The sequence below is a fragment of the Plecotus auritus genome, assembly GCF_963455305.1.
Source record: "Plecotus auritus genome assembly, chromosome: 4".
Classification (NCBI taxonomy): domain Eukaryota; kingdom Metazoa; phylum Chordata; class Mammalia; order Chiroptera; family Vespertilionidae; genus Plecotus; species Plecotus auritus.
In genome coordinates, this window is record NC_137775.1 from 37,849,636 (window position 1) to 38,106,656 (window position 257,021).

At 44.0% G+C, this 257,021-nt stretch overlaps 1 protein-coding gene and 1 pseudogene across 10 annotated transcripts; both read left to right on the forward strand.

The window, feature by feature from the left end:
• Positions 1–8,684: 8,684 nt before the first annotated feature.
• Positions 8,685–219,521, forward strand: FYN (FYN proto-oncogene, Src family tyrosine kinase). 9 transcript variants are annotated; one of them, XM_080665745.1, is made up of 16 exons: positions 8,687–9,198; positions 37,449–37,487; positions 83,966–84,035; positions 107,988–108,057; positions 139,812–139,920; positions 161,345–161,602; positions 165,286–165,382; positions 174,442–174,540; positions 177,269–177,372; positions 178,303–178,452; positions 181,323–181,487; positions 184,524–184,703; positions 186,242–186,318; positions 186,416–186,569; positions 205,740–205,871; positions 217,062–219,521. In XM_080665745.1, the coding sequence occupies exons 6-16, from the start codon at positions 161,356–161,358 to the stop codon at positions 217,268–217,270; spliced, it is 1,614 nt and encodes a 537-aa protein (XP_080521871.1). In that variant the 5' UTR covers positions 8,687–9,198; positions 37,449–37,487; positions 83,966–84,035; positions 107,988–108,057; positions 139,812–139,920; positions 161,345–161,355; the 3' UTR covers positions 217,271–219,521. The 9 variants fall into 9 exon arrangements, with proteins under 9 accessions (XP_080521866.1, XP_080521874.1, XP_080521869.1 ...); XM_080665743.1 differs by lacking the exon at positions 83,966–84,035 and having other exon boundaries at positions 8,686–9,198; XM_080665742.1 differs by lacking the exon at positions 139,812–139,920.
• Positions 112,915–113,357, forward strand: LOC308246676 (U6 snRNA-associated Sm-like protein LSm4; annotated as a pseudogene). Its single transcript has one exon. The product of its transcript is annotated as a U6 snRNA-associated Sm-like protein LSm4 (transcript).
• Positions 219,522–257,021: the final 37,500 nt, after the last annotated feature.

Consider the following 257,021-nt stretch of genomic DNA (forward strand, 5'->3'; position numbering starts at 1 on the left):
TGTCTTATCCTAGTAAAGAAATCTCAGGAGATCCGCCCCACATAAAATGTCTGCCTTTGATGGTCTTTCTTGGTACACAGTTAAGATAAACTGCACAATCTGCACTAGATAAATGAATGAATGGACTAGTGACAGGGGTTATTAACTACATCAGTGAGGAGGCAGGAGAACCTGACCAAAAAAGATGACTTGGAATTATGATCAATTATGATTAAGGTCACTTTTTTTTCTGGCAGAAATTAGACCACAGGTCCATTTGTCTATTAAGGCACATCACAATTCATGATGTTAAAACCCTGTCCTTTGCTCATTCTCTGAAATTATTTTTCTTTAAATGACTAAAGCAGTATAAATTTTTGTAGCCAATCTATAAAATATAGACAAGAAAAAAAATACAAAAAATAAAAAAGATCACTCATAGTCCCACCACAAGAAATACTCAGTAGCAATATTTTTTGTATGGGTTTATTATCTCATTAATATATGGTATTGTTGTTAGTAAAAATGAGATATTAGAAAAACAGCACAGAGTGCTGGTTCCATTACTTACCAGCTACACAACCTTGGGCAAGTTTCTTTAACCAATCTCAGCTTGGGTTTCCTTACTTATAAAATGAAAAGAAGAATAATACCTATTTCATAGTTTTTTAATGAGGTATAAATGAGTTAATTTATGTAAAGCACTAGGAATGGTGCTAGTACATGCTAAGCACTGAATAATGTGATCCATTATGAAATATTTTGTAATATATACTGTTATCTCTTCATATTATTTCACAGTCTTCAACAACATAATTTTTAGTGGCTACAAAGATGTTTAATAGCTGCAATTGTAAAGCTCTATTAAAATTTAACTAATTTCTTATTGTTAAATATTTCCATTGTTTCCAATATTTCACAATTTTATATGCCTTACACTGTGACAAAAACATTGATAGCTTAATTTTTGCACACTTTCCTGACTATTTCCTTTCAATATCTTGTTAGGAATGAAATTGCTGAGTCAAAATGGTTAATGTAAAGCTAAGTTTCCAGACATCTTATATGAATTTACAACCTCTTTAGTAGTGTGTGGAAGAATACATTGTCCCCCTCCCCACCACCAAACTTAGAAAATACCTAGTATTTTGCCAATTTGATAGTTTTAAAAAGATTTGCCTTTTTTGTTTTAATTTCTTTTCATGGGTTGCTACTGAGTTGAAATGGTTTTCGATTTGTTTGTGGACCTTTGTGCTTTGTCCTTGAGAGCTGCTGATTCCAGGGCTTCTGCAGGGCCACATTTCTTAGACATTGGATATCCACCTTGCTGTTCACTCACCTCTCAGTCCACTTCCCACACATCACCAATACCCTACACTTCAACAAATGCTGAGACCATTTTCCTGATCTCATTTCTCTAAACCTTTTAGTGATATTTGGTACCACTTACCACTTCCTCCTCAAGTCCTCTGCTGTCGTGCTTTCTGAGATACCACATCTTCCTGTTTCTCAGCCTTTTCCTTCTCAGTCTCCTCTTCTCTTCTATCTGTTCTCTTGTGGCCTAGTCCCCAGACTCCTCTCAAGGTGATCTCATTCACCTTCCATATAATTACTACAAATACTTATTACCACATTTATATTGGCAACCCAAACTCCCAACTCCCTACCCCTGTGCCTAGCTCCAGAATCAGACATTCAACTGATGGTAACATTACTACTTGGATCTCAAATTTCACATATTCTTAAATAAACAGTCCTCCCTGTAGTAGAAAACGTCACTACCATTTTCAAAGCTACTTAGGTCAGAAACCTGATGGTCATTTATTATGCTCTTTCCTTTCCCATTCATAAGCAAGTCTTATTATTTCTCCTTCCAAAATATATCTTAGTTCCTCTCTATCTCCTTTATAATCTTCAATCTATGTCAACATCACCTAGCTTACTCTACATAAACACAATAACTTCCCAGCTTGTCATCCTGTTTATTCTCTTACATTCTTCTAGTCTGTTGTTCATAAAGTAGTCCCAGGACATGTTTCATAAGTGGAAAATTTGATGACGTTATTTTTCTGCTTAAAGCCCTTCATTGGAGTCCCGTAATTTTTCTAGTAAAGTCCAAACTAGTTATCATGACGTAGAAGGCTCTGCATGACTTTATCCTTGTCTACTTCTTCCACTTCATTCCTTACCACTTTCTCTGCCCTCTCCCTTACCACACTGGCCTCCTTTCCATTCATTGAAATCACTAAATGTTTTGCCATTCTAAGGCCTTTGCACATTTAACTTGTCCCAATAATATTTATAATTATTACTTTCATTTATGGCTGATTTGCAATGCCATATGTAGTATATATTAAATGCTTATAAATGTTTGGGTGTGTTCTTGCAATCTTTAGAATTTTCCCTTTGTTTGTCTGTCTATTCCTGCACCAGTACCACTCTGTTTTATTATCAGATAAGGACAGTAACCTTTCATTATTTAAAGGATTTTTTAAAATATTTTTATTGATTTCAGTTGCCTCCTGCACACCCCCTACTGGAAATTGAGCCCACAACTGGAGCATGTGTCCTGAACAGGAATCAAACTGTGTTCTCCTGGTTCATGGGTCAATGCTCAACCATTATGCCACACCAGCTGGGCTAATGGATTTTTAAGGATAGTATTGACTACATGAAAGTTTTTAAATTTTTAAAAGTATTCTCATTCATTTTTTTCTTTCCAGATAAACTTAAAGGGAAAAAAAAAGCTCCAATAGAATTTTAATTGGAATTATATTCGTTTTACAGTTTAATTTTGGGGAAATTGAATCTTAACATTATTAAGTCTTTCCTCTCAGGAATATAGTCCATCTTTCCATTTGAATTTTTATTCATGATTCTCAGTAGAAATGTGCAGTTTTTATATATAGGTCCCACTCATTCTTTTACTAACATGTGGTAGACACTACCAGTGTCCTGCCCACCAAATACCTTTGATATTCCCATCTACTTGCCAAAGGATACTTACTGGACATCCCTTTGCCTCAGTGAGTCCAAGAAGGAATCGACTAAACCAAGTTAGAAGAAGGTAAGAAACCAACATGCTGAAAGAGGCTCAGCAGCAGGGCTTTGTGGATAGTCTCCCCAGAGCACAGTTTTACTATCTGCCAATTTAGTGCGCTCACCTCGATAACTACATTTCCCATCTCCTTTGCATATACTAGTAGGTGTGGTCATATGACTATTTGTGGTCAATAGAATGTGAGCAGAAATGATGATATATTTCAGTTTTAGGTCTAGCTTCACAATTCTCTCTCTCTCTCTCTCTCTCTCTCTCTCTCTCTCTCTCTCTCTCTCTCTCCCCCAATGGTACGAAAACAATCCAGCAAAATCCTGGTTGAAGGGAGCCTGTGGCCTGTGTCCCTCAATCATTTTGTCAAAAGTTCCCCAACAAAAACCCAGTTAGACTACTACTTGAGAGAAAAGTAAATCTCTGTTGTGTAAAGCCACAAAGATTTGGGGGTTCTTTGTTTATAGCAATTGGTTTTTCCTAACTAATACACCCAGGTCTGTATATCTCTGATCCAATTTTCAAATTCTTAGTAAATAATACTTGGCTCATTCTGGAATAATTGTCTACCCCTGATCATATGGCTATGGCTAGCTTGGGGTGTTAGAGGATCACTCCATGTAGACATGGCCTCCAGACACTCACTCCTTGGCATTGGGAGCTATTCCAAAACCAGGACTCACTGTGAGCTGGGAAGCCACTATAAGAGTTCTTGTACCTGAAGGATGATAACACACAGGAAGAGGCCAAGACTAGCAGAGCCTTTTATGCTGGCTCTCAAGGTAGGAAGGAACAAGGGTAAAAATTTCATCAATCTTCCTATTCCTCAGGAGCTTCAGATCTCTATAAAACCATCATAAATCCTTCTCTGTCAAAGAGAATCAACTCTCCCATGGGAAATGCTGAATAAATGCAAGTTAAAAGATCACTCATGTGAGACACGTTCAAGCAGATATTGTGTACCTTGCTGTGGGACCTAGTATGTCATACTCTTGTGGGGAACAGAGTCGTTTTTGGAAAGGAAGAAATTCCTGTTAAATGAGTGGTGACAATCATGGAACATCGGCATTTGCAGAGGTATAGGTGAACAATTGCAGGGGGGCATTAGTCATTTTTAAAATTCTGCCCCGCCCAGCATCCAACCTCTCCTCCTATTTTGGGAAGAATCCTATTACCTGAGTTGGTTAGGGACAAGGTCTCACCATTCCTCCACCCCGCGCCCCCCGCCCCCCTGCTGACTGCTACAGCAAAGGAGAGGAGGATGAAGAGATAGGTTAGGATTCACCTCCAGTGGTGGCAGAAGCCCCTGGCAGTGAGGTCTTCACAGAGCGTCCTAATCACTCCTCAGATATGTCTCTGGCTATATCTGAGCCTGCTCATTTTCTGAGCCTGGGCCTTAAGTTTTCCCACTGATTCTATAAGCCACTAATATCCTGATAAAAAAAATCCCTTTTCTGCTTAAATTAGACATAGTTAGTTTCTAATGCTTGTAACCAATAATTTTCTCTTCCTTCTGTATATTTTTCTCCCTTGACAACCTGACAGATAGGATATTTGAATTCTTAAAAGTGCTAAAATGCCCTAGCCTTGATCCCCCCTTGCCCATCCCCAGTAGGGGACATGCAGGAGGCAGCCAATCAATGATTCTCTCATCATTGATGTTTCTATCTCTATATTTCTCTCCCTTCCTCTCTGAAATAAAAAAATATATATATTTTTTAAAAAAACTAAAAAAAGTAGTAAGATAATGTTATAAAATCCACATCTCATACAGATGTAGATCCCTAAAATAATTAGAAAGCTGAAACATTACCTTTTTTTTTTTCCATTAGAACTACAATAGACTTTGACATCTGATCACCAAGGGTGCGCGCGCACACACACACAAATACCACCTATTGGCCTCACTGCCTCACTATGTGGCTCTTGAGTATCTCCCCAGGGGTGGCAAATCAGGCTCACCTCACTCAAATAAAATCAGGCCTTGCCAACCTAGGCCTCCAAACAGGGGACTCTGAAGGCCTCTGGTCAAATTATCTGCACAAAGGTGGAGCTTTCTTATCTCAGCCACACAGGATGAGTCTCAAGCACCATCGCTGCATAGAGCAGAGCCAGGAAGTAGATGAGTGGGTAATCAAGAAAGGGTCAGAGTGGGAGATACAACCAGTTAGAGTAAAGGAAAGGAACAGGCCATCTTATGACAAGAAAGCCTTCCTTTGTTAGAATCCCACAATGATTCCTCTAAGAGATCTGTTGGAAGATAACTACTTCGTGAAATTAAGTAGTAATTCTATGTATACCCTCAAAGTTGACTAAGTCTCATTTCCTGACATTTAAACCATATCAGGTAATAAACCAGGCCTTCCCTGGGGAGTCAGGCAAATAATCAAAGATGCCCATCTTCAATCACCACCCCCTTTCCTACTTTCCCTGTGGTCTGGTTGGGACACAGTCCTCTTGTTCTGTAGGTCCAATCCTTCCTGACAGGCCCAGCTTGCCTAGTATGGACACTGGCATGTTGAGAGCACCCACCAGCAGAGGTCCAGTTCTCTAAAACCATGTTCATAATAACACTAGTAAGTCTATTCATCTCAGTCTCCACCTTTTTAAAAGGGAAGAAAGCTGGAGAGCCACACGACAAATGGTCTCTGCTGTGGCCCAAGAGAGGCAACTACCCAGTGTGGACAAAATTTAATAAGGAAGAGCAGGTATGAAAGCAGCACCAGAATCCCAGCTTCAGACACTCTGTTGGGCCTCTCCCAAAGGCAGTTTTAACACCTCCTACCCCTACCTCCTCCCAAGCTTAGACTGGGGTGGGGAATATAAAGGGTCCTTCCCTTTCCACATGAGATTTCTCAGGATCAACTCCTCCTGGCCCAAGGCAAGAATTCCAAGGAGGTGTATATCTTAAGGGTGGTTTTCTGAGAATACCTGACAGTTATCTTTAAAAAGGAGGAGGTGTGCACAAACAGCTTTCATGCCCATTTAGTGTTTACAAAAGTAGTGTGAGCTCCGTTTTACTATTTCCCCATGTTATGTATGTGAACATGTGATTTGCCTCATTAAGTGCTCTCAACAGTTGCACTGTGGAGCAGGAATCAAAAACTATTCTATTTGCATTTGATTAGGTACTGATTCTATATTTATTGAAAAAATCAGGAAAAAAAAGAAACAATCGAAGAAAACTTGTCTTCCAAAAATGTAAAATCTCAGTACCTAATCAAATGATAATGGAGGTAATTGAGATCCAGTGCGATTCAGATTTGAAGGCAAAATCCAGTGAGGTTGGGGTGCCTGAATTTTACAAATATTTACCTGCCAGGTTTGAAAATACTTGAAAATTTGCATATGAAATTATTTCCATGTTTGGAAGTACTTATCTGTGTGAGAAGTTATTTACAATTATGAAAGGAAATAAGTCTCCTATCAGATCCAGAATTAGTGACATTCACCTTGAGTCAGTTTTGAAAGTAATCACTGCGATCAAGATTTCTCCTGAAGTCGGAAAGATAGTAGCAGAGAAGATATGCCAAGTGTCATGAAGAAAACATTAATTTTATCATTGCTCTTGTTCTTTTCAAAATAAACCTGTGTTTCTATGGGAAAAAAAATACTACTCTAGACCAGTGCTACCCATAGAAACATAATGTGAGCCACATATGCTAATTTAAATTCTCTAGTAGCTTCATTAAAATTTAAAAGAAATAGGTGAATTAACTTTCATAATATATTTTATCTAGCACATTATAGTCCGACTATTATCTTCTTAGCATCTAATCAATATAAAATTTAGATGTTTTCTTTTCATGCTACTAGTAAATCTCTGAAACCCATATATCTATTATGTTTACAGCACATCTCAATATAAGCTATACAAATACTCAAGCACATGTCAAATGCTTAATAACTACGTGTGGCCACTGGCTACCACATTGGACAACCTGGTCCTAGACCAGTGGTTCTCAAGGTGTGGTACCCAGACCAGCAGCATCACCATCACCAGGGAACTGTTGGAAGTGCAAATTCTTGAGCCCCATTCCAAACCTACAGAATCAGCCCCTCTGGAGGTGGGACCCACCAATCTGTGTTTTAACAAGTCCCGTGTGGTAATTCTGATACACACTAAGATTTGAGAATCACTGCTCTAGACAATTGCATTTAAAAAAAACAACCTAGGCTAGCCATGGCAGGCTAGTACTGAAGAAGAGGAGTCTCTTCTTTTTAGTTAAACAATTCTCTTCTGTGGAAACCTGCTAGTTCTGGTTGTGGTTCCATTTCTTGGACTATGGAATGAATTACCAGACACATAATTTCATTTATCATTTTATTTAAGGAAAAAACAAAACACAGTAATACCCTATGATATCACCTTGAGTTTAGTTACTAACTTCTCTTATCCTCAGTTTCCTCATCCATAAAATAGGGATCCTTTAATATATTAGCAACTTTTTAAAAAAGTACTGTGTACAAAAAACGACTCAGCAAAAGTGACTGATATTTTTAAACTACAGTTAAAAATTAGTGGGCAGGAAAGGCAATGTTACAGATTTTGAGCACAGACAGAAGCCAATTCACTTATATTTCTCAGGACATTAGATCTTATGGGGGGGCGGGGGGAGAGATGGGTTCTTGCCAAAATCATTAAGGAGAATGAATCTGAGCATGCCTTAAAGCAGAACTTTCAGTAAACAGGAATTACCTATGAAGAAAATCAGGAAGCCAAAGTGTTTCTTTGTATGAAGTTACATCCTGCCATAGAAAAGCTGGATAGGAAATAAAGACTGATGCACTCCCAAATGTATGCAAAACTGGCTATTATTCCATCAAGGAAAATCTGAGCCAAAGCTCAAATTCAGTGAAGGGAAAAAAACATAAAAAGATATGAGAAGCCAAAGACAACCAATGGCTGCAATTAAAGATGATTTGGAAAAAACTATACAAACAAATCTCCACTCAATGTTGCAGATTCCTTAATCAATGCCTGTCTTCTCCGCCTTCTCCCCCCATTTCAGTAATAATTTCTCCAGACTTTTTGCTTGAAAATAAATATATGTGTGTGTGTCCACGAAAATAGGAGACTAATAAATTAATCCTAATTTCCCCCTCCTTGTTCTTGTTATTAATAATATTAATTGTGCATTTCCAAGGTTCTCTTCGCCTTTTCAGGGTTCTGTGATGAGATTCCACCTTGTTCTGTATGCTTCAGTTTGATCAGAGAAAACACTTTCACCACCCTAATACTTCCCCAATTTATCCTTCCACCTTGCAATAAAAAGACACCAGAAAGGCAAGATAGCCCTTTCCCACAGTCCCATGGTTTGAGAGAATGGCAGATGTCTTTCTGCAGTGACAACTGCAACCTTCCGCAAAGCAGAAGCTGCAGTTCACTCTCGCCCCTCCTTCTCCCGCCCTAACTCAGTACCTCACAAGTCCACACAACCCTTAAGAACACACACTCACAACTCCAACCTCGCGTCTCTCAAACACTCAGTAAGCCAGGATGCCGGCTGCCACAGTAACGCTCAACCCACTCGGTGGCCCCACCCACTTCAGTACCGCCCCCGCCCCAACACCAATGGTCGCCGCGCGAAGCTCCCGAGGCGCCCGTGGATAGGGTAGCGCTGCCTGCCACTCTTATGGTGTGTCCCGCCCCCTTCTCACAGGGCTGAGGCTGGAGGGGCAGGAGCATCCAGCGCGAGTAGCTGGGAGCAGCCGCAGCAGCGGCGGCGCGTCGTTGCAGTCGCGCCATCTGTCAGAGCTGAGCCGGCGGGGAGGGGGCTGCCGCGGGTGAGGAGGAGGGGTCGTCGGGAGCCGAAGATCGTCGAGATCCGCCCGCCGCCCGTCCGCGGGAACGGAAGCGAAGCTGCCCTCGGAGCCGCGCGTCCTTCGCCGTCCGGGCGCGCGGCGCTTCACCCCGCGCCCCGAGGGCTCCCCGGGCGCACACAAAGCCGCCGCCTGCACCGCACCACCCGGCGGCCGCCGGCCGCGCCTGGAAAGGATCCGGCCTCCGGGCCGGGGATACCCGGCGCCGCCCCCTCAGCGCCCTCGGCAGGCCCACCGGCTCCCGAGCCCGGCGCAGCCACTGGATCCTCAGGAGCCGCCTCGGCCGCACGGGAGGAGGGCGGAGAGAGGACCATGTGAATGGGCTCCGGAGCCTGAGTGCCGCACAGGTAAGCGTCTGGGGATGCGCGGCGAGGCCGTGGGGATGCTCCGGGGACCCGGCCGCCGGCGCCCCGCGCAGGGCTGCCCCCGCGGTGGGGCCCGGCGCTAAGGTCTCCTGGCCGCTGCCGGGTCCTGCGCGCCCTGCGGGGCTCGGGGAGTTGGCCTCGCTCTCAGTCTTCCCGCTGCCGAGCGCGAGGCGGGTGCTGCGCCTAGGTAGCGCAGGAATGGGGGCCCATTTTCCCGTCCGCGAGCGGGAGCGGGGTGAGAATAGGAATCGGCTTAGAGGCGAGGCTGGCCCAGACTCCGCCCCCGCCCTCCTTTCGGGGCCCCCCGCGGGGACCCGGGCTGTGTGTTGTTTTAATGTCAGGGATGATGTAATCACTTAATAATTGATGCCCCGTGCTGCTTCCCTCTCCACCCCACCCCTGCCCCATTCCTCCACCTTTCGGCCTCCTCCTTCTAGGGCCGGCGCCTTCCCCAGTGCATCCTCCTGCCTATTTCTGGCACCTCCCTTGCACTTCCCCCATCCTCCCTTTCACTCTTCCTGTGCCACCACCCACCCATCGTTTCCCTGTCCCCAGTGCTGGAGCCTTCGCTCCTCTTCCTCTGCTCCCCACTCCTGCTCCCCCAAGCTCCTTCCTCCTCCCTTCCCTGGTCGCTGGATTTCCTATCTACTTCCCTAGGTCGATGATTGTTTTTATTTGGTCACCTCCCCTCTCTTATCTCTGCGGCCACAGGCGGAGGGGACTGGGCCAGAAAGAGGCCACAGAGCTTGGGCCCAGGCGGAGATTTGCTGGGACTCAGTGAGAAGAGCGATAATAAAGTCACCCTTCTTGTCCCTCCTCCCCCAATAAATCACACAGACTCTCCGTGTGTGTGTGTGTGTGTGTGTGTGTGTGTGTGTGTGTGTGTGTGTGTGACACAAAGAGCTCTTTCAGTGCGCAGAGAAGAGACGCACAAAGTACCCAAGGATGGGCGCAATGCTTCTTCTTTCTCTTGCTTGGGGCTTCCCTTTCTCTCAGATAAAGCAGTCTTTCCTGCCACATTTACCAAAATAAATAAATAAATAAATAAATGGCTCCAGATGCAGGGTAGCAGGTGCTAGCATTTTGCTGTAATCCTGGACTGGCAGTGTTGACTGGCAGCTGCAGTTATTTCTTAGATTCAAGGGGGAAATGATTCCAGCCATCTTAAGAGTTGTTTTACTTTCAAGGTAGCCCTTCCTACCCATTTTAACCCCCTCTCTTTCGGTGCTAAGAGCCGGAGTGGGATAAATTAATGTGGGGGCAGAAAATTTTGTTTCTGAATCAGAGAATTAAATTGGTGTTTGATACGAGGGGAGCAGCCTGACTTGCTGCTTCTTCTCCAGTCTACAGAGTGCTGAAACTGAAGTCTTTGGAAATGAAATCTTGTCTTCCCAGTGTTTTTTCCTTTGCCCTTATATTAAAACAAGTTCTCGGGGCATTGATAACAGCATTAAATTGGTATTGAGAAGACCACTAGACACTGTCTCTTTCTTATCTCAGGGTAGCCGTCAGAGGCCCACATCCTTCCTCTCCACCCAGGTGAATGCAATACTTCCCACCCTTCTGCGCTCTTTCTCCTGATCTCCGCCCCATGGGTACTGTGAGGAAGGGATTCCCAGACTTTTGGAGGAAGTGGTTTGTTACTATCTCAAGGTTTTTGAGGCACTTAGCTATGAGCAAAGGATGTAGAGAATCTTTTGACTGAACTTTGAACCATCTGCGTGATGTTTATTAAAGAGGAAATGTTAATGTAAATCTGGGGGCTTAGTGTTACATTTTGTAAGCCAGTAACTATTACATGCTTAATTGATAACGTCAAAACGTAGGTTGAAACCAATGATTCCTACAAGAGTGATTCTTAAACTGTTATAAGTAATAGAACTATCTCAAGTTTGCTCTTCGAGAATTTTATTAGAAAAAGGTTAAGATTAATATTAAACATTTATTTCTGCATTTTCTAAGGACATTCGCTGTGGAACTTTTTATATATTTTTTTAAAAAAGCAATAGGGTTAATGAGTGTACTAGAAAAACAAAGAGTTGTTTGTTTGATGCCAGACCCAAGAAGGAAAGTCAGTGCACAGGAAATGTGCATTCTGCTGACCAAGTTACTCTTAATGATAAGGTTGAATGTGAACAAATCTACCCTCAGCTTTCTGCGCCTTTACTCTTTGCCTTGTTCTGGGTATGGAATCTCCAACCCCATCTGATTTGCTTGGGTACCATTTAACCTTTAGGGCCCAGTTCAAAAGTCATCTCCTCTGTGAAGCTTTCTCCATCCTTTCTCCTCCAAAACACATCATGCTTCCAGTTTTGTTTCCAAACTTCAGTAGCAGACATTGTGTTTGGCATGTGTCTGTTTCCATCATTAGTTGAGAGAAGGGACCTGGTCTTACTTATCTTTTCTCAACAAATGTGAGTTAGGTCTTTGATATGTGCTAGGCATCTGGATTAATTAGGCTAATTTTAGTAGCTGTAACAAGTAGACCTGCAAAAATATAATGGCTATAAAAATATCTATAAAAGCAATAGATATTTATTTTTCTTCATGTGATAGTCCAAAATGGGTGTTTGTGGTTGGTGGGTGGCTTTCTTCCAGGTGTTGATCCTGGGACCCATGTTCTACCGGCTCATAGTGTTCCATTGTAACCTGCTTTCAGCTGGCAGAAAACAAAACCGAGTGGAGGGGGTGCACCCACTTTTTAATTACCTTGGTCTGGAAATGACACCCATCACTCCTACTTACATCCTTTACATGAGGGCTAGTTCTGTGGCCACTTTTACCTGCAAGGGAGCCTGGGAAATAGAGGTAGCCATGTGAGTAGATGAAAGATCAAGAAGAAATGTATTTTTGGCCAGCAGCTTTGCCATATGCTGCCACTCAACAAGGCATAGTCATGGTCCTCAAGGAGTTTGTAGGCTGATGACAAATTAATTGGAAACCTGGAGTCTATACCCATCGTTGTTTTTGTTCTTTTGGTTTTAAAAGCTCAGATCATTTCATTTTGAACATGTTTCAAAACACTTTGCTTTTTGTCAGTTCAAGTGGCCAGTTCCCTCACAGCAACCCCTTGTAATACAGTGATGTGACAGCTCCTGTGTTGCCTTTGATATTTCATTTTTATTTTTCACTCCAGTAGCACCTTTCTTGGCCTAGTTTTTCATCTGCTCATTTTAGAGACTCCCCAAGTGGCTGGGGCGGGGAGCATTGCTTAGAAATCAGAGTCCTACCTTCTGTTCATTGGAAGAGGAAATTAAGCAGACTCCAAAGGAGAAACTTCTTGCCCTAGGTCATGCTAATGGGAATGGAGCCTCAGTCAGCCCAGCTCTTCAGTCCCACCTGAGTCCTTACGTCACACAGCTACTCTGACCATGTGACTGTGAGCCTTGTGTATTGCAAGGAGGTTAAGTGAGCTTCCAGACCTCCAGGAGCAGGGTGAACTGCTAACGTTCTACATAGTATAGTCCCTGTTCTCCACAGGCCTCAAATTATTGGAGCAATTTGGTCTGTACCAGTCATCATACTTAATAATGTACATACTTTGGCCATGAACAGTTCATTATATTCACCTGTTCAGCAAACATTAGGCCAGGATGTTATTGTGTGCAAGGCACTGGGAGATAAGGCCTCAAAAATGAATACATCTGCTGTCCTTGCTCTTCAGGAGCTCACAGTCTACTAGAGGAGATAAAAATGATTGAGAATAGCTAACTTTTATTGAGCATTTGCTATTGTCAAGCACTGTTTAAATTCTAGTCCTAACAATAATGATGTGAAGTAGTTTCATATATAATCCCCATTTTACAGATGGAAAATTGAAGCAAGGAAAGTTAAGTACTCAAGATCATATGCCAGTAAGTGGTAGAGTCAGGATTCAGGCCTAATTAGTTTGGTTTCAAAGCCTTTGCTCTTAGTTGCTCGGCAATATGCAAAATACTATATATGGATGTAATGATGATATTAATTACATGTGTTACATGCCATAAGGGGTGGAGAGGGGTGTAAATGCTTTGGAAATTGATACTCTGGTTGGGAAATAGGACTTTATAGTTCAATAAAAAATAAAATGTTCATTCCCACCTCCACTCCTTCCATTTAGACCAGTGGTTCCCACCGTGGGACACATGCCCCATAGGGGGGCAATTTGATTTTTAAAGGGGGCAATTCGAGAATGAGTTATTAACAGTGAATTTTTTGCATTTCTTATGGTTCTAGGGCAGGGGTGGGCAAACTTTTTGACTTGAGGGCCACAATGGGTTCTTAAACTGGACCGGAGGGCCGGAACAAAAGCATGGATGGAGTGTTTGTGTGAACTAATATAAATTCAAAGTAAAGGAGCAGAGGGGAGAGCAAGAGAACCGGATAGAACAGCTGGATCCGGCCCGCGGGCCATAGTTTGCCCAAGGCTGTTCTAGGGGCACATATACAGCATATAAATATATGTTTTGACATATTTATGCATTTCATTTCTCTATTACATGTTTTGAAACTTTATTTGCCAATTTTCCTCTCAATTTATATTATTATTTTTTTAACAGTTTCTTAGTGATTTCTTCCTCAGTACTTCCACTGTCCTTTTGTCCTTTTATTTTTCTCTTTCATGGAAGCCATGTTCTTTGGAAGCTTGTTTAGACCAAGTTAAGGCCTTTTAGGCTTCCTCCACATGAATAGGAGTTCACTTTTTGTGTTTTTTTGTTTTTTGTTTATTTTAAATTTTATTTTATTGTTTAAAGTATTACATATAGTAGTACATATATCTCCTTTTTTTCCCCATTGACCTCCTTCCCCAGCCTCCCCTACCCCCTGTCTCATGCCCTCATCCCACCCCCCCAGTGTCTTGTGTCCATTGGTTGTGCTTATATGTATGCATACAAGTCCTTCGCACTTTTTGAATAAGGGGGGGGGGCAATCAGGATATTAGAGATGCTTAGGTGGGGCATGGCCAAAAAAAGGTTGGAAACCACTGATTTAGACCCTCATCTGTTGTTCACCTAGAAAATAGAAAATAAAATAAAAACTTTAAATGAAAAAGCACAGCATGTTGATACTGGAAATACCTTTACTCAGCGTGATTATTTTAAGCTGGGTTCTCCTAGTGATCCACACATAAGTAAGTCTCTATGAGACTGTGGATTGTCCTACATATTTACTCAGTCAGTAGCATTCATTTATTGCATCTACCACTTGCCAGGCATTGAGCTAGATGATTCAGGGACAAAAGGGTACGATCCTGCCTCAAGGAACTTACCTGCAGGGGGAAAACTCTGCCCACTATGATAATCTGCGATTCTAGGGATTCTCGTAGGAGCATGGGCACATACAGGAGGGAGCATGACCTCCACAAAGAAATGGTGGAGGAGGGGTCCTCGGGGTGAACAGTGACAGTCTGAAGAGTAGGAGTCACCTAGTTGAGTGTTGTGTGATGGCTGTTGCCCCAGAAGGAGCAGCCCAGAGGGCCAATGCATAGACCTTCTGGGAAACTTCAAGAAGTTCAGGATAGGTGGGCGGGAGATGGACAGAGGGAGAAGATAGGGCTGGAGGAAAAACTGAGAGTGTTCTTGTATTTTGTCAGGGATGCCATTTAAGAGTTGTGAGTGAAGATAACTGCCTTGATCTGATCTTAATTTATAAAGATCCTTTGGCCACAGTGGGCTATTGACCTGTGGTGGTCAAGATGGAGGAAAGGTAATTATGGAAACTCAGATGAGCAATAGATGAGGGTCTGGATGGAGCAAAAGAGGCAGAATAAGAGAGAGTGAGATAGATATGGAGGGGCCAGAAGAGGGGTCCTTGGGAATTAGGTGAAGAGAGACACTGAGACCCATCAATTCAGTAAGAAAAGCTGATGTGTGTAAAGTGATGACTATGTCATGAATACCTCTCACTTTCAGGTCCAGGTATTTCATTGGCAGTTGAATAGATGGGTCTGGAGTGAGGAGTAGGATTGAAATGTAAATCTATTAGCAGCAAATTACAAAATACTTGAAGCCCTAGATGTGGGTGGTATCACTCAGAGAGAGCATAGAGATAGCGCAGACAGGGCAGAGAGAGAGCCTGGGAACAGAGGAGAAGGGGGAGGAGAAGCCCAGGCCCTGAGTGGGAGAAGAACAGCCAGAGGATTGGGCAGGCCCTTGGGGAGCGAGGTGTCCCTGATCCCCAGGGGGAGGAGGGTATGTCCAGACATTAAGCAAGATTAAGAATGACAAGTACAATTGCATTTGCATTTAGCACCAAAGATCTCTGAATCCAGGCAGAGCAGCATCAGGGGAATAGGGGATGGAAGTCTACAACTCTATTGCTCCCCAGACCAAGGTAGAAATAGATGTCAAAACCTGCAGAGCATACAATCCTAAAGGGCTTAGAGATCATGTAGTCCGACATGTCCATTTTACTTATGAGGGAAAGTGAGCTTCAGAGAACTAAGTGACTTAACCAAGGTGGCAGAGTTACCACTGAGAGCCAGATTTCAAGCCTTTCAGCCCAGGGCCATACCCGGGGTATGGTTCTGGTTTAGTCCCTCTCAGCTCTGTGAGCTGGATCAAGTTACCTAATTTCTCTGCCTCCCTTCCTTCACCTTTAAAATGGGGATAATGGTTTCTACCTCAAATATTTGCTGTTAGGATTCAATGAGTTAATAAATATAAAGCACTGATCATAGTACCCCACACACAGGAAAAGCTGTGTGTTTGCTACTGTTGTTAAAGTGTGTGTGTATACACACAACATTTACATATATACACATACATACATATAACATATATGGCCCCTTAGGGAAGGGAGGATGAAAATGTATTGTGTGCATAAAAGGAAATTTTGAATATTTTAGAAAGGGATATGGGTGATTGCCAATTCTGGATCAAGAGTTATTGGGAAAAGGTAGGAAATTAATTTATATAGTATGCTTGAAAACAGCATTTTTAGCAAGTGTTCTTAAAAAATGCAGAGCCTTTTTATTCTTGAGAATAGAAAACAAAAGCACTTTGAAGTTAGCCCTGTAAAACGGTTTCTCTGTTTTAGTCAGATAATCAGAATTTTAACCTATTTACAGTGTAAATCACTTGAGTTGGATTTTTTAAAGGTGGAATAAACTATGAAGTTGGAACTACCACCACCACCACCCACACGTGTGTGTATGTGCACACACACATTATGATTTTCATGTACTTGGTTCCTATAAAACAGGGGTGGTTTGGGTTATTTAGGGGAATATAATCTTTTTTTAATGTATGTAGTTGAACAAATCTAATTATTAGCTGCTAAAACACATGAGCAGCCTGAACAGTATTGTCCAAATGGACTTGGGTGACATGCAGTACAGATAACTTAGGAATAAGTGGCACTCTGGACTTGATTAGAACACAGTAATCCTAGAAGGATATAAATTGAACTGGATTTATGGCCCAATAAAAACATGGGAAGAAAAGATAATGCTTACTGACTCATGAAACTTTAACAATGTTTGTAAGGCTCTGCGTTGTAGTATTTGGGTGAGAGCGTTTTTCCATTCATCTGAGCCTGCTTCCAGAATGACCTGCGTTGCCTCACTCTGGATGTGAGACAGACTTGGGTCCTTTTCCCGGGCATTCGCAGGAAGCCGAGAGCATCTTTATAGACCTGTGACCCCAAGCAACACCCACTTTGTTTGGGCAAACATGTATTGAGTGCCTATTAACTGTAAGTTTTGGGGAGAAAAAAAATACAGTATGGGAAAATTTTAACCCATTGGTTATTTCAATTCAGAAGGCTTTTTCTGAAGGGTACTTATTTCTGGTCTGTGCATACCACAGCTGCTCAGGCCTCTCTAAGTACACCATAAAAATAATAATGCCTACCATTTTTATTGAACCCCAGAGGCCTTATTAAGTGCTTTACTTACAGTAATTTACTTAGTCATAACTCTGTGAGGCAGGTATTATTATCCCCATTGGTCAGATGGGAAGACTGAGGCTCAGAAAGGTAACTTGCCCATCGTCACACAGCTAATTACTAGAGAAGCCAGGTCTGTCTGGCTCCTAAACTCATGCTTGCTTTTGTTCCAAAGATGTGGTTTCTCACTCCTGCCTATTTTCAAGCCTTCTTGCCTGTGCTCTGCACTTCCTTCTGTGTTCAGTGTTGGTGTACAAAGGTTCCTTCACCGCCTGTGGAAACCCCATTCCTTCTGATGGCTCCATTCGAGACTTTCCTTCCGGGAAGTCCGCCCTTTGGGCTCCCATGGCACTGGGTTACCGCCCCATTATCACCCTTGTCACAGTCTGACAAAGTGAAGTCAGCTGGGTGGGAGAGTGGACAGATACTTGTCTTTTATTATTATTATTATTATTATTATTATTATTATTATTATTATTATTACTTGTGGGCTCTTTGTAAGTCAGGTATTGCATCTTTTTCATGGTTTGATTTTCCCATCACAGACCCAGCACTATTTGATGAGGTACTGCCATTATTATCCCCATTTAACAGGTGGGGAAACTGAGGCATGGAGGTTAAGTGATTTAGTCAGGGTCACAGAGCTAGTAAGCAGCAGAGCTAGGATCTGAACCCAGGCAATCAGTCTGGCTCCAGAGTCTGTACTTTTAACACTAAATTTGTTTGGTCTTTCAAATGAGAATATAAACTACCTCGCCCTGTACCTCATAGTCCACACACAGTAAACCCAGCCTTGGCACAACGACTAATCATCTATTGAACCAGCTCATAATAAAGAAAGAGCTTTAGAGCCATCGTTGCATAAATATCCTCGGAGGACCTTACAGAATGCATGTTCCCAGGCCCTGTTCTCATTTAGTAAGTATGGGGCTGGCAGGATTGAACCCCAAAATCTTGTCTGTATATGAGAATGGCTGGGAGGCAGCTTCTGAGAGACGAGGAATGAAGCAAATGTCGTGAGTCTCAGCCACACTGATGGGAGCAGGCCATGAAGTGGTAGAGAATCATCAATCAGCTGGAGCCGGAAGGAACAGCACCCAGAGGAGGCTGGGGATCAGAAATCCATCACAGAAAGACCTCTTCCCTTGTATTTTTAAGATTTCTAGTACCTGCTCCTTTTGAATGTGCTGATGGGATATTATCTGATGAATTTAAACACTTATTTTCTTCAGAGCTTCCATCTTTGAGATATCCAAAAATAGTAGGCTTTTCATGGAGTTGTATAAGGATTCCATCTGCTTTATACTGAAAAGCAGGGCTTTAGTGGAAAATTAAAAATGATCCAGATCGTCTTTCCCACAACAAAGCCCAGGGCACTTTTCCCAATCCTTTCTTCTCTGATCCCTAGAAAAAGTTACTGAATCTGGATTTCTGTGAAATCCTGCCCAATTTAAATTCTACTGAAAAGGCAAATAAATATGAACAAGTTCCTTCATTCCCATACATTGTAGTGTCTATTTTAAAGCAATAACAATTTTAAATACTGTCACTTGTAAAATTTGATTTTCATTTTATTTTAGAAATTGTGTGATATGTTGCCCATAGCTAGGCACATGCACGCAGGATAATTTGGAAAAGTGCTGATTTCTGATAATGTTTTCTCTTGTTTGCTCTCAGAGTTTGGAGGGTTTCACTTTTTTGTTGTCTAGTTTATTGTCTAACCTCCTAGAACAGAGCAAGCACCTCATTATTTTCAGGTATCAATGAACTCTAGCATTCTGTCATTATGTATCTTTTATTATTGTCTCCTTGAAAATGTCAATTCTGTGGCTGTCCTCTGTATATACCTTTGCCTGATCTATATTCTTTTGATTCGTTATGTCCTTTAGGCACCCCCATGATTTGCAAATAACAATTCCAGTTGCTAAAAATAAAAAAAAAAGTGTGTGTGTGTGCGCGCACACACACACACACACACACACACAATTCCTGTTGTGTTACTCCTATATTTTCTAGATTGAGTGAGGAGGTTTGATCCATGTGAAAATGGATGTGCTGGCTGATACTGGATATTGGTTCTTTTGCCTTGTTCCTTCATTAACAACCCAATGAATAAGAGAAAGACCAAATTTCTTAACTGATTATTCAATGCCTCCAACTGTCTCCACATTCTTAGTCATACCTGGCTGACCTCATTCACCATGACATTAATACTTGATTAGCCAGATGTCAATCTACTGTAACATTAATATGAATTATGTGTTCCAGCCTTTGTGCGGTTGTTGTTGTTTTTTCCTCTTGGAATTCCCTGACCCTTCTTTCCCTCGGAATTCTATCCATTTTTCAAGGTCCAGTTGGAAGCCCAACTCTGGGAAGACTCTCCTAGTCTTCTCATTCTCTTGCATTGAACATTTGTGTCTCTCAGTTACCTCCTAATATGTGATGCCTTATGTTGTTAGTTAATTCCTGGTGTGAGGAATCCAAGCTGTAAAGAAATTCTGTGACTTGCCCATGGTTATACATCCAGTTATTAATTTAGTTTAGACTAGAATCTAGGTTTCCTAGAAATACATATTTATGGGTCCTGTTTTCTCAAGAGACTATTGGCTTCATGTATGCAAAAATATTGTTTGCTGCTCCCGCTTCCTTTTTTTTTTTTTGTTCCCCTATAGCATGTAGCAGGATGTCTTTCATAGTGTAGACAGTCAGCAGATGTTTACTCAGGCCCTGGGGCAGGATACTGGAATGTATAGCTGGTTTCCGGCCATCTGTGGGGCTAGGCTGGCATCTCCTTAGATATTGAGCTTCTGTAGTTTCCAACCCACACGATTTAGGTTTGGTGATTGTCCTAGACCCATGGTCGGCAAACTGCGGCTCGCGAGCCACATTCGGCTCTTTGGCCCCTTGAGTGTGGCTCTTCCACAAAATACCATGGCCTGGACGAGTCTTATTTTGAAGAAGTGGCGTTAGAAGAAGTTTAAGTTTAAAAAAGTTGGCTCTCAAAAGAAATTTCAATCGTTGTACTGTTGATATTTGGCTCTGTTGACTAATGAGTTTGCCGACCACTGTCCTAGACTGTTTTAGGACCCATCATTGTATTTCAGAATAATATATGTTTAAAGATTTTTTTTTTGTTCAGAATATTGAGCTTTTTGTTAAAAATTTAAGGTGGTCAAGGAAATAGTTACTTCTTTACCCTGTGCTGTCAGGCTTTCATTAAGATTTTCACTAAAAACAATAGGAAGTCACCAGTGCACAAGAACATCTAAGACCAGGGTAAATGCAGAATATTTCAAAATCTGGAGGAAACTGGAAGAATATAGTAATGAATGATGGGAAAGGGTCCACCAGTGTATCCTGGAGGTATGAGAGAAGGCAGGTAGTCACCTATTTTGTACCTGCCCATTTTTGGACCTCTCAAAGTAGCGTTTAACTGCATTCCTCAGCCATATGAACCCCAGCTTTGGCTGTGGGGAGTGTCTTTCTTTCCATGCGTTATTTCACTTGATAGTAGTACCATTTGAAGAATCTCCTTAGCAGGGGAGGGGAGGGTTCCATCATATACTTAAAGTCCTACAAAGTAATTATTTCACACTATATCTCCCAAAATATCACAGTCTCTGTTTATATATCCTTCAAAAGAATGATTGAAAATAAGCCTTATAAAATGTTTTCCATGGTTGAGGGGAGGCACTACTCAAGTAATATGTGTAACAAAAGACACAGCAGCACAATATGCAGTGTTTGTCAGCCACTCATTAAGGGTCTTCTTACCTACCTGTCATTAAGGGTCTTCTTACCTACCTGGTAATAGCCCTCTGTGGTTCCTCATTAATGGCTTCCCTTGCCCAACCCTCACCTAGATGTCAGATTTAATGTATCTGAAGGGTGGAGACCAAGAAGAACACTTTCTGTGGGTGTAGACCAATTACTGCAGCCCAGATGGGCAAGGGGTACCATTATGGTCTTTGGGAAGGAGTGGTGAACTGTTTTTTCTTCCTCAACCATTCACTATCTGTGATTTCAGTGCTTTTCCCACCTTTCTGCCCATTGCCGCAACCACTGCCTTAAGTGTGGGAGATCATGTGCTACTGACAAAATGCTCTTTGCCCTTGGCTGGCATATAATGTCACCACTTTTTCCAGTTTGTTCACATTCACTCACTTTCATACGTGTCAGCATCAAAATTGTCCATTTTCAGTAGCAAGCTACTGGAAGGCTAGAAGCTCACCTCACTTAATTTGCTTTGTGCTCAGTGTAATACTGAACTGTGCAAACTGGGAGGTTTTCTAAGTGTTTTCAGTACTTGTAGAATGAGATGCATCTTGAATAAATTTTCTTCTTGTAGATAATACATTGGGTCCTCTACACTGATAGATCCTCAGAGTCATGTTTAGAATCCATATTTTGGTTGTGCATAATGTTTTAAGTTCTACCTTATATTACACGTCCTTAGGTTGAAATGCAGTGATCTCAAATCCTAGTCCTATCTTTAAGTTGGGTTCAAAGCATAGATGATGTGCCATACCACACCCTTTTAATACTAGTGAGGTTAACCATACAATTCTCACTGTCTTATAGTCATTATTCAACTGATTCTTGATTTCAGAATGCTAAGAGGTCAAGAATTGTGAATGAAAGCCAGTGAGGCGTGGCTGGGAAGAACCTATAAGGACTGTGGTATAAGCAGCAAACCCAGATGCCTCTGTGGGTGCCAGTAATTCCTGGGAAGTTCTGGTTAGTTTATAGCTGGGTGTGATACCAGGAGGATTGGCACTTAGAAAACTGCAGCCCCAAACATTCTCTGATTGTACCTTGGCCACATGGGGAGAGTCCAGTATGGGAGGCCCAAGGCAAGCCCCACTGCCTTCCCTGATCTCACCTCCCCAGATGTGACAGAGTCTGTTTCCAGGGATGAGGCTTCCGGGCCTCTATCCCCACAGTAAGTAGCACTCCTGTGCACTTGAGATCCAGAACTGCTGCTGTGGCAAGAGGCCTGCTCCGGAACTCCCAGCAGAACACCTAACTGCACTCTCAGTGTCTCCTGAATGGGCTAGAACATATGGAAATTATTCCCTAAAGAGAGTGATGTTGGTAAGGCTGGAAATAGAGGGGATAATGGATGGAAAGGAATCAACGAAGAGTTGTTATGGGCAAGATGATGGTGAGTATAGAAGGAGTCTTTGCATTAGTTTTCTGTGGCTGCCAAAACAAATTTTCCCCAACTGGGTAGCTTAAAACAACAACAAAAACTCTCACATCGAAGCCAGAAGTCTTGAAATTAAGATGCAAGCAGGGTTTGTTCCTTCCAGAGGCTCTGAGGGAGACTGTTCCATGCCTCTTCCCTAGCTTCTGGTGGCTACTGGCAAACCTGGGCTTTCCTTGGCTTGTAGACCAACAATTTCTGCCTCCATCTTCATATGGCATTCTCCTCATATAAGGATACGTGTCATTGGATTTAGGACCCACCCTAATCCAAAATGAACTTATCACTAGGTTCTTAATTACATTTTTAAAGACTATTTTCCCAAATAAGGTCACACAGGTTCCAGATGGACATTTTTTTTTGGGGGGGGGGGGGGCGGGGAGGGCATCATTCAATCCATGATAGCCCTCAGAGAGATAAAAATTACCAGCTTGGAGGGAGAAATAACAGAAGAGAAAGGTATTTATAGGTTTGAATGCTGAAAGTACAGACACAGTACTTTACATGTGTGATTTGTAACTCTGAGATAGATGAAGATACAGTGACATTTTTATGTGAAAAGAAAGAAATTCGAAGGAGTGGGGTTTCCTAAAACTTTTCAGTAAAATTAGAGGCTAAGCCAGCCGTGGGCAAACTACGGCCCGCGGGCCAGATCCGGCTGTTCTATCCGGTTCTCTTGCTCTCCCCTCCGCTCCTTTACTTTGAATTTATATTAGTTCACACAAACACTCCATCCATGCTTTTGTTCCGGCCCTCCGGTCCAGTTTAAGAACCCATTGTGGCCCTCGAGTCAAAAAGTTTGCACACCCCTGGAAGCCATCATCTGAGTGTCACAGATTTAGAAATGGGATGGGGGCTTGGAGAATGCAGAAAAACTCCTGAGTAACAAAAATATATGATGATCTGTTAATAAATGAATAGAAGGTATTGCAGAGAAATTGTGAGGTCCCATTGGAATCTGAGGTATTTTTTATGGTTCTCTTTAGCCCAGTTTTGTGACTTTGCCTGAAAGTACTTACGTTGGAGTGGAAAATCTTACTTTGGGGGTGACCTAGAGTTGAGAATTGGTTTAAATGGTCAAGTGAGGAGGATGTTCTAAGAGACTAGAGAAAATATCAATTGAATCAGCTGAAGGTAGGTTCAGGCTGAATAGGGGATTGAACTGGATGATGGCCAAGGTAAGGAAGGCTCTGAAGTTTTAGGAATCTGATGAGTAAACATAGCAGGTGTGGAGGAGGAGAGACAGAGGTGAGAAGGCCCTTAGGAAAAGGGAACCCATAGAATTGGAGAGATCCAAAATGATAGTGCATAGGGTCACTTCCTATTGAATGGATTTCCACTTAACAAAATAGAAATTTAGGACATTATATACAAAGAATTCAAGAAACTGAAAGGCATAGGCCCCTTTAGTTCTTGATTTAAATAGGTATAAATGGTGTCTTCCAGAAGAATGTCTTGTTTTATGTGGCACATTTTAAAAATTCTGAATGAGTGTTCTGGGACCTCTGAGACCTTTCATTATGACCAGCCAATTTATTGGGGCTAATATTTTGAACTGGTATTCAATTTACTTTACTTTCCTCCTAATTCTTGTTGCCCTGGGAGTCTACCCCATGGAGGCTAAGGATTCTATTACTTCAGGGAGAGGACAGACTATAGGCTGGAACAAAGAAGACATTGTTCAGCTGTGGACTTTCAAAACAGGCACTTAAAGCATGTTTCAGAATCAGAGTTAGCCCAGGCCTTCCTTTAAAAGAGGCAGACTTTCTTAGAAAAAAAAATTATTCCAAGAAGCCAGATCTCAGAAGGCCTGGCATATATTGTACAGTCAGCCATGCAGGAGGGAGGCTGCAGGAAGCAGGAAATACCTTTCTGGATTGGAGGATGGAGCTTGTAGAGATTTAGATGAAACTAGAGATGAGAAATGAATGGGTGGCTGGGATTCCCCCACTCTAGGTGGGTGGAGGATAATCTGCATGCAGCAGCACTTGGACCCTGCATCCTGTCTGGAACTCTTGAAGAAAAGCACCTTGTGGAAACTAGCCCTGAGATGGTGTCCCCTCATGGTTCCCCGGTGCCTGCATGTGGCATAGGAGAAATCCTGACAGCACTGCAGGCCTCCTCAGTTAAATGTGGAGGTGTTGAGAGAGCCGGGTGGGAGAGGCCTGGGGTCAGAATGAAGCGGGCACAGAGTGGTCTGTGCCAGCCTCTGCTGAAGGCGGGCTGGGATCATGACTGCAGATATCCACCAATCCCATCAGCAGAGCCAGGCCAACATTCAAAGACAAAGGCATGGCACCTCCCAAGGAGGCCAGTGAGGGCTTGCAGGGCAGCACCTGGACCAGGTTCTCTCCCCATCCTGTGATGGTCTATAGTTTTCCCCTGGGGAAGGAGGGAGAGAGAAATGAACACAGCCATGAGAGGCAGTTTGAGATTAATTAAATTTGACTTATTGCCCTGAAGCAGCTAAAATTTTAAATCTGAAGAGATTAAGTTATCTGGAAGTAGCAATATTGGTTTTTTCTTCATAAGCAGAAATGCGATGATCATGATCAAGTTGAATTCAACTATAGAGAAATGAAGTAACATATTAGTGTATATACAGCCTAGTAGTAAGTGTAAATTTCAAACCTGCCACACTGCATTGGATCTGTGTTTTAATAGTATGCTGCTGATGCATACTATTAGTGTGCTTTTTTCTTTGAGTAAGTTGTGGGTTAACATCCCGATGGTCGGTTCATCTTGGAGAAGAAGTGGGGTAATCTGCCCTTTGGAGGAGCAGAGTTGTCCACCAGATATTCCAAAATATAGTGGGGGTTTGGGCTTCCCTTGTTTAGTAAAAGGCAGTTCTTCCGAGTGCCCTGGAAGGAGGGACCTCAGTTGCTGTGGAGCCTCAGGTCAGAGGAAAGTATTCGAATTTTAGGCCTTTCTCTAATCAATATCCTGAGATGCTGAAGACAAGCATTTTCACTGGGTGTGACCCTTCAATTCCATATTTTAAAGGTATCAGGGTGAGTACTAGGAATTGCAGTCTCTGACTGTGAGGGGAGAAGCTCTTCATTTTTATTCCATCCTCATGGACTAAATAAAGCATGAGTTTATGAAAGGATTCATTTTCAAGTATAATTCATAAGTAGTTACTAGAACACTCAAGTGAAAGGGGGGGACCAGTTAGCTCTTTTTCAGTACATTTCATTCCTCTTTGACATTCATACAAGGATGATATTGCATTTAAGAAGATGTTTTCAACCCTGTTGTTTCTTGAAGTGCCTAGTAATTTTGGAAGAGAAATCTTTAGTCTTGTTTAAAAAAGCGTGAGTTTGGCGGGGTGAAGTGAGGTGGGATGTTGCCTGTTGGGATACCTACTTTGTATTTTCCTACTAGAAAATTACTGTGATGTTTTGAGCACATCTTCTCAAAAGGTAAATACATTTCATATTTTCCCTCATCTGTAAGTGGGAGCCAAGAGAGCTAGAGATGGGGGACCATAACATATACTGAAAGGAGCCACTCAGCTGTCAGAGGGGAGGGAGAAGAGGGGGCTGGATGAAAGAAGGTAAAGGGATTAGCCAAGGAACATACAGGGAGTCCCCCCAAATGTATATACACTTTAACAGCTGATAGTTCAATTTTGAAAAAGAAATGTATTTTAATAAACATGACTTTCTAATTATTCAAAGTGTGTGTATACATTTTTTGGGACACCCTATCTATATGAACTAGAGGCCCGGTGCACGAAATTCATGCACGGCGGTGGAGGGTCCCCTCAGCCTAGCCTGGACCCTCTCCAATCCAGAACCCCTTGGGGGATGTCCGATTGCCAGTTTAGGCCTGAACCCAGGTTTCGGGTCTAAACCGGCAGTTGGACATCCCTCTCACAATCTGGGACCACTGGCTCCTAACTGCTCACCTGCATGCCTGCCTGATCGCCCCTAACCGCCTCTGCCTGCGGCCTGATCGCCCCCAACTGCCCCCGCCCCCCGCCTGCCAGCCTGGTCACCCCTAACTGCCCCACTTGCCAGCCTGGTCACCACTTACTGCCCCCCTTCTGGCCTGGTTGCCCCCAACTGCCCCCCTCTGCCAGCCTGGTCACCCCTTACTGCCCCCCTGCCGGCCTGGTCACCCCTTACTATCCCCCTGCCGGCCTGGTCGCCCCTTACTGCCCCCCCTGCTAACCTGGTTGCCCCCAGCTGCCCCCCCCCTGCCGGCCTGGTCACCCCTAACTGCCCCCCCCACCGGCTTGGTTGCCCCTTACTGCCCCCCTGCTGGCCTGCTTGCCCCCAACTGCCCCCCCCACCAGCCTGGTCACCCCTAAATGCCCCCCCCACCAGCCTGGTTGCCCTTTACTGCCCCCCCCACTACCAGCCTGGTCGCCCCATGCAGCCTGCTGTTCAGTTGTCCATCTGGTTGTTTCCGTCGCGGCGGCCCCTGGCTTTTTTTATATTAGGATAGCCCATAAACACAGACACCTGTGTGGTGATGGTCAGAGGGAAGGGGGGGCAGTAGGGGCTTGGTGGAAGTGGACAAAGGGGAGGAAAATGGGAATTTCTGTAATAGTGTCAACAATGAAAATTTTAAAAAGTAAAATAATTAAAATTATAGAATTTTTTAAATGTTGACTTATTAACCGACATCATTTTATAGTATTTATAGGTTTATTTGAAATCTCAAAAATAACATTTCTAAAAATTATAATCATGCCCATATACATTAGAAAAAAAATAACTTTTTAGACATTAAAAAGAACATAAAACTAGTTATTCTTGGTACATACTCACTCACCTTACTCAGCTTTTTAGCCATATGTCTCTAATATTCATGTCACTGATTCTTTTTTGTGAAGAATGTTTTTTTATTTTCTCATAGAGCTGCTTGTAATCTTCAAAGTTGTGTTTTATAGTTAATATTTGAAATTGTTACTATGTTCAGTTGGCATTTATGTATATGTCATAATATTTTTAACTGAGAAAATAGCTCTTTCTACAGATACGCTTCAGCTGAGAGCAAGTTCTGCTAAATGGAGGCTTCAGAATAATTTATTTATATTGAAATTTATAAATATTTTAGCCCAAATATTGTCACAGGTCTTTTACCCCATTCAGAATTCTTATCCTCAGTATTTTTATAAGACAAAACTTATGAAAATAAGTTCCCCTATTGTCCTTTCAATTCTTTTATCACAGTTAGATGACACAAAATCATAAATGTCCATAATTTCACTCCATTCTGGTACAGAATAGAAGTGTATTTAATTAAAACTGGGAGCACTGCCCTGGCTGGCGAGGTTCACTGGCTGGGCGTCATCCCGTGCACCAACAGGAGGTTGCAGGTTCGATTCCTGGTCAGGGTGCATGCCCCTTGTGGGCTCGGTCCCGGGTAGGGGCATGCAGGAGGCAGCCTATCGATGTATTGCTCTCTTTATCAATGTTTCTCTTTATCTCTCCCTCTCCCTCGTTCTCTAAAAATCAATAAAAACATAAAACAAAACAAACAAACAAAAAAACTAGGAGCACCATCCAAAGATCACCACAAGTTGAGATACTCCAAAACATAATACAATTTCAGAATTAAAATTAAATCTTGGACACTACTTGAGTTCTCATAATTTAGTGTGCTCTGTTCCTCCTTTGCTTTCTTTGGGATAAATTTCAACATCTTTCTATTAGCAAGTCTTGTTTTTAATAACTGCTGTTGGCTAACGGCTTTCGAAACAGAAGTGTGGTGTCACTGCTTTGAACAAAGATTTCCGACTGTTTTGGCACAGAACCCACCCAGACTTTATAGAATGCATCTATCATACCATTATGACACACCTACATTGATTCAGACATTTTTAAAACCTGGTTGATGCTGACAGGCAGCAAAACAGAAGGCATGTACGAACATGCTGAATTTTCACAGAACACTGTTACAAAAATTTTGTAGTTCAATAGTTCTAACTTGTCAATTTCTTCATCTATAGTTTATTTTTCATTTGGGAGGATATAACTACTTGTTTGAATGCACTTATGAGGTGTTCATATGCCATACCCAATTCCAAGTAACTTTTTTCTCCATGGGTTTTTGATTTAGTAAGGACAACTGCTTTTAGCATCACAAAATTTGTATTTGTGTTACCCAGAAAATTTGATCTCTTGTGTTAAACTTTTCACAAGTCACAGTAGCATTCACAATAACATGAGATGTTTTACCTGTGCCAGAATGAACCTCCACAGCTTTATTTTGCTCTCAGGAAATAGAAAAAAAATTAAACGATTATTAGAACTGATTAATTTTTCTTTTTAAAATACCTGTTAATACTAACACAAAGCTGGAATCACTTAACTGTTTGCGAAGTTTTTCCCTTCTGCTAATAAAACCAACACATTAAAGCTATCACTTCACTTTCCATATAAGCACAAAAAACCTGAACTCAAAAATAAGCAGAATCAACCTAGAAAAGCAGCCATTCAATTTAAAAGAAGAGTGAGGTTTCCTAGAGCGCTATGTTAGTGAACTCTAAGAACGTGTCATCCTCAGACACGGTGCTGTTTACAATTACTATTAACATTTGCGGTAGTTGCTGCTGCTGTTAGAGTAGATGTGTGACTTATGGTTTATGTAGTAAAAGATATCACTATGGCTTCCATGGTAGATAATAAATATCAGTAAACATTTTGTGCCAGTTAGCATTCATCATCCACCTTTCTTGAAAAACAGATTCAATTTTTCATTCAATATTGCAGAGTAAAATAGCATAATTATGAATAAATGACAAAAACACTGTAATGAGAGCATTCACACCGTTCTTGAGAAGGCCTGTTTCCCACAAATATTTCATGTAAACCTAACCTGTAACTTCCTGGGATTCCTGTTGGTCCCTCTGCCTCGTTATTTTGGACATCTCAGGCTGCGGCATGGGTCGTAGTGCGGCTGGCCAGTAGCATCCAGTGACTGGTAGACCCGACAGTTGGCGGAGTTGACTGTCCTTAGCTGCTCATGTCCGAGTGCTTTTTGTTTATTGGTGAGCATCCTGCGTGTTGTCCTTGAAAGGGGGTGTTTACCTAAGCCAAGGTTGGAAAGGACAGAAAAGGAATTGGATTGTCATTGGTCACCTTTCAGACTTACTCACATGTTATGGTGAAAATTCTCTTCTCCATGCAGTTGTCTCACCCACTGGTAAGACCATGGCAGAAGCTGAAAGTGCATGTGCACCAATGGTGGTACATTTTAATGCAACTATTAATAATACTTGGTTTAAAAAATGAAACCTCTGGACAAATGCTTAATCCAACTGGCTGTTGGAACAATAGGTGTAAGCTAGCACTTTCACAAACAAGCCAAGGCATAAGGGTACCCTAGTTAGAGATCACATTTCTCCATCTCCTTTGCACCATCCTTTATTGTCTGGACTATTCTGATAACATTACAGTTCTGCCTTCCTTTACTGTTGACTTCCAATCCCACTCCCACAACAGCTGGGTGTGCTTTTAAAAATCTATGTGAGATCACATTGCTGGGTAAAACCCCTCATTGTCTTCCTATGACATAAAGTCCAGCTCCTCACTGTGGCCCAGAAGGTTTTTCATGCTCCCACCCTTGTCCACCTGGCCCGACCAGATTTTAAGCTGTTAAGGGCCTTCTTCTTTGGTTTTCTTTGCCAATATTGCACATGAGAGCTGCTCAGTATATTTTCTCAAAAGAATGAGCATGGTTTACTTCGAATAGATGAAAGAGAAAAAAAAGGAAGTGTCTTGCTAATCTATGGCAATAAGGAAATTCAAGTCCAAATCTCTATGTCCCAAGTATCATTTCTATCTCTAATAACAAAGGTGGACAGCAGAATGTATCAGGATTAAATCCTCCCCAATTATGGAGGTGTTGTCAAGCCTACAAGCCATTCTGATTCTGTAGTCTCCCAGCCCCTCCCTATGGGGAGGTAAGTGGGAATTATAGGGAGTCTATTGTTTTCCCTAACAGGTCAGAGATTAGGTACCACTTGGCGTACAGGAGGAGGAAAATGCTTCTCTGATTGATGTGGGCAAAACTGAGAATATGATATTGGTGGTAGAGGAATACTTACTATGAAGTCACGATTTTGAGATCTTGTGTTCTTACAAAACTGCTTTCTGTTGGATCTCTCTTTTTTAAAAACATACCACTGTTCAGTTTTATCATGAATGCCTTTCCAAGGACAGTAAATGGTTTCACACACTGTAACATCGTTTCCATGGCAACTAATGTATTTTAGCAAAGAGAGACTGTGCTAGAAGTAGGCTAAAAAGGACAAATATGGAAATGGCACAGTATAAAATGTGGGGCAATGTGTGTTATAGTAAAGATTTTTTCTCTTTTTTTCTGACTTCTTGTTTAGGGAAAACCTGTGTTATTAGATCTTGGCTTCTTAACACTTACTAATAAAATTTTTACTGCACCCCACATTGTCCAGTATTTTGCAGACAAAATTCCTTCAGTCTGTACTCATATTTGTTTGTTTGCTTTAACAGGATGTATTCCATCAACATACAAACATTTGTAATTCCATCAATTTTTACAATACATTATCTTCACCTTCATTGCATTCTCTTCTGGCAACGACCCCACTTCCCTGCTGCCCTCTGTGGCAGGGCTTCCTGAGAGGTATTGTCTACATTACCTGTCTCTACACAGCGTTTGTTTAAAAAATCAGAGCTGTTCTAGCCAGGCTTTCGCCCCACCACTTGAACCAGTTAGTCACACCCTCATCCTCTAAGGATATTACAGTTTTCCTCTTTTGTTTATTTAGAAGCTAACATGCCTAAGTACATATTTCAAATAATTCTACCAAATGTCAAGTCCATGTATGAACATTTATATAAATCCTGGTTAAAAAGGGGAGGGGGTCAGATCATGTTATGCTGCTTTTTGCATCTGAATGTACTTGGATTATTTTGTTATATGATAATAAAACCCCTTCTGTGCTCTTAATAAACCCTGAGTGGAGGGCAGATAGCAGTCAACGTCCTATTTAAAAGAAAGAGAAACCATGGAGTAGATCTTACAACTTGTAAAATAGTAGCAAACCAGTCAGTCTACACGGTGGATAATACCCTCATTTATGTTTGTTTGGGCCACATGGTGCATTTAAAAAAAATATAAACTAGAACTTCAAAATTGCACAGTTGTGTATAAAAACTGATATTTCTAGCTTCTCTTGAAAATATTGGAAGATCTGGCAAAACTAAGTCTGTATTCTCTCCTGACAACAGCCTACCCAAGCAGCATAGCAGCTGTCTTCTTGCGATGGGGAGGACCATCAGCTCCATCGTTTATTCTACCTGCTGGCCTGGCCCTGTGGGTGTTCTAATATCTCTCTTGCTGCACCCCCTTCCCTCCACTCATTCACAGAGCAGATAAATGGCTAAGGTTGGAACTTGGTTTCCAAACAAACTGCTCCCTCCCTGGCTGTAGACCAAAATTCTGTGTTTTAAAACACAGAATTTATAAGTCAGTGGTGAGAATTTATAGTTCATTGGTAAGAGCCACCCTTAGGTGGTAGAGCCTATGTTTTGCACTTTACTAATAGCAAAAGATCATGCAGTTAATCGATGGGTACATTGTCATATTTGGGGTGCCTCCCACTCTTGTTTGCTTCGCTTCTATCAGAAGTCAATTTGTATGTGCTGCCAGTTGTGACGTGCAAGATGGGGGTACTGCAAGCAAGTGTGACCACTTCTTTGTGTATAGAAAGCTCCAGTGTCTTACTAGGGGGTGCAGATTTTCAATGAGCATATATTACCTTTTCAGTGAGGTAAGTGAATATTTACAGAAAAGAAGTAAAAACAAGGCGGTAGGACAAAGTTTATACAACATTGGCTGAGCCAGTGATGTCCTCCCAGTGTGGGAGACTCGGGATGTTCCTGGTCATCGTTGCTGGCCTCTTCTAGATTAGACCCTTTCCTAGGAATTCCCTTGGCACCATGTCAATGTACTGAAGATTCCATTGGGTGGCATCGACTTGTTACCAACTTTGCCACTGCTCTGGGCCCCGCCCCATTTTGAATGTGCACTTAGCACTCACTGCACCGTTACCAGGGGCGAGTGAGATGGGATGAGAGGTTTCAATGCTGCCATCTTGAGCCCTGTTAGAAGGTTCATCTGTGCAGTGGGGGACACAGGATAATGAGCTAGTCTAGGTCCAGAAGGAATGGCTAGAGGAAAATGCATTTTTCCTAGGGAAACAGGGCAATGAGGAATACCCCACAACAAAGGGCCTTGTCTGTCTGAGCTGGGTCCTGTCTCTGAGGCCTGCCCCAACCATCAGACACACAGGAGATTGTGGTGACCCTGAGCGTGGATGGCCCCATACACTGCACTTCGTGTCTGTGCAGCTGTGGAGGCATCTGGGAGGCCACTGTGAAAATGGGCCTGTTCCTGGGCTTCAGGCTGGGAGCCAGGGGCCACCCCGTGCCAGAGAACATTGAGGAGCGTCTGTGTGCACGCTGTGTGTATCCCAGCGTTCTTTGGAATGGTGGCAGAGTCTGGCCCTGCCTGGTCTTTTTTGTGCCTTAGGTCCCAAGTTAAGAATAACTGAAGGAACACTGCTCCCGTTGACACACTTTATATAGAAGTTGCTATCAAATGACTATTTTATCCTCGGTCGCCACTGACATCACGCCACGTCCAGTTCTGAGGTTCACACTTTAATTTTGATTGAATAGAGCCATGATCGTTGGAGCAGAAAGAAGCCATTCAGATGTGGATGTGTGAGGACGTGTCTACTAATGTGCAGATGTTTTTTGGCAGGTCAATGAATATTTTAAATCTTTTGCAAGTAGTGAAAGGGTTGAATTGGGAATAGAGAAGATCTGTGGCAAGAGAAAAGTACACCTCATTTCTTCTCAATCTTTCTTTCCTTAAAATAATTAAACAAAATTCAAACTGTGATTCTACTCTTGGATTCATCATGGCCCCCTTCAATCTCCTTCATCACATATGGGACGTGACTGTGACTCTAATGTATTGAATCTCAGTTTCTCAGTCACATTTTTAAAATAGGAAACACTGGAGAATATTAAAAATACTGTAACAGCAGACTCTCAAGATTGGATCATTGTTGTCTAATTATATCTAAAGTCACAGGACTAAATTGAAAGAAAAGGTTGTCTTCTGGTTATGGATATGCTGTGTGTGATTTGTGGGTATACCCTTTCTTCCCAACATGCACCCCTCCTCCTACATGCAGGAGTGAATGGGGTGGGCGTGGTTTAGTGCAGCTTCACTCCTTTCCTTTCTGTCAGTTATTTCTTCATTAGTGACTCTGTCACAGGCCCTCATCCCTCTCACCCCTCCACCAGCAGAGATGGCACCAGTTGTGTGGAGGCACAGTGCTCAGTGTGTCCTGGCCACAGACGGCTGGCATTCGAGTAAGGGCAACAGTGAAACAGGTAGTGAATAAAGTGCTGTAAGAACAGAGGAGGGGAGATCCAGTTCTGCATAGAAGTGGGACCAAAGGAAACAAGAGTGAAAAGGTGATTTTTGTCCTGGACCCTGAAGACCAATTAGGAGAAAATTATACTGACCCCGCAGGGTTAGTGAGATTGACATGATGATGCTAAGTCCAGGAATATGCTGGGGCTGCATCTATTTTTCTACCTCTTCCTGGGATAGAGGCAGGTTGAAAATACCTGGTCAGAGATAGCAAAAATGTTCTCCTATCTGGCTGACTTCTTAGCTGACATATACCGCCTCTTATGATCTGGTCTCTACCTTAGTTTATAGCCTTTCTCCCACCAGCCTGCCACCATCCTGTTACCCGCCTCTCAGTCCAGTACCGTTACCAAGCCTCTTGCCATTCTCTGAACATGGGCTGACACCCCTTTCATGATCTCTTTATCGCTTTACCTGCCCTGTCCAGTCATAAGGTGCCTTTGGTAGGTACCTATTGGAGATGTCCCCTAGGCATTTGGAAATACGAGAGTGGTGGGGGTTGGAGGGATGGTCATATCAAGAGAGAGCTCAAAGTCGAGGGCTTCTCAGTTTTATTTTCAGATTTTTCTCTAAAAATAAAAACCTTTCTATATTCTTCCAAAGATGGAGGATTTGATGTGCTCTAAATAGTTAGGAGTACAGTAGCCCCCCTTTATCTTCAGGGGATACATTCCAAGAGCCCCAATGGATGCCAGAACCACCCCACATATGCTGTTTCTTCCTTTGAATACTACACTTTACATCTTCTCTTTGACATATCTGAATTGCCAGCACCACTACTCTTGCGCTTTGGGGTCATTATTAAGTAAAATAAGGGTTATTTGAGCATAAGCACTATCGATCTAATAACTGAGATTGCTACTAAGTGACAAACAGGCGGGGAATGTATATAGCATGGATATGCTGGACAAAGAGATGGTTCACATCTCAGGCTAGACGGAGCAAGAGTTCATAGGCTTCTCAGAATGATGCACAATTTAAAACTTATGAATTGTGTTGTTGTTGTTTTCTGTAATGTTCCATCTAGTACTTCAGGACTGGAGGCAGCTGAAACCTCAGAAAGTGAAACCATGGGTAAGGGGAGAGTATGGTAGTTCTTTTTTGGCCAGGGCCTTGTCCTTGGGCCTCTATTCCTGCAGTAGATCACAAGTCTGTAACGTTTATGCATCAGCTTTTAACCTGAGGAATCTGCGTCACTTCAGTTATGTTTCTCAAGCAAAACATCAGCACCACATCAGAGAAAAAAAAAGCATGGAAAATGTACACAATCCCACAAATGATTACATAGTCAACTATTTTAAATGTCTTTATAACTAAATATGCACATCCATATCTGTACACACACACACACACACACACACACACGGGGTGGAGGAGGCCTATCTTGCCTTAAGCCTTGGAAACTTAAACTTGAATATTCTGACCATCTAGATTTCAAATAAAGATAAAATAGAGGACTGATTTGTCGATTTTTTAAAATGCAGGAGTCATTTAAATATACCTCTTTTCACTTGAAACACTTCATGACCAAAATTTATTTATTCCCAACTTTTCAGAAACACAACCTTTATTTAAGAAAGATATACGTGGTTTTTAAAACAAATGCCACTCTTCATTCTAGATGAGGTTGTCATATGAATTTTACTTTTACGCAATTCTGTTTCATCCATCCCTACCCTCTTTGAAACAATGGAGCCATTGCCTAAAAATATCTAAGGTCACATGTGCTTGCTGGGAGTCTGGAAGTTAAAAGCTGTGACATCCTTCTGGTTTATGGCTGCATAATGATGTGTATATACATATATATATTGTTTTTGTTAATTAATTCCATCTGTTTAGTAAGCCAGAAACAGAAATCAAGTGATGCTATATATACATATATGGGTAAGATTCCTTGTGCAGTGGTGAGCCAGTAGCTCCAAACGGTTTTCCAGTTTTCCTTTTGTTACTGTTTGCTAAAGTGCCGTGAAGTGAAGCTCATTCTTTCACAGCCTGTTGTTGAATTGGGCATCCCGATGTGTGGTTGCAGTTGTGCTGCGTGCATGAGAGATGTTAAGTTTCCCCAATACTTCTCCAGCTGCTCTTTCTGTGGCCAGTGAAGAAATATTTCACCTTGCAAATAGAAAATTTTGTTCTACAAATCAGAATGACAACCTTCCTAAACCTCTGTGGAAGTGGGCAAGAATGGAAGTCAGACTTTCTCTGTATATCTGTTCCCTTTGGAGAAAAGTTCTCATAGTACTGTATTACTCTTTTCTAGTTATCGGGAGCCCAGTTAATATTTCTGGACAGAGAGAATTCCCATTTTTTATAGCTTGGCAACATCTAGTTCCCAGTGGGTTAGCCAGAAGAAAAGGCATATATTGCCTGGTGACATCTCCTTGGTTAGGACAGGACAGCGTGTCTCAGGAGCAATAAAGAGATGGAGTGACATGGGTTGCTAAGGTACAGGCTGTCATGGCATGCTCATTAGCACATTCTCTCCCTCCAGCCTCTTTGCTAGTTCTCTTGCATGTCTGCAGTGAGTTCATGATTTGAATGCCCATCTGCAAAAGACAATATATGAGTTTTTAATTCTCTTCCCCATGATCATTTTTTTCCCTACACTCTGAGTCATCTTTGATTAAACAAAACAAAGATGCTACTGTTAATTATGCATCCTTTGAAACAGCACAGAATTCTCTTTTGTATACATGGGGGATGCTTTTGATGGGGATAGTAATTTATGATGGGGGTGTTTGAAACCATGGACCAAGAAGAAAGAAGCTAAGAATCATATTGAGCAAAGTTTGAATCTCTGCTTAGAAAAAATTGCTTCTGTTTTTCAGATTCCTCAAACCTTTCACTTTTGCCCTAAACATATTATTGTCAACACAATTCCATTCAACCATTTTTATTGTTCTCTTTAGACACCTTATTAATACTGACATTTTTGTTTAAACAGCTAAAATTGCAAATAATAAATGAGGTACTATACTTTTGGCAGGTTGTAGACAGAGTGTATGAGCAAACTGGAAATCTGCCATCCCCCTGCTAGCACTTTAAAGATTAATGTGAAGTGGGCATGGGTGCCGTCAGAATTAGCACTCAGCTTTCCCAGGGCCTTGGCACGAGGTTCTAAGGTAATCCTGGGGCTAGCATTCCATGGCAAGTTGGTACAGGCTGGTGAGTTGGCAAGTCTCCCAGAGAGGGGAAACCCCAGCTAATGAGAAATGGGGGTCATCTCAAGAAGGTTGTTTTGACAGTGAGGCCCACCCACAGTCAGACAGGAAGTGAGACAGACATGTACTGGGGCTTGGGGGAGATTTAAGCCAAGAGGCACATTGAACAAGACCATAGGAAACTCAAAAACTCACTTTTAGTGTGTCCCAACTATGGATGACTTGTAGATACCCTGAAGAAGGTGTGTGTGTGTGTGTGTGTGTGTGTGTGTGTGTGTGTACTCATTTAAGACCTCCATTCTTAACTTTCCTGGCTTTTGAAAGTTAAAACCTAATGCTAGCTTCTTTTGGTGGTACAGGGCCAGTTCTTTGCAGTTTCAGGCAGGTGTTTGTGGCAACTATGACTTTGCAACAATTGTGTGAACAAGAAAAAAAATTGTGGGCAAAATGATTTTCTGTAGCAAATGGAAATTTTATGGTGGTGTTTTGTGGGTGGTTTAACAGGCAAAGTGCTCAGTTCTCTTTTGATGTCTCTTTTTTTTCTTCTACAGTTTTTTGAAGAAGCAGGATGCTGATCTAGACTGGAAAAAGTAAGTTGATAAGTTTCACACTGAGAGTACATACCTTATGAATTAAAAAGGGTTTCCAATTGGAACCCAAGACTTGGTCCACTTTGAACTTGGGATTGCGACTCTGAGTCTATAGGTTTCTAAGAGAGAGGTAGAGTTGGAGATGGAGCTGATATATGAAATAGCAAGTCTTAGCTCACTTAGGTGAATCTATTCTTTTCCCCTTTCCCAAAGTTGAGTTGTAATATTCAATTGTGATAAGTATGAGAACATATGTTTTAGCTACAAGATATGTGTCTTCACCCTAGAAATAGAATGGAGCACTTGTGCTGTGCCTGATGAGCCTTCAGGGTTGGTGTGGGATGGGTAGCACTCTTCTTCAAACTGGTTAAGGGAGTCCTCTTTAGTCCATTCATTGTTGTTTTTCTCTAGCCTCAGATGGCTCCTGCTTACCTCTGTCCCTACTTGCACCTTTGAATTAAAAGCACTCACCTGGAGGGCGTGGCTCAGTGGTTGAGCATGAACCAGGGCGTCACGGTTCAATTCCAGGTCGGGGCATATGCCCAGGTTGCAGGCTTGATCCCCAGTGTAGGGCGTGCAGGAGGCAGCCAATCAATGATTCTCTCTCATCATTGATGTTTCTATCTCTCCCTCCTTCTCCCTCTCTGAAGTCAACTAAAAATATATTTTAAAAATAAAAATAAATAAAAGCACTGTGTAAGAGGTCATCTTTCATTCACTTACCATTTTTTGGTGCTCACTGGTGTTGGACACCATGCTGGACTCTATTAGACAGGAATGACTGTGACAGATGAGTACTCAGGTAATTATTATACAGTGTGTTCAGTGTGTTAGAGCTGTGCAGAAGGGGCTCTGGAAGCTCAGACTGAGGGCTGGGCTATCTAGAAAAGCTCTTTGGTGGAGAGAATGTATGAAAGAACCATGTATGCATTCATTCTGTGAATGTTTGCCATCTTCTCTGCTTGTACTTCTCTCTCATTTTCCAGGTGCTTTGGGTTTCCATAAAAGGCAGGATTTAAGACTCACTAGCCACCTATAGGATCCTTTTCTGCCCCAAGCTCCACTGCCCAGTTCTGTTGGCTTGGGTGTAATTTATCAGCAGTTCTGAGTTGCATTCCTTGATTTCCTGGCCACTCGGGGGCTGCCACTTCATCATCTGAGAATGACTTGGGGTTATTTCTCATTTTGAATTTGGGCGGAAGAGAGATTCTTCTCCCTGAACCAGCACTATTCCATTGCAGACATTCTGCCTTTAAGTTGATGAATTGTACTATTTGAAAAGTCCTTCTAGAACAATTATGAGCATTTCTTGACCTTTGACCCACGCAACCCCCTAGCTCCTGCAGAATAGTCTGTGATCTACTTCCGTCATGTAGCTCAGACAAACCAAGGGGACTCAGGAAAATAAAAAGGCTCTAGTCAAAGCCAGGCAGAGGGGAGTCTTTTTAGAATCCCTGTGCATTGAGGTTTTGGCTGTGAAAGCTCAGGTTGGCAAAGGCACTGGCTCTGGGGAAGGAGGAATAAGCATTGTGTCCCTCCTGGGCCAGGCCAGACTCACAGCAGGCTGGAGCTTTTGGGAGTCAGGAGCCACCTCAGGTTGGTGTAGCACAGAACAGCTGGAACCTCTGCCAGAGCAGTCCAGGAAATGCCTGATGCAGCTCCAGGCTGCAGGGTGTGCCATGCCTGGTGCAGCTCAGGCTGAGGTGAATCCTGTAACCATGAGTGGGGGAGGTCCAATTTATGCAGGAGGCGGGCCCATTACCTTGCATTCCCTGTACAACCCAACGCCTGGCAGAGAGGAGCGCTCAGTAAATGGGGTGGGAAGCCCTGAGTGGAATGAATTAAATTCTTCAGCTCTGCTGTTCACTTGCTCTGAGACCTTATGCAAATCTTTCCTCTTCTCTGGGCCTCATTTTTTTTTCATGAGTAAAGTGGTCTCTTTTCCAGGACCAAGTGAAGTTCTTCATTTTTTAACTTAAAAACACAAACCACACATATTTTTTGGTTTTTCTGATTTGGACTTTGTGCCAAAAAGGATAAAGGACTGTTAGCCACCAGTCTAAAGAATGCTTAGTAAGGCCCACCACAGGTTGGGAGCTCCTTGAAGGCACAGGCTTGTGTTTTGTACCTGGAGGTACAGTGAGTGTCTAATGAGGGAATGAGCCGTGTGGCCAGACCTGTCATGTGGGTTGTGTTTGTAAGTATTGAGGGAGTTCAGAATGAGAGAAGCTAAAAATGGGGTGGGAAATGCTTCTTGGGCTGTGTGAATTTGAACTGCCTCTGAAGGGCTCTGCCTGCACCCTCTCAGTAGAGTGGTTAACTGCCCTATGGGAGTTTGCTGTTTTAAAAGCTCTAATTCAAAAGCTCCAATTCCATAATATTTTTCTAATATTGGTAATACTGTTGAGCACAGATGTATCAACTGTTCTTTTTTCTCTGTTTATATATCTGCCATTGTACAACTGAATGATGACAATTGGCCAATACGAGTGAAAAAGTCACAGAAGTCATAGTGTGTATTTTTTAATGGAATTTTGAATTTTCTCTTTCAGTTGAATATTTTTGTAAAGACAGAACTGAATGGAAAGTTGGCTTTATTTTGACATGCCAAAGTCAAACATAAATAATAAATTCTGTAATTATTAATTATTATCTATAGTTTATTGGACTTCCACTACATACTGAGTACTTTACATGTGTCACACTTGACCGTTGTAATAATCTGATGAGGGAACCATGTCCCTTACTGTTAGTTGCTCAAGGCACCATAGTAACAGAAGTAACAGACTTCTCTTTCCCATACCCTGTCTTACCTTGGAATTGCTATAATATTTGAGACAATATATTTGTATAATCTTTTAAAAAAAGTTTTATGAGTAAGTAATTAAAAAGCAATGTTACTTTCTAGAGAGGACTTCCTTGACACTCTCTCTTCCAGTCTGCATGGAGTTGCCCTACCACCTTGCACTTCTTAACTATCATTGTTGTATAGTTGTACAATGACTGTGAATTATCTGTGTTCTCTATTGAACTGTAAGCTTTGTCAGGACTAAATCCTTACATGTGCTAAGCATAGTGCCTGGCTCCTAGCCTTCCTCTTAAAAGGTTGACTTAAGGCATGAATGAATGGCACCTGACCAAATTAAGGGGTAATGGGAGCCAATGAAAGCAAGTTTGGTAGGTGGGAAAGTAAAAAATATTATTTTGTATGCCAGATATCATGTTTCTCTTTTCCATCTATGGGTTTTATCTGTGGAAACTATGCTTGTTAATAGCATTTTATGATGATAAGACAATCATTCCTTGGCTTTCTCTCCAAAAATACAAAGTTTCAAGCAGACGAATGGGTAGTTCTTTAAAATGAACGAATCTGGGTAAGCAAAGAGAATCTGAAGATAAAAGAGGGAGGGCAGTAAAAGCACAAAGGAAATATTAAAGCTTTCTTTTTGCACAGAATCTTCTAGAATTGTTGAGGGATACACTTCTGAGTATGGTTTCCATAAATCAGATTTAAATATATAAAGTTTATCTTCTAAAAGTAAAACTCATACTTAACTGAATTTTAAAGAATATGTAATTAGGTTATGTCAGAGGAACAAAAATGCATTTTGTAAAGTAAAACTGATTAAATTGAATCATCCTGTTTAGTAATTTAAATCATAATTTAAATGGATTTGATTAAAATAACATCTACTTTGGTCATAACTACTCTCAAAGGGCTGAGGAGAGACGTTTGGTTTTCATGTATTATACATGGCCTTGGTCTAGTGTGACTAAAAGTATTTTGGCCCAGCTGGCGTGCTCAGTGGTTGAGCATCGACCTATGAACCAGGAGGTCACTGTTCGATTCCAGGTCAGGGCCCATGCCTGGGTTGCAAGCTCTATTCCCAGTGTGGGGCATGCAGGAGGCAGCAGATCAATGATTCTCTCTCATCATTGATGTTTCTAACTCTCTCTCCCTCTCCCTTCCTCTCTGAAATCAATAAAAAATATATATATTTTTAAAAAGTATTTTGGCACCTGCCATGAGAGAGGCCCCATCATTTCTATAGTTTGAGTGAGACTAAGAATTCCTTTGTTGCTATTCCAACTGTTTGCAGGATTTAGACAGTTGCCTTCAGGCCACAACTATGGCCACAAATGCTCTTGTCTATTTGATAGACACAGGCCTCCCCAAGTAAAAATTGTCATTCAAATAGAAAAACAAATAGAAAAATCATCTCTTGCTTTAGAGATGTTTCCTTTTTTTCTGTGAGTTCCTTGAAATGTGTTAGTCTATAAATGTAGAATGTATGTAGAAGTTGCTCAGTTTACAATGTTTATTTTGTTTTAATAAAGTCCCAAGAGAAACAATAAAAATATATTGGATTCTTATTGTGAGACTAATAGTCTTATGAAGACAAAATCTGGTTTTAAACAGTTGAGGCTTCAATTTGAGACTGAGTCTGGAATCAAGTTTTAAAGCCATGGATACATGATTCCTACACAGCTGGTTTAGAGGTAGAAAACTTAATTCATACAAGATTTTTCCCGAGTGGGAAGGAATAGGATTTCCAGGAATCAGAAGGTCAGCAGTGCTTACCTGTGTCCAAAGGCTTGAGAATGCTGGTCAGTTGGAAGACATAGGGCTGTGTCTAGGTGGGTATTAGTTGCTCTATGGAGTTAAGGGGGAGAGTAAGAGGAGTAAGGAAAGGCCCTGGCTGGTGTGGTTCAATTGGTTGGGCATCTTCTGGTGCACCAAAAGGTTGCTGGTTTGATTCCCCGTCAGGTCACATACCCGAGTTGTGGGCTGTATCCCTAGTAGGGGGCGTGCCAGAGGCAGGCAATCTATGTTTCTCTCTCACATTAATGTTTCTGTCTCTACCTCTCCTTCCTCTCTCTATAATTCTATAAAAATATTTTTTTAAAAAAACAAGAGGAGGAAGGAAAGAACAGCATAGGCCAAACTCCCTGCCATCTGTAGAAGCCATTGCTTCCTGAATGGAGGGGAGGGCTCACCAGTACTTGTGGGGACTGGAGAGGGCTACTCCTATGCTATACATGGAGTTGAACTCTTCCAATGTTCATGCATAGGGCTGCCAGACCCAGTGCCTATGGCATATTAAGTTTAGCCCCAGAGCCTATAGGATGCCAAGTCAGCTTCCATTCTTCATGTCCACCGCCCCAACCTTACACACAGATTGGCCCATTCTACTAGTGATCAGGCATCAGGAAAGACCAGCCTCTGTCACTAGGTAATCAATGAGTGAAGGCCAGGCTTCACACAGCCTGCTTCTCTAGTGACTGGGGATCAGGGAAAGGGAATGGCTTTGGGTTAGGGGATAGTGTTTAGGAAGGAGGAACTTGCTTAGAATTCTGTTTTAAACTGAAGAGCAAACATTTTTAGTCCTGGACCCAAAATAGTTGTTTTGCATCATCCATAATAACTGACCAACTTTCTTTTACGTAAATCTCTAGATTGTAAAATTAAGTGCTGCTGTCCAAGAATAAAAAACTTGCCTTCTGCCAATTCAGATTTCCAAGGTAATTAAAGATATTTTTTCCTAGACATTACAAACTCGGGGAGTTTTTATGACCCTTGGAAGAGCTACCGATAACAGTATTTACATTGTCATCCAAGTAAAGAATTGAAAATTTTTGATGACTTACATTGTCTGGGATGCAGAACAGTTAAATCATTCGTTTCTCAAACATTAATGAATACCTGTAGGCCAACTACTGTTCTAGTCCAGCGGTCGCCAACCTTTCAGACCTCACAGACCACCGGTTGCCGACCACTGTTACTAGTCCACATGCTATCTTATTCAGTTGCCCTATTTTATAAGTGAGGAAAGTAAAGCCCAACAGAAGTTAAATGATTTGTCCAAAAACTTACATCTAGGAAGTGGCAAGTTCCAAAAGTAGGCCTGGGACCTGGCACTTCCTTCTCTTTCCACTCCAGGGTGGATGTTCTCTTGTTCTGAAGCTTAGCAGAGCAAAAGACAAATGACTCATCTTCAGCTTCATGTATTTAACTGTTAATTTTATACACATTTTTCATTTTCTCTTCACTTAATTTAAAAAGACTTTCTCTCTTACTTTTGGTTTTAAAGATGTTTTTATTAAGAAGAAATTAGAAAATTTAAAAGAGGAACCATCTCTTCGAACCTGATCTGGTTTCACCAGGTGGTCCCCTAGATAACAGCATTAGAATGAGTTCCAAGGATGACATTCTGTGGCAGTGGGAGTCTGGGGAGGCCTGTGGGACACTCATTGTCCTTCCATGGCTGGTTTCTAGTCTTGGGATCATTTCATTGTATTCCTCATCTCAGTAGCATTCATCATTCTACAAGGCGAGAGCAGGATGTTGCCAGGAGAGCTTGGGGAGAAATACTGCCCACATTAAAATAGAGAATCAAGACAAGTTTCCACCACTCTGTAGGCTTTCTTCTATAGCTGTGAGGTGCTGCATAATTTGTTCCACTGCAGCAGGCCTGCTAGGTAGAGAGATTGGGATCATTTGGTTGCCTGCCTTGCATAGACTTATTGTCTGCTGAAATCGCCTGTGAAGGAGAGATTATTAGTAAAATATGTATGAAGAATGGCTTGAAAGATGCTTTTGTCCCTGCCACTAAACTCTTTTAAAAGCAGAGTTGCACTTGTTCTGAGACTGGTATGGAATAAGCCATAAAAATACATTCATTCAAGCTTTTTCCTTAAAAAAGATTAATACTACCCACTTTTTGGCCACAACAAAATTTTATTTAAGCAGAAAACTTTCTGGATTAACTTATAGCTGCCAAAACAAATGACCATAAACTTGGGGTTTAAAACAATAGAAATGTATTCTCTTATGGTTGTAGAGGCCAGAGTCCAACATCAAAATATCAGTAAAACTGTATTTCCTCCAGTGGCTTTTAGAGAAATCTGTTACTTGTCTCTCTAGCTCCTGGTGGCTACAGGTGTTCCTTGACTTATGGCCACATCACTCCAGTCTCTGCCTCTTCCTTCTTATGGCCTTTGCCTCTGCATGTCTATCACATCTCCTTCTGCATCCCTCTGGTAAGGCTGCCTGTGCTGGCTTCTAGAGTCCACCAGGCAATCCAGGATAAGCTGCTCTTCTCCAGACTCTTAACTTTATCATATCATACCATACCATACCATACCATACCATACCATACCATACCATACCATACCATACCATACCTGCCATAGAAAATGACAGGCACAGATTGCGGGGAATGGGAAGTGAATATTTGGTAAAGGAAGTGAACATTTTTCTGCCTCCCACAACTTCTCCTAGGGAATTTCTATATTTTTCATTTCCTGAAACAAGCTTGTGACCACTTGTTTCACATATTACTTTAATGAGTTTGATTTTCCTGGAAGGAGCCATTAGGAAGACCTAAGACCTGACCTTGTCTCTTTGGCCTTAGAAAGGGAAGGCCATGCCTGTCTTCTTTCTCAGATTGGGGTTCACGTAAGAATGAAGAATTCTGGGTTCTGAGAGTGGGAAGGGCCTTTGAAATCAGATCCTTTCAGTCTGGGGAGGAGCTGAGGTTAGAGATAGGATCAGCACTTACCGCTTAGCCCACCCCTTCCTCTCTGTTCCTGCAGACAGATCCCCAAGCTGCCTTTCAGAATGTAAGCCTCTGGGTCCTCCTTCATATGAGAGTTCTTCAGCACCTGAAACCTTGCAAATCCTGCTTTCCTAGGGCAACAGCCCTGGTTTTTACAAATATTCTTACTTACCTGATGTCAGGAATTCTGTCATTCTGATAGCTTCCTCCTAGATGTGTTCCCTTTATGTCATTGCCTCTTTTAAAATGTAGCTCTCAAACATGAACAGTTTTTCAGAGATGGCTTACTCAGGGTAGAGTAAGGACTCTATGCCTAGACTGTTAGTTCTTCGGAGATGCACATATTTTCCACATCATTATATACTTAACTAATGCAGACCAAGATTACATCTCTCATTTAGCCACTCTATCACACCTTCAGCTTGCATTGAGCTTGTGTTTAAAAAAATCCTTAAGACTTTAAAATATGAATTGTTTTAAACCTTTCCCCTTTGCCCCTGCCACGTAGAAGAGCTGGGTTCCTGGCAGTAGAAGGATCAGATTAGCTTTGGGATCCAGAATATAGTCCAGACAGGAATCCAGAGAAGAGGTAGATCCATGGGCTGGGCCATGCTCATGGGAACGGTACCAGTAGCAGGCAGTAAACAGGAGGCAGCTAGGACAATTTGGTAAGGCATAGCACCAGGAGGTTCTTCCGCAGGCAGCAGTCTAGAGGGACAGATGTTTAGCAGCAGCACTGTTTGGCTGAGCAAGGCGAGGGCCAGAGAGAGGAATCTGGTGTGCTGGAACAAGACTCTAGCCAGGAAGCTGATGAAAAGAGTTGGGTCCAGAACAAGTTACAACTGCTGAAATGGGTGTGGGGCTCAAGACAGGAGCTTTAGCCCAAAGGATAAAAGCCCCAGGTCTGAAGCCAGGGTCATAACATTGATGTGAGTCTGAGTGTCCATGGCCTGGAACCTCAGCCACTCAGAGGTGGGGCCAGAGTCACTGCAGAACTTGCAAACAGGGGGGCGTTGTCCCAGCTAAGCAGATTGGACATTTAGATACTGGATTTTTTTTACAATTAAAAGCAGGATTTTTATCTCTGTTAATTTGGGGAGTTCTTTTGTTGTTCTGGTCAGTTTTGTCAGTCATTCCAGTCTGTTGCTATCTTTTACAATTTCTCTTCTTTCTTCCAATTAATTAACTATCCCTTTCACCTGTGAATTACTTGTGATCATAAGCACACCCTGATGAAAACATTAACCAAGAACGATACTCCTGCTGTGCAAGGGCCTCCTTCCAGGTGGATATTGCTCCTCAGTGATGTTGGTGCTCAGTCAACTCAGAGTTCACCGAACTGAATTGTCACTTGGCCCGGGATTCCCTATCTTGATCAGCTGCGCTTTCAGTGGCTATCAGATGCTTTGCTGACATGCAAGTGCTCTGTGTCCACAGCCTATCACTCTGACAGTCCTGAGAAAATGCCCCGAGGTGAGAAGGGGGACTTTGTGGAGTGCTTACTTCTTCACTGCTCTGAGGGCAGAGCAGAGGTACCAGTTCTCATTGATGTCTGTGGTTTTCACTCTGGGCGTTAGCCTATGGGTGATTTTTAAGGAGGGACAGAACCCCATATTCAGATGTGGAGTCGTAACCTTTGTTTTAAGTGTTCATCTCTGCTAAAGACTGATCCTCCTGTGTGGCTTATGTGTGGTCTATGAAGAGCGCTGAAAAGACTACATACTGTATGACTCACACTGTTGGGTGAATACCACCACTTCTCAGAAAATGGAAGGGTGTGTGTTAAGTTGTGAAATGTGTCACTACTGAATATAGTCAGAGTGTAAAGGGAGGGAAAGGAAGTGACAATGCTGTGTGGATCATTTATGTTAACAGAAGAAAGGATAACACACCAATTTATTCATTTGCACAGTCCTTCCGAATAAGACTACCAAGAGAAAGTGAGATGGTTTCAAGGTCGATCAGAAGGCATGTGATGCAGTAGACAGAGTATGTGGGCCTCTGGGGCTTGAATAAGTCCTGACCGTGCCACTGAAGAGCTGTGTGATGTTGGCTGTGGGGGAAGCAGATAGTCATCAAGTATGAACTTGCAACTGTGGGGAGTATCTGAAGGTGAGGTACAGGGTGCTGTGAAATACATACAAGAGAGTCCCAAATAGAAGCTAGATGAAGACACTGATGAAGAAAGGGCATAATTTACCAACTTCTATTTGTTGTTCGCCCTTTGGTCAATATTGGCCAAGGATTGGATAACTTTCAGGTATGATACGGAGTAGATTCATACTTAATGTAAGAGACTGGGCCAGGGAAGAAGATTCCTTTCCATCATTTTATTTTAAATAATTATTTTAAACAAACACAATCTTTTCGTGTTTGGGGAAGATTTTGTCCATCTTTAGAAGAATATTCTCAAAAATAGTCCTCTCATACTGGGGGTGGGGGAAACAATCATTTTTTAAAATCTTCACCCGAAGATATGTTTTAGAGAGAGGAAAGAAGAGAGAGGAGAGAGAGAGAGAGAGAGAGAGAGAGAGAGAGAGAGAGAGAGAGACATCAATCAGTTGCCTCCTGTACATGCCCCCATTGGGGATCTGAACCCACAACCTTTTGGTGTATGGGATGATGCTCTGACCAACTGAGCCACACAGACCAGGGTGGAGGAAACAGTAATTTAAAAAACAAAGTAATTGCCACTTTGCCTGTTATCAAATGAGGGGGGAAAACTTGATTAATGCATCAAGGTAATGCTTATTGAAAAAAACTAAATTTGATAATGGGAAAAAGTTTGTATACCTTTTTAGTATTGAAAATGAAATAACCTATAAAACCTATTCGCGAAGTGTAGAAGTTGTCACAGTGATCCATGGTGAAATTTCAGATGTGAGGGAGGCCTCATGAGCAAAATATCAGTAGTGCTTTTTTCATTTGTAACCCACAAACTGGTAGAACAAAAATCTTTGACAGTTACCTTAATATTTACTGTATTTTCTTGTGTTTGTGTTAATAAATATTGGCTACTAGCCAATCAAAAAACTTTATTATTATTCAATTGTAACAGTGTCCGAGAGGAAAATATAATTAGGTCTTTGTGTTTTCTAGATAGAAAATGTAACAACAGCATTAACAACAAGACATGATGTAATGTATTTTGAATTTTAAAAAGATTCAGAAACAATCATTTCAGAACCAACAGAGTGTGATTGATTTGTCAGGGCAGAAAAAAGCACTTGTTTTTGTTGTTGTTGTTGTTGTTTTCAAGTCTTTTTTTATAAAGACTTTAATTTTTAGAGCAGTTTTAAGTTCACAGCAAAATTGAGGAGAAGGTACTAAGATTTCCATTATGTTCCCTACCCCCACACATGCACAGCCGCCCCCACTGTCAACCTTCAGCATTCAGGGTGTTATATATATTACAACTGATGAACCCACATTGACACATCATTATCACCCAAAGTCCATAGTTTACATATGAGTTCACTCCTAATGTTGAGCACTCTATGGGTTCGAATAAATGTATAATGACATGTATACACCATTGCAGTATCATACAGAATATTTTCACTGCCCTAAAAATCCTCTGCTCCATCTGTTTATCCTCCTCTCACTCTAATCTCTGGCAACCAATGACTTTTTTTTTACTGTCTCTGTAGTTCTGCCTTTTCTAAAATGTATTTGGAATCATACAGTATGTAGCCTTTTCAGATTGGCTTCTCTCACTTAGTTATATGCATTTAAGATTCCTCCATGTCTTTTTGTGTCTTGATAGCCCATTTCTTTTTAGTGATGAATAATATTTCATTGTTTGGATGTCCCACAGTTTATTTATCCATTCACCTCTATTCAACAAAGCTTGGTTGCTTTCAAGTTTTGGCAATTATGAATAAAGCTGCTATGAACACCCATGCACAAGTTTTTGTGTGACTATAAGTTTTCATTTGTTTGAATAAATACCAAGGAGTGTGATTAAAGACCAAGGAGTATTTTTTTGTTGGAAAATTTGGAAATTGTTTTTTATTTTTTTATGGGGGGCATAGGCCTCTTTATATGTACATTTTAGGAAGCCATCACTTCACCTGATGCTTTAACCCATGAAAGTCCATTGCTATATCTTGGTTTAAGTTTGAGATGGTGAATGACAGATATTTGCATTTTCTCTTATATCACTGTATCTCTAGATCCCATGACCATCGAGAGCTCTCTTCACCCAAATTAAAGGAATTTACCAACTTGCTTTTCTGCAAAGACGGTGCTTTTTTCTCTTTCTCTTTTCCCACAATCAGGTCTCTGACTCAGGTTCTTGCCACCTCTCACTTTGGAATCACCTTCGCTGGTCTGATATTTCAGACTTGTCTTTCAGTCTCCTTGTTTATTGCCGAATATAGACTTCTTGATAGAAGTCATGCAGTTAGTCTGGCCCCCTAACAGTAACACAGCATCGTGCTCTCCCGGGACTGAGTGTGGAGTTGCTTCACAGTATCCTATCACCTCTTTACATAAACTTTCCTTGTGATTTTTTTAAATACTCATTCTTTACTTTGGTATGTTTTCTGTGGTCAAATGAAAATAGGGCTATTAAAGTGAAAATGGAGATATGCTATTCTGTTTCCAGGTTATGGTAAAGGTAGAATGAAACATTTTTTGGAGAAAATCTAGTTACCTAGACTTGCATCTCCAGGACAGTAGTTATAATCTGTGTATTTCTTTTTTCACAAGTAGTCTACTAAATGGGGTGGGGAGGAGGGGGGCGGGAACTGACGTAAAAACAAACAAAACATTGCCACATTCATTTGCTTTTGAAATAATTTTTTATCAGTTTTAAGTTTTGAGTAAAAAAAATGGGAGAAGCTTTTAGAAGAAGCATTCCAGAAATAGAATAAATCTAATAAGAACTCTTATTTTGTCTAAATTAAGGCTGTGGTACCAAGATCAGGGACTCTTAGAAGGAGTCTAAGGTTAGAGCAGAAAAGTAATTTCAGAGTTTACACTTTTTTTTAAATTATTACATATGTCCCCTTTTTTTCCTCATTGACCCCTCCACCACCACCCAGCCCCCACCCTCAGGCCTTCACCTTATTATTGTCTATGTCCATGAGTTATTCATATATGCATCAGAGCTTACTCTTAAAAAAGAAAAAAAAAAAAAAGATGAAGAATTATGTCAAGATTGGAAGCCTGGGTGTCTGAGAGATGGGTGGACCTGAGATTATTTTATAGGAATGAGGAAGGGGTAGTTTGGGAAACTCAGGCTGGGCAGCAGTAATCTGATGGAGCAAACGTGACAAGCTTCTTAGGATAGCAGGAGACACTGCAGTTGGTTCAGTGTGGGAGATCCAGGCCAGCATTGCTGCCTATAGCTCCATGGTGTAATTTAGCAAATGGCCGTTGCACTCTGAGTGGCATTTCATGTCCCCTTGCAACACAGTTGGCACCACCTTCTAAGCAAGATGTCATGTAGAGTTGGCCGCTGCATCAGTGGTGGCCTGGATAAATGCTCCAGGTGAGTCCATGTAGATAACAAAGGACATCATGTTGGGTCGTCAGTGGTCATCATGTTTGATTGTATCAGAGTGTTGGAGGGGCAAGCACTCAATCTAAAACAAGGGGCCACGCTGAGGGCTCTGCAGAGGTTCAGAGAGCTGGCAAAGAGGTGCTGAGATGGGGCCGGGCTCAGGGTAACATGAAAAATGATGATGATGATGATGATGATGTATACAAAAGAATACATATGCATATGAAGGAGTGCATGCATGTCAGAAACATGCACACACAGAGTGTGGGGGGAGAGAGGGAGAGAGAGAGACAGAGAGAGAGACAGACAGACAGAGAGGAAGAGAGAGAGAGAGAGAGAGAGAGGAAGAGAGAGAGAGGAGTGGAAGGGGAGAGAGAAATATAACTCTTCCCCACACCCTTTTGCAGCTTAAGAGGTAGAATCTCACCAGTACCTTGGGAGCCCCTATGTATTCCTCCCCAGCCAGACCCCTGTTCCTCAAAAGGAACCATTGTTCTGAATTTTGTGCCCGTCATTTCCTGGCTTTCCTGTGTAAGTATGTTTCCCTAAACAATCTATTAAGTTCTGTTTGCCTTGGGGCTATAAATAAATGGTATTCTTGTGCCATTTGCTTTTTTCAATCAACATTTGTTTTATAAGAGTCATCCCCACTGATGCATGAAGTGGCATGCATGAAATTCATTGCTTTTCACCGCTATATGGTCTTGCATTGCATTCGTATACCACAATTTATGTATTCAGTCTCCTCTTGATGGACATTTGGGTCATTTCCAATTTTGTGCTATTTATACAGTGCTGCTATGAACATTCTTACATCCTGCTATCAACAGTTTCTCCAGGGTAGGTGCCTAAGAGAAGAACTGCTGAGTCAGATTAAATTTTAAGAGAAGGGAAAGATGAAATGAAGGATTAACTAAATATTGGAGAGGAAGAGGATGTCCTCAGGGCCTTACAACTTCCCATCAAAGTGTGGTAGAAAGAACTAGGGATATGAAAAGTGTAGGTTTTAAGGAACCATTGTGGGAAGGGAGAAAAATCATCTTGCATGAACTGTAGTCACATTGTCATTAGGGAGGAAATTTTATCTTAGTAGGAAAGAACACCCAGTTCTCACCATTTTCACTCAGTTTTCTCCGATCAGCAATAATCTTTAGTTATTACTGTGTGTAATAACTAAAGTAATAACTAAAGATTATTATTTATCTGGGGAGCAGATAGATGCTGCCAGGCATGTAAGTGTGCTATTTCCACATCAAACTGATGGTGGCATGGATTCTAATTAAGCTTCCAAAACAGATAATCCATCAGAGGCACACACATATTTCAGAGATTACTTTCCTCCAAACACAGGAGATTTTTCTGACAGCCATGCTTTGTGTTTTTATAAATTCAGTAAACTTACATAGGGTTTGTCATTGCTTTCTCTTTTACTTCATAGGGTTTTTTGATGAGAACTTGAAGCTGCTGTGTAAATTGCTCATTCATTTGACCTGAGAAAAATGGGTCTATGGCATTTAGGATAGCAGATTAGCTATGAAATATGACACAGTCCTAGGGGAGAATTTGGCTTTGTTTGTGAGTTCTGATCACCCTGACATGTAAAGCTGATAGGATTTGTTTTCTTTTCAATGAATTTTCTTTCTTCCAAATCTGGATTTTAATGAGGATAATTTCTTTGGTTGGCATGCCTTATGAAAACGAAAGTAGGGCACTAAACCATTAAAAGTATGTGTGCTCCAGAGTCTCAGAAGTGCAGTTTTTTTTAACTTTTTATTTTTGGGTCACCCTTCATTAACACCATTCATCAGATTTATTTGATTCCAGGCCAGAGAGCTCAGCGGTGCTGGCATTTTCAAAATATTTCATTAATGGTTTTTCATCATCTATTGATCAGTATTGTCTGTTTGAAACTTTTGGTGGTGCCATTACATATTTGGGAAAGTAGCAGGTATGCTGGAAGTAACACTTGTGATTTGCCAAAAAATTGTAAAGAAACTCAGTGTTCCAAAATTGAGATCTTATTCTGTAAACTATGACATGTCTACTCAATGGAATATTATCTGTTAGTTAAAATAATGAATATAAAAATTGTTAAATAAGTTGGACAAATGTTTAAGTTGTTAAGTAGAAAAAAGCAGGATACAAAAATGTCTATGGAATATGATTTTAGTTTTGAAACGTATGGGAAAAGCCTTCAAAAATTATGCTGAAATGCTAACAGTTGTATTTGAGATTATAGGATTTTCTTCTCAATGTTTATTAATGTGGTAATATTACTTTTATAATAAAATTAATTAAAATGATGAATTTAAGAGAGATCAATCTGGATTCAAATTGTTACTCTACCATTAACCAGCTGTTTGACCTTGGGCAATCTAATTAACTGTCTTCCTGGGGAACTAAAGGTGTTATATCTATCCCCACGAGGTTGTTGCCAAGTCAAATAAGTTAATATCCCCCTGCCCATGCAAGTAGCTATTATGGTGGTTCCCACCCTCCCCAGTTTCCCCTTCTCTGATGAAACAAGCCTCTCCCAGCACACACCCAGCAGCCATGAGTGATGATGCTCTTTTAATGTCTGGTTTCTATTTTGTCCAGTTGGGCCTCTCTCTGATCTCAGTAAACACTTTTGACCTCTTGGAACTTCTGTTTTAGCAGTGACAACTGACGGTTATTTTAGAGAAGTGATTGATGAATAAGAATGCTTGCCCTTATGTGGTAAGAAGGGGAGTTTGAAGAATTGGACTTCCTAAAAGACCTACAATTTCAGCTGTTCAAATATATGTATTTGATTGACGGAAATATGCTTGCTAATTTGAGAATACCCCTTGTTAACATCCCTCGGCTGGTGAGGAGAAAACGTGTTATGTGCTTGCTAAACAAGCTGGTGATTTTCTTGGCTCTGCCAAGTTCTCCTAAAGAGACAGGTACAAATACAGTTCACCCTTGAACAACATAGGGGTAGGTTCACCAAGTCAAAAATCCGTGTATAACTTTTGACACCGCCCCCCCCCTCCCCCGCAAACACTTAACTGCTGATAGCCTATTGTTGACTGGAAGCCTTACTGATAACATAAAACAGTAAGACATTTTTTTATCTGTATGTATTATATACTGTATTTTTACAGTAAAGTAAGCTAGAAAAAAAAGTTATTTAAATTCACAAGGAAAAGAAAATACATTTATAGTATTTATTGAAAAAAGTTTGCGTATAAGTGCAGTTCAAACCTGTATTTGTTCAAGGGTCAACTGTTAAAAGTAAGAGAAGAATTCAACCAGGACCCCCAGGAGCTGTGTGTGAACCCTATGATGTTAAATTGAGCTTTTAAGACTTTGGATGATATGAGATGATCATGTTCAGCAGTTGGTATAAACAGGGACAGAGATGTTCTGTGAGGCCCTAATTTACTTCAGCATAAGCTTACTTCGAGTGGGGAGAAGAAAATTAATTCTGTGATAGTAACAGGCGGCTACAGATTGGCCAGACACTGGAAAATGTAATCTTGCCCTGCGTTTAGGGAACACTTTTAGCAAAAGTTCAAAAAAAGGTGCCTATATTCACATGGAACCAAGTGATCCCATCTGCCTGGACCAGGACTCAGAGTATCTGAGGTTTCCCCTCCAGGGGTGGGCAAACTTTTTGACTCGAGGGCTACAATGGGTTCTTAAACTGGACCGGAGGGCCAGAACAAAAGCATGGATGGAGTGTTTGTGTGAACTAATATAAATTCAAAGTAAAGGAGCGGAGGGGAGAGCAAGAGAACCCTCCGTTCTTTCGGCTCCGCGGGCTGGATAGAACAGCCGAATGGGCCAGATCCGGCCCGCGGGCCGTAGTTTGCCCACGGCTGCCCTAGACCCTTAGACTTAGTCTAAGGCAGAAGTATATTCCTTGACCTCCTCAAGGCTAGAATCCAGGTCTGTGAACTCTCAGTTCATGTGTTGTCCAGAAGAGCAGCCTCTGCCTCTGCCTCTGCCAGGCCTGATGCTAGTCACTGCACGTATTGAGCCTCAGTTTTGTTATAAGATGTTTCATCTCTAAGGGCCCTTTTAGCTCAAAAGTCCAGGGAATCAGTCATTCCTTTTTTTTTTTTTTTTTTAAATGTATCAGTATCTTGAGAAGTACAAGTATTTTAACCATAGGACATCAACTATAATTCTTTTCCCTTAAAAGTCTGAAGCTCTGAATTAGGCCTCTGGTCTTCTGCAGATGGTTTAGTGGAATCAGAAACTTTGTGCTAAAGGCCACAGTTCCTCATGACTGTCTTATAGCCCTACAAGGCCAAAAATGGCATGAGGCAAATTGGAGTGCAGCGGCAAGAACTTTCTTGCCAGCGAAACAGGTTGTTACAGCTAGTATTTAAGACAGGGAAGAGAGCAAGGACAAGAAATCAAAGGCATAAAGACTTCATGGGAAGAAGTCGTCTTTATTTGCAGGCGACATGACCGCTTATGTAGACAAATCCTAAGGAATGTGTAAAACCACTACCAGAAAGAACTAATAAGTGAACTTAGTGAAGTCCCATGATACAAGGTCAATATACAAAACCAATTGTGTTTCTATGTATTAGCAGCTAATAGGTGTAAAATGAAGCCAAAGAAACAATTCTATGAATAATACTAATAGAAAAACATAAAACAGGAATACATTTAACAAAAACCAGTCAGGTGGTGCTATCTCTGGGGGCAGTGGAGAGTGGGTGGGCGCTAACAGTCCCAGACAGTTCCCCAGAGTGGACTTGATTTTTGCATCCCTTATCATTTCTCAAGGGGAAAAGCGATATCAACTTTGTATAACTGTTGCTTAGTATCAAGACATGAATTGTAATGTTAATTTATATTCAACAAGCCAACAGCATTTCTAGGACCATTTCATAATTTATCTGATACCAAGCATATCTTCTTTCCACTTTGGGTGTAGGATGAAGTTCTGACTAATTTACGAGGCTGGATTAAATTTTAGGAATAAGATGTTCACTCAGAAAGTTGTGATTTTTCTTTCTTTGTTCCTACTTCTGTCTAGTGTGTGATGAGGCATTTAATCCATCAGATAGCAGGAGGATCTCTGTAATGAATTTTTACATGCCCTGGTCATTTTAATGTAATCATCCTTCTTTTAAAAGGCTTCATTAAGTCTATTGTTAGGATTGTAAAACTGCCTGAGAGAGACAGGAGGGCTTTTCCCATTTTCAGAATTCAACAGACAGTTTCTTAATTGTACTGCGTTAGGTGAACGGTAATTAAATGGGTTGGGAGAATATGCAATATTTATTTATAGCAATAAAGGCATGTCATGTATTTATAGTCATTACTGCACAGTCTACTTGATAACCTCCTTTTGGAAAAAGAATGTCATGACTATTAAAAGGAGCTCCTGATTTTGGCAGGTCTTTGAATCTAGTTGTGAATATTAACAGATTCAGATTCCCTTGTATTGAAGTACCTACCATACATACTAAGCCTTTTGTAAGGAACCTATATTTGCAAAGTTCTAAATATGCTTTTAACATAATTTAAAATGTTTGTGTTAAATATGCTGGCCAATGTCCTTAGCCTTTGGAGTGTTAACAACATACCTTAGTTTTGACAAGATGAAAGGAGAATAGCTTTCATGATTCCTAAATTTGTTAATAAATACTATCTTAGCACCTTATTCTTAATGTGCTCTGACATGGCACATTTGTCAAGAGATAGGAGAGAAATTTCCTATCAGATGTTGAAGATCTTAATACCAACTAAGCCACTGTTCTGGGGCCATTTTGAGGCCCAGATAAAAGCTAGGAATCCTCCAACCAGAAAAATGTCTGGACACATCTACACAAACAGATACAGTATGCTGCTTTAGGGGGTCTCTGGAGACCTGAATACTGCTTCCTGGACCCAAAGGTGTGAATCCTTGATATAAATGGAATTGTACAACCAACCCTTTCATTCCCACCCTTACTCCAACTCCATGCCTAGTCTCTTTCTTGCCCATGTCTATAAATCTACTTTTATTTATACTTTTTTCTCCATTGGGCATTTTTACTCAGTATCTTCATTTAGGTCTAAATGTGGCAGAAACTGAAATCCCTTTTCTACCACCACTTAATTCTAGATCCTCTCATTATTTCCTTAGCCATTGTATGTCATCATCAACTTCTCCCTCTCCCTGTCTCCCCAGAAGCTAAGAATAACATGCTCTCTTAACTCCATGCATCTAATAGATTTCACCTCTTTCATTTCTGATTTTGTTTATTTGGGTCCTCTCTCTTTGCTTCTTGGTGAGCCTGGCTAGAGGTTCATCAATCTTGTTTATCCTTTCAAAGAACCAGCTCTTGGTTTTGTTGATCTTTTGTATTGTTTCTTTGGTCTCTATGTCGTTTATCTCCGCTCTGATCTTTATTATTTCCTTCCTTCTGCTTATACTGGGCTTTTCTTGTTGCTTTTTTCTAACTCTTTGAGTTGTAGGGTTAGGTAATTTATTACCATTGTTTCTTGTTTTTTGCAGTAGGCTTGTAGAGCTATGAACTTCCCTCTCAAGACTGCTTTCGCTGTGTCCCATAGATTTTGGATTGTTGTGTTTTCATTGTCATTTGTTGCCATGATGTTTTTTATTTCTTCCTTGATCTCTCTGGTAACCAAGTCATTGTTTAATAGCATGCTGTTTAGTCTCCATGTGTTTGATTTCTTTGGATTGTTTTTATTGTAGTTGATTTCCAGTTTTATGCCACTGTGGTCTGAGAAGATGCTTGATATGATTTCTATCTTCTTGAATTTGAAGAGACTTTGCCTATGCCCCAACATATGGTCTATCTTTGAAAATGACCCATATGCACTTGAGAAGAATGTATATTCTGTGGCTTTGGGGTGAAATGTTCTGAAGATGTCAATTAATTCCATCTGGTCTAGTGAGTCATTTAGGATTGATGTTTCTTTGCTGATTTTTTTTGTTTAGAGGATTTGTCCAATGGTGATAGGGGGGTATTAAAGTCTCCTACTATGATTGTATTGCTGTCAGTCTCTCCCTTGATATCCTCCAGCAGATTTTTTATTTATTTGGGTGCTCCTGCATCTAATAGATTGATAATTTTTTTTTTTATCACCTCTTCTATCAAGAGCTACCTCTTTCATCCCTTCTGTTTATCAGCATCACCATGGTGCAAGCCTTAAACATCTGGTCTTTATTTAAACTGTCCCAACCTCCTCTCCTCTGCACTCCCTCCCCCCAGAACCACCCTGCCACACATTAAGGACACTAGTCTTCCTTTTATGTGGTCTGGTCACAAGAGCACACTTTACCTTGCCCCTTACCTCCTTGCCCACCTCCCGTAGTCCTTTGTCACTGCACACAGCAAATTCAGAGTTTCCTGCTCCTTCATGTGGGGACTGGCTCTCCTAATCCCATTTCCCCCAGAGACTGTTTCTTTCCCCAGGTTCCTTGAATGTCCCTTTCCAGCCACTCCTCTCCCATCTTTCTGCACCACTGACACCCTGCCCCTCCATGAGGGTGTCTAGGAAAGGCTGTCAGAGTGCTGACAAACAGTGGCTGAGCTTCTAACAGTTTCTGTTCATAAAGTCACTGAGCCTGTAGGAAGATGTGCTTCTGTGTCTCATCTTCTGATGCTGGTCTGGAGGCCAGTGACTCTCTATTTGCTTACCAGGAAGCACAATGATTGGCCCACTCTGTGTCCTAGCATGGACCGAGGCACAGGACAGGCCCTGGAGTGTCTGAGGAAGGAGTTGTGCAAAGTACCATGGCACATCTATTTCAGTATTTCCTAGACTCAACTGGAAGTGACCTTTGATCTCCTCCAACTACCTAATTTGACAGCTGAGCAAGCTGAGAGTCAGGGAGGTTAAATGACTTGTGCAAGGTCAGACAGCAATAAAATCAGCTTTAGAACCTGTTTTCTGACTCCCAGTCTCTCTTTTTGCTACACTGCAAGTGCTCAGTGTATGGTTCTTCTTTTCCCCTTTTCCTTCATCTCTATGCTTACTAGTGCCTGTTTAGTGCCCAGTAGATATTTGGGGCTCTTAATGCTTGCCTTAGGTTGTCTGCTGCACCTTAATAAGCCTAAGTACTTAATAATTATCTAACATTTTTGAGGACCAGTCAGTACTTTTCATGCCCTTTCATGTTTTTGATTGAATTTCACCACAAACCAGTGAGATAGATTGAGTGGGTATTATTCTCATAAATCAGAGGAGAAGAAATAATTACTTGGTTTGAGACCATGCAACTGATAAGTGATACAGGTGAGGAGAGAATGTGATTCTCCTCTATCAGAGGATGATAGTGAGTTAAAACTGTTTTGAAAATCTGGCTTGAGGCTCTGAAATCTTGCCTTTCTTTATGTAAGTGTAAAAAAGCAGGCTTGCCTATTTTCTACCAGTTTTCAGTTCAGTAGCTCATTCGACAGTGTGTTCTGAAGCACACCGGTCCCATGAGATGCTCTGTGAAAAATGAATTGTGTGGCAAGATAAGCTGGGAAAGCTGATTGCTGTATATCGCCCTCTTGGGGGTTCCCAGTGCACATTAGCATTCAAAGGCTCTGAGAAGTCCTACTGGAAAGAAGACTGCTGCATGTATTTTTTCATTGTGGTCAAATACACATAACATAAAATGTATTATTTGACCATTTTTAAGTTTACAGTTCAGTAATGCAAGTATATTCACATTGTTGCTCAAACAATCTTCAGAACTCTTTTCACTTGAAAAACTGAAACTCTGTACCCCTTAATCAACTCACCCTTCTCCCCTTCCCCACCTTCTGGCAAACACCATTCTCCTTTCTGTCTCTATGACTGTGACTATTCTAGGTACAATCATACAGTATTTGTCTTTTTGTGGCTGGCTCATTTCATTTAGCATAATGTTCTCAAGACTCATCCATGTAGTATCATGTCTTGAAATTTTTAAAGACTGAATAATATTTCATTACATGGATAAACCACATTTGTTTATCCATTCAACCCAAGTTCACACTTGGATTGCTTCCAACTTCTGGTTATTGGTAATAATGTTGCTTTGAACATGGGTGTATAAATACTAGTATCTCTTCAACCCTCTTTCACTAATTTGGGATATATGCCCAGAAGTGGAATTGCTAGATCATTTGGTATTCCAGTTCTTAATATTTTGAGGAACTGCTGTTATTTAACGTATTTTTCTACCCAAGTTTCACAAGCTTATTTGATCACAGAGTTCCTTTTTCACACCATTCCTTTGAGTATCACACATAGGGGCCTCTCATAAAACACTTGGGGAAATTCTGAGTTCAGTAAGGATCTCCACTTGTTCCAAGGGGCGGGCAAGGTAAGGATGCTGGCCAACAGTGCAGCCACAAAGCTCCCAGCCCAGGGGCACGGTTGGCAGGATCGCCCCAGGAACTGCAGAAGCACACAGGGTACACAGCAAATGGTGACAGTTCCTCAGCTTGAGCCCGATGCTGGAAACTCGGCACTGGTGAAGAGGCTGTGTGCAGCAATGCCCTTTAGCTGCACTGGCTGGTCCGGCATGTTTGTTTGCCAAGAGCATAAAGAAGAGTGAGCTCTCTTGCCTCTGTGCCATAAGAGGCCTGGGGAAAGCTTTATGGTGAGGATTATTAGAATTCAGAAAGCACTGTTTCTTTCATCTCCCTAAAGCGTACAGAATGCCACCTGGTCAAAATCTAAATGGGCTCCTCCACAGGGCTTGTTGCATTGACTCAATCTAATTTGCCTTTAATGTGGTTCCTAAGTAATTGAGGGGTAATTGTAAACACTATAATTGTGTGGGTAGGTAAAAATTCCAACAAAGTTGATTTACCATCCACAGATAGAAAGAGTATGTGGGGCAACGACAGTAAACTGAGGAAAGAAAAAATGCCTTAGCTCCCAAAGCTGCTGCGTACCTCAGATACCCTGGCGGTCTGCCTGGCTCTAGGACCAGCTCAGGGAGCCCCAGCCATTCCTTGGTAACCTGGAAGGAGGCACTGCATCCTTGAATACCCCGAATGCCCAGTGTCATTTCTCTATACACTGACTTAAAAGTTGGCATAGGCCTGAATGATTCTAGGGGTGTCCAAAAGAGAACAAATTGAGGAGGTCACTATAGCAGCTGGCGCTTTATCAAGCTGTTTTTGATGTTGATCAGGATGAGGACATGGCAGAACAGAAAACTATGGAGTGGATATGTAATCCCAAAGAGCTTTGAACCATCCTGCAATAGGCCACAGGACACCCAGTCTCTTAGCTTCCTTGACTGAGAGCAGATAATGATACCTCACATTGTGGGATGAGAATTTCATAAGCTCTCTGAGATCCTTAGATGAAAGCAGCTACTGATGCACAAACTATTATTATTATATGAGGCTTTACTCTTCTGTAAATAAATGCTATAGCTTATTTTCTCTGACTCTTGCTTTAATGGGTGCAGATTGGCCACCGCCCACCCAAGCTATTTCTCCAGGATCGAGTTCTTCCTGGAAGTACTGAGGTGAAGTGGAAAGCACACGAATAAGGGCTTGGGAAACTATAATCCCTGGCCAGCCACTTCCCCTCGTGGGGCCTCAGTTTTCTCACCTCTGAAGGGCCTTGCTAAGTATCTTCTGGCTCTGTCAATTTATGATTTCATCAAAGGTTAAACTAAAAAGAATTCAGCTTCAAATGATAAATATTTACCTAGTGCCTGGTGTGAGTAGGCGCTTGGGGTAAATCAGTGCACAAAGCAGCTTACTCTAGCTGGGGGAAAAGGAGAAGAGACAATAGCAGTATATGTTAACACGTAAGTTAATTATTTACTTGTTAAGGTGTCATGCTCTGTGCAAAAACAAAATAATGTGGTAAGAGGAATTGGGAATGCAGGCAGGTGTTTAAGATGTGGCAAAGAGGAGCTTTCCCATCATGAGAGTATCAGCTACATCACTGTTGGGAGGCTGTGCTTGAGAGGCATCTCCTGTGGAGATGTTTAGGAAAGTTTACTTATCCTTTTAGAGTCAGGGATATCCTTGATTAAATGTAGAGGGATTGATCAGGTGATCCTTTTGAAGGCTTTCTTTTTAAGTGACCTAGTGGTTTGTGCAGGAGTAGCTCCAGAATGTGTGCATGCATGCACATTTATGCATATACACACACGTAGATGAGTGTGTGGTCACGCCCACACATACTTCTGAGGAGAAGTACAAGCCAGAGTTGGAAGGACTCAGCTGCTGGCATACTTCCCAGCTAACTTTTAAAGGGCCAACTGGTGTGCCATAAAATATAGCCCTCCATCCTGCCACTTTACAAGGGAAGAACTGAAACCCAGAAATGCTAATGACTCACCAGAATCAGTGCATCAGGGATGGATAATGGGACCTGGCTGCCCACCTCACCCTCTGACCATCAGTCACCCGCCTCCCTGTGCCTCCCTGCATTCCTTTCACAATGGGCCACTTCCACTCCCAAGTTTGTGTAATAATAAAACTGATGTAATACTCGCTCTAACCCATATGCATCCAGACCCACACAGTCCAGTTTCAGAATGATGTTGGAGTCAAACAAATACTGTCCAGTGACAGTAATTTCCAAATAGCAAATGCTTTACTTGTATTTCTCAGCACAGAGGGGACTCTGCAGCAGTACTGCAAATCCCTCCTCTCCCCCTCCCCAGCTTTCCTCACACCCTACAGTCCTTAAAGCCTTACAGATGTTTCCTCACTGTGACCCACTTTCTCTTCCACCTTTCCTCCTGATTCTGCATCATACAATACCTCCCAACCGGGCCAGGATCATGATTTGCCCAGGACGGTGGGCGAGGGGAAGAACCTGGAAGGCAGAACCAGAGTCCGCTTCCCCAGCTGAGGGAACAGAGCCTGGGAGCACGCGTTCTTCATCTCGGCTCCCTCACTCCGCGGTTTACTGCTGTGCTGTCATTCTCCTACTCTACCTCACAGAATTTAAGCCTCACAGGAATCCTGTGTGGTAGGTCTTGATATCTTCATTTCTCTGGTGGAAAAGCTGAAGTCAGAGAAGTCGAGTAACTTGCCTGGTCTCCTGCTATACAGAAAGAATGCTAGGATTTGAGCCAGGTCTGCCGAGTTATACAGATTGTGCTCTTTCTCCTGCATGGTGCTGTCTCTAAGTACTCCACCTCCCAGAGGCTCCATGTGATTTCAGTTGCCAAATATGTTCGGGTGGGAAGCATAATTGTAAATAGGCTAACGCTCTGGTGTTTGTTTGAGACAGTTAAATCTGTTTTCAGCAAAGATCTTAAAAACATGGTAGCTAAATGGAAAAGAAGATGTTCTCCCAAAGATTTGTGGAGTGGAATATCTGTCTTGCTGGAAAGCACAGAGAACAGTCTGGATCTTGCTCAGAGAGATCCCAGGAAGTTGTGTGTACCCCTGTTCCCACACATCAGAGACCATCGCTTCCTCACTCTCGGTCTTTTAGCAGGTTTACGACCAGCAGAGCTAATGTCGGGCTGGTAGTCTGAGGAAATGCCTGCGATGCACAGAGGTGGGAGCTGGGAGGAGCTTTCAAGCATACAGGAAACTTAAACAGTTCCTTTGTCACACGTATAAAATACAGATCCTTTATGACAAACACGCTGGTTCAGTGTGTGAATTTGTGAACTTGATACAAATTAGAACCTTAGGGGTAAGGGTATAATGAGTGTATTTTGTGGCCACCTAATTTTTAGGGCAGGGAGGGGAAGGGGAAGGAATAAGAGACCATCGATTCAAAACAACTAAATCCAAGCAAATACAAAGCAAAATCCACAGTAAGAATGAGAGGGAGTAAGGCAAAATAGATGAGACAGAGAGTGGACAGGGAAGACAGGCTGGAGCAGAACCATGTAGGAGCTGAAGCTAAGGGACATGAGATAGAGAAACGTTCTGTAGACAGAAAGACAAAGACACAAGGAACCAAAGGCAAGAACCTCACCCAGTGCTAACAAGATGCTATACAGCAGTGGTTCTCAACCTTTCTAATGCCGTGACCCTTTAATACAGTTCCTCATGTTGTGGTGACCCCCAACCATAAGATTATTTTCGTTGCTACTTCATAACTGTAATTTTGCTGCTGCTAATGAATCGTAATGTAAATATCTGTGTTTTCCGATGGTCTTAGGCTCTACAGCAGCGGTTCTCAACCTGTGGGTCGCAACCCACAGGTTGAGAACCGCTAGCAGGGTCGCCTAAGATAGGATGTTTTATTAGATAGATAGGATGTTTTTCAATTTTCAAAAGTTTGCAATAAAAATTGTACTCATGTACCATGTACTCACATAAGAATATTGCATGTTGATACCCTTTCTTTGTAGAAACGCTATGATTTTCCAGCTATTTTCCCAGTTAGAAATGGCATTTGACTTCTGAATGTTCTGTACCATAGTTGGTGACTTTATGAACTTCTGGCTTTCAGTTCTTGAGGCACAGTGATCTGATGAACTGATTAAAATAGCATTCTAATGCAATTGTTGGGTGTGTTGTTATAATATAAGTCAGCTGCAAATGGGAAGTTCTTTCCGGAGGAAATTTGATAAACTGAAAGTCAACTTGAGTGTTTATATATTTTCTGTGAGAATTTCTTGCCCTTCCTCATATTTTCCTTTTTAAAATTACCCCTTATTTTGTGCTTCCCACCCAAACACATACCCTTGTAACAGTTAAGTTCTGTTATGTAACATGATACAAAAGTTTCAATTAAATGTTTAGCAGCATAGTATGTGAGTGCATCAACTCTTAAAGGAAAGCAAAATCAGCCCTTTTTAGTTCAAATATTGGATATTTAAAAAATAAGAAAGATTTCATTATTTTATAGCCGAGTAATATTCATTCCATTGTATATATGGACCACAGCTTTTTTATCCACTCGTCTGTTGATGGGCACTTGGGTTGCTTCCATATCTTGGCTATTGTAAATAATGCTGAACTAGTGGTGCGTATTCTTTAGAGTTAGTGTTTTCAGCTTCTTTAGATATATGCCCAGAAGTAGAATCACTGAGTCATAAGGTAGTTCCATTTTTAGTTTTTTGAGAAACCTCCATACTGTTTTCCATCGTGGCTACACCATTTCCACCAACAGTGCACAAAGGTTCCCTTTTATCCACATCCTTGCCAACACTTGTTGTTTGTTGATTAATTGATGATAGCCATTCTCCTAGAGAGTATTATTCTAAGTGAAATAAGTTAGTCAGAGAAAGACAAATTCCACTTATATGTGGAATCTAAAGAACAATATAAATGAACAAACAAAACAGAAACAGACTCAAAGACCTGAGAACAGACTGATGGTTGCCAGAGGGAAGGGTGCTTGGGGGACGGGGTGAAAAAGGTGAAGAGATTGAGAAGTACAGATTGATAATTAAAAATAGTCATCAGTATGGCATAGGAAATATAGTCAATAACATTGCAATAACTATGTATGGTCCCAGGTGGGTACTGGAAATATCGGGGGGAATACTTGTAAAGTATATGATTGTCTAACCACTATACTGTACACATGAAACTCATACAAAATAATGTTGATGTAAACTGTAATTTAAGAAGAATTTTATAATAAAAATTAAGAAAGAGAGGGTGGTCTTTATCCATCATTTCTTTGCCCTTAGCTTGTGAAAACTTAAAAAAAAAAAAAGGAGAAAAATAATACAATTCTTACTTGACATTGTCTCCTCAATGTCAAACCTGTAAAGGATCACAATGCGAGAGGTGGCCCACAGACATATTTTCTCTACTCCAGTGCTTTTTAAAAATTAAGCCCAGCATTTAAAAGTCAGAATATGCACATTTTAAAAAATTCAGATTTATGGCTTCTCTTTAAAAATCGGATAACCTGGCCACACTGGGCCAATGGCCTCTTAGTAGCCATTGGTGGGGCTGGAGCTGAGAAACACTCATCCTGTCAGTGGTTCCTAGGCAGTCTGTCTGGTTCTTCATGGGTCCCCATACCCACAGTCTGTGGCCACAAGTGTTGGTTGTACTTCATGATCACATTTGTACTATCGATATTTGCAAAATGAACAAGAGTTCTCCTGTACTCATTTGGCAACATGGAAAACCAGAGATGGCAACATAATTTTCTTGCTCCCAGTTCACTTTGCTCATGCAAGTTGCCCATCCTGTGGTATTTGATCTGCACCCCATGCTCACCCTGCTGCAGTCTCCATTCCACTAAAACAGCCACATGCCAAATTAGAAAGTCCTCCTGCTTCCTAACATGCCCTTTCTTGGGTCCTCCTCCTCCACCTCTGTTAAAAGGTCTTGATTGACTAGCCCTCCCTCTCAACACTTCCCCAGTGGCTTTCACCCCCTTCTGAATTTCCTTCTCTTTCTTGCTCAGCTTTCAGTCTGCTTTGCTGGCTGCTCCTCCACTGTCTGCTTCAATTAATATTATTTCTTCTTTATTAAAGAGGCCCGGTGCACGAATTTGTGCACTAGTGGGGTCCCTCAGCCTGGCCTGTGGGATCAGGCCGAATCTGGCTCTCCAACATCCCCCTAGGGGTCCCAGATTGCGAGAGGGCACAGGCCAGGCCAAGGGACCCCACCAGTGCATGATCAGGGCCAGGGAGGGACACGGGACATTGGCCAGCCAGGGAGGGACCAGGGGAGGGCTCCAGGGTTTGTCCGGCCAATCTCACTCAGTTCTGACCAGCCAGACCCCAGCAGCAAGCTAACCTACCAGTCAGAGCATCTGCCCCTGGTGGTCAGTGCACATCATAGTGACTGGTCAACCGGTTGACTGTCTGCCCCCTGGTGGTCAGTGCATGTCATAGCGAGCAGTTGAATGGCCTTAGTATATCATTAGCATATTATGCTTTGATTGGTTGAACAGATGACCGGATGACTGGACACTTAGCATATTAAGCTTTTATTATATAGGATTACATGAACATATAGATATTTTTTAACTCAGACAATAACAAAGGTATATAAAGTTAAAAGATAGTTTTTATTTTATTTATTTATTTATTTATTACCATTGTCCTTTCCACTCCCCTTGCCAGAGGCAATTAATCATAGTTAACCTCTAGATGAGTCTCTTTTTCTAACCCTTTTCCATACAATCTGATCTGTTTGTTGTTGTTTAACATACATAAGATCATTTTGTAGATACTGCTTCTTGACCTGGAGATGACCCTGGTGAGTATAAACAGATCTTTACCTTTTCCATTTTATGATCCTCCAGCTTCTTAAATGTTGTTGTTTTCTAGCATAGCACATTGAATAAGTACAGTACTTGACAATGTTGTTTGTATGGTTGTGTGTGTGTGTTTTCCCTAAGACTCTAAGCTGGTAGAGACAGTGTCTTTTCATATTCCGCTATCTATAAAAGCACCCTCAGTACATACTCAGTGAGTGAATGGATGAATGTTGGTATTTTTGTCTACTCAATTAGATTGTTATAATTTATATTATACCTTAAGTTACACCATAGTTTAAATCCAAGCTAAAATGTCCTAAGCTCTATAGTAAATGTGGTGTTAGTTTAATTACTGTAAGGTGCAGTTAATCTATTTCTCAGGTCATTTCCTAATATTAATTTTTCTTCCTTCATTAAGATTACTATGCAAAAGAGAATTCTGTATACCGCTTGTTTTAGTTGGGAGAAGTATTGGTGGCTGGTTGTTTTTGTTTTGTGTTTTTTTAAAAAAAAAAAAATGTGTTTGGGCATTTTTCCAAGGCAGATAGTATTTTGTGTGCAATTCATTCTTGATAAAAGTATCAGTTATCTTTACAGAAAATATAAATGCATAATGGTTGTATAAACAGAATTGACTTAATACAACATCTCTTCAGTAGGAAAATAGTTGAGGTTTATGAAGTGAGCCTTGTATGATACAGTTTGAGCTCTGTTGCTGAGGTCAATTTGAGCATGCTGCTGCTCATAGCCCCGATTTAAGGAGAAACCAATGAAAACAGCTATCATCTGATCACTGTGGACTGTCATCCAAGCTTGTGTCACAACTGTGTAATGTTCCTGGGTTTGTGGGATGAAGAAAATAACACTTGGTGTTTGGAATTTATCCTTAAGCAGTTTTTGTCAGGGCTAGATGAGGTTCTTGCTCCTGAGTTGAAATGAGACTTTTAAATACTCTTAATAACTCTTTCTTCAGCAGACCCTCTGGAGGAGACACCAAGGGTGAGTGTGTGGAAATGATATTTTAATGTTTTAATTGTGTATTAAAAAGATGGGGGAGGTGAGACTAACCTATCATTAGTAATGAGCTGAAATCAGTTGGTCACTAACTGTCCATATCATGACATGAACTCATGCAGTTGGAGAAATAAGTAAACAACACAAATTAGAAAATAAAGAAGTAGGAAAATGGGAATGGAATAAAAGCTAAAAGCTCTGCAATGCATATGTGTCTGTTAAACTAATTAAAATTCTTCCCAAGGGGTTGCTGGAATGGCTAAAACTCAATTTAATCTGGGTAAGGTCTTGGGGACGGTGGTTCAAGTGCTGTTTTAAAAGAAAGGTTTAGAGGGGAAAGAATATTTAAATTCAGAATCCATGATCTAGTTGGAAATTCAAAGTGAATCCAGATAATAGGCTTTAAATACTAGAATAAGAGTTTGAATGACTTTGACAGGGAACAGAAATTAATTAAAATGAATGGACCCATACTGATATATTTGTATATGGTACTATCATTTACTGTCCCTTTGAGGATGTTATTGTTTTTTAATTTAATAAATCTTTATTGTTCAGATTATTACAATTGTTCCTCTTTTTCTCCCCCATAGCTCCCCTCCACCCGGTTCCCATCCCACCCTCTACCCTTACCTCCCCCGCACTGTCCTCATCCATAGGTGTACGTTTTTTGTCCAGTCTCTTCCCGCACCTCCTACATCCCTTTCCCCTCGAGAATTGTCAGTTCACTCCCTTTCTATGCCCCTGATTCTATTATATTCACCAGTTTATTCTGGTCATCAGATTTTTTATTCACTTGATTTTTAGATTCACTTGTTGATAGACATGTATTTGTTGTTCATAATTTTTATCTTTACCTTTTTCTTCTTCTTCCTCTTCTTAAAGAATACCTTTCAGCATTTCATATAATACTGGTTTGGTGGTGATGAACTCCTTTAGCTTTTTCTTATCTGTGAAGCTCTTTATCTGACCTTCAATTCTGAATGATAGATGGGTAGAGTAATCTTGGTTGTAGGTTCTTGCTATCCATCACTTTGAATATTTCTTGCCACTCCCGTCTGGCCTGCATAGTTTCTGTTGAGAAATCAGCTGACAGTCGTATGGGTGCTCCCTTGTAGGTAATTAACTGTTTTTCTCTTGCTGCTTTTAATATTATCTTTTTGTCTTTTGCTCTTGGCATTATAATTATGATGTGTCTTGATGTGGTCCTCTTTGGATTCCTTTTGTTTGGGGTTCTGTGCACTTCCTGGACTTGTAAGTCTATTTCTTTCACCAGGTGGGGGAAGTTTTCGGTCATCATTTCTTCAAATAGGTTTTCAGTATCTTGCTCTCTCTCTTCTTCTGGCACCCCCATAATTTGGAGGTTGGTACGCTTGAGGTTGTCCCAGAGGCTTCTTAACTATCTTCAAATTTTTGGATTCTTTTTTCTTTTTGCTTTTCTGGCTGAGTATTTTTCCTTCTTTGTATTTCAACTCTTTGACTTGATTCTTGCGGTCCTCTAGTCTGCTGTTAGGTCTCTGTATAATATTTTTGATTTCAGTCAGGGTATGTTTAATTTCTAGTTGGTCCTTTTTTATATCCTTGAGGGTCTCGCTAAATTTATCAGCCTTTTCTAGGAAATCCTTGAAAAACCTTATAACCATGGTTTTGAACTCTATATCCAGTCGTTTGTTTTCCTCCATTTCTTTCATTTGTGATCTGTTTCTTTGTCTCCGCATTTTTGCTGCTTCCCTGAGTTGGTAGAGTAGCTTTGTGTGGTAGGTGTCCTCTAGGGCACAGTGGCTCAGCCTCCCCAGTTACCTGAGGTGGACACTCTTGTTGCACCCCTTTATGGACTGTGTGCTCAGCCTTGTTGTAGTTAAATCTTGATTGTTGTTGGTATCACTGGGAGGACTTGACCTCCAGGCCAATTGGCTGTGAGGATCAGCTGTGTCTACGCTGGGAGAACGTCTGTGCTGGAGACACTCTTATGAGACAAGACTTGCAAAATTGCAAAAGCCTCTGTGCTCAGCTTGGATGGGGCGGAGTTTCAGGGCGGAGCAGACAGCCTTGGTTTCCTGTCAGCCCTGCCCTAATAGGCCCCTATGTCTCAGTAATCGCTGCAAGCACCTCTGAGAGAAAGCCGCCCTCAAGTTTTGCCCGCTGCCAAACAGTCCAGTTTCTCCCCAAATGAGTCGGGGTTCACAGAAACTTGCCCGGAACTGGAGTTCAGCGCAGTTGGGAGCTTCCGTCTCCCTCCCACTTTAGAAAGCCAGCCACGCACTCAGCCGCCCGTGCATTCAGCAGTCAGTCCTCTCTGCGCGCACGCGTTTCCAGACCTCTGCCTTCCACAGCTCCTGAGTCTCAGTGTGCTTTCTCTTTTCCTGACAGTCCAGATTCCCCCCGAATGAGTCTGGTTTCCCAGCGTGTTGCCCGGGAGTGGAGTTCAGTGCAGTCGGGAGCTTCCTTCTCCCTCCCGCTTTAGAAAGCCAGCCGCGCACTCAGCCGCCCATGCACACAGCCGCCCATCCTCTCCACGTGCGAGTCTCCATACCTCAGCCTTTTGCAGCTCCTCTGAGTCTCAATGTGCTTTCCTCTTTTCTTCTAGTTGTAGAATTTCCACTCAGCCAGCTTTCCTGTGGTTCTGAGTGGTGTCTGTTTTGTCTTTTAGTTGTAGTTTTGATATTGTTGTGCGAGGCAGCAGTTTAGGTGTTTACCTATGCCGCCATCTTGGTCGATGTTATTTTTTCTGTATTAAATCTTGATGAGCTATAAGCCTTTGTGAAGACCAAATCTCCAGGGATGATGGTGGCAACCTACCTGGATGCAGGAGATGAGAAAGGAGAGATGAGTCAAGACTCATTCTGAGTGTCTGGGCCTGGGAGGATATCTGTGCCTCTGACTAAAATGATCAAACAGAGAGGTGCAATTTGGGCAGAATATGATCAAAGATAGCCAAGACTCGGGGACAACTTTGACAGTGTTAAACTCTTGAGAACAAGGGAGGTTAACTTGGTGGTGAACTTTACAAGAACACTTTTGTCGCCTGGTGAGTTTGAGAGCCAGAATCCTGGTAGGGAGTTGTGGAGTGGTCCGAGAGGGACAGAGTTAGGCAAGAGAGGGAGCTGATGGACGAAAGGTAAAAGCAAGGGAAAGAAGTAACTGACAGGGAAAAAATGAGTATCAAATGATATTTGTAAAGCATGGAGCTGCCACGATGCTACAATTTAGAGAAACAGGAGCATGACAGCATGAGATCATGTTTTGTACTGTTTATTTGCAGTTTGTTGAGTTTTATATCCCTCAGGAAATAGCTGTGGCTCAGATACAGACAGCTCTGGGTAGACGAGGCACATGACAGTAACATCAGGGAAAACTAGTCATCAGTGGCCGCAGCCAGGCGAAAGATCAAGTACTCGGAACCAGGATGAACCCGGGCTCCTCAGATGGGCCATGGTCTGGGCTCCTTTTTCGGGAGGCATGTGGGCATTGAACAATACACACCCTAGGCTGGCCAAGCATCTTGTAAATGAGTGGTACAGCATCCAACAAACATGATTACAAACTGTCACCACCACTGAAAACACAACTCGAAGCTCATCCCCAGTAGGGTTGTCTTCATATACAGGGGTGGAAAAAGTACGTTTCCAGTTGTGAGCATGTGAAACACAGAGTTTATTATTGTATTATTTATTAATTATTATATTATTATATTATTTATGTGTATTACAACTGTAATCTACTTTTGCCCACCCCTTAATAATGGCGCCTTTTTAGAGGGTTCACAACATTAAAGCCATAATTAGCTTGATCGGGTCAGCCAGCCGCTCTCATGCATGAGATATTTAAAATGCTTTGCATGTTGGGTGGGTGCTGTTGCTGTCCTCAGAGCCCCCCTGAATTCATATTGAACCTAAGAATTGCAAGGAGGAAAGTAACAGATGTATGTCTTATTCCAGCGTTCTGTCTCTTCTCTCAGCCCTCCATCTTGCTCTCACTCTGTACATGATTATTTTGGGAAAAGTACTACAATACCAAAATATGTAGCTTATTTTTGAGTTGATGAACCCGTGCATTGGCATGGCATGAGATAAATTTCACCAAATTTCTGTAATTCAGATAAATGGCATCCAGAGGAGGCAGCTTGTCAGTCATCAGCTCATATGTGCTCTCTCTGCCATTCTCACGGTTGGCTGATTCTTCAGAGTACATGTGCGTAAATGTAACGTTTGTTGGCCCTGACTCCTGCTTTCAGAGGCTGGCCAGAATCGCAGCCCAGCACTGTTGTAAGCAGACAGTGCTTCTCTTGCTTGAATCCAAAGAGAGACACTTTGTCATTTGTTTATAGGGGATGCTTGTATTTTCTCCTGGATTGAAAAGGAAAATTACCAGGAACCATTTGTCATTAATATAAGCTGTCCACTTTTAAACTCAACTCAGCATTCAAAAAAGCAGTGTTTCTTTACCAAATAAGTTGAGGTCTTTGTGCATGGAGCTGACAGATGGAGTCCAATGCTGGTGAATGCACTTGGATGCACACAGCCCAGGAGAGCATCCTTGGGCTATGAGGGTCAGCCAGAAAGTTAACAAGGCTGGGTTCAGAAGGGTCCTGGACAGAGAACGTCAAAATAGTGAACTGTCATGCACTCACATTCTTTCTTCAGTGTAATGGGTACCAAGGCATTGATTATAAGTGTTTTAAAACAGATGTGCCTCGTGTCCCGTCTGTGTTGGGCATGTTATAGGAGTAAGTGACAAAAAAAAAGAGAACTTATAGCACAGCAATATTTGAAAAATCAACAGTAAAGTAATTGTCTTAAATATTATCCTCTCTATACCTTGAGTGGTTGGGATAAAAATTTTAAGAATAGGATTCTTCTCAACCAAATAGAAACTATATAGCTATTATTTCTCTAAAACCAAATAATACAAAAATATAAAAAGTGAAAAATTTCCAAATCCCACCTATACTATCTTACCAAACACCTACACAGGTATATACACAGGTAGACATACACACAATTTTATGCAAATGAGATTGTACTATATAGGCCAGTCTGTGAATCTGTTTCGATCACTTAATGAAATGAGAATGAGCTCTTTTCTATGTTTTTGAAAATAACTTACATCAGAAATGTTAATGCCAACATAAAATTCAGTTGTATACCTCTATCTTTTCAATTTATTAATTGTACCATTCATTCGCCAGATATTTATATTTAGTCTTACATGTAGTATACTCTATGCTAAATTGTGGAGATACAGCTGCAAACTCCCCTGCCAGTGGATATTTAGATCATTACTGGTTTTACATTATAAGCAGTACTGCATTGAGCACCTGACACTGCAACATGTATCTTTATATACTTAATTTTCTCCTTAAAATAAGTCCCTAGGAGGAGAATTGGCTGGTCAGTGAGGAGAACTGGCTGGTCAAAATTTGCACATTTTGAAATTTGATCCATATTTAATGCCTAACCACTCTCTAGTAAAAGTTTTCAATTAGGCCAGTTTTTCAATACTCTTATGGTACTGCTTTTCAATTGGTTATCATCTTTGTCCAAATTATAGGTGAAAAATGATGCTCAACTATTTTAACTTAGATTTCTTTGATTGGTAGTGTACTTGGTTGGGAATTTTAACCAGTAAGAAGTCGAGGCTTCAATATCATCTGGAGTACCATTTTCTTTGAGACCTAATTTTATCCTTCTCAAAAGGGAAGACTCTCTTTTTTTTTTTTTTTTTTTTTTTATACTTTCTTCTTCAGGGTCAGGTTAGAATCAGCGAGGGGTTGTCTGTTATAGATAACTGAGAAGAAGTTGTGTAAATAGGATTAGTGCTTTAAGCCTAGTGTGTTGGTTTTATCATATAAGATTTGATTAAATTCCTTTTATTTTCAAATAAATAAATACCATAAATTTTGAAAATATAAAAAGAAATCATAGAGGCATGTAAGGTGTATGTAACAAAAATCTTAAACATAAATGCCTACAGGTAGATCTCCTTGGTTTAGCTCTTCACCTGGCTATGGAACATTTTAATTTATTTTTAAGGTGTTTTTTTCTGGCCACAAATGAAATTCAGTTGTAATAGAATGATTATGAGACAGACATGTCTGAGTTCAAGTCCCTACCCCTCAAATATGAATTGCCTTGGTCTCCACTTCCACATGTGCAGAGGTAATAATGCTGTCTACCTCCTGGAGCAGTGAGAATTCTGTGAGAAAATTAAAGCGTCCTGCATACTGCCTGTTACGTAATATGTGCGCAATAAATACAAAATTTATTATTGTAGGAAGCTAATTAGCAAAATTAGAAATACTAAGAAAAGGTTATAACTTCTTTGCTGAAATTCTACCATGTAGAGATGACCCATTGTCTCTGGTTTGGGGACTATTTTATTCTAGTATTTTTTTCCACCAGATACATATTTTAGCATACTAAAACTGTACAACATGTTGAATTTCAGCAAATGGGAGCACTTAATTATTCAACAATGAGAGAGAGTGGTTACCCAGATTTATTTTTTATACTGGTTTAATGGAGAATTTTGTTAGGTGTTAATGTTTATTTGTAATAAATTTTTTATTAGAATGAACATTAGGTTTAATTGAAAGACATTTTGGACAATTAAAACCATAAATTTTTCGTTCCTCCTAATCCAGTGTGCAAGTCTGCTTCTTATGCAAATAAAAACAACATGATGGTTTTCTCTGTTATTTGATAAGGTGTTTAAACAGTTTACAGACTGCAGGAGGCACGGCTCTGGCTACACTGCTTCCGTTCCCAGACAGCAAGGTGATCTTGCCCTGACCGAATGTGGCCTGAGTCATTCTCAATTTTCTAAGTGTCATTCCGAGATAGTTGTGTTACTGAATAGTATCGAAATCAACTTGGTTTATTAAATTCTGTTAGGGCAGGCCAACTCTTCAAAGAAGACTCATGGTAAATCTTTTTAAAGCTCATACATACATACATACACACACACATGCAAAACTGTGAACTCACTAATTTACCTACCTTGCATGTTGAGATTGTCCAGGAATTTATGTCATATATTTTCTGAAAGTAGGGAACTCAGATATTCTCAGCACTCATATATTTAGCAGTCAAATCCTGGCTTATATTTCTGCCACCTAGTATTTGAGTGTATTCATTTTAGTTGGAAAAATTGTCTCTATTTTATTGCCATTTTTTCTTTTTTTTTTGTTTTTGTTTTGTTATAAAAAAAGTTGGGATTGTTTTGAAGGCTCAGACCAAATAGATATTTTTTAAATATTTATTTTGTTTAGCATTAATCTTTGAGTATATTTTTGTCACTGAGTGAAATTCATAATTTAGGTTTCTGTTTTCTTATTTTAATTCTTCACATAGTACACATTTTTATGTACTATGTATATTCAGTTTTGCATAAAGATTTTATATACTATGTATACACAGATTTTTGCATGAATTTTTTTCCATTTCGGGTTCTTAATTATTTTCAACCTTTAGTTTAAAGGGAAAATAAAAATTTACCTGCATTAAATTCACAGTTCTAGTTATATGTTTGCCCTTCTCCTGGAAATTCCAAAAGCTTGCAATGAGAAAAAATATTTTCATGTTTCAGTGTTACTTTGTTTTGTTTTTCTTTAGAGTCTGGACAATGGAATGTGGCTGTGTCATTCTCCTTCCCACTTTTGTCTTTAGAAACAAAACTTAATTCATAAAACCAAATTCATTTCTGAAAGCTTACGCAATAGTTAGGATTTGTTTTCTCCCCACCATTTTGACCTGTTTATAAAGTGTTTAATAAGAACAGGGTTGAAAAACATTGTTGGAGTGCCATATTTCCCCTTAGTTTTTAAATTCCTCCAGAGCCAACATTATGCTTTCTCTTTACCGTTAACATAAATCAAGATGGCATTGAGGCACTCTCATGTTGGGATGTAAAGAGAAGTGAAGGTTTGCTGGTGCTGCTTCCAGGTCAGCCTGCACGCTCTCCTTCAGCTCAGAGAAGAAGGTCTATCTGTCTCCCTCAAGTGTCTTGGCACCTCTGTGCTTTCACATAGCAAGCTTGGCAGAGCTGCTGTGGGAACTTAGAAGTATCCAGGTCTCCCTTTCCATCCCCAACCCATGTTCCAGTTTCAGTAGCACCTCTTTGATGACACTCTGGCTTCCATGCAAATTCCGTTACCACACAGTGAAGATCTGTGTAATAGCTAAGGTTCATTGAGTCCTTACCATATACCAAGATCTTTACTGTTTCAACTGACACTTCCTGACATTCTGTGAGACAGGTAGTATTATCTCCATTCTGTAGATGAGTAAATGGAGACCTAGAGAGGCAAGATAGCTGATTCAAGACCTGCTGTTACATTATGGTAGAGGGGTTTGTCAGTCCAGAGCACTATCTCTGACCACTGCACTTATTACCTCTTCTTTCTTCCAAACAAATTCTGAGAGTCAGAATTCAGCATCCTGAAACATAGTTTGTAAATGGACTTACTAACACAGTGTGATTATTCTTTCAAAGTTGCATTTCACAAACCAGGTGATAGCTCATGCTGTTTTAGAGTTTTCTTTACATCGGTGGCTCTCTGGGCGTGTATATAATATCTATGTAAAGTTGCTGCTATTAGGCTTTGGGAAAAATCCTTCCAGGTTAAGTGAGGAGGCTCCTTGAACTCTTTCAAATCACTAAACTCAGATAATCACAAATCTAGAATTTTTAATATTGTAAACTGTTTAATGTTGAAAACACAAATAATTTCCAAAAAATACAGTTGAATTTGTGTTTTCAACATTAAATTGCTTGCAAAATATTCTTTGCTTTTAGAACATAATTGTACTTGAAGGCAGTTAGTTATCCCAGGATTTAGAACATACTATATGCTCAGTGAATAGTTGTATCATGAATGAATTACATTATTTACATAATTTTAAGAAACTAAAAAAAAAGAGCAATGAGCAATCTCAATGTGTGTATGAGGCCAACAGTCATATGTAATGTATACCCAATACTTTATAGAGGGTGTGACCAGCTCCATAAAAACATTTAGTATAATCATAATAACTTTTAGCTAAAAAACTTCATATTTTAGACATGAGTTAATACCACTCTGAAGAAGATGAGTGACACACGCCTCATTTATAGATGAAGAATTTGTGGCTGAGACTGGTGAAGTGTGACTAACTGAAGATTGAATAACTTCAGTGGTAGGAGACTTGTCTCCGGCCCCATTCTGTGCCCTTGACCTGCTCTTTGACCTTTGGAAAGCTGTGTGGCCTCCTACTGTCCAGCACTCCCCACCCCCAATAAAAAGCATTGTAAATTTAATTACCCACTTTAAAGGAAATGTAATAATTTAGCTGTTTAAGCATATTTGGTTCCTAAGTATACAACTAAAGTATTTCCAGCCATTTGGCCCCAAATGGTTTTTTCTCTTCACAGCTCCACAAAGTGCACACTAAGCAGATGGTGCAGACAAGCACATGGTTTATTTACAGCCAGTACAGTAGACGGAGGCATATGTGTTAAGCCCTCTTCTGCCAGCTCCATGGGAGCCATTAACACACCCACTTAGGTGAAAGAGTCTCAGGGTTCTGCTGTGGGCATTTCTCTTTGCTCCCCTGAAGCATCACCATCTGCCCTGCCTCCTCTCCGAGGCCCTGGCACCCACCCCTCCTACCCAGTCAGTCATGGCCTGTTCTTCAAAATTCCCTTTGTTCGCTTTGATACAGTGCTGAGAGCAGCTGCTCTCCGTTTTTCACTAAAACCAGTTCAACTCTAAGCCTATTGACTTCCACCCAAGGCTGCTCTTGGGCCAAGTTCAGTCCCAGAGAGTTTCACAGGCATGTTTGAGCACCTTCCACACCTCAAGTTGGGGCTTGGGTGCAGAGGTCTTGGGACATGATCCCTGGGAACTGGCACATATGTTTCTTCCTTTGTGCTCTAGTTTCAAGGCTACAGCTTCTGCTGTCACCTGCGATGCCTGGAGAGCCAGCAGGTATCAGGCAGTAAGGCTTCATGCATCAGATGGACCAAACACCAGCCTCTACTTTCTGCACCACTCACAAAGGAATTACGTACATGCATTTCTTTCTCAAATGTTCTCCCTCGGTGAATAATATGCATTATGTATTTACTAGAGGCCCTATGCACGAAGATTCGTGCAAGAATGGGCCTTCCTTCCCCTGGTTGCTGGCACTGCCTTCGCTCTGGCTGGAGTCACCTTTCCACCTTCCCACACTGCCCAGAGGCCCAGAGCGGCTGGGGTGGTGCAGAATGCCTGCGTCGTCGCCATGGTGACAACACAAGCGTCCCACCCCGCCCCCCACCACTCGGCGCCTGCGTATGCAAATTAACCCACCATCTTTGTTGGGTTAATTTGCATACTCACTCCTGATTGGCTGGTGGGCGTCGCAAAGGTATGGTCAATTAGCATGTTACTCTTTTATTAGTGTAAATAGAGCAGTCATTCAGAAATGTTCTACCCAAAATGTCTTTTGGGAAGCAGAAGGTTTTGTGGATACCTAGTCCAGCTATTTCTGCTTATTACTCCCCCAAATTAAAAAATAAAAAAAGGCATTGCTATCAGTTTAGCAACCCACAACTTAACTGGTAATCGCCTCCCCATTTTTTAATTTCCAAATCCTAGCAGAATTTATCTGATTGGTTTAATGTTTCTTTTTAAGCCAAACCAGACAATTTGTAGGTACCTAGCCAGCATTTGGGGTGGCCCTCCTTTGGGTCAGTTGTTCACTCCTGTCCAATCATATGTTGCTGGATAAGTTCTGGTCACATGGCTTGTTGCTGAGCTGTTGGCAGGACAGATTCCAAGCAAAGGGAACAGACACCTAAAAACATGTATAATACAGATATGATTTGGAAGACCCTAAAACATAAATACATATTTTGCCCTTTCTCCTCAAATAAGTCTCTTTGTGAAACTGGAGTCTCAGAAGCATCTTGACCCATTTTGTCTAATGTTTGTTATACTTACATTTATAGGTCCAAATCCTATGTTGTATGAATCTTCTACCCCTAAAAGCAGCTATCTCTTATGGCATGTTTAAAACCATTCCATTTGAGTATAAACTTTAGGACTTGAATAAAATTAAAGTCTGTTTACTTCCTATAATTCTAGCAGCTAAGTAAAAATATTTCACATACAGTATAAAATAGCATGCCTCTACCTTATGTGACTAAAATGAGAATTAGCAAATTCTGACTGCTTGCCCATCTAGCAAGGGCAGAAGGCTGACGACTCTGTGTTTGCCGCGTACATCAGCTGTTGCTGGGCAAGGTCTGCTTCCTGTGCCAGGCAACTCTGATTATTCTTTTGTAAACGCACTTTTATTCATTGAGGGGCAGTTGCTTACCAGTGTATCATATAACTATATAGTGAACGGAGAACAATAGATACATTGTGGGTATATTTTTAAAACAAGTAAACAGCAGACAGTGCATAGGAAAAGGGCCCAGCCCCAGAAAGAGGTCTGCTGATTTGTGGCATTTAGCAGAACAAGCATAAGTAAGGGCTCAGAAGCACAGAAGGCTTTGTTTCAAACACGTCTTTCTGGAATGGGCTGGGCAGCATTAGTTTCCAGCTCTGCCCACTGGGTGGGTTAGGGTGGTGGGAATATAGGGAGCAGGGACATGCAGGTGCGCATGGAAGTGGGTGCAAGTGAGCGCACCCAAGCACTCCGCTTCCTCACTCGCATGTTTGTAAGAAGAAAACAGTCACCATACCTTGATTGATTTTGTGTTTCCTGAGGCCTTGACTTGAACGGAACATGATTATAAGTGTAAATTTTTCAAGAGGATAGAATTTGGGGTGACTTGAGATGAAAGAGGGCTGAACTAAAATGTCTAAGAGATTTACAGTTCATGTAGGAGGCGACTGTTGACAGTGTTTTCCCAGATCAGTACACAGAATATGCAGTATTTTTACTAGACTGACATGAAAAGGATTCATGTACCGTGACAGATTGCCTTTGTAATTTATTCTGCCTGGACGGCCCTAAACACTCTCAATGAAGGGCTCCTGTAAAGGTTTTTCTCTCCACATCTCGGTGACTGCCAACTGCCCCCTCGTTAGACCTGATGAAAGTACAGCATTTAGTTTATCTTCCCCTCACTTCATTATTTATATTCTCCCAGGTTTTCATCCTACATAGTATAGTGTATATAAATCTTTAGACCTTAATTTTAATAATGTATCACAAGCATCTCTGTTATTCTATGAACAAGATAGGATTCAGATTAAAAGCAATTTGACTAAATTTTTTTTTATACTCTTTGCGCTGCCACTTTCAGAAGAGCTACTACCTTCAATGAAAAAAATCTTTATTTACAAGGCAATAAAATTAGTCATTATTGCCTATTTGAAAGCAATTGGAACTAAAACCTAGGTTTCTCTGACTAATGAGGTATACTTAGCATTAGATCAATGCTTTCCAAACTTTAATCATTTGTATACCACCTGTACGATTTTCACCATATTTATGTGCCACCTATGTTATTTGTATATTTCCCTAAAATTGATTTTTTGTTCTAAACCAAATTTGTTTTTTTAGAGAAACTTTATATGACCTCCTCAAGTAGTAAACCAGTATCACTTGATATAAATACATGAGAATCATTACAACATATACGTAAAAAGAAGAGTGTTACCACCTGTAATAGACTCCGGCCCAAGGCTGCCCCTCTCTAATGAAGAAGGGTGTTAGCAGGTGTTAAAGAGAGGGCTTTTGCAGACATGCGACATCCAGCTGAGTTGTGTTTGAGAGGCTTGAAAAGTATTAAGAAAGGGGTAAGGTGCTCATTTTATAATTCTGCCTTGTGTGTCTGAAATCACCTGGGGCATCCGTGGAGGCCCACACCGCTGCCCCACATGGAGAGCCAACGTGGCCGACCAGAGAGCCCAGGAAACCGCTGCTTTGAAATGGGTGGACCCCTGAGCCAGACGGGTAGAGTTTAAAGTCAGTTACTGGGCACCCACTGCAGGTGACCATAGAGTAGAGCATGGTGATCAAACATAATGCCTCCTGAGAATTTCTTAAATTTAGTGGAACTAACACTAGTTGGTAGAAGTTGAAAGATGGAATAAATCCATCCCTCAACCCATTTGTTTCAGACCACCTGACGGCACATTGTGCATTTGATTGTCTGCTAATATGGAGGTAAAACCTAATTGGAGAGTCAAGTATTTTATCAAGAAAAAGTAAGGGTCACTTCTGCTGTAAGGCTATATGAGTGCATGCAATTAAAGCTAAATGTTTTTTCCACTTTAAAAATCTGAGATTTTTTTTATGTCGTATAGTTATTTTTGCTTCTTTTAGAAAAAAGATAGTGACAGGGCACTTCACTAACCCTGATGACCACTAGCAGTAGCCCTATTGAGTTTAACATAAAAGACCGCAGGCTAAAGTAAAACGCCGTGTCTTTCATGGAAGTGGTGTTCAGTAAATATTTGATAAGTACATTTGTGAGTTTGTTTTTGAAAGACTTCCTTGGGTAAAGTTGTACCCTTTCTGTAGTTACCTGTACCACCAGATGCTTTCATGAGTGGGCGTGGCAGGTGCCTCATCATTTGCATGTGGAATGCTGCTGTCTGTAGTGAAGGTGAAGGTTTGACACTCACTGGTATAGTTTCTTTAGAGATATTGTACCAGGCATCTTCCCTTTGGTCCTCTGGCTCCAAATACTCTTCACCCTTCTTTGCTTTGCTCTGATCCCAGAAACCTGACTTCTGTGCTCTGCCTCTGTGGGCCCCTCTGCCTCTGGTTTCTAGGCAGATTCAGCAAGGGGAGTGCCCACAGATTGGAGGGAGAGAGAGTGAGGTTAGGATACTGTTCCCTCCAGGGTCTCTCAGACTGGCCGTGGCCCTTAAGTGATGGTCATAGCTCCTGTCTGGCAGTGATACCCAACAGCGCTCTGTCCCAGGGTCAGGTATCCATCCCTCACCTCCCTTTGTCGGGCCTTAGGGCGGGAAGAACCTGCCCTACCCATATCCCCCTCATTATTAGCCCAGAGGACTGCACTAAGCCTTGTGGTTTTTCTATGCCCTGCCCACCTCTTTGCAAATAGCCCCTTTTTAAAATTCCCTTCAAGTTATAATAATCGGCGAGCCCTGTTTCCTGCTGGTACCTTGATTGATAAAAGGTGCATATGCAGGTTTCTTTGCAACACAGCAAAGCTGACTGGTTCCAGATGGACTGACTTCTGACTTCAGCTATAATAGCAATGTTTTCTATACCAGTCTGGTTCCCAAATTTAGGGGTGCTTCAAGATTACCTGGGGAGGTTGTGAAAATGTGGGTCCTGGGCCCCACCCCTCTACCTACTAACTTAGAGGTACAGAGGACAGTTCTAAGGCCCTTGCAATGACTGATCTTTTGTCGTTCATTAAACACAGAATATAATTCATACTACCCCAAGCCCAGATAGCCTTCTGAACAGATAACTAGTTAAAGGACACTGGACCCCTATCTTTTGTGCCATGATTTATTGTTACCTGGGGGATGAGTGAGCAAATGAGTGAAATACTTAAGATTTTAAGTAAGAATTCTCCTAAAAATCCTATATAATAAGAGAGGATTTGCTAATTATCCATTATGCCGTGAGGCGTAACAACCAACTGCGTAATGACCGCATCAGGGATCTGCAGGAGGGTGGGGCAGTGAACTACAAGCTACAGGAGGGGGCAGGGCAGCAAGCTATGAGGAGGGAGGAGGGAGGGAGGGGGCAGGGGGAACTACAAGAGGGAGGCGCAGTGGGCGGAGAGCTACAGGAGGGCAGCAGAGAGCTACTGGCAGAGAGCTACTGGCACACAGATTCATGTGCAGGGCTACTAGTTACAATATAATGAGATAAAACTAATCTGAAATAGGTAATAACTGCTCTTTCAACTCCTTGTTAACTCATGCATTATTGGGAGTGACCAGACTCCTCCTGACTCACTATGCAAGATTTGGAAGAGAAGAGATGGTTCCCTGTTATCCAGGAGGGAAGCCCAGTGTCTGATAATTTGATAATTTGCCATAGAGTTCCTCATTATCATCTATTAAGAAAAAAAATCTTTTTGACTATCAAAGTATAACTCAGGATATGAAATGTAGTTATCTAAATACTGGACACTGTTTTTCCTGCCAAAAACAGTTATAAATAATTCCTATCCTATATAATAAAGAGCTAATATGCTCATTAGACCAGACGGCGGAACGACCTTCCGGAACGACCTTCCAGAACAACCAGTGGGCAGGGGGCAGGGCCACAGGGGCCGAGGGGCTTCGAGGGCCAAGCCCCTTGCACAAATTTCGTGCATCGGGCCTCTAGTGCTAAAATGAATGCCTTTAGCAGAGCCCCTGTTATAAGCCCATAAAATATTTAGTCCATCCCTGTCAGTGACCACAGTCTGTAAAAACAACAGCATTCCAGTCTCCCAAGGGGAAAGTGAAATCAGTGCTCAAAGCCTTGAATGAAACAGGGTATGGTAGACAGTGGGCATGAGATCAAATTCTGCTTGGACCAAGAGGCCCATTTCTTGAGGACTACATAGATTGTAAAGCTCTTGGGAAGTGATTCTCAGAGGGTGTTACTCCCTGCCCCTCCCCCCCCGCCCTGCCCCCACCAGAACTGTTATTATCTTAAAAAATTCACATCTCTGATCTCACAGTAGTTACAAGATATAAAGATAATTGGAAGGTGTATTCTGCTGAGTTAGTAGAGTACACCCCAGGGGCCTCCAGCTACCCTGCAATGGCTGTTGCAAAATTACAAAACAGAATTTCTCAATCCGAAGTTAATAGTAATTCATCTCACCTTGACTAGTGTGAGCCAGAACATGTGGCCATTTTGTCTTCCCAAAAGGTTGAGTGAGGGTCACTCTGATGAGGGCTAATTGCTTGAAAAGGAGAGTAAACAATCTGTTATATAACATTTTGCCATTTTATTCATTTTAAGCCTTTTTTCTTTTAATGCTTTGGTGAAGTGCTTTTAGCTGATGGGCAGTGAACATTAAGATAAAAGGTCATCTTGGATAGATGTCCTTCCCAGGAGGGCAGAGCTGGGCCTGAGGGGAATCCAGCTGTGACCCAGTTGCAAGTGCCTGAGTAATTCTGATTGAAGTGTGTCCCACCATCTCAAACCAACCCCTCTCCTCCTCCCGGTTCGCTTTCAGAACCACCTAGACTGATCTGCCCTGTAAAGATAGAGGTGGTTCTTAATGGTCCCTAGAGATATTTTGCCCAGCATTCAGGATTCAAGGGGTACAAGCTTATGCAATTGTGTTTCATCTCTGAACACAAGGTGCTCAATAGTTCCGTCTGGCCTTGTGTTTTCCAGTCTAAATCAAGATGCTGGAGCTGGGGGACCCTCGGAACTGCACTGTTGTAGAGTGATGACCAGTTCACAGGTAGACACCCACTTCCTACTCCACCTATGCCACTTCCTCCTTTCACTTGCCCCTTTTCCATGAGTCTTCTGCTACTGTGGGAGCTGATGTTGTGGGCGAAGAAGAAGATGAAAGGAAAAGCAGAAACACTTTAGAGAAACTGTCATGAGAGCCAGCTCCTACCCCCACCCCCACAATGCTTTTCTTTCACACACAGCCTACTTGTTTTTCACTTCAATTTTTTGATGGCCTACAATTCGGGCATTTTAATTTGAGGGTATAAATGACCTTTAAAAAAAAAAGCAGTAGCTTCAGAGGAGGTGCATGACTCATTAACCTCGTACAGTGGCACATGTATATGAATTAATTCCATCAAATTGATTAGCCCAGGGAATGGGGCTGTGATTGGAAAAGTGGTCAGTAGACAATTTGGGCACCTCTCCAAGGGGATCCAGGCAGGATATGTGGTGATATGAAGCCAATAGGAGGACTCGAAAGGGGGTGATCCTAGGAGGGGAGAGAGTCTAAGGAGAAATAAACTTGAACCATAGGGCTTTTGTTCCTAGGGCCCAGGAGTCATGCCAGTGGTGGTTTTATTCTGTATAAGTTTAGTATGGCAGCCTGGTACCTACCACCATCAACAGCAGCATCTACATGTGCCAGATTTAGCAAATTACAAAAACCAGGATACTCAATAAAATTTGTATTTCAGATAAGTAATAAACAAGTTTTATTATAAGTATGTTCCAAATTGTTTGTCCAACATTCAAATTTAACTGGACCTCCTGAATTTTATCTGGCAGCTTTGAGAGTGGCTAAGCTCCTGACCTTCGCAGTTCTGGAGAAAAATCTTGTTTGCCCGACTCTGGTGACGGGAAAGCCAAGGCTGAAGGGTTGTGGTTTTCAGCCTCTTGGTGAAAAAGCCTCCAGAGCTAGTATTCCTAAGCCCTGAACCATCCATGGAGAATTCACCAAAGGACCAAACAGCGAGCTGTAAACACGTGCACTTTGGGCCACCTGGTGTTTATTGTGGATGGCAAGAAGGGTCCTAGAAGGAGGTGAGACTGGGGGAAGAGGATCCACACTGGCCCTCCCAAAGGCACGGGGAGTTCAGAGGCTGAAGCAGGCTGGCAGAGACTCCAGGAAATGAACCCTCAGTGTGGTTAGAGCAGAGGCCTGGAAGGAACCTAACAGTCACCTGGCCTACCTTTTTTATTTTATGAGAAAATCGAGATCTAATGAGGTAAAATGACTACTCAAGTCACAGAAAAAAATCATCAGTGAAGCCTGTAGACAATCGGGTTTCTTAAGTCTTCACTGAGTTCTTTCCACTACATGGTGCTGACACAGCAGATTCTTATTCGAGCCTCCAAGTTTCCACCCAATCCTACTTTATATACACAGTACCCACTTAGGCTAACTTTGTGGGAAGGACCCCGTTCTGCTTATGAGTCAGTCACCACCCTCATTTTCTTTTCTGTTGATGTAAGAACAACCTAGGTAGTCCCTGGTTACCAAGCGTTATGTTTTATGTCCCACTTCACAGAGCCAAAAAAATCCAGATTTTGCCATTCATTGTATTACATGCTATTTGGGGCAGTTAGGTATGTTTCCAAAATCTGGCTACTCAGTAGAAAGAAAGAAATGCCTAAAGCTGTGCTTCCTCCTGTCTTAAAAATATATATCGGGTTTTTCAATGTAGCATTCCATTTCTATAGTCAACAGCCGTCTGCTAATAATCGCCCAGAGTTCTGGTGTCCAGTAGGGGAGAAAGGAATGCTCAGGGTAGAGTGAAGGAGGGAGGGTCCCTTCTGAGGTGGAGAAAACCATTCCCGCTGACTCCTCCGGGGACTGAGAGTTTTATGGTAACAGGAAGTATGGATTCCCCAAAGCCTAACTTTGACTTGTTTTCTGACTCCTTACGCATGGTCTCTCTACATTGTCAGGACCATGACGCCTCTTCCTGGCTTTCATGTGGGAATGAAATGTCCTTTTAAGTTTCTTTGGTTTATTTTAGCAGCTTTTGGATTTAAAGATAAGAATTCTTCAGTGAAACCAGTGCTGTGTCCACACTGTCTTACCCACTCAGTAAATTAGCACGTGGGAAAACTATTTAGAGGGGAGAAGGTCGTGTATGGGAAAGAAGACCGTTTCCTTCTCCTCTATTCATGTGGTTTGCTCATTCCTGACGTGATGAATATTTGCAATGTTTTCTTGGAAAGCAAAATATTCCACATTAACATCATGGCTTCTTTGGGAAGCTGAAATTCCACGTGTTCTTCAGGTACTTCTACATTTGCACTGTTTGCAACAGAGATGAAATTAGCCTCAGCACATTGTTTCTCAGAAATTATAATGTTAAACATCAGCCAGCCAAAGCCATAGGCAAAGTCACCAACTGTCATTCAGGTTCTTCTATTACCCTCCTGTACAACCTCTGTGCTCTCCATTCTGCTCCCCAGGAGTTACTGGCTGAAAACATGATGAAGTGGATTACATACTTGCCCTGATGTTAACAATTGTAATAAACTCTTCACAGATTGGAGAATGTGAAACTAAAAGGCTGAGGATATATGATGAATGAAACTGGCCAGGTTATGATCAGCTTTGAAATTTGTGATCCTCAATTCAGAGTAGCTGGAGAATAGGAAAACCTCTTGTACATTTATTAATGTTATCTACCGACTTTAAAAAATGTGAAACCTCACTTCCAGAGTCAAGCCAGAAAAGCAGCATTGTTTGGTGAAAATTTTTTTAATGAAGCCCAAATATTTGAAGTGATTGAATTAATCCTCTTAAAACAGTCAAATAAATATGTGTGCCTGAAAGGTACCTGGTTTAGAAAATCCAAAAAACTAGCAAATTAGCCCAGTGCTCGGGATGAAGCAGCAAAAGGATGAAGTGACAACATGACCTTGGAACTCCAAGCGGCCTCCGGAGGTCAGCGGGAAGCTGCTGTTTTGAAGGAATACTATTCAATGTGGGCAGGGCCTTTTTCTATAGACAATGGGTAAACAGTCTGTTCAGTTTCCATTTTTCTCACTTAGAGGAACTTCATCTGGTTTCTGGTCATCTTTTAATCCCAAATTTTAGTTTGCTAGCCAAGAGAAACATGCATGATGGGGAAATCTAGGTATTCTACCCAGTTTCTTCAAGACCCATTCTGTATCCGTCTTGGTCGTCAGTGTGTTGTTAACTTGGCTGTGAATATAGCTTATCTGCCAAGTAAGCTGCAAACATCTCGAAGGCTGAGATGGTGTCCGATACCAGCACCTACCAGCATCCCTGTCAGTCACCTGTCCAACAGGTTCATGCCCATCATTGTGGGGAGCTGAGATCTTGGCCAGGCCTTTTTCTCAAAGGCTGTGCCGGCACAGAGGCTGTCTGTCTACGGAGCACTGCTGTATCTTTAACCCCAGTGGAGGCGAGGGGAGGAGTAATCCCAACACAGTGTACAACCCAGGCACCGTTTTCAGTTGTTACAGTTTTGGATGCACTTGCTGTTTTCTAATTGGCTTATTTTTTTAGTATAATCTGGACAACTGGAGAGACCTTTTTTCTGATAACTCATAGAGTGAGCTATCGGTGCATTCCCAGATATAAAGTGGTTGATGTGGAAATTCTGTTGAATTTTTATATTCATTTCCCTAGCAACAAATCTCTCTCCCTATAAATATTTATTCAGTTAAACTACGTGTCATAAGAATTTCCATGGATTCTGCTTCAGAGTGACTAGGCAGGTGTCTCAGGAAAATAGGGAACTCCCTTGAAAAGCCACATAATCCTAAATAAAATGCCCTGCCTTGGTCATGATGGAAATGGCTTACTTTGGAATGCTTAGATGCAATGTGCCATAAACTCAAAGTGCTCTGAAATCTGCCGAGTGGCAGGTAACCACTGAGCCAAACAATCCAGGTGCTGCCAGAGGTTAGAGGGCGCCTTGGCCATCTACAGCACTGCAGGTGATGCAGATTGTGTTCCCAAATCTCTCCAATATGAAACTGGGCTCTCAGCAGCTAACAGCAGACACCCCCTACATCGGTCATTGTGTATCTAGACTTTTAAGCTGTGGGGTCTTGTTACTTGTAAGCAGAGTTCTTCGCACTATCTGCAGAGCATTGGGGTAAAGGGTGTAAGGAAGGAAAAGGTGATTAAGAATGGAACAGAAAACACTGAAAATATTTTTATATTCAAATTTTCATTGTTCTTTTACCAAATCATGGAAGTTTGGCATTTGCCATTTGTATGCATCTCTGCTACAGCGCCATGGCAAATCTCCTGTCCTCACAGGATATCAATCATCTGGCATTTGGTTATGAGAAGAGTTGAGGAGAGAGAGACCTAGACCTGCAGGCCAGGGCAAGAGAGGGTTAAATCTGAAGCTGGGTTTCCAGAAAGTGGAAGCAGTACTTTGTGTCATTGCAAAATAACCTATGCATTAGGAATTCTGCTGTATCATCCTTGCAACTTAAATTCCCATTCTCATCTTGGTGGGTATTTTTGGAAGTCAATAAATAGTATTAACTTATGCTCTGAAAAGATGGAACCATTCTGTGACGGATTTAAGAAGCACGGTGTCAGTCAGTCGTTTCTGTCTTAGATTATGGTAAATTCCTTCTGCATCAGGCTGGCTTTTGTGAGTTTTCTTTTCCTCCCTTCATCACATTCATTATCCCTTGGGCAAGTTGTGTCTGTCCCTCCTGCTCCACTCCCACGCGCTATGCAGAGGAGTTCATCTGCAGCCCCAGGCAGGCCTCCAGCCAGCTACAGAGCCTCCTTTCTCCCACCCCTGGGTCTTTCCCACCCAGCAGTGAGACCTGTGCCTGACTTTCAGCTCTTCTGGGTAGTGTGTCATTACTTGGAACAAAATTAGAAAGCATTTTACGTTGCTTATTACATATCATTAATTGAAGCACCACTAAACCCAAGGAATTTATTGTTTCATTGATGTGTGCATAACTCCTATTAACATTAACAAAGTTGTTAAGAATCAAAGAACCAGCAAGAGCCCACAACAGAGGATCCATTTTGATCCTGCTTTACAAGTGACTCAAACCCACAGAGCATCAACAGGCATTTTTAATATGATTTTTACAACTCCTTTTTAAAAAGTAGAGCAATTACTGAACATATAGCACACTTGTGTCCTTCAGAATAAACAATGGTTGCCATGTGTATAGTATTGGCCAACCACTCCCCCGCCCCACCCCCCCGGTTGGAAATTGCAAGCCTTGTCCCTATGTGCAGGCAGTCTTGTCCCTATGTGCAGGCAGTGGAGAATTTACCTGTGGCTGCCATTGAGGGCAAGAGTGTTTGGACTCAGCAGTAACAAGGCTGGTGAAGGCGTGGGAGCAATGAAAGGGGAACATACCTATTGTCACCCACAAGACAGAGAAAAGTATATAGAGATGTTTGCTTCCCCTGAGCATTTGTGCCCTACCTGTGTGGTTATTGACAGGTAACCACTGAAATGAAGATTTGAGGGGAATTTAGTTCAGGTAATTGTAAAGCTGTCAGAACACTCCATCACTAATCTTTCCTGTGGTAGAAGGATCACAAAGAATCTGAAGATGTTATAGCAACAACCAGAAAATACCCTTAACCTTTCTTGTAAAATGCAAACACTAGGAGTTAAAGCATCACCGTCTCTCTGTGTATTTCTAAAATGCTTATTTATTCACCTCACTAGCCAGTAAAGGGGACTTCTCTCCTAAATGTGCTCCATTTTAAGGTCTGTATGTTTTTCCTTCTCATTTGTCCCAGCTCCTTCTCTACCTCCTCTTCTATCTATAATAAAGGGCATTAATTTATACAGATGTTCCCATGTTTGCAAAATGTGTTCAGTTTGGAAGAGAGATGTTCATATTTATGTCTGATTGGGACATAATGGTTGGTATTCTTTCAGTGTCCTTTAGTCTTCTTTAAAAAGGTTAAATTTACTAACACTTAGGTTAACAGTTGTTTGTTTTTAAATGTTGCTTTTCTAAAATCACCCTTTCTAAAAGAAAGAGGTGGGGGAAAAGTTAATTCTATATAATAAAGTGGTAATATGCAAATTGACCATCACGCCCTCATACAAGATGGCTGGCAGGGGAGGGCAGTTGTGGGCGATCAGGCCAGCAGAGGAGGGCAGTTAGGGGCAACCAGGCCAGCAGGGGAGGGCAGTTGTGGGCAACCAGGCCAGCAGGGGAGGGCAGTTGGGGGCAACCAGGCCAGCAGGGGAGGGTAGTTAGGGGCAACCGGGCCTTCAGGGGAGGGAAGTTGGGGGTGACCAGGCCTATAGGGGAGGGCAGTTGGGGGGATCGGGCCAGCAGGGGAGGGCAGTTAGGGGCAACCGGGCCGGCAGGGGAGAGCAGTTGGGGGTGACAGGACCAGCAGGGGAGGGCAGTTGGGGGCGGTCGGGCCAGCAGGGGAGCAGTTAGGCGTCGATCAGGCTGGCAGGGGCACTCCCAGATTGGAGTGATCAGGCTGGCAGGCAGGGATGTCCCAGATTGGAGAGAGTGAAAGCTGGGCTGAGGGACACCCCCCCCCACCCAGTGCACGAGTTTCATGCACCGGGCCTCTAGTTTTATTAGATTTTTGAAGTACTGGTTGTAATTGAATTATTTCCCTAAAGATTTGCAGCATCTCACCCAGTTTTGCCCTTGGAATGTTACCTAACCTTGCGAGAACTTTGAGTTCTCTCTGCTCTTGTCTGAGGCTTGGGAACAGGTATTCATTTCTGTAATTGTTAATTTGGATATTCTGAGGAAGAAAAATACAGAATATCCCTTTAATCACTGGACCTCATCTCCACCCCTTTACTTATTCTTTAAGAATATGCAATTTCCTAAGGAAGGAAGCAACACTGATTATTACCCAGTAGAATCCATCTGGCACTGAATAGATTAAAGCAAGCCCAGAATGCTTTTCACTTATTCTTCACCACAGTGCTGCAAACTGGGTCAGGATTAACCTTGTTTTACAAATGAGGTGGCTGGAACTGGAAAGGTGAGGCCAGCCTTTTTCAGGGCCACAGATCCAGGCAGGGTCAGAGCCAGATGTGGTTGGAATGTTGAGGACCGGGCTGTACAGATCTTACTAGAGTCTAGGTCCGTGGTCGGCAGACTGCGGCTCGCGAGCCACATGCGGCTCTTTGGCCCCTTGAGTGTGGCTCTTCCACAAAATACCACGGCCTGGGCGAGTCTATTTTGAAGAAGTGGCGTTAGAAGAAGTTTAAGTTTAAAAAATTTGGCTCTCAAAAGAAATTTCAATCGTTGTACTGTTGATATTTGGCTCTGTTGACTAATGAGTTTGCCAACCACTGGTCTAGGTGCATAGGCTCAGTGTCGGACAATGGGTCATTTGTTCCCAGAGACCCAGTTTGACCCTTTAATACCTAGCAGAGTGCCTGGACCATGACAGGCACTCAGTAAATGCTGTTCAACAAATGTATTGCCAAAGCCAGAATTCATTATAATTCATCCTGGTGACTGTCCTAGTCACTGCTGAATCTATTTTAAAACCTCTTTCCTGGTGACTTTATAATGATATATATAAATTATATATATAACATTATCAAAATTTGCCCCACTTGCCAGTATGGTCAGAGGCCTCTGGCAAGTCAAAGATGCACAGTAGAAATACTATATGCATGCTATTCTTTGATTTAAACGTATTTTAAATGGTTTATATTTTTTTCCTGACTTGAAAATATGCACTCATAGAATACTGAAGGCCCGGTGCACGAAATTCGTGCACGGGGGAGGGGGTGGCCCTCCGCCCAGCCTGCACCCTCTCCAATCTGGGACCCTTCGAGGGATGGGTCCTACCTGGTAGGATCGGGCCTAAACGGGCAGTCAGACATCCCTCTCACAATCCAGGACTGCTGGCTCCCAACTGCTCGCCTGCCTGCCTGCCTTCCTGATTGCCCCTAACTGATTCTGCCTGCCAGCCTGATCACCACCTAACCACTCCCCTGCCAGCCTGATTGATGCCTAACTGCACCCCTGCCAGCCTGTTTGCCCCTAACTGCCCTCCCCTGCAGGCCTGGTCCCCCCCAACTGCCCTTCCCTGCAGGCCCGGTTGTCCCCAACTTCCCTCCTCTGCCGGCCTGGTTACCCCTAACTGCTCTCCCCTGCAGGCATGGTCCCTCGCAACTGCCCTCCCCTGCTGGCCATCTTGTGGCGGCCATCTTGTGTCCATATGGGGTCAGTCATCTTTGACCACATGGGGGCAGCCATCTTGTGTGTTGGAGTGATGGTCATTTTGCATATTATTCTTTTATTAGATAGGATTAGATAGAATAGAGGCCTGGTGCACATGTGGGGGCTGGCTGGTTTGCCCTGAAGGGTGTCCCGGATCAGGGTGGGGGTTCCCTTGGGGTGTGGGGCTGCCTGGGTGAGGGGCCTGTGGTGGTTTGCAGGCCGGCCACGCCCCCGGGTGACCCAAGCAGAGGCCCTGGTATCTGGGATTTATTTATCCTATCTAATAAAAGAATAATATGCAAATTGACTGTACCTCTGCTATACCCACAAGCCACCCCCACCAGCCAATCAGGAGTGAGTGTGCAAATTAACCCAACCAAGATGGCTGCGGCCACAGAGCTGCAGCAAGCAGGAGGCTTGGGTTTCCCCAGCAGTGGAGGAAGCCAAGCTTCCCTGCCACCCTGGCCGGCCCAGACCTATACTCAAGGCTACAAAGTTTCAATTATAGAAGATAAATAATCCCAACAAAAATGGCAGCAGCCACGGAGCTGGAGAGAGCAGGACGCTTGAGTTGCCCCTGGCAATGGAGGAAGCCAAGCTTCGGCAGTCCTGGCCTGCCTTGGCCTCCGCTACAAAGTTTCAATTGTAGAAGATAAATAAATCCCAACAAAAATGGCTGCAGCCACGGAGTGAACAGGAGGCTTGGCTCTGCTCAAGGCTACAAAGTTTCAATTATAGAAGATAAATAAACCCCAGATACCAGGGCCTCTGCTTGGGTTGCCGGGGGGCGTGGCCAGCCTGCAAACCACCACAGGCCCCTCACCCAGGCAGCCCCACACCCCAAGGGAACCCCCACCCTGATCCGGGATACCCTTCAGGGCAAACCAGCTGGCCCCCACCCATGCACCAGGCCTCTATCCTATCTAATAAAAGTAATATGCAAATTGACTGTACCTCTGCTACACCCACAAGCCACGCCCATAAGCCAATCAGGAGCAAATATGCAAATAAACCCAACCAAGATGGCTGCGGCCACAGAGAGCAGGAGGGAGGCTTAGGTTTCCCCAGCAATGGAGGAAGCCAAGCTTTCCACCTGCCCTTGCCAGCCCAGGCCTCCACTCCAGGCTACAAAGTTTCAATTATAGAAGATAAATAAATCCCAACAAAAATGGTGGCAGCCACAGAGCTGGAGAGAGCAGGAGGCTAGGGTTGCCCCCGGCGATGGAGGAAGCCAAGCTTCTGCAGCCCTGGCCTGCCTTGGCCTCTGCTTAAGGCTACAAAGTTTCAATTATAGAAGATAAATAAATCCTAACAGAAATAGCTGCCGCCACGGAGTGAGCAGAAGGCTTGGCTCCGCTCCAGGCTACAAAGTTTCAATTGTAGAAGATAAATAAATCCCAGATACCAGGTCCTTCAGGGCAAACCAGCTGGCCCCACCCATGCACCAGACCTCTATGCTATCTAATAAAAGAGTAATATGCAAATTGACCATCACTCCAACACACAAGATGGCTGCCCCCATGTGGTCAAAGATGGGGACCCAGGCCTGCAGGGGAGAGCATTTGGGGGGACCAGGCCTGCAGGGGAGGGCAGTTAGGGGCAATCAGGCTGGCAGGCAGAAGCGGTTAGGGACAATCAGGAAGGCAAGCAGGCAAGCAGTTGGGAGCCAGCAGTCCTGAATTGTGGGGACCCAGATTAGAGAGGGTGCAGGCTGGGCTGAGGGACACACCCCCTGTGCACGAATTTCATGCACCGGGCCTCTAGTCTTCTATAATTGAAACTTTGTAGCCTTGAGCAGAGGCCAAAGCAGGCCAGGGCTGCTGGCTTCCTCCATCGCCAGGGGAAACTCAAGCCTCCTGCTCTCTCCAGCTCCATGGCTGCCGCCATTTTTGTTGGGATTTATTTATCTTATATAGTTGAAACTTTGTAGCCTTGAGTGGAGGCCTGGGCCCGCCAGGGCAGGCGGAAAGCTTGACTTCCTCCATTACCAGGGAAACCCAAGCCTCCTGCTCTCTCCGTGGCTGCAGCCATCTTGGTTGGGTTAATTTGCATACTTGCTCCTAATTGGCTGGTGGGCGTGGCTTGTGGGTGTAGCAGAGGTATGGTCAATTTGCATAGTACTCTTTTATTAGATAGGATTTGGTGAGCTATAAAGAAGAAAGTAAAAATATCTCTTAATCACACAATATTGAGATAGCAATGTTAAGATGTATTTATTTTTCCTCTTTTGTGTGGAGGATGCATATCATATACAGGCATATCTATATCTATATCTATATCTATATATATGTATAGATATAGATATAGATATAGATATAGATATAGATATAGATATAGATATATGTGGTTTTGATCCCGCTTCTTTCATTTAATATTAAATTGTGATCATTTTTAATATATTTTTATTGATTTCAGAGAAGAAGGGAGAAGGATAGAGAGAAACATCAGTGATGAGAGATAATCATTGATCGGCTGTCTCCTGCATGGCCCCTACTAGGGATCAAGTCCGCAACCCAGGACTGTACCCTGACTGGGGAATCAAACCCTTAACCTCCTGGTTCATAGGTCAACACTCAATCACTGTGCCACACTAGCCAGGCTAAATTGTGATCATTTTTTAATGAATTAAGTAGTGACTATGGAGTTTTCTATTGTATGAATAGACATAATTAATTTAACCATCCACCATGCTATTACTATGTAATCAAATGTTCTCATATTTGCTATTATAAATAATATGTAGTAAGCATTCTGGTATCATATATTTGCTCCCTTCCCTGATTATTTCTTGATAAAGAATCAATAGACTTGACTAAGCAGGGTTGACTTCTTCTGAGGCCTCTCTCCTTGGCTTGTAGATGGTGTCTTTTCCATTCACTTTCACATGGTCTCTCCTCTGCACATGTCCTAATCTCCTCCTCTTGTAAGGACCCAAGTTATATTGAATCCAGGGCCCAGCCTAGGACTTCATTTTTCCTTAACTGCCTCTTTAAAGACCGTATCTTTAAATATAGTCACATTCTATGGTACTGAGGGTTAGGACTTCAATATATGAATGGTCAGAGGGACGCAATTCAGTCTATAACCATCCCCTTGATATTTTTCTCTTCTATTTCATTATAGAAAATACTGGGCACAATCAACTGAGTTGAATTTTGCAACCCACTAAATTGATTACCGGATCATAGGTTGAAAGGCACTGCTATAGTGGGCTGTATTAATTTACCAGGTTAGTGTCAAATTGGCATCAGCCTTAGTACTTGCCTTTGACTCATCATATGTAGAGACAGTTCCAGAACAAAGCATGTAAGGCAGAGTGAGAAAATCAGAGAGTATAACCTTCTGCAAATACATAGCAATCATCTTAATTAGGAGGTCAGCAAACATTTTCTATAAGTGGCTGTAAGGCCATTGTATGGCTTTGCAGGCTGTCCAGTCTCTGCCGAGACAGCTCTGCTGTTGTATCATGGAGAGCGACCAGAGACAATATGTGAACAAATGGGTATGGCTGTGTTCCAATACAACTTCATTCATAGGCACTGATATTTGAATGTCTTATAATTTTCACATGTCACAAAATAGTATTTTAATTCTTTTTTCAACCATTTCAAAATGTAAAAATTATTCTTAGTTCATAGGCCATGCAAAGACAGGCAGTGGGCCCACTCTGACCCAGAGGCTGTAGTTTCCTTACCTCTGCTCTGTCTGGGTAGCAAAAAGGCTCTCAAAGAATTGGCCTGGACGATTTTCCTCAGTCCACATAAATTCTTAACTTATTTTCGTGTTTGACTCTTGTGATTTATCTATATTTTTAGTTGAGAAAATCCCTGTGGCCACGCATAATAAAATATTGTTTACAAAGCAAATATTATTTTCTTACCAGAGAGAACTTTCTTCTTAAATGACCCACAAAATCATTGTCAGATGGTGCAGTTAGGAGTAGAATTAGCACTAGAAAGTCTGGACCAGGGGTCCTCAAACTTTTTAAACAGGGGGCCAGTTCACTGTCCCTCAGACCGTTGGAGGGCCGGACTATAGTTTAAAAAAAAAACTATGAACAAATTCCTATGCGCACTGCGGGCCCGGGACGAGTCGGCTGCTAAGCAGGACAGGCAGCGGCACCCGGCGGGCTGGATAAATGTCCTCAGCGGGCCGCATGTGGCCCGCGGGCCGTAGTTTGAGGACCCCTGGACTCTGGACAATAACAGCAGAGTTTGAATCTAAGGGGTCTCCTTTGGGAACTTACAGGGAAATGGAGTGGCCAAAGAAAGACTAGCTCAGCTCCAGGGACCCGTCCCCATACTCCCCTCTCAGGGTGAGGGGGACTGAGGTTTCCTTCATGGGAACCCACAGCCTCCATAGTCCCTCACACACGGTTCCTTTCCCAGTTCAGAATATAGGCCACGGTGAGCTCTGCCCTCTCTCGCTTCCCGTGGGGGCTGCCTGCCATGCAGGATGCTGTATAAGTGCCCAAGTCAGTCTTCCTACCAGAGGGTCGGAGAGAACAGAACACAGCTGTCTGGGAAAGCCCGATCTGGCCATCTAGTTCCTGTGCTCCAAGGGATGAATTTCATGGGTAGGTGCAGCAGTTGTGGAGCACACGTCAAATGATGATGGGCTCACCTCTGCACAGACTCTGACCAGGAGCGGGAGAGGGCCTGGCATAAAGGCAGAGGTCCAGCTGCCCCCAAGACTGGGGGACAGAATTCTCTCTCCATCAGGGTGATGCTGTGCCCTGAGGTAGGTCAGGACTCCACCTCGTGACCATGTATATTTCACAGCGGGAATCTGAAGAGGCCAGAACTCAACAAAGGCAGGTATGGTGTCCTGGGAGTTATTTTCCGTGTTTCAGACTGCCAGGTGGAAACTACATTTATCCAGGACAAGGCTGCAGAGGCAAGCTCAACTGTGTGGCTTCCAGTGGCAGGAATGAGCAGATCTCACTTGTGACTCTGGAAGGGCAATCTTGAGTGCCTACTGTGTACCACAAAAAGAAAACACCTTTATCCCCAGGCCTTTCCCATCCAGGGATGCTGCAGGCTGTAAACCAAGGCCTTAAGGAAACATTTTTAATTGACATGAAAAAAAAAAAAAAAAAAACGGACTTCAGTATCCAAATTTTGCTTTAAAATGATTTGCGTTATTTTATTTCAAAACTGTTGGCTTCATACTATCCTAACATCTCATAATAAAATAGTTTTGGCTTGACAGTCATCTTAAGTGAATAAAAAACACAATTAAATGAAATGGCACTTATAAGCTTTTAGCAAAGCAAATTTTTGAATTATCTTGCAGAGATTAAATTGCTGTACTCTCTCGCTTTCAGTTCTTCTAAGAGCTTTGTTTTGTCTCTGGTTTCACGGCATTAACCACTGCGATTTTTAAAAATTGAAGTATGATATTCATACAGAAAAGAACACAAATTGTTAAGTGCACTGATAATGAATTTTTACAAAGTGAGTACTCTCCCCTGTAGCCAGCAGCCGGATGGAGAAAGAACATCACCCAAACACCGGAAGCCCTTTAGACCCTTTCCCAGTCCCTAACCACACCACTCCCACCAGAGGAAACAAATAGCATGATTTCTAACATAGGTTGGTTTTGTCTATTTATATAAATAAAATATTCAGTACATACTGTTGTGTCTCTCTTAATATTATATTTGGATGATTAATCCATGTTGTTACGAGTTGTAATTTGTCCATTTTCATTGCTGTGTCATGTACTGTATAACTATACCAACATTTGTCTAACCCTTCTATTGTACATGGGCTTGGGGTCATTTCCAGTTAAGTCTCTTACAGATAGTATGACCAGGAACTTTCTTGTACACGTCAGTGGGTGAGCATCTGTAACATTTCTGTAGGATAGATTTCTCAATGTGAGATCTTGGGTCAGGGGATATGTGGCTTTAATAGATACTGCCAATTTTCCAAAGTGTCTTTATCGATTTACACTCTCACCAGCACTGTATGAGAGTTCCAGTCACTCCATATTCTTACCAGCATTGCGGGTTTTGTCTCTGTCATTTTAGCTAATATGGTAAGTGTTTATTGATAATGCATTGTCATTTTAACTTACTTTTCTTTGATGACTAAACTAGAGCATCTTTTTCTCTGTTTATTGGCCATTTGGATTTTCTTTTTTGAAAAATTTCTCCTCAGGTATTTTCCCATTTCTTTATTGAATTGTCTGCCTTTACCTTAAAGATTTGTAGGAGATTTTGCTAGATAGACATGTTGCAATTATCTTCTCCACTATGTGACCTACCTTTCAATTCTATTGATGTCATTTGATAAAGACATTCTTCATTTCCTTCATGGTTAACATTTTCTTGTGTTCAGTTCTTTAAAAGTCTGTATTTTTGCAAGGTTTGAAGATATTCTCTATGTTTTCTTCTTAAAGTATTATTTTACTTTGCATATCGAGTTCTATCATTCATGTGGAATTGATTTTTGCCTAGTGAAGGTAGAGATTAAGATTCATTTCTTATATGGATACCCAGTCTCTTCATTTCTTAGGGTGGCCATAACAAAGTACCAGAAACTGGGTGGCTTAAAACAATAGGAACTTGTTTTCTCACAGCTCTGAAGGCTAGAAGTACAAAATCCCGGTGTCGGCTAGGCCATGCTCCTTCTGAAGGCTCTAGAAAATAATGCTTCCTTGCCTCTTCAGCTTCTGGTGGTAGCTGGTAATCCTGGGTGTTCCTGGGCTTTGGGCTGCATTGCTCTGATCTCTGCCTCCGTTGTCACATGGCCTTCTTCCCCTCATGTCTGTCTGTGTCTCAGTTTGCTGCTGCTTCTAAGGATACCAGTCATATTGGACGTAGGGCCCACCCTAATCCACTCCAACCTCATTTTAACTAATTACATCAGTAATGACCCTATTTCCAAATAAAATCATATTCTGAGGTACTTGGGGGTTAAAACTTGTATATATCTTTTGGGGGGACACAACTCAACCCACAACATAGTGAGTATTTACTGAACTTCAATGCCATCTATTACAAATTAGGTGACTATCTCTCTAGGTCAAATGTTGGACCTTCTCTTTTGTTCTGTTGATCTATTTTACTATCCTTGCACAAATACACTGTCTTAAGCATTATCATTTTATAATGAATCGACATTTGATAGAGTAAGTCTTACATCTTTGTTCTTAATCTTCAAGATTACATTGGCTTTTGGCACTTTGCATCTCCATATAAATTTTAGAATCTGCTTTTCAATTTCCAACAGGAAAAAATAACCTTTTTTTTCATTGAAATTCATTGAAGATGCAATTTTGAGGTAGAACTGACATCTTAAAAATAGCAAGACTTCCAATCCATGTACATGATATAACCCTCTATTTATTTAGGTCTTCTTTAATTTCTCTCAATAATGTTTTATAGATCTCAGTGTAAAGGTCTTATACAACTTTTGTTGAACTTATTCCTAGATACTTGATATGATATTTCCTTTATGAAGATTTGTTTTGATGAAATAAAAAAGCAGAGGAAGAGAAGAAAACCTTGTACTGGGTTTACTACTTCACTTTATTAAGGAATTTCCCCAATTTTACCAAGTTTACCAGGACTAAGATTTAAGTTGAGCTTTCACTAACACTAAATAAGAGCTGGGTAAATTAATTAATTATCACTTCAAAAATGTTTTGTGAGGGGTGAAATGGTTTAAAATGTGGGGTCTTCAGAGGTGAATAAAATAGGTCCTTGGTAGAAAAAAGGTAGAAGTGTTAGGTCTCCCACATTGCCACATGGAGAGCTGCACACAGGCTGGAGGAGATGTTAAGAGCAGGATGCAGATATTGGGCGGGGGGGCTTAATCTGGGATTTTCAGTGTTCTTAGAATGTAAGGGTTCCCCAGAAATGGGCCAGGAAGATGGCAAAGGTGGTAGTGTCTCGAGTCCTTTTCCCTTTGAACCAGAGCTGTTATGTTCCACTGATATGTAATATTTTGGAATTTAGCATACACCTTTGAAATGCATGCAGACATGTGTATGCGCACGCGCGCGCGCGTGTGTGTGTGTGTGTGTGGTATATGTGAATGTGATTGCAAAATTACTTAAATACTACCAGACTTCCCATTCAGCCTCAGGATTCTGGGATTCTAACATTGTAGCCAACTTCCACCCCAGGGGCTCTGCACGCATCATTATTAACCTTGATCTTGGCAGCATTGTGATACTATGTGCATTTCATGGGCTTTCCCAGGAGCCACTACACAGTGTCTATTTGGAGGGTCTTGAGAGTGTAATCAGGTTGGGAGAGAGCTCCGGCATTTGTCCAGCAGCTGCACCTGCATGGTAGCAAAGTAGCGTTTTAGACTCTGGATCACAGATCCCTAGAAATAGCTTCATTACAAGGGCAAGTCAGAAATAATTCAAGTATACTACAAAAACGGAGTTGCTGTTTTATTTTACCTGCTACATAACAGATGTGATCACTTGACAGAACACATTGCCAGAAAGAAAAGACACGATTATAAACATATATTTCATTCTCATTTATAGAAGCACAATCTTTTCTTTTTCTCCCTGGCAATCAACTCGTTATTCCAGTGGCATTTACTTCATTTATTTCTTCCCCAAATAAACTGGGCATCCTCTGCCTAAAAGTTTCAGCATTATGTTGTTGTTGTTGTTGTGGTGGTGGTGGTGGTGGTTTTTGAGAAAGAGGAGGAAGAAAATTATATCACTCCTCCTCTTTGGGGTTGATGGAGATTAAGAGGAGCAAGGAGAGCCTTAAAATTTCTCCCAGCCCCTCCAGTCACCCTTGTGACTCAGCCCAGCCAGCTGTGCCAATGAGCCCACAGTGTACCTGTCTCTAGTCTGCCTTCAGAGCTGGCCTCTAGGGCTGGTGAGGATAAGCTCATTTGGTGGTTTGGTGGTGTCTTGCTCCTTGGTGAGCCTCTTGTTCTCTCTTGTTCTGGCAATAGCTGACGAGCAAGGAGCAGCTAGCCTTTTGCAGTTCGACCTTCCTACTCCCTTATCCCACGGTCAGTAATCCCTTCTGCTGGCTGAGTGCTTTCCATGCTCATCTTTCTGTTCATCTCTCTTTCTCCTCTTTTCTTCTGCTCTTTACTCCACCTCCAGCAAATAATAAAGGAAACAACCACCACAAACTTATTTGAGTGAAGCCAGAAGGATTAGAGTCCCTGCGGACAAGGGAAGCAGAGGGGTCAGTGATACCTCCTCAGAGCCTCATGAGGTTACAGTCAGTCATAAAGTAGGCTTGGTTTACTAGGGAACCCTGTGTTTTCTTGCAACTGGCAATTGGACTTTGTGCACTTGCTTGTTTAATGTATTTTCCCACCACTTGGAACACTTTAATTTTTCAGACAATTGACTTTGGTCTTGCAGAGAATATTGTGGCATAAATGGAATCAGGACTATATTTTAATAAAATCTATTGTTATTTTTAACACAAGCTGCCCATCTTGTATCTCACATTGCACAGAACATCCATAGTCACAGAAGAACTCTTGAGGGGAGGGGAAGTCATTCTCTCTGCCCCTTGCGCATCCGCCGCCCCCCCCCCCCCCGCCCCATTCTCTGCTTTTGAAAATAAGACTCACAACAGCTGTTCCCTAGCAAATGGGCCTCCAAGTGTATGCAGGCTTTATCTTCAGCCTGCACAGGCTAGGGGCGGGGGAGATTTGGAATCCCCATTGCAAAACTTATATAATTTAGTTGAATGCAACAAAATGACTAGAAGTGCTTCCTCTGTGTGAGGTGCCAATGGTTCGAAGACTATTGTAGAGTACATTCCTGCCCTCAGGGAGCTGGCCCTTTCCCTGGAAGCAGATGGTACTATAAGTCCTATAGTAGATTAATTCCTGTGGAGAAAATTGGGCAGGAACTTTAGGGAAGGATTTATATTAGAGTTGGGTGTGTGGAACAGGTTGGCTCTCCAATCTTGCAGGTGGAGGCGAGTGCTTTGGTGAGGCTGGGCATGAGGGGGGAAGAAGAAATGGAAGATAAGCCACGATGGTGGGTGGCTCTGAGGGCAAAGCTGAAGAGTTTGAGTTTGTGTAAGTCATTGGTTGTTCTAGTAGTGTCACCAAGCCCGGAGGTCTTGAGAAGGCGGCTCAGAGGCACTGCAGGGGCAGAGATCCAGCAGCTCCTTCTTCTCCATTTTGTGTACTGGGGTATTATCTTTCTTTTAAAGAGAGTTCCACTTAAATAAAAAAACAAACTGAAACCTACTGGTATATGCCAAAGAGAACCATTCATTTATCCAGTTACTCAGTCAATAAATATTATTGGTTATCTCCTACATACCTAGCCCTGTACTAGGTTCTGCTGAAAAAGAGTATTAAAGGTTTTGAACTAGTCAGTCACAGGTTGTTAGCAAGAGCCACTGAGTTATAATGCTGCCTCTGCTGCCCACTAATCATAAGACCTTAGGAAGTTTTCTGGCCTCGGTGGGAACAGTTTCTCACCTGGAAATATTCAGGGCTGGGCTGGTAAGTCATTCTCAGCTGAGACATTCTAGAACTCACATGACCAGTGCTGTAATCCAGAGCATTCATTTGTGTCAATCGAGTGAGTAAAGGAGAGAACTGAGTCAGGCCAGTTAGAGGGTGATGGCAGGAAATTCTGTGAAACATCTTAAGACTCTGTGTGAGGCCTTTAACTTCTTCATTCAACAAACATGTAATACTCAGTGCCAGCCACTGTGCTAAACATTGGGAATAGAGCAGTGACCAAATCAAAGTGCTCATCCTCAGGGTACTTTCTATCTAGGGGCGGCAGAGGAACTGGGAGTGTGGGCAATAAATCTAGGGATGGTTTGAAACTCATGACAAGGGATGATGGTTGGAGCTGTAACAGTGTATGAGGTACCAAGGAAGATAAAGCAAAAAGGTTTGGAGAGAAAAAGAGATCTGAGGTAATAGAATTTAAGGAATATTCTGTAGAAAACCAACTAACTACCACTCCATGATAGCACGTTCTTCATCAAGCCAACACAAGCCCATCCCCCAAAATATCCTATTGTGGCTAAGAAGCCATGACACACTAAAGAGATAATGTCCATTTAGACACCAGTTTTCCTTGATGACATCACTCCTACATATGAAACAAAATTACACCAAAGCCATATACGGTTTTATATAATAGTAGGTCTATTTGGTTTCCTTTAGATAGGTCTTTAATAAGTACCAGTGATGTGTAAAAATGGTATGGGTGGTTACCTAAACTGCTAGCCTCTCAAATCTTTTCTTAGATCAGCTGACTCTCTTTTTTTTCCCTTTTCCCCAAGTTTTTGGAGTGGATCCAGAACAGATTCTGAGAGCCTCAAGCTTTTCGTTATTTACCCTCCAGTAATTACATGTCACAGGTTGTCTTCCCTATTAGAGTGTGAGGCTGAGCAATTAGCCTCGCATTGTCTTTGCAGGAAATGACATCCATGTGACTTCTGTTGATCACTCTGGTTAAAATAATGTGGAAAATGTTCAGCACTTTCTCTGGTTGATAATTTGACTGGCCAATTTGGAAAACTTTTGGAAATGGGCAAAGTAAACAATGGTTGTCAGAACCGGAAATACTAACTGGGTCAGTTCCCCCAACAAAAACAAGGCTCTAAACTGTCGCTCTGGTCCCTCGATGCACTGACTTGCCTGAACTCTTCAGCATGTGGTTGAGCCCGGTGCCTGGGCATTCTGTTCTCTTAATAATGCTTTATTTTGGGGTGTTTTTCAGATGTAGATGATTGAAAACTCAACTTCAGGAGGCCTGAACAATAAGAAATTTACCGGCAGTTTGGTGATTACACAGACTTCAGGGTTGACCTAATGCAGTCAGCCCTACTCTGCTTCCCTGTGGTTTTTCTGTCTCTGCCCTCCCTCTTTAGAGGGAGTAAGGTAGCTGTGGAAGTTCTGGGTGTCACATCCCACACAGCAGTCAGGGAGGTAATTTCTCCCAGAAGAAAGAGGAGATGCTCCCAATAAACCTTCACATCTCATTGTCCTGAATTGGGTCACATGCCAGTTCTTAAACCAATCACTGGAAAGGGGTCTCCCTTCGATCAGTGAATCTCAAACTAGTGTGCACACAGATGAAATGGTGATCTTGTAAAATAGGTTATCATTCAGTAGGTTTGTGGTGGGGCCTCAGAACTGACGTTTCTCAGATGGTCCCAGGTGATGCTGATGTTTCTTGTTGGCACACTATACAGCCTTTGACTATTCAGGTCCCCACCCTCCAGCTGGGGCTGTTGTCACCTGTCCATGAGACACTGTGACTGAAGGAATATGGAGCATGTAAGAAAAAGGAAGAAGGAATGGCCCCATGCACATGGGAATTGTACTCAAGAAAACTTGTTCTCAGTGTGTATTGAGAATGTTCCCTTTAAACCAGGAGCCACATAGTAGTCTATGATATGTATTAAAAGCAAACAGTACATACAGTGCAATGTGTTGTGTGGGAGCACCTTTAAACATCTCATTATTTATTTATGAGGATGGATACATCATAATTCCTGAAACAGAAGGTAAAACAGTCATGCTACCCTCTTCATGATCATTCATCTATTTTTATTTAGTACCACATATCTAGTGAGTCTCAAAAGGAACAAATTCAACTGAAATGCATTTAAATGTCTTTAAGAATAAAAGGATGTGCCAAGTCCAGCCTTTGTTCTCTGAATGGAGATCTCATTAGTCTTGGTTACTGGGATGGGAGACTACACCCCACTTATCGTAAGAGTCACTTGAATGATGTAGGGCTTGAAAATGCTGCCAGTGGTGAATTTCTGCCAAAGCAAATGGTCACAATGCCCTTATGAATGGTTTCAGTGGAGACTATCATTAGTCTCTCTTCATTTGAAAAAGATGAACTAGTCTGTTATATTTTTGTTTTTCTTGGCAAAGACACACAGGAGGCCTGAGCTGCAGCTATTTAGGAAAAAAGCTGATAGACTGAAGGACTGATATCTATCATGAGGTTGATCCATTATAGACTCAGTGGAGTTCACAGTGAACTATTCAGCCAGGTGTCTAGTAGACATTCCTGAGATGGGCACTTTGGTGGGGTTGCCATCTCCAACCTCATATGCAAAGACAGCATCACTCATGGAGAGGAGATGGAATTTCACTGCTCCATCTACTGGAACCGCCTACCCTGGAACCAGGGGCTCACATATGTGAGACCAATAGGAAGCCATGGCAACTCTTAACTGGCCCTGACTACCTGACTCATAAAGGCACCTGTACTTAGGAAATCACCAGCTATTCTTTGTCTCTGCAAAGGCCTGGAAGGTTGAGAGATCCTCAGACTAGCCCAGGAAAGCTGCTAGACTTGGAGCTCCACAAAGGCAGGAATTGTGTGTCAGGCAGGCAGCTCCTGTATCAGAAGAATGATTGAAGAGCTGGTCTGTTCCCAGATCTGTCAGTCAGCAGCATTGACTAAGCATTTATTCTTTAAAAAGGAAAAGTAAAGGACGAGAGCATTTTGTTGCCTAATTCCAGTATGTTATACTCTAAACATGGAATGTTTAGGTGCCCCATCTACATATTTAGGACCTCCTATACTGCCAAAGAGAGATGAGATAATATTAATATTAGCTGAGTCTGTGTAGCATAAGCAAGATGGCACTGTTATTCACAGATTAATTCAAGCAGTGCTGCCTAATGCCTTCCTATTGTGCCTGCTGTGAGGCCACGCATTATTAGCCATGAGAGGAATTTAAAAATGGAAAAGCATAGGGCCTTCCCTTACACCTTAAAAGACCTAAAACTTGAAAAGTAGGAAACATTTAAAGTATATCAGTAATACAAAATTTTTAAAAAAGAGAAAAACAAAGAGGGTAAGGTAATACCAAATTGGGAAAATCAAGATAGAAAGAGCTCAAGAAGAAGATGAACATTTGGCTAGGCCTTAAAGTCGGGATGCTTGACCTGAGTCCATGGATGGAACTCAGGGGGTCTGTGAACTTGGATGGGGAAAAATTAGCTCTTTATTTTCACTAACTCTTTATCTGAAATCTAACATTTTCTTCTGTTATGAAAGTGGCATTAACTATTTGTTTCCAATAGAAATTATGAGTATTTTCATATTATATTATACTTAAAGATATCCTGAAATATCACCCCAACAGTACTTCAAAATTAGCTGTTATTAGACTTATACTGGAATTTATTTAAACATCAAAAGAAGCACATAACAATTTTGATAACTGTATATCAGTGTACTTCTTTTGTATTTCATGTGCTAATTTCAAGAAACATTATTCTGAGAAACATATCTCTAGATTGTTAGGACACAGAAAGTTAAAGAGTTCCTGCCTTAGGGAGTGAATGGCTGGGCCTCCTACCAGCATGCATGGGACAGAAGATATTCATGGAACTAGGGAACTGGCATGCCAAAAGGCTCAGGCAGGGACAGGTGACTGGATGCCAAAGCATTTGATGGGGAGAAGTGGAAAGAAAGCCAAGGTGAGTTGTAGCACTGGGCTAACAATTTCACAGATGAATTTGTAGATGACAGGAAGCAGCGGAAGGTGTTTCCACTGAGGCCTTAAGTGGTGTTTAGGAAGGATGCTTTGCAGAATCAGGAGTGTGGGATTGGAAGGGAAGAAATAGGAGGCCAGTGATCAGTTTCTGCCAGGACTAAAGCCAACCAGAGAGAACAGAGGGTAACCCCAGAGTGAGAATACGGAGGCCTTGAGTGCAGCACGCCTGGGGCCTGGAAGTTGAGGAAGGCCATGGTAGTTTTCAGGCCTGCGTGACTAGGAGAATGAAAATCGGTCTTCACGTTCACCCAGCATTTACTGTGAACCAGGTGCTGTTTTAAGCCTTCCTATGTCATTTAATGTCATTAAATTTATATCATTTAATCCTCATAACAACCCTGGGAGGTCAGTATGATTATTCCTATCTACACTAATAAAAGAGTAAGATGCAAATTGACTGTACCTTCGCAACGCCCACCAGCCAATCAGGAGTGAGTATACAAATTAACCCAACAAAGATGGTGGGTTAATTTGCATACATAGGCGCTGCATTGCCAGGGGCGGGGCAGGACACTGGGTTGTCGCCATGGTGACGACGCAGGCGTTCTGCACCACCCCAGCCGCTCCGAGCCTCTGGGCAGTGTTGGAAGGTGGAAAGGCGGCTCTGGCCGGAGCTAAGGCGGTGCTGGCAGCCAGGGTAAGGAAGGCCCATTCTTGCATGAATTTTCATGCATCGGGCCTCTAGTTTTTCATAATAAAATGAAAAGAAGTATCAGGTTTCACAGCCAGTAAAGGAGACAGGATTATGTTACTGAAAGAAATTGGAAAGAGGAATTGGCTTGGGGGGGAAATATAATGAGTTCAACTTCAGATATTTTTGCATTCAATTCTTTTAAAAGGCTAAAAATGCAAATAAAGTATTTATAAGCATAGTTTCTGGCTTACTTCATCGTCCAGATTTTTATTTATTTGTTACTAGAGGCTCGATGCACGAAAATTGTGTAAGGGTAGGCCTTCACAGCCCCAGCTGCCTCACGGCCCAGTCCCCTGCCCACTGGTCATTCCGGAAGGTCGTTCCGGAAGGTCGTCCGCCACCCAGTCTAATTAGCATATTAGCTCTTTATTATATAGGATTAGTGAGTGCTGAATTAATTTGTAAGTTAGTTTTATCTTCCTGTGAAAACAGAGAGGAATCTGACAGTAAGAGTTTGGGACATTGATGGGAGCCCAAAACAGGAAGACGTGTGGTATCCAGGAGAAAAACACAATATATTCATATATTAAATTATGTCTTTAATGATGCATCTATCCTTCTGTTGTGGTATTGTTTTTCAGGACCACCCCAGCAGCAGTATTAGAAGACATGTGGTGTATATAAAGTTTGTGATAGTTGGGGGAAATTTTGGTAAGTGTCACTGCATTGTTTTCTAATACCCTCTTTTGTAAAATGGTGCTCACAAAGGGCAGCCATTGTCTCGTTCTGTGCATTTTAAATATGCACTAAACTCAGATAGAATGCAATTTTATAATTAAATGTGACATCCAGTTGGTGTTTTCTGACAGTATGACTTTTTCCTTGTTATTGCTGATGTTATTAAACATGATGGGATTTTCTAAGATGTAATGAGGAGTCTAGGTTTAGGGAAGCTTCTGGATGCAGGGTAAGGAATACCCTTGACAGTTTAGCTTATGTTCTAAGCCACCTGTAGAATACAAGAGTAATAAACTTGCAGACCAAAAGAGTGAAATAAAATAAAAAGTCTAAAGCAGAGAGATCCTTATGGTCTCTAGGTTGAAATGAGAGAGAACAGGCAATTGGCTGCTTGGGGAATCCAGCATGCCTGGGAGCCAGCCTACAAAACAAGCATGGCAGTGGCCTGAGAGACCAAGACATTTAAGTTCAGCAACCACCCAGAAGACCTTACTAGCAATAATAAAAAGTTGTACACTTACTGGTAGTTATATAACCTCTTTGGGCCTTAGTTTCCTCATCTGTAAAATGAGGCTTATCATGTTACCTACCTCATAAAGTGGTTGTGAGAATAAAAGGAGCTAGATAGGTCTATAACATAGTAGGTGCTCAATAAAGCAGTTATTCTTGATAACAGAACAGGCTTATTTGGAAACTGGACATTTGTCATTGAGGTCAAGCCACCAAAAGGTGTTCATATCTCCCAGCGGAAGGGCTGCTGGGGATGGGTTGGTCACGCCCCATTTGCTGTCACGGGGCACATCAGATTTGGTCACTACAGTCCCTCCTCCATAACAAGCTGTGGGAACCCCTGAGACATTTGTCTTTAACCCTGTCGATCCATTCTTAGACAAAGTTGGCTAATTTTACTTCCCTTCCTCCCACCTTTAGAGCCAAGTGTGGTTACATTGTTTGAGTTTGGTTCAGTTTTGGAGTTAATGTTATTTTAAACCAAAATGCCAAGAACAAAAAGAAGGGTTGGGAGTAGATGATATCCTTGGTTTGGACCTCAGTTACCACATTCAGGCTTACATTTCCAAACCTGTCTTGATTTTATTTTTATTTTTTTTTGTTATGCTTATTATGTAGCTTTCATAGAGATCCAGTTATTGGGCCAATTTTATTGAGCTTTGAACAGTGGTCGGCAAACTGCGGCTCGCGAGCCCCGGTTTGCCGCTCTGTTGACTAATGAGTTTGCCGACCGCTGGACTAAAAGAATATGGCTTTGGGGTGGGGCCTTTACCTGTGATTGGGGAAAATCAACCGTATCACTGCAGATGGGTAATGTTTAAGATTGGGTGTCCAGTTTCACGGAATCAGAGGGATGGACCCAGCCTCAGGGTTTGTCTGGCCCCTTGGTCGGCAAACTGCGGTTCGCGAGCCACATGTGGCTCTTTGGCCCCTTGAGTGTGGCTCTTCCACAAAATACCACGGCCTGGGTGAGTCTATTTTGAAGAAGTGGCGTTAGAAGAAGTTTAAGTTTAAAAAATTTGGCTCTCAAAAGAAATTTCAGTCGATGTACTGTTATTTGGCTCTGTTGACTAATGAGTTTGCCGACCACTGGTCTGGCCCAATTTCCCACCAGCTAAACAAGTCTCTTCCACAGTATCCCAGTAGAGGGAAATTCACATTCTCTCAGAGATTAGCCTGCTATTGCCCCAAGCTATTTGCTCCAATTTAAAAAACAATTGGGGCACAGGAAAATTTTAAGGGATGAGGCAATTGTTCTTGATTTTTATTGTGGTGGTATTTATGCAACTATATGAGTTTGTGAAAACTTACAGAACTATACAATTAAAAGGATGAATTTTGCTGTATATTAATTAAACCTTAACTTTTAAAACGGAAAAAACACACACACACAAGCAGTTAGACAAATACCTGGGCATTTGGCTCAAATTGTTAAAATAGAAAGAGGGAAGGTGGATGGGAGGGGAAGAGGTCCAGTCCTTCTATGGAACTATAGTGTGCACTCCACAGGACAGAGACTGGGTCTTCGTCCTTCCTGTCACCTCAGTTCCTGGGCACCTGGAAGGCCGGTGGTAAACATCTATTGAATTACCTACCACTCTTACCACTTTCTAAGCAGACAGAAACAAGTCCACCCACTTTCCCACACCAGCCCACCAGATACTTAAGGACAATCTCCTTCTTCATTCACCTTTTCTTCTCAGCTGAACCTCCCACCTCCCATTCATTGGCTCTTTGTCTTCTGAAGCTATTTTCCTATCTCTCCCCACCCTGCAACTCTCCTTGAGGAAGCACCTGCTTTACCATGTGCTTTGTCACACCTGGCCCAACTTTAGAATGCTGCCCCTGGAGTTCAGTGGGCCCTCGATTCTGTAGGTGATGTTAATAGACCCCAACCCTGATCCTCTTCCTTCATCATCAGTCCTGAGTGCCTGGTAAATATCTTAAGAGTAGTCTTCTAAGAATGGAGCACCTAAAAGTAGTGGGGCTAGCAATCCAAGAGATCGGGTAGCAGATTTATCCTCTTAAATGACTGAAATGAGGCCAGGCCACCCTTATTTTGAGACAGCAGTAGTGCTGTTTATAAATCTCTCGGGTAGTAGTGTATCACAGATCCTGATTCTTCATTATGAGTCATAGGAAGTTTGAAATTCTTAAAACTAAAACTTGTGGGTGCTTTGAAAAATCTAGATTTCTTTTTCCTGGCCATGCCGGGGGAGATATCTAAATACATAAAGAGGACAGTGGTTCTCAATCCAGGTCAATTTTGTCTTCCCAGAGGACATATGGCAATGTCTGAAGACATTTTTTATTGTTACAAATGGGGACGAAAGGGTGTGTGCTACTGGCTTCTAGTGGGTGGAGGCCAGGGAGGCTGCTAAATATCCTACAATGGGAAGGCAGCACCGCACACACACAGTGTTCCAGCTCAAAATAACAATAATCCCAAGGCTAAGAAACCTGATACAGAAGTAATAAAAAAAAAATAATGTCTAAAGTACTCATTATTTTGAAGGTTTAAATTTTAAAATATTTTGACATTTATTTTTACATATATATGTGTGTGTGTGTGTGTGTGTGTGTGTGTGTGTATATATATATATATATAAATAAAACATTAAAAAGTTTATTTAAAGAATAATAGGTCTGAAAGGACTCCTAAGAAGCTATCTCTTACATGAACTCTGACTCCAAGCAAAAAAATGATGTAATGAATTCAGACAGATGGGTGCCTGAAGACTTATACTGAAGACTGGCAACTAAAGCTGAAAGTGAGGCTCACACAACACAATCCCAGCATTCACACAAAAGAGATTGTCTTATATTTTATATTTCAACCCCAGCTTCTTCAGATACACTTATCTTTAGATGGCCTCTGAGATGAAACGGCATTTCAATCTGGGCTAGTCCTTTCTTCTGAATCAGGGGTAGCGATTCTGGTGAAATAAAAATGTGCTTAGGACAGGGAGAGATCTCATGACAGATGATTGAGATTGGTATTTTGGTACACAGGGCTGTATATTTGCATCATTTTCTGGTGATACCACAGTCTGGCTTAAATGCAAGTCGTTTTTAGAGCCTCTGTACCCAGTATGACTGCATTTGCTGAAGCAGGGAGATTAAAGCAACATATGTCAGGCTGTGATATAGGACAATCCACTTGAAAAGACTTTAATTATAGGGCCTATTTTGGGAGGGTAACTGTGCTGTTTGTGTGGTATATTTTGGGATCCACTAACCCAGCTTCAAGACCAGTAATATATCTTCCCAGAAAGGGTGTGGTGTGTGCTTGCGTACATAAATGTTTTCCTACAAAAGGCTTTGGTATGATATTCTTTAAACTTTACTCCCCTTCATTTTTCTTTTTCTGATAATCTTTCTTATTGCAAGAATGCTATGAAAATGCGTTCTGGAAAGCGGGAAGAGAGAGGATAAAAGATCTCATTTCAGATGGCCTACCCCAGAGATTTAGGGACTAAACGTTATCAGTCTGCTGTTTTGACAACGAATAGAATCTGGAGAAACTACCAAAGCTGAATAGTAAGCAGAGTCAAGTGAGACTATAAAAATACCACTTTGGTGCTAAATATTTTAGTGAATCTAAAGGGAAATCACACATTTACAGCTACTTGTTTCTCAGAACTCCCGTTCTAATAATGTGTGGGTCATTTCCATGCTCTTTCAGGAGGTCTGATAACCTAGAGTGGTTGTCTGCTTTCACTTCTGCTCTTTAAGACTTGTACCCTTTCCCTGCTCCACCTCTTGGCTTCCCTCATTTCCCTGTTAATTCCTGAGGCCTTGGCCTTAAAGAGGGCCCAGTCAGCATTTCCTAGTCCTTATTTAAAAGTGAATGATAAAGGAGAAATTAGATCAGCAAAACAAAGTTAGCTTCTCATGTGTGCAATGTGTGTGTGCGAGGGGTGGGGAGGTAGGGGGAGGGAGTGGAGAGGAACAGAGATAAAGAATAAGAACATTTGTCACTGGATCTATTCTTGTTCATCAAATTATGTTGATCATTATAGCCCACATATGAGTGAGATCATGCGATATTTATCTTTCTCCGACTGGCTTATTTCGCTTAGCATAATGCTCTCCAGTTCCATCCATATTGTTGCAAATGGTCAAAGTTCCTTCTTTTTTTGTGGGGGGGGGGGCAGGTTGTGGTCAATCAGGGGAAAAGGAGACATATGTAAAATGTAGACAATGAAAACAATAGAAAAATAAAATATAAATTTTAAAAAAGAATAAGAACAAGCAGGACACATGAACGGAGGAGGCCTGAGGTGGAAGTGACTGGCAGGCCAGGTCCCTGCCGCCACCATGCTCCCGTTGTCACTGCTGAAGACAGCTCAGAATCACCCCATGTTAGTGGAGCTTAAAAACGAGGAGACGTACAGTGGGCACCTGGTAATCTGTGACAACTGGATGAAAGTCAAGCTGTGCGAGGTGATCTGCACATCTAGGGACAGGGACCAGTTCTGGCAGATGCTCCGGTGCTACCTCCACAGCAGCACCATTAAGAACCTGTGCATCCCCAATGAGATCATTGACATGGTCAAAGAAGAGGTGGTGGCCAAGGGTCGTGGCCATGGTGGCCTGTGGCAGCAGAAGCAATGAAAGGCCATGGCCTGGGGAGTGCTGGATGAGGTGTGTTTGGTGGCCGTGGCAGAGGCGGGATCCCAAGCACTGGCAGAGGTCAGCCAGAAAAGAAGCCCGGCTGGCAGTCGGGCAGTGAGCCTGGCCCTGCTCCCCCAGAGACTTGAGCCCTCCCCCAAGAGACTGTGTGTCTGCTCTAGTCCATGAGTCTGTTCAGAACAGAAAAAAAAAGAGGCAGGTGTTGGGGGGACCCCACCTGTGCATTTTGTGGTCCTCCTCTTTATATTAAGTGGTTTTTTTTATTATTGATTTTTTATAGAGGAAGGGAGAGAGAGAAACATTGATGTGAAAAAAACATCGATGTACTTCCTCCCGAATACACCCTGACGGGATGGAACTGCAACCTGGATATGTGCCCTGACCAGGAATCGAAACTGCAACCTTTTGGTGTACAGGAAAATGCTCCAACCAACCAAGCAACACTGGCCAGGGCATTAAGCCTTTTTTAAAAAGCCAGCATTTTTACAGTTGGAAATGTTATTTGGTGTTTTCGATTTTGTGAAGTCGCAGCCAGCTTGATTCCTGGAAGGTTCTGTGTGTTATGTATCTGTAGAGCCTTGTGTTAAGGGGGCCATTTTCTAAACAGGTTTGTTTTATATCTCTTGTTGGATCCCTGGGTGGCATACAGATGGGAAGTTTTCATTTTAAGGTCTTTACACTGAGATTGACAGTCCAGGGAGTTTTCCTGAAACAGACCTGAAATTGTCTTTTCAAAACAAAACCACACAGACATGTGCCTCAGAAGCTGTTGTGGAGCCTGGTTGGGCCCTATTCCTTTGCCTCCTTTCTCTCTCTTTTGTGTTAAAATAATAAAAAATAAAAAACACAACTACAAAAATAAAAAAGAACAAGAGCAAGCAGTTTTGTAACCCAGAAACCAAATCAGTTCTAAGGGCACAGGAGCATTTTTACATAAATTGTAAGGCATGAAGGCAACACAATGAGAGCCAGAGTGCTCCATGAGGGAGAGTTGAGAATCTCTAGAGAAGTGTCCGAGTTCTCCCAGAGGCGATCGGCCGCCCCTCCGCAACCAAATCACCCAGAGAGCGACTCCAAGGCCTGTAGTTCCAGCTCTATGTGAGGTTGTGTGCAACAGCCCCGCCCAGCCTCCTAGGTTCCTTTCTAGGAGCGTTGCTGAAGACTAAAGTACTGATCAGTCGTCATTTTGTAAGTCAGACCTGTGCTTGCTGTTCCCTGCTCTGGTGTACATGGGATGGTCTTCTGTTACTTGATTCTCTTGATCCTTGAAGTAATTTGGTGCTCATTCCAGGTTAGTTTTGGCGCCATCCTAAACCTGATTTCTTGGAAGCTACTTTGAGACTGCCATCCTGCTTGTCAGTTCCCACGGCCCACTTGTCTGCCATCAGCTTTCATACTCAATTCCCACTGTGGTGTGGTTTTTATCTGTAGCAACACTTATAAACCAAAATTTCCCACTTACAGAGGTGAAACATTTTCAGAACAAGTAGCTGTCGAACAGCTAACACTGTGGAATAGAACCCACTTGGGAGCCAGGCGGTTGGACCTGCCCCACAGCTCTGCTCCGGTTGGCAGGCTGCCCATGTCAATGCGTATTATGCTATCACTTGTATAGGAGATGTGGCACATTTGCTCCTCCCAAACCACCACTTGGGTGGTAGAACAGGTATCTTCCCCAGATAAAATCTGAGGCTCAGAGAATTTGGCCTATGTCTAAGGCAGGGGGTGTTTGAGAGTGTGGGGTGCTTGTTCTCCTTTCAAAGACTGGAGGCAGGGTTGGCATGTGGTGAGCTTGGAAGTGGGACAGAGGTGGTTAATGCTGCAGTGCTAAGTCAGTTCTGCCCAGCCAAGAGTTGTCTCCAGCATAGGGCACAGTGACCACTGTGTCCCCACTGAGAAACACTGCTCTGAAGCTGTGCAGCTAATATGCAGGAGAGCCAGGTTCATCCCTGCTCTCTCTGAGTCTAGGCCCCTTATGGCCCTCTCCAAGTTAAAGGCACCCCAGTATTAATTCCCACATTGTCCATTGTCCAGAGCTCGCAGGCATTACAATTGAACTCAGAATGGCTGTTCTGCAGCTTATGCCGAGCTGCTCTCTGCACCAGAACTCAGGCTCCGCACACTCCATGTGGAAACAGCCTCTAAAACTCCGTGTCCTCTTTGACTAGCATCCTGTACCTGTCATTCCTCTATTAACACCCAGCGCAGGTAGAGAGAGCCAGTGCCATCCTGGGAAAAGATCAAAGCCCCAGAGAATGCCCACCCACAGCCTTTGATCCAGTCTTACCAGCTTAAAAACCATCTAGATAGGGAATTAGGTGTCAATTTCAGGAGGTTTTGAGATGATATCTTTGGCTTCACACCTACCTACTTGGTCCACTTCTACAGAGCCGGCTGTTGGAGCTTTGTTTAAAGTTTGGTTTTGATGTCAGACAGCAAAGAAACCAAGACGGGTGGCTACATCAGTTTGAATGAGCACACATGAAATTTATTAAAGTAGTAAAAATAAAACCGTACTGAATGAAAAGGCACACAGTGAAGCTGACCTGAATATGAATGGTGAGTTGATTATAAAAAAGGGAAGTGTGATATTATCTGATCTGGCTTTTTTTTTTTTCTCCTGTTTTTTCTTTTTTTTTCCTTCTCTCTCTTCCAGTTTCTTTCACAACTTTTTATTTTGAAAATTTTTCAAACCTGCTGCTTAGGAGAATGATAAAATCAACACCTATATGTTCTAAATGTGCCACTTGCTTTTTTATTTCCTCTTCCAAATACACACACACACACACACACACACACACACACACACACTGTATATTACATTAGGTAAATTTTTGCTGCACCATTTGAAAATTGCACACATCTTGACATTTTAACTCTACATATTTCATCATGTATCTGCCAAGAATAGGGACATTCTTTTACATAACAATACTATGATCATACCTAAGAAATTTAGCAATAATTTCATAGCATATTCTACTATCAAGTCCATATTCAGACTTTCTGGTTGTGGTGTAGAACGTCCTGCACTCTGGGATTGTCTGTTTCTTTATGGGGTTAACTTGCGCCTCACTGCCTGAAAATTGTTAGATCTAGAAGCTTGTTGTTAGATGCAGGTTAACAGCTTTTGGCAAGAATACTTCATTGGTGGCATCGCATGCTTGATGTTATATCACATCCAGAGGTGGAGGATGTCAACTTGTCCACCATCTGATCTCTTGGGTAAGGTGGTAACCGGAGCTCACCAATATTCAGGATACACTTTTGAGTCAGTCAGGCATCTTTGGGCTGGTGTGTGGTTCCTTTGTGAACATCCTGTCCATTCTCCTCCCTCCCCCACCTTGGAGTGCTCTGAGTATCAGTGGATAATCCTTGCATGGATCATTATTACTTTGGGATCGTGTCTGATATTTTTTACCCTTTGTTTTCTCTTCTTTCAGCTACTTACCGTGAATGATGTAGGGCTTCCTGATTTTACAGGAATGATTTTTTAGCTGCTTACCTGGTGGTCAGCTAGATATTTTTTGTGATGATAGATTGTGCCAAACATTTTTCTTTCTTGCCTGTGGGATAAGAAGATGTAACTCTAGCAGAGCATTTACTACATGCCAGGTACCGCACAGGATCCTTACCTATCGAACATTTTCACTTTCTTCCCACACAACAGCTCAGACTAGCGCATGGACTTGCCCAAGGTCACACAGCTCCAGTAGAACTAAGATCACTAGAGATCTGCCAGGCTTAGAGCCGGGGCTCCTCTACTCTTCCATGTGCCCTCTGATCCCCAACCCTGGCTGTGTCTCCCACCCTAGTTCTTACCTCAGACAAATGCCTACCTGATTGGGTAGGTCCATAACAAGGAATGTCAGATAGGAGCGGGGGTGCGGCTGGAGAAACACAAGCCACACACACCTAAAAGGGGCAAATGTTTCTGGGTCTCAGGCAATGTGGGCCCAGCACTATCAGAAATCTTGATCTGTATATTAACCATTCCAACTTTTTAATATTGGCAACTACTCTATATGTATTCTAACACTCATCCGTCGAGTCACCAGTTTTCAGCATCCACACTGCTGCTGGCGGAGGCCACCCTAAGTCAGCCAAGGCTTTGTTTAGAAATGGAATTCACTGCTTGTCTGTTTGTGCTTAACTTTCTCTTTTAAATAAAAATTAATATTCTTGAGATTTGATTTCAGGGGTGTTTGAATTTTGAAGAAAAGGAAAGTTAGGTTTCATGGAAGTATTACTTAACTGGCATGTTATTATAAAACCTGGCATTTATTAATTAGAAGGTTAATAGCACAATAGCAGATAGTTCATCTGTAGCTTTGAAAGAAAACAAACACATTTCCCTCTGAATATCATCTGTAGACTTTTTCTTTTTGATATTGTTCTCTAGATCCTTAAGAAGGGGATGAAACCTATCTGTTTTATCCATCCTGCACTCCTTGTTCTTTGTGTATATGTAACTGTGATAATGAGTCACCGAGAGTCCGTAAGCGTGTTCCCAGGAGAGGAACTGAAGCAGAGCTGACAGATAAATAGCACTGCTTCTCATGATGAGCCTCAGTTGTTGCAGTGCTGGCTGAGGACAAAGACCTGGTGCGTTAATCCAATTGTTCTTAGCAGAATTATTCTTGAGTTTGGAGTGATGGAGAAGGGTTGCAGGTAAAGACCCCTGCTCTTACTCTGCCATGAAAGAATCTAGTCCTGCCTTCCCGGTCTACAGGTTAACAACCTGAGGTGCAGAGAAGTTGAGTTGGGCCCAGGTCAGATCCAAGTAATTAGCTTGGGTCTCTCATGATCGATTTTCACTTTTCCTAAAGCTGAAGTTTTCAGTCAACAAGTAATAACCATAATGTTCCACAATCTTTCTCACAATTAACATGACAGAAAGTGTGGTGTCTCACTTTTCTGCCAGTACAAAGGTTCTCACCCGCAAGGAACCTGCCACCTGGGGAGCGTTTACAGAGCACCCTCCCTCCTCCCCTTCACCCCACCCCAAGACTGAGAGCACCCAGGGCCTCCCCAGCCCTGTACTGTTAACCCCAGTGTCAGCACTTCTTATTACTTCCTCAGAGGTCACATATTGCACTTTTCAAATACAGGGTTCCTTTTTTTTTCTTGACAAAGTCCAGTGACCATTCATATTTTTTAACATTTTGTTGTTTTACTATGGAATTTCAAATTTATAGAAACTTAATGTTTATTATAGCACAATGGATCCCTCCCTCAGCTCCCACAATTATTGACATTCTGCCATTCTCCTTTCATCTGTATCTGGATTATTGTCACTATTTTTTTTTTACTAATTCAAATGTGTTTCATAGATCAGAAGGAGAGCTAGTTTGTGAACTAAAAATTGGTTACCTGCCCCCTCCCCACCAACACACACACACCTTACTGTATTTACTCCTCACAGCACCCCTATGCAGTGTTACCCACATCTTACGTTTTGGAAGCTGAAGCTCCAAGAAATTACACACCTGCCTAAAGTCTCGCAGCTCAGAAGCACTCAAGCAGGGATTCACACCCAGAGTTGTATGAAAAGCATGCTTTCCCCCTAAGCTGCACTTTGGAAAAATACGGACCATAAAAAAATGTGTAGTTAAAACGTTTTACAGTATGGATAGATGGATGGCTATGTGATAAAAGCAAATATGGTATAACATTAATTAATGTTAGAAGTTAAGTGGTAGTACATGGATGTTCACTATAAAATTATTAAAAGTTTATGTTTGAAGTTTTTACCATAAAATGTTGGGGAGGAACAAATTTTGTCTTAACCATCAAGAGGAGGACAAGACACATAAGCTATTTTCAGATACCTATCCTGTTGGTACCTGCTCCAAAGGGACAGATTGGAGCCTTGGTTGAATTTTAATCTTAAAAATAGCAAGCCAGGGATAGAAATTGCTTGATGTACCCAATTAACATTAACCAGTGAGGTCTTAGAGAACTCAGGAAGCCAGCTGCAAAAGCAGAGCCTCTCCCAGGGTGGCCCCTCCACTGTGGACAGCTCAGGGAGCCTCGCTGTTGCCCTCCGTAAAAGACCAGAACCAGACCTAATAGTGGACAGTTCTCTTTTCCAGTTCCGGCATCTTGGGTGGGATCCCATCATTTACCCAACAGAACATTTTGCATACAAGCAGCCTACATGTTGAAGCTGCTCCTGTGTGGGGAAGGGCATAATCAGTTTTTTAAACACTACATCATGCACATAGAGCCTTCCACACTACTCCACGATGCAATGCAGACCCTGCTTTGATGGTGAGCTGGCCGTGTCAGGAACAGCTGAGCAGTCTGCTGTGCTGGGTGGGGTTGCTGGTTGGAGGCAAAGACAGACGCGCTGTCCAGGGGATTCAATGGGGCATTTTGTTGCTGATGGTACAAGGAGAGCCTGAGTGAGCCCCTCTCCCACTCCTGTCAGAGCCCTGTATACCCAGCAGCCCAAGCTTGGCTGTCATTGCTATTACCCATCCTGCCCTTCCGTGCTTGGGGTCACATGCTTCTGGCCCAGGAAAAGCTCGCCCCCGAGCGTTAGCTTGCTGTGGAGGAGAGAGCTGCTTAGGCACATGAAAGCTGCCTCTCCAGAATCTTCCATGGTCCTCACAAACTGCAAAACTAAGGTCATACCAGAAAATCAAGAAGTTTCCACTAATTTCCAAAACTCCGATTGAATCTTAGGGCCTGTGTGACTCACTGGTGTTAATACCATTATGCTGTTCTTCTTTCACTATACTCTGAGCAAGAGTTTAAAGCCCTTAAGAGGTATCTATCTCTTGAGTTAACTACTCCATCGGCTTCCTTTACCCTGAAGTGTCAGGCAGAACAGGCTAGAAGAGTAGGCTTTGTACCTAGACCTGGACGTGAATCCCAACCTCACCATTACTGGCTGTGACACTTGGGGACAGTTGCTGAATTTCTGTAAGGCCAGCTCATGTGATCATTGTAAGGTTTGAATTCGGATAAAATATGTGAAGTCCCCCAGCATAGTCTGGGGCCCATAGCAAGTGCCACTAAGCTCTGGTTCCCTTTTCTGTCATATGTGTGATATGTTATAGGTGTGAGATGAGGGTTCACATCCCTGCCTATAGCTGGTGGTGTGAACATGTCTTGTCTCTCGGCATCTGTGCACCGCAGTTTTGTTTTTGGACTGCCTGTTATCCAAGAAGCTGTGATTTTTAAAAATTATACTGTCTAATTGCTCCTCAGGGTGCTTCCTCAGGAAGGTCCTAAGCATGGGGCAGCCCGGAAAGGGTGAGGGCTGGGAGCCGATTGGAGACGGAGGGATTGGTGAGCTTAAGGTAGGGAGGGTCCGGGAGAAATGATCATAATGAGGCCAGAATCAAAAGGTTGGCATTTCTAAAAACAAAGATTGCCACCTGGGAGTTTTGCCAGGGGCGGAGCCCGAGGGAGACTGAGTTACACCACACTAAGGAGTGTGGGTGCCTGTGCTCCCAGTCACTTCCCCACAGGAAGCCTAATTGCAGCCTGGGCCCCTGTGACTCCCGCCTGAGGGAGGCTCCTAGGCTGCTGCGGACAGAGGAGTAGACCACGGCAGCATTCCCGCCCACGCCTGCTGCTGCTGCCTTCCCCAAGAATGACTTCCGGTATTATTGCATGTGGTCTCAAAACCAGGGGAGATCGTTGGCTCAGTTTGGCATAGCAAACATTAAATCTGTTGCTCGATTTGCAGTTGAGCTGTGTTTGTGGACCTTCCGTCCTTGTCTGCTGCAGCCATCCAAGCACGTGGGGAGCATGTCCTTTCTTCTCCACAGCTGCCAGGAGCCCAGTAGTTGGGCTTCCTTAAATGCAAGCAGATGGAAGCGAGCTGGAGTGTGGAGGCAATTAGAGGATTTCTTCCTCCAAGCAGTGTGGGTTTGCTCTCTTTGGGTGTAGCTGTTCTTGCTCATTTTATTTTCCATTTGGGTTTTGTCAGGCTGTCAGCTTTCCCTTCAGGGTGTATGTTGCTGCTGGTTGCAGCAGTGTGCAGGATGGAGCGACTTGGTTGATTATTGTTTGGAATGAAAGTTTTCACACCACTGTATGGCTGTGTCGTGATGATGATGATGATGCCACTCATATCTGTAAAATATTCTGCAACTTTAAGGGTACTTTTATGTACATAACTGTCTCATGTGGTCTGGCAGAGGCTCAAAAAATAAGTAAATAAAAAAAGAAAGTTCTCCCTCTGCTGGAGTCTGAGTTTTTCCTTGTCTTTATATCATCTCTGGTCAAACCACAAAGGGGAGAGAACTAGAATCAAAACTGTAGCCTTTTGCTTTGTTCCTTTCTCATATCGGTCAGTCAGTTTCATATTTTCCAAACACTGTACGAGCACACTACTAGATTCTCTGGTGACATTTAAATAATTGTAGCAGACAACCTTTGCCACAGGGAGCTAGCTTCCAGTCTAGTTGGGAACGCTAGTTCTCCAAGTGTTTAAGTTACAGTGCTGAGCACACAGAAGGTGCTCAAGAACTAGGAGTTGAATGAGTGGGTGAATAAATGAATGGATAATGTTAACCATCAAAGTCCTGAAAAGCAAGGGGGAGAACTAGGGAAGAACTGAAAGGTGCATGGTCCTCGATGGGAACAGGCCCAGGGGGTACAGCCCCCTTCGAGTGTCCGGGTGCCTGGGAGCCAGAAAGCAAGAGGCCTAGGCATCCTCGTGGATTGCCTATGTTGATGATTTGCCATTCGTTAGTGCAGCTAAATGAGAGCTGAAGAAATGGAAGGAAACCATATGGATATAGGCTGAGAAGAGTGAGCAAGGCAAATGTCATTCTCTCTCTTAAGGATGGGATAAGCAGAAAGAGGAAGGGAAGGGAGCAGACAGTCTGACTGAAAGGGATAGATTACTTGTAAAGCTGTTGTTGGGAAAGGTACCAGCAAACTCACCCCACCTTAAAAAGTCTGTCTCCTGGATTTGAGAACCTGCTACATTGCAGCCCTGTACTAGGAGCTAAGAGAGGGCACTGGGCAGAATCAAAGAGATACAGAACTTGGCCCAACTCTTAGGAGACCCTGCCATGCCAAGGAAACACTGAGATAATGTGGAAGCTTCACCCTCACATGATCAACCCCAGGAAGAAGCCAAAGAATTGAGAGACAGGGAGAGCGATGTGAGCCTGAGGAACTGAGAGGAAGGCTTCTGGTGGGTAAGACTGGTTTGGGGCCTGGCACATGGATGAGATCTGGGAATTGTGTGGACATTTGTGTGGAGATATATTCCATCCTGGATGAAGTTCGTGTTGGGGCTATGGGAAACTGATGGAAGAGGTCTTGGGGCCCTGGGTGAATTCTTGGAAGCCAGGCTGGAGAGCTGGAGAAAGTTGCTAAGCTGAGAAGCGGCTTTATGAAGGTGGCAAACAGAATCTTTTGTTTATGCACAGAATTCTCATTAATTTCCTGCTACCTCAGATGCTGGGCTGGGGGCTCTGCACTGTCCCTTTGCTGGCGGTGTGAGAGTAAGCTCAGGGAACTAAAGGTCTCCTTGGGATGGGCACGGAACCTTTTCAGTGTCTCCTGGGGCACTGATGTACTGAGGCCAAATATTACTGCTGCAGTGGTCGAACAGGAGTAAGAATAAATAGAATAGCCTCCAGCAGGACTGTCAGTAGGACACTGTTTTCATTGATTGTTTTGACTGCTATGAAACTGTAGTTAGTGTTTTGGAGAGTTCCAGAAATTTGTGCTTTATAAACTCTAGATAATTTCATCATGATGGACTCTAAAATAGTATCTGCATCAGTGCACACCCCCGTACAGACTACTTAGAAGTGCAGAAAAGCACCAAGGACAAAACAAAAGTCACCTGTTATTCCATCACTCAGAGGTTATCACACACTGTATATTGCTTAAAGTCCTTTTCTGGTGTGAATTTGGAAGATTTAAAAATTATTTCAAATTGTACTTACCTTTTTTTTAAAAAATATATTTTATTGATTTTTTACAGAGAGGAAGGGGGAGGAATAGAGAGTTAGAAACATCGATCAGCCGCCTCCTGCACACCCCCTACTGGGGATGTGCCCGCAACCAAGGTACATGCCCTTGACCGGAATCGAACCTGGGACCCTTCAGTCCACAGGCTGACACTCTATCCACTGAGCCAAACCGGTTTCGGCACAAATTGTACTTATCTTTTTGTTTTAACTTGACAGTATACCATGAACGTTTTTGGTGTCACTAAGTTTATTTTACAATATGATCTTAGCACTACATCCTATTTCACTATAGAAATGTACCACAATTTATTTAATCAGTCAAATAGGAAACCAGTCTCCTATTTTTGCTCATTTTTATTGTTTCTAGTGAGATGGGTTTTACTAGTAAACGTTTTTTAAAATAACATTATAATATAGTATTTTCAGATAATCTTGTTTTTATTGAGTGAATTGCCCAGTCAGATCCAAATGAATATAGAAAGTTCTCCATGAATTTTTATCTCATTTGTATTATCACTTCATCGAAAATGATAATTAATCAACCCTGAGTGGGAAAGAATTGTATGTGCCATAGTATGCTTCCCTAAGACTGTTAGAAACAGGAAGACCAAGTGCCATGCTGATGGATGTATTCGAATATAGAAATTTAGGGGTCTTAGTTGGATCTGGTAAATGTTACCTTGTGCTTGCTTGTAGTGAAATTTCAACAACCACAAAATGTAAGTAGCCTTCAGTATTACCTTCATGTAGATGAAGAACCAAACATTCAGGAACTTTCTTAACCCTCTCTCTCTACCTACCTCTTGACAATGTCTCCCTGTAAGACCCGGAATCCTTCCCGGTATGAGATGCATTTGGAGGGCTGGTTCCTGCTGACTTTGTTAAAAGCTGAGCAGAAGCCGAGTTTGGTTTGCAAAGGCCTGGAACTTCCTGCTTGTGTTCCATTTCCAGTAAAATGGGTGATTCACCACAGTTCAAGGTAACCCCATCTACAGCATCTTAGTGGTTTTTTTCAGTGAAAAAATTTTTGAGGGAAACATAGAATAGAACCATAAAATCCTCTAAGTTTTCCATGAAATTATTTCCCTGCCTGTCAGAGTTTTGTAATATCATTAGATTACTTGTTTTTCCTGGTAATTTTTATCATATGATTATCTGGGTTAGATATGTGTTGAAGAGGAAGAGATGAAGGTCAAAAAAATAAGTACAGTGTTCTGTTTTTTTTAATTTGTCTAACTGTTGCTGATGCATAGGAACACAGTTTTTCATATTGAAACTAATACTTGGCAGTTTGTTAAAGCCTCCAATTCTAATAATTTATCTGTATTTTTTTTAGGTTTTCTGTGTAACCAATCATATGTATACATAATTATGTTTTAATTCTTCCTTTTCAATTTTTTATGTATTTATTTTTCTTGTCCTACCGCTCTGGCCAGGACCTGCATGCAGTACAGTAGGGAGAGCACACCCTCTTAGCTTGTTCCCAATTTAAAGGCAAGGCTACTAACATTTCACCATTGAGTATGATGCCTATATTGGGTTTTAGTAAACACTTTCCATTAGGTTAAAAAAGTCCCCTTCTGATCCTAGTGTGCTACAAGTTCCTATTTTTTAAAATCACAAGTAAGTGTTGAATTTTATTTAATGCTTTTTCTGTGCCTATTAATAATATCATAGGGTTCTTTTTCTTTTAATCTGAGAGTTGAGGTAATTACTATCATCAGTTTTCTAAAGTTTAAACCATTCTTTGCATTATTGGTAAAAATCCAAATTAGCCATGAACTATTTTATGAACTGTTGGATTCAGTTTGCTGATTTTTTTTTTTTTTTTGGATTTTTATGTTTGTATTTATATGAGATTGGATTATAATTTCCTTTTTTTTTTTTTTTCCTACTGTCCTTGTCTGATTTTGGTGCTAAGATTATACTAGTTCTTTCCCATTTTTTATCTCTGAAACTTGCCTCTTTTTACTTTAAAACCGTCTGAACCAGATGTTATTGGTTTTGTTTTCTTTAAGATGAATCAATTTCTTTAATGGTTCTGAAAATACCCAGGTTTCTCTGTCATCTTGTTTCAGTAATAAGTGGTATTTTTCTATGAGTTCTGCATTTCATTAAAATTTTCAAGCATGGCACGCAGTAGTTCATAGTATACTCCTATTTTTTAATCTCTGCTAAAAATATAGTTAGATTCTCTCTCTCATTCCTAATATCATTATTAGTACCTTCTTTGTGTTTTACTTGATCAGTTTTTGATGACTTACCTATTTTATTGATCTTTTGAAATAAACAGTTTTTCCTTTGATAATCTTCTCTAGTGAATGTTTGTTTTATGATTTTATGAATTATTAGAGGCCCAGTGCACGAAATTTGTGCACTTGGTGGGGCGGGGGGGTCCCTCAGCCTGGCCTGCGCCCTCTCACAGTCTGGGACCCCCGGGGGATGACCGCCTTCAGGAGGGATCAGGCCTAAGCTGGCAGTCAGATATCCCTCTCGTAGTCCAGGGCTCTTGCAGTCCAGAACCCTTCTCTCCTTACCGCCCGCCTGCAGCAGAGGCAAGAGAGGCTCCCGCCACTGCCGCTGCGCTGTGAGCCCAGCTTCTGGCTGAGCAGCACTCCCCCTGTGGAGCACACTGACCACCAGGAGCAGCTCCTGCGATGAGCATATGCCCCCTGGTGGTCAGTGCACGTCATAGCAACCAGTTGTTCCACCATTTGGTCGATTTGCATATTAGGGTTTTATTATATAGGATTCCTCTTTATTACTTTCTTCTAATTTAATTGGCTTTACTTTTGTTCACTTTCTCACTTCTTGAATTGGATACTCATTCATTTTCTTTTTCTTTCTAGGCTAAGATTTAATTACAACTTTAGCAGCATCTGACAAGTTCTCATATGAAACATTTTTTATCATCACTCTGTTCTAAGAATATTATAATTATCATAATTATTTCTTCTTTGATTTATTAGTTATTAGCAGTGTGCTTTTATATTTCCAAATTAGTTCTTTAGTAATCATTTTTTTGGAGTCTACCTTTAAAAAAATCTATTGTTGTCAGAGAATGTTGTTTGTGTGATATCAGTATCACAAAATTTATTGATACTTGGTTCTTGGCCTTATATGTGATCAGTTTTTTAAAAACATTCCATGACTTTTTAAAATATTTATTTTCTAATAGGGGCTGGGGAAATAGAGTTCTAAGTATACCCATTCGATTAAACCTCTTGATTGTGTTGTTCAAATCTTTTGTATACTTATTAATCCTCTCACTATGTTACTTTGTCCTTATAATTCTAATTATTTGCTTTATACCTGGTGAAATCCACTTCCCAGGAAGACTATTGAAGAACTGTTTACTGGCTGGTAAAATGTGAATTTCTTCCTTTATCTTCTAAGCAACCAGGAATCCAGTTTCTCAGAAGCCCTAGCCCCAAGGCTAACATCTTCTGATAACCTTGCTGGCTTCAACACTATGGGCTATTTCATGGAAGAAGAAAAAAAATATCATAAAATCTTAGAGCTGATGTGCTTGAAGGAGCATTAAAGTTCGTCTAGTTCAGTGGTCGGCAAATTCATTAGTCAACAGAGCCAAATATCAACAGTACAACGATTGAAATTTCTTTTGAGAGCTGAAAACCAGCTTCTGCGCATGGGCCACAAAGTTTCAGTCGCACTGTATGTGCGCACCCGCACGTGGTATTTTGTGGAAGAGCCACACTCAAGGGGCCAAAGAGCCGCATGTGGCTCGCGAGCCGCAGTTTGCCGACCACTGGTCTAGTTCAACCAGTATCTGTTATATCTAAGTTCTGCAAGAACATCACTAGTGGCAAGATAGCTTCTGTCATCTTTGGGAAGTTCTCATTATTAAAACAAATCAAAATATCCTTCCATATAATACCCAACAGGTTGTGTTTTTTTTAAAGACTGCTGAAAATGTCTTCTTCTCTAGGATAAACAATTTCAGGTTTTGTATTAGGTTCCCCCCCTACCCCGCTCCCCTCACATAATTCCAGGTCTTCTTAACATCCTGATTACTGTTTTCTGAACAAGTTCTAGATTTTATGTAGTGACTTTCAAATTGCACACACACACACTGGTATATGTGTGTGGCGGGGTTGGGGGAGGGGGGGTGATGTTTTAAGAAATATTTTATAGGATAATTATTAACGAAGCACCTCAGGAAAATATCTAATACTGAGGCTAAAATCCACTTACCCCATCATGTAACGATTTCTCTCTCTTAAGGGAAGCAACTAAGAATAAGAGACCATGACTCTTGCCTACGGTTTGTAATCATGTGCTCCCAGATCCATGTGATCCTTTTCCTGAAGATCAATGGCACACTGCACGAGGAAGAACAACACATAGCAACAAATTTCCTGGGTTGTTTTTTTTTGTTTGTTTTGTTTTAATCCAACTTTGCTTAGAAATTATGCTGTTTTGCTTTCTGTATTTCTAATAGGGAATAGGGGGAAGCTTGCCCTTCATTTGCTGACATAAAGTGTTAGTTTTGAGATTGTCAGAGTCCATAGTTGCTTGCAGGGAGTTGACTGTAAGTCATAGGCACTTCACCCCTTATCCTCATAATCCTCTCTAACCACCAAGAAAGCAAACCCCAGCTTGGGACCCAGAACTATTCAGACATTTGAAGAGTCCTACCTTCAGACAGACAATACAGGTAATAGCTTAATATTGCTTAGCATTGTATTTAGTAAGAAATAGAGGGACAGCCCTTTGAACTGGTCTCTGTCCCTTGGTGTCTAAAATTGTATTATCATTGCTACTTAAAAACTCCAAGTTCAGACTTGCTAAGAATGGGTGGGTGCAGCTTCTGCTTTGGCAGCTTCTTAGAAACTGTGATCTGTTAGCCTCCGTAGCTCAGCCTAACTTAGGGGTGACCCGCATGATAACCAGCAGAGCCTCTCTCCTTGGTTAAGCCAAGCCAGGTTTGTAAAGCAGCTTTACCCAACATGTTTATATCAAAAACATTCATGTGTTGCTGGAGCCTTAACTAAGGGCAGACCTACTGCTATATTTCAGTAAATACCACATTAGGTCACACTGGCTTTTAAGCAGCCAGGTTAAACAATTGACTCAAATTGATACTACTTTCAGCTAACACCCCCCCCCCAACCTTTTTCACATATGCTGCTGCTAAACCACATGTCCCCCATCCTGTTCTTATGCAACAGGTTTTTGTTCAGGTTCTTACATTTCCCTTCACTAATTTTACCATCTCATTTCTGGCCCATTACTCTAGTCTATCAAGATATTTTGCCTTGAGATTATCACCTACAATATTTCCTATCCCTCCAAAAATTTGTTGAATCTGAACATTTTAGCAAGCAAGTTTTCCATAACTTTAGCTAAGATGTTGGCGATGTTGTTGAAGAGCTCAGAGCATGTTTTATGTCCCTAGAGGTCACCTTCTAGGTGGACTTGGTCTCACTGACCAGCCCCATGTAAATAATAATATTCACTCCATTGCCTTAGTACAGTGATAGGCAAACTGCGGCTCTGTTGACTAGTGAGTTTGCTGACCACTGCCTTAGTATCCAGCCCACATTTTCCTATCTCATTCCCAAAGGATTGTGAGAGGCCTTTTTGGGTGATGTTTGCTGAAGTTCATAGAGAGCCACATTTTTCTAATCCCTATCACAATAGAAGGTGGGCTAACTCTCCTCTGAGACCACCCCATGTGAACCATCAGAGCAAATGCTGAAATACTGTAGTAGGATTACCCAGATTTGGGTTTTTTTCCTCATCTAGGACTTTGACACTTTTTACATAAGATTTATTTTTTCTGTTTTTTTTAATTTATTTTTTCATAAGACCAATTAATGTTGAGATTACAAATATAAAAATAGGACTGAATTTCACCCAAAGCTATTTTTATACCTGTTTTGTGGGCATTCAGTTTAACAATTTCCCTCACTTATGCTAACCTAGCAAATACTAGAATATTAGAGATAAACTATGTCCCCAATCCAGTACCAGTCAACAGCCTAGTCTATCCCTCCATCCCACCCTCACCATCATCTTCCTAAATCAAGGTTCATTAACACTGGCTTAGACTGCCTCCTAGTGCGCATCCCTCTTTCAGGTGCTCCTTTGGCTGAGCCATCCTGTGTAGAGCTACCAGATCAAGTGATCAAGTCACTCTTGCTCAGAACTCTTCTGGGACTCCTGCCACACTTCAAATTAAGTCCAGTACTGCTGTCTCTGTCTCTGTCTGTCTCTATCTCTCTCTCTCTCTCTCTCTCTCTCTCTCTCTCTCTCTGTCTCTGTCTCTGTCTCTGTCTCTGTCTCTGTCTCTTGTCTGGCAATCTGCTCAGAGCAGCCACCTTCCCATTTCTCAGACCCTACGCCACCTAGTGGGTTCATCACTCTTCCCTAAATGTCTCCCAGGCTTTCCTGATGCCCATCTGTGTCCCGAATGTTCCTGAGGACAGGAATGTCTCAATGCATTCCTAGATTTAGAAATCTTGCTCCTCTCTCAAGCGATTAACTAAATGCTTTCCCTCAGTGAAGCCTTAACTGATCCCTCTATTGGAAGTTATTTCTTCCACCACTAAGCTCCCATTAGCACTATGTAACTTCCAAGTGACAGATGTCTTGTGTAGAATTATTTATGTACTTGTTGTATCTAAAGCTGTTCTGGTGCTGGAACAATATCTTATTCACCTTATTAGCTCACCATGGGCCAGGCACCTACTAGAAAGTCAGGTGGATAGATGCTGGCTAACTGGCATAGACACTCAAGAGAGGATAATTTACCAAGATCACAAAATTTTGACTAATCATATCTAATAAAGAGGGAATATGCAAATTGACCATTACACTGTCACAAAGATGGCGGCGCCCACAGCGGAGGCAGGGTTTCCATAACACAAGATGGCTGCAACCACAGCGGAGGCCGAGTTCCCGTAACGAGCCTTAAGGAGCAATCAGCAAGGACCTGAGGCTGCGTGGCGCTGGGCTGGGGCAGGGAACCTGAGCCTGCGCCGCCCCCCCCCACCTGGTGGGACTTGACAGGGGACCTCAGGCCGCACCCACTGCCCCCAGCCTCATGCTGGGGGACCTCAGGCTGCGCTCCCCACCCTGGTGCCAAGGGACCTGAGGCTGTACCCCCCACCTGGCAGGGCTTGACGGGGGACCTGAGGCTGTGCCCCCCTGCCCAGTGCCAGGCCAGGGGACCTGAGTCTGCGCCCCCCCCCCCGCCCGGCGGGGCTTGATGGGGGTGGGGCCGGCCAGGTCTGGATCTCGCCCAATGGGGGTGGGGCCAGCTGGGTCTGGGTCTCTCACAATTTTGAGGCATCACGGGTGGGTGGGGACTTGACTCTGGGTCCCGTGGTGCACCCCAGACTCTGACAGGAGGAATGTTTTCATATACATTTTACTAATTTTCTTTCATCTCTGACACTTCTATTATAGAGAAAGGGCAAATAGCAATATTAAATTATTTCCTCTAATTAATCCCCTTTTAATGTGCACAAATTTCGTGCACCGGGCCACTAGTAGAATTAACAATAGGGCCAGTTTCAAAAGTCACTAATAAGGTATTTGTCCAACACTGTACCATATTCTATTCCATAGTTTTGCTTTGAGCTTTATGTAGAAGTATTGGTAATAAACATCCAGTTTTAAGAATTAAAACAAAAGTCTCATATTTTATTGTTTGCTACATTAAAAAAGCATTAATCCCTTGTTTTTACATGCTTAGGAATATAAATTTGGGGAGAAGGTATAATGAGCTTTTTCTACCACAGTCTTCAAACTTCAGAAGTCATTTGAAAGGAGACTACCACTTGGGAACATTTGTCCCACACAATTTAAAACACCCGCAAGTACATTGAAAACATTGCTCTTCAAATCTAAGAATCACGATTCTCTTCATAGAAGAAGACACTTGGGTTGTACTGAGTGAGCAGGGTTTTGTTTGGTTGGTTGGTTGGGTTTTTTTGTTCTACTTATTTTAAGTGAAGGGTGGGCTAGGGATCTGATGTTAAAAATAGAGATTAAGGCCCAGGATGAAATGGTTACCCCACCTAGAAGATTGGTGGTTCTGGCTTTCTCAGGCATGATGTTGTCTACCTGAGCGAGGGCTGACTTATCTCATTTGAATCTGAAAGGGAGCCCACATCCTTCCTGTTGCCATGTAAAGATGCTGAAAGGAATTCACAGAGAAAACGGTTGTGCTGATGTGTTATGTTTCCCAGACGTCCTATCCCTGTGCCCTGAAAACAGTGCAATAATTGGGAATGAGGCTGAACAAAGGAATAAAAGTATGAAATGCTCAAGAAAAGCCAGCCAGAAGCTATTCTTTATTATCAGCTTCTCTTAGTGTTTGTTTTTTTCAAATGTGGTTCTATAGGTAGTGGAAAGGGGAAAGAAATGCAGGGTCATTTTTTCCTTTTTCAAGTCAGATTATTATTATCTTATACAGTAGCCCCACAGAGACTTGCTCTCATTCATGGGTTGACCAACTCCTACACCACCAATTTCAAAAGCGAAGGAGGCCAATCTAGCCTTTCCTTGTTCTGTGATGTTGGAGCCCTCTTCTGCTTATTTTTGTGGTTTTTTTTAAATCCTCACCTGAGAACAGAGAGAGAGAGAGAGAGAGAGAGAGAGAGATCAGTTGCCTTTCGTACATGCCCTGACCGGAAATTGAACTGGCAACCCTTCAGTGCACAGGACGACATTCAACCAACTGAGCCACTCCAGCTGGACCTTTCTTGCTTTGAAGAAAAAAAAAAAAAAAGTTTCCCCAAAGTATGGAATATCTGAAGCACAAGCCATTTGTTTTGGCACTTCAGTCATAATTTCCAACTTATCTTCAATATTAGTACAACAACAAAAATGACCTGAACTCTATTGGCATGATATGGATAGGATGGCTAAAAAAGAAAGAAAAGAAAGGAGGGAAGAAGAAGGCAAGAGAAGGGAAGAGCCTGCATGTCTAGCATTTCTTTTCTTACCAAGTATTTCTTGGGTTATTTCTAGTGCAGGCAAGGCTTATCAGTATTAGTGACATAGTCATGTTACAGAAAGTCACAATTGAAGGAATTCAGAGCCTTGGGACTAAAAGCAAGGATGGCTTCAAAATGAACAAGTGTATTAGTAGCAGTTGAACACACTGTCACTACATGGTCAGAAGTTAAAGATGTCAGATTAAAGTTAGAAATAACAGGGAAATTCTACAAAAATGGGGATATAAAATATGAGATTCTTTCCAGGGGAGACCATGCAATATTTCTGGTGGTCTTACAACAAGCAAGATTATCCTATAGTATAGGCATTATTCACTACACTTTCTTAATTCCACATTCGTTTCCACCCATAGATTTTGAGCATACATTTACTTTAGATATTTATGGGGTCATGAATGCTATTTATCTTTTATTATACTGAAACTTTACCCTATTAGTTATAAATGAGCTACCAATTGACATTTTTTACCCTTTAAGGAAAACCTTTAGAATCATAAAGTTTGCCTGGGAGATACAAAATAACTTCCAGCAGATAATTAGATGCTTTGAAAATAAATAGAAACGGTAGAACCTGAACTAAAAGAATAACTAGTTCTGTTTCCACCCCCTCCCTCAAGGATAGTTTAGAACCTTTTTATTAAGTATTTGTGGGTTTTTTAGGAGATCTTAAGTTTTTTCATGTTAGAAGTATAATCTTATCAATATAAAACCTACTTATTTGGGTGCACAGAGCAAATGGAGTCATCCTTTCTTTAGGGAGCCCAATCTGTAGATCATAAACATGATTATGATTGCTGTTAAATTTCAGCCGTTTCTCCAGAAAGACTTAATCAAAAGTGCCTCACGTATGAGAGATCAGCAGGCAACATTTGGGACTGCAAATATCAAGCAAATACAGGGTGATTTTTCGTTCACCTTCACCCATGAGTTACCAGCCCCTAGGAGTTTGCCACAGACTCAAAATGTTAGTGCTAGAAGATATAGTCAGGATTATCTGGATCACTCATATGGAGTCTCGGCGCAGGAAGAGTGAGTGGCTTACCTGAGGTCACCAGTGGGTCAGCGCAGAAGAGCAGTAGGCATGGCTGCTTCCTGTTAAATCATTTTATTCACCTCTTAGGGAACATATCACAAGACAGTTTACCACTTTTGATTAAATGCCCCAAACCTTCAACTTGGGTTAATCTTTTCAGTTATTAAATACCTATGCCAGTGCTGTCCATAGACATATAATACAAACCATAGTTGCAGACATCACAGTTTTTTTACTTTTTTAACATTCACTCAATAACCACATTTTTTTTAAAAAGAAACAGATGGAAGTAATTTTAATAATATATTTTATTTAAAACAATATATCCAAAACATTCTCATTTCGACATGCAGCCAATATCGTAAAAGTTATTAATGAGATATTTCACATTCTTTTCTTCATTCTATGTCTTTGAAGTACGGTTACGTATTTTACGCTTGTGTCACATCTCGTGTGGTTAGTGCTACATAGCATACTGGACAGCTGAACAGGCCCAAGTTTGCACAAACCACAGGCCCCTCGCCCTTGACATTGTAAATGTCTCTGTGTCTAGTTCACATTTCTTTTAACTTTTGCTCTCGATAGGCCATGCTTGTCTCCTGAAAACCCAGAGAGAGGTAAACAAGCATGAACTGCTGTAAAATGAGTGTACCTATTGAAAATGTGGCCCAACCCTTGCCATGGTAGTGTTGCTGTGTGATCTATTACTCCTGCCTTCCTCGAATTCCATGAAGTTCTGTACTTCCTTAATGTCAAAGTTCCCTTAGCAGCTGCAGCTGTTTCCTGTGGATATGTTCTACATGGCTTTTCTTTATGATATGTCCTATACTGTGACTGCTACCAGAACGAATATACTCCGAAGCCTGTATCCTAAGTCAGTCTCATTAACAAACTTCTAAGAAATAATTGTTCAGCTTTAGCTGTAGCTTTCAACAGTTCATCTCTCACTTTGATCTGATTACAAAATTTAATGTTAAAATATGTGAGGAGGGAGGTCAAAGAAGGGGATATTTCACTTTCTGTTCATGCATCATCTTTCTCATCTCCCAACCCCCTCCTCCAACCCAGCTAGCCAAAGGCAGCACGTGGAATTGTAATGAATAACTAAAAGCTGAGGCTGTGTTTTATTTTCCTTATCATTCAAATAGAAATAATAATAGTGCCTACCCCCAAAGATCTGTGAGGATGAAGCATAAAACATAGTATCTGACACATAGTTAGTGCTCAACAAAAATGATAACTATTTTTATTATTTACTTTGCAATTACTTCAGAAAAGGGGGATGGGCAAAATAGAGAGCAAATAGGTGTATCTATTCTGAAAAACGGAAAGGAAACCGGCCAGTGTTTTTTTTTTAGGACATTATCCTTGTGATTCTTGTAACCCAACCAGCCTCCACCCAGAGCTGAGCGCTTTTTGATTGCAGTGTGTCTTCAGCATGATTGTTCGAACCAACCTCACTTCCAATGATAACAGGAATGTCGGAGCCAAAATGACTAGCTCCTGCAGCGTAACAATAGTAACAATGGCGGAGGGAGGAGCTGACCCAGATAGTGTGTTTCAAGTCGTCAGAGTGCGATCTTACATGATGTTCATAGTGAACTGTGACAGCTGAACTGGAGAAGGCAGAGGAAGTGTTTTGGGTGTCATTTGGGATGCTTCTTTAAACAGCTCCATGGAGTGAGGGGAAATATTTTTTTCAATATAAGACTTTCAAGATAACTCCCTTCTTCCCTTGCCTTTTGGCTCTGCTGCCCAATAAACCCTTTTAAAAAGCTGGAGTTCCTTGGCTCTCCCTGAAGCTTCCAGGTATCACTTTTTGGTTGAACACAACTGAAGGCATGTCGAGTAGTGACTTGGCACTCGTGACATAGGTACAGTTCTGCTACTGAAAACTGGTGAGCTCTTACAATATGTTTGCATCACTTTCTTTCTCTCAACTCCCTCAGTCTGCATGTAAGAGTACAACATTGACATTTAGGTGGGAAAACAACATCGAATCCTGGGCCTGTGGGCACATTTTAATTCTCCAGAGAATATTGTAGCTATCTAAATTACTTGTCTAACCATTCATCCTGAGTACCTGCATTCTCCGTAAGTTGGCATCTCTCTTTTGGGAAGCATTTTTCATCTGCTTCTGTGAGCCAGACATGAGCACTAAGATAATACTAACGATGGTCTCTCTCTTGGTTTGCCTGGTTTGCCTGAAGTTTTGCCCCTGTTGCTGTGGGAAGGTTCAGAAGATGAAGCCCACGTATAAAGTCACTGCCTGCCTCATGGAGAATAGTCGGCCACTTCACCTGACCTGCACACTCACGCCTTTTCTTTTTTGTTGGCCTGGGGTAGCAGTTGCATATTTTAGCAAAAGAGCCATTAAAAACATACCAAATAGTGTTATATTTATGCCATGGAATACTGCTTGGCAATAAAACTACTATAATGAATAAAGCAATAAAAACTACTCAGCAATAATGAGCTATTGAAATGTACATTATCGTGGATAAATGAAAAATAAGTAGACTCAAAGAATATGATTACATTTATAGGAAGTCCTGCACCAGACAACTAATCTATGGTGGTCGTAGTCACCACTGTGGTCGCCCTGGATGGGATGGACTGCAAAGGGGCCCTGATGGATCTTTCTAGGGCGATGAAATTTTTCTCTTAGTTTACACAGGTATAGACATTTGTCAGGACTTACTGAGTTGTAACTTAACATCTACACATTGAACTGCATGGGAATTATACCTAAGCTTAAGAAAAAAAACTACGAAGGAAGAGGGAAGGAACTGAAAAATGCGTAATACTTACTAAACCTTCCCAAATTATTAGAAAAAAATTTTTATTTCTTTTTTTTTTTAAATATATTTTATTGATATTTTACAGAGAGGAAGGGAGAGGGATAGAGAGCTAGAAACATCGATGAGGGAGAAACATCGATCAGCTGCCTCCTGCACACCCCCCACTGGGGATGTGCCCGCAACCAAGGTACATGCCCTTGACCGGAATCGAACCCGGGACCCTTCAGTCCGCAGGCCGACGCTCTATCCACTGAGCCAAACCGGTTTCGGCAAATTTTTATTTCTGAGGTATTTTTTTCAAAGCTGGCTACCAGCCCTTTTTGCACCAGGTGCATAGTAGGACAGCAGTTTCCTGTTTCTTTTGGACACGGTCTACCAATGGCCAGCCACTCTTAGAAGATGGAGTAATACTACTTCCTTTCCTCAGAGATTGTCCTAGATCATATGGGAAATCAATGTTTGTGCAACACACATTTATAACTTGAAGTTGTGCAACACAAATTTATAACTTGAAGAATATTTTTTGGAAGGCATATAGTCACTCCCTAATCTATGGTTGATTGTGTTAATTTGGAATTTGCAAAGATTACAAAAGAACCAGGATTTTTTTGTGTTCTGTGTTGTGAAATGTAAATGTTAACATTACATTTTAAATCAGTTACTCAGCCCCTCGACCTCTCATTCCAGTCCATCCTTTCTGCTGTTTAGTAATCTTTCTGAAATACAAATCTGTTGTGTAACTGCTCAGAGGCCTTGGTGGCCTGCTTCCTCTTTCACATTTAGGCCCCTGCCTAACTTTCTGCCTGTCCACCTACACACTTTTGGCATTTGTCACACCAACCCAGACTGCATTCTGGAGTGCTCCTTCCTGAATCTGTGCCTCACCGAGTTGTTCCTCAGTTTGGGGAGCACTTGGCCCACCCCATTCCTTCACCACCCTCCCCACGATCCCAGCTAGGATGCCCATCCTGAGAATCTGTCCCAGCTTCCTCTAGGTCGGAGTGACCCACACATGCCTGAGCTCCTCAGAGGCCCACGTCTCTTTATTCAGAAGAGCACACTAGCCACATGGAACAGAACAAATCCTTTCCATGACTGCCTTCTCCCGTTGGCTGTACATTCTTCAGCTACCGGGATGGCATTTTGCATCTTTGTGTTCTGTGCACACTGCTGGATACATAGTATTGGTCCATAAAGGGTGAGTGGAGGGGTGGGTGGATTCATTCATTTGTTCATTCATTCAACACTGCAGTAGCTTTCTTTGTGGTACTTCTGAAACGATACAGATAAGAACCAGAATGTTCTGGGGGCCTAGCAAAAGCATACTTTCTGGGACAATGTTGCCTGTTCTGGTCCTGTTTCTTTGCTTTCTTTGTCCAAGTGGGAGCCAGAACCTGACAGTGCTCTCTTCCTGGGTTGCACTCTCTACCTCTCCTTTTCTGCATGAAAGAATTCCTACCCAGTTCTGAGAAAGAAACCCAGAACATACCACTAATAATGTACACCAGGACAGGAAAAAAGTGAAAGGCATAATACAAATAGCACCTAACAATAAGTTAGCTTTTTTACATTTCCTCAATACCTTCAGGTATACCTCTTTGTTTTATTTTCATAGGAATCCCATGAATTAAGCGGGGAAGGGATAATTGTCCCTGCAGGCAAATAAGAAAACGGAGGTGAAATAAAGGCCAGATGATTTGCCCAAAGTCACACGTCTGGTTAGTGATAATGCCGAGACCAGAATAGAAACCCATGTTCCCACCAGCCTGGGAGATTGTTCAAAAGTACGAGTTCCCAGGAAAGATCAAATAATTGCTGGAAAAGCACTTCCGATCTCCAAGGAAAACAAATCTTTCCAGCTGAGTGCCCTCCCTAAGGCCTGAAGAGCATTATCTGCCAAGTAGCTACTCTTTTGTCTTCAGCATAAACTACCCCAGGCTGAAGGCACTGTGAAATCTGTGAGAATCAGGAGCACCACACACTGCCAATATATATTAGGAACCTATGGAATAGGTAACTTTCCATTCAGACAGAAATTAGAGAATGTCTTTTCTTAAATTCTTGCCAGGACACAGGTGTAGGCACTGATGCAGATACAAACTTTGTCGCCCATGTGTGCGTGTGTGTGTGTGTGTGTGTGTGTGTGTGTGTGTGTGTGTGTGAGAGAGAGAGAGAGAGAGAGAGAGAGAGAGAGAGAGAGAGAGCGCCAATTCTGCTAGGCCAGTGCAATATTTAAAAGCAAACATGTAACAGTAGGATAACGGCTGCTGAACCTGCATTTGCAGCTGCGGCTGCATCATTCCTCTGGGGAAGGCAAGATGGCTATTCTCCAACTCTTCATAAAGGACGAGCATCGGGAACAAAAAGAACTGCTTACATTTAATACTATAAGGTCCAATCTCCTGTCCCGCGTTAGATGCCTAGCTCAGAAGCTCTTCGGCTTTGAGACCCAGGATTCGTTCCACAAGATCTTTCAGACCTTCTTTTTCCTATAACAAATAAAAGCCTGTGCATTTTAATTGGGGGTAAAAGAGCCAGATCTTCTCAGACATTCCCAAATGAGAGGCTGTGAATTTGGTCCACCTTACTGATGTGCTGCACAAAGAAGGCCACAGTCATTTCCAACCTTAAACATGCTCTTAATTGTGTTTAGAGCAAGGTTGCCTTGGATATCAAATTCTAACTGCTCTCGGGTACCCATCTCTGAGAATCTTGTGTCTTTTTATGATATCTAGTTTGCCCTGTTCCCTCTTGACAGCTTATCTTTCTTTGGAAGTCTCCACTGGCAAGCTTTGCTAGCCAAAATGTAGATATGTCACTGGTTACGGTAAGAACATGAGCTTCTGAGAGAGATACTAAAGGGCCCTTGGAGAGGACATGGGAAGGGACTGATCATGTGAGCTGTCTTGGTTGAACCCTTGATTGATAGCCAGAATTACACAGAAAGTATTTCCTTTTATTTTCGTGTAAAACCTCTTTATGCAGCTGCTTCAGGGATCTGGAATAAAACATGGGGGAAATCATGACGTTGAATAAGAAATAAGAGAGACAGATAAAGAAAACCACATTTTTTGTTGTTGTTCCGGAAATAACTAATTTTTAACCTTGCTCTTGATTTGGAATTCTGATGAAAACTGTGATGTTAAAGGATGCCATCCAGCCCCTTTCAACCTCAGTATTTACGGAGCTTTCCCAGACTTGGATCGCATGTGACCATGATGTGGTCACGAGTTACAAATTGTAACTCGTTAATTATGTGGATGTTTGTGGGTGTGGTGACCTTGTCACCAAGACGTCCTTGTCCCCTGTTAATTTCCTCCTCAATTAAATAGAAAAGAAGCAATAAGTAGTTTCTAGGTTATTTTTGACATAAAGTGGTAAATAACACATTCCGATATTTACATTTGCCTTTTGGCCTTTGAATTTAAATTTAGTTCCTCAAATAGTGGGACCATTCTGTTCAGCTACTAAGTCTGTTGGGTTCTTCCTCCACAGAACACATGTGATTCTCCCCTTTGTCGAAGGTTGAGATTGATAAATTCTTTCTTTTTAAAAAAACATTTTTTATTTATTTTTAAATATATTTTTATTGATTTCAGAGAGGAAGGGAGAGGGAGAGATAGATAAAAACAACAATGATGAGAGAGAATCATTGATTGACTACTTTCTGCACACCCCCTACTGGGGATTGAGCCCACAACCTGGGCATGTGCCGAACCATGACCTCCTGGTTCATAGGTTGATGCTCAACCACTGAGCCATGACTGTCCGGTGATAAATTCTCTCTTTTCCACTTTTTTCACAGATGGCTTGCAGTATTGACGCAAATCATCTGTATACCCTGGGGTTTTGAGGTTGGAAATTGCTGAATATCATGTAAATGAATAAACCCTGGCATCAGACCCAGAGAAAAGGTTGGTTGTTAATATTGGTGTATACACCTCCCATACCTTGGGGAATGTGGCATCATATTAATATTTCTTGGGAGTGTTTGTTTCTGTGTTGGACTTGTTGATTTGCCACTCTGAATGCCAGATTTTGTTTTGTTATGAAGGTTAGAGAATGACTTTATAGTCAAATAGACATGGACTTGAAATCTGATTCCATCCCTTCTAGCTGTTTGCTCTTAGATAAATCCCTTTCTCCGAGTTTAGGCTTTATCCAGTAAAACAGGTTAAACAAACTATAGGTCACCTCGCACGATGCCTGGTGCAGAGAAGACTCTCAAAATCATTTATCCCCGTGCCCCTTCCTTCTGGGAGGAACTTCTGCGAGGGGGCCTAAAAGGTGGGGTTTTCCATGAATCCTTCGGTTGAAGGTATTGTTTTCATTCCTACCATTCCTGCAAAAAGAGGAAGACCTCTCTAAGGGAGCCACGAGAGGCAATGTGACATAACCTCGTGGTTTTAAAAGTGTGACCCCAAACCAGCAACATCAGAATCGTCCAGGAACCTGTCAGAGGTGCAGGCTCTCACACCCTGCCCTGCCCTGCTGACTCGGAGATTCTGGATGTGAAGCCCAGCAGCCTGTGTATCCACATGCCTTCTGGATGACTCTCACATGTGTGCAGTTTGAGAACCACTGATGTAGTGAAAGGAACACTGGACTAGCTTTCAAGTGTTTAAACCAGCAATCATTTCTCCATGCTGGGCCTGGGCCTCCTCATCGATGAAATGAGAGGTGGGATTGAACCCAACACCCTCTAAGACTTTTCCATTTCTGACATCTCATGGTTCTGGTATCAATCAAGCTGTGCCAACATTCCTTAGTGACCATACTCTGAAAAGTAGACAGAGGGAAAACAACTTTGTTTTCATTATTTTAGAGGTAGTACATTATTATAGAAAATGAAAATAAGCAAAATCAAGAAACTTAGAACCATACATAATTTCAATATTCGGAGATATTCCTTTGTGTTGTGCTATTTCATTTATTTCTCTTTTTACATGAATGCACACGTGTACATTAATCTGTGAGTATGTACATATATATCTCCATACAGTTATTCAGCATCTATCCATCAGAGTCTGCTCTATGCCAGGGACAACTGTGGGTACCCAGTGAACAATCATGGAAACCTCTGTCCCCATGGAGTTTTCATTCGCATGGGAGGAGGTAAATAGTAAACAAGAAAATAAGTAATTAAGTAAGATCATTTCGGAGAGTGTTAAAGTGCTATGAAAGAAATGAAACAGGATGATATGATAGAGTGACAGGGCAGTGGCCAACTGAGAGTCTATGCCAGGAAAAACCTTTCTGAGAAGGTGACATTTGAGCTGAGGCCTGAATCCTGGGAAGGAGCCAGCTATGTGAGTATTTGGGGGAAGAGCATTTCAGGTGAAAGGAAAAGCTTGTGTAGAGGCCCTAACTGCGGCCAGTATGGCTGGGGAAGAGGCGTGACGGGGAGCTGTAGAAGATAAGGTCAGAGGGATAGATGGCCAGGGCCTGAGCAAGGATGCTGTGTAGTTTACATTTATTCTAAGTACAATAGGAAAGTATTTTAAGACTAGGAATAACTTTTTAAAAGGTCACTCTGATTGCCATGTGAGGGATGGGTATGAAGGGTAGGAATGAAAACAAGAAAGATTGGGTCATATTTCCAGCTAGTCCTTTGTAACTTGCATATTTCCCTTGACTTTATCATGAACGTCTTTCAGGATTATTGCTATTCTGCCACATTATCATTTTTAATCTCCATAGGAGTCTGGTATGATACTGTCTTTTGTTAATCCCCTGTGGGTAAATATCTAGATTGTTTCCCACTTTTTATTACGAGTAACACTGAAATGAGTGTTGTTAAATATTTGCGCACATCTTTGGCCAACAGTGGGATGTATTTGAAGACTCTTTCTTGAGTATCTTAGTGATTTCTTCTGCAATTCTATAACTGGGCATCCTCCAATCATTTACTACCTTTAGTTGATGGACTTTTACCAGCCTGGGACCAGAAGGAGGCAACTGAGGCACTCTCCTTATGTACTTAATGTAAGGACACCCAAAAAAACCTCAGTGCTCAAGATAATACCTTCATGCTATCTTTTTCATCCTATTGAGCTTTTTGGTATCACATTATATTTTGCTCCCAGGGCAAGTATCTCACTCATTTCATCCTAGGGCTGGCCCTGGCACTATTACTTAGAAAAACGTAAGATAAGTAATGATTTGTCTCTGGTTTTGAGTCTAGATTTTACTTATCCTTAATGATGTACAGAATTACATCATTAATTTAATTGTTAGCTACATATTTTCATGTTTCCATTATCATCTTCATTCTCAAGTAATTAGAAAACACAGGTATGTAACAGGTAATGGGTCTTAGATCCATGCTCATCATTTATAGGTGTGTGGGACACAGCTATCTTAAGCACCATACTTTTCCCTGACCTCATGAATGGCTGCCATCATGTCTGATGTGCTTCCTGATCCTGCTCGGTTGACCTGGGGTTATAACTAGGTCTTCATGGCTCCTCTGTGGGATTCACAGAAGCCCATTGGGTGTCAAACAGCCTAATTTTGCAGTCCCAACAGCGGCCAGTTATTTTCTCCATTCTGCTCAGACTCTTTAATGTTCTCTACCTTCTCAGGAAAACTGGAGGACTAAAAAGGTGTTTGACGGAAAAGAGAAATTAGCTAGAATCCAAAGAGAAAACTCTTCAATTGACCAAATAAGTTTCCAGTTCTATATTTTGGGTTCCTTCTCTGACTTACCACTCCCAGTACTTGGTCTCCTCCCAGAAGTCAGGAGCATTTTAGGCTCCTGTCAGCAATAATTGAAGACAAAGAAAGAACCTTTGTGTGTTGTAGGAGGCACTACCCTCCCATCTCTCAGCCACGGGGCTGTGTGCGCATGGTACTGTTGACCTTGAATATGCAGACCTCTATCACACCACAGAACCAGCCAGGGCCTCCATCGACACTCCAAAGGTTCTCCAGACACTACCAAGCAATCTGTCTTTTTCCTCTATCATTTTCTCATTTTTATTATTGAATCCAGTGAGCCTATTTGCAGCAAACAAAATGAGTGTTGGGTATATAGGTCAGTAGGTAGTTGGTTAGCAGGAACAATTACCATCAGAAAAGGCCATAAGTCCAAAAACTGTTAACCCAAATTTTCAAAACCACATCCTTCCAGATCATTCCTTCTGGTCAGAGGATGAGTGAGTCTGTGTGGCAGAGGACTCTGCCCTTACCTTGACACAGGAAGAGGAGAAGGCTCAGGTGACCACGCTCAGCTGACTTTGAGATGGCGGCGGCCCCTGGCACCATAGCACCTACTATGTGGTCAGCAGCCCCTCTGGCCTGTGAAGGTCTCAGGGTGTGTGGGAGAGGGCCTGCAGACGGGACTCCAGCCCTCTGGGAACAGTGTAATGGGAGAGGCTGACAATGCTTCATAGAGCCACAGAAGTGATCCGTGGAACCAGAATGTGACTGTTCCTATTCCCTTTGAGCTTTCTGATCTCACATCATACCAGGCCACGAGGACTCTGCTGAAAATGCCAGCCTTTCAGAGCCCTCTCTTCATGCATTTGAGGAAGTAGTGGAGCTAAATATAACCCCTTCTGTTCTGAGATCCAGGCACTGTTCCTTGTGTTCTCAGTCGTCAGAGTAGGGCTTCTGAAAAGTCTGCACTTGAGCATTACTATTTACGTGTAACGGACGTATTATATGCAAAGATGCTGCCTGATTGGAATGCCTTCATTTTAGTGACCTCTGAAATTGACCCTTGGATGTTATGATTCAAACTCAGTTTTTTAACCCAAGAGTTATACTAAAACCTCCTTTTCTTTCTAAAAGTTAAGCAACCCTCCATCCCCACCTTCCAACTAATACATTTTAAAATGTGCATATGGTATGGCTATTGTGGTTCCTTTTGAAAATTATAGGTAGTGGATTCTTTCTGGAGTTAAAACCAAATAAAGGTTAGGCAAGAATTCAGCTATCTCCCCTCCTCATTTCCTTTTTTATTTTCTCTTAATCTTTATCAGAATAATTTTTTTCGCTGTCTTCTCAGTTAGACTTGTTAAGTGTTATCCTTAACCCAAGGTGATTAGTTTGGTGGTGCGGCTGGGCGCCCGTGATGGCAGGCTGGCTGTCTCCTGGGCAGCCAGGAAGTTCGTGGATGTCATCTGTGCCTGGGATAGAAAGGCCAGTCATGACCTCAGGAGAACCCCTAGGCTCCAGCATGCATCCTGTCCTCACACACACATGCCTGTTAAACCTATGGTTAATTGAGCACCTACTATGTGGCTCATAATGGTCGATGCTGTCTACTAATTTGAACCATGTGAAATGGGTGACCCCCTTAGATGGTTGAGTATCAGTAACTTCCTATTAGTAATTAATATTAGATTATGGCTGTTCTTTTAAAAATTGCTATAGTGCACATTTTACAGGAAAGAAACCAGAATAAGTTTAGTCACTTACACACAATGTAAACCCTTCCCCTGGATCATGGCTTTCTGCCTTTCTGACACCCTGAGGCTATGAGAGAGGACGGGAAGAGGAGAGAAATGAAAGGAAACCCATCTCGGAACTGAACGAATGAAAATGAAACCATTAAAGGAAAATCGCTCCTGTCTCTGCCCACATGCCCAAATAATGAACTGCCTGGCTGAGGCCTCTGGAGACAGTGGCTGGGCAGGTGGCAGGCAGCCCCAGTGGGCACCACAGCAGCCCCAGTGGGGACCACAGCAGCCCCACGTGAGAGAGAGAACCCGGCAGGGCCCTGGGATGTGGAGATGGGCTCTGTGGCCTCCATGAACACCATATGTATTTACATCATACCATTATCTTGATTTCCTCCCAATATAGCATTGTCTCCCACACATATGCACCTTACCAGAACCTCCCATTATTATGAGTTAATAATTTAAACTAAACAAATTGCCTCCACCCTCAGTACGTTACTGGTGCTAAATAATAGAGCAGATTTCAGGTGCCCAGTGGAATCAGTAGAGCTTTTGACACCATGAAGATATTTTTAAACCTAAAAGAACACTAGCTACGTGATAACCTGTACTTTGCCCTGGGGATATTTTAGTTTCAAAATAGGAAGATTATTAGAATGGACAAGTAGAGGGAGGACTTCTAGCCAATCTGTGCCATTTCCCCATTTGTACACTTAGAGATTAGGGGGAGCAGGGGGACAGCGGAAGTCATTTTTGATGTCAAGAGGAGAAATGAATGGAAGTGAAAGTTACTTTCTGTCACCCTTACACAACCTCCCTGAACGAGAGCAGACAGAGCACTCCGTTCCCTTCACTTCTTTAAAAGAGGTTGGCTCACTTTCTCACTCCCTGTTCACTGCCTTTTGAAAGTACTTATTAAAGGCCAGGTTGCACTGGCACTGTGCTTGTGTTGGGCTAAACCAGAATCACACAGAGATGCATGTAAAGGCCTGAACAGAGAAGGCACGCCGCCTGTGTGTGCGCTAAAGACGGTGGCTCTTCACCAGGGCTCACCTCCCAGCCTCATCCCTGAAGCCTCGCCCAGACGTTTCCTGTTTCTGGCAGAGAGTACCACATTCAGAGCAGCCCTGTTGGGCTGGGATTGTGTTGAAGAGGAAGATGAGGATGAGGATGAGGATGATGCTGTGACTCTAAGATGAAGGGGGGCAGGGTTTTAGTGAGGAGCACACGAGCCAAACCTCGCCTGGGTTGCCAAGGGGTACAGAAGGGAGAGGAGGAAACCACAGTGAGTTCTCCCAGATTCTCAAACTAGCTGCCTTTGCCTAGGGATCAGAGCTCCGAGGATAGTCACACAACCACGTGCCTTTCCCCAGCGCTCCTCCTCAGGGAACTTTCCTCTGGCTGCAGCCACAGACAGATTTGAGTTGTTATTGTAAACCTGCAATCCCAGACCCTTGCAACAGAGTGAGCCCCCCACATTGCCGATGGAGCTGTTACAATGCAGGTTCCTGGACCTCCCCAATCCTGCAGGGTGCACATATCCCCTGGTTCATGTAGGCATGTTTTTTAGGGTATGTGCCTAGGAGTAGAGTTACTACTCGTAGGAGAGATGCATCTTCATCTTTATTAAATAATGTAAAATTGGTTTTCCAGATTAGTTGTACGAATTTACATCCACCAGCAAATAGTACATGTGAATTTTGTTCCACATTCTCTCCTTTACAGCAAGTCCTTGAATAACATCCTTTTGTTATAACATTGATGAGATGATATAGGAACTTAATTCTTGCTTATATCAATTAGCCTGTGGTAAATTAGTTTCGTTATACATAGTTCCACCACAGTTCCAAGAACCTATCGACGATGTTAAGTTAGGACTTATTGTACTTGGTGTTAGCAGATTGAAAATTCCAATAGCATCACTTGTCTGTGTTGGAATCACAACATAGAAACAAGGGTTGGGTTTGGAGTAGGTTTTGTTCTGTTTTGTCTTGTCTTGTTTGAAAATGTTTGACATTGTCACCTGGCCTAAATGGGAAAGCAAAATGCTCTGGTACTAAAAAAAAAGTGATAAAATTTGTCTGTTTTGCAATGGAGCAACTGGGCCAAAAGTAAAAAGGAGAAATTTAAGCCATTTTTAAGCTGAAGAAGAATCAAATGTATGAGACACAAAAGAAATAATGAGAAGAATGGAAGACTAACCAGCAAGCGTGTTAAAGCAGAAACAGGTTTAAAACAGTCAGTGAAGGTATGGTTAATAAAAACAAAGTTTGTAAACAGCTTCGTAGGTTTGAAAAGGCAAGAATTGGTATAAATAATCAATTTGTTCTATAAGAGATTAATAGGTTCACTACTTTTTAGCAACAGTTTAATTTTAGCAGTGGAACGTATATAGAAAATGTAAATCTTAAAAGGGAAGCAAGATGGCTAGGAATGAAGAGGGGGGTGTAAAGAAGACTGCATCCAGGGAAAGTGTATCCAGATTAAAAATGAAACCTAGTAGAAACCAAGGCTGTGTAGGCTGCTTATACAAAGGGCCATTTTTTTCACTTGGCTGATAATCAGCATGTCGGGTCAGCCTTTGTCAAGAAGAATTATGGCAAGCTGTTGCCTGGGCTCATTCCAGTGTGTGCCATTGTTACTCCCTGAGTCAGCTCGGGCTGTATTCAACCAGAACTGGGGCAGAGTGTGAAGCCGCATTCGGGTCACTGTTACCTGGAGCTCAGCATAAACGCTGGGGACAGGCCAGCTCTGCTCAGTGCTGGGACAGAGTGCTGCTGCTCGGGGCTGCTGGTGGATGGCTGGTGCTGTGGGTGAGCAGGGGTTTCCATCTTCTCACTGTGGGGAGCCTGTAAATGTGAACAGAGCTGTTGCGGCTAAAACATAAGCCACATTCTGACATTAGCACAAAGAATTTGTTAATATTACATTCTTTATGCAAAACAGGGGTAACTGCCACTTCTGAATCATGAAAATGACATTCCTGTTTGACTTGATGGAGTAAATGCCCCACAATTGGAGGGTGTTGGGCCCCTGTTTACCTTCCACTTACCTGCACCTCTAACTCAAGCCCCTTCAGGCTGCTCTTATGGACATCAGAGGACATCCGTCCATCACTGGATCTTGGTTGTTACATACCCTTTTTAGAGAGCAGTTGTCTTTTCCCAAATGTCCTGCGTTGCAGTATCTATGTCTGTTGTTGTCTATCCTGGTCATGCTTCAACAGCTAGCTACACAGCTGCACACAAGCCTTTATTTCCCTCTCCTCCCAGCCCCAAAAGATATTGGGCTTCTTTTTGCGACAGAGCTCTCGGAAAATGCAATTTACATAGTCCCATAGTAAGCCGCCTCTGCAGCAATACGGTTTCAGATCTTTATGCTCACGGGCAACAAAAGCTACAGCTTTGCTTTGGCTGGGGATGATTTATGAGGTATGAATTATGCATAGACATGTAGCTAGAATGGATAGAGTTGTTTGTCCAGCTGAGTAAATCACATCTTCCTCAGATGCCCCTCTGTCCACGTGCATGCAATCGCTTCCCATTCTCTGCCTCCCTGTCTGGCTCCCCATGCTTCTCTTTTCCTGGTTTCAGTCTGTGCCTGTCAGGACTCAGTTTCGCTCCCACATAATACTGAGTAAGTGTCAGCTGGCTAATGTACAAATGCTTTAGCCTTTGAGCACGTGGTTACGTGTGCATGTCTTAGATTCAGCCAGGTCTGGGTTAAAATCCAGCCAACCTAGCTGTGAGCCTGAGGCAAGTAACTTAACCTCCCTACACTTACTTCCCCACCTGTAAAATAGTGCCGATGGTAGTAATACCTAGTTCACAAGGCCGCTGATGGGTTGAAAGAGATATTTTGCTGATTGCACATAGCAAAGCGTCAGGCACCATAGTGAGTGCTCACTAGAACGTGCATGTAGTTGTTCATGATCTGGCTTTATTTCCAACCACCTTCCCAGCTGTACATATCCATTCCATTAAGCTATAAGCTCCTTTTCAGCAGGAGCCTGTCTCCTTCGCTCTGCAAGCCCAAAGCTTCGCAGTATGCCTGGCACATGTTTCAGTGCTCCGTAAACATGGGAACAAATCAAATGAGCCACCTGGGACCGTGCCATTCCGCACCTCTGTGCGCTCAGATGTGCTGTCTCACCCCCTCCTTGCCTGGGCCAATGTCCAGTCACCTTCACAGTTGCAGACCTGGATGAATTTGGGCTTCCTCTGCGCTCTCTTCCCACCCCAAGTCCACTGATTGACTTGTCTCTCTCCCTCCTAAGTACATATAAACTCAAGGACAGGGGCCTTATTTACTTGACTGTATATCCACAGCGCTTTGCACAGTGCCTGTCACATAGAGAGGATCAAAATATGTTTGCTGAATGTAAGTAAAAGGATATGCGCAGAGAAACAAAAATGCAGGGGAAATCACAGTTGAAAACTGGTGATTTGTTACTATGGTGATTTTTGAGAACTTTTTGGGGGGGAGTTTCTTTGTCCTTAGTGTTTTCTTTTTAACTTCCTCATTTCCAGCCGTTCAGGAGGGAAACAGCTGTACTTAGCAAGCCCAGGGAAGAGCCGGAGAGAACGGGAGCCTCGCTGTGATGAGGCTTTTGCAAAAGGAGCAAAGATGGTGGCCGGAAGAGAGCATGCTTCTCAAAAGGGATCATGCGGGAGTCGGAAGAAGATGTGATTGTGTTAGACATGGACTTGGATCCAGGTCCCAGTGACTGGGTAGCCCTGGGCAAGTTACTTAAATTCTGTGAGTCCAAGGTCTCTTAACTGTGAAATACACTTTTAAGGATGCTCTGAGGATTAAATGAAATACCATATGTGAAGTGCCAAGCGGAAAATAAGTTCTCAACAAATGGTGGCAATTGTTACGATTCGTTATTGTTGTTATCCTACTAACCTGCCTTAACCCAAGGTTGGCTGTCAGTATCAAAGGAGGTCAGACAATCATATTAGGTCTAGAGGCGGGAGGGGGTTGGAGGTTGGGGAGACACACAAGTGACAAACTCAGCTACTCTTTGACCTCTGTGTTAAGTTTAATTCCTTTACTTCCTTATTATGTTGGGGTGCAGGCTACCTGTTATAATCAAAAGACCCCACCTCACTCCCCCAAAAACACAGTGGTTCACACAAAATAGATGTTAGGGTCTGAGATCAAAGCTTTAGGGTGAACGAGCAGTTTCGTGAGGCCGTCCAAGGCCCAGGTTCTTTCTGTCCTGCAGTTTAGCCATCCCCTGTAGGTTGCCATCCTCGGTCTGGTTGAATCCAGTTCACCAGCACCACATCCATTTTTGTCTACAAGGAAGGGGAAGGAGAATGGAGTTTAACCCACTCCTTTGGAAGGATGCAGCAGATGAATATATCACATCTGTTTACTACCAGTTAGCCAGGATTAAGTGGCATGGTCACACCTAGCTACAAGCGAGTCTGAAAAGGGGAGTCTTCAGCTGAATAGCCATAGATGGGCCTTGTTGAAACTGTTACTGTAGAAGAAGCTGGTGGATTTGATGAGGCAGTGAGCAGTCTGCCATACCCTTCACCTGCTTTCATCCTCCCACTACTCACTTATTTTCAATGATGTAGATTTGGGACTCAAGTTTGCAAGGCTGTATGCCCAGGTTCAGAATCCTGCAAACCCTCAGCAAAGGGGAAGATAAACTTCTGTGCTGTCATCTTTAAGGAGATAACCTCAAGTTCAGTTACTCTGCAATACAACACTCTAAAAAGAAATCATACTCTGTCTCATTGATATTCCAAAGGGAAAGTCACTATTGAATTGATTTACCACAAATTGTATACCCAGTCAACCAACTTGGCCTCAGCGGGGGTAAGGAAAGTAAATTCAAGCAGAGACAGTCCTCATTTCTTTTAGGCGAGGAAGTGGTAGGAAGAGTGTGGCTAGATTCAGTCCAGCTTTCTGCTCCCCTTATTCCCATCGTCATAGTCACCGTCACCATCCCTTGTCCCAGTACAGACCATGGAATTAGAGAGGGGTATGTTTTCCAACAGCCTACTTTATCAGTATTCACACCTAAACAGCTGCCTGAGATGCTTTGAAATTCTAAACCACTTGCCAGGGATACAAAAATTATGGCTTCTGGTGTTGCTGGATTCCTTGCAACTTGAGAAAGTGCCAACATAAAGATCCAGAGGAGCAGGTACCTGGCTTCATGTCATTCTTCAAAGAAAAGATGCCAGCCTCAGTTCCAAAAACACAGTACAAATAGCCTCACAACCAGATTCTCAGGGGAGTAGATTCTGATGGGCTCTGACTGCATAACGAGGTAACTGATCAGTGAAAAGGGGAGAGGTGGAGGTCACAACACACACATGAGCTCGAGGGCGAAAAGAAGAAAAATAACATTTTCTTATTCAAAGTCCATTCTGTTTCTTTAAAGGAATGAATCTTCTTGACTGGAACTAGTGAATTAAAGAGAAAAAGAATTCACTGTTTTTTGAAAGGAGGAGGCCACATTTACAGAATCATCTGGCGAGGAACCTCTATAGAGACTGGAAAGATTGGCAGAGAGGGTTTTGTTGAGCATTGGAGAGTGAACCTCCTTGGCTTTCATCCTCAGCATTGGCGGGGAGGGGGCATTGATGACGCCTATTCAAACAGCTGCTTTGTGCTAATGTGTTTTCTTGTGGCTCCGCCAGCTGACACCCTGACCCTTGGGCCCTCAGCCAGTCCAGCCCAGAAAGCCGGTCTCTGCCACTGTGGCCCAGATGTGACACTGACTTTCCTGTTTCTCTTTGCTACTTCATGAATAAAGCCCACATTTTTGTTTTTATTTTTGTTTTCCTCTGGTTGTTTTTATAGAACAGGGCCAAGGAAAGATGCTTGACTGAATACCAACATTAAAGAAAGAAACATCTTTGTTGGATCTTTTGTTTCTGAAAAATTTCAGGTTGCGTAAACCAGTGTTGGTATTATTCTGTACCCTGCTTGGATTGCCCCAAAATCTAGGGACTGGGGAAAAAGTCAAAACATCAAAATGCTAGGCTGACTATCATACCAACAAGAAAGGGTGAAGGCAACAAGAGGAAAGATGAGGGGAAATACAGAATTTTTCTGCCTTGTGCCCTAAGCAAGACTCCTTGTTTTCACCACTAATAGGCACCCAAAGAGGAACAGTGCTTTGCTTCATCCTCCCCACCTTCTTAGAGCCGTGCCGATGTGTGGTCATTAGGCACTCACTCACCGAGAGGTCCTGCAAATACCGCAAGTAGCCGGGGCTCCTTGATTGGGGTCCACGGGCGACTTGAATGAGTACTACTGTTATTCTGAGTTTACTGGCTTTTCCCAGGTACCTAGGAGTTTGGGCCCCCAATGTTCTCAAAAGCCCACCAACCCAGCCACCCCACTCCTGGTTCTGTAATCTCAGATTCTGACACTTGCCACCAACACGATCTTGTGAGTTGATTGTATATTCTGGCTTTGCTTAATCTGACCTTAATTAGATTCCTATGGCTGTTCATTTGTGTGTGTCAATCCCTCACCCCCAGCACTGCTCCTTCACTGCCCGCTACCCAGCACAGATGTTATAAAAACACACTCAGAAGCCTCTCTGTCCTTTGGTACTGACACCATTCACACCTTCCAAAAGGAGAGATTACCTCCTAACAGGCTTTAGAATCAATCATTCTCTCTCTCTTAATATTTAAGTTCATGAAGCATACTTCTTCCATGTATGGTTGCTGTCAATTTATATACAAAATAGAGGCCCGGTGCACGGATTCGTACACCAGTGGGGTCCCTCAGCCTGGCCTGCGCCCTCTTGTAATCCAGGACACCTGAGGGATTAGTAATGCAGGAAGCAGCAGGCCAGGGAGGAGCCCTAGCCTGCTGGGTGCTGTGCTGCTCCTGCTCATCCTGGGGGCCCCGCTGTGCCTGCCACCACTGCTCAGGAGTGCTGCAACTGAGGCAGGAGAGGCTAGCGCTGCCGCAGTGGTGCTCCCACTGTGGGAACGCACTGACCACCGGGGGCAGCTTCTGCGTTGAGCATCTGCCCCCTGGTGGTCAGTGCACATCATAGCGACCGGTCAAACGGTCCACCGGTCGACCAGTTGCTTAGGGTTTTATATATAGAGATTAAATCAGTAACTGATAAGACTAAAGGGACCTTTCTTATTTAAAATGATGATTTATTCTTCTTATTAAAATGGTATGTTCTTGAGTTAGCTGGTTTTCTCAGTGGTTAGAGCATTGGACAGAAGGGTCATGGGTTGGATTCCTGGTCAAGGGCATGTACTTCAGTGCAGGCTCAATCCCCAGCCCAATGGATGTGTCTCTCTCACATCAATATATCTTTCCCTCTCCTCCTCTCTCTCTCTCTCTTCCTCTCCCTCCCTCCCTCTGTCTCCCTCTCTCCCGTCCATTCTCTCTAAAAATCAATGAAAAAATATCCTCAGGGAAGGATTTTTTTAAAAAATGATATGTTCTCAGTATAGAAAATCTGAGAAAGAAACAGAAAGAAGGAAGAACAGTCACCCATAGTCTTATCGCCTGCATACCACCAGCAAGCACCTCAGTGTCTTTTCTTCCCAAATAATTTCTAGTCATAGAGTCTCAATCATGTGATCCTTCTTACTGTAACATGAGCATTTTTTCATATTACTAACAATATTCTGTAAACATAGGTTTTAGTTTCTGTTTAATTTTATATTACAGGCATGCCTTACGTTTAATTTACTTAGCCATTACCTTTTTATTAAGCAATTAGCAAGTTTTCTAATTACAGTTCAAATTGTAAATAACACTTCATAGAACCTCTTTATATGTCTTTTTTAAGTATCTCTTTAGCACAGACTCAGGCAAAGCGCAGACCCATTTTTAAGGTTTTTGTTTTTGTTTGTTTTAACCCTCACCCAAGGATATGTTTTTATTGATTTTTAGAGAGAGAGAAAAGCATCGATGTGAGAGAGAAATATCAATCAGTTGCCTCCCACAAGCGCCCCTACTGGGGATCGAACCCACAACCTTTATTGTAGGGGACGACACTCCAACCAACTGAGCCACCCAGCCAGGGCAAGGTTGTGGTAGTTTTTTATAATATTGTCAAATTGGTTTACAACCAGGTTATCCATTTACTCCTAGTTTTCTATCATCAGTATATGAGAATATGCATTTAAAGGAACCTTCATTACTATTGCGCAGACTTCTTTTTTAAATTTTATTAATTTAGAGGTGAAAGTATCTCACTACTCTAAATTGAGTGTCTTTGATTACTACTGAAGGTAACATTTTCTGATATGTTTCACAAGTTGTTTTTCCATTCTTTGACTTGCCAGTTCACATCATATTCCATTTACATAATCTTAGACTTTTTCGTATCTGTATAAATTCCTTATATACTAAAATATTAACCCAAGAGAATTGAAAGCATATGTCCACACAAAAGCTTATACATGAATGGTCCTAGCAGCACTATTCATAATAGCCAAAAAGTGGAAACAGCCCCAATGTCTATCAACGGATGAATGGTAAACAAGTGGTATATCCATACAGTGGAATACTTTCAACCATAAAAAGGAATGAAGTACTAATTTGTACTACAAAATGAATGAGCCTTGAAAACATTATGCCAAGTAAAAGCAGCCAGTCACCAGAAGCCTCATATTGTATGATCCCATTTATATGAAACGTCTAGAATTGGCAAATCCATAAAGACAGAAAGTAGATTAGCGGTTGCCAGGGGCTGGAGTGAAAAGGGAATGGGGAGTAACTGCTTAATGAATGCATGTTTCTTTTGGGCGTAATGAAAATGTCCTGGAATTAGATAGTGGTAATGGTTTCCTTTGTAAATATATTTAAAACCACTGGACTGTACACTTTATGAAGGTGAATCTTATGGTGTATGAATTATATCTCAATAAAAAGAAAATAAGATAAAATTGTAAAATACTAACCACAAGGAACTTCGATGTGATCCAATAAGGGGTTGGGGAAGGCCTGAAAAGCTTTACAATCTGTGCTCTAAATCTTTCTGAACCTTTGGCATAGACAGTTAAAACATGTCCCTGTTTTTACCACCATTTCACTCCGAGTAAAGTGAATGTGGAAAGAAAACGTCCTTCCCTCCTTTTGGAGCCTTTCCATGATTTGGTGTTAAACCCTCATCTGGCCACTTGGGTTTGGGAATGGTTCCAGCATTCAGTTGACTGCACTGTTAAATTTCACCATTGGCATCTAATGCTTCCATTTCCCTTTTTATTAAGTGCTTTTGCATCTCTGAGCTTTGGGGAATGGAAGATGATACAGAAGGGAAAGGAGAACACACTATGGGGGCGGGAGCTGTGCTTCTCAGCCTGGGGGTCATTTGAATGAGACAAGCCAGAGAGGGGGAGCCAAACATATATTCTAGGTGCCGGGAATGTGGCTTTTCCTTAGAGTAAAGTGACATTGTACAAGTGGTCCATATTAGTTCAGTTCCCTTGCTGTGCGGCGCAGAACAAGGTATATCCTCCTCACCCTCCAGTGGGTCTTTGCAAGTTGTGCATAAATGATCACATGGGCCCAGCTCCACGTGGACTCTTATTTTTGAAACAGAGCTTTGATTTGATTTTTCACATAGGCTCTGTTCTCCCATTGTTGCATATGGCCCGTGCTGGCATTGTATGTATTTCTGCTTTTACATCTGTCTTCTCACAGAGGTGTAGTGTTGATCACTTGTGTGTGGGTGGGGGCCTTGCCCTCCAAAGACTCCATCGAGAGTAGAAATCTGTTATTTTGTGCTTGGAGGTGGCATTTCATGTATAACTCAGTTTATGCAGTAAATACGTTGAAGAAGGTTTTACTGGTAAACAAATCACGTTTTAAGTGCAGTAGGAAGGCTCACTTTTATACCAAGGAGACCGATGCTGACTCCTTCTTGATATACATAAATACCCCACCACGTCTAGGAAATCATAGGAAACTCTGGGCTGCTTTGCTATCATTGGCTCAAGCGTTCATTAAGATGCCAAACTACATCAAGGGAGCTGGTGACTCACCACGCCTGGCATGGTCCCAGCACCCCTACAGAGCCAGTCTCGGGGGGCAGGTGTGAGTGTGGGGGAGTGAGGCCCAGGACCTGAAATCAGGGCCTTCATCAGCCATACATATGAAGTTGGGTTCACTAGAACTAGAGGACCTTCCCCACAGGTCCCTCCCAGCCACACGCTTGCGTGGACTGACCTGGATTCCATGGGGCAGGAGGCAGCTCCAGGATAAAGGCTTCATGTGCTGACCATGGTATCACTCTGTCTGGCATCAGATCCCATTTCCACCCCTGACTGAGCCATGGGCAAATTCCCAAACTTCTCTGTTCTTCCATTGTAACGTGAGGGAAATGAGAATACCTCCGTCTCCGTCTTAGTATTGTCCTGAAAATTTAGTGAGTCAGCCTTCCCAGTCATCTCGGACCCTTCTGTCCTGCTTGCAGACCCTTGTGGGGTGTCAGGATCCAATGTCCTACAAAGAGGATTTGAAAATCATCATAAAGGATTGAAAGTGTTAGGAAATTTGGGTGACAAGTCCTGTGTCCCAACTACCATTGCTAGCAATGTGGCACTCGCCTGTCACTAAACGGGAAAACCAAGGCCAGCCTTCCCTGTGCTTGAAGGGATTCATTTTCTCCATTGAGAACATTGCAAAATTTCTCAGGTTGATTCGTGTGGGTGTTTCCAGTTTTGCAAGAAGCAATAGCCCCCTGCCATGAATCTTCTTTCCGGAAGTCCTTTCTGATGTGTCTCTGCCACATGTTGTTATCCTCCTGCCTCCCGCTGTCACTGTTGACCGGAAAAGGGTGTTTGCTTGTTAAGCTGCCAGTTTTTGCTTTTCTCCCAGAGAAGTGGGTGGAACTGTGTAGTAGATCTACAGTTCAGCTCTAAGTCCTTTTTCAACCTCCCCATCTCAGTTACGTGTGTTTGGTTTCTAGGTTCCCAGGATACATGCCACATCAGAGTACCGGCCAACGTGGCTTTCCTGTCACCCTCCAGAGTCTGGGCTGTCAGGAGCAAGAGTGGTGACTGATGCCTAGGGGCTGTCGCTCCTTTACAAGCACCTAGGCTGGTTTCTGAGACAAAAGTGCTTATGCTGCTAAAATTAGTTAGTTATTGTCAGCTTCACCTTTCCTCCTCCTGCCATCCCCTCCTCTGCCTGCAAGTTTATGTGTCTCAAGAGAAAGTAATCTGCCTTTGCAGAAGACTGCCAGTGGCCTTTTTCCATTTTTGGTACCGAGCTCTCACACACCTGTGAAATCTTCTCAGAAACCCTGCAGCGTTATACCCTGAGCATACAGGTGGTGCTTTATCGACTGGCATGTGAGAAAACATGAGCACATCTGTGTTTAATGGCCATTAGCAGAACAGACCGTGGTCTCGTGGTCTCTGGCATCAGTGGAGGTAATGTAGTTCAACCGGACTCACTGTGGACCAGCAGCCTAGGCCCAGAGGAGCAGAGAGATCCCATCCTCTATGTCAGTTTTAGTCAGTCACCCGAGGGCTATGTGAAGACGGATTCTGGGGCTGCACATGGCATAGCACCAGAAAGTGCTATGGTCAATTGATGGCGTCTGCCATGCTCACAGAAGGAAGGTGTGGCCATCCTTGCAATCTCCCTTTAGCAACTCTTCCTGGAGTTGCTTAATACTGCTGGCACATATAAGAAGATCCACCAAACTAAAGAAATTGTAAGCAAATCAGATTTTACATGCATTACAGAAACAGAGCCCCTCAGTTTGCAGGACTGGCAGATAGGGAGATCCGTAGCTATAATCTAGACACCTTGACAACAGGCCCAGGATCCTATTTGTCAGAGTGCTTGCCCATCGGTTTTTCTAGGCACAGCAACATGCAGAGAAAGATGGTCATGAGTTCATGGTGTGTGATTTACTGATCAGAGTAACTCCAGGGCCCTAGCTCTTTCAGAATGGCATTACTCAGAGTTTCCCAATGCCCCACAGATCTTGAGCAAGTATAGTAGTGCATTAGTTCATCGTGGACCTACAGCATTGGCCATAAAAGCCCCACCACAAAACTGTGCGTAATGAAGAATGTTTTTGTTTTAACTCAGATGCTGAGAAGTTTGCCTCGTGGCAAGGAGCCTGAAGTCACATTGAGCAAATTCATATAGCATCTTTTGCTCTTCCATCAGGGAATGGTTAGTCAGGCCTCCCCAAGGGGGAGGAAGAAGACCACAAGCTCTTACACAAATATTTTCATTGTGATTAGCTTTTAATGGCCTGAACCTGCGTTTACTGATTTATTTCAGAGTCTTCATGTTTGTCAATGAAAGGAAAAGAATAAGCAAGATCTCTGCAGAAACATTCCTTATTCAAAATTCCAAATGCATGAAGTGGTAACGGAGCTGTCCCTTCTATAAAAGAGAATTGTTTTCTCCAAGATGATATGAGTTTTGTGTGTTTGTTTTTTTGTTTTGTATTTAAACATTTAACAAATATTTATTGAGTTCCTGCAGCATGCCAGGCACTGTCTTGGACACTAGGGATATAATAATGAAACAAAAATAATAATAATAATCCCTGTCTTTAAGGAACTCACTATGTACTTCCTTCCATTATTTTATAGAATTATATGTAAGCTGTTACTCATTTATTTTAGTAGATTTTGAAGGACTGTTTTTTCCTTAGTTTGGTTAGATGTAGGGTCCTATTTTCATATTTTCAGCAAGGTCGTGATAATAGAGTTTGTTTTGTTTTGTTTTGTTTTGTTTTGTTTTGTTAGAGTTGGAAGAGTAGTTTATGAGGGTTCTCATTGATTTTTTTTTAATCTTCACTCGAGGATATGTTTTTATTTATTTTAGAGAGAGCAGAGGGAGTGAGAGAGAGAGAGAGAGAGAGAGAAAGAAACATCTATGTGAAAGAGAAATATCAATCGGTTGTCTCCCGTATGGACCCCGACCAGGGATCAAACCTGCAATCTTTTGCTGTATAGGATGACACACCAACCAATTGAGCCATACTGGCCAGGGCAAGTTTAGATTATTTTCTCTATCACAGAGACAAGCTTCTAGAGAAAAATCAGAGCATTTCGTGTCGATTTTTTTTAATTGCCTCCTTTTACCTAGCAAGCCTCTTTTCCTAAGAAAGGCATTCTAGATCACATGCTAATCGTATAGCTGTAAGGGAAACTGCTGTTATATGGTTTCAAAGGTATAAACCTTCCCCTCCATAAATCAGGATTCCCCAGCCTTGCCACACTTCAACAGTTAGAGCTAGGTAACCCTTTGTCCTTGGAAGCTATTCTGTTCACTGTGGGGTGTTTAGCAGCATCCTTGCCTCTTCCCACTAGGTGCCAGCAGTACCTCTCGTTCCCGAGATGTGACAACAAAGATGCCTCCAGGCATTTGGTCTAGATGCAGAGAGAAAGAATGCGTCCCTCCATCAGTCCCGGCGGAGAACCACTGGTGTTATGGATGTTATTCTGTGATTCAGGTCTCACATCCTCGAGGCACAGTACATCAGTGAGAGCCCTGATAAAAAACACCGGGACAAGAAGTGTCTTCTGTCTGTCCTTTGTAGAAGCTTGGAATAACTTTCTACTATGAAAGAGTTAATCTAAAGTGAGCAAGACATTTTTCAGTCTTATGAAGCAACACCAACAACAAATGATGACATTTCTTCAGAAAATCATGCCTTGGAGATATTTTGCATTTCCTTTTGGAAACTTGTTAAAATCCTATTCATTTACCGTAAGTTAGAGAGCATGTTGGACCTAGTATACTCTAAGTTAATCTCAAATGATTTACAAGTAAATGTGTTCCAGATTTGGTGATCTCAGCTCAAGCAGTAGGCGGCTCATTTCCAAATATTTCCATTCTCAGGAACCGACATTCAATTCAATAAGTATTTGTTGAAACATGCAATGCGAGAGGACTTTAGAACAATCGGAGGTTGCTTCCATGGCCCCGTCCAGCAGAAAAGCAGTGCGCAGAACAGTGGCCCCGAGAGCCTCCATGTCTGACGTGGCACTCCCCACTTTGGTTTGCAAGATCCTGTGGGAAAGCTAGCTTTTTCATTCTCCTTCGCCGCACCAAGCCCATTCCCATCGTCTACCAGCTGTGCCCTCCCCAGTGAATATATGTAATTATGCATGATGTCATGTGTTTCTTATTTAGTTCTTTGGTCCCAAATGGGCCACTTCTCAGAGTTTTGCCAGGGACATCCATTGCACGTTCTACCTCCCCACTGTCAGCTTGACAGGGTATTTTAGTCCATAGTGGGGTCGTTTAACCAACTTGCCTTGTATTTCTGAATCATCTTCACTTCTCATGCACACCAGTAGAGTAAAAAATGCAGGACAAACTTCTGATAAAAGTCACTGGAAGAACCATTGGTCTTGATGTAGAAAGAAAGAAAGAAAGGGTGAAAGAGAAACACAGTGGGCTAGAGAATCTTCACTCATTCAGTTGCTCTTCACTGATGACCTACTATGTGCCAGGCACTGGCAATATAGCTATGACAAAAATGGGCAGGGCCCTGCTTTCTGGAACTCACAGTTGATCGGGCAGTGAAACAAGAGAACAGGCCACGTTTTAATATGGCACAACAGGTGCCAATATGAGGCAAATCAAGATGCCATGGGAACGCTTTAAGAAGAGCACCACCCCAGCCTGGGAGTGGGGGAATCAGAGGCTTTGCAGAGGAAGCAGTGTCTTATCTGGGACTTGAAGGATCTCTTGCGTATCAAAGAGGAGAGGGAAAGAGCATTCGAGGCCATGTTCCAAGGCCTAAAGGACAGCAGAAAAAAATGGAGCCTTTGAGGACATGAGAAGCTCAGAATGTTTGGATAGTGGAGTGTGAGACAGGAAGAGGGAGAAGTAAACAAGAAAAAGCAAATAAGGACGCTTCTCAGGATTCTGACTTGAGCAACTGGGTCATTGCTGGTGCCATTTACTGAGATTAGGAGCTCAGGAGAAATATGTTTGGAGGAGGGTAGGGTGGCAAAGACTCGAGTTTTTAATCCACCACTACCCCTAGAACACGGAAATGGCTTTTTAAATGTTTTTGAAAGATGCCAAAAGCTAATGGAAATGGAAGGTGCTAAGTTGCAGCTTTTAGTTTTGTTCCTGATACGATTTGACCTCTTAGTTTCTGCCAGTTTAGCTTTTTATCCAGCAACTATTGCTTCATTTTGATACTTACCGTTATCATATTGCTTAAATTTTACCAAATGAGTCTTGAACATTGGGTATCCTGAGTGAAGGAGTACAGTGAGGCATTAAGGGTCTGTATTCAGGCTTTTCCAACACACCTCTACCCTCTTTTAGAATATGTTTTTTTATTATTATTTATTTATTTACTTGTTTATTTTAGAGATAAAGGAAAGGAAAGGGAGAGAGAGAAAAAAAACATGATGTGAGAGAGAAACATCTTTTGGACACCTCCCATCTGCACCCTGACTGGGGACCAAACCCCAACCTAGGCATGTGCCCTGACCCACCACGTTTCCAGGCATGGGACAATGCCCAACCAATTGAGCCACACTGGCCAGGGATTTACCCTCTTCTTTAAATGTCCTTTGCCATGATGGAGTTTTTTTATTCTAATACTGTGTAGACTCATTTTCTAGAGCATACATTACTTTTGGAGATGACTAAAAATAGCATAATAATAAGTATTATTGGGCTGCTTCTATGCAAGTGTGTGATATCACAGAATTTTAAGGTGTGCAGACCACATTTGAGGAAAATTGCTGTGTGGTGAACATCAACTCTGTGTTGATCCCATCGCTCAGAGCATATGGGGAACAAATGTGGTTGTCAAGTTAAGGGCACTGAGATTGCTTCTAACGATCAACCCCAGCCACTGCTTTGTCTCATGCCCTCACAGGCTTCAGATATCCAGGGGCCTCTTTCATAGTCAAGCAACCGGGAACGAAGGAGCATCCAAGTTCACGTGCCTCCTTTCTGTTTTTGGCAGGAATTTAGATAATGGGCTGTGTGCAATGTAAGGATAAAGAAGCAACAAAACTGACAGAGGAGAGGGATGGCAGCCTGAACCAGAGCTCCGGGTACCGCTATGGCACAGACCCCACTCCTCAGCACTACCCCAGCTTCGGCGTGACCTCCATCCCAAACTACAACAACTTCCACGCAGCCGGAGGCCAGGGGCTCACCGTCTTTGGGGGTGTGAACTCTTCGTCTCATACTGGGACCTTGCGTACGAGAGGAGGGACAGGTAAGCCCCAACGGTGACAGAGGGCTGGGGGGAGGGGACAGCTGCTCTTCATTCTTTTGGCAATTGAAGATTGGTGCTCCAGCTCCTTTTGACTAAGGACTTCATATTTAAGTTTTTATTAATTTCCACCTATCTTCTACCAGATAAGGGGCTGTAAAAAAAAAAAAAAAAGCCAGAGTTTCACATACACATCAGAATGCTGGAGACAGCAGTGCAGGAACCCCGCCTGGCTGCTCTGTGAGGGCCTGCTTGGTGTGAGGCACAGCTCTCCCAGGCACTGAGGGCAGTTGCTCTCCACCTTGGCTGACTGGCTCGGACAACTAGGCAGCTTTTCTGAAATACAGATGCCTGAGCCCCTCTTGGAGCTTTTGAATCAGAAGCTCCAGGACTGGATCTGAGAACACATATTTTGAGTTTTCCAGATATTAATGCACTCATATTTCCCGGCTGAAAGCCAGGGATAGCGTCTTCTCCCTCACCTTCCTAATTTTCAGCCTGCCTGTCACTGCCCAGCCAGTGGGCCATTTGGCAGCATTATTTTTTGGCCGTTCGTCATCTTTGATTCTCTCTCTGACCTCCCTATTATGTTCATTATGACTGAGTTTATCAGCCCCTAAGTATTTCCATGTATCTTCCGTATTTTAAAACTGAATCGTATGTATCCTTAAGGGATATTTTTCTTTTTTTAAGTTTCCTTCTCTTTCCCACCAAGGGCTATGTTTCACAGCCATGTGCATTTGCTGACTGAGCTAATACTTTGTAAAATATCTGGCATACATTCTCAGACATATGTTTTCCAAAACATTTGCAAGTTATCTCATGCATCCTTAGTCTTCCAAATCTTCTCCCAGTATGTGAATCATGGTAACTAGATATGGGACATTATTTGTTCCAAAATTGTTTTGTTCATTACAGACGTTTAAGGAAATATACATCAACCATTGTGCTCTCAACTCATCTGGGAGCCAGTGTCTCATATAAGGACCCTTTGTGCCTTGTTACTGGGGGAGTTGCTGTTACTGAGACGTTAGCAGGGGTTTTCATGCCCCTGCATGCACGAGGCCAGTGCATGTATATCCATGCACCTGGCCCAGAGCTTTGGGCATTGAGCCTTGTGTGAAGGTGGACCTAGCTTTCCCTTTAAAGCAGGCCTTGCTTGGGTGAATGAATGCTAAGCACACTTACTTGTCCTTCCTGCCTTCCGGAATGGCGCCTAGAATGGAGGGAGGGAGGAAAGAGGCTGTCAGGCTGTCTCGGAAAGTCTCTTGAGGATGCAGGAGAGAGAAAAAAAGAGCCAGCACTGCACCCAGCCATCCACCCTGTGCCTGCTGAGTGCTCTGCCAACAAGACTCTGAATTCTGCTGATACAGGCATTGACTTTGTTCATTCATTCGTCAGTGCTGGATATGAATCCATGTGTCCGCAGGTGTCATTCATAAAGTCACTAGAGGGGTCATAAAGCTACTTGTCTTGAATGTGTGGGTCTATAGTATAGACTCTATACTGTACTCAGAGACAACCTTAGTATAAAGGCCATCTGGTCCTTATAAATCTGAAAGTTAAAAACATTATCCCCAAATACTGGCGGATCTTTGTGCCTTGCATTATTTGGCTTTATTATGCATGCACGTCTTTCTTCTCGCCACTGCTTTCAGAACATTAAGGCCAGGGACAGTGGCTATGTGTTTCTGCGACCTCCTTTGACTCTCCCTTCCATTTCTAGAGGAAAAAAATACCTGGTGAGCCCAGCCGGCATGGCTCAATGTTAAGCATCAACCTATGAAGCAGGAGGTCATGGTTTGATTCCCAGTCCAGGCACATGCTCAGGTTGTGGGCTGGATCCCCAGTGAGGGGCATGCAGGAGGCAGCCAGTCAATGATCCTCTCTCATCATTGATGTTTCTGTCTCTCCTTCTCCCTTCCTCTCTGAAATCAATAAAAACATATTTTTCAAAAACAAACAAAAAACACCCTATGAGAACTTGCTGGCTGGTCGAGGGAGAGAGTGGAAGTGTTCATCCTCGTGTGCTTGTCTTACACACAATGCACCTTTGGTTTGTTTTTAAATTATGTAATGAAAGGAATCTGTTGGCAGAGTGTTCAATGAGAATAAATAATAAGCATGGTTTTATAGGCTCCTGTTATTTTGTTTTTAGCCATTTCTTTTTTAACCTTTTAAAGAAATCTGAAGAAATGAGGACCGTTGCCAAATGAGCCATGCTTTGCAGGGTCAGACCCTCTGAATGCCAGCCCTCCTACGGGAGGTCTCACTAGGAATGGGGTAGAAAGACGAGCCCTGCCTCCCGCTCTGGTTCTTGAGTAGTCCCCCGGGCACATCTGTTCCCTTGGAACCACCCACTCAGCCAAACGGCAGCTTGGTGAAGAGTAGAATCCACACCAAGCACTGAAGGTGTATAGATCAAATGAGAAGCCAGAGAGCAGAGAAATGGGGTGTATTAGTTATCAATTGCCGCATAATAAATTACCACCAAACTTAGCAACTTTAAAATGATGCACATTTATTATGTCACAGTCTCTGTGGGTCAGGAACCTAGGAATAACTTAGCCGGGTCCTGTGTTTCAGAGTCTCTCACAGGCTACAATCTAGGTGTGCTGGCTGGACTACAGTCGCCTCGCCGTCCAACGGGGAAGGATCTGCTGCCAAGCTCGTGGCGTTGGCAGGATTAAGTTCTTCGCTGGTTGTTGGCCATAGGCCACCCACAGTCTTTGTCGTGTGGGCCTCTCCAAAATGGCAGTTTGCTTCATGAAAGTGTTGGAGCCAAAGTGACAATAGAATGAGACTGCTAGGAAGACAGAAGTCACAATCATATGAAGCCTAATCACTGAAGAGACATCCCATCATCTTTGCCATGTTCTATTGGTTAGAAGCAAGTCACCAGGCTCGCCCACACTCAGGGGAGGGGGATTGCACAAGGGCATGAATACCAGGAGGTGGGAATCACTGAGGCTGTCTCAGCATCCTGCCTACTACGTGGAGGAAGTGGGACAGATGGGACACAGGACAGTCTGTGCTGTTAATAGCAAACTTCCGCAAAGCAGGCAAGACCTGTGTGGGGACTCAATCAGAAGAGAAGAATAGGGTGGGTATGAGGAAGTGCAAGAACTACACGTCAGTGTGAGGAGAGGCAACATCAAGGTGAGACGGGAGATCCAAAAACAATTGCAGATGCAAAGGGCAAGATACCCTCTAATGAGTGAACATTTACAGAGGCTTCTCAGCCCCCAGCTGCAGGAGTTTCCTGCTACATCCTGCCTTACTGTTATGCCAGGGAAGAGGGATGCATTTACCAGAACCTAACGTGGGCCCCCGAGTGTCAGATAAAGGGTGTCCGATTGCTACAGAGCTCTGCAAATCCGAGCGTTACACTGCTGCCGCCCCTCCACTGTGGACATGATATTAACATCTGTCTCTTCCCGAGGATTCATTCCAAAGTGCATAGAGGAAAGTCCTTCAACTCCAGAGGGATCGAACAACGCTTTGCCGCAAGGACCAAGGCATAAGTCCAGCCTGGACTCTGGGTTCACACATTAATTACAAGGCCGCAGCATGTTGTCCGTGCTGATTAGCTTTAGATTTTAAGAATGAGGTTTTAGCGAAGATTTAATTTCTTGGAATTAATTTCCTCTTGTGATATCTCTCCCCTTTCGGTTCATTTTTTCCAGGAGTGACCCTGTTTGTGGCCCTTTATGATTATGAAGCAAGGACAGAAGATGACCTGAGTTTTCACAAAGGAGAGAAATTTCAGATATTGAACAGCTCGTAAGTTTGGAGAGGAAGGGGAAGCGTGTGCCTTTCAGATTGGGAAAATATCCTTGCTGCCAGTCTGCGCCTTTTCAGATGTATTAATTGCTGGGAGAACCCTGTTCAGTTCATTCATTCACACCAATTTAATTTGAGAAACGAAGAGGCTGTGACCAGTGCTGTATTTTATGGCACTGTCTGTGTGGGGCGCTTTTGGGAAGCTACCCATAGCAGCCGAGTCGATGGTTTTGGTTTGGGTTTTGGTTTAAAGGTTATAAATGCCCCCATGTCACTCGCTGCAAATCTGCGTTTTGAGAAGATTGGCACAGGCCTGGCTAGCCACACTACCCTCCCTCTGCCTGGGGATTTTCTTCACATTTCAGATGTTACACTAGCTAAACCCTCGCTTAAGGCTGGCAACAAGTTCCTTCTGTTTTCAAAACTGCTAAACATTCCAGTTGGGTGAAGCCTGTGGAGGCATTGCCCCATATGAAAATTTGTGAGTGACTGAAATCTTTGTGAGGTGGGAGAAGAAGTGATCTCGCCCACTCTTGAGTAACTTCAATGTGTGCATTTTAAATGTGGCCGTAGGAACAACAGTCAACAGGCCATGGGGGAAGTTCAAGGGTGAGAATCATTCACTCTTCAAATACTACAATGAATACTTCCATTAGGAAGAGTAAATAGGGGTCGGATCTCGCTGTAGTTTTTAAATATTGCTTCTGTCCGGTGAAGGCAGTGTGCATGCATGAGTGCCCTCCAGAAAAAATCCGGGCACTGGAGAAGGTGGAGGTGTCCAACATTGACATGACAAGCCTTGTCTCCTGCACCTCAGCTTTTCCTGTGAGTGTTCCCAGTGGTAGGGAAGGAGTGGGGACCCCTCTGCAAGCTTTCCTGTGCCCCAAGTCTGGTTGACCTGTCCTCTGCTCCCTGAGCGAACTGGATTTCATGATGGTGGAAGGACCTGAGGCCTGGCTCTTCTGCTTCCCAAAGAGCATGGGTACAGAACACTCGGAGTTCCTTGTGGGATGTGGCAGGGACTGAGGTGTGGTCTCCTGTCCCAGCCAATCTCCCCACATCTCATGGAGGGGAAAGGCCCCAGGAATTCTCTTTGAAATAGTAAACAGCTGCCACTTATTAAAGGCTCCATATGTGCCAGCCATGTGCTAAGTTGCAAATGTTCACATTTATTCTCCACAACAACTGCCTGAGGTGTGTCTCATAGTCATCACTGTACACATGTGGAGCCAGAAGCTCAAGTTTGGAAGCTGCCCAGGTGCACAGAGGAGCTAGCAGGTGCCAGAGCCAAGAGTGACATGTGGGGATGCATCCTAAATACGGTGTCAGGTTTGGTCTTGGAAAGGCCCAGAGACTCCCATCAGAGGGGACTGAACCATTCAAGTTACATGAGGGTGAAAGGTTGGCTGGGGTGTGGGAGGAGAAAATTTGGCTTTGATCTCTTCTGATATCCAATACCTTATTGTTAGTTTGATTCTCAGATGAATGTTTCTTGTCAGAGTGTACTGACTTTGAAATACACTCCACTTTCCCTCCCCATTTCATGTAATATTCCCTCAAAGCCAAGGTTGGTTAGAACTTTTAACCAGATCCTGAACGGTAAGAACTAAGGAGTGGCAGCAAGTGCTGTTCCCAGTTCTTCTGCAGGTTCTCTCCACACTGCAAGTGGACTTGGCCTTGCAAGCCAGTCCTGCCAAAGTCAAAGCCATGACTTCGTCCTTTGTTAATGTGGATAGACCCTAAAATGGCATCCAATTGAAATTTTGGAGAAACACTCAAAACAAGATCTGATCTATCTCAATCTGTATTTTGTGATTTGCCTTTAATGTTTATGGAAGGCTTTGAGCCTCTGACCCTGTTCTCTTAGAAGAAAATATTACCAGGTTTTTTCCCTTTAATGTTTTTCCTTCTTGCCAATGGAATTCCTCATCCTACATGCCATGTAAAGGTTCTGCGGGAAATAAGGTTTCTGTAACAAATGCAATAACCTGAAGTCAAGGGTAATAACGGGGAAGACAAAATCATGAAGGAAAAACAAAGCAGCAATACAGAACCAGATGGCATGTGTCTCCCCTCCCCCAGCCTCTCCCTGGCAGAGGGAGGGGTGGGCTCTGTCTCCCTGGGGCAGCTGCCACACCTCCCATTGTGTGTCTTCCTACTCCTTTCCCTGACTGGAGGCAGAAATGGGAGGCCACAGGGCTGGCTTTTGTGTTTTAAAGTGCAGCATGAACCATGTGATCTGTGTGTGTGCATATGTGCCCAGAGTTAATGGCACTGCTGCCCAGCCTGGGGGTGGGTGGTCCTTCGTTGACCTGTAGTAAGTATTCAGTGTGGCATATTTGGACAGTATTAAACTTGAACCCATTTTGCAAAACATCTTTGTTTAATTCATCTGTTTCATTCTCTATTTTCTCATTTCATGATGAGTGACTTACCACCTAGAAACAGCTATTCTTCAAAATATAATAAACAGAGTGGAACAGGGGTCATTGCCTAGGGTAGTGACTCTTTTCAAATTCTTTTCATCAGGATAAGAAAAAATCCTGGTTTAGAGCCCCACCAAACATTTGATAAAATTGTTATGGATCATGCTCTCTGAAAGTCAGATGGGCAGTGTCAATTTAGAAAGAATCCAGCATTTAAAATAAAACGGCTTGCCGAAACCGGTTTGGCTCAGTGGATAGAGCGTCGGCCTGCGGACTGAAGGGTCCCAGGTTCGATTCCGGTCAAGGGCATGTACCTGGGTTGCGGGCACATCCCCAGTGGGAGGTGTGCAGGAGGCAGCTGATCGATGTTTCTCTCTCATCGATGTTTCTAGCTCTCTATCCTTCTCCCTTCCTCTCTGTAAAATATCAATAAAATATAAAAAATAAAATAAAAATAAAATAAAATAAAACGGCTCCACAGCTGGTCAGATCAAGGCTGACCTTCCTTTGCAAAGACCACGTCCTGGCTCCATCAGGGCTCCCAGCTCCTGGGACCACAAGCCCTATGAGCAGTTTTGGGGATTGGGCTACACTCTTAATAAATCTTTAAATTAGAAGAACAGGGGGAGCTGTGGTGAAAACTTAAAAGCTATTCAGAGCCAGGGCTGAAATCATGTATTTGGATATATTAAAGAATAACAGTTGCCTAGCTGGTTTGGGTCAATGGATAGAGTGTCAGCCTGCAGACTGAAGGGTCCTGGGTTCAACTCCAGTCAAGGGCACATGCCCAGGTTGTTGGCTCCATCCCCAATAGGGGACGTGCAGTAGGCAGCCCATCAATGATTCTCTCTCATCATTGATGTTTCTATCTCTCTCTCCCTCTCCATTCCTCTCTGAAATCAATTTAAAAAAAAAAAAAAGAATAACAGTTAAAGAAAAGCTCATCAACTCTTAAATTAATGAAATATCTGAACTGTAAGAACAGTTTAAAGACATGCACCTTTAATAATGCTACTCACAATAACTCAAGTAAAGACATAAAAGGGCCCTGACTGGTGTCGCTCAGTTGGTTGAGCATCATCCCATGCACTGAAATCAGGTCGCCAGTTCAATTCCCGGTCAGGGCACATACGCAGGTTGCATGTTGGCACATACAGGAGGCAACCAATCATTGTTTCTCACATCAATGTTTCTCTCTCTCTCCCTCCCTCTCTCTCTAAAATCAATAAAAACATATTTTTTAAAAAGAAATAAAAGGTAGCACAGTAGAGACGCTACTTTCCTAAATCAAGGTGAATGAATTATAAAAAGTACTAGAGGCCCGGTGCACAAAATTCATGCACGGGGGTGTGTGTCCCTCAGCCCAACCTGCACCCTCTCCAATCTGGGACCCCTTAAGGGATGTCTGACTGCCCATTTAGACATCACTCTCACAATTCAGGACTGCTGGCTCCCAACTGTTCGCCTGCCTGCCTTCCTGATTGCCCCTAACCGCTTCTGCCTGCCAGCCTGATCACTCCCTAACCACTCCCCTGCCATCCTGATTGATGCCTAACTGCTCCCCTGCCAGCCTGATTGCCCCTAACTGCCCTCTCCTGCAGGCCTGGTCACCCCTAACTGCCCTCCCCTCAGGCCTGGTCCCCCCTGCAACTGCCCTCCCCTGCAGGCCTGGGTCCCCCCCAACTGCCCTTCCCTGCAGGCCCGGTCACCCCCAACTTCCCTCCTCTGCTGGCCTGGTCACCCCTAACTGCCCTCCCCTGCAGGCTTGATTGCCCCCAACTGCCCTCCCTTGCAGGCCTGGTCCCTCCCAACTGCCCTCCCCTGCTGGCCATCTTGTAGCAGCCATCTTGTGTCCACATTGGGGCAGCCATCTTTGACCACATGGGGGCAGCCATCTTGTGTTTTGGAGTGATGGTCAATTTGCATATTACTCTTTTATTAGATAGGATATTATTGCCCTAACCGGTTTGGCTCAGTGGATAGAGCATCGGCCTGCGGACTGAAGGGTCCCAGGTTCGATTCCAGTCAAGGGCATGTACGTTGGTTGCAGGCACATCCCCAGTAGGGGGTGTGCAGGAGGAAGCTGATCGATGTTTCTCTCTATCCCTCTCCCTTCCTCTCTGTAAAAAAATCAATAAAATATATATATTTTTAAAAAGAGTATATTATTAATTTATAGGTGAATTGGGCTATTTAAAAAGATGACTTATTTATTTGCTCAAAAGACTTTTTTGATAGATGTTTTGAGTCTGTGCCAGCCTCACTGGGCACAACATACTAAGTTTACTACCTAATACATTGTGTCCTTGTCGCCTCATATCTCCTTTGATAAAGACAGTGATCCTAGATGGCCTAGAAAAAGAGAAAAGGATTTTATCTTTCTCCTGAGTAACTGAAAACTCTTATGAGATTAATGGAATCACTTAAGAGAAATTCATGAGTTCCTGTTCATGACTTTAGAATGAGCTGATAGTTGGATTCTAATTTGTGCTAAACTCTTTAGGTACCCAGAACAGAATGAGAGAGTTAATGCTGGATTTGAAATGGAAATTACTTGATTAATAGAAGATCACCTGAATAAGACTGAGCTTGCCCCAACCTGCAGCAAAATGTTTTGGCTTCCTGCCCCAGCTGACATTACCAAGTATCCCAAAATTGATGCTATACTTCATTTTTCTTAATTTAAATCAATTAGAACTAACTTGATGAAGGTTATCTTGCATTAAAAAATAAGTCTGTGCTGCAGCACTTAATTTTTTTCTCACCATTTTGGAGCATTTCCCAGGTGGATGGGGGTGTGTGGAGAAGAGAGAAGGCAGGGAGATGATAAGTGTTGTTTTTTATGATGAAATGTCTCCATCTAGTGGAATTTTAGAGCAGTAAGCATTGTCACCCTGTTAAAGATAGTGTCAAACATTTCCTTAAACACATGCAATGTTTAAAGAAAAAAGTAAACTCCCACGTGTTCTTACATGATTTCTTTACAACTCCATGTATTTCTTTTGGAGGACGAAGAAAAGAAACCAATACAAACTCTAAATATGTTGACATTTTTAAAATCATGTTTGAACCTGAAAGGCAGAGGGATGAGGTAGAGAAGCAGCACAAGGTAGATTGCACACAATTGATGATGATCTAGCTCTTTAGTTGGGTAATGGACTCAAAGGTGTTCATATATAAACCTATTCTTTGTACGTATAAATTATTTTATAATAAAAATCTGGACATGAACTAAATTTAAGATTATTAAAGGACTTCCTAGGTATGAGAACAATTATTTCCTTCTTTTGACTAATTTTTTTTCTGTTTAAATTTGTTTAAGACGATGAGAAAGGAAAAAGACTGAAAAACTAATTCTAACATACGTTTTTAAAAAACTTTGCCAGCGCCCTGTTTTCCTGTGGGCTGTTCTGCATTAGTTGTGCCACCAAACACTTCCCACAACTGCACACATGTCGGCTGCCACCATTTGTCTGTGGCCTTGCTCAATCGCATATGGAGTTGTTGCTCATTGGTCACTTTACTCAAGATTCCATCTTTAAAGAATGGGTCTCTTGAGTAAGGCTCCTGTGTAATGTGGGGGCTGGTTATTCTCTCTCCTTAAATCAGTCTGGGGAAGATCCTGACCAGGGCCAAAAGCCAACACACTTTCTTCCCTGGCCGAGGGCTTTGGCACAGAGTCCAGCCAAGAAGTGATCTCAAGAAAGGCCTGAGGTTTCTCTTGATCACTCCAAGGACCAAACAAGGAAGAAGAGAAGGCGCTGGGCCTCTGGGGACAGGGTGGGTACTTCAGCTCCCGTCTCAAGGGCAGCAGTCCCTCCCTGCCCCTCACACTCCTGACTCCAGGCGGGTGGAGGGATCTGGGCAGTCCGTGCCAGAGCTACAGCCCCATACAGCCCCACACACATCTGCTAACCCCTGTGGACAGGGAGGAGCTCACAAGCCATCCCCACTCTCTGTTGCACACAGCTTGTGAGTCAAGCACATGAACTACCCGTTCAGTTCTCTCACCGGTTTTAAGCTGCGAGTGGCGTTATAAGCCCCCTTCCATGTCCTTCAGCCCACAGCTCGGAGAGCTCCACAGACTGAGACCAGGCTATTGCATCCGTACAAAGTGGTGTGACTATGAATCTCACAGGTGTTGGTCCTCCCCCTGCATTTGTACACTCACAGATACACCCACCTCCCTCTTCCCCACCAGACTCGTCATTGCTATAAGTAGACATTGAAATGACCTCAGCTTGAACCTGTCTGAGCAAGGCATACTCTATTGTATCTTTATTATTCTACCCATTTTCCTCAGCAATCCAGACAAGTATTCAGAATATGCTTCCATCCCTTCTGGGCCTGCTAGCAGGCTTGCTCTCGCAGATGATCTGCAGCTTTAATGCATTTCTTTTTCTTTTTCTGATGAGTCTTTTAATGGCTGGCAAATTACACTAAAGCCAACAGCTTGCGTCTCTCCAGCAACCAAAGATCCCGGTTGCCTGGGGTGGGGGACGAAACAGAGACTGTTGGAGACAGTCAGTGTGTGCTTTACTTTTCTCCAGCTTTATTGAGACTCCAGAAGCCCAGTGCACGAATTTGTGCACAGTGGGGTCCCTCGCCCTGGCCAGCGATCGAGGCCTATGGGGGTGCCAGCCGGCCCGGGGGAGGGACCCCGGGAGATTGGCTGGCTGGCCCTCCCAATCTGGGCCATCGGGAAGGTCAGCCAGCCAGCAGGAGGGACTGCGGGAGGTTGGCCTAGCAGCCCCACCCCACCCCATCAGAGCCTGTGGGGAGGCACCACGGGAGGTTGGCTAGCCGGTAAGGGGGGGCCACGGGAAGTTGACTGGCCAGCCCCCTGATCAGGGCTGATTGGGGGGCTGGCTTGCCAGGGAGAGGGGGAGGGACCACAGGAGGTTGGCTGGCCAGGGGGAGGGGCCACAGGGGGGTGGCTGGCCAGGGGGAGGGGCCATGGAAGGTTGGCTGTGGGAGCGCAATGACCACCAGGGGGCAGCTCCTGCACTGAGTGTCTGCCCCTGGTGGTCAGTGTGCCTCATAGCGACTGGTCGACTGGTTGTTCCAGTCATTTGGTCATAACGGTCACTTAGGCTTTTCTATATATAGATAATTGGCATAATCCTATCTAATAAGATGGCTGCACCCACAGCTGAAGCCAAGTTCCCTTAAGGAGCCTTAACGAGCAATCAGCAGGGACCTGAGGCTACACCCTCCCCGGCCCCTGTGGGGCTTGACAGGGGACCTCAGGCCTCGCCCCCTGCCCTGGCGCCAGGCTAGGGGACCTGAGGCCACACCCCCCGCCCATCGGGGCGTGACAGGGGACCTCAAGGTGCACTTCCCGTCCTGGTGCTGGGCTAGGGGACCTCAGGCTGCTCCCCCCGCCCAGCGCCAGGCCGGGGGACCTCAGGCAGTGCCCCCCACCAAGTGGGGCTTGACAGGGGACTTCAGGCCACTCCCTCAACCCCGGCACCAGGCCGGGGGACCTCAGGCTTCACCCCCCCCCCCCAGCATTGGGCCAGGGGACCTGAGGCTGCACCCCCCCCCACCTGGCGGAGCTTTATGGGGGACCTCAGGCCATGCCCCCCACCCAGCAGGGCTTGACAGGGGATCTCAGGCTGTGTCCCCCACCTGGCGGGGCTTGACGGGGGACCTCAAGGCACGTCCCTCACCCCATCTGGGGGACCTCAGGCCACGCCCCCGTCCTGGCGCCAGGCCAGGGGACCTGAGGCTACGCACCCTGCCCAGCAGGGCTTGACAAAGGTGGGACTGGCCGGGTCTGGATCTAGCCCAATGGGGGCACGCGGCTGAGTCTGGGTCTCACGCGATTTTGAGGCGCATGTGGGTGGGCGGGGTCTTAACTCTGGGTCCCCCTTTTAATGTGCACGAATTTTGTGCACGGGGCCGCTAGTAGTCTATAAGTTTAATGTGTACAGTGTGATGGATTGATGCGTATATATTGTGAAATGTTTACCATAACAAGTTATTTAACACCTGTTCCACCTCACATAATTAACATTTTGATGTTGTTACAGTGTTTTTTTTTAAATAACCTGGGCTGAGTTTCCTTTCCTCTGTCCAAGTTGGGGACACTTACCAAGCAAATTGCACCCCCCCACTCAGAGAGCCCTCTCCTGACCCAGGTCCTATATTCTTAACTCACAAATAAGACAAGAACCCTGGCCAGTGTAGCTCAGTTGGTTGAGCATCATCCCATGCACTGAAAGGTCACCAGTTCGAGTTCTGGTCAGGGCACATGCCCATGTTGGGGACTTGATCCCCAGTAGGGTGTGCAGGAAGCAGCCAATCAATGTTTTGCTCTCACATCTCTCTCTCCTCCTCTTCCTCCTCCTCCTCTTCTTCCTCCTCCTTTTTTCCTGCTTCCCTTTCTCCCTTCCCCTCTCTCTAAAATCAATTTTTAAAGAATAACAAATAAGGCAAGAGATAAGAGACAGTGCTGGATTTAACTCACAGGGGATCCTTTGACCCTCACAGAGGGCTGTGTTGGAATAGGAGAAATCAGGTGGTAGAATGACTAGGAGATAGTCATACACTCTTACAGCATTGAGTCTGTAACTGCAAAACGTTGAAATGGTCACTGTATTCACTTCTTTTTCTCTTTTTTCTCTGCAGGGAAGGAGATTGGTGGGAAGCCCGCTCCTTGACAACTGGAGAGACGGGTTACATTCCCAGCAATTACGTGGCTCCAGTTGACTCTATCCAGGCCGAAGAGTACGTTTTATTTTGTCCTTTCACTTAACTACTTGCTTTTAAAAGTTAGTTGGCATAATAAAATGCCATTAACGTTGTGCAGGAGGGAGAAGAAATTCACTGGAGTGATTAAGGGTGAGATATGGTAATGCCATGTTTCCCAGGCCTAGGCCATTGTATTTTGCCCTATCTATGGAATACCATGCTATTATTAACTTACTGTTTTTCTTTAAGCCTGCTCACTTTTTAAGACATTTATTTTGAAAGGAAACATTGTGTCAGTAACTTAAATGAAAACTCAATATTACTTGCCATAAATAGAGAATAACCATAAAAATGTGATGAAATTCTAGCTAGAGCATATATTACTGCCAACCCAAGGTTCTAAGCCTACAGTTTACTGGAAAAAGAAAAGGAGAGGGAGATAGAGTGGGAGGGAGGGAGAGAGGGAAGGAGGGAGGGATGGAGGGAGGGAGGGAGGGAAAGAGGGAGGGAAGAAATAATTCTTACCAAATTGAGATTTTTGCTCCTCGATCTAATCAGAAATATTAAAGGAGCACTAAGAAGACAGGCCTTCCATGCTGCAGGTCGAACTGTCTCACATGGGGTCTGTCCCACAACTCGAGAAATCCTGTGGTGATGCATTTCAAATCATCCTTTCCTTTGCTTTGGGATCTCTGTTTTTTCTTTGATAGTTAAGAGTGACTAGCAGTGGGTTGGCCCAATGATCTCACTGCTAATAGTTTTGGAAGGTGGCCCATAGTCTGGGGGCATTGCAGAAGGAATAAGCACTGTTCCTCTCTGGACCTGAGGAGATTCGCAGGCCCTTGCAGCCTAGAGGACTGTCTGTGGCTTGTGGACGACCCTGATTTCTGAACTGAGGGAAAAGGAGTTGGGCTGTGGTCTCCCGAAAGCAAGAACCTGGTCCCCTCCCTGACACCCTGGGGACCTGCCTCTCCTACTCAGTGGAAGCCGTCTTGCCTTAGGAGAAAAGTCAGCCACAGAACCCAACCTTTGGCCCTGATATTTAATTTTTGCCCTGGATTTAAGTTTCAGGGAGCATTAGACTCCACACCTCAGCCAAATCCCCAACTGGATCACACTCTTGTCTTTAATTCCTTTGTATTCCCTCTACGGAGACTGGTTTTGTTTCCCACTCTCAAATACTCAGGGGCTCTGAGCTCCTTTTTTCTCCTAGTGAGTGTGTTTCATCATCAGTGAATAAAGGAATTTGTATTGAATTTTTATTTTAGAGCAGATTGGCAGACATCTTTGAGTTCTTTCAGCATAAAAGGTACCACCAAGTGTAGCTTTTTTTTTTTTTTTAATTTAACTGGGAACCTACCCACTATATATTTAAGTTGTATTTATAATGGTCCATTTTTAAATATTTTGTTTTTAAAGATTAAAATAGCATTTTTTAAATGCCTGTGGTTTTGCATATGCAATTAATTATCATTATACTATTGTCTCAGTGCAATCCATTGTTCTAACAGCTCTCTTTTCACCACTGTTCGTGTTTGCACTGCATTTTAATTGATACAGACCCACCGAGTCATTTCTCACAAATAATTGGTGTAATTCTCTTTATACCATCTAGTGCTAGGTTAGGATTGTTGCACCGTCTGGTGCCTTTAAAAGTCACTGAGGAGCTTGCGTGCAGCGTGTCTTTTCTTATCTTCAGGGAAGCTCTTTCATTCACAGAAGAATTTGACAGTGAACATACAATAGCTATTTTCAAGTGTAATGAATTGAAATTTCATTTCTGAAAGCTGGATCTTTTCACAGCTACATATTCTAAAAATGGTTCCTTTACGCAGATTCCAATGGGGTGCTCCCGAATTCTCGCTTGGGTTCTTGGAGTCCCTGCTGCTTGTTCAGCACTGAGCAGGCTGAAACGTTAACTGAGTGCCAGGCCATGGGTAGGGCTGGAGAGTGTAGGGGGGGATAAAAGACAAATGGCAAAGGTTGCGAGGTGACTTCACACGATGCATCCTAAAGTGGCACAGGAGCGTCATCACAAAGAGAATATGAGGCCGTGTGTGACACGGAGTCGTCTTCAAGGACACGCTCATTGACTGCACAGTCACCTGCCCTGCAGCTGTGCCAGAGCACCGTGCGGCACGTCCCAATACAGATGCTTGGCAAACGCCTCTTACTGATTGGCTTCCTCACACGGCTGGACAGGAAGACAATGCAGACAGCAACCCAGGGCAGGCCTCGTTTTTCAGAGTTCCGATAGGGAGGCAGACACTGAAAATGTTGTCTTTGTTCTTTATCCATTCCGACCGCCTTTTTTAAAATGCCTGATGAATGACCTTCATGTACACTAAGACTATGTTTTTGTTATTTCCTAGGGACTGTAATTATGCTCAGAAATCCATGGTCTTGTAGATGTGTGTGGGAAGGATTTCCTGGGGTTGCATTTTAAACAAGGTCTTGGATTTCTCGTTTTGTGCAGGCAGGTGGCAGTTTTAACACAAATCAGTTCTTGTCATCTCTAGAGGGAAGGAAAATAACCCATAATTCAAATGTGATTTTTTTTTTAAGAGTGAAAGAGATGAATTAAGGGTGGAATCAAGAATACATTGAAAGGGAACTAAATGAGGCTAGGAAAAAATAGATAGGGAAAGGCTAAGGATGAAATCGGAGGTTAGGAGGATGGGGGGGTGGACAAAAGAGCTTGCATGATTCCATTTTTTTTAAGTGATTCTTATAAAATGTTTCCTTTTCTTGATCTCATTTATAGGTGGTACTTTGGAAAACTTGGCCGAAAAGATGCTGAGCGACAGCTTTTGTCCTTTGGAAACCCACGAGGTACCTTTCTTATCCGTGAGAGTGAAACCACCAAAGGTAAGATAATAAGCCCAAGAAGTTCACTTGTCATTCAGATCTGTGGATCAGTCAGAGGGGATGAAAGGCTTATCTCTAAGGGACAGGGTTTGTAAATGGCACAGACCCTCCCTGCCTTCTGAGGGAGGGAGTCCTATTTTCAGCTTCTCCTCCAGGCTCTCGAACTACAGACAGACAGCTCCAAAACGACTACAGAGGCTCAGAGCCACGACCCCCTCTTGTAACAGGGGCTGGGCAGCTTCCCTCCTCCAGGCGCACAAGATCACAGAATGTTCACAAATCCTTTAGAATTACGAATTTCTGAAACTCTTAGTTCCTCAGGCGCCAAACATACAGGTTGTTTTTACATTTCCTTTGTGATTTTTTTCGTAACCGAGGATTGCTCTTCCTCCAACTGTTGGCCTTTCCATTATTTAACGTCTCATTAGAGTCCACAAGAGGAGCCCTGCCAAGGAAAAGAGCAGAGGCCTCTAGCTTCGTCTGCAGACACAGGTTATGCTCCTGGGAAAAGTACTGTGAAGCAGGAATGGGCGCTCACTCCTAGGGAAGCAGTCCCTTCCTTTCCCTGGAACACACCATCCCTCCTCTGGTGCTCCAGGGCAGAAGAGCAGGCGCAGCCTGGAATGTCTGCTCCTCTCCATCTTGCTGGGGCAAGGGGACAGGATGGGGGAGGAAGGAGTGTAGGGGAAAATTCAAATAGCCTTCATTCTCAAGGGTAAATCATTTTATTGCTAATATCTTCTGACATTTTCAGAAAAGAGGTGTTTTTTCCTATGTTACAGAGTGGAAGTGTGTGGGGGGAGGGGAGCAGAGGGTGGGGGAGAGTCTCCGCTTGATAATTATTCATCAGAATAGTCAAGTAAATGAGACCTAAATAACAAATGAGTACTGACAGTGATTGGAGCTGCTAATACTTTGTATTTTTACCAGGTGCCTATTCACTTTCCATCCGTGATTGGGATGATATGAAAGGAGACCATGTCAAACATTATAAAATTCGCAAACTTGACAATGGTGGATACTACATTACCACCCGGGCCCAGTTTGAAACACTTCAGCAGCTTGTACAGCATTACTCAGGTAACCTTAATTCTAACCAACCACTAAACATTTGGATACTGGAGGGACTGGGTGGGCACAGAGCAGGAAAGGGGAAGGGCAAGGGGAACAAGTACAGCAAATACATGCAAAGTCACTGGTCAAATACAGCTGAGCCTTGATCAACAAGGTTTGAACTGCACAGGTTCACTTCTATGGGAATTTTTTCAGTAAATACGTACAGTACTGTAAATGCATTTTCTCTTATGATTTTCTTAATAATGTTTTCTTTTCTCTAGCTGACTTTATTATAAGATTACAGTACATAATTCATGTAACATAAAATAAGCACTAGTCAACCGTTTATATGTTCAGTAAGGCTTCTAGTCAACAGTAGACTATTAGTAGTCGAGCTTTTGGCGAGTCAAAAGTTATATGTGCATTTTCAACAGCATGTTGTTCAAGGGTCAATGGTAGTTTTCTTTGCTAGCCCCTCACGGTGGCTAAATAGGTTCTTTTGATGTTTTTCTACCATAATTATAAGTTCCATCAAAAGATTCTATAACATTCTAGTTTCCCAAGTGGAAAGCCATAGGTTAAACCTTAGAAGTTGTTATCTGTCCTATTCCCCTACAGAAAAGAGCTCAGAGGCTATGAGGGGGTGAAGGAGCAATCTCGGGGGGAATTTACATGGGCCTCCTTCGGGGGGGTGTGTCTCTACCATCACCTTACACTCAGCTATTGCAGGAATGACTGCTCGTACATTTTCTCACGACTAGATGAGTTTTCTGACCCATTTATCATGCTCTCCTTCCCCACCAATACTTCTGTTTCCTAACTAGATTTAGACTTATGTGGCCCACAGGTCAGTTACAGCTGCTGTGTTAAACTTTTAAACAGTGATCAATCTCCATCCTAACACCCAGGTGTCACCAGTAGTCTGCTGTTCCTAGAAATGTACACTTAGATGTTTAGGTGTGTGATTTGTGCATTTTATTAAAGAGCGTGGTCTCATGTGCCAGTGTTAAAATGATGGCTTTCTTTCCTAGATGAGCAAGTATATTCCACTATATAAAACATGCACACAGGTGGATATACTGTAGATATACATGTGCAGATATAGATCTATGTCCCAGTAAACCCAGCAGTTTTTTGTGTAGCCTATATATAATTTTAAATTCTTCAGGACAATGCCAGTACCCCAAAAGAGTACATGCCTTGATTTCAACTATTGCTGTGTGTACATTCATTAAAAAGTTCTTCAGGACAATGCCAGTACCCCAAAAGAGTACATGCCTTGATTTCAACTATTGCTGTGTGTACATTCATTAAAAAGTATATGTGCATGTGTGTGATTTTTTTAGCAACCAACAAAAAACAGTCTTTTGAAGATGGCAATAAGTAATACCTATCTATTGATCCTAGGCACTAATGAACAAGTGAAAAAATTAGCAACACGGTGTATTTGTGGATTATGGCATTGGGGAACTTTGATTTATGTAAATTCTAATGAAATATTTGGAGAGATGGAGCAGAATATCTCCCTGAGCTTAAATGATGTACTCAGAATGCCTGCACGTTGTAAGGATTTTTCAAATGCCAAAATATATTGCATTACAACCAAACATCATCAGGATCCCCAGAGTTTGAATCATTTGAAAATATTGTGTCGGAAAAGGCACCTTAATAACATCATAAAGCTGGAAGGAGAGAAGGGATGGGAAGAGCAACAGACATTTTTTTTAATCTCAAAAAAAAACTCGTCTCAAGTTAGATTTGTTTATATATTGACTTTTTCTCTTCCCTCATTTCTCTCACACAATAAAGTGACTTTGAAATATGGATACATAAATAATTTCCTACCTAAACATCTCGGAACCTAATTCTATCCAAAAGAAAGGAATAAAAAAATTCACTGGTTCCTGGAGAAAAGGCAGCAGTACTACATTTGATTTCCCCGGATCTGAGGGACCTGCAGTGGGGGGCTGGGGCTCTGTCCACCTCACAGCCAGGCTCTGCGTAGCTTCTGCCACTGCCCTCATTCCTGTCTTTGGTCCCTTTTCTCACCTGATTGATGTTGAACTTGGCATTTAGGCAATTTCCCCTTACCGCTGCTGGATTCTAGAAGGCATAATCTTTAAAGAGAGAGAGGAAAAAACTTCCAGATCACCTCACAGTGATAACTACTTCTTTCCTTTCTCTTTTTCATGGGAAATAGAGCTCTTCACATCCTTAAATTTCTATAGATTTTAGTTTTTGTTCTTTCTGCTTTCAAACCAGTCTCCTAAATTATACACTGGAGATGGTTATAAACATTTTTAATAGGAAATATCAAGGAAGCAGGATGGAGTCAGTTAAAATGCCAGAGAAATCATTAGAGAAATGTGGCCAGTTTTGCCCCTGCCAGGTATCATCTTCATTCTTACTAGACTATAAGTCTGATGTTGTGTAGAAGGATCCTGTTCTGAAGTTACCATTTTCAATATAGTCCCAAACCCTTAATTTTTGGGGGGAGGACAATCATGTTGACAATCTATAGTCCAGCGTACCCTTGGAAATCAGTGGAGGTGCTTGCAGGGCTGCAGTAGACATGTCATTAGCACACTGGGCTGAAAATGTTTTTCTTACTTAGCGAGTATAGAAACCAAAACAGTCTGTATCTGTTTGTATGAATAGACCATATTATACCTGGAGATATGGAGTAGTGCAAACTTCAGATGTCCTCTATTCTACCTTCAGTAAACATGTTTCAATGTGTGGTGTCTAATCTTCCAAGACGTGTGCAGTTCTCTGCCAGCGTGGTACTGTTCGGAGTAATGCTGTGTGCTGCTGGGTGTGTGCACCTGCAAGTGTTGTTGTTTCACGTGTTCTGCTTTTCTCTCCCTCTCTCGCTGCTGCCCCCGCTCCGTCAGAGAGAGCTGCAGGTCTCTGCTGCCGCCTAGTAGTTCCCTGTCACAAAGGGATGCCAAGGCTTACCGATCTGTCTGTCAAAACCAAAGATGTCTGGGAAATCCCTCGAGAATCCCTGCAGTTGATCAAGAGACTGGGAAATGGGCAGTTTGGGGAAGTATGGATGGGTATGCTAAGCCTCAGTTACTTTATTACTGGCATCCTCGTTTGGGAAGTCAAAGATGGAAGGTGAAAGTAAAGACCATGAGCAGAGGAAAGTTTGAATTACTAATAGTGGGGAATAATGATTTTGACTTTGGAATTCTGGAATTTCTAGAAAAACTATGTAAGTGGTCAAGATTGGCAAATGGCTCAAATTATACTATTATATGTGTTTCGATTCATAAACCAGTAAATGGCACAAGGAATGATCCAACCTGCACCATATGCATTGCTCTGCATTTCCAACTGCAGATGTCTGTCCAATGAGCTCAGTATCGCCCTCAAGGGCAAGTCACCTTCCATCTTCCCTAGTGCATGCATGATTATGGATTATAAGGACTGTGTTTTCTTTATTAATCCTCTTTCCTGTAGAGAAAGCTGATGGGTTGTGTTTTAACTTAACTGTGATTGCATCGAGTTGTACCCCACAAACTTCTGGATTGGCTAAAGATGCGTGGGAAGTTGCACGTGATTCGTTGTGTCTGGAGAAGAAGCTGGGTCAGGGGTGTTTCGCAGAAGTGTGGCTTGGTAAGGCAGAGGGCACGTTTTGTTTTGGCTGCATCTCAAAGCCAATTAAAAGGACGGTTTTGAACAAAACACATTAACAGCCGTTGGGACCAAGACACTTAACCTGGATAGCTGGTACAGGCCACCCAGATTTTCAGAACATGGCAGTACCTTCCTGTTCTCTTCTATCCTACTTCACGTGGTTAATTAAGGCATGCACAGTACAGGAAACCAATACAATAGGACTCTGGGGTTTCTTCTGCCTAAGACCTGGGAAGGTAAGATACTATAGATGGGCTACTGTAGGGGGAGACCCTGGGCTTTTTTGCTCAATGATCCTGGGTTTTTTGCTCAATCTTTACTAGCTGATTAACCATGGGCAAAGGGCTTGTTTAACCTCTTTGAGCCTCAGTTTCCTCATCTGTAAAACTGGAATGATAGCTACTTCATAGAACTAGGAGGATTACAAGGGATAATATGTTTAGAGTTCCTTGCACATAGTAGGTGCTCAGTAGATACAGGTAGTTCTCTTAATTTGGTTGTCATCTCATTGATAAGGCCTTCGGCACTGGGCCTTCCCCATATAACTCCCTCTGAGGCAGTTGCAGCTTTGCTTAGACAATCCATGGACTTAGGCCCCACCCATAAAAGTTCTGTCAGTAAGGCAGTATTAGTATTTATGGAGTCATCCTTCTTCCTTTCTTAGATTCAATGAAAAAATAATTGTTGTTATGTGTGGCTGTAGGTATTTAGGTGTGGTCTACACTAAAAGATTTAACATGGTTAAAGCACTTGGAACAGTCTGGCAATGAGGAAGTACTGCATAGGTCCAGAGGTAGAGATAGAAATAGAGAGAGATAAAAATAGAGAGACAGGTAGATACTCAGACAGACACACATATGCGTATGTATAAGCTATTTTAATAAGTATTACCACCGTTTTTCAGAGTCCACATTTTGATGTCCATCTCTCACTGGACTTTAGCTCAAGTATTGTAAAATACATTTATATGACCTTCTCCTCCATCTGCCCAATTTATAATTAAAATTATGGGTTCTAATAATTTTTATCTAATCATTAATACAATCAGGAATAATTGAACACTATACAAAATTTATTTACAAACGTTTTAATTATAAACTTTGAATAATTACACATATTATTAAGATTTTGCTTCCCACTGAACATAAAACATCATTTTTTGGTAGTTCAGGATCAGGATGGAATGCCACTGTAAGTAACTGGGTTGTTATTAGACAAAAAGATTTCTATTTAAAATGTTGGGGTACTAACACTCAAATAGCAAAGACCACTTACAAGCTGTCCAAGTTCCCATTTATGTTTAGTGGTCAAATATTTTGTAAGATTTAATGAATATTCCTTTAAGCTACTTATTCTTTCATGATTCATATTTTTATAGGTTGCATTTTATTAGTATATGAACCATGTTTTTAAAAGGGTAACAAAAGTTGCTTCAATTTACAGAATGTTTTAATTCTAAATTCAATTATATTAAATATAAAGTTTAATCTTAATTTAATCTAGCATTTTCCAAATAGAAAGTAATATAATCTAATGTAGAAGATTCCCCCCCACCCCTTATAAATAGTTTTAATTCAAAGTCATAGGACTAATAATGGAATACCCATACAACCTATTTTTTAAAAAATTTGGGAGCTGAAAGAAACTCAAAAGATAATCCAGTTTCATTTCAGTATTTTGCAGATGAGGTAACTGATGATCATAAACCAGGCATGCCTCTGGACCGACTAGATATTTTTAACATGTAAAGTTTAAATATTTCTGTTCCCTCTTAGCTGTTGTCTAATTTTTCCATTCTAGCTGATAGAAGTTATTGCTCTGTTGTGGCTGACCATCAGTAAGCCTGAGGAATTTTCCTTACCTGGTTGAAGTATGGGCAAGAAGTCTATGAGCTTGCCTCTGCTTATCAGCATAATTGCATTCTACTTATAGATCACCTGTTCAAGGACTCAGTCAAGTAGCTCATGCATGGCAGACAAGTGAAAGTCTGGTGGTAATTTCCAGACATCCTCAGCGTGTTGCCATCTTTTTAAAATAGTATACCCCATAAAACGGAACTTAATCTCATTTCTTCCATGCTCACTGTACTGCCTAATGGGTGGATATTGGATGGCCAGGCTTGTTCTAACCCCTGAGTTTTTATTCTTGTAAAGAAGTGTCCAGAGCTTTTGGCATACATTTGTAATCATATGTCTGAACCAGAAAAGAAATGTGGTATATATCAAAATAAGAAAATAGTTCAATTATAAACCATAAAATAGCCAGAAGTAAATACATTTTTTCTATTGAAAATCCTTGACCGAGTCCTTACATTTTATTGTCTTTGTTTGACAAAAACTATATTAAATTTTTAACTTAAAATCTAACATTATATAAATAGCTATTAATTTAAAAACTTTTTTTCCATCAAAAGAGGACCTTTTGTTTGACTTAATATTGTGGGATGTCTGCAGGTACCTGGAATGGAAACACGAAAGTAGCCATAAAGACTCTTAAGCCAGGCACAATGTCCCCTGAATCGTTCCTGGAGGAAGCGCAGATCATGAAGAAGCTGAAGCACGACAAGCTGGTCCAGCTGTACGCCGTGGTGTCGGAGGAGCCCATCTACATTGTCACCGAGTACATGCATAAAGGTGGGCGGGCCTCCCGGCTTCACCGCACAGGGCCTGCAGGGCTTGTTCCGGGAGAGGGCGGAGTTGCCTGCTTGCTTCTCTCCCTGGTTTCTGCATGAGTCAAGCATGCCCATCAGGAAGTGCACATTGTGTGCTCATCGGTGAGAACGTTTTAAAACAGGCCGTGACCTCCAGTTTGCCCCCCAGGTCCTTGTGACGCCTGTACCTTTTGCATGCTGCACATGCAGAGTTCTGGCTCCTCTCCCTAATGAACGCGTCCATTTCTAATGCCCGTGATACAGAGGGCTGTGACAGTTTGCTGTTATTTTGAATGCCATCGCTTGTATTAAGTTTCCTTTGTGCAGGGCTGAGCAATTAATATCAGACACTGGTCTTTGGGCTAAGTTGAGTCTCCATTTTTTTTAACTTTTCTTTTTTCCAGCTCTCTTCTTAAAATCAGATGAAGAAAGACATGCTTTTAAAGAACACATTTTATTCTCATTCTCTCTGTGTGTGGCTCTGTCTCTGCCTTCTAATCAAAGCAGTATTTGGGGGGATAAAGCCAAAGATCGCTTTGTTTTGGAAAAATAGATGAACCAAACACGAAATGTCCTTAAAAGGCCATGCATTGTACATCAGAGGATACCAGTGTAATTTTTCCTTTCCATGTTCTCTTAAAATATATTAGGAATTTTTTTTCCTGGCAGATTGTCCTTTGTATCCAGGGTTATTTGGTAAATAACTTTGGGATTAAAGCATGAAAAAAATCACCTTGACCATGATGAGCCTCCAGCCTTTGCACATGACTGTCCCAGCCGTGGCGTTAGTTCTGAGCTACTCGGACTGCGTTATCACAGCGGCACTGAAGCTCAGCTATCTACATACAGGGCTCATTGAGGCCTGGCTGGCCATGATCTAATGGGGAGCTATTTGCCCCACCCTATATTCCTTAGATATTCTTTTCTTTCAGGTATTTTTTTCTTGATTTAAAATCTGTAAATAAGCTAGGCCAGTGGTTCTCAAACTTGACTATGTGTCAGAATCACCTAGAGGGCTTCTTAAAATACAGGTTTCTGGTCCTAACCTCTAGAGTTCTGATTCAGTAGATCTGGGGTGGAGCCTGAGAGTTGCATTTCTGACACGTTCCCTGAGGGATGCTATTCCTGCTGGTCCCAGGACCCCATTTCAGGAACCACTGGATGGTCTTTCCCCACATCACTCCTTTGTGCGGGGTTGACTGGGGAATGCGACTGAAGTGGCCCATCTCTTCACATGTTCTTCTTTATGACAAAAAGGGAATCGAGTCCCATTTCTTGTAGTGTCATCAAGTTTTTGTTGTCCTTGGAAATGGCGTCACCAAGGTTTATTTTTAAAAGGTAAAACTACTGCCTTCCACTCATAGTTTTTTCTGTGTTTTTGGTATGAACCTTTCTTTTGCACGAATGGCATTATTCAGTTCAGTTACCTCATTACTTCTAGTAAGAAAGCCAAATACAGCCCTTTGTTGGACATTTTTATCTTTCAAAGTAAATTGAAATGGTTTCATGTTTTCTTCATAGGAAGTTTGCTTGACTTCTTAAAAGATGGAGAAGGAAGAGCTCTGAAGTTACCAAATCTGGTGGACATGGCAGCACAGGTAGGCCCCATGGTACCTTGATTCCCGCCCTTGATATAATGATGTATAAATACATCAAGCCAAGGTGTAACGTGTTCCATGCTCTCAACTTCCACAGGTTGCTGCAGGAATGGCTTACATCGAACGCATGAATTACATCCACAGAGATCTGCGGTCAGCAAACATCCTAGTGGGGAATGGACTAATATGCAAGATCGCCGACTTTGGATTGGCCAGATTGATCGAGGACAATGAGTACACAGCCAGACAAGGTAGGCACTTGGATGACGATGGCTCGTGACCACATCGTTGAAAACAGTCACTTCCTGCACAGCCCTTCCTCCCTCCTTCCCTTTCCTTTTTTGAGAAAATGTTTGAAATGTCATTCTTCAGATAGGGTTTTTTTTTTCTTTTTTTATCTGTCAGGAATTTGGCAACTCAGCTGGTGGGAGGCTGTAGTAGGTTTCAGCAGATGGATGAGATGTTCCTTTTTGATGAGTGAGTGTTCACAGGTTTGGTCCTCCTGGTTTGTGCCACGCTCACAGTGTCCAGGCCTGGGACACTTTGCTTTTGAAGGAGGGTTGTGGAAGGCCAATAGATCAGTCAGGCAGTAGCTCGTCATTCCACCAGAGTCTCAGCAAAAAGCGGAAGGCACGCTCGTTGGGTAATTTAGCAAAGGAGTTGTTTACAAAGGCATGGGCAGGGTTTCAGAAAGCCAGCAGAGCATGGTGCCTTCCACTGTATATCCCAAGGCTTGTATCAGCAGTGGACCTGAGGCCTGAAGGCGAAGGAGTATGGGGGCAGCGGGCACCCGAACTACGGACGCAGCTGTGCTGAAAAGCCACCTTTCATTAGAGAGAGGCGGCAGGGTGGGTCTGGAGGATTCATACCCAGGCTTACTCTTCAGCCTCCTCCAGACCTCCTGCCAAACCCAACAAGAAGCTAGGGGTCAAAGGCGCCCATTGATGAGTTCAGATGGGTCCAGAGCAAGAACAGTAAAAAGGGGATTTAGAGGGAAAATAGAAGACAACGTGTAGTCACTTGAAAATAACTTCCCTTAATTACCTCCTCCTACCCACCCGCTCCAAAGATTTGTAGAATTGGCCTCTAGAAAAAATATATCCCAACCAGCAGCCACTCTGGTGGGCAGCTTGTCAGGTGCTTTTAGAGCACCGGGGAGGAAATGCCCATGGATATTTTCTGTCCTCAGACACCTTCACGTAGCGGTCAACTGGTAAACATGCAGAGTTAAAAGGGCTGTTGGCAATTACATGTAAGCTCCTCGTGTGGAGTATAATGCTGTGTCTGAAGGAAGAGGTAACCTTCATTGTTGTTTTAACCAAAGCTGGTTATTCTGAGCAAGGCTGAGTGGTGACTGGAATATATTACAGGGCGGTGCTTTCTGCTGGATTTCATAAAGGCCACCTCCGGAATTCTTATTCTTCTTTATTTTTCAATTCTTCCATTTCATGCCAATTCTTTCCTGCTTTTATCATTCTCGGCAGTCTCCAGTGATGAGGAAAAATGTTAAACTCAAATCCTGGCTCGTACAGACACTGTCCAAATGCAAAATTATGTGTCGGTCAGACAGCTTGGCTATTTGAATTTCCCCAACATGTGGCAGTTCTTGTCCTGGCGCCAAATGCCCACACAGCAAGCATGCACACACATTACACACACACACACCAGTGCGGGGCCAGATGGCATGCGGATCTCTAATCAAAGGCACACGGACAGCTTTGGTTGGCACTGGCAGTCCAGAGAAAATGTGGACGTGATTTTGAGTCAAGGTGAGCTGAGAGGATCTGAAGTACCACTGGGTCTGAAACCTGGCCCTAAATGAAAGCTTTTACCCAAAGGCAAACCTGTCAGATCTCAGCTCACGGACCTGGAAGGAGAGGAGAGAGCAGAGCAGAGCAGGCGAAGGTTGTGAGGCATGAATATCTGATTTAGGAAGTGGTGAGAGAGAGTAAGTCTTATTATTTGGTCCTGTAAGCATCCTTCATGTTGCTGGAGGGATTGGTCCAGGATTTGTTTCTCCCCTTCTCCTAGACTTTGGACTTTATGGAATTTGTGATCCTGAACCATCCATAAACGAAAGGGTTACCGGGCCAGAAGCCCGAGGATGCTGGCAGGAGTGCTGTTAACAGGGCCTGGCTATTTAGCTCCTGGAGTGAGACCCCTCTGGTGGTGGCCTGGGTGATGAGTGCCCATGGGGAAGGCGTGTGAGGAGCCCTCACTGGTTACTCTCATACATGCGACTGCTATGGAACAGGCTCAGTGGCCAACCCAGCCTTCAAGTCCCGTCTTCTTCAGTCAGCTGTCCTGATTGCTTTCTGTGGCCCCTCACCTCCAGCATCACCTTTCAAAGGATTGGCCTCAAACCGTTTGAGTACTATGTTTTCCTCACTTAATTTCCAAAAAGAGTATTCACCCTTCCTTCTTAAAATTCTTTATTTTCCATCACCATTTATTCCCTCTATGCCCTCTCCCACCTCCACCCATCCCCCTCCACCCCAACAATCACCACACTGTTGTCCATGTCCATGAGTTATCTCTCTCTTGTTTTTCTCAATTTCTTCAACCCCCACCTTCACCCCTGCCACCAGAGCTGTCTACCAGCTTTCTATCTATGAGTCTGTCTCTATTTTGCTTGGTAGTCCAGTTTGTTCATTAAATTTTTGTTCATTAAATTCCACATATGAGTGAAATCATATAGTACTTGTTTTTCTCTGGCTTCTTTTGCTTAGCATAATGTTCTCCAGATCTATCCATGCTGTTGCAAAGGATAAAAATTTCTTCCTTTTTATAGCAGAGTAGTATTCCATTATGTAAATGTGCCACAACTTTTTTTATCCACTCGTCTACTGATGGACACTTGGGCTGCCTCCAAATCGTGGCTATTGTAAATAATGCTGCAATGAACATCAGGGTGCATATATTCTTTCTAATTAGTGTTTCAGGTTTCGTCAAGTAAATTCCCAGAAGTGGATCACTGAGTCTTCCCTTTCACAAATATCTTTAGATCCATGCCAAGGACTGGAAAGAGATAAGTAAGAAGTAAATGAACTGGAAAACTGAACTGGGGTGGGGGGACCACAAAGTCTGTGAGGCCCCAGGATTTGCAAGGAGAATAAAAGAAATGCTGCCCTACAACAGAGGGAGAGGAAGGAGCAGGGCATTTATGGAATATACTTACAAGTGCCAGGCCTGAGCGGGAGAATGTGAGCAGTGGGCAGGAAAAATAGCAACAGGCTCAGAGGGGTTAAGTTACTCACATAAAGTCCCACAGCTAGTGAAAGGGCAGAGGCAGGATTTGAATCTATGTATGGCTGGCCCTACTGCCTCTGCCCTCTTAAGCTATATTGACTGCCTCTGATCCAGACCGTGATTAAAAGAACAGAAAATTAAAAATTGAGATTAGTCATAAGTCCCTTTATCCCTTTATTTTATGTAAAAGTTTGGTGGTGGTGGTGGTGGTGGTGGTGGTGGTATATGTGTGTGTGTGTGTGTGTGTGTGTGTGTGTGTGTGTTGGAAAGACTTCCCTTTTCCGGCTTTGGGACAACTCAGCTGCTTATAGAGTTCCTCCCAGGGGTCTGCCTGCCCTGGCCTCTTTGCAAGGCAGGAGGCCTGGTGTGTGTCTGTGGTGTGCTCTGCAGATGGCATGCGTGCTGCGTGCTGAAGTGTTTGCTGGGAGGAAGCCGTGTCTCCGCACAGCTGGCCCGTGTGCCTGGTAATATTTGCTGGTTGGGTTTTATGATCCCACAGGCCACAGCCAGGCAGCATCGTGACTATGAGACTGTGGGCAGTGTTGAAGCATGTGCTGAACACAGGTGTTTGGGACTGTGAGTGACAGTTGTTTTCAGCACAGTTGTGACCTTCCCATTGAAGGGCACACTGAAATGCTGTCCTCCCCCTGGGTGGATGTGATGGCATTTCCCAGGGCACAAGCAGCACTGGAACGTGGACCTGTGTCAAACAGCCCTTCCTGCGTTTTTCCCTCCCACCACCCCACCCCACTGCACTGCCCAGAAGCCCCACCCCGTGTGAGGAGGAAGGTCAAGACTAGGCCAGAATCTGTGAGGATGATGCTCTAGACAGGACGTGGTGCTGCTCGTCCTGTTACCTGTACTTTCCTCAGCTACAGCAGATACATCTCTGTAGATCTCTTCAGTCGTAGACTCTGTGCTGAATTCTGACCACTCAGGGCCTCTGGGTAATGCCAGCACTCGTTATTTGAGGGCCTTGTGTGTAAAGGGGACTTTGCTGGGAGCTGCTGACATTAGGAAGCCTAGGACTGCACAGGGGCAGGGAGCAGGCATGGGGTAACACAGGGGAGCATCGCTGAAGTAGAACCAGGTGTGAAAGCAGCTCTGTCATCTGGGGTCTCGGACAAGCTAGTTAACCTTGCCACATCTCAGTTTGCTTAGTTGTGGGAATGTATTTTACCTGCTTTATGTTTTAATTTTTGCAAATATTAAGTAAAACAATAAATGTAAAGTATTTAGCATAGTATCCAGTGCATAGCGGATGATAGATAAAAAATACTCTTGTTATGTTCCACATAGGACTAAGCTTTTGGATAATAAACAAATGCAAGAATGGATTGTAGGCACAATGGAAAGGCAGAAACACTCTTCAGGAAAGGGAGAGAGGAATCAAACATAATTTCCAAATAGTCTAGTGCAAGTAATCATGAGAATGGAGTTGCCCATAACAGAAATGAGTGGTCTTATTTTCAGAGAAAGAGGGTGAGTTTGGGATTTATTGAGCTTGAGGTGGTTGTGGTACTACATCCAAGTGTGGTGTTGGAGCCCAGAGAGGTCAGTCAGGGTGCCCGCTGCCACCAGTCCTCACCTTCCAGCCCTCCCACATCACTATGCCTCAGCTGACCATGGCCTCTTACCCCTGTGCTACCTACACCCTCCCTGGGGTGTTCCCAGCCACCTCCCCACCCCAGCACTGCACCTTCATCCCAGCCTCATTCCACAGCTGACCCCAACCATGCCCGTGCCAGGGCGCCGCAGAGACCTGCCATCCGCCCATTGGTCCTCACACTTGCAACCACACCTGTCTCCTGTAACCACCAGCATGGGCAGCTGTCACCCAGCTGCACTTCCAAGACTCACAGCCCCTCCAGCCATCAGACAGACAGAAAGCAGCAGGAGAATTCTTGACAGACTGGTACTTTTTTCTTCATTAGCTTTCAGGAAACTCGGTGCTAACGGACATCGTTTAAACCTAACAAGTTCAGATACACCTGGCTTACGTATAAGAATGACTTTTTTTCACCCTGGCCAGTGTGGGTCAGTGGTTAAAGTGTCAGCCTGTGCACTGGAGGGTCTCGGGGGCGATTCCCGCTCAAGGGCACGTACCTGGGTTGCAGGTTCAAATTCCCGGCCCTGTCTGGGTGCATGTGGGAGGCACCCAATTGATGTGTCTGTCTCGCATCCATGTTTCTCTCTCTCCCTTCCACCCTCTCTAAAAAAGAAATCAATGTAAATAATGTCCTCCGGTGAGGTTTAACAACAAAACAAATTTAGAAAATGACTTGCTCTAGTGCATTGGTCAGCAAACTGCGGCTCTGTTGACTAATGAGTTTGCCGACCACTGCCTTAGGGAAAAACAGGAGCCGCAGTTTGCCAACCACTGCTCTAGTGGACACATATTTTTTTGGAATCATAATACACAAACCATAAAATGAATAAATTTGAAGTGTACAACTCAGTGAATTTTTACATCTGTATATGCCCCTGAAATCCCCCACACATGAAGACAGCATCACCAGTACCCTAGAAAACCTCCTCATCCCCTTCCAGCCAGTAACCACCCAGAGGTAGCCACTGTCTTCACCTGTCACCATAGATTCGCTTTGCCTGTACTTGAACCTCATACAAACGAATCATAGGCTATACTCTTGTGACTGGCTTCTTACCCATCATTATGTCTGTGAGATTCATCCATGTCACTGCACAGAACCGTAGTTCTTTCCTTTACAGTGCTGAGTAGTATTCCCTTGTACAAATATATCAGTTCATTCTACCGCTATTTCTAGTTTGGGGCTATTATGAATTAAGCTGCCATGGTGGTAGATGCACGTCCTCCTGTTTATTGGGTATATTCGAAGGGGTGGAATTGTTAGGTCATAGAGCAAGCCCAGCATTACTGTGCTGTTCCCAGGGCTCCGTTCCCTCTGGGCTGCTGAGGCGGCCTGGGGAGACTGAGGAACCTGCGGTTACAGGTTAGGAGCCGGGTGTGCACTAGCTTTGTCACTTACCCGTGTGCTGTCCCCAGACAAGTCACTTAACCATTTGACCCTCGTTTTAGCATCTGTAAAATGGAGATTAAAATAACTGCCTCACATAATTAACATGAGAATTAAGTGGGCTGTCTGTAAAAGTTCTTTGAGGGTTCTGAAATATAAAAGCCATTCTCATAATCCGATTTTTGTGTGTTTTATGTATATTTTCCTTGAAAGGGATCTTTATTTTCTTACTTAAAAGTTTTTTAAGAAAGTGACTATTGGTAATCAATACAGAAGAATCAATCTTTTAAGAGAAAAATGTTATTTCATTATTTGACAGCTCTCTCTCTCTCTCTCTCTCACGCACTCACCCACAAATGCACACACCTCCCTGGTCTTTCCTGACTCGCTCCCATCAGGCTCTTTCACAAGGACCTGCCTCCTTAACCCCTTCCTCTCCTGATTTGAATCGTCACAAAGACAGGAACATAGAGCTGCTGTGTTTGGGGTTTATTTTAAGGTCTAAGTTAAGGACAAGATCATTGTTGTGGAAGCAAATGTCAAGGCAATTTAATCACTGGATCTTCAGAATGTACATAGAAACGGGCATTCAGGATGTTGTATAAGACCTGCTGTAAGTTTCGACTTGTGTATGAAATAGAAAAAGAAAAACGCGTCTGTTCAGATGCTCTCAGTACTGAGGGTTTACGTTGAAAAGAGTATTATCTGGAGGAAATTTTGCGTATAAATTAGACTGCAAAGAATTCATAATTGTTGCAGTTTTCATATTAATTATTTCATGTTAAAAATTGTTACTGCATAAATTAACACATTCTTTCATGGAGAACATATTTTAGAAAGATTTGTTACTTTAATAACTCTTTGTGTATTAGATATCCCAGATGCCTGTACTAATTAAATATAATCAGATTTTGGATTCAAAAAGCACAGTAGCCATTTAACACAAACAAGCAGGCAGCTAGGTTGACAAACACAGTCAGGAAGAAGCGGGTCCCTATTTCTTTCATATGTTGAATTTCACAATTCAGAGCTGTGAATTCAGTTCCTGTCTTTCCTTTGTGTTACTACGACTGGGGATTATCAGGCTCAGAACGCCAGCTTTCCAGCTCAAGGGCTCCTGCAGAATTCTTAATCAGCTCTTCTGAGGCCCCTGTAATCCCGTGGCAGATCAAGGCTGATCTCGCCACGAGGTGCCCTCCCTCTGCCCCTGGCCGCACATGCATTTCTTGTTCTCTGTCAGCAGCAGCATTGCAGTTCCCACACAGTGTGCTGTGACCTGAACAGCAAATGTGTGTGTGTGGTGGGCGGGGGGGGGGGGGGGGGGGAGGGAGGCGGAGTTAATTATTGAATTTAATCTAATTCTTCCCATGCTAGAGAAGCAAACCATCCTTTAACAATAAGCAAACCCTTTCCAATGCAGCCATTGTTTTAAGTTCTGAGCAGGAAACGCGTTTGTTTGAACTGACCACACATGGTCCCCAGGGGCTGTCTGGTGAGAGCTGGGGGTTCCCGCAGAACGCCTGCTGGTGGCCGGGCTGGAGCCATCATTCCTGCTGAGCGGACGGGTTGCAGCCTGAACCGAGCCTGGTTCTCATCAATCCTCCCAGATCTGAGTTGGGTACACTTCTGTCGCTAGGGAGAAAGCGCCTTCATTTGTATTCTGCCGCTTACAGTGCCCGGCTTCCACCGCATTTCAAGAGAGAGGGACGCTTTGTGTGTCTACTGAGCCACAGCCGAGCTGCCGGGCCAGGTTAACCTCAGGGCTGGGGATCAGACTGCAGGGAGAGGGAGAGGGAGAGTACAGACCATCCTCTCCCTGGGAGAAAGGACTCAAAATGAAAAGAAAGGGATTTCAACTCACCCTTGCCTACCGGGCTCTCCTTTAAGCTTAAAACTGTTGTGGGGGAGGGGTGGGCTCATTTCTTCCACTCCTACAGTGGGGCGGCGCCCTGACTGCCCAGGGACACAGATGGGACTGGTGTAAGCCCCGGTCACTGAGGAGAGCCTCTTGTCTGAATACCTTCCCTCTTTATCTGCCCTGTGCAATCCTCCATGTACCCCGAGTGGATGCCTTCTCCTTTGTACTGTCTTGAGCAGAGCAATTTGGTGGTGGTTTCTGAGTGGTCAAGAGCAAGTCGTTGGTCTCTGCACCCCACATTTCCTAGTAATCAGCAAGAAGGAAGCTGATGGCCACCCTCTGTGGTTTTAAAGTGTGTACATAGGAACTGCAGACTGCCATCAAACACCAAAAATGTCCCTTGGCTTCCTTGTCTTGCTTGGCTGCAAAAGGAACTCTGCCTTTGCATCGTCTGGATAACCAGGGCAGGCAGTGCATAGGAAAACTGGCCCCATTTTGAAGGCTCTGTCTCTTCCTGCCAAAGGAGGGTGCACCGCAGCATCACACCCGTCTCCCAGGATGGGGGAGGGCAGTTGGAACAAGCCACCCAAAGTGGCTATTGTCTGTGTAGTCTCTCTCCCTTCCATGTCTTCCTAACTCCCAACCAAACCCTCCATCTGACTGCCAGCTGTTCCCAGGCAGTGCCCTCCACCTCAGTGCTCGTCCTTGCTGCCTGGCACACTTGCCACATGATGGCCGATTGGCCCAGGCCGACTGCCCCTTCCAGGATGGCTGGATTCTTGGAATAATCTCTGTGTTGAGCTCCATCCATTTACTCCTTGGGTCTGAGTTCTCACCCCCGTGAGCAGCAGCTGAGGGAGCTCTGCACACAACCGCCCTGACTCTCGTCCTGGCTCAAAGTCCACAGCGCCAGGTTTGCCCCACTGGAGCTGTGCATCAGAACATCTCTTCTTCGGATTCAGCTCCACCCAACTGGATCCGTGCTAGCGAATCCATCTTTATCTGTGTACTGTGTTCAGGCCTTGCCTCTCATCCTTGGTTCTTGTCTTCCTTGGCCCAACCTGTCCCTCCTCTATCCCACCTGTGGGATAGCACTCCTCCCTATTCCCATCTCCTTTCTTCTCAGACTACCCCGCTCACCGTTGTGCGTTTCGGATGAAATATCATCTCACTCCATTGTACCATTTACTTGTCATTTAGTTTTATCTTTAAAACAGGATGCTAAAACCTTATGAACATAAAGTAGAAGTTTCAGCAGAATGTGGCACCAGGAATAACTGGAAAACACACACTTGTATTACTCCGGACACATTTAAGAAATGTGAAAGTCATTCCTTTGGCTGGTGTGAAAGTTCTGAGCTTTGCCCTGCCAGGTTTTATTGGGTTTGAAATCATTGTTTTGTTTGCGTAACCACAAAGTTCCCTACTTTGATTTCACCTCTTTCCCGGGATATCCTGTCCTCATCCTGCCACTTCCCCATGTAATCAGCTTCCTGTTATTAGCATAGTTTGTGATTTCTTTTCCCTTATTCCCAGGGTCCCTTTAAAGTTGAAGTACTGCACATTATTTCATATTGAATATAATGACTTGCAGTCTGTGGCTCCATAATTAAAGGGGGGCTCTGGGTGGGTCTTTGGCTCAGAGAACCAGTGTCTGTTATTGACCCTGATGCCTTTCCTCCTTGAAAATGCTGCGAAGGCGGCCCTTGTGTTCTCTGCAGGAAGGATTTGCTGCTTCTGCCTTCCCCACCTTGGCCCAGCTCTTAGCCAGAGGGGATATTTTCTGAAACAGGGCTATGAAATTGGCCTGGTAACCAGGACAAAAAAATAGGCTTGACAGCCCAGCTCTCCAGCAAGAGCCTGTATTGTGAGCTGGGCCCCACCCAGGGCTGTCCTGGCCCCGCCCTGAGCCTCCCCGGGAGAACCAGGGTCATACTGTAGCATTTCCATGTGGCCACCTCAACCCAGGGCTCCGTGCAGTTCCTCTTCCTCCTCTCTCCTGAGCCTCTTCTTCCTAAAGCCAGCACCACATTAGCTCTCTGTTGGGTTTGCCGGTGAGCTTGGTCTCCCCGGCTGCCTGGAAAGTCCTAGGGTAGGAGGTGACCTACGCTTGGTTTTCTCAGGTCCCTCCCACTGCGCTGAGGCCTAAGGACACTTAGTAAGTTCTCAGTGATTGATTGTGAGTGTTTGGGGTTTTCTTCATCCTCTTTCCCTCTCTTGAAGTTTGGAGAGCCTTTGCACTACTACCCAGAAAAAATAATATCTGGCATTTATTTAGCTATTAGGAGGTGCCAGGTCTGTGCTGAACCCTCAAGTTATTTATAATTCTGACCACAACCTTATGAGGATATCAACATCCCTGATTTACAAATAAGAAGACTGAGACTGAGGGAGGTTTTAAATGGTCACCCAGAAAATCTGGGATGCCAACCAGATCTGCTGGACCCTGGAGCTCCTTTCCTAAATGAGTCCCCTAGACCTCCCACAACGACCCCTCAGCCCTGCTCAGCCCACAGAAGGGCCTCTTTGTATGGTCACTGAAGGGCATGCGCTACGGAGCCCTGTTCTCTGGCCGATTTACACACACTTGGTGTAGGAGCTAGACTTGGGAGCAAAAGTCTCTGCCATCCTCCTTCGCGCTTTCGAAGTGCCACTGCCATCATCTTAATGTACGAAGATGCGTCAAGTACAGCAAGTAACCGGTCAAGGAAGAACTGTTTCTGTTAGAGGCAGGAGAAGGCAGATAGCCTGGCTGTTGGGGAGAGAGGACCTTCATTAACCGGAATGGAGGGCCTGGGGGCTGGGATGTGCTGGTCATCCTGTTTTCACCTTAAAAATGAGAGCATTCAGTTAGACTGTCCTAGAGTGCGATTATTAGTTTGTTACACTGCTGTACTGTCACTCTTCTTTGTTCAGTTTGATTAAATCTGTATAAAGGAAGAAAATTTCTTTGGCCATCAGAGTGTTAGATACATTGCTAGGTTGACCCTTTAGCCAATTAGAACACTTATTGAGCAGTTTTGGTCTAACCAGCCTCAAGCAAAGTACTATGGAGAAACTTAAGTGTAAAGCATGGTCTCCAACCTAAAGGGCTTCCATTCTATTTAAAGAGATAAAAATAACACATGTAGTGCTAGTAGGAAGACATGTTGGAGACATAGGAATGGCAGCATAGTGTATCATGTTTAAGTGCTTGGGCTCTGGAGCCAGACTCCTTTGGTTCAAAACCACCATTCCTATCTATCCTTTGGCATATCATTTTGTCTCTGTATTCAGTTTTCTTATTTATAGAACAGGACTGTTATCAATATCAACCTCCTATATGTAAAGCACTTAGCATGATGCCTGACAATAAGCATTCAGTACATGTTTAGCTATTGTGGAAGTTACTATGGTCAAGCATTCGACTGTTGTTTATAGTGTTGGCCCCAATCGCATGAGAGAGGCCAATGAAGGCAGGAGTAATCACAGATGACTTCATGAAGGAGACTTGAGCTGAATAGGCTTTAGTTAAGCGGGTGGAAGGAGAGAAGGCATTTAGAACAAAGTAATGTGTAAGAAGCCACTATGATTATGCCAAGTGCAGGTACAGGTTATGGGGAAGCAAACTAAACTAGAGGAACTGTGTTTGGTGTAGCAAGAACCAAAGTTGAATAGGTATGTGGGTCCATGAAAACCAGGTGTGGGGTTTTGATTTAATGCAGTAGGGAGCCCACTATATGCTTGGGTCAGGGGCATTACGAAGCTAAGGTTTAAAGCCATTCAGCTGACCCTGAACAACATGAGGGTTAGGGATGCCCACCTCCCACTTGAAAATCTATGTATAATTATAGTCAACACTCCAAAACGCAGATTGCCAACTGTGGAGTTGACCCTTGAACAACCTGGATTTGAATTGGTGGATCAATTGAAAAACCCACGTAGAGGTGGACCTGTGCCGCCATCCGTGGTTGGATGGACAGTGAGCTGGAGGCAGGGCACCACGGAAGGAGGGCTTTACGACGGATGAGGACCCCAACCAAGTTTTGGCAGAGAGCTTAACAAGAAAGGGCAAATTTGAGAGAAGTCTCAAAGAGGGAACCAGTAGACACTGGTGCTGGATCAGAGCAGAGGTTCAAGGACAGAGAGAAGTCCCAGCCCACTTTAGGTTTTCACCTTGGAGCCTGGCAGAATGGGGATCTAACCCCAGAAGAGAGTGAGAAAGGGACTTCATTTGCATCCTAAAAAATTAAAGTGAGAATAAACTTTGTAAGTTAGTCATTTAGTAGCATCCTTTATCCAATAAAAGAATCTCCTTTATAACAAAATGTCTTATTCATAGTAAAATGATTTGGTGAAAAGTCGATTTAGGTTCATAGTTGCCACATTTGAGACTTTGTCACTTAGACATTTGCAGATCAAAAAAGAAGACTTCAGCCGAAACCGGTTTGGCTCAGTGGATAGAGCGTCGGCCTGCGGACTGAAGGGTCCCGAGTTCGATTCCGGTCAAGGGCATGTACCTTGGTTGCGGGCACATCCCCAGTGGGAGGTGTGCAGGAGGCAGCTGATCAATGTTTCTCTCTCATCGATGTTTCTAGCTCTCTGTCCCTCTCCCTTCCTCTCTGTAAAATATCAATAAAATATATTTAAAAAAAAAAAAAAAGAAGACTTCAGCCCTAACCGGTTTGGCTCAGTGGATAGAGCGTCGGCCTGTGAACTGAAAGGTCCCAGGTTCGATTCTGGTCAAGGGCATGTACCTTGGTTGCAGGCACATCCCCAGTAGGAGGTGTGCAGGAGGCAGTTGATCGATGTTTCTCTCTCATCGATTTTTCTAACTCTCTATCCCTCTCCCTTCCTCTCGGTAAAAAATAAATAAAAAATATATTAAAAAAAAAAAAAGAAGAAGAAGACTTCAGATGATAAACAACGTGTGTGGCATATCCAGCCCCATTCACATAGAGATGATGGGCAGGGTTAGTCACGAGAGAGGGTGTTCCTCAGGGGAACAAGCAATGAGAGAGAGAGGAGTCTGCAACACTGAGGTCCCTGGACACTTGTAATTAGAGTGGGAGAAGGAAGAAGAGCCGACAGCGGAACAAAGGAAATGCTTGCAAAGAAAGGAAGCACATCGGGAAGGACGTTTCTCATAGAAATGTCTGAGCTTCACACAGGCCTGGAGAAGGCTTTTTACGACTTTGTCCCTGATATTATTAGTGTTATTCAAATGTGAAAGTGGGAGAAAATAGCATAAATATGTCTAGAGCCCGCCCGAGTTAGACAAACACGATGACAGAAGTGACAATAGAAGTATAATCTACCCAGTTGCTAATTGCTAACAGACACTCATGGGCCCTGAAATGTCAGGATGCTTTTTGAGAGTTTTGAAAAGTCAAAATGCTTTTCACATTCTGTCTCCTCACAGATCGTTCTCAAGGTAATAATGTTATGTTCCATGTTTCAGAGACAAGGCGAAAGGATGAGGTGGGATGTCGTCACACTTCCGCTCACACGCTCCAGTGGCTTCCCGTCATACTTAGGGTGGCATCCCAAGGCTTTAGTGCGGCTGCAAAGCCCACAAAATCTGTCCTTGTAGCTCATTCTATTATTCGCTATGGCTCTTGTCGCTGTCTGACATACATAATGGCCACTCGTTTATTTTATCTCCTTCCCAAGCAAAGCTGCAGGCTCCGTGAGAGCCGGAGGTTGGGTTCGCCCAGCACTGAGTACAGGGCCAAGCATGTGGGAAAACTCCAGAAATGCTAATGGTGGGAAGAGAAACAACAAAACCGGCCCAGTTGGGGGAGGAGGGGTTGTTGTTGTTTTGTGGGAAAACTTTGATAGCAGAATACACCCACAACCCTCTCCTTTCTCTTGCTGAAAACATAGATGATTATTAACCTTACTTTAAATGGGAGAGACCATGGCCCCGTGGGTTGACCGGTCGATGTCCAGTCACCTGCTTTCACCCTAGTCTATTAAGAAAAGGATTTCCTGCTTTCTTTTGCTGTGAGCACTCCCAAGGCCTCTGGCCACCTCATCTTTCCACTGATACAACCACCCCACCCCCCCGGCTGCTGACTTCACAGAGCAGTCTGGGGCTCCCTCCACCTCAGACAGTCTCGCTCGGACCCAAAGAGGATCTAAACACTTCATTTGGCACCAAAAACACAGGGTTTTCCAGGAGTTTTTCAGCGTCAGTAGTGTGCGCAGTTGCTTTTTCTACTATACTTGGCAGTTGTTAGCCTTTTAAAAGGGCTCCCAGCTGGTCACCGAGGACAAGGAGAGGAGGCCTCCCCAGGGAGCAGGAAATTGGTAATGAGCCCTAGAAGGAGCTGGGGTTCAGCTGTTCACTCAGCACCTCTTCATCTCGCTGCTCCTGGGCATTGGGCGCCAGGCTCATCCTGGGGTGATGCTGGCCATCCAGAAAGACCCACTCCTGCTCTCAAGGACAGTATCTGTCGAGAGTCGCAGTTCAGGCAGCTCCAGGTTCCCCACTGTCAAAAAATGAAGCCATGTGTAAGCCTACGTGGCATAAAGCAAAGAAGCAGTCACCTCGGGACACATCTTGCTAACGGATGCACAAAATCGATGGAGATGGAGCACAGGTGCTCACAGACGCAGCTCGGAGCCCAGGCGGGATGACGCTGAGGTGCTGAGCGGGGTTCCCTGGCAGGGAGCTTGTCGGCCGCTCCTGCTGCTCTGGGTGTGCGCTGCTTCCAGAACGCTCGCGGCAAAGCAAACAGGATCGCTACTTTTGCTTTCCGCCTTTTTTTGTAAAAGTGAAAATCCTCCTCGGATTTCTTTTGGATAGGGAAAACAGGTACTAATGTTGGTCTCCCATAATAGCAGTGTTTCTTAACTCAACGTTTAAGAAGGTGGGGATACTTGCAACACATTGCTTGCACTTGAATAGTAACAGCTACAAAGAATAAGACACTCTGGCAGCAAAAAGCTAAGGAACCTTTCCTAGTCCTGGTGCTCAGGCAAAGATTCCCTGTGCAAGTAACCAGGAGGAGCAGGAGTTAGCCATGGGATGGGAGTGGGGTGAGGACTGTAGACAAAGAGAACAGCCCGTCCCATGGCCCTGCCGTGGGTAAGAGCAGACAGAGGTCATAGAGGTTGGGAGTGAGGCAGGAGGCAAAGGAGGGTAGGCCCAGGATCATGAAAGAGGTGGAGAGTGGGGAGGAGAGACCAGGTGGGCCCAGTTGGAAGGCCACTGCAGGAGTCCAGGCAGGTGACAGTGAGTGAGCGAGGATGAGCGTGAGGGCAGTGACGTGGACTCCATGTGCAGAATGACAAAGCAGCAGGGGCAAAGGTGACTCAGTGAAGATGTATTGAGCTCCTTCTCTAGGCGGGCTCCGTGCGGCTGCCTGCGTGCACCGTGAAGGACAGATAGACACAGCATCCAGGCCAGGAGGATGTCCGCATGTTGCTCCCATCAACCAGGCAGTTTACAGGGTGGCACCCTCTGAAAAAGAAGCAGAATTGTGGGGAAGATAAATTTTGGATGTTGTATTTGAGAGGCCCTTCAGAGACGTCAAGGAGGTCGGGAACGTGGGAGGGCGGTCCCATCTGGTGTCGTTGGAATTAGACGAGCCGTTGAAGCCAAGAGAGTGAGTAGGACCCCTGTTGTTACATGAAGCCTATGACCACTCATTTCACATCTCAGCAGACGTTAGAGAAACAGAACTGAAGTTATAAAAACTATGTGAAACCCTGGTATGTTTATCACTACAGAAAAGGTTTCAGACTTAGGCTAACCAGTCCTCAGTACTATTCCAGGGAGGTAAGCAACTAAAGGACAGAGATTGTCTACTTTTCTGGTGGTTCCAGACATGGGCCCAGTGACCACCATGAGTTTACCGTAGGAAACTGCCACGTCCACACATAAATGCTTATGTATCACACATGGCCTTGTCTGTTGTCTTAAAAGAAGCCTGAACTGTTACAGTAATTCAGTAAAAAATAAAAACTGGAGTGATAGTAATTCCTTTATTTTTTTAGTTCATCATACCTGCTTAATTTGCGACATTCCCTCCAATAAAGTGAAGAGGAGAGGAAATTGTGTTGGCATCTGAATCCCGCCCCCTAACAGGAGAATTTCAAAAAGAGTGAATCAATACCAAGTTCACGGTAGTGTAGGTCTCCTGATGCTATTTCCTCTTTTTCCACAATCCATACAGCTTAGAAGACAACTTTGATCCTGACGTTATGCCTGCCACGATATCTGGAATAAATCTGAGGGGGCAGACCTTTACTTTCAGGAGAAAAGCATTGTTTGCACCCAGGGGTCCTTCCTCCCCGGTGCCTGAGCTTCCCTAACTTCACCCGAGGAGAGAACCCACCGCAGCCTCAGCAGGGCCACCCGTGGACTCGCATAGGTGCTCACTGGACAGTCTTAGGGACATTGTTCTCATAGACTGGGGTTTGCAATGTGCAACCTGCATGGCCGTTTACAAAGACCCCTGCCCCAGACTCCAGGTGAACTCTCCCCTGTTTGGAGCTACATGTGTGTCCTCAGGAAAGGGGGAACACGATGAGGGGAAATCGAGGTAATGAGATGAATAAAAAAGTGAGCATAGACTCGGTATTTTGCTAAGACACTCATTAATGATTAACAGCTTACAGCAGCTTTAATTTATTCATCTTTATCTTCCTTGAAAAGGAAAATATGAGCTATATTTAAAGAACCTTCTTTTGTCAATTGTACCTGCTATTTTAAGAAGGGAAAGAAATAGGAGAAATTGAACAAAGACATCCTTCATTTTCTCCCCTCCAAAATGTATTAGATATAAATACTTTAGGTAGAAAGAAAACTAGTATAAAATAAATTTAAGTGAGCTCTTGCTGTTAAGTCAAAATACCTATCTACAAATGATTTCCTATCAGAGAGTCTTTACAGCCTTTGTTTTAGCTTATTTTTTGAAATCTTATGTATTATAATTCTTGTTGTAGATATTATAATGAGGAAATAAAACAGACTAGCACAGCTGGCTGATATATTGAAATCTGGGATTTTTTTAAATCTGAAATTATGAAATCTTCTCCCAGAAAATCCAGAATGCCTTTAATCAAATTTTGAATAGTATACTTTCAGCAACACACACAGTCTCCAATGTCAGTGATTCCAAGAAGGGAAGAAAGGCTCCCTGGCTTGTTTCATTTACAGGATTTGTGTCTGCAATACCTTTAATTCTCTGAAATGAAGTTTGGTCCAGGGCAAAGTCTGCTCTCAACACTGGAGGAAACCTGTCCCGTTAATCCCAGTAGCTCAGAGTCCAAAGCTGTGTGATCAGAATGCTCAAGGGTAGGAAGGATGGGAAGAATCCTTTGAAAGGAACTTTTAAAACTAAATGGTGTTCAGAGAATACCAAGCCTTGTGTGGAATCGTGCAGCCCCTAAGGACAGAGATAAATAATTATGCTTGAGAAACAGGTAATCACAAATAGTGCAGTGCACAGAAGAGAAAACGTGTTAATGTGAAATGCCACATAATGAAATAGTGGGATTTTTTAAAACTTCATTTCACACTGGCATAGAAGAGATGGGAAGGAAAATTATATTGCCAGAAAATTCCAGTTAGATTTGCTAAAGATGTTATCATATACTGTATTTAAAACAAAAATCTAATTGCTATAATTTATCATACCTCTGGTTATTAAAACCATATTAATTTAAAGATTTTAATCACTTGCCATTTTTGCACATTGTGACTTTTTATGGAGGATACTATGAAAATTTGTTTGTTAACCTTTGTGTGATTTTTTTAGGAGCTCCTAAGTAAAGTTAACTGCTTTATACATATAATTGTGTTTATACCAAATAAAACTCCTCGTATTTCCCTTTTAGTTTGTTCAATGAAATATATGGAGCTGTTTTATCATTGCTGAGCCCGTGTGTGAGAGCACAGGCTACGGATCCGTGTCACTCCCTGTACACAAATGGAGTGGTAAAGAGCAGGGTGGACCCCCCCTTCTTTTGGATTAGAGAGAGGATTCTTTCCATGATTGGAGAAGTTTAAAATAAAAACTTATACTAGGCATGAAATTTGCTCCTTGGTCTTGAGAAATCAGAGACTCATGAGACAGTTATGGAGGCAAGGCTCTCTTTAAAAAGACAAACATTAGAGAGTAGCCTCTCTGGCAGGCAGGGGAGAAGTAGGGAGGTCAGCAAGGGCTCTCACAGCCAGGAAGAAAAAACTGTCCCAGAGTTAAAGCTGGCTGCTCTCCGGGAATGGGTAGAGGGAGGGAGGCAGCGGAGGTAAATCATTTCTCTGCTGTAGTGTGAGAGGCCTTAGGAGGTGGAGCCCATAACACAGGGGCTGCAGCAAATCGTCTCCCCGCTGGGAGAAGCATGGTGGTTTGATTTGGTTTTTATGCACCAGGTGAGAACCATGGTCTTCTATACGAAAGGGTTCATGAGAGTAGCATTATGATTTAATGCTATGTGTAGTTATTAAAATACTAGTAGCCCTGCCCTAACCGGTTTGGCTCAGTGGATAGAGCGCCGGCCTGTGGACTGAGGGGTCCTGGGTTCAATTCCGGTAAAGGGCTTGTACCTTGGTTGCGGGCACATCCCCAGTAGGGGGTGTGCAAGAGGCAGCTGATCGATGTTTCTCTCTCATCGATGTTTCTGACTCTCTATCCCTCTCCCTTCCTCTCTGTAAAAAATCAATAAAATATATTTTTTTTAAATACTAGTAGCCCTGTGCACGAAACCATACGCCAGTAGCTCTCTGCTGCCCTCCTGTAGCTCTCCGCCTGCTGCCCCGCCCTCCTGTAGCTTCTCCCCTCCCCCCGCCTCATAGCTTGCTGCCCTGCCCCCTCCTGTAGCTTTTTGCTGCCCGCTTGTAGTTCACAGCCCCACCCTCCCGCAGATCCGTGATCTGGTCGTTACACGGTTGGTCATTACGCCTCAAGGCGTAACGGATAATTAGCATATTCCTCTCCTATTATATAGGATAACATTATTCCAAAGCAGTGTGTGTATGTGTGTGTGTATAAAATTGGTTTCCTAATTCACAAGTTAGATTCATCTCCAGACGAAACCTATGGCATTCAGTGTAGCCATAGATTCAAGTTCTAGAAGCCAGAGCTTAAAGGTGCTTTGAAGTGCAACCCTTTCATGGGAAAATTAAAATTAAACTGGCTTTGCTTGCGGTCACAGAGCCAGGACCAGACTCCACAGCTTTTCAGTCCTGGTTCATTCCTACTTTCACCTCCTGTCCGTCCTCTCTGTGAACCTGCTCCCGGGAAAGCGCTTTCCAAGTGCTTTTCCTCCCCGGCCCATACTCGGTGTGATGCTGTTGTTTGATGAATAACCAGGTGCTCTTTCTGCAGGTGCAAAGTTCCCCATTAAGTGGACAGCCCCCGAAGCAGCCCTGTACGGGAGGTTCACAATCAAGTCCGACGTGTGGTCGTTTGGAATCTTACTCACAGAGCTGGTCACCAAAGGAAGAGTGCCCTACCCAGGTAAGCGCAGGACCCAGCAGAAATGGTCCTCTGATTGGATGTTCTTTCAACAGCATTTGGGGAAACCTCACCCAATTTGCCTTCTAAGCCCCATCCTCAGCTTCCTGCTGAGCATGAGTGTGAATAACATGGACAGGTATTTAGCCAGAGAGGAGCAGAACTGGGCGCCACTGTGGTATGTAGACAAGCAGCCGTCATGAATTGGGTGCCAGGATTAATGTATTAGCAGCTGGAACGAGCACTTCGGTCCACCCCAATTTGAGGAATCTCCTCTCTCAGTAGGAGTGTGTCTGTGTCTCCCAGAGCAGAAACGTCACTGGCAGAGCCTCTGCTCCAGTGGAGTTTGCAGACTCTTAGGAAAGAGAGGAGAAAGCCCCCACTGCGTTTTGATAGCCCGTAGCACTGACCCGGGGAGCCACGCCGATGCCGGCAGGAAGATGCCAGGACCCGTTCTCTCAGCAGGCCCGGCTCCAGATGGCCAGAGAGCAGAGGCACATGCGAAACGCAATTGGAGGCCACTCGCTGCACATTTTAAAACAGTCAAAATATGCAGAAGCCGGTATAACGTAAAGCAATTGGAGAGTCTATGGTCCTGGAATTTTTCTGGGGATCAGATTCATGGTCTCCAAGGAAAGCCCAGGTTCAGGTTATTCACGCTTAAATTTGTTAATTTAGACAGATGGTGACTTAAAGGACACTCGTGCCATTTCACCTCCACGCTTTAGTGGTTCTAGTGCAGGGACAATCTGCTTTCTGAAATGTTAAGGACATATTTTTTTAGTTACTGCCAAGTGAAGAAAGAACACAGCTTCCCTCATGCCCTGCCTTTAAAAAAAAAAAAAAAAAAGGCAGTGATGAAAACGATAGTGGAGATTAACGAGGAATGGAGGTCTCTTGTCATCGTGTCTTTGCAGTCAGAGGAGCCAGTGGGCCAGATTAACTTGTAATCCCTTTGTTCATTTCTTATTGTTGTTTCTGGCCATCTTCAACGTGCAGGGAGAGAAAGAGGCTCTCTTTCTGGGTTGGTGTGGCCTTGAGACTCCTGGGAGAGCCAGGCTGGCACACAGTCAAAATTGACAAATGGCCGGCCTCCAAAGCGCCAGCGCTGGGCGGTTGGAGTCGCGGGTGGAAGGCAGTTTTACTGCTGCCCCAGCGGTGGCCGCCCCTGTGTGCACAAGTGGGAGGAGCCACCAGCGGAAGAAGAAAGGGCTGCCCTGGAGGGGCCTGGTGCACAGCAGGGGCGCCTTTAGTAGTTGCTGGAAGGGGTAGATGTGTAGGTCTCGGGATTGTGCAGATGTGAAGGCCCCTCTTTTTTCATTGTCTGGGTTTTGCACTCATTTCTCCCTGAGCCCCCAGGTTTATAATCACCCGTGTTAAATGCGGTTTGGGGGAAAGGTTAATGTTGCTTTGCATTTCTTTGAAGCTTTTCCTGCCAGTAATATGAGCTGCTTTTTGTTTCTCTGGTCGCGCACAAGCCCAGACAAAGGGGTGGGGGCGGGGCCTGGCGAAGGAAGGCAGGTGTGTGCGTGGGAGGGCGAGTGGTGATCAAGTTTGGTTTTAGCATAATGAAGATGGCCTCGTTTTACACATAGACTGGGATTCCTTCATTCAGCAGAGCGCCAGAAAATGTGAACTGTGCAGGGCATTTTGCAATACCTGGGAAATAAGTACAAATAAGAACTCATATTCTCAGCAAACTGATTAAACAGTGGAGTGGGACACTGTTTTAGGTGCTGCAGATAAAGCAGTGAGCAAAGAGCTAAATGTAGTCCCTGCACCCACAGAGCTTCTAGTCACATGGATAAAATATGTGCATCCAATCCAGGAAGAAATCTTTCCTCTTTTTTACTTCTTTATTGTTAGAGGAAATCATCACAAGGGACGGGTTACTTGAATTTACCCACTGTGGCCCCAAATCTTCATTCTGATAGTGGGGTCTGGGACACCTGATTCAGGGATCTACACACCACAGGTACTGACAGGGGCCCTTCAGTCCGCATCCTGTGAGGATGGCAGAGCAGCCTGAAATGAGAACTGAGCCCACTCTGTTAGGCACAGCTACGTAGGATGAGCAGCTGTTGATACGCAAGGGGCTTTGAGAGCTGCCCCGACTCTGCGAGGGTGGCAGAGAGAGGGGGCTGTGTCTGGGAGGCTTCACACTGAAGAAGGCACATAGGGCTCCCTCCTCCAGTCACGTCGAAGGAGAAGAGTCCCAGACAAGGGTGGGCGTGTGGAGAGGCACAGAGGCCTGGGCAGAGGCGCCCGTTCAGGAGCTGCTGGAGATGAGTCTGGGAAGCGGGCTGCAAGGCGAAGTTCTGGAAGGGCTGACTGAGCCCATCCTGAGGGGCCTTCTGCGGGGGGGGGGGGGGGAGGGGGGGGGCGGGGGAGACAGACGCCACCCCTCTCCCTCAGAAAGCCTGGTCCTCGCCATGGGTGCTTCCTGTTTTTGTTTTATAACATGGCTCTAATCAGATTTAATTGGACTCTGAACCTCACAGTAGACTCTTCTTGAGGGGGAGAGGCTTTTACAGAAGGATTCCAATTATAGGATTATTACCTTAATGAAGGAGAGCAGTTCTTAAGGAACAGACAGTTTCATTAGCTTCATCCAGATGTCACTGTGGGAGGAAGGCCCTTCCTCTCTGCGTTGCGTTTGTTGGGGTGGCCCAGTTAGCCAGAGTGTGCTGCTGCCTGGCGTTCTCTGCTGCAGCGACTCCTCCTGCCTGTGGGTGGTACCCAGCCAGACTCCCAGTCCCTGTCCACCATGATTCCTTTCTGAGGTCTCCACGTATACCTGCTCAGCTGGCTACAGTGTGTTTTCAAGTCATTCTTTCTTCAAGAAAGGTTGGTGGCGGTACATTTTTCTGAGTCCTTTCATTCCTGAGAATGGCCTGTGTTACCTTCACACGGAGAAGGGTACTTGGCTATTAGGTGAGGGTGGAGGTCAAGGGAGGGGCTGTGACTTATAAATGGGTTTTTAAAGCTTTCCAGGCATCTTTGCCCAGCATGAAAGAAGGTCCAAAGCAGGGGTCCTCAAACTTTTTAAACAGGGGCCAGTTCACTGTCCCTTAGACCGTTGGAGGGCCGGACTATAGTTTAAAAAAAAAACTATGAACGAATTCCTATGCGCACTGCGGGCCCGGGACAAGTCGGCTGCTAAGCAGGACATGCAGCGGCACCCGGCGGGCTGGATAAATGTCCTTGGCGGGCCACATGTGGCCCGCGATATGTAGTTTGAGGACCCCTGGTCCAAAGTAAGAATCAGAGAAGGAACTTAGAATGGAGTATGTGAGGTGTGACCACATGAAGGGCAAAAGGTATGAGGGAACAGTAAAACATTGGATTGCTTGGTTAGTTAGCCAGTTTTGTAAAAGGAGTAGATTCAAAGGAAGGGGAGAAGGACAAGCTCAAATTGACTGAGAGCCTTAAAGCCAAAAAAAAACAAACAAAAAAACAAAAACTGAAATGTGACACTGAGAGGAACAGGGAGGAGCCACATCAGACAGGAAGGTTGCTTGCAAGATTTATGACAAAAACCATCTCCGTTTTACAATTTTCCTAGTAGTAGCCTGTCCTAAATTCTCAGCATAGCAGTCCAGCTTGTTTTTCCGCAAGCCAAGGTTCAGAACCATTCTTTGCACCAAGGTTAGAGCTGATTTTGTACTGATGGATAATTGTATATGAGAAATGAAAATGCAAAAAGCAGTTTTCTGGTGTTGATGCATAAAATCAGCATTATGCATTTTACCCTGTCATTTCACCTTCAGATATTTTGCTCTTTCCCTCCACTGCCCCATGTCAAGCTGATGTCCCCTCATGCAGTGACATCTTCATGGAACTTCCTGCTTCCAGTCTCCCCCACCTCCTCCACCACCACCATTCTGTCATTGTCACCAACAGTTACTATCCTAGAAAACACAGACCCCGTTATCCTCCTCTCTTAGTTATAAACGTCCATGGCTTCCCTTTACCTTCCAAATAAACCGGAAGCCTTAGTTTTGCACCAGACTACAGCAATGAACCAGCGGACAAAAATTCCTGCTCTCATGAACTTTTATTCTTCTTGGAAGAGACAAACAATAAACAAAGATAAATAAGCAAAATACATTCAGTAGTGGCTAGTGGTAATAGGTAGGGAGAAAAATAAACAGGGAAGGGGGTGGAGGGTATCAGGAAAGGGTGGCAAGGAGGGCCTCGCCAGGAAGGTGCTATCTGAGTAAAGACCGAAGGAAGCAAGGAAGCAAGGCGCAAGCCAGGTGGAGGTCTGGGGAGAAGCCCTCCTTCCGAGGGGACTGGGCACAGGCCCTGACGAGCTGCAGGGTGGCCGGTGTGGCGGGAGCAGAGGGAGCGGGAAGTCTGAAGGCCTCGGGGCACATCAAGTAGGGCTTCCTGGCTCATTTTCAGGACTTTTGCTTTTATTCTTAGTGATATGGGGCGGCACTGAGGGAGAGTGACAAGGTCTGACTTACGATTTTCTCCTGCCACACCTCCTCCCATCACACCAAGAGATCACTCTTGAATATGAAGTTCCTCTTCTCAGCTTCACCGTCTGCCTCAGACTCTTCCAAGCCCAACACAAAAACACCATCTCCTTTGTGTAGCCTTCTCCATGTCTAGGTCGAATGGGTTGTCCCTCTGCTTGCTTCTCTGTTGAAGCCCCTAGGTGTGTGTACTTCCCAGTACCTCTGAACAACTAGGGGGAGAGGGGGACCTGCTTTTATGTGTTCCCAAGCCCCTAGGTGTGTGTACTTCCCAGTACCTCTGAACAACTAGGGGGAGGGGGGGACCTGCTTTTATGTGTTCCCAATGCCCAGCACAGTGTCTGTCCCGTGGTGGACTGAACAAATGTGAGTGGGTGGATGGATGGGTGGATGGGTGGGTAGATGGATGGATGGGTGGGTGGGTGGGTGGATGGATGGATGGATGCTACAGGGAATAGAAAAGATCATGCCTATGAGGTTTTTGAAACAAGATTTCTTAATTAGGCCAATCTCAACTCTGTTCTATCATCCTACACATAAATACAGCATGTATTTTCTCAGGCATGAGATAGACTCTGTCCTCAAAGTTGTGTGGGGAGATTGACCCTGTAGTGAGCTCATACACTGTGTTCCAGCCACCATTCCAGGCAAACTGGCCCTGCCATCCAGAACCCTGGCTCTCAACCCAACAGCTGCCTGCGCATTTGGCAGGATCTGGCGAAGCTGGAACATTCATTCAAACACATCACATTTATCAAGCATCTGAAGCACTTTCAAATCTTTTAGCAAGTGGCAGCTGCCTTACTGCTGAATGGTTTGAGTCACTTGCTGATGACTTAAGGAAGCAAGGGAAATCAGTGAAACTGTAGCACCGTCCTTAAAGAATCCGAAGTCCTACCCTGAGCTCCCTCGGCCCCACTCATGCTCCAGAGCCCTGAGCTGTGCTCAGCAGCCCAGCATTGTGGCCCGCACTCCTGCTCCTGCTGTGCCCAGCATGCCTATAGGAGCAGCTTTTTCTTGGGGTAGGAGGAGGTTAGGACTCACCAGCCAGGAGAATGGGAAGCAGGATAGAACCTTAGATCTTAGCCAAGACTCTTGTGTCCCTTACCTTCTCTGCCCATCACAGCCCCCAGGGCTTCTCCGTTCAGCTCACCTGGTCCCTCAGAGAGGACATCCTGTTGATGCCCAGGAGCCATGTGGCCACCTCCCCCAATGAGGTTCCTCGGGCCTGTGTGCTGGTGAGAGGAGGAGCGGGGGAAGCAGAGTGCAGGCGAGGAGGCAGCAGCAAAGAAGGGCTTTCCACTCTGTCCTGTCTGCTGTTCCCCACCCCCAGCCCTGCATTTGCCTGGCATTCCTCCTGGCACCTCATGATCTTCCTCACTTCTCCTCTGGACAAGGAGTTCTTTATGATGCTGTATTTTCTACCTCACACAACCTTTGTGCATTATGGCACCTGTCCTTTCTGTACTTATCAGTACAGTGGGTTTAATGAGAATAGCTGTCCTGAGGTTATCTGGTGAGGCAGGGAAAGAGAAACAAAGCTTGTCAGCATTGTGCCTTCTCAGGGTCACTCCTTTACTGTCATCTATATTCTTTGATCAGCATCATCTATATTCTTTGATCAGCCCAAAATGTATACTTTGGTCCAACACCAAAACCTATCTTGGCACCTGCTTGTTACCCCGTACGACAACCAGAGCCTACAGTGATGTGATAGCAGGTGCTCGTGCTGAGCAAGCCACACAGCCTTAGTCCTGCTTCCTCCCTCCCGGCCCCACCGGCAGGCTCACAGACAGAGGGCCTTCCACAGGGCCATGCCTCGAAGCCAGGGGCCTCTGACGGAAGCCTGTGCACAGTCGATCATCTCTGAATGGGAAGCTCAGTTTTCAGCGGTAACCTGGGTGTCCGATAGCCTGAGCTTCATTCCCATTGTCGCCGTGCTCAGGTATTTACGTGGCACAGAGGTCCAGGCTCTTGCAGCCCACAGTCACATCCAAGTGCAACGTGAACAGATAACACTTCATGGTCCCAGACTATGGAGACGGCCGCTCCAAGACCCATATAAGGAAGCTACACAAAAAGGGAAACGTGTAAAGCAAAACACTCCTCTTTCATATGAGATATTTTTTCCAAACAGCTGAAGGCACAGTGAATGTTGAGGTGTTTCATTGACAAATGGAGAAACTGAGGCCAGGGAGGTCAAGTCACCTAGTGAAAGACACTGAGAGATGAGTTTAGAAGTAGCGCAGTGGCTCTGCCCATGAAAATGAGGGGTTTTCTTCCCTAAAGAATCCAAAAGAAAAAGGAGGAGGCACTACGGGGTTCGTATGTAGCTCAAAGAGGAGGCATAGGGAAGTTTAAAGGGGGGGGCGGGGGGGGCAAAAGGGAAGAAGGGCAAGAAACACACACCCGTGGGAATAGACACTGCTGGCAACCAGAGCACAGTAAGGGTTGGAAAGTGAGAGCTGGAATTCGGAGACCAAGAGGAAGCCAGGACAAGGGTTTAGAAGGGATAGTGGAATCATAATGGCGCGAGTGAGCACCGTCCACTTGGCTGGAGAGCCGGCTGCCGTGTTTTGGGCAGCCCAACAGGGTATGATGCCAACAGACCACGTTTGAAGGCCTAACATCCATGGTGACAGGAGGCCCCAGGGAGGATCTGGGGAAGAGGGACAGGGAAGCAGGCCCAGGCACAGTCAGCCCACTTGCCTGGCCGACTCCAGCACGCAGCAGGAGGCCAGGTGCCGCAGTGGGGGCCCAGGCGGGCAGCGTTGGGGGGAAGGGGCAGGGTGTCTGTGCTTGCTGGCAGCCAGGCCCTCGCCCCTTCTTTGATGGACGTGGAGGGTGGGAACCTAGACACACTTGGGGAATATGGCACCTGCCATGGTCAGACACCAGGGGCTGGTGGAGACCACCCTCCTCCTGAGAAGTGGTCTCTGTCACAGCTCCCACTAGGAAACCTGGAGACCCCAGCTACTGCTGAGTGTGTCCCAAAAATGTGCCCATACACCGTGTTTTAAAGTTTCTATTCGTTCTATTTCTCTCCTGGCATTCTTCCCACTGAAAAAGGCAAAAAAAGAAAATCACTCCCAAGCACCCTCCTCCCTCACTGTCTGCTTGTCACTTAGAAAGTACGATGAAAGGGTGCTTTTCTTCTGGGTCCCCGCGTCCCTCCGTCTCTGGCCACCCAGCACTCGAGCTCCTGCATATTCCTTCCCAGGCCCTGCCCTTCACTCCAGGTACAAGCCAAGCCAACATCTTGGGAAAAGTGGCTAAAAGAGGAGAAAGAACAGTTTTCTTTGTAACAAAAATATGAAACCATCTAAAACAGAAAAATGAAATACACTCATCTTAGAGCAGTATGTAGAGTAAAATCCATTTTGACTAAAAAAGAAATTCTTGAAATAAATACGATTTTTCGAAGTTTCTTAGCTGTATTCTCATGCTGTGTTTTAACTATGACACAGTCCACTGAAACTGGCTATTGTTTGTAAAGCAGCAGCTAGCCTAAGGCCTCTACGTGGGCATCCCTTGGTTGTGCAGTCACTGCTGCCAAGGCCTGCAGTGGAGGCGCAGGGCCACAGGTCAGCTGTGTGGGTGCTGCCTGGCGGATGGTTGGAAATGAGCCAGCCCCATTCAGATCGCCGTTGTCAGCCAAGTACACTGTCTTATCCCCACTTCTCTGGCAAAGCTGTCATTAGTGGGTTTCTGTTTGGCCCAGTGCATGGAATTGGTTACATATGCTCTGCATACTCTGAGGGGCCTGTGGAGAGAAGGCACGAGAAGAGAAAGGAGAGCAGGTGACGAGGGAGAAGGAGTGTGCCCCAGAGCTGGCAGTGTGGGGCCAACAGCGTCCTGCCGGGTTACTGCTCCGTCCCCTGGCCACATCCCCAGGAAGCAGGCTGCCTCAGGAGATGCTCCATGCTGAGGGTCAAGTTGCTGTGTGTGCTGTGTCCCAGGCTTGGACCGAGCACTGGAAAAATAGGCCTGACCCAAGTGATCAATTAAACTTTCTGTTGGTGGACATTAAATTTAGAGTTTTTTAAAAATACATGAAATCTTTCTATTTCAGTAGTGTTGTTTTTAATGAAATGAAACATTTACTGACATAAGCTCCGCGGAGCAATTGAATGACCAATTAAACGCATTGGTGCCGTGCAGGACAGTCTCGGTGCCAGAATACAGCACTAGAAGGCATGGTGGTGGGGAGGGATGGAACTACCTCCAGAAGGGCCTGTCGGGCCTCGAGGTTCACCTTCTGCTTGTCTTTCCTCCAGTTCCTCCCGGCTCCTGGCAAGGGTGGGGACAGGGCGACTTCGGCAGGTTCAGGCCATGTGGCTTCTGAGATACTATGAAACCAAGGACTGTGCTGACAGACAGGGAAACGCTTTGGAGAATGCCAGTCCAGATATGCCATTACGCTCTCTTCCTAACCTCTCCCGGCTGCTGTCACTCCTGCCAGGACTTCCCAGCAAAAACCCTTGGGACCGGATGTGCTTCCAGATGAGACTTTTTTTAAAGCCTATCATACAGTGCGCCATCATACATTATATAGCACCCTCGGAGAGTTTAGGCAGCACTCTGTATTCAAAACATCCTTCCTTCTGCAGCAACACCTGTGAAGACAGAAAAGCACTGAATAGCCTCCTGTCGGGTTTTATGTCCCAGTGAGGTCAGTTCAGATCAATTTTGCTGCCAAGTGAGTGAGTTACAGAACTTGGGGTTTCCAGAGCCGGTTGGGTTTGTGAGTTGTGGGTAAGGAAGTGGTGGAAAGGCTGGCCCTGCACCGGCTGCTCCAGGGCTCGGCAGGACCTTCTCCAGCAGCTCCAGGCTCCTCCCCTTGCTCCAGCTCCCCGCCCCATCTGAGTTTTCCAGTGAGTTTCAGCAATTGGAGCTAATTACACTAATTAGCCACCCAGCTGACCAAACATCCAAAGGAAGGGGGCATCTATGAAGTCTGGCAGGATGTGGGGACGGGGGACCCAGACTCATTCACAGAACCTCTCTCACTAAAGTAAGGGTCACCCCGAAACGTGAGGGAGGTTATGTTATAATAATTAAAGTGAAGGCCTACTTCAGTACAGTGGAAATAACGTGGATTTTATCACCTCAAGAAATTGGAGTGGCAGAATAAGAAAGCACCCAAAAAGCGTTGGACAAGCATGTGACTGACAGGGCTGTGGTTGGCAGCCACAGGAGCCAGGATAAACCAGCTCCAACAGTAACAACAAAACAAAGAGAACTGGCAACAGATCCCGAGGTCTGGGTGTCGCCTCCGCAGGGAGGCAGGGCTGTGCACGGGGCCCAGCTCCTCCAGACAGGCTCAGGGCCCCGCTGAGGGTTGCCAGCCCCCCAGAATTAAGGGAGCTGCTGCATGCACATGTTCTGTCCTGATGGCTATGCCCCTGAGAGACAGGGAAGAAGTCTAGGCTTCTGTATGGCTTAAAATTCGGTTCTTGCTTTTGTCAACTATCGGGGTCAGAAATTGGGGAGGAGTCCAGATTACAGGCTCAGGGCCAAGGAGCAGCCAAAATATACAAGGGCTTGGCAGGCGGTGGCAGAACGTGATACGGAACAAAGGGGAAGGAAAACGAGAGAACGGTGCCTGTTGGTGATTGGAACGGGGTCAGGGCATTCGCCTCACCCCAAGTGTGGTATTTCCTGTTCTGTCAAGAAGGCCAGCGTGCAGGGGGGCTGCTTTCCCCAGAGAGTTAGCAGTCTCTCCGATGCCTCCTGCAAGCGCTGGGCAGCCTCCTGTTCCCCGAGGCAGCAACCCAGAGGGTCACAGAGGTCTCACATGATAGATGGCCTGTCCGAAGTAATCGGGAAACACTGGCCCTGGAGACATCCTGTCTCCTCATCAGCGTCACCAAACCCCAGGGTCACTGGGTCAGACAGTGCCCAGCGTGGCATGATGGCAGATCTCGGACAATAGGGCACCAATGCTTGCCCAGGCAGGAGGAAAGCTAATTTGTGAACTTCATAAATGGAGCTTATAGATACTATACCCAAGAAACGGTGTGTCCTCATTCCATGAGCTTTTTCTTTTTGTCTGCTTCATCTATATTTCTTTGTCATCTTGATTGGAAAGTAGTTTTACATACAATAGAATTCAACAATTTTAAGAATACAGTTAGTTTGACAAACATAAGCAGTCACACCACCATATACAGAATATAGAGCAAATACAGCTCCACCCTGTTTTTGTTTTGTACATTTTTAAAGAGTTAAATATATACACACACACACACACACACACACACACACAACCTGCAAAGCCTGATTTACTCTCTGGCCTTCACAGGGCTAGTTTGCTGAGCTCTGATGGAGAGCGTTTCCATCACCCCTCGCACACCCGGGCCCCTCTGCAGGCGCTGCCTGCCCCTCCTCCTGGCCATCACTGATCTGCTTTCTGTCACTGCAGGTTTGCCTTTTCTAGAATTTCATAGAAATGAGGTCATACGGTATGTTACCTTTTGTGTCTGGCTTCTTTCACTTAAAACACTTTTGAGGTTCATCATCTGGGTTTTGTGTGTACCAGTCGTGTGTTCCTTTTTTATTTCTGAGTGGTGTGCTGTCCCCTTAAAGGCAGGGTCCCACCCTGCGTGAGGTGGGACCTCAGCACGGTTTCATGTGCAGGCTCAAAATAGAAAGGGGGGGCAGGGCTGGGGGCCGCAGGTGCCCGCTCTCACCGCCCCTGTCTTTGCAGGCATGAACAACCGGGAGGTGCTGGAGCAGGTGGAGCGCGGCTACAGGATGCCCTGCCCACAGGACTGCCCCATCTCTCTGCACGAGCTCATGATCCACTGCTGGAAAAAGGACCCCGAAGAACGGCCCACTTTCGAGTACTTACAGGGCTTCCTGGAAGACTACTTCACGGCCACAGAGCCCCAGTATCAGCCGGGCGAAAACCTGTGAGATAGGGGTCAGCAGAGAGGCCTGTCCCAGAGGCTCCGCCCCTCCCCATTAGCTTTCCATCCGTAGCCAGCTGCTGGGGCAGCCAGAACCCTCCAGGATCAGATTGCATGTGACTCTGAAGCTGACGAACTTCCATGGCCCTCATTAATGACACGTGTCCCCAAATCCGAACCTCCTCTGTGAAGCATACAAGACAGACCTTGTTATTTCTCAGACTTTGGAAAATGCATTGTATCGATGTCACGTAAAAGGCCAAACCTCTGTTCAGTGTAAATAGTTACTCCAGTGCCAACAATCCCAGTGCTTTCCTTTTTTAAAAATGCAAATCCTATGTGATTTTAACTGTCTTCACCTGATTCAACTAAAAAAAAAAAGTATTATTTTCCAAAAGTGGCCTCTTTGTCTAAAACAATAAAATTTTTTTTCATGTTTTAACAAAAACCAATCAGGACAGGTGTTTGTTTTTTTTCTTTTTTACAAATATGAATACATATAATATATATGTCCCTGTACATACACCATGTGGGTGCTAACGTGGAGACCATGGCCAGCCTGGACCACAGCTTCAGGACCCAGAGTGAGGATTTTACTACGGAATCAGTAGAAAAGCACTAATGTTATTCGGAAAAACCAGTGGCCTCATTTTTGGCTTTTTCAAAGCATGAATTTTTTTTTAAATTTGGATTGCACTTCTTTGATTCATGACTATACCTATAGATGGCTGTTAGGTTGACTCTTTTCAGCAGCCCCCGAGCTGAATTCACAAGGCCTGTTTCCAGTATTTGCTTCGACTTACTGCGATTTGTTCTTGAAACTTAAAAGTGGGCATATTTAAGCCAACCAACGGCCAAACTACCAAGGGAACTGGAAGATAGATACCACACAAACTCCTTGTATAAAAATATGAATGCTGAAATGTTTCAAACTTTTTTTATTTAATCTTGTAACCACATTTAAATGGTCTAAAACCCATAGCATTGTAATCATGGCAGCCTGCCAAACTTTCTCATGCAACTAAAACTCCCAGGACCGTGAGGGTGGGGGCTGTGCACTTCCCATTGTAAACTAAGTGTTTCAATGTCCTGTACTGCTAATGAAATGACTTTCTGTGTGTCCGACAGTTCTCCGGTGGAATAACTATGCACTACTTGACATTTCATGGGGATGCACACAAAAAAGTATTACATTTTTAGTTGCTGTTTGTACCAACCTTGAATTACATGTTTAACAACAACAAATCAAAAAAGCCTATTTCTATTGAGTTTTTAATACTGAGTAGCAACTCTGAAGTCTTAATTCCTTTTTTGTTATGATTTTATTTGTGAGTTTACATTTTTAAATTGTTTAACTTTCTTAATTTAGTAATTAAAAAGAGAGCATTTTACATTTGAATTTTTTTTTTGTTCATTTGTTTAAACATGGAAGGGACTCTGGTGGTGACATATCTGTTCCACGCTAGGTGGTGAGGAGCCACCTGGGGAATGTAACCATTGTGCAGTGATTTCCAACGACAGAAACATTTGAGACACCTGGAGTGGCTTTTTCTTTTCTTCCCCAGAAAAGCTAGGCTATTGTCTTTCTAGCTAATTCAAAGGAACATTAAAGCATGTCTAGGCATACCTTAACATTTTAATTTATCCGACATTTTCTCTAACTGGAGTTTTCTGTGTCCCACATGTAGGGGAAAGAGACAATTACAAGGAGAATGAAGCAATTACAAGGAGAATCTTCCGTGTCGTGGAGTCAGTATATGTATTTCCCAGTGTCCCTCCACTTCTGTAATGAAGTTGCTAAGCAGGGACATAGGCTGGCATGCCTGGAGGGCCAGTGGGCATTCAGGCTAGCTGTCCAGGCCTGGCTCTGCACGCGCTCAGCTGTGTGACCTTGGACAGCAACCTGGCCTCTCACTTCCAGGTCCTGTCTATGGAAATGAGGGGCTGGCTGAGACTTGCTGTAGTTTCCTACAAGGTCTGAGACCCTGTGCTTTAAGATCACTGGCGTGATGTGGAATCACACAAGGAGGACCGTTTTCTTGCTGGAATAACCTTTGTGTTTAGAAAGGGTTTCCAACATTTTTTTCTAAGTGACACAAAGGGATTTTCTGAAAAATCAAGTCTTTATGGTATTGTTTTGGTATTGATACAGTTATTATCACTGGTCAATTTATTAACATGTTCTAGATATTTGTAAAGATAACTTTGTTTTTAGTCTTCACTTCCCGCCAGTTTGGATAATTTGCAAATATTCTCTGAAGGATTTTTGTGTATATTTTTTGTCTCGGTCATTCAAAAAAATCCGAAGAAGTCATAACCTGTTCGAAACAGATTCTTTAAGAAAAAAAAAACAGTCTCTTCAAACCAAAGGACATCCTTTAATTCATCAGTTGAGTTCCTTGTGGATTCTCTCAGATGAATCAAAACTGAGGACTCGGGTTAAGTGGGGGCCGCTTCCGAAACCCGCGCTGGAGCTGTTCTGCACCGCAGGGCGGGGCCCCACATAGCAGTGTAAGAGCAGCGATAGAGACGGAGGCATCGGAGGCGTTTCCCCCGAGAAGCTGTGTGCTCAGGCGCTGCCCCTGCGGTGCCCAGCCCCGCATGAGCCGCCCTCCCGGGCCCCAGCACCTCGGGAAGCCGCCCTCCTCCCAGGCCCTGGAAGCCTGGGGTGAGGCAGTGGCTCTCTCTGAGCAGGGATTTCTCTGGTTCAGAAAGAAACCACCTCGAGAGGCACCTTAGCGGGGAGCGGTGGGGGCATGCCGCTGTCCCTGGGCGTGAGTAATGAGAATCTGCCCCCCGGTATCGTGTTTAGGATGAAATCGTCGCTGCCGCCCTGTCCCCGGGGGGCGCGGGCACCTGGCAGGGCCGCACCTCGGGACGCTTGCGCACACACGGTGTCCTTCCTTTCTGAAGCTCACGTGGCCGCTGGAGGAGCACTTGACAAAGAAGCCCAGACACTGCACAGGGCAAAACGGGGTCCGCTCCGCGGCTCCCCGTGCCCCGCGCCCGCCCGGGTGCTCTGGCTGCGAGGCCGAGGGCCCGAGCGGCAGGCCTCCCGTGCGTGCCGGGGCGCCGGCTGCCAACCAGGCGAGGGTGCGGGCGGCCCTGCCTCGGTCACGGCAGAGACAGGCGGGTGCAGACCCAGGCAGTTCCCCAGAACGGGAAGGGTGCTCCTAACCCCTCCGAGCCACACGACTGACGATCCCCTGCAGGCGCCAGGGCTTTGCGGGGAGACGGCCCTCCCGCGGCTAAATCCTGGCACCTGTGGGCTGTTCTGGCCGCACTGGCGTTCGGAGTTTTGTCAGACATGCCCACGGGACCTTAAGAGTCTCGGTGGAACTCACTGGAAGGGCTCCTTCGAGAGCCTTGGGAGCAGGCAAGGTCCCAGCCGCGTGCGGGAGACGCCGCCCAAGCCGCTGTGTGCGGTGCCACCCGCTCTTTGGTGCTGGCTCAGGACCACAGCCTGCCTTCCCAGGTGGGCATTTGCTAAGGAGCTGCAGTGGATACATGGTGTTGGTCAAAGTGTGTTCCTGAAAGCTACTTTCACAGATCTACGTGATTTTTGTTGACTTTCTTACCATTGTATATTAGACTGTTGGAGTTCCAATTTGACTTCCCAAAATATTTGCTAAAAGGCAGGGAGACAGAAGGGAGGAAGGGAATAGTTTGGGGGAGGAGGTGGAGGAAGCTCAAATTTTTATTCTAAAAATGATATTGTGGGGTACAGATTGACTAAAGCAGATACCAATATTATGTTTATCTTATTTAATTATCAAAAAAAGATTACAACTACAGAGAAAATAATTAAAAATTAGTACCTTTAATATCTTTGAAATGTCAAATGGACCTTCATTTATATATATGTGCATTCCCAGAAGTTATTTTTTAATAAATTTCTAAATTGTACCTCATTCCTTCCAAACATGCAAAATATTCAGAATCCCTTAGGTGGGGAGAGGCGGGGGTATAACCTTTATTCTGAAATTAATGTTGAGGACTGACAATAGGAATAAACCGTTTCCCAGTGTGGCAGAGACTCTTCCACGGAGAATGTGATCAGTGACTAACAACAGCTCCCCCAGCATCCAGATCATTACGCTTTTTTCCAGAATAGTTACTCCTCTTCTAATCACTTATTTAGTAATACGATCTCCTTTTCCTGCATTTTCCCTGCCGGACTGTGAGCTCCTTGAGAACACACTGCCTAACTTGCTCACTCTTCTCCCTGCACCTCGAGCAGTGATGAGCCGATGGTAGACACTGGATGGATGGATGGCTAGGAGAATGCCGTCCGACAGGGTGAATGTGGACCTGGGAGTGACCCACTAAGAACCTGCGGAGCCCACCTGGACTCGCCGTGAGCTGCCGAGGCACTAGCCCTGCCGGTTCTCAATGTTCTCAATGTGTGGTCACTGGTCTGAAGAGTCAATACATGATGGGAAGGCCCAGGCTGGAGCCTGAAGTGTTCCTCAAACCTTTCCCAGAAATCACCCCAACACCAATGGGAATACACTTGTACCCCTGAGGCCTGGGCCTTCAGGTCTCATTCTAACATTGTAATTTTATGAATATTGGATGGATAATCTACTCCTAAGATATCCATCTTTGTCTTCACATGAAGTTATTTTCCCAGACCTCCATGCTGTGCATCGTTAACCAGCCTGTGGCCTGCCGGGTCCCTGCACACCTCTGCGTGACCATGAGGCCTGGGCCCTGCTCGAGAAGCACGGTGAACTTGCTGTCCATGACATGTTATTGCTAACGTGAAAATACTATGGTTGGGAAAGGTAACATGTACCCCATTAATATGGATTCTCATATCTGATTCCCTTTTTTTTAGCCAGTGAACAACAGCACTTTGAGAATGGAACAGAAGATGGCGGGGGAGGGGGGGAGGGGGGTGTTGATGATGGAAAGAGGAAACCGTCCAGCGTCCACAGGCAGTACAGGTCCAGTCAGGTCAGCCTGCTTGTCCCAGATGGCAGCAAACAGGAGAAGACAGGAGGGAGATGGTAGACAAGGAGCCAGAAATCAAAGCTGGAATGAGAGGACTCTTTTGCCACCACTCTTCAAGGCAATGGGATGGTGGTGGATATGACTGTTGATATGTGTAAGAAGATTCATTCATTCTGCAAGCATCCATAGACTACTAATTATAGACTCTATGCTAGAAAGTCAAAGAGACCATTAATATTTCCAGTCCAGTGAGGATGGAGACCCGTAAGAGATCAATGCAATGAGCTACCTGCTAGGTGGAAGCTCAGGTGGTAGCAAAAGAATGCCATTCAGGCCCTAGCCAGTTTGGCTCAGTGGATAGAGCGTCAGCCTGTGGACTGAAGGGTTCCAGGTTCGATTTCGGTCAAGGGCACATGCACGGGTTTTGGGCTTGATCCCCAGTAGGGGGCGTGTAGGAGGCAGCCAATCAATGATTCTCATCATTGACGTTTCTATCCTCTCCCTCTCCCTTTCTCTCTAAAATCAATAAAAATATTTAAAATAAAAGAATGCCATTCACCCCAAGATGGGGAGTGCAGGGGAGGCTCCCTGGAGGAGGTGATGCCTGAGCTCAGTCTTAAAGGACAAGCAGAGTATGTACTGCTTAACGGTAAGCCCAGTGTTTTTTGCCTCTGAATATGTTTCCTTCTAATAGCCAACCTCCATTAGGGGCTAGCTCATGCCTTAATATAGAAGATGCTCAGCAAATGCATCTAAGTGAAGTAAAAACAAAACCACACCATGAAAACTCTGAAAATTGACTCTCCCCCCCTGCCCCCCCGACACACACAGCATATAGGCACATCATTTATTCTGATTAGTGGGCTGCTAACTGGAGGGTAGATGATACCATAAAAGAACAAAGTGTAACATTGCAGACAGCTTGTTGGCGCCAATGTCCCAGCTGGAATGTAGTTTGAAATATATTTATAGAGTATGAGAATAAAATAATTGCTTGGGAAGAGACTGGTAATAACTCCTCACCACCTCTGTTAATAAGGATTACTGGAGGGTTTTCTCTCCTTTATGAATCTGTTGTCACCCTTTCCTTCCATTTACTAGGCTATTTTGCTTCAATCATCCTGCAACTGGTAAACTCAAGAAAGAATGTATACATTAGCAGTTGCAAGATATTCTGGTTGTTTGCTCTTGAACTTTTTTTTTCTCCTTTAGTTAATTATCAAGTGTTTGCTATATAATAATCAATGAGTAGCTAATTGGAAGCAAGAGAGAATGAAATGGGTATAATCAGATAGTGTTTTTAATGAAAAGTGTACATGTAATACTGTGGGGAAATATTACTAAACAGCAAGATATATGTGTGTGTGTGTGTGTGTGTGTGTGTGTGTGTGTGTGTGTGTGTTTACAAAAGGATCCCTTTAAAGGCACTTATAAACTAAATCCAGGTATGTGAATTCTTTCATTTTGTAGAGTCCTCCCAAGGGGCGAGCCCTGGAAGATACCAGGAGGGAGGTGGAGCCACTATAGATCGCTGGGGAACCCAAACCAGCCTGGAGGCCTGTCAACTCCCAGAGAGCAGCGAGGAAATGGTGAGCAAGTGGCAGCAGTTGCCTGGAGAATTAGGGAATGAATAACAATGCTTTCTGGTAAATTAACTGTATTCCATTGTGCACAGCAAAGGGATGGAAAAAAACCCTGTTAAAAACTGAACAGTAATTTGCCCACATCATTTATGTAAAATGCATAATTTTCCTCCTTCAGTGGACTTCAGTTTGATTTGAAATATGAACAGCTCCGGTACTGTTCACCAAAGCACAATTTATGAGATAATTGGGGAGGGGTAGGGGAAGGGGGGATCAGACTGTAATCAGACAATCCTGTGTGAGCCGCTTCACCCTCTCCTCTCACCTGCGAATTTTGGAAAATATTTGCTTATAGGTTCCCAAAGGTCTCTAAGTTAAAAGTGTGAGGCATTAATCACTGTCATTGCTATCACTAACCATGACCTCACCATATTTGATGGCTGTAAAGCATGCTTCATTCTATTCAGGATTTTTCTGCTCTAATTCAAATAAGTACTTGATTTTGAATTGTGGGGGAAATGGCAATGTAGCAAAGCTATACTTAAAACAGCAGGCCGAGAACAAAAGCACCGTGCATGCAGCCAAAGGGGACCTTGGAAGATACAGAGATAAAACAAAAAGCTGTATGTGGCTGCGATTCTGTCACAGAATCAAATGCAAAATGGAGAACATCGTTCCAATTGTGGAGATTTTGCAATCTACAATATCTGAAATGAAAAGGCACCCTTACTCCACCTTGACATTCAGAAGCTGTGTTATTGCGATGGATTGGGTTATGATATTTGTTCATGACCAACGTAGGTTTTCAGAACCAGAGTGGTCAGAGGAGGGTGGAATCCCAGAGGTGGACCTGAGGCCCTTCACTTCAACAGTGCACTCCCCGTCAATCACCGTTCATTTTCCTTCCCCTCCCCCGCCCATCCTCCTTATCTCCGCTCCCTACTCCCACTAACAGGGGTGGGCAAACTTTTTGACTCGAGGGCCACAATGGGTTCTTAAACTGGACCGGAGGGCCGGAACAAAAGCATGGATGGAGTGTTTGTGTGAACTAATATAAATTCAAAGTAAAGGAGCAGAGGGGAGAGCAAGAGAACCCTCCGCTCTTTCGGCTCTGCGGGCCCGATAGAACAGCCGAACGGGCCGGATCCGGCCCGCGGGCCATAGTTTGCCCACGGCTGCACTAGAACCATAGAATTTCTATTTAGATATTCACTCATTCTCTTCATCTCCATCTCCCCACAAGGGCCATTGTCTACTTATTAGTGCCACCCTTAGATTTTTACCTTTCAGGGCAAATCTGTGGCTGATTCTGTCTGCTTCTCTTGGTGGCCTCTATAACCCTGCTGACCCCAAGAGCCTGAATCTTGAACCCCCAAAGCTCAGCAATCCTTGTCTCTTTGGGTGTCTATTTGGGCTAGGCGAAGGAGTCTTCCCCACCGTAGCCCAAAGCACACTGGGTAGGCTTGGGTGACAGGGTAGATGGTTACAGCACTGACAGAGATAGAGACCTGGAGGAGGGTTAGAAAATAAGCAGGAGATGGCAGATTCGGTGCGGACTTGCGGCACGTGAGGCACCGGCCGGCGTCCATGAGAGGCTGAGTGCCTGCCTGGTGTGGTGGAAACGTCTGGGCTGAGTTTAGGTTAATTCACAATGCACCACAGTGTGACTTGGGACAAGTTACCTCACGTCTCTAAGCCTCTTTGTCTCCATTTCCTCATACGTCAAATGGGCTGTTATGGAAACTAAAGAAAGGAAGATGCAGACAGCGTCTAGGATAGTGCTTGGTATGTGGCAGTCATTTAGTCTGTGTGGGCAACTTCCCCTTCACTTTCAGTCTGCCCTTCACATGGTGGAGAGGAACCTAAAATCAACGCTGTGACTGTGTGATTCTCCTTCTTTAAAAATGTGATGGTTCCCACTGATCCCCACTAATGGAGGGAGGTGTGATTGGAAGGCCTGTCCAGCCCACGCTCCTTTCTTTCAATTCCCCCACACTATACCTCTTGAATGCTAGGTTTTCACCATGTGACCTCCCCCCCACACACACCTCCCACCAGAACAGCTGAGGATTCCAGGGGCAGACGCCTGACCAGGAGGAACCAATCTATTGACTGACCACCAGCTAATGGAATTGTCTCCCTTGAGTTGGAACCAAGACTCAAGAGGCTCTGGTGCTGGATGCTTGGCCTACAGGTTAGGCCGAGTCAGGGTCAGAGTGGGCCTGGTGGGGAAGCAGAGGACACGGTCTGCAGAGAGAACCAATGGCTGGAGAGCACGGGCCCCAGAGAGTTACAGCTGAGATCCACGGCTGTCCAACTCCACTTCCTGAGCAGCATTTCCATGAGATTCCTCAAACCCTTGCAATACACTATCTCATCTTTTAGCTAATTCAAGGGAAGTTAGGCCCCTGAAGTTGAGCTCTACTGTTTTGCCAGCCTCATCTCCCCCTCACCTCTACCATCACCCCCACACTAGATCCTGACTGCATGAATTGTCTACAGCTCCTTAAGTAAGCGCTGCTCCAGCCATTTCCCCTGGCGTTTTCGTTGGCCCTATCTCCTCTTCTTAACAGCCTGTCCACCCTTTGTGGCCCAACTCAAACATCTCCTTCCTCACGAAGCCCTCTTCGATCCCCCAGTCATAAGTGACGGCTCCCTCCTGAGAACGCGCGGACTTGGCTTCTGGTCTCTCCTCAGCATTCACTGCACACGACTCCCTGAGGTTTCCTCCTTGCCTCTGTCCTCACTGCGGGTAGGAACTTGGCACGCATTAGGCTCGAATATTACCCTGAATTTAATCCAATGGTTGGAATCCTAAAATACGATCTAAGTTTCTTCAATAAAGAGTATGATACCAATATAAGGAATTGTTCGTTAAAATGGAATTGCATTTATAGATTAAAGGGATGAAGATCAAAGGGCACTTTTTTGGCCAGGAGTTCTGAGTCTTAGAGACCCAAATAAATTGTAGATGTTTTATTTCCTGATTTGATTGGAACCACAGCACTGGATTTGGTGCTGTAATCTGAAACTTTTGGCCTGGTGGAAAGTCTGTTGCCTCTTTACTGGAAGTGCTAGGATTGCTTTGGCGCGCATGCCCGTGGCTGAAACTGGCTGGTAATCCGGAAGACCAGACTTAAAGAAGCTTTCCCTGTGGACGTGGAACCTGCAAAGCCAGGCCCTCAGTTGCAGTTACAGGCACACCCGGCGTCACATGTATGGGGAGAGGGTGTGGCTGTATTGCATGTGGCCACATGTCCACTCAGGTTCAAGATCCTATGGACTCGTGTGGAGAATCGAAAGCAGCAGTTCGTGTAGACCAGTGGTCGGCAAACCGCGCTCGTGAGCCACATGCGGCTCTTTGGCCCCTTGAGTGTGGCTCTTCCACAAAATACCACATGCGGGTGAGCATGTACAGTGTGATTGAAGGAGTACCCTAATTAAGTTATTAACAATGTACCTACCTATATAGTTTAAGTTTAAAAAATTTGGCTCTCAAAAGAAATTTCAATCGTACTGTTGATATTTGGCTCTGTTGACTAATGAGTTTGCCGACCACTGGTGTAGACCAAGCATGTCAAACTCGCAGCCCGCGGGCCGCATGTGGCCCACAACAAATATTTTTGCGGCCCAGCCAATATAATGGTATGTAAGAAACGTTTTAATAAAAATTTTGTAACTTAATTTTTACAATATCCTGTTATACATAATTATTAATAATGAATTACAATGTTCGCTAATGACTGGTGACTATAACCGTGTTGCATTCATTTCCCTTACGTGCCTTATGCGCAGGTGCACCATTTCTCTCCACTAGTCCTAGCAGCGAATATTTTAGCAGCCGATTGCAGAGTCATTAGTCTTGGACTGAATTGTTTGGTGTGTGCAACAGGAAATATTTCGCTTTCAGAGAACAAGAAATACAGTTTTATTTGTGTTACGCTTATTAATTTGTGCAGTTATTCAGTGTCTGGTAAGTTAATGTTCAAGAAAAAAATATTAATTTTTATTAAAATGTTCTATTATTTTCTGTTAACAATTACTCATTTATTTTAGCCCTTTGTATTCAGCATGTCTCTATCGAAATAAACCTACGTTTCTATGAAAATTGAAGCTTTTGCTTTTCTGTGGCCCACATACACTTAAACCTTGTTTATTTGGCCCATATTGGCCTTTGCGTTTAGACAGTGATAGGCTTACTCTCGCGGCCATATTCCCACCTGAGCCACTGCAAATCTGACCACCCCAGGCTCCCGCTGGGGAGCTGGGTTTGGGGTTCTAGGTCATGGGAGGAGCCAAGCCACTGCGAATCTGACCACCCCAGGCTCCCGCTGGGGAGCTGGGTTTGGGGTTCTAGGTCATGGGAGGAGCCAAGCCCTCGACGACCTCAAGACTAGGGAGGAAGGGAGGCTCCCAACTCCTAAAGCAAAGTTCGCTTTCTTACACTGCCCTCTGACCCTTCCCACACTCTCTGAACAATCTCCATGGAGAGTGACTTAAAGCCACGGCTCCCACACCTGCCTGTGCGGGAACTAAGATGATCTTTCAAAATGCAGGTTTCCAGGCACCTCCCCAGACTCGCTGAGTCAGGCTTGCCTGGCAGGAGGCCCAGGACCTGTCGCTGAGCGTGTATGCTCTTTCCTCCCCCCTCCTCTCCCCCTGGAAGGTGTGCAGGGAACTGCATGACGATCCTTTGAAGTCCCACTTGCCTCAGCCCCAGCAGCCCAGGCACGGAAGGCTCCCGCCCTCAACGCTGAACTGGGCAGCCCTGGCAGCTGTGGCACAGCCTGGCAAGGAGGGACACCAAAGGGGTTGGCGGCCAGAGCACCCAGGGCACAGCTGCGGTGCTCCCCTCCGGGGCGGGCACAGAGCAGTCTCGGCCCTGGACTTCAGTTTTTAGAGAAGCCAGCCAGGCCAGGCCAGGGCAGGAGGGCTTGGCCTAACGCACGCCTACGAGGGAGCTGCGGGCAGGCTCCTGGGCACAGGCGTGAAGTTGGACTGGGCTTCGGGGAGCAGGATAACCTGACTCCATCATACCAGGGGGAGATGCCCAGCGCACATTTCTTCTACCTCTTGATATGGGGCGACGAGGCCAGCTTCAGCCCAAACCTCAACCACAGCACTTCAAGGAAGTGCCTCCGGTTGGATTTGATGAACCTGACCTCCAGACAAGGGACTGTATTTCAGGGCAAGCTCCTGGTTTTATAGATGAAACTAGTCCAAAAATGCACTGAGTGTACACCTGAAACTAACATAACCAATGTAAGATTGTATGCCAACTCTACTTAAATTTAAAGAAATACACTGGAAACTCCCCTCGGCTTTATTCCTGCCCCTGTCTCATTTTTTTCATAATGAGAATGTCGCCATGTGAAGCGGCCTCCAGCGCCCCGTCCCTGGGCTGGCCACATGTAAAGAAAGGGATGCCTTACCTCACTTTTTACGCCCTCTTCTGAGGACTGTAACAACCTCCAGTGCCTCCCCTTACCCTCCTGAGAGGTGGGATGGGACCAGGGTGGAGGCAGAAGCACCGCCGCGTGGAGGGGATTCCAGCAGCCAATGGGGACTTCCTCAGAGGCTGGGTGACTAGAGTCCTGTCCCACTTGGCGTTCTTCAGGCTGAGAAACCCTCAGGCGAAGCTGTCCTCTGCCCCCCGCTGGCCCGGGGGAACCCGCAGGTTATCACAGACTCTGGCGACTGGCTACTCAAGTTATCGGCTCTGACCCTGGCTGGCTGCTGCTTCAGGCAGCTGAGAGAACAAGGCCTGAGATTTTAGTTCAATGCATATCCCTGGGCTCTTCTGATCCTGGGCAAGACCCAGAAATCTACATTTTTAAGTATATGAAATTTTTCTTTTTGATGACACGTGTCCAAAACCACATGTTGGAGCCTTAAATCCCAGGACCTGAGAATGTAACTTAATGAGTCAAAACATAATGTGCTAGAATGTGTCTAACCCCATAACAATAGATTATGGACAACATAAGTTTAAAAAAATTTTAAACAGCTGTATTGAGATATAATCCATATATCATCCGATTCACTCAAAGTATACAATTTAATGGCTTTTTGTATATTCACAGAGTTATATAACTATTACCACAATCAATTTTAGAGCATTTTCATTACCCCAAAGAAACTCCACATCCCTTAGCCATCTCTCCCCATTCCCTTTTCATCCCCTTGGCCTTAGGCAACCACTGATCTATTTTCTGTCTGTGTAGTCTGGCCTATCCAATACAGATCATTTAAATAAAATCATACAATATGTGGTCATTTGTGTGGTTTCTTTCACTTAGTATAATGCTTTCAAGGTTTATCCGTGTTGTATCATTTATTGGTGCTTTTTTATTGCCAAGTAATATCCCACAGTATGGATATACCACACTTGATTTATCCATTCATTGGTTGATAAACGTTTGAATTGTTTCTACTTCTTGCCTATTGTGAATAATTCATGTACAAGTTTTGTGTGGACATATGTTTTCAATTCTCTTAGGAGTGGAATTGGTAACTCTATTCTTAAGCACTTGAAAATACTAAAAGTTTTATTCAAATTATTGTTATTCAAACTAAATAAGCAAAGACAGATATTGCACCCTCCTGGATTAGAAACTTAATAATATTAAGATGTCAGTTCCCTATACCAATCTATAGAGTCAAGATGATCTCAATCAAAATCCCAGAAAGAATTGTTATGGGAACTGACAACAGGATTCTAAACGTATCAGGAAATACAAAGAACTTAGACTAGGTGAAACCATTTTGACTAAGAATAACAAAGTTGGAGGATTTACACTACCAGATTTAAAGACTTACTATAAAACAGAGGGGTGTTAGGGCAAGGATAACCAATAGACCAATGGAACAGAATAGACCCCAGAAATAGACCCATACATACAGGGGTGGGCAAAAGTAGGTTTGCAATTGAAATACAAATAAATATTACAATCCTATCTAATACCGTGTTTCCCCGAAAATAAGACAGTGTCTTATATTAATTTTTGCCCCCTAAGACACGCTAGGTCTTATTTTCAGGGGATGTCTTATTTTTCCATGAAGAAGAATACGGTACACATTTATTGTTAAATGAAAATAAAGGAAATTTATTACCTGTATACGGTACGGTAGTACGGTAGTTGTCAACACAAACCAGACAAACTGTGAATCCTACAGTATCAAGAATTTACTCATTTATTCAATGACAATCATGTCATCATCTTCTGGAACATCATCATAACAATCCAATTCCTGAATTTCCTGGTGAATTTCTTGTGACTCCATTTCTTTCAGAATCAGTGGACCAAATCTCTCATGTTTAGCAATAGCACTGTCTTTAAATGAGTACTTCTTGTCAAGGTAGCCTGCTCGCAGTGCATTTGCAATGCAACTGTCAGTGATTTTCTCCCATGAATTCTTCACCCAAGTCACAACTTCTTGCAGTTTAGGTTTCACAAAGTTTCCACGCTGATTTCTCTCCATTCTATTTTCAATGTAGTCATTAATTTCCATGCGCAAATTGTCTTTGAATGGCTTGTTTATTGCAATCTCAAGAGTCTGGAGATAGGCCGTCATTCCTGCGGGAATCATTATCTGATCTATTTTTCTTTCATGAAGAAATGTCTTCATGTCTTTAGCGCGGTGAGTGCTGGCTGCATCCCAGACTAGCAGACCTCTTTGGCTCCCTCGCATAACAAGCGGCAGCATTAAATCGACCCACTTCCTTATAACTGCTTGTGTGGCCCAGGCTTTTTCAGTTTCAAGAATAAAAACGCCCAAAACACGTCCAATCTTTTCCTTCTTGCCCTTAGAAATGATTAAAGGTGGGATTTTAGTGCCATCCAGACGAATTGCCAAAATACAGGAAACACGTGCACTTTCGTAAGCAGTGGAGGGAATGTACATTAAGGAGGCACCCCGCTGTTCAATTGTTGTTTGAGATGATTGGCCCATAAACACTGCAGTTTCATTCATAGCAATCATGTTGGAAAGATTGTATTTAGAGAAGTCAGCATCATCAATAAAGGACTTGAATGCAAGTGCTCGCTTAATAACTTGAGTATCTTCCAACCTAAACAATGTTGTAGATCTTCTTAAAGACAGTTCACTTCACTGAAGGAAATTATCCAGCTAGTGTTGTGATGCTTTGAAGTCTTCAGGGGTTATGTCAAACTGTGGTGCCATTGCAAGGGCAAATTCTTGAATCTGAGCCCTATTCACAACCAAAGCCTTTGCTCTCCTGTCAACAACCCATTCACAGATCAGGTCTTCCAGCTCGGAAAATAATGGTTGCCAACCTGATCCACACTTGCGCTTTTTAGCATTTCCCTTGTCCACTTGTTCAATGAGGTTACCGTACTCTGCTCGCCATTTTCGGACCAATCGGATACTCAACATCTTCTCTTTGCAGAAAGCAGTAAGATTTTGGCCCCAAGAGTCTTCCACGATTCCTTTCTTGTACTCCACGGAGTAGCTTTTTCTTTTTGCGCTCATTTCTAGGGGTAAAAAAAAAGGAATTGGGGTATCAAGGTGGGGGGAGGGGGATCACTCAAAATGACACAGGGGGGGATCAAAATGGCACAGGAGAATCAGAGGGGGGATTACCATTTTAGTAACCCCTTTTGATCCTCCTGTGTCATTTTGATTGCCCCCTCTGATCCTCCTGTGTCATTTTAAGTGATCCCCCTCCCCGCACCCCTGTGCCACTGAACCCCTTCACCAGACATCCCCCCTACCCCTTTATCAGACATTTACCCCCTGGGGCCTGCCTGGGGACTGTCACTGGGCTTGCTGGGGCCTGGATCTGGACTGGAGCAGGGTCTGCCACTGACTGAGAACCTTCAGTCATCATGAAGGCGGCTGCGAGCATCAGTTAGTGTCACCAGAGACAGACCAGCACTCACCACCTTCGCCGCGTCCCGTCCGCTCTAATCCTCCTGTTCTTCTACACGCATCTGCGAAAGTCTCCTCCTCTCTCCCGCCCCGCGCAGACCGCTCACTCCGACCTCTGCTCTGCCTCCACACAGCAGTGACGTCAGGACTCCACATAACGTCACTGGTTGCTAGACGCCAGTCGGGGTGGCCCTAGCGACCAGTTTACGGTAAATTAATTTTCATTCTGAGACAGAGCCCGGGGGCCTTATTTTCGGGGGATGCCTTATATTTCACTCAGAAGGAAACCTGTAAGTAGGTCTTATTTTCGGAGGATGTTTTATTTTCGGGGAAACATGGTAAAAGAGTGATGTGCAAATTAACCATACATCCGCTACACCCACAAGCCATGCCCACCAGCCAATCAGGAGCAAGTATGCAAATTAACCCAACCAAGATGGCTACGGCCACAGAGAGAGCAGGAGGCTTGGGTTTCCCCGGCAATAGAGGAAGCCAAGCTTTCCACCTGCCTTGGCCTGCCTTGGCCTCCGCTCAAGGCTACAAAGTTTCAATTATAGAAGATAAATAAATCCCAGATACCAGGGCCTCTGCTTGGGTTGCCAGGGGGCGTGGCCAGCCTGCAAACCACCACAGGCCCCTCACCCAGGCCACCCCACGCCCCAAGGGAACCCCCACCCTGATCCAGGACACCCTTCAGGGCAAACCAGCTGGCCCTCACCCGTGCACCAGGCCTCTATCCTATCTAATCCTATCTAATAAAAGAATAATATGCAAATTGACCATCACTCCAACACACAAGATGGCTGCCCCCATGTGGTCAAAGATGACTGACCCCATGTGGACACAAGATGACCGCCACAAGATGGCCAGCAGGGGAGGACAGTTGGGAGGGACCAGGTCTGCAAGGGAGGGCAGTTGTGGGAGATCAGGCCAGCAGGGGAGGGCAGTTGGGAGGGACCAGGCCTGCAAAGGGAGGGCAGTTGGGGGTGATCAAGCCTGCAGGGGAAAGCAGTTAGGAGTGAACAGGCCAGCAGAGGAGGGAAGTTGGGGGTGACCGGGCCTGCAGGGAAGGGCAGTTGTGGGGGAACCAGGCCTGCAGTGGAGAGCAGTTGGGGGGACCAGGCCTGCAGGGAGGGCAGTTAGGGGTGACCAGGCCTGCAGGGGAGGGCAATTAGGGGCAAACAGGCTGGCAGGGGAGCAGTTAGGCATCAATTAGGCTGGCAGGGGAGTGGTTAGGGGGTGATCAGGCTGGCAGGCAGAAGTGGTTAGGGGCAATCAGGACGGCAGGCAGGCAAGCAGTTGGGAGGCAGCAGTCCTGGATTGTGAGAGGGATGTCCGACTGCCCGTTTAGGCCTGATCCAGGTAGGATCGGGCCTAAACGGGCAGTCGGACATCCCTTGAGGGGTCCCAAATTGGAGATGGTGCAGGCTGGGCTGAGAGACAAACCCCCCCCGCGCATGAATTTCATGCACCAGGCCTCTAGTAAGAAATAATAATACAAAAATAAACTCTGTGTTTCAAGTACTTGAACCACATCCAACATGGCCAGGGGTGAGCCTGAGGAGGGGCAGTGAAGGATTAAAGAAGATAGACGAGAGAATATAGTTGGGGCCAGATAGGATCACTGTGCCTGGATGAGAAACAGTGACACAGCCTGCAAGCCAAGCTTTATTTTAAAGTCAGAGCACACAAAGGAAAACAAGGGCAAGATGTTTACAATGTTCTTGCGAGTTTCAAATCTGCTTCTTTCCTGTTGTTGCCATTCTCTGAACTCTATCAAGCCTTGTTTAGGCAGCACGTGCTGCACCTCCCCAGCCCACATCCCTTAGCTACCTAAGTAGGGACAGACTGTAAGGTCAAGCTTACAACCATAGCTTTGGCTATAATTGTGCTGGGAGGGCTTTGCCCTCCAAGCTGGGACCTGAATGTGGCTTTGCCACAAGTCAGTCTGAGGCTTCATCCTGTCCAAATGCTGTAGCCGCTCCTCATAGTACTCACAACTGTAAACCTACATTTGCCCACCCATGTATATAGCCATTTGATTTGCAACACAGGCACCATTGCAATTTAACATGAAAAGGATGGTCTTTTCGATATGATAGTGCCAAATCATTTGCAAATCCATATGGAGGGAAAATAATGAACTTTCACACTTACACCATGTGCAAAAATTCATTTGAAGGTGGATCATCTTCCTAAATAGGAATAGGCCTCCAGAGGAAAATAGAATAGAATATCTTCATGACCTTGGACTAGGAAGAGATTTCTTTAGAAGATTTCAACGATTAAAGTAAAGGATAAAAATGGAACAGTATTTAAAATAAAAACTTATGGCCCTAGCTGGTTTGGCTCAGTGGATAGAGCATCGGCCTGTGGACTAAAGGGTCCCAGGTTTAGTTGCAGGCTCCTGGCCCTGATTGGGAGCATGTGGGAGGCAACCAATCGATGTGTCTCTCTCACATCAGTGTTTCTCTCTGTCTCTCCCTCTCCCTTCCACTCTCTCTAAAAATCAATGGAAAGAAATAGCCTCATGGGAGGATAAAAAGAAAAAAAAATGTATGTATTGAAAAATCCTATATAATAAAGAGCTAATATGCTAATGGTCATCATGCCATCACGCCGTAACGACCGATCAGCAGGAGGCTGCGTGCGCAGCAAGGTGCGTGAGGGTGGATGCATGAGGGTGGATGCACGAGGAGGCAGGAAGCGGGGCACCTCCTCGCGCGATTTCAATCGAGCACTGGGCCTCTAGTATAAAATAAAATAAGAACTTATGTTCATCAAAAACACTAGTAAGCAAGTGCATAAGCAAGTCACAGTCTTGGAGAAGATATCTGCAATACATATTTCTTACTAAGTTCTCATAGTCAGAATATATAAAGAACTATAAATCTATAAGTAAAAGACAATTCATTTAAAAATGGGCAAAAGACTTGAACGGGCCCTTTACAAAAAAGGACATCCTAATGGCCAATAAGCATAGGAAAAGGTACTCAACATTGCTCATCAAGGAAATGCAAATTAAAATTACAGTGGGATCGCATTGAACAGCAAAAAGACTGACAATATCAATGTTAGATGTGGAGCAGCATTGCTGGTGACGTATAAATTTATTCCACCGCTTTGGAAAACTGGCAGTAAAGTTAAGCATATGCCTACTACCTGTGTCCCAGCAATTCCACTCTTAGGTATACATCCAAGAGAAATGAGTGCCTATGCCTACAAAAAGACATGCACATGAATATTCATAGCAAACAACTTTATTCATGATAGCTAAAAACTGGAAACAGTCCAAATGTTAATCAATAGAATAGGTCAGTGAGTTGTGAATAAATTCATAGAGTGGAATATACTACACAGCAATAAAAAAAAAACTAAAAAAACCAATGATACATGCCATAATATGGATAAAATTTCAAAATTACAGTGTGAGCCCTGGCTCATGTGGCTCTGTTGTTGGAGCATCACCCTGTGTACCAAGAAGTCGCTGGTTTGATTCCCGGTCAGGGCACATGCCCAGGTTGCAAGCTCAATCCCCAGTATGGGGCGTGCAGGAGGTAGCCGATCAATGTTTTGCTCTCACAATGACATTTCTCTCTCTTTTTTTCCCTCTCCCTTCCTTACTCTCTAAAAATCAATTTTAAAATCTAAAAAATAAATTATAATGTGAGTTTAAAAAATCAGATACAAAAGAGTACATTTTTTATGATTCCATTTTATGAAGTTCAAAAACAAACAACTAATCAATGGTGATCAAAGTTAGCCTCGCAATTATCTTGGGGTTGGCGGATATTAGCTGGGAGAGAACACAGAGGAAGCTTCTGGAGTGAAGGAAATGTGGTAAATCTTGCTCGGGTTGATGGTTAGATTGGTGTCAAAGTAAAAATCCACTGAGCTGTATACACTTAAGACTAGTGCACATTACTGAATGTAAGTTATTCCTCAATAAAAAATAAAATAATTGAGAAAGACTGCTCATATTAAAAGAACTTTATATTGGCTTAAATTTAAGTCTGCTCTCTTTGGGGAGCAGATGGAATGTTTAACTTCTCTGAGCTTCAGTTTCTCATCTGTAAAAAAGAGATAATACCTACCTTGGGTATATTAATTTGATAATTAGGTACTGTATATAAAATAGGTTCTTTAACTTCTCTTCCTCAGTTTTCCCATCTGTAAAATGGGTATAAAAGTAGTGACTATCACATATCAGAAGCTAATTCATGTAAAGTACTAAGAACAGTTTCTCAGACAGGAAGCTTTCAATAAATGCTGATGATAGCAGTTGTCAATGCTATTGTCAGCATTATGAATATGGACTAGATTAACTGCAAGGCCCCATTCATCTACAAATAAATGAAAGCCAGGAAGATTGGGTGGGTGGGCCGATGATTCCTGTGACTCCCTGCCCAGAAGTCTTTCCACCACCCCTTGCTGCCTCACTAAAAGGGAGGAATCTAGGGATGTATTCATTCTGCACTGATTTTTATGGGCCTGGCCTTCTGTGTCTGGCAGTAGATTTCTATGTTCATGAAGCATAAGGGGCCTGAAGCATGGGGAGGAAAAGGACTTTCATCTCTTTTTCTTCCCCTATAGGTGCTTAGACAATGACTCCTCCTCCTAACTTAACCCCTGATAGGCCTTGTTCTGTTCTAAACAGTGTACACATAGTCTGTTATCTCCGTTTCATAGTTGAGAGAACAAGGTGGCTAAGTGACTTGTTCAAGGTCATAGCCTAATAAGTGGGGGGAGCCAGGAACCGATTCAGAATCCCCTCTCCTAATCTCCGCACGAGACACCTCCTCTAGCGTGGGCTCGGTCGCCTTTCTCGGTCATAAGTCCCTCCTTGAAGCCCTTTGCTCCTTTCTTCCCCGCCTCCTGTTTTGGTGGTGAAGGAGCCCCAGGTGGCACTAAGCTTCCTCTGCAGCCGATTCCATTCCCAACCTGCAGAGCTGCCTCTACTGCTGGCTCCGGGACGTCCGAGCCTAACCCGGACTTCACATTTCTGACAATGACACTCCCTTCTTCTACATCGGCCCTACTCCATGGCCTCCTCTTCCAGCAGATTCTTTCCATGCCCTACATCCACCTTTTTTTTTCTTTGGGGAGTAATGATTTGGAACATCTCGGGCAGCCCAGCAGTTGCCATAAGCCAGCCTGTCAGGGCTCCTGTGATTTGGGGCTGAGGTGTGGGAGAAGCTCTCACCTCTGCAGGCTCTAAGGTCCCTCGTGTTCACAACTGTCAACCTGTGCAACTGCACCGAATCAAAGACAAAGCTGGAGAGGTGGGTTCTGCAGCAAATCTGGAGAGCTGATAAGGATTTCAATGGAAAAAGTCCCTCATGTGTTTGGTTCAGTGAGTTCTTTGGAAATTCTTTATCTCAAACCAGAATTCTAAAGTAGAACCACATGCGAAGGAATAAAACTGTCACCCCCAATCCACCACACCCCACCCACTTTCTAATTCTTTGGTTTCTCTGGAGTTTATCATAACCTCCAGAAAGGTGTCTGTTTGGGGTTGGAGGGTGTTGCCTCCAGTGGAATCGATTTCCTACACCTAGCGACCCTCGCAGTATTAAAAGCCTTTCTGAGTTCGGATGTGGATGCCTGTGCCAGTGTCTGACCTTGGACCCTCTGCAGACCCTCATTCTGGGTTCTGTTATGCTACAAAGGACTCCAGCTGGCTTAATTTGCAATCCAATGAAGGGTTAAGTGAGTCTTAAACACACCAGCTTCACTGCAGGTCACCACAGGAAACTGCTCTTTCAGACTCAAACTCATGTCCATCCTCCATAAGCGTTATAAAATGCCATGCTGCTGTTGAAAGTAATTTACTCATGAGGTGTCCGCTCACAGGAGGCAGGGCCTTCAGATGTGCGCTAACCCCACGGCGTCACATAAATGCACTGCCTGAGAGTCAGAGCAGTCCTCCATAGGGCCTTGAATGGCAGAGGTCGGGGGTGATGCCTCCCCCAGGCTGAGGGGTGGAGATGTCTCCTTTGAAGCCTGACACCAAATAATAGAAGAAGCCACAGAAGTAGATCTTGCTTGGTTTTATGGATGGCAGAAAACACATGTGCCATATTCTTCCTTTTTAAACAATATACACCCAAAAAAAGAGTTCGTACATACTGAAAGGAAAAAAAGCGAATGGAAAATAAGTGTGAGTGTGTGTGTGTGTGTGTGTGTGTGTGTGTGTGTGAATGCACTTTCTAAATGGAATGTAGAGGGGACCAAATCTGCCTCTGCTCCCTGGTGAATGGTGGAGAGGAGAGGCCCAGACCTTGAGCCTCTGTGCATCAGGACAAGTTCCCTGCCCACTGAGGGCAACGTCCGGCTTCTGGGTCAACAGCTAACTTTGTAGTTTGCACCACAATACCAAAACTAACTCCCAGAAGTGAGAAAAGAATGTGCCTTAAGTTCACCTTCAGGGAGCCTCTGTTCTGTTCAGTAGAGAAACCTAGTTGCCATGCTTTGCCTTGCACAGTGGATCATGGGAAATTATTTGGGGACTCTAAAATACCACACTTATGAGACATAGAACCAAAGAAAATATGTGATCCAGCGTCCTCATTTTGATAAGCTCAAACAAAAGGAATGACTGGTGTTATCTCTCTGTTACTTAAGTTTAAGACTGATGCTGTCCTAGGGCTCCAATGGGCCCAGTGTATCAGTCAGAGAAGTTATCACTAACTGCATAACAAAACACCCAGAAGTCTCAGAGGTTTAACACAATTTAGTCACATTCTAGTCTAATGTGGGTTGAATAGCTCTCCTGAGTATCTCTCCTCCAAGCTCTGACTGAGGTTCTTTCCATCTATGGCACCACCATCCTCTGAAGTTTCTTCAGAGCCCTCTACTGATCCTCTGCCTTTGTCTGGACATCAGAGAACAGATAGTGAACTGATGGTCTAAAGGGACATACATTTTAGGAGCCAGATCTGGAAGTAGCACTTACTGTTTCTTCTCACATTTCACTTACCAGAACTTGTTGCATGCTCCACCTAGAAGCAAGAAACCTGGGGAACATTGTCTCCTCGTGTGCTTGAGGAGTAGCACTTATTATTGAAAGAAGAAATGGAATTAGTGGGAATCAAGCCAGTTCCAGCCACATCTAGGAATGGAGGAGTTTAAGGCCTGACAGTGTCCCTGTCCTGTCTAGAAGCAAAATTTAATAATTCCATTCAGCCCTAGCCAGTTTGGCTCAGTGGATAGAGCGTTGGCCTACGGACTGAAGGGTACCAGGTTCAATTCCGGTCAAGGGCACATGTCCGGGTTGCAGACTCAGTCCCCAGTGTGGGTGTGCAGGAGGCAGCCAATCAGTGGTTCTCTCTCAGCATTGATGTTTCTATCTATCTCTCTCCCTTCCTCTCTGAAATCAATAAAAATCTATAAAAATAAATAAATAAATAAAAGTGATTACTTTAAAAAAATAATTCCATTAAATTGACTATACATTTATGTCACCTATTAGTGTGACTTCTGAGCTGTTAGAAAGCTCTCCTGCCCCAACATACCTGCTCTAGCCTGCCTATCCTGGAACTTTGCCACAGAAAACCCCATTGGGTTCAATGTTACCTGCATCTTTTCTTTCTCTCTTAAAGTGTATGCCAGTTATCAATGTATTCCCTCTTAGCTCCAAATTTAGCATTGCCTGCTCTTCAAAAATAGGCCTGTACCCTTCAAATAGCTTTCCTTTTGCAGCTGGCACAATATTGGGCTTTGTCAATAAGGATGCTGGAGAGACCCTGCAAGAGGGAGGGGTTTTCTGTCCTGCTTCCCTTAAGCTTGTGTGGCAGGCGCCTGCAGCCCACCAGGCTCCTGCAGCTTCCCGGACACTCCCCACCTCAGGTGGTTTTGCAGCAGAGTACCTCTGGTGAAATGTCTCCCTGCAATTAGCTTTTCCTGACACCCTAGCAAGCATATTTCCAGCCAGTTCCACCAATGCCGCACCCCAGAGTCTTCTCTGCCATCCTATGAGCCACAGCGGTGCCCCTTCAGCAAGGTCTGAATCTCAACCTGGGAGAGCTCTTCCTTGGGCACTTCATCTCAGCCTTAAGAGTAGCTGTTGTTCCTTATCTGCCTATATTCTTTAGAATTCTCTTTACTTCCTACTAACTCTTTGTTACTTAATCTCCTGTTATTGCTAATCTGTATATATAAAAGGCTAATATGCAAAGTGTCCCCTCAGGAGTTCAACCAGGAGACCAGGAGTTCGATCACTTGCTATGACATACGCTGACCACCAGGGAGTGGCGTGGAATGAAGGAAGGCCCCGGCCAGCAGCCGCAGCAGAGTAAGGAAGGCCCCGGCTGGCAGCCAGAAGGCCCTGATCGGCCCTGATCGCTGGCCAGGCTTAGGGACCCTACCTGTGCATGAATTTCATGCACCGGGCCTCTAGTAATTCTTATATTATACGTTCTTTGTCCAAATTACTGTGTGTATTTTCTCTCTTGATTGGATCCAGAGTGATATGGAATACAAATGTCCTTGGGGTAGAATTCACCAGAAGTCAATGACACTTTAGTATAAAATAGTTTGTGTTGTTTTCCTTGCACCTTGAGAGCAATAGGTGCCTTGGAGCTGAGAGAGGGGACAGTAACAAGAAAGACCCAGTAAGGGATGATGGAAAAACCCTAATGACAAACTTTGCCTATTTCACAGTTTTTCCGTGGGTTGACAATAACTGTTAAGTGTTACTCTTTATTTCAATGCAACACATCTTCGGTTCCCCAGGGTCAGCCTAATAGAATGAAATGGAATGAAAGCACTCATGTGCTTTTTGGTGAAGCAGAAACTCTGGTACTTTGACAAGTTCAGTACGCTCTTCCCTTTGTTGTTTTGTTTCTTAATCACACATAAAAGTGTGCTGCCATATAAAACATAAAGAGGACAGCTCTGGACATTTTATTTCTTCGAACAGAGCCCAGCTACTCCCGGGTGTACATCAGCTACTTCAAACAGCACATTAGCACCTTATGGCTACAAGGAAAACATGAATCAAAACCACGAGGGCTGTCAGACAATGAAATGGCTCAGTTAAGGAGAGGCTAGCAATGCCTTTCTCTGGGAGTTGTTAGAAATAGATAGCAACGTGTGTCTTTAGGGTGGTGTAAGTGTGGTCTCCATTAAAAACTTGAGTAGGAGGAACAAGACAACAAAGACCTCTTCCAATTTAAAAAAAATCTTTTTTTTATCAGAGTAATATACCTACATAATTAAAAAACAAATGGCACAGAGGATTTAGTGAGAAAATCAACAGTCCTCTCTCTTACCTTCTTTCTCCCAAATCCACTGATTCCTGCTCCTCAATTATCATGCTGTCATACCCCTTTCCTATTCCTTCTTTATTATTTCAACTAGAGGCCCGGTGCACAAAATTCGTGCATGGGAAGGGGGTGTCCCTCAGTCCAGCCTGCACCCTCTCCAATCTGGGACATCCCTCTCACAATCCAGGACTGCTGGCTCCCAACTGCTCGCCTGCCTGCCTTCCTGATTGCCCCTAACCGCTTCTGCCTGCCAGCCTGATCACCCCTAACCATTCCCCTGCCAGCCTGATTGCCCCTAATTGTCCTCCCCTGCAGGCCTGGTCACCCCTAACTGCCTTCCCCTACAGGCCTGGTCACCCTTAACTGCCCTCCCTTGAAGGCCTGGTCACCCCTAACTGCCCTTCCCTGCAGGCCTGCGTCCCCCCCCAACTGCCCTTCCCTGCAGGCCTGGTCACCCCTAACTGCCCTCCCCTGCAGGCTTGATCACCCCCAACTGCCCTCCCTTACAGGCCTGGGCCCTCCCAACTGCCCTCCCCTGCTGGCCATCTTGTGGCGGCCATCTTGTGTCCACATGGGGTTAGTCATCTTTGACCACATGGGGGCAGCCATCTTTTGTGTTGGAGTGATGGTCAATTTGCATACTACTCTTTTATTAGATAGGATAGGTTCTTGGGAGGGAGCAGAGACCCTTGTACCCTGCCCACCATTCTTGAAAAATAAAGCTTCCTCTCAACATTGACTCATTTTTTTTTTTTTTTCTCTCCTGGACAAGAACATAAGAAACAGAATCCAGCGTTCTGGAAATTCTCAGCTCAGTAAGCCAAAAAGCATATTTTTATGTTTGTCGTTTAAGCCTATCATGGAAACAGCCTTCTTCCATCTAGTCTAGTCCTTTTGACCTTCTAGATATTTCTCTATCCTGTTGGCCACGTGGGTTCAGAACCTGGCTGTTTGTCCTCATCTATAGTTTAATGAAAACATTTGATATAGGTCAACCGTTACAACAGCAGATTGTAATGTTATTATCAGAATGAAAACAGCAGTATTGCAAATAGTGTATTGGCCACAGTCCCACAGTGCTCTGCCCTGTGAACAGACCCAAAGCGGCCAAGCAGCTGGGACGGAAGTGGCTGTGGTGTGGGTGGTCGCGCTGGGCCCTAGGGTGGCTAGCCCATCTCCCCGTTGCTCACACCTCAGCCATGATGAGATGGGGGCCTCCTACTTACACCCACCGCGTCGGCCCTTTCTGACAGAAAAATGGAGGGCAGAGTGGTGCATAGAACAGAGAAATTAGGCTACACTGATCTTTATCCACAGCATTGCTAGTTAATCCTGATTTCACTTGTCCTGCCTGCTGCAACACACAGGAGGCCCTGCCCGGCCGGCTCTGATTGAACTGAAGCCGTGTTTTAATTATTCGGCACCACACTCGTGGCCGTTAGATTATCATCTTTGCTTATTAACCATTGCTTTAAAGATAGCTAAGCAGACAACACTCAGAGAATGCACCTTTATCCGGATGGGTGTTAGTGACATTTACTGTGCAAAGAAATATCATAAAAACTCCTTAGGATGTGATACATTTTAGCGATCAAAGCCAAAGCATAATAAAGAAAGGCAAGTGGAAATGCTTCTAATCGTCATATTCTAAATGCCTTGTTTCCTGCCAATCTTGCATCCGTTTCCAGAGAAGTGCAAGTTGCCCACTTTGCCAGCGCCTCTGTCAGCTGCCAGCTGTTACGTCCCTGGAAAAAGGGTCAGAAGGCTGCGGGTAGCTAATAGCCAGCCAGAAGCTGCCAGTAAGAACCGTCCCTGGTGGGTTTTAGCTGCCGGCTGATTGTCAGCCGAGAGCTACAAGTTCTGGTTTGATAAAAGCTAGCTATAGATTTCAAACCATCTTTTTTTTTTCTTTTTCCATTTGTGCTCTGAAATTGTCATGCACTCCAAATGGAACTCCGGAGCATGAGGGCCTTTGTTCTGCCTTGTTAGGCACCAGCAGTTAGCATCCTCTCCAGACAGTCACTTTGCAGGGAGGGCCAGCGGGGGAGATGAGGCGAGAGGGGAGGTGGGAAGGGAGGCATAGGGGCTGGATGCACTCACCGATGCCTGATGGCACATGTGCAACCCTGAGTGAGAAGGTTTCATGCTTGGTCTGAGAGACAAGCTCAGACTCTCTGGCTGTTCCTATGATGGCTGGGGGTGGGGTAGGATGTGCTTGTAAGTTAGAATCAGAATTTATTGACTGTAGCTCCTGAAATGAGTCACCAGCTCGATGTGCTGGGCATGAAATCCAAATCTTAAACTGCCTTAAGGCTCCCAACTGTTCCCATAGGCCAGCAATCAAGAATTACCTTCTCTGAGATGCAGTGTGGATTTCTATCTATTTCAGGGGGTCTGAGGGGGGAGGGCAACAGGAATTCTGTGCGATGCTGTGCTTTAAATTCAGGTGCTTAGGGGCTGTCATGAGCAATGCATCAACAGTGAAAAATAAACACCCAGCAGAAGCTGGCTTTGAGTTAAGGCGAATGCACAATAAATTTCAACTGGTTAAATTAATCGCTCGCTGCTTGTTGTGAATATTAATCCCAGGGAGGGAGCTGGCTTCAACCCAATCAAAAGACAGGTGAAAACTGAAAACAGAAACACATCTGGGATCTTTAGCGGGAAGGCTTACCTGAGAGCCAAGTGTGGATGCTGAGTCCCAAAGAGAAGCAGGTTTTGAAAAATAGCCCCTCCTCTTTGCAGCCCAGCTGTGCTGTAATAACCAGCTCACCTGCCCTCGGCCCTCACCTGTCCCCTCCAGGGCTCTCCAGGGACTTGTAAGGAGAAGGGTCTTCCCTGAGGGTGTAGAACAGGGTTGCGGAATGTTTGGCCCACAAAATCATTTGGTCTGGCCCTGCCAAGGCATTAGGGGTCAGTTAATTAAATGTTTGACCAAATATAGCAGGCTAATTTTTAAGTTGATATTTTGTATGGCCCTCAAATGATGTTATAAATATCCAATGGCCCTTGGCAGGAAAAAGGTTCCCCACCCCTGGTGCAGAAGATGAAAGAGCCAAGACTCCTGGTATTGTGTTTTGTTCTTATTGTGTGTGGTCAATATATATATAACATAAAATGTATTATTTTAATCATTTCCGAACGTACAATTCGTTGGCATTAAGTATATTCATATTGTTGTGCAACCATCACCACTATCAGTTTCCAGAATTTCTTCATCATCCTAAACAGAAACTCCACACCGTGAAGCAGTGGCTCCCCATTCTCCCTTCTCCCAGGCCCAGTCGCCTCTCTTCCACTTTCTGTCTCCAAAATGTGACCTCATATAATATTTATCCTTTTACGTCTGCCTGATTTCACTTAGCATAATGTCAGATTTCATTCCTGGCCTCTTAGGTGTCAGTCCTTTATTTCTCCTTAAGGCTGGATAATATTCCTTTTCACGGATATACCACATTTTGTTTATTCATTTATCTATCAGTGAACATATGGCTTGTTTTCACCTTTTGACTCCTGTGAATAGCCTGCAATAAACATGGGTGTACAAATATCTGTCCATATACAAATATCTGTCCAGGCCCCTGCTCTCAATTCTTCTAGGCATACACCCAGGAGAAAACAATTGCCGGATCATATGTTTAACTTTTTAAGGCATCCCCAAATGGTTTCCTAATTTGTGTTTAATATTCCTAAAATTTTTGTTGTAACAGAAAGAAAAATATCATTACAAAACCATAAAGAGATGGTCACGTTGGGCATTTGGGGAGCAGTGCTGATCTCGGTGGCAGATGATACTCACGGAATAACCGTGAGGGGACTCAGTTGTCCATGAAAGGTAAGATCCCTTACATGGTCAGGAAGGGGCAAGTGACCACCGAGAAAAGGACCTAGAAGGTACTGCCTGATGAAGTTGCAAGAATATCGTCTTCACTGGGGGTGTAGAGACAGGGCTCTGGACCTGAATGGAGAGAAAGAGGGGATCTCTGGAAAGAGGGGGGCCAAGTTTTGCACCACCAAGGTCTGGGAATCGTACAATGAAAGATGACCAGTAAGATCACCAAGGCAACGAATGTCACCCAGTTCATTTTAAATTGCTTTCTCCATCTGCCCTGGCTGTCATTTCCTCCATTGTCCCGAAACCTTCAGCTAAAATCTGTCATGTGCAAAGGAGTTGTGATGGTGAAAAGGGGAGGGACAGGCAGGGGGGGGGCAGGGACTCTCCAATGTGGGGGAGATGGCTGCCCCATAGCCAGTGAGATCAGGAATTCAGAGTGCGAGGAGGCTGTGAAAGGCCTCAGAAATCCTGCAGGAAGTGAGAGCGACTGCAGCCGCTGGGCGTAGATATTAAGGGACGAGGGAATAGCAGGCAAGGAGGACTCGGGCTTTCGGGGATGCTGAGCAGAAAGCCAGAGCCGCCTGAAGCCCAGCATCCAGGCTGAGCCGGGAAGCTCTGCTCCGTGAGTGCTCAGCGGCCGGACACCGAGACCCGCCCTCTCGGAGACAGGTTTCGGCAAAAGGCACAGCCTGCGGGACAGGAACCTGTGTTGCAGGGGTCTGGGGACACCGGACAGCTTGGGTTCGCTCTCACTCCTAGCGCTGTGCAGGCAGCACATGGAAACAGGGCTCTGGCGGGGCTGAGCCGCAGGCAGGACGACCTGGAAGTGACCCCGTCCTGGAAGTGACCCGGCTCAGACAGAAGCCGCCTCCCTGCCACAGGCCCTGCCAGCCTGTCAGCCTCGTAAGGCCACGTGGGAGCCAGAACGTGGATTCTAATGGCGGGGCAGGGTCGCCTCTGTCTAGAGATGCATCTATAAAAGCACAGGGGTGGTTTCTCATCAAGACTTGAAGCAACGGAAGATTTGTTGATGGTGACTGGACCCGCACTGGGTAGGAAGAATCGGGTGTAGTTATATTATTCTCTAGTTGCACTTTTACATGACAAGCTGAAAGGTCTGCTACCATTTCAGTCTGAGACAAGGCCTGTGCTTCTCCTCGCTGGGGCCTGGGAGAGCAGCCGTGTGACTAAGGCCTGGTCCAGCCCCTTCTCCTCCCAGCGGGCCCTTCGCACCTGCACCAGGGCCCTGCTCCCTAGTCTCAGTCTTCGAGGCTATAACAGGAAGGGAAGGAATTGATACAAAAAGTAAATCCCTGTGGTTGTGGATTTGAATTCTAGAGGTGTTGGGTGGGGAGCCAGGGAAAGCAGAAAGAAAACGACTTCCTTGTTTAAGAAAACACGGTTTGCCCTAGCCAGCGTGGCTCAGCGGATAGAACATCAGCCTGCGGACTGAAGGGTCTCAGGTTCGATTCTGGTCAAGGCCACATGCCCAGGTTGCAGGCTCAATCCGTGGGGATCAAGCAGAAGGCAGCCAGTCAATGATTCTCTCTCATCATTGATGTTTCTATCTCTCCCTCTCTCCGAAATCAATAAAAATATATTAAAAAAGAAAACACCATTTGCAAATGGTAAGAATTCCTTCTTTTTTATAGCAGCGTAGTATTCCATTGTTTGGCTAGGAAGGAGAGGCGAGCCTCCCAGTGTAGTCTGAAAGAACTAAAGTGATCTGCAAAATGAGGTGGAGGAATTTGGGGCTTTTCCCAAGGCATCAAGGGAGACTAGTGTCCCATACCCAGAATAGCAAAAAAGGGGTCATAATAGACTCCAGAAAATGGCTAAGGTCAGGGCGTCAGGAGAAAGGCAACTTCAGGGAGAAATTCTCCGTGACAAGCAAAGCTGAGGGTCCTCAGAACAGCGCGACGGCCCTCTGGCCCTGTGCTTTAGACACTTGCTCCTCAAACTGTGGTCCACAGAACAGCAGCATCAGCATACCAAAGAGATGACTAAAATGCAGAATCCCAGGCCTCAGACTCTGTCATTTAAAATGTATATGCACCCTAACGTGATAAGAGATGTTGTAGATCATCTGTCTGCAACTTTGGCTATACTTTGGAATTACCTAGGAAACTTAGAAATACTAATAGCCAGCTGCCAGAGCTCTCAGGGGATTCTAATATGCAGCAAAATCTGAGAACTGCTGCCTCTGAGGGCTCCAAATGGGCATTTTTTGGCTGTGCCCCCGTGTATGGAGTGAGGTGTCCATGAGCCAAGGGTGTACCGATAAACAGGCTCTCCAGGAAAAATAAAATCTCATCTGGTTGAAATGTTTGCTAGTTCCCACTGTGGAAATAGTCCCACCACACCACAGCTGATTCCGAGCTCTCAGTGGGATTGCGCTGCAGGTGGAGCTGGGAAGGGGTGACTCAGCTCCCGGGAGTGTGCTGAGCAGCGCACCACTGCGTGGGCCAGTGGGTGTGTGCACACTAGCCACCCCCTCCTTCAGGACCGTGGAATTCCCCGCTCCTAGGCAGGCCTCTTCCCAGAGAGGGTGGTACAAGTCAAACATGGGCCGGGTGTTATACATGCAGGCCCTCGTGTGCGGGATTCCCTGGTGTTAGGAAGACCATGGGCGATGGGGTGAGTGTTCAGGCCTCTATTTGTACTTGTGTCCCATCCCTGTAAGTGTAGGAGCGGGCCTGCAGACTGGCATGGCCCATGCTGAATTTGCAGCTCTTTCCTGAGCTCTCCTATGGTGTGGTGACCCTCTATTACCAGCAAACAGCCCCAATCCTTAAGAACCCTTTAACATGCCGGCTTGGGCTTAGGCGTGCTTTAGGGAATAAGGAGGAGAGACAATGTTCTTGCACTGGGTGGCGACAGGGGAGAGAGGACAGAAGATGCTAGAGGCAAATGGACTTAAAGGGATTAAAAATATATGTAGAGCCCGGCCAGTGTGGCTCCGTGGTTGAACATCAACCTATGAACCAGGAGGTCACGGTTTGATTCCAGGTCACGGCACATGCCGGCGTTGCAGGCTCGATCCCCAGTGGCGGGTGTGCAGGAGGCAGCCTACTAATGATTCTCGTCATTGATGTTTCTATTTCTCTCTCCCTCTTCTCTGAAATCAATAAAAATATATTAAAAAAAAAAAAAGCCTTGGGAGCCTGGAAGTCAGTCAGCCAAGTCTGCTCAGAGGGGAGAGTTCAAGTGTCTCCCTGGCTCCCACACCTCATACCTTTGGGTCGCCCTGAAAGATCCGTCTGTCCAAAAACGTTCCCTCTCCTCTAACTTAATGCCTAAAGTTTCCACCATTTAATGCATTTCTTTGTGTTGTGCTTGCCCTACCTGCCACCACCACTCTCCCTTTCCTCCCTGCTTGGTACCCGATGTCTGAAATTCCTTTAATATGGAACAAAGGCTCTCATTTCATCAGTTGATGAGGCTTAAAATGCAAGCACCCCTCAGAGAGGTAGCACACGATTTAAATTCACACCGTGCAACCTCTGTATAAATGAGTGACCAGGTTTTGATGCGGGAAGGACAGGGGAGAGCATAAGGACACTAGCAAAAGCCGTATTGGAGGAAGGGCAGACTAGAGAGGGAAAAGGGCACGGAAAGGAGACGAATCTGTGCGGCTTCAGTATATGCCCACTGCCCTCCTTGCCACCTCCTCAAGTGGGCGCCAGGCAGCACGGTGCAGGGCACGGCGTGGCCTTCTGAGGGGGTCATACATCCGTGGTTTGAAACGCAGCTGTGTAGCCCTGGCAAGTACTTACCCTCCCTGCACCTTCTTTTCCTCACCTGTAAAATGAGGTTAATGATACCTATTGCGCAGGGCTGCCTTGGGAATTTTTATTTTATTTTAATTGTAGTGAAATACACATGACATAAAATTTACCATCTTAACCATTTCAAGTGTAAAGTTCAGTGGCATTAAGTACATTCACACTTTGTGCAACCATCACCACCATCCATCTCCAGAATTCTTTTCATCTTGCAAAACCAAAACTCTATACCTACTAAACAATAACTCCTCATTCCTCCCTCTCCCCAGCCCTTGGCAACCACCGTTCTAATTTCTGTCTCTATAAATTTGATTACTCATAGCTCATATAAGTGGGATGATTCTGTATATGTCCTTTATGACTGTCTTGTCCTTTTATGACTTACTATAATGTCCTCCAGGTACATCCATGTTGTAACACATGTCAGAATTTCCATCCTTTTCAAGACTTGAGTAATAGTCCATTGCATGGATGTAGCACTTTATTTACCTGTTCATTCATCCAACACTTAGTTGCTTCTACCTTTTGCCTGTTGTGAATAACACTGCTCGCACAAGGTGTACAAACACCTTTTCCAGACCCGGCTTTCAATTCTTTTGGGTGGATACCCAGAAATGAAACTGTTGGGTAATATGATAATTCTATTTTAAATTTTTTGAGGGCCCATCACACTGTTTCCTAAAGTAGCTGCACCATTTTACTAATACATTCCCACCAACTGTGCATAGGGTTTCAGTTTCTCCACATCATTGCCAACACTTGTCATTTTCTATTTTTCATAATAACCACACTAATTTTTAAATGTAACCTAAATAAAGCTGCCCATGTACGTGTCCAAAAGTCAGCCAACTGAGTACATCCAACTAGAGGAAACTTGGAGAATTATTTATCGTAGATGATTTATTATAGATTTTCTCGCAGGGACCCAGGGACGGTCCACCTGCTTGTCCGCTGCCACACGGGCCCTGGCTGCCGCACCACTGTGCCCCCTCCACCTCCTCTGCTGGGCTCACGCTACTTCCTCATCATCCCCTTCCAAAGGCTCCTCTCTCCTCGGACTTGGCCCGCTGAGTTCAGCCCCCATAAGAAGCACAGTCTGGCCTCTATCTGCTTTTCTCTCCTTGAAAGCAACTATCTGGAGTTCTGCTGAACAGATATCTCCACTTCATTATGAAGATAATAAAAAACACTTGGCACATAGTAGACACTCATTAAATGGTAGATCGCCTGCCCTAGCCGGTTTGGCTCCGTGGATAGAGCGTCGGCCTGCGAACTGAAAGGTCCCAGGTTCGATTCCAGTCAAGGGCACATGCCCGGGTTGTGGGCTCGATCCCCAGTGGGGGACTTGCAGGAGGCAGCCAATCCATGATTCTCTCTCATCATGGATGTTTCTACCTCTCTCTCCCTCTTCCTTCCCCTCTGAAATCAATAAAAATATATTAAAAATAAAATGAAATAAACGGTAGATCGCCTTACAGCGCCTACCTCATTAAGTGGGCAAATGCACACGAAGCCTGCAGAGCTCAGCTGCACCAACCGGCACCGGCAGGGGGTTAGCTATTGTCGTGGCGGTGGCAGCGATGGGGAGCCCGGGTGCCAGGACATCATCGTTTTTTAGCAAGAGAAGCTGCCGACAACTTTGGGTCCGGGTGACCACGAGGGGAGTCACCGTGGAGCAGATCATCTTTGGCTTTCCTCAGAACTTCAGAGTGCTCCCCTTCAAATACGCACGTGGAAGGTGGGCAGACACCCCGGCCCTAGGAAACCGAGGTGGCAGGACCTTTTACCAAAGCTGTTCCCAGCGTCCCCTTCACAGGGGAAGGAGGGGGGTAAACCTGGCCTGGTGTTGAGGGACCTCTTGGAAGGGAGAAGATGGAGAGCTGGCCCTTTGCTTGGGAGAGTCTGCGTTACCAGGACCCCTTTGCTAGTTGCATCAGGTCCTGACTGAATCTGCGGACAGGACAGGAAACAGTTCCAAAGGGGAACTTGCCAAGAAGGAAGAAGCCCCTGGACTGGTGGTGGCAGGGTCCTCGGGCGGAGGGGGGGGTGGGTGACGGATTCAGGCTTCTGCCTGGGTCTGGCAGCCCCTCTGGACTTGAAGAGCCCCCCACAGCGGGAGAAGGAGCTGCCGTGGACTCAGCTCTGCTGGCTAGCTGGCTTGGGGCTGCCCTGCGTCTCCACCGTTTTGTGTCTGAAAGGGACACAGAACATGCTAAGAATCTCTCGGTTTGCATGCCTAGCACCCGGCTCTGTCTGGAATAAAGCAGGTGCTCCCTGAGGGCCGTGGCAGGGCGGGACACGGGGCGTCTGGACGTCTGCTCTTCTCCTGACCCGGGGAGGAGAGGAGAACTGTGGGGAGGGGCCGGCTGCGGCAGTGCTGGTCCCCCTCGGAGCAAGGCCCCTGGCGGGGGTGCGGACAGGACGGAGCGTGTCCTGCCGTGATGTGGCACAGCTTCACTCCCCTTGCAACACTTGGAAGCATGGCGTTCAGACCTGGAAAAGCAAGGCTTGTCCCAGCAGTGAATCTTTTCCTTTCCCCTCCTTTCTATTAATAGATGAATGCCGTGGAATGGAAAGTTTCTGAGCATTAAATCCAAATGGTTTTGTTTTTGGTTTTGTTTACAGAGATGGGGAGAACTGACCTTTATTTCATTAGCCTTTTGCAAGAATACTGAGCAAGCTGCAGACTCTGGCAGCCAAGTCCTCTCCTCCTAGACTTCAAGGGAGAGGGCTGAGCCACATCCTGACGACCTATTATTCATTAAGGCGGCCATCCGCATACACACAGCACCATGGCAACTGGCAGCCTCAGGCCGCCCTCTGGTTGCCTACCAGTGGTGGGCAAACTCCTTAGTCAACAGAGCCAAATATCAACAGTACAACAACTGAAATTTCTTTTGAGAGCCAAATTTTTTAAACTTAAACTATATAGGTAGATACATTGTTATTAACTTAATTAGGGTACTCAGAAGCTGGCCTTTGCTAAAAACTCAAGGGGCCAAAGAGCCGCATGTGGCTCGCGAGCCGCAGTTTGCCGACCACTGGCCTACACCCTTTTCTTCCCGCTCTAGAACACTAAGAGCTGTGCCAAGAAAGCAAGTGCCTGAGTCACACCCGAGCGTGTAGGAAGGCCGGACTGCACAGGGCCACGGGGGAGGGGCAAGTAACGCCCGCTTCTGCAATGGGAAGGCTCTGGAACCCTTCACCCGCACTGGCTGTGTGACCTCAGAGAAGTTACTCTCTGAGCCTGGGATCCTTCACAGATCAATGGGACTGACAGCAGATGCAGTTCACTGACGGTGTGGAGGAGGAAGTGCACTGACAGGCAGTGCCTGGTGGGTCCTCAGGGAAGAGCGCCTCTCCTGGGCGGCAGCCAAAAGGGTGTGTGTGTGTGTGTGTGTGTATGTGTGTGTGTGTGAGTGTGTGTGTGTGCGTGCATATGTGAGTGTGCGTGTGTGTGTGCGTGCATGTGTGTGTGCGTGAGTGTGCGTGCGTGCATATGTGTGTGTGCGTGCGTGAGTGTGTGTGCGTGCATGTGTGTGTGTGCGTGAGTGTGCGTGCGTGTGTGTGTGCGCGTGTGCGTGCGTGCGTGCGTGTGTGTGTGTGTGCGTGAGTGTGTGTGCGTGTGTGTGTGTGTGTGCATGAGTGTGTGTGTGAGCCTGAAAACCAGCTCCCTGTGGGTACTCCTGGGGCGGGGAGAGCTCGTTCCCCAGACTCCCTGACACTTTCCCTGAGATCATAGTTCACTGTGACTGACTAGGGCACATTCCAACCCAAATTACTCACCTGCAGGACACCCTCCAAACAGCTTCACTCAGGCTGCCTGGCAGTAGGGGGCCCAGCAAAGGCTCTTGGGTAGGAACATGAACTGGTTCCCTGGGTGCCTGCCTCCCAGCTTAGACTAAGTTGAGACAGGAGGCAGGCCCCACTAACAGCAATTAAAAGCAGCACTTCAGCGCTTGGATTCTGCCTACAGGACCCTTAGGCCCCCACATCTGGGGAAATGGTGGGAGAAATATAAAAAATAGCCCCCATTGTTCTTCCTCATGGTTGTATTCCAAAGGTAGTACTTGGCAGGAGCATCTTCCAGGGTTTTCCCAATCCATTTAAGGGCATCTAAGAGAAATGAAAAATATTTTTACCCCACCTTTTCTTCGCTCTCCCTCTTGTGTCCTCCCCTTGCCATTCTTCTCATTCCTGTCCGCATGTCCTAACACTGACAGCTTTTTCAAAGTATTCTGGTACCAAGCAGTCCACAGAGAATGCTATTTCTTAAAAAAAAAAAAAAAATCTTATATAATAAAAGCCTAATATGCTAAGTGTCTGGTTGTCCGGTTGGCTGTTCAACAAATCCTATCTAATAAAAGAGAAACATGCAAATTGACCATACCTCCCCTACGCCCACAATCCACGCCCACCAGCCAATCAGGAGCGAGTATGCAAATCAACCCAACCAAGATGGCAGTTAATTTGCATATCCAGGTGCAGAGCGAAGACTGAAGACAGTGTAGAAGGAAGCCAAGCGCTGCAGAAGGGAGCAAAGCTGCGGGGAAGCAAGCGGGGGTGGCGGAGAAGGGAGGGAAGCAGGCGGGGCGGTGGAGACGGCTGCATGAAGCCCTATTCTTGCAGGAATCTTCCTGCAACAGGCCTCTAGTCAAAGCATAAAATGCTAATGACACGCTAAGCCTGTTCAACCGCTGGCTATGACATGCACTGACCACCAGGGGGCAGATGTTCCGAATGGTAGGTTAGCTTGCTGCTGGGGTCCAGCCTATTGGGACTGAGCAAGATGGGCTGGACACACCCTGGAGCCCTCCCATGGTCCCTCCCCAACTGGCCAGCCTCCCGCATCCCTTCCCAGCTCCAATAGTGCACCAGTGGGGTCCCTTGGGCTGGCCTGCACCCTCTCACAATCCAGGACCCCTCGGGGGATGTCGGAGAGCTGGTTTTGGCCCAACGGTGGAACAACCGGTTGCTATGACGTGAACTGACCACCTTGGGGCAGACAGTCAACGCAGGAGCTGCCCCCTGGTGGTCAGTGCGCTCTCACAGGGGGAGCGCCGCTCAACCAGAAGTCGGGCTCACGGCTGGCGAGCGCAGCAGTGGTGGTGGGAGCCTCTCCCGCCTCCGTGGCAGCACTAAGGATGTCCGACTGCCAGCTTAGCCCCACTCTCCATGGGGAGTGGGCCTAAACCGTTAGTTGGACATTCCCTGAGGGCTCCCAGACTGCAAGAGGGCGCAGGCTGGGCTGAGGGGACCCCCCCTCCCCCCTCCGAAGTGCACACATTTTGTGCAGCAGGCCTCTAGTTATAATAATAGCCTTGGCAGTATGTTCAGTGGTGAGAGCTTTAGCCCGATTCTCGGTTAAGGGCACAGAGCTGGGCTGCAGGTTTGATCCCCAGCCCCAATTAGGCATGTGCAGGAGGCAACCAACTGATGTGTCTCTCTCACATCGATATCTCTCTCTCCCCCTCCCTCCCTTCCACTCTCTCTAAAAAATATCCTGGGGTGAGGATTAACAATAACAAGTACTAATAATGATAATGGTGATAATAATATTTTGAGGCAGAAAGTTCAAGGCCAAGTTAATTTTACTATTTCTTTAAAATGTATTTTATTGATTTTTACAGAGAGGAAGGGAGAGGGATAGAGAATTAGAAACATAGATCAGCTGCCTCCTGCACACCCCCTCCTGGGGATGTGCCTGCAACCAAGGTACATGCCCTTGACCGGAATTGAACCTGGGACTCTTCAGTCCACAGGCCGACGCTCTATCCACTGAGCCAAACCAGTTAGGGCAATTTTACTATTTTTTAATCTTTATTCTTTTTATGAATAAAGTACTATATGCTTGTTGTGGGGGGAGGGGTAATCAAACAACCCAGATGTGTATATAGCATAAAAGCCATCCATTCTCATTTAGTCTTTTCAATCCCATTTCCCTGGAGGCAACAACCACTTAACAGTAGGGCATGCATTCTTCCAGAAATTTCTGTCACTTTTGGTCATTTGACAAACATGTAGGGACTAGAGGCCCAGTGCATGAAATTCATGCACTCGGGAGCAGGGGGGGTTGTCCTTCAGTTCGGTCTGCACCCCTCTCACAGTCCGGGAGCCCTGTGATCGATCGCCCCAAAGAGGTAGGCCCTGTCGCCGGCCAGGTAGCCTGGGCCTCCCTCTTTGGGGCAATTGTGGAGCCCCCCGAATGATCAATCACCCCACTGGCCAGTGGCCTGGGCCTCCCTCTGCAGGGTGATCATGGGGCGATGGCCAGACCCCCGACCAATCACATCGCACCCGCCTTGGCTGGCCTGGCGCCAGTGCATGTCATAGCATGGTCGTCTGGAAGGTCGTCCAGGATGGTTGTTCTGCTGTTCAGTCATTTGGTCAATTTGCATATTACCCTTTTATTATTATAGACTAGAGGCTCGGTGCATGAAAACTCATGCACTGGAGGAGGGTCCCTTAGCCCGGCCTGCCCTCTCTCACAGTCCGGGAGCCCTCAGGGGCAGGAGGTGGCCCGGCGATCAGGGGAAGGCGACGCCCCATCACATCTCTGCTGCTGTCACTGCCGGCAGTGCAAGCCTCAGCTGGCCCCTGGTTACCTGAACCTCAGGCGGCCCTGAGCGGCTGGGCAGCCACCATCCGAGGCTTGCCTGCGCCTCGGGCCAGCCCTGGGCGGCTGGGGGACTGAGGGGGCTGGGGGACTCTGCAAGCAGGCATGCAGCCCTGGTGGGGCTGAGAGGACTGGGCACCACCATCTTGTGGCTGTGGACGCAGCCATCTTTAAAGGCGTGGCAGTCAATTAGCATATTCCCTCCTAATTGGCTGTGGACGCCGCCATCTTTGAGGGCATGGGCAATCAATTAGCATATTCCCTCCTTATTGGCTGTGGATGCCGCCATCTTGAGGGCGTGGCAGTCATTAGCATATTCCCTCTTTATTAGATAGGATTGCCTACTATGCTCTGGACAGTGTACTAGCTAGGAGCTGGGACCAGTGGTGAACAAACAAATCTAGATATTTATGAATGTGTTTATCTGTCATATATATTAGCAAAAATGAGATCATGTTTTTATTAAATAATATCTACTTTTCCATGTTAGTTTGTAGAAAGAAATATATATGTAAATAAATATTTATGGTTTTTAACAGCTGTGTAGTATGTCATTGTAAGTTTATATCAAAATGTAGACAACCTGCATATGCTGTTTTAAACCAAGCAGCATCCCTCTGCTTGAGGAATAGAGAGCAGCCCCCTTCACATGCCCTGAGCAGCACCTGGCCGTCTGGCTGGGGAGGCTCTGGGCCTGTGCCCTGCACAAGGATGGAGAGACTGTGGCCCACAGGAGGCAGGCCGAGCACCAGGAGCAGCGTGCCTGCCGAGGACCCAGATGTGGTGCCCAGCTGGCCAGTGCCATGACTGAGCTCACACCCAATC

What these genes read in the sequence shown, in the direction of transcription:
- FYN (XM_080665740.1), top strand. Translation starts at nt 161,356, where the DNA reads ATGGGCTGTGTGCAATGTAAGGATAAAGAAGCAACAAAACTGACAGAG. An exon ending in TTTCAGATATTGAACAGCTC is followed by an intron (nt 165,383 to 174,441) that starts GTAAGTTTGGAG and finishes TTTTCTCTGCAG; the next exon opens with GGAAGGAGATTGGTGGGAAG. An exon ending in TGGTGGACATGGCAGCACAG is followed by an intron (nt 186,319 to 186,415) that starts GTAGGCCCCATG and finishes CAACTTCCACAG; the next exon opens with GTTGCTGCAGGAATGGCTTA.